Source organism: Lissotriton helveticus, chromosome 6, assembly GCF_964261635.1.
Source record: "Lissotriton helveticus chromosome 6, aLisHel1.1, whole genome shotgun sequence".
NCBI classification, from domain to species: Eukaryota; Metazoa; Chordata; class Amphibia; order Caudata; family Salamandridae; genus Lissotriton; species Lissotriton helveticus.
The window spans coordinates 1,619,860,587-1,620,136,021 of NC_136067.1; the positions used below are offsets into that span (position 1 = coordinate 1,619,860,587).

The window sequence follows — 275,435 nt, forward strand, 5'->3', positions numbered from 1 at the left end:
CACTAGTTCCGAACAGACCTCTCTCGAGTGATCTACGGTCCTGACTGGGAACCATCAGGAGTGCCGTGAGAAATACGAGAAAAAGAGGACGATCGGGCGCTGGATTCGGAAGACAAGAAACTGTCCATACGGTCCGGGTAAGGTCGTGTTACCACGACAAGTTGCGAAAATTTGCTTGATTGCTTGTTTGTTTAAAAATACTAGTATTGCTCTTTTTATTTGTTTGGAGATTCACTGTCTGCAAACGGAGAAACAACAGGCTCTCTCTCTTTGCAAGCAGTGGAGGATAGGTAGGGCAGCAACCGTGCTTATTTTTTCTCCCCCACGCAATAATTACTTGAAACTGAACTGTTGTTCGCAAAACTATTGTTTCCTGGAGATTCCCTGTCTGCAAACAGGGAAGAGACCACCCTTTTTGCAGATAGTGAAAAGGGTAGGTAACGCAGATCTTTGCGGACCTACTCATTCTCCCCATTGTTATTTATTGGTCGTTTGGTTTTTATTATCATTTTTTTGATCCATGAGGTATTCACTGCCTGCAAACAACGTCGAATAGAAATATTCTGTACGGTCTTTGCACCTAGTGATAAGATAGGCAGTGCTGACTTTTTAGTCCCTCGTTACGAGCCGTCATGTCTGTCTTCTCCCCACTGATAAATAGCCTGTTTAGCCCGGACCGCGTATTAGAGGTGGACCATATAGCTCCACTAGAAGGCACCCCTAATAAGGACATGTTCATAAACTATGGATTAGTCACCATAGCCTATAATAAATTGTGGCACAGGTATACCGAAGAGTGTCAAGACAAACAGTGGCCACTGGCAGGATCCTTTGACCTTGATAAAATAGAAACGTTAGAAATAGCCCTTCGAAATAATAAGACAACGCCAATTATGCTCGACAGTCTCGGTATGTGGCGCAGAGAGGCTACGAAACGACAGAGAAAAGACGAGGACAAACCAAGTAGAGAAATATACCGACAGGACAACCCCAGGACACCGCTACCCACAACTTATCCCCCGACACTGTGCAAAAGACGACTAGACTTAGGGCCAGACCAATGCGCTTTCTGTAGGTATGTCGGACACTGGAAAGCCCAATGCCCGACTCTACTGAGCGTGAGTAAAGGCAAAGGGCCGACAGGAACGACAGACCGGCAGTACGGGAAAAAGCGCGAGACAAAGAAGAACCCGACTTACATAGACAGACCAGACAGAACCACCACGTTTGATTATGCCCGATGGCACAGATTTCGCCAGGAAAATCTCAGCGGCATGCTCAAGTTCTCCTAGGTCGGGCAATGTCAAGACAGGAACCCAGCCTCGTTTCAAATTCACAGACGGAAAGAGATAATTATGACCAATAACTGTTTTATATTTGTCTTGGGTCTTTGTATGTCGTACTTGTACTGTCCCCCGTCTGAGTTTGTGTGTATGTAATGTACAAATCTGCGTCATCCCTCTGCACGTGTTTCCGTGTTACTCAACCTCTGTTAGCAGAAACTTAGCATAAAAGCAACCTTGAAAGAAAGAAATGGTAAAACAAAATCCGTAGACCATTAATGAACTTGAACTTTTAATTTAACACAACAAACAAGGAATAATAACGGTAAACTGTAGAAAATGAAAGTCAAACAGAACATTCGCCCCCCCCCCCATTCTGGAACCTTCCAAAGTAGGGCAGGGTTACGGCTACGCCCAACCAACGGCAACCCATATAAGGCGGGCCCGGCCGCCAACTCTTGGTCAGGAAATCTTAACGTATGGGGGAGCCGGAGGAGAGGCAGGAGCCAGCAGCCGGGCTGTTGTAGGTAGTCCCGCCACATGTCCAGAGGAGAACGAGGCACCTTTTTTCCTTTTCTCTTCCGTAACAGCCGCAGCAGCTCTGGACGGCGGGATGTCCTGCACGTACCTCCACAACAATTTGTCCAAGTTGGGCTGGGAGGGAGAGGCGACGCGGACGAGCCTCTCCCACCTCCACCGGTAGGAGGTTTCCCAGCCCCCGGCCCGACGCCGAACACCCCCAGTCAGGCGATGGTGCCCATACTTCCACAGCACCGAACACACCATGGTGGCACCCCAGTACTTGCGCAGCACCGAACGTGCAATGGTGGCCATACTCCCACAGCACCGAGCACAGGACTTGGGGAACACCGGATGTGGAGAAACCTTCATGCGGGGCGATGAAAAGGAGCGGCATGGAGTGCACCGGGAGAAGGAGACGATGCGAACCAGTCTCCCTCGCCCCCCAGGTGGGGGCATCACAGCTGCACCCCAGCCGAACGTCCCGCTTTCACAAAACAGGGACCTCTTCCTTTCACTCCGAAGGGTCTCTTCCACTCTTGCAAACTCGACGAGAGTGGCCCCGGTAGGGCCTCAAAATGGCGTCTGGGTCCGCTGGAAGACGGGCCCCGGCCACTAGAGTAACTTTGACCAGCCGTATAACTCGAACATTTGCCCCCTGGAGCACGAACCCCCATCTCCGGCAGCATCTCCGCAGCCTTGAAGATCCTACAAAGGTCTCCGACGGAACCTTCGGCCTTTGCAGGCTTCCGGTAAGGGACGGCTGCCTTGATCGCCAACGAAACAAACATGACACTGCCACTCCTTCTGTTAGCATGAATTCTAGAACTGCCGAAAAGGACTCTGGTCCAAACTGCCAGTAATGGGAAACATTTCCCCCTGATGCTGCTTCCGGACTGAGCCGGCCCCGCCCAAAATGGCGCTGGTATCAATCGGAACTTACGAACACCTCGTGGTGTTCCTTCGCACTAATATAAACTTGATGTTCTGAGATTTTATATGATCCTTTGTACACTTGGCTAGAAAAGACAAGGAGAACTCACTCGACGAACAGTATGAAAGGATCCCCGTTACAAATGTTGATTACAAATGTACAATGTATTATATTTTTATAATTGATGTAAACCTCATTTACGACGCACACGTACGGTATGCATATAGGAAATCTGATTACAACTATTGTGATTATGCTTCTAAATTATGAAAATAAATGCCCCCGAACCCCCAGCCAATTAATAGACGTTTTAGTTTCTTACAAATGAAATGAGTAAAACTTTCCGATGTTTTTTTGCTGCAAGCGACACCCCCCCCACTGTAAGCACTTTAGCCGTTACCACGACCGGCCAAATACGACCGCACCCTCATAATCCACATGCTGAAATAATTTTACAAAATAAAGTTTTTTGAAACTATGGACGGGTATTGCATGCTTTATTTTAAAAATGTGGGATCGGTGGGAAAGTTCTTTTCTGTGCACCCTACTCTGCTCTCTCTTTAAGGTTAAAAGAAGATGGTTGCCCAGCCCCGGAGGACGGATCGGATCGACAACACGACACTCCGCCTTCAAAGTACGCGACTGACCCATGAACTCTCGCGTAGAGGAAGACCTTGACTTCCAAGGATGGGTAAAACGAACGGTGTAAATGAGGGAATGTAAAAGGAGGGTGAAATGAAATAATATAAATGTTATAAAGTACCACGTTCCAAAGTATCAGGGACCCAAGAACCGAAGAACCTTAGAACGCCACAGCGTTGAAAGAGGTTTAAGGACCCCGATAGTGAGATACATCCTTTGACTAGATACCTCGCACTAGGCACCTCTGGTTTCCTTTTTACGTTTCCCCGCACACGACCTATATGGACACACTACCCCCCCTCGACTCCAGAAACCATATCCCCGGGGACCCTGCCCCAAGGAGGAAAGACGAGTAAGAGGTAAGTAAAGGACTTATGAATCCATGTATTTGAATGCGCGCGAATGCTGTCTCCCCCACCCCCCTTTTTTCCTCCCTCTGCAGGTTACATCAGAGATTACAGCCGAGGTGTGGCGAAGATCTGAAGCCTCGCCATGTCTAATACACGAAGCGGACTAGCGCCGCAAGGTGGTGTCTAAGCACGCCTGCAAACTACTCACGTATTGAACAAATCCGAAAAATTAGCACAACCTGATAAAAAGTGATCACCCTTAAACCAGACCGGACGAATGAACCCATGTCACGTATGATGCGAAACTATGAGGGAATGTGTGTATGTGTGACTGAGGCGTCGGCCCAACTGGTCGAAGGACCGAGAATGCGAGAAGTGCGACAAAATGGTACCTCCTTTCTTCTTTCCCTTTTTTCTCAAAGCACGTCCCCTCTACCCTGTCTAATGCTCAAACTGCATGATTACAAGATTCTAACGCAGACCCGTGAATGCCTTTTACTGTGTAATGCACTAAATAGCCCTTCTTGAATACACTGCCACCCTCTCTGTTGCACGTGTACTATTTAGTCTGCCGTTGCACTCTCTCTCTCTCTCTCTCTCTCTCTCTCTCTCTCTCTCTCTCTCTCTCTCTCCCTCTATTTTTGCACTCCCACTCTTCCGAGTGATTAGCCCCGAAATTGGCAGACTGCCACCCCTAGCACACCACCTAATTGGCTTCAAATACCGTCAGTATTTGCACAAAAACTTGTCTTTAATACAATCACCCTGAGGCCGCGTCGTTACCTCTCCTTTTCCGCTAGAAGTCAATGAACCAAGGTTGGGCCGTAAGGGAAAGGACAGGTAAGACGACAGAAGTTCCCTAATCTGACCCGAAAATAAGGGAACTACATGTCAACGGCTCCTATAGTATAAAACAAGGACCTCAGAATACGCGACCCTCCCCTCCCCGAATTGTCGCAATACCCAAACCGGAAAAATGATCACCCCTGTTACCCCCCTGTATCAGCCGCCCAAAAACTGGAATTATGAAACTGCCCCTCGTTTCCAGTCGTGAGAGATGGGTCGACTTATGCCCTTACCACAAGTTTCCTATGTCCCTGGTTGTTTCCCATAAAACCCCTGTCCTTTCTAATCAAGTAATCGGGCTGTAAAAGGTTACGTAGGACCCAGAATGATGTTTTACAAGGTTAACAGACTAGTCCAAGGTAAAGAAATCATCAAAATGAACCCCGTAGTAGTTGAAAAGCAGGATGCATCCATAGAAAGGAAATGTTTAGCCATGTTCGTCTCTCAGCAAAATACCTGTGTAGTAACTAATTGTAAAGGAAAGTCATAGTAAATCCAACAAACCCGTCACCGGTCATTCATATGCCAGTTGTAAACACTAACATAACGGGCATTTTTCATTCTTTGCCTGGAGCTGGGAGAGAAATAGACTTTTTGATTATCTTCATCTGCAAATTCACTAAAGACTGTCTTTTCAAACTTGTTTAAGGGTACTGCTGTTGGAGGAGAGAAGGACCGGATGTGGGAGCACGAGGCCCGACTGCAGACTAAGGAACACCTGCGACATTAGCCAAGGCGAGACCACGACTGAAAAGAGCTGCAGGACGAGGCACTGTTTTCGACAACATGAGAAGAAAGGGTCGACCTGATGCCCCTGCTCGATGTCCAGTGCCTGTCGACAAGTCCCCGCTCTCTGAATTCGGTCACACGCCCGCCTATTCGAAGTCTCTCGTTCCCCTAGTTTGTTCCTAATTTGGCCTTGCTCCATCCCCCTTTTCCTCTGACCTACCCTATGGACTGTTTTGTACGCTCTTCTTCCATTTGAACTTTCTGACAATCACCTCAAAGGACACAGGGCGAAAAGGACCTTTCCGACCAGAAACGCGAGGAAAGGGTCGTGCCCTGCAACGCAGAACTTAGAACAGAGCTGGACTTGTAGCTCCACCGCCGGTGCTCAACAGCGCCAACGAAAGGCAACAAAGAATAATGAGAACTCGTTAAACTTCGAACATTTGACATCCCCAATCGCCGTTTCTGCTAGACCTCATTTCTCTCCCAGCCGCCATTGTATTGATCATGCTCCAATCCGAACCTGATATATATGTAATAACCTGCCAGTATGAAATATGCTTGCTGCTCACGCTACAGAATCGTTTTTGTATTGCATTTCTATGACTTTCCTGCTAAAACAAATCGATCAAAGTTTATCAAATAGGCTCACCTCCTAAAAACTAGAAATGTTAAAATGTATTGTTTACAACTCTTTTCCTCTAGGGTTCCTACCGTTTCCTTTCTCATGCCCATCACAATAGAACCAAGTAGAAAATGAACCAGCAAGATGTCTTGAATATGTTAAAGGGAGGACTGTTGAAAATTAGTACGTTCTGGTGAACATTATCTGCGCCATCTTGCCTCTTCCCCTGATGCCACACTTTTGTCGTGCGCGCCCGCCATTTTTTTAGATGCCCCGATCAGAACGAACCCTTTTGCATGCCGCTGGCCCCTGACATAGCCCTTCGCCTTCACTAAGCCTGCACGCTGACCACCCCCTGCTTGCACCTGCCTTGAGTCATAAACCCCTCTTCGGCGCTGCTCTGCCCCAGGCCCCCATCCTGTTCCCAGCGCGACACCTCCCTGCTTCCCTTTCATGATCTCCGGCCCTTAGATGCAAACCCCCTTTTCCCCGTGTGCCCGTTTTGTCTTCCCCGTTCCCAGGCCGACACCCCGCTCTGCCGATACCATTCCTTGCCCCTCCCCGTACAATAGAAAGCGTCCCCCATCAAAGGATCCCCGGGTTGATCAAAGCCCCCACTCCATGAGACCCGATCAAACCCCCCACATTCCGTGAATCAGCGGAATATCCAGCTGCGTGATACTCATCACCTGTTATGACTAGGGTGGGGACTTCAACTGTAAATGTGTGTGGGAACGGGCCCCAAAGGGGGATTCCGGGAATGTCTTTCCGTATATCAAAGCTTTGTCACATGTATGTAAACTGTAATAAAAACCACAAACACTGTATATAAGGGGCCAGGCCTCAAACGTAAGTTAGAGCACCTCAGAACGATACCTTCTGTCCGTTTCGTTGTGTTCTCCTCCGGAGAGAATAAAAACCTTGTTTCCTGCCTTCCAGTCTCCAGCGCCTGCCTCTTCAATAGTTTAACTTCTTTGTGGGTTCAAGAGGCGACACCGCCGGGCAATACTTAAGGATCTTATATTCTGGTTGGTAGTGCCCCCCATTTAGTTTCTACAAGTGTTGGTAGAGGCGTGGTTTATTGGGTGACATAGGAGTCTCGTGTTGTCCTGGGACATCCTGTTTTTGAGAAACCCCACCTGAGAGTTGTGGATTAGGTTTGGGAGCTGCGCATTTAGTCTCACTGCTAGGACCTTTGCATAAATCTTGCAGTCTACGTTAATTAAGGAGATGGGTCGGTAGTTTTGCGGATGTTGTGTGTCTTTGCCCTCTTTTGGGATGACTATTGTGTTGGCTTCCACCATTGAGTCTGTAATTTTCCCTTTTTTGATACAGTGCATGAAGACCTCTTTCATTGTGGGTTTAATTAGGTGGAGGAAGTGTTTATAGAACCCTGCCATCCAGCCCTGGTGCTTTGTTGTCCTTGAGGGCTGCTACTGCTTTATCTATCTCTGCCCCGGTTAGGTCTTGCTCTAGTGAAGCTCTTTGTACCTCTGTAAGTTTAGGTAGGTTTAACTTGTCTACGGAGCCTAGCTCCCCCATCGGTTTTAAGGTTCTTGTCTTCCTAATACAGGCCCTCATAGAAGTGTTTAAAGACCCTGAGGATTTCCTTGTTTGATGTTTGAGATATCTTGTTAGTGTCTGTTATTGCTGCAATAGTGTGTTGCCTCCGTTTGCTCTTAAGGTATGAGGCAAGTGCTTTCCCTGCTCTGTACGCTGAACATAGGTTTATTGCTTTGTATCTGTTTTTCCACATACCTGGCCTTTCGCTTAATATTTTGTTGAGTTCGTATTTCTTCCTGGTTAGATCTGTGAGAGTGTTTTTGTCTGCCAGGTTGGCGCTATGGTGCATTTCCAGGTCTTTAATCTGTCCCTCGACCTCTAGTACTTTTTTATTTCTGTCTCTGTTCATTCTAGATTTGATGCCTAGTATTTTACCCCTAAATGTGGCCTTCATGGCGTCCCAAAGTGTACTTTTATCTGTCAGGTTTATCGTTGTATTCTAAGTATTCTTTTATGGCCTCCTCTATGTCGGCTACATTAGTTGGGTTTCTAAGGATGTCATTGTTGAATCTCCACCTGCGGCTTATGTGTTCGTTATGACGTCCATTAAGCGTTAGACTGATGTGGGAATGATCTGGTATTGTTCTTGGTGCAATTTCCGTATGTTCTATAAGTGTGTGTGTGTGTGTGTGTGTGTGGCTGAGACAAGGATGTAGTCGATCCTGCTGTATGAGTTATGTGGATGAGAGTAGAAGGTGTAGTCCCTAGGGTCTGGGTGTTGGAGTCTCCAGGGGCTTGGAGCACAGATTCTTAAGGGTATTCTGCCCATGAGAGCGGTGGCTGGCTCTTTGCGGGTGTCTGTCTATGGCGTGGTCTAGTACTTGATTGAGGTCTCCAGCTACAATCAGTAGGTCGTCTTGGGGGAGCATATTCAGCCTGTTCTCAGCCTCTCTCCAAAAGGCGTTGTCCTCTGTGTTAGGACCGTAAGTATTGGCATTGTGGATCATTTCCTCTCCTCGCTTGAGACTAGTTATTAGCATTCTCCCTTCCTCATCAGCGTAGCACTCATGCAATGTTAGTCTGGCTTTCTTGTTTATTAGTGTTATTACTCCTCTCTTTTTATGTACTGCTGGCGAGCAGAAGGTTTGCCCTATCCAGTTCGCCGTCAGTCGTTGTGCGTCCTCTTCTGATAGTTTAGTTTCTTGGAGCACGCACACATCAATCTTTAGTTTGGTCAGGTATTCGATTATTTTCCTTCTCTTGACAGGGTGATCGAGCCCTTTAACGTTAAGCGAGACTACTTTGAGATCTGAAAGTAGTTGAGTTTGCTTGGTTTGTGTCATACCTTACAATTGGTGTCGCCCGTTAGTGGTAGTTTCTTGTGGGCGGCAAGCCACCCTGCTCGTGGGCCTAGTTCTCCCTTCAGTGTTACCTCCTTATGGTTTTTGTTTGGTTGCGCTGGCTGGCTTAGTGACCATATGCGGCTGTCCGAGAAAAAGGAGAAGATAAGGAGAGAGAAAGTAAAAAGAAAGTATAGAAACTGTTACTGGGAAACTCTCCCTACCCCCCGGCCCCCCTCCCTCCCTTTCCCCCGCCCTCTTTCGATTGAAATACGACCATGCGTCAGCAATGATCCCCCCCCTCCTGAGGTCTTGTGGTGAGCAATATCCATAGCAAAGCGTTCGTTAGTGATGTTGGTACAACGGATCAGATTGTGGCTCTTGTGGATTTCCCTTCTCTCTCTGCGCCACAGTTCGCAATTACCCGGAGAGTCTAATCGACAGTAAAGGATATACGAGATGTTCCTTTTATATGGACGATCTTTCCGGTCGCGGGCTGGAAGAGGTAAGGTTGAGTTAGTTGAGGTAGGTCAGGCACATTAGTACTAATCCACAGGGACTAAAAATCGCATATGAACCATGTTGTTGGCTTGCTTTTATCCATATTATTAGTAATTTGATTTCACATCATCGCTTGTAAGGAACAATCACAATTGCTCAGTACAGAAGTGACGCTTCTGCTCAGAGTCATATTTTTTCACATATTTACAACAATGCACTGTGAAAACAGTGTTAAAAAAAGATGCATTTTTTAATTTGTTAACTTTTATTTTGTAATATAAAGAGTGTTCACTCCACTTAAAGTGTAATCTCTCAGTTGGATCCGCCGAAAGTAAACAGTGTTCATCAAAACACTGTTTATCTTCTGTGATTGGCGCTGCTTTTGCCAATTTGAGGCCAAAGATCGCAAAAGAAGTGCTACGGGTTGAAAGAGGCAAGTCATGGGACGCAGCTGCCACCCCTGGCAAACCCCTAAATGACGTCCATATGTGGCAGAGGAACGTCAACTGCGTGAGGTGAGAATAGATGGATACTTAGATCAGGACTTGGGGCTCTGGGAGGAGATGAACAATCAACGGGAAGATATCCCAAATGAGCATAACACATTGTTAAGTACCCAAACATCTCATCAGTGGGTGAGCAATCCGCATGAGAAGCGTGTGAGAAGTTGGAGCCGAGAGGGTGAGTGTTGAGATGGATGACGTGACTGAGTATGGATGGACTGACTAAAATGGAAAAGAATGATGTGCCTGTGTCTTTCATCCCTACTGAAAAAACTGTAATGTCAACCAAATTGATTGAACTTGTACACCAACTGATCTTATCAAAAGTGGGGCTATGATTTCTTGCATGTTGTATATCACTTTGTTAATTAACAAAATATATATATATATATATATATATATATATATATATATATATATAAAAACAAATGTATGTCTGTCTGTCTGTTTGTTCTTAATGCATTACTACACCATTCATCCGATCGCCATGAAACTTTGGGAAGTTGTTGAGTATACTCCCGCGAAGGTTTCTGGCATAAACATTTTTTAAATATCGGCCCCCCAGGGCCCTTATAATCTTTCGAATACTGAATTTTTCCATTTACAGAATACCAGGCGAAGCGACAACGTATAAGTCCGTCGATACTGTGATGAATCAAGACGAAGTTGACAATTACCCAACGGAATTCTTTAATTCACTGGATTTGCCAGGTATGCCACCGCACATTTTAACATTGAAAATTGGCGTGCCGATCATTCTTCTCCGAAACATCAATCCACCACAACTTTGCAATGGTACAAGACTTTTGGTGAAAAAGATGATGAACAATGTCATCGAAGCTACAATTTTGAATAGGAAATTCAAGGGGGAAGATGTACTGTTGCCACGTATTCCAATGATCCCAAAAGATATGCCTTTTGAATTCAAACGTTTACAGTTTCCGTTGGGACTCGCTTTTGCAATGACCATCAACAAAGCACAAGGACAATCGCTGCAAGTGTGTGGACTAGATTTGGAGAATCCGTGCTTCTCACATGGACAACTGTATATGGCCAGCTCACACATCGGAAAACCTTCCGATTTATTTGTGTACGAACCAGACGGAGAAAAAAAAAATATTGTGTATCCACAATCACTTGAATAAATTAATAGGATTAAAACGATACTTTGAAATGTTTTCCATATTAAAATGAATAAGTTTCAATAAAAATGACAATGTAAATTGAATGTTATAATGAGTTTCCTTGAATTTCCTTTCTTCTGAGATCGCAGCAACGCGCGACGGGTAAGCTAGTGATAAATAAAAGATTTTCAAAAAAACCTACTCACCGATTGCTCACTGTATGCTCACTAGTGACGGCTTCCTTCCACTTATACGGCTTAACTCAATTTAATTACTAGTGATAGTAAAAAGCAATTTGATGACTTTTGATTATGTATGTTGATTAATGCCCTACTAAATAGTGTTTTTGAACTCACATCAACGAACAAAAAGTAAAGAAATGTGTGAGTACTTTATTTTTCCTGGAACATTTTTGTTTCGTACCACTGTTCCATAAATGTATGACATGGTTACTGGAGAGGGGTTGCCAGAATATGTCCCACAGCAGGAGCAAGACAAGATTGGTCTCGGCTTTGCAACGCTCAGCTTGCATTTTTAGGTGTGCAGCAGTCTAATCTTGCAGAAAAAATAAAGTGCTTCTCCACTAGCAGATATGCAAGAAATATTTTACCCAGTTCTTATCCCATTGCTCCAATTGCACTCTTTGTTTTGTTGCCACCCAAAAAATAAAAAATAAAAATACAAACATTCAAATATCACCCAAAAATTATTTTCAGAACCAACTTTAATGGCTTAAAAAAAAGATAAAACATGTATGCTGTCTCTTTTGTATGTGACTGGGCTGCCTCTGGACTGGCCCTGTGCTCAAATGCTGCAGGCAGCATCCCTGATGTGCACAGCTTTCAGCTGGTCACAGCATACATTGTATACAACACACAAAAGAGCAGACCAGGTCTAGAGAAAAGTGTGTGGCTGTACTGACAAGGGTGCATTAAAAGGGGTGCATATATGAACACAAGATGCTGAAAACCACTGGCTGGATGAATCCCATCAGACCACCCTTATGGTGGATTTAACGTCATGTGGGATGTAACTGATCATTCCAAAACTCAACCGACCATATAGTGCCGATATGGAAGTGGATGTCAGGAAAAACAGCCGTGATATCCATCATGAAGTGGTATAAACTAAAGTGCAGTGCTTAAATGACAGTAGTGAACTAAAATTGACTACATGGGCGTTTCTAAAGTATTCAATCCGCACTCAATGTGTCAAGAGTTAAAAACCCGCCGGGTAATAAGATTACTCTATGGCGTGTGTGAAAATCGGTCGACATGTTTCAGCCAGAGGGGCTTTGCCCCGGCTTTCTTCAGGACCATAAACAAAGATGCTACTGCAGCCATGAATGAAGTGTAAAAACTACAACAGACAATGTACTGAAAAATAGGTACATATCTACCAGGAACCATCACAGTTGAGTGCCCACTGGAAGGAAAGGAGAATATCTTCTTCCCAGCGTTGTGTGGGTGAAGACCTCTGGTGATAAACCGCTCGGTTTATCACCAGAGGCACCGACGGATAGAGCGGGGCCTCATGTTTCCCGAGCTGTCGCCGGGTGAGGTGAGGTCTCTCCTTTCCTTCCAGTGGGCACTCAACTGGCTGAAACATGTCGACCGATTTTCACACACGCCATAGAGTAATCTTATTACCCGGCGGGTTTTTAACTCTTGACACATTGAGTGCGGATTGAATACTTTAGAAACGCCCATGTAGTCAATTTTAGTTCACTACTGTCATTTAAGCACTGCACTTTAGTTTATACCACTTCATGATGGATATCACGGCTGTTTTTCCTGACATCCACTTCCATATCGGCACTATATGGTCGGTTGAGTTTTGGAATGATCAGTTACATCCCACATGACGTTAAATCCACCATAAGGGTGGTCTGATGGGATTCATCCAGCCAGTGGTTTTCAGCATCTTGTGTTCATATATGCACCCCTTTTAATGCACCCTTGTCAGTACAGCCACACACTTTTCTCTAGACCTGGTCTGCTCTTTTGTGTGTTGTATATCATATTCAGGGGTATGAGCAGACAGGTCATTAAATATTCCCCTCGACCCTCCACATACCTGTATTGTTTTTTTGAATCACAGCATACATTGCCCTCTTGCCCTTGCCTGCTACCAGATCCTGCAACCAACCTTCCACAGGAGGTCAGCTTCCGAGGTACACAGCTTTTGGCTGTGCACATTGTGAGTGGGCCACATGGTTAGCTCCAGTCAGGCCCTGTACACAACCTGCTGAGGGTAGCCAACCTCCGCTGTTCTCGACCTTCGGACATCTGCAGCAGGAGTTGGCTGCAAGGCCTGGCCTCCGGCCAGACTGCAAACAACCTTCTGTGGGCAGCCAAACCCACACTGTGCATGGCCTCCGGCAAACTGCATGAGATATAGTCCCCAGGGCATAGTCTGCAGACTGGCTCTGCGCTCAACCCCTAGTTCACATGGTATTTAGCCTTTCTCCCTTATATGGCTTTGGAACCTTGCCCTACACACTGAAATGGCTGCTGCAAGAGTATTTTTTCTCTTGCATCAGCCAATCAGATTGATCAGATCCACAGTCCACTATATCAAGTCTGGAACTGCATATTTGAAAGGGATGATGGGAGAAAAGGCTCCCACATCCTTTTGAGATCTTTATTCGGCTTTAAAAAAAACAGCCATTAAAGTACAAAGAAAGTAGCAAATCTAAAACAATTAAAACTGCTATAGCATACAATTACAGTTGCAAAATTCATTCCATTTGTTGCACTTATAGCATGATACTTTTCCTCGCATTAATCGATTTCAGAATAAATAGAGCAACATTGTAGCAAATAAAAGAATCATCTAATGTCGCCAATGTTGCTACTTTGTGTGACTTAATGTTCAGTGCAACAAACAGAGGTTTGAGGTAAAAACACCTACAATTGTGATAAACTGTACAAAACAATAGAAAGTGCAATGTGCTTTGTTTACTTATATTGTCACAGGGGCAAGAAGCCACATCAGGTGGTTGGGACTTCATAGTTGGCAAGGCAACTAGATGGTGTACAATACCACATCTCATTCCTTTCAGTACGAAACTTTGCTGTACATTGGTCGCATGTGATAAATAATTATTTCCTCCCTCCTCCAAATCCAAGGATTTATACAAGGCGACCGTTGATTTATTCCGTTCGTCCATCGATCGACAATCCAGTCTATGCTGGAGAAAGGTTTCTTTAATACTTTGCTTTGTAAGAGACAATATTTTTATGGGTTCCGACCAAATAGATATATTAAGCAACCTTACGAAGGAGGAATTAATATGCAACAGCTCAATAGGCTCCCACATCCAAATGGATTCCTTTCATTTCTTGAATTTCTGACTTTACTGAGGATCCGGGGATCCCAAACATCCAAATGTACAAAAATGTTAACCCTTTAAAGACCACTTGGATTCTATAGCCCAAAAACGACTGTACATTTTCTAATAAACATATACTTTCATGCCAAGTTTGATGTAAATCTGTTCATAGGTTTGGGCTAAGGGAGCAAGAAAAATTTCCTTTGGGACCTAAAATGGGAAACTACATCTTTTTTCACGCCCTCTCCCAATGGGGCAAATAAAAAATGCCTTTTCAATGAACAAGGAGACAACTGCCAGATGTAGTCACCGTACTCTCCTCCCTTAACATTTGTAATAAATAATAACATATTACCCTCTGCATATCTGTATGTATAGTTTATACCATACTGTTTTTTGATAAGCTGTAGTTATAAACACAGAGAACAATATCATTGCATTGGTCCATAGCGCAAAACAGTGATGATCTAGGGTACGACTTGGATCCAGAAGACCAAAAAGATACAGCTCTACTTGCAATACTATGGCAAGAACATAGCATTCGCCGTTGCGGCACGGTAGTGGTAAGTGTTTGAGTCTGCATACACTACGCTCACTCGTAATAACATTTATTGGGCTGTATTATTTTTAGGCTTGACATACATTTATACTTATTCAAGCCAATGAAAATAAATGTGGCCTAACAGCATTTGGTTAGAGCAACTGTACTAATAAAAGAATATGCACACATGTATTACTACAGTGTAATGGTCGGATTCTCTGTTATTACCACCATACAGTGCAATTAGCCAGAGAACAATACTGTTTACTGCCTCACCTACTGCATGTCACTATGACCTTGTGCTGAAAAACAACTCTGATAATACTTAGGAGGCCTCTTCATTGTGAGTTTACCTCACTGCTTGAATTTAACCCTGCAAGTAAATCATGGTACCCCTCCCACTCAACAATGATAATAATACCACATTGCACCACACATCTGCATACATGCTACTTATATGTGCTCACATAAATACACATACGCACTTTGCATAACAGGTAAAACATACCTCACTTTTTTCAGTTCATCATTGTTAACTCTATCCACAGCTACAACCTTAAAGGTACATTCCAATAGGGACCAGATGTACGACCCTAAATTGTATGCGCAAACGGTTTTGCGACCCGTTTGCGCATGCAAAATGGTACAGGGCCATGTACAATTCCTAATTAATGAGCTGCAATTTTTTTTGCGATTAGTAAATTCGGCATTGCGAGTCGCTATTAGGAAGGGATGTGCCAAGGGCGTCCCTTGCAAGTCTCTACCCTATGTAAAAATGTTTTGCGACCGCACTTGCGGTCGCAAAACACTCGCAAATTACCGCCCTCTTCCAGAGGGTGGTAATGGAGTCATGAATGGGGAGGGGTCCCAAGGGGTCCCCTTCCCCTTTGTGACTGGCTCCAAAAATATTTTTTAAGGACAGGCAGTGGTCCCAGGGACCACTACCTGCCCTTAAAAAATGAAATCAAACGTTTCATTTTTTTTTTAAATACATCCCGTTTTCCTTTAAGGAAAACGGGCTGCATTTTTTTTTTCTTTAACTGCTTTATTGAAAAGCAGTCCCAGGCCTGGAGGTCTGCTGAGCCCAGCAGGCCACCTTCCGTGGAAGGGCCAGCCATTCCCAATGGGGTCACAAATTACGAGTGGCTCATTAATATTCATGAGCCTCGCATTTTGAGACCCCATTGGGAATCGCTAACAGTGTCTTTAACACTGTTGTACATTTGCTTTTGCGACTCGCAGTTTTTCGCAATTTGCGAGTTGCAAAAGCAAATGGTCGTACACCTGTCCCTAGAACTTACTTTTATAACTTAGTTCAACTGAAATAGACCTGTGTCTACAAAACCACTGGAACGTCACTCATTCTCCTCTACACTATGCGTTATCCAGTCCTTACAGGAGGACACTGAAATATCAATATTTTTTTAACCTGGAGCAGCATGCACAACAGCGGCGGCTCCTCTGCAATGGCGGAGGAGCGTCGCCCCACTGCCTGGCTCTGAGCCAGCAGGTGAAAAAAAATACGATGATCAATCATCGATTTATTTTTCATATGCGGCTCTGAGCCAGCGTGTGCAGGGAGGGGTCGGACAAAGTAGGGGGAAGGAGGAGTGTATGCTAACTAAGTTCTAAGTGCTCATGTGTGTTTGGCCGGCCATCTCAGGCCGGCCAACACACATGCACAGTTAGGTTTTTCCAGGGGTGTAGGGTGGGGGGTGCGGTGGGTGCGGGCTGCCCCGGGTGTTATCACTGAGGGGCGTGACAAAATGGCAAAAATATGTTTTTAAACAAATATTTTTGCCATTTTGTCAAACCGGGTGTGACAAGAAATTCTGCACCGGGTACCACCTGACCTTGCTACGCCACTGGGTTTCTCCAACCCAGCTGCATTGAACAGCCGTGCTGGAGAAACCCCACAGACTCACTGTCCTGAGTGGAGCGTCTTCTCAGCCCGCCCAGGCCAATCCCTGTGCTGCTCTCGTAGCATGAGAGCAGCACGGGGATTGCACAGGGAGTTTGTCCCAAAGCCTGGTGGGACAAGGAAGAGCACAGGAGGCGCGACGCGGGAGGCAGCCGGCAGCATATGGCAAGTTCTTTTTTTTTTAAATATTATTTATTTCTTAACTCGCCTGCGCTCACGTTCCCGCCTCTCGCCCACCACCCTTTGTTTGTGACAGCCACCACTGATGCACAAGGAATAACATTGAAAGCATGAACGTCTCTCGTAGGTTACATTTTTGCAGAGTTCTCTTGGACCAGCTCACTTAGTTGTAACCCCAGTTGATGGCCACTGCTCCAGTATATTGGCTTTGTGTCACTGGTTCCAGTGCCACATCACTCTTTAAAATAACATGGATTAAGCGGTGGCTAAATACCCTCCTTAAACTGCCTGGGAAATTGAACTATATCCCCAGTGCTCCTGACCCTCAAAATTAATACATTTTTCTTGGAAGAGAAGGTTTTCAGGTGGAAGTGTTATAATGTTGCAAAGAATAATTCACCAAGGAGAAATTGAAAGTAGTTAATTTCTTTTCTGTTTTGACATGCATTCAATGTAAACGAATTCAAATTTGTATTAAACCTGTGGCCTTTTATACCTTCTATAAGCACTATGGAGAGGAACGTTTAAGAACATTCCATCCACAGGGGTCCTGTCCTTACTCTGTGTAGAATCAGAATAACGTTGTCATTAAATCGTCTGACATAAATAAAAGATATGTTTGAAGGCATCGGCAAAGTGGATCATTGCCCAGGGTCCTCACCTTATATGGGCCCCAGGAAAAAGGATTTTCTCTTTAATACACTTGTGTCTATTTCTCCATCTCAACTGTTTACTTACAATTCAATAGTGTTTGGTCTCATGGGGCTTGAAATAGCAGAAAAGTGGTGTTAAAATTCAAGATTTTTCGGAACAGAGTCTCTAAGATGTGTCTTGCTCAGGGACCCATAAACCTTTAAGATGAGACATGTACATATGTTTAAAATATTATCTGCAAAAATGTCAGCCCAGTAGAGATTATCAGAGAAAATATACACATGATGGAACAACATTTTTGTAAACAATATTTAGGACACAACACACTATGTTTGATGCTATTTCTGCCTACAATATTCTAAGATTAACACCTTATCTCATATTATTTGTCTTGTCCTGTCCTTCCCATCTCCCCTTTCTCATTCAGTGCTTTTTGGTGACTTTAAGGTGACATGGTTGTGATAAATAACCAACATATCAAAAACAAATTGGGACCCAGTTCACAAAGCAATTTGAATACGTTTGGAGGTTTACACTTATATTTGGACGCGGATTTAAGAATTTCAGGAATTCTAAAAAGTTGCCAGGAGTACGTCTGGGACACTTTTTAGAATTCTTCTTTAAGCATGCGTAATTTTACTGATTATAACATCACACATGCAAAAATTGTCATGCCTGAATGCAATTGCACTTTTTAACTTTTATCATTTTTCTCTTCACAGGCAATATATATTTCCCCAAGGAGAACCCAACCTTCCCTTACAAGTCCACCAATGATGCAGGGATTCCCTTCCCACTCCAAACCTAGAAACACATTTACTCTTGTCATTGACAAACATTTGCAAGCATTTCCAAAGTAAGAATAGGCAAAGAAAACTTTGAGAATGCCCACAAATCCCTTCTTCTCCCACAACCACCGCCTCCCCACACAGAAGCAGATTTCCTGCATAAACCAAGTGTAACATTAGATATGCATGAATGGATTTAAAAGTGCAGATTCACATGAACAGGCACTCGTAAATCAAGACATCTTTATTTTGATGGGTGGGTGGGAGGGGTGTTGTGTGGATGGAGTAGGATGAATGAAACTCGTCGTTCACATCTGAGGACAGGCAAGAACAGTGTTCGACGTCAGCAGTAAAATTATCCTGACGCGTCTAGTCACGAACATAAAGTTGTCCAGTCATGCTTCCTGTTCGCGGTGTTTTCGGACGCTTGTTTGCCCGATGCTGCGTGGGGTGGGGGCGTCGACACATTGCAGCGGGGACACAGCTCACGCTGAAGGGGTGTTTCACACGTTTCAGAAAGCGAGCTGGGGGCGGGATGGGTGACTCGCCGCTGCTTCTGTTCCTGCCCACTGCGCGCCCAGAGGCCCTTCCTCCTCCTCCTGAGGCGCAGCCCGGGCTCCTCCAGCGAAACAAAACAGCAGCTGCTGGCGCTCGAGCGCTGTTTAACGAACACACGCGCGCGCGCCGCCCGGCCCGGGACTTGTTGACCAGCCCCGAGTTGTCGAATACCTCGAATAGCTGTCATATTTGCGGTTGCTGCTGCTCCAAGTCAGCGGGGCTCGGCTCTTTTTCCCTGTTGTGCTGTAAACGAAGAGACTAGTTGTTGTCACCCATGGTTGCCTCTCGGAGCTACCCGAATTGGCAAGACCCCAAGCCCCCTCTGCGCACACCCCTCCCCGCCTTAGACGCTCACGAGGCTTGAAAAGTTAGTTTGACAGCAGAACCACTACTGACAGATGCCATTGCAGGTCTGGTGCAGAGCGGGCGGGCAGCTCTGGAAACGGGCAGGTGTCGTGAAGTTCGCTGTTTATTTTGATATTTATTTCACGGTTGTGTTTATCTGCGAACCAGGCCCGGGCATTAAAACAAATAAGTCAGGCACGACAGTAGCCTATTGAGGAACTCACAAATTAGGCACTTCTAGATTTTAAAGGCACTTTACAGCTGAGTTTCTGTACTTTAACGGGACTTCTGGCTCAGGCTTCTTTGCGTAAACTGGGGGCAGTACTGGCACTTTGCAACAACGTTACTGTACTCAGAATAGGTGGCGGAATGTTACTGAGGAGCTGATGAACTTTTGGGACAGTCAGTGTGATTAATTCTTAACAGATGGGTTGGCCTCTTACAAGGACAGTCACAGTACAGCCTCCTATCTGCAAAGCTGCAGTGCCGCTTTAATGATTTTCGCAAGATAGATTTGATTGCACCTGTTCGGTACAACTTTTGATTTCGTTATCCACGCTCTGCCAATTCAAGTCCAATAATAGCAAACACTCTTGAATTACACGTTAAAGGTAGAGCTAGAGAGATCGACAGAGAGATGACGTTTCCCAGGTCCCCTTGGAAGGTGGGGGCTCTGGGCACTTTGTTCATGTCTTATAACGTCTCTGCAAAGCAGCTGACTTGCTAATGGATCAATATTGAAACTGGTCAGCAAAACTGGTGTCTTTTGTTAGTTTAGTAGTCATTTCTCAGTGGGGTTCTTACACCTTCCATGGGACACTGATGTCACTTCTCAGCAGCACCGGCACTTCCCAGCGAATCCGCAGCACTACTGGTGTGCAAAACTGATACGTCCTATTCACGCTACTGCAGCACATCACAAGAGTTTTTATGAAAGCACTTACATTCTTCTTGGCGCTGTTCGGCACAGCGGTAGTACTTTCAGTGGGCGGGACAGCGGTGGTATTTCTCAACAAATGGTGTATTTTAAACAGACCTAAGTGGCAATTCTCGACAATGTTGTAAGGGTAACACGAATGTTGCTTCCTAGCGCGGATGCTACGCACGTAATGCTCAAGTTAGCTTTTCCCTGTTGAGGAGCTATACTTTCATTGGTACAGTACATGCACCTGGCCACCTTTGGCACTTCTCGAATGAGGAGCTCTGCATACAGTAGATGTACCTGACCAACTTCGGCACTTTTCTATTGAGGAGCTATATTTCCCGTGGTACATTATATGCACCTAGTCAACTTTGGCACTTTTCTGTGCGGAGCTATACTTTCAGTGGTACAGTACGTGCGCCTGGAAAACTTCGGCACTTCTCGATTGAGGAGCTATACTTTTAGTCGTACAACACATACAGCTGGCCATCTTCAGCACTCCTCGACTGAGGAGCTATACTTCCAGTGGTACAGTACGTGCACCTGACCAACTTCGGCGCTTCTGGATTGAGGAGCTATACTACCAGTGGTATAGTACGTGCACCGGACCAACTTCGGCGCTTCTGGATTGAGGAGCTATACTACCAGTGGTATAGTACGTGCACCGGACCAACTTCGGCACTTCTGGATTGAGGAGCTATACTTCCAGTGGCACAGTACGTGCACCGGACCAACTTCGGCACTTCTGGATTGAGGAGCTATACTTCCAGTGGTACAGTACGTGCACCAGACCAACTTCGGCACTTCTGGATTGAGGAGCTATATTTCCAGTGGTATAATACGTGCACCAGACCAACTTCGGCACTTTTAGTTTGAGGAGCTATACTTTCAGTGGTACAGTACACGCACCTGATGTTCTTTAAAAAGAGCAGGACTCTCGCAAACCAGCTAAACATGATGCAGTAGCGGCACGTGCTGCAAAATAAGATCGCCAGGCACTTCTCAAACATGTACTTACCTTTAATGGGAAGTGCAGCACTGGCTCAATTCAGTAGAGTGGGTGTACAGTTCATGACAACGAAGCCACTTCTCAGTACAACGTCAGTACCTTAGGTGGGATCCTTCCAAGCACTTTAAAACAGACCTTTAACTATCCCACTTTAGGATGGTGGCGAGCACGGCTACCCCAGCGCTTGTGTTTTTCACACTTTTGAAAAAGTCCGGGCTGAGGAGAGGTGGCTGGGGCTCCGGCCGCCCGGAACAGCAGTAGCCAGCACTTCTTAACGAGGTGCCTCGGTGGCTCTAAGGGCGTTAAAGCCGCCGCTGCCACACTCTGCTGCGGCGGCGGCGGCCCTGCATTAGCATATCCGACCTCCTGGGAGAGGAGTCAAGTGATATGTGAGCCCGGGGCCGCGCGCGCCCAGGGAGCGGGGAGGTCCCTGCGGCCGCCATCTGTCAGCGGCGGCGGCTCCTTGGCGGAGGGGCCGGGGCTGCCCGTGCACCAGCCTCCGCTGGAGCTGCGGCTTGCACTGCGCGAGGGGCGGGGGCAGGGGGACAGGCCGGCAGCAGCAAGGAGCAGGAGCAGGAGGAGGCGGCGGCGGTGGCTGCGAGGGGGAGGGAGGAACAGACACTGGGAAAAAGAAACAGGGAGGGCCTTTGACGCGGGGCGCCCGCCCTCCCGCCCGGGGGCAGAGCGGAGCTGCTGCCTGGGCGTCATTCTGTTCATGGCAAGTGCGGGGCGCGCTGCTCGCCGCAGGCCGCCGCCGCCCCCCGCTCCGCCTCCTGCTGCTCTCCTCCTCCATTGTAAGATGCTGCGCGCAGCCCTGCCCAGCGGCGCCGGGGAGGCTTGAGCGGCAGCCGGCGGGCAGCGGCCCCCGAGTCCCATGGAGCTGCTGCCGCCGCCCGAGGCGTGAGGGGCCGCCCGTCCGTCAGTCCGGCCCCATGCGCTAGCGCTCAGGTGCAGGCTGCATGCGGTAAGTTCGGCTCGCCATCCCTTGATATGACAGAAACTCGCGTGGAGGGAGGGCTGGGGGGAGATGTCAACATGTTTTATGTCTGTGCGCTCCTGTGCTGCCTGACCTGTCTGTCTGCAGCAGGGATCGCGATCCGGCGAGCTGTGGAGATACACCGACCCAGGAAGATGACCCGTTATATTGCGATAACTCATTATATTGCGATAACTCAGTCGATCCAGTGGGGTTGATCGGTCGGGGTGTTGCAGGTTGGATTGGGGACTTTGGCAGAATCGCCCCAACTTGGCCCTCTTTTATGTAGAATCGCCCCCTCTGCTGCAGGACGCTATCAAAGGGGCCGAGTTAGTCCGCTTCTGGGAAACTTCAGTTTAAAGGGAAACCCTCGGGCGCCAGCGGCTGTGCCTCGCTCTATCACCATGACTTTTTTCTTTGCCGAATAGCGCGATACAGAAGGTACTGCGGTCTGCTCAGCCCGCAATAAATCAAGTGAGTAGGGAAGCCGTCACGAGTGTCCGAGGCGGTGCGGCTGCTGTGTGTTTTTTTTTAATTTTATGTAGCTGGCTGCGTGCAGCCTCCTTTCCCCCTTAGCAGGTGTGTATTGTCACTCAGGGCCATGGGGCAGCGTGCAGTGGAAGACTACCCCCCTCAGACTGCACAATGAGAGCCCCCTGCTCTGGCCACGGTGGCGCCCTGTCTGGTAGGAGGCCGTCGGAGGTAGCATCCTGTCCGTGTCCATCTCCCAGAACGGTCTCCACACTGGCCGGCTGTCTGGTGCTGAAGGCGAGGACGGGCCCGGCACCGGGGGATTCCCGCTCCTACCCAATTCTCAGGATAGTGTCTAGCCCATACTGCCCTACTCTGGAGAAAAGTGTACAGGGCTGTTCTTAGCTGAGCACGGAGGCGACAGGCATCGGCGTCAGTGTGTTAAGAAATGGAAGTTGTTTCCTGGTAGAAATTCCAGTTGACCAGTTACATTCAGTTTCTATTCGAACCAACTATGGCATAGTAAAATAACTTGTGTTTTATATACTGCTTGATGCCACTCTTCTGTCATTTCTAATCCTTGTTAATAAAAAGTGATATGGTGTAATTTAAAGGCACTACTGCATCCGCCTCGGAAGAATGGAATGCTGCGTGGGCTTTACTGAAAGTAAACCTCATCATTCGTCAGTGCATGTTTTGGGTGTGATCTTTTATATGGCTGAACCTTCTTATTTGACTAACCCAGAAATAAGTGGACCTCATCACATGCACCTATAAGACACTGTTAAACACGATAAAACGTTAATGACACCACTGGCAAGACCTGAAGCTGCAGCTGGAACTTTATTCCAGTGGTGCTTACGCTAGTGAAGATACACGTGGCTCAATCATGTTATTTGTATCAGTGTGCCAAAAAACTCTAATTCATACATTTATTAGTACAATGCAGAGGTTAAATAGTTTATTTCGACATCTGTATAGATGTACGTATATATTTATCTGTGTATGCACACACAACTGCATCCAGTCAAATACATTTGTAACCGATTCTTAGTAATTTCCACTAAATTCACCTATTTGGGACATATAGCCAATTTTTCCTAGGGACATAGAGCTCAGTTTTTAGCTGTACAAATACTTCTACAACTAAAATGTCAACTTGATACGAGTCACCACCAATAATACTGTTCCTTATAAGTGAAGTGTATCCACTGCACAGCAGGCCAACAAAACTTTTAGGCTTTAACCTATGCCACTTGGCTACCAAGATTCCACATCAGATTGAAGCGTCTTGTGTAGTGTAGGGCATGCACCCACAACATTAAAGGCTGTTGTCATTGTCGAACATAAAGTAATGGGTAATACGTGCGTTATAAATACAGTGCAAAAGGGCACGATTTGGCTTTTGTGTTACATCTATGTCCGAGATGGTTCATCAAGGTTATTAATCATTCTTGGACGTACTAATGTGAAGTTACAAGATGTACAGAACATCCCAGCTAGAGATCACCTTGCCCGTGACACAGCATAAACATTCACACTCCCAGAAAGGTATTTAGGCACTACTAAGGCCCAAATTAGGAACATTGGAGGAAAAAACTCTTGGAGAACGCGTGTATCATTGCTTTGAGTTGTCAAGGAGTGTTACATTTATTTAATAAGTGCACCATGCAGCCCTTTGCACCTGGACCTAAACTCGCGTGTGAATCTCCAAATTCACGCCAGAACATTTGCTTGCTCTAGTCTAGAGTGTCCCAAAGCTGCCTTCAAATTTTCACAAGTTAGTGCAGCAGAAGAAATAACGCAGACTCCTTATGAACGCCACCCAAGAATCAGACTGGTAGCTCTCTTTATTGTTTGACCTCTGCTAGTTATACATGCCAGAGTGTATATGAACAGAAGAGCAAGGGCTCTCCCATAAGTGGTTTGGTGGCTTTCAGGACTTGGGCAAGATATTGCCTTATTCAGGTCATTTTGCACATGGCCAAAGAAACCAGTCCAAAGAGATGCCCTGGCCTTCTCCAAATGTCCAAACTCACAAATGCTTCCTGGGGTGATTTGTGGCATGACGGAGCCACTATAATAAGTACACAAGGCTTTTAATGTGAGTAGTATTTTAAGGATAAGAGGTATACCCTTTCTTTTACTGCAAGAAGCCATATTGATGGGTTTTGCTAGAATGTATAGTGGTTTGAAAACTATTGAATAATTCTAGTCTGTACGATTTTACGAACTTGTGTGGTCCAGAAAAGGACGTGGCAAAAAACGGAATCCAAACATGTATGGAAAAGGGTCCTAGTGGGTGCTGTTTGCATGGTGTACATATATGATATATGCTGTAAGGAGTCATCAGTTTTGTCGGTGCACAACAGTATAATGAAAATAGCCTGATAAAACATTTGAAAACTGACTGCATGGCTGATTCACAAAGTAGCCCTTTTAGGAATTGCAGGTTATGCCCCAAATTTTCTTAGTTACCACTTTTTAAGCATTCACAAAAATCTTTGATCTATAGAACCAAAATCTGCTAAAACCACAGATGTGTGTTTAGGCCTTACCTAGTGAATTTTATCATTGTACAATTCAAGTTAAGATGCAATGTACATTTTTTTCCTTCACATGGAATTTTTTTTCTATATGATGCAATCCCTTCCTCCAGGCCATATCATAGAATGTGTGTTAGCTTCTTTTCACACGTAATTTGCACACTTTAACCTGCTTTATTTGTCATGGTCTATAGAAGAGCACATTGGATGTGACAAATAGCTCTGGAAAGGTTTGTGAACAGCTACAAAGGTACAATTTTGTGGGAGTTCTTTAGGTTCCCACCAGCACTTCCTAACCCTCCTTTTGGTGCTGCCATATTCCGACCCCTAACTCTAAATTTGCAATTTTGTAAAATATGTCATACTTTGTTTCCACAGTAGTAATTTCTGCAGGCAGGTCCAAATGGTATTCACAGATTCCAGATCTGCTGGCATTACTACGCTTCCCATTTGTACATATTTGATCCATCTTGAAAAGTTGGAACGCCATGAGGGTCCTATTGGAAGTAGAGCCTTTAACCTGCATTTGACAAACTAATCTCCGCTGTGCACATTCATATCAATGTTCTATCTTGTCAGCTGTAGGCTATGTTGGTAATGTGTGGCGCAGTTACACCCAACCAAGGTGGATATCCAAAGGCAAAGATCATCTTGGAGTGAACATGGAGACTGTGGAAGAGCTCGTTTTGCGGGCTAGAAATTAGTGTTTTGGGGGTATCTGCAAGGATAGAAGATTGAGTTGTGACCTAAGTGCCAGGGTTTGGGGACACTTTTCAGATTTTTTTCATAGGCTGTTGAAAACCGATTAACCCTTAGGGTTCCTTTTGGTAGCGTCTGGACTTTATAAGCATTTGTTTAAATCCGAAATTTAATTGTATCTGGGTTATGTGGATAACGTTTCATGTGGTATCACGGAAATTGTATTGATGTTTTGAAGGTACCCCCTTGCTTCCATCAGAAATCAATGTTTTTCGCATAATGTTAGGTGGGAGGTAATTTGCATACAAGGTGTGCCAGCACTGGAGGTCACATTGTACATGCCTTCTTTATAACGGATACAGAAGACCCAACATTTCAAGAAATACATGAATAGATCAGCAAGGGATACATTAATCTGTTTGTTTTTTAAATACCGAAGTCCAGTACATACCAATGGATGCATTTCATCACAGTTAATTGCTTAAAACCCTCTACCTCGCATGGTCACTTTTAACAGATAGAATTCCTGGTACGTCTGAAACAGTTGTTTCAGTACACGCTTACAGTGCTTACCAATTCTTATAAAATAACGAATACCCCAAATTGCTTGTTGATTGGTCTCTAGTAGAGGTCTGATGTATTAACTAAATTACAGGTAGCACACGTTTCATACCCGCCTAGGCACTTATAGCAGAATGGAATCAATAGTCCAAACACCATCGATCAGAAGATGACACGGGTCACAAAAGAGGGCAGAATGATGAAACCATGGGGGTTCAGGCTAGTACAGGGTATTCATTAAACATGAGCACTTAGTTTGCTGACTTGGGAGGCCTAGCCGTGCATGCCTTTGGCCTCTGTGGTAGGGAAAAGATCTAATCTCAACCTGAAACCTTCCTTCTTGAGCAGGGCTTTCTGTCAGAAATCGGACGAAAATACCTCTGTGATGGCATGAAGACACCTCTGTGAGGGTAGGAGGATGAAGATAACACTCCAAGGAGATAAAGATACCTCTCTGAGGCTGTGAGGATACCTCTCTGAGGCTGTGAGGATACCTCTCTGAGGCTGTGAGGATACCTCTCTGAGGCTGTGAGGATGAGGATAACACTCCAAGGAGATGAAGATATCTTTCTGAGGAGATGAGGACACCGCTTTTTGGGTATGGGAATGAGAATATTTTTGTGGTACCAGGATGGTTTTCTATACCGCCCTGCTAAATTTCCCCGCAAAGTTAATTAAAAAAACATGGTTGTTACCTTTGTCGAGTCTCCAACTCCCGGGGTCCATTTGATAGGTGGCTGAATGTTTGGGCACATTTTCATAATAATAGGGGGTAAGCGATCTGTCGGGTCGGTAGCCATTCATATAGTTAAGGTATCAGTCGTATATAGTTTCGGTAAGATTATGCAGTTGAGAGATGTTTCCCTCAAAGGCACGCTGTTTGCAATGCCTCTGCGGGCCGCTCCCTTCTTACGTGGTACAAAACTCATTGATGTAGATAAACAATGGTCAAGTTCTTATTTAGGTAAGTGTTCTGCGCAGAACAGGTCAGTCGAGGCACTATTTTATAGTTATCGCTGTAAAAACTGCTTGTTGTAATATTTGGGCGCTCTTGTGGCGCATACGATTTTGCATATTTTGAAAGTCTCAAGATAAAGCTTCTTCTTGACGGTCAATTTGCACTGACTGATTTTAGTTTTTAAAAATTCGCTGATTTTTATTCACATTAAAGATTTTGAGGATGAAGTCTCTTGGGCCGTTTAATTGCATGGAATGAGTCCTCCAGGCTGTTTTCTCCAGTGTGCAAAACATTTGACTTGAAACAACCCCATTCTCTATAGCTAGCTTTAAGGCTTCTTCAAAGTGTCAGATGAATTGTAAGGGTCGATATTTTAGTGAGCGAGAACTAGGATGCGTGCACTGTGTAATGATGAAGTCCAGTAGTCGACATGTATTTTAAGTATGTTTATTTAATCTTAGTTGCAGCTTATTAAGTTCATGTAGAGCAGCCCCACCAGGAGCAGCCTGCCTGCTGCTCAGCACGTACTCCAACTGTCACACTTCACCTCACAGGCAGCCAAACATTCCATGCATGTCCATCAGACCAACATTCCAAGTAGCACCTTCACACTAGCTGAGCAGCTAGGGAGAAAGTAACAGGATAATTACATAAACAAGATACTACACACTGCCATTCAGCAAATGGGACACTAAAAAGGGCTTTCTACCCCACATTTGTGTGGTGCCTTCGGTCTCTATACATGTGGATTGCTTATGGCTGTTCTTTGTGTTTTTTTTGTTTTATTTTTAAATCACACCCAGGTGAGATTTTGTATCTCAACAACAAAAGGTACCAGAAGCTCCGAGCTTCTCAGACGGGTGGTACGGATAAAATCCCAAATGATGAAGGGCGGATCCGTATGGTGACTGATGGGTACTTTCCTCATCCTGTTGAGAATTCTCTGTGTTGTATCCCTTTGGTCTGCTGGGAAAGGTTGGTTCTCTGTTTCTTTTGGGCATATTCCTTGAGACCCTCTGGTACCTTTTGTTGTTGATGTGCTTGTTGGGGATTGTACCCAGAGCTAGGTCTGTAAATTTCCCCTAGGTCCCCCCCTACCGTAGTGTTTTGTTTGAGATTTTGTATCTACCATAAAACGTAATTCTAACCGAAAGCTGCCATCTTGGACAGTTGGACTTCCAGTCTACACTGAGTCAGGTCATGCAGGAAGTCCCCAGGATTCCAAATTGATACTACAAGTCCTAACGCACATCCAGAGTGTTTTTAAGACTTCCAAATATTTTATCACAAAACGCAAAAAACTGTCTCCGTAGCATGGACTTTGGATATTGAAGAATAAATATACGGGTAGCGTTTACCTCCATTAAAGAGGGTAGGTGCTGGTACATTCATTTTTGTAAGCAAGAACTTGGTATCAAACAAATATTCCTTTATCCACACATAACACAGAAAACGCTTCTGGTTTGGTTCTTTCGTGTGTATTGCCCCAGTCTGCAAGCACTCGTGACTGTCACCAGCTTCCATGCAGCAGGAAGTGTGTCATGCTCAGAAATGTAGAGCTCCAACACTGACCCAGTGAGTTGCATGCACCTGTTTCCCAGTAGCCACTCTCATTAACTGTTTTGTGTCCATGACTCACGCTGCTATTCAGCAAGTGAGGCATGTGGATCAAACATGATACCAATACACTGACGTAAAACTAAAATAAGTGAAATGGTAAACATTGCCTAAACCATTTAAAACAAATCTACGTAATTAAAAAGCGCAAGAGTTGTTAAATGCACACCTTTAGCATCTGTGAATTTAAAGCTATAATAACATTAGTTGTGCTGCTGTATTTATGTGCCCGATTGGTGGCCAAAGGGGTTGTGCATCGCCTTGGGGTATCTGTGGTGGACCTCATGGTCACCGGTTCGAATCGTGTCAGGTTCATTCAACCTATCATCCTTCCTAGGCTCGAGTTGGGTAACTTTACACCTCTTATTATTTTATTGCCAAAAGACCTAGGAATTGGATGGAAGTGTGCTTTGCAAATACACGTTTCTGCAGCTGATATTCGCTGCATGCTTGTCACGTTACCTCGGATCGTAAGAAGCATCCTTAAGGTTTAGTCTGGTCAACAATGCTCACCCACCTCTGTCCCAGGGCCTCCTTAACTTTACACACACTGTACCTGAACACCAGTGCATTCAAAGTGCTCTCTGTGAGGTTTTTGGGTCCAAACTGACTGTCTATTTGGTCTGTCGTTCTACAAAAATAACACAATTCAACTCCACCTGGTCAGAAAGCAAAGTCCTACATTTCACATTTTACTTAATACTTCAGTGACTACAGAATCCTGAACCTATTACAATTTAAGGGTTATGGGAATCGTGTTAAGGTCTCGCTGATGTTTCCATGAGTTCTTCAGTTTCTTATTGTTCATATGAACACATTTTAGGGCGCATATGGAAACAGGTAAACCTGATGTAGAAAAGGCCTCTGACCTGGCGCTGAGTTGGTGCAGAAGCCGCATGGATGGATGGTGGCCTTATTGTCGCTTAAGGTAGCCATGGTGTGGGCATAAATGGAGCCACGAGAGAGTGATTGGGTACCTGGCTAAATTGTCAGACTTTTTGTTTTTTTGTTATTGTTGCCTTATGGTTGAGCACTCCTGTTAATGTATTACATAAACTGTCGAGTGGGTAACATTAAAAATGACGAATCCTTTTGCACCTTGCGTTTGTCGATTTGCATACACCTACAGATAATCAATTTAATAACGTTACCACAGAAATTGACCAGCTATGGTTAGGACCATAATCCATAACTCCCTACTACAGCCATGCAAACCATAACTCGAACACCAAATGCAATGCTCATTCCCTCACTCTTAATGAAACAGATGTAATTACAAACGTAATATCTTCCAGATTAGGATACATATCAAATTACCTTTTTCACTTTGACACATACGACAACGAGCATCGTAACCATATTGCTTTGAGTATGTGGTGGTGTTTAATTATATTTTGTTTTTAGGTGTTATTTATTGACAAAATATTGTGAGGTGAACCACTCTGGCTCGCCATGTTAAACAAGCATTTGTAATGCATCTGCTTTGCCTATGAAATGAATAAAGAGCTGTTTTCATTAATTATTTTTCCGGGAGAAGGAAAGCGCTCCCTGACAGATAACACTGGAGTGGAGGGGATGTGGCACAGGGGTCAGAGCTGCTGACTCAAGAACTGGGGATTCCAGTACAATTCTCGGCAGCACCGCGCAATACCCTGTGATTCTATGCAAATCACTTAATCTTGCCGGGTGATAAATTGTTGAATAAATATTTTGCAAGAGTAAATGGCAAACCTTTATGGAAATTTAGTTGGACCAAATTGGATGTTAACAGTATTTCAGTGGCAGAAAAATGTTAAGAGAAGCAGGCAAAGAACAAGCATTGGTAAATGCAGGAAAATATGCTACAGCCCATAGAAATGGAGGAAAGGTAAGTGACACGCACTAGATCCAGAGAGGAGGCCAGATGCAAGTCCCTTTTAAGTTTATATTAAAAACAATGTGTTGGAAATGGCCCTTTTTGCAGGGTTATCCCCAAACTTTTTGCTTCTTCCTCCTTTATTTTTCCTGACCCGTGGTTGTTGGCAATAGGACTCTGGGCACTTTACCACTGCTGAGCAGTGCTAAAGTGCATATGCTCTCAGTGTAAATTGTTATTGTGATTGGTTATCCACAATTGGCATATTTGTTTTACCAGGAAGTCCCTAGTAAGGTGCATTGAGTGTGCCAGGGCTGTTGATTCAAATGCTACTAGAGGGCCTGCAGCACTTGTTGTGCCACCCACAGGAGTAGCCCTAAAATGGTGTCTCAGGTCTGCCACCGCAGTGCCTGTGTGCAGTTGCTAACTGCCATGCTGACCTTACCAGTGTCCACACTGGCCAGGCCCAACCCTTCTCTTTCTGTACACATTGGACACCCCTATGGAAGGCCCTAGGTACCCCCTGGGCAGGGTGCAGTGTATGTGAAAGGTAGAGCATGTACTAGTGTGGGTGACATGCTCTGGTAGTGAATTACAGCCATTTTCATTTTTCACTATTGAAAGGCTATCTTGCCCATAGGCTGTAATGGGGGAATGCTGTGTATAATGTTTACCTGCATATCTTCCCATAGGAGCAAGATAGAAATTTAAAGTCTGGTATCCCTGAACTCAGAATTTAATAACACATCTTTTAGGAAAGATGTTTTTTAAATCCTGTGTTTGAAAGTGGCACTTTTCCAAAGTGGCTGCTTTCTTGTCTGACCTTTCGGTGTGACTTTGGCTGTTTGTGAATTGACTGTCTGGTTTGTGAGTGACAGGGCTGGGGGATTCCAGGAGACAGAATGAGTCCGCCCAGTGCTGAATAGAGAGATCTGCATCTAGATGGGAGGGAGGAGTTGCACCTGGGACCTGAATAAGACTGTGCCTGCCCCCCACAGTGCTGGCTCCACCCCCTGTGGTGCGTCTGATGTCTCTGCCTTGTGAAAGGAGAGAAGGAATCAGGTCAACAAACTGCTCCAGGGCTGTGCTTTCCCTCCACAATGCTGGCTCCACCTCCTGTGGGGCGTCTGATGTTTCTGCTCTGCACTCTGAAAGGAAAAGCCAGGAAAACAAAGTGCTCAAGGAACACCCAGAACTGGTTCAGACCGGGCTCAGAGCCCTCCTGCACAAAGGGAACACAGACTTTTTGGGGTATAAGTACAGGACCCCAGACTACAGAAAATTAGATCATCCTGGAATCAAGAAGGAACCTCTGCCAAGGAGAAAGCTGGAAGACTGTCCTGCTGTTGCTTTGCTGGGCTGACCTGCAGTTGCTTTGCTGCCCAGGAGAGGGGAAGGGCTTTGCTTTGTGCTGTGTCCCCTTGCTTGAAGGAATCTCCAAGGGCCTAAAGAAGAGCTGGCTCCCTGTTAAGAAGTCCCAGGAAAGAAAGAACCCCAGCTTCCCTGAACTCTACTGAGAGAGTTCTATCCTTCTCAGAGTGTTTGGGCCAGTTGTGGTGCCTCGGGAAGTTGTACCTGTGTTGGGAAGCTGGAAACCAAGATTTTAAGGACTTTCTGCCAGTTTTATCGCATCGCTCGCTTGCGGAGCGCATCCCCGTCAGTGCGAGGAAATTCCCGCCGCCGCGAAGGCAGAGATCGTCGCAGCGCCTGTTGCCGCTGCCAGAGTCGTCGCATCCTTCGCTTGCGGGACGCACCAGTCCGGTGTGGGAAGATTACCATCGCTGAGAGTATCGTCGCAGAGCCTGTCGTCACTGGGTGAGATCGGCGCACCGCTTGCTTGCGGACCGCATCACGTCGCTGCGAGAGTCGTCGCAGAGCCATCTCATCGAGGAGCCGTGAGAGGGTAAGATCGACGCTGAGCCACGCATCGCCGCCGCACCGGAGACCGTTGCCGCCCCGAAAATCGTCACATCGTACCTTTTGCGAGCCGCTTCCACCGAAACCTGTGCACCGGAATCCACGCAAGGTATCTTATCACTCCCCATACAGACCGGAGTCATCGCAACACGCTCGCTATGTTCCGTGGGGTTGTCGCATCGCCTCCCCAGGGTCTCAGGAGTGACGCATCGCTTGCTTTTCACCGCTACAGCTTTCACTTGGAACTTTTGTTGCATCTAAAAGTACTGTTGGCTAAAACATGACGCAGCTGTGGATTATTTTAACGCAACCTTAAGAACTCATTTGAAACTATATTCTTGAACTGTGTATGTTGGATTTTTGTCGTTTTGGTCTTGTGTAGTTTAGATTAAATACCGTTATTTTTCTAAACTGTTGTGGGGTCAGTTTGTGGTGTTTTAACAGTGTTACTGTGAGTGTTGGTACAAATACTTAGCACATTGCCTTTGATAAGCCTGACTGCTCGTGCCAAGCTACCAAGGGGGTGAGCAGGGGTTATCTAAAGAGTGTATCCTCCTTACCCTGACTAGAAGCAAGGGTCCCTATTTTGACAGTGATACTTACCTCTGCCAACTAGAGACCCCCAGTTTTAACACAATAGATTTCTTTGTGCAGGCTACACCTAAAAATGATTGTTGCTTGCTTAAACCTGACTGGCAGAAAAATACGCAAATGATGGGGGAAAGTAAAGACCTGGGAATTAAAACCATCCAGTCACATGTTCAGTAGAAAATAAATACTCTCTATTAGAATCTAAATACCATCCCAAACAGCCCCTAACCAATGATCATACATACCCCAGACCAAAGCACAAGCAGATAGTGCGACCACAATCATTGTTTTCAGAAGAGCACCTGCTGTTTGGCATCAATGGTTACATATCAAAGCTCTGGCCAATGTTCAAGTAAACACAGTGCCACGTCTGCCACACCTTGATAAAATTAAAAGAAAATGTGATGTTTCTTCCACCTTTCTGGTGGCCTGTAAGTGGTGCAGCACAATTCGGTGTTAACACAATGTACTGTTTTTCTTGTTAACTTCCCACAAAATACAATTATAGATTTTTGTTTTCCTTCTTGTGATTCTGGTTTGAAGGGATTTGCCTATTTTAATGTTGGATGTAATTTGTTTAACAATTTCGTGTCACACTATGTAATTACTTTGGATTACTACTCCAAGTAGGCCATCTGGACACTTGGAGGTCTGACTATCAATAACAAAAATATTGTGATGCAAAAATATTGATTGTAGAATACTAGGATTACCATGATTCTGCGATCATAAGTATAAATGTACATTTTTTTTAACTCCACATCTAGTACGTAACCTGAAAATATAGTCATTGTTAAGGTGTATAGTACCATTCTGACCGTCTGGACCTGCTCGTCGGAGGTCGCTCCCCCTCGCTCCCTGCCTGTCCCGAGACGCTTTGCTGCTAAAATCACCAACCCGAGCGCTTCGACGATATCGTAGCGCCTGGTATCGTTGTAACTTATTTATTTAATTTCCGCTGCTCATTGGCCCTGCATTGTGTTGTATTTATAGCGCTTTGCTTTGAACAGTGTACTAGTAATCGGCGACTGTGCCCCTGCTTTGTTTTCAGATACCCCACTGCCATTTTGTTGGTTTGTTTACCTGGTTTGTTCCCCGTGTCTCCTCCCCGCTCCCGCCTCCCAGCTGACCCTCCCACGCTCCGCCCCCCTCCACTCAAAGGTAAGCCCGTTTACGCCCGTCCGCGCCTGGACCGCGCCTAGCGCCAGACCCCCTGGCCCCCGCAAACCCCACTCTGGCCGCATCAAGTATGATGCAGCCACCCTCCTAGCCCTTAACCCCGGACGTGCTCCCCAATGCTTCGAAGCTGCCCCTGGACGTACTCATGGGCCCTTCGCATGCCACTCCTGCAAATTCACCAGCGTCAAGACCCTTACCACAACCACTAACCCCAAACACAGGTCCGACCCTAACCACCTGAAGTGCATCCTACTGAACACCCGCTCGGTCCACAGACACGCCACCGAACTCTGGGATCTACTTGACGTTTTATCACCAGGCATCGCCTTCCTCACTGAAACATGGATGAATGCATCATCAACACCCGACATCGCCATAGCCTTCCCGGACAATTACAAGATCATCCGTAAAGACCGCCCCGTCCAAACAGGAGGAGGCATCGCCATCGTCCATAAAAACACCGTCAAAATCACGACTAGCTCCGACGCTAACCTTTCCACCGCCGAACACCTCCACTTCCAGGTCCACACTGACCCCAAAACCACACTATGAGGCACCCTCATCTACAGGCCTCCAGGAACACGTAAACAATTCAGCGAGGACATCACTGACTTCATCAGTCCACATGCCCTCGCCTCCGTGAACTACATCCTACTAGGAGACCTCAACTTCCACATGGAAAAGAATAACGACAACAACACCACCACCCTACTGGATAACCTAGCCAATCTCGGACTCAAACAACTTGTGGACACCCCCACCCACATAGCCGGACATACGCTAGACCCAATCTTCACTTCCAGCAAACACATCTCCTTCGATCGCACCACAGCTCTCCATTGGACGGACCACAGTTGTGTTCACTTCAGCTACAAAACCACCTCGACCCACAACCGCCCACAACCTATTCCCCGAAGAAAATGGAACAAAATCACCACCGACCAACTCCTCACATCGCTCAACCAAAACCCACCGCCCTCTCTTCTGACCCTAACCAAGCTGCCATCAAATTCAAACAATGGATCACTCACAGCGCTGACGAATTAGCACCCTTGAAAAACCATCACACCAAACAAGACAGCAAAAAGGCCCCCTGGTTCAACGATGACCTTAAAAAATCCAAGAAACTTTGCCGTACTCTAGAGAAAACATGGAGAAAAAACCCAACCACCGACAACATGACCACCTTCAAGGCAGCCACCCGCAAACACCACCAGCTGATTCGATCCACCAAGAAATCAGCTTTCAAGAATCGACTCGACAACAATGCCCATAACAGCAAGGAACTCTTCAATATCGTCAAAGAATTCACCAACCCCACCGCAGCCTCCAACGACATCACCCCCTCCCAAGACCTCTGCGACTCGTTATCCTCCTTCTTCTACAACAAAATTGCCGACATACATAACAGCTTCGAAAACAATACCAACGAACAATCCTACCCACCCCCCTCAGAACCTATACCGCCCTCCAACAATCTCAACGCCTGGAACCCAATCACCACCGAAGACACCATCCGCCTTATGAAGTCCATCCACTCTGGCTCGCCCACCGACCCATGTCCCCACTACATCTTCAACAAAGCACACTCCATCATCGCACCCCACCTCCGTGATATTATCAACTGCTCCTTCATCTCTGCTACCTTCCCAGAAAGCTGGAAACATGCCGAAGTCAGCGCCCTCCTGAAGAAACCCACAGCAGACCCCTCCGAACTCAAAAACTACCGCCCAATATCCCTTCTCCCTTTCCCGGCAAAAGTAATCGAGAAAGCTGTCAATAGCCAACTCGCCACCTTCCTCGAAGACAACTCCCTCGATCCCTCACAGAACGGCTTTCGATCCAAACACAGCACCGAAACCGCCCTCATCGCAGCCACAGACGACATCCGAACACTACTGGACAACGGAGAAACAGTGGCCCTCATTCTACTCGACCTCTCCGCCGCCTTCGACACAGTCTGTCACAGCACCCTCATACAACGCCTCAACAATATCGGAATACAAGGAAAAGCGTTGGACTGGATCGTCTCCTTCCTCACCGGAAGAACCCAGAGAGTACGACTTCCCCCATTCAAATCAGAGGCTACCGAAGTCATTTGCGGTGTACCTCAAGGTTCATCACTCAGTCCAACCCTCTTTAACGTTAACATGAGTCCACTCGCATCCATCGCACGTCAACACAACCTTAACATCATCTCCTACGCTGACGATACCCAGCTGATCCTTTCCCTCACCAAAGACCCTAACTCTGCCAAAACCAATCTTCACGAAGGTAAGAAAGAAGTTGCCGAATGGATGAAAACCAGCCGCCTAAAACTTAACTCAGACAAAACGGAGGTGCTCATCCTAGGATCATCCCCCTCTGCCTGGGACGACTCTTGGTGGCCTTCAGCTCTGGTCACAGCACCCACACCAGGAGAAGTGCGGCTCAGTGGTTAGAGGCGGCAGACCCGGAAGCTGAGATACGACCGTGGACCAGGGTTCGATTCCCCGCCTCGGCGGGTCTCGGGCTCAAAAATTCCACGGACTCGACAATTCTCGCTCTGGTGCCTACTCAACTCATGGGGTCACACTCTGCGACTCTGGGCAATAGCTTGCTTAATCTCCACTACGGCCCCTCGTGGCGGGATGCCTGGCTTTCACCTTGTGGACACCCTGCCGGGGTTTCTCACAGGGGAATACCAGGACGGGTTCCCTAAGCAAGCGCCGGGACGCTCACGGGCAGCTGTGCGCTTTACAAATCCAGCACATTACATTACATTTACACCCACAGATCACGCACGCAACCTGGGCTTCATCCTAGACTCTTCACTCTCAATGACCAGACAAGTCAACGCCGTCTCATCCTCCTGCTTCAACGTACTTCGTATGCTCAAAAAATCTTCCATTGGATCCCCTCCGAGACAAGAAAAACTGTCACCCACGCACTAGTCACGAGTCGACTGGACTACGGAAACACCCTCTATGCCGGAATTACAGCCAAATTACTGAAAAAACTCCAACGTATCCAAAACGCATCAGCGAGACTCATTTTGGACATCCCTCGCCAAAATCACATTACCGGCCACCTGAAAGACCTCCACTGGCTCCCCGTCAACAAGAGAATAACATTCCGTCTTCTCACCCACGCACACAAGGCCCTCTACAAGCTAGGGCCCGAATGCCTTAACACTCGACTATCCTTCTACACACCCACCCGCCAATTAAGATCCTCCGATCAAGGCCTCGCCGCAATCCCGCGCATCCAAAGATCCACCATGGGAGGTAGATCCTTCTCCTACTTGGCGGCCAAGACCTGGAACTCACTCCCCACCCACCTCCGCCTTACACAGAACCACATCTCCTTCAGAAAAGAACTTAAAACCTGGTTATTCGATAAATAATGAACCCCTTCCCCAAGCGCCTTGAGACCCTCTGGGTGAGTAGTGCGCTATATAAATTCTGGAACCTGAACTATTCTTAAGTCCGCATCTAAGTACCTTGATGATACAGATATCATTAAGATCTGGAGATGTGGAATTAAGAATAGCAAAGCTCTATTTACCTTGTATACCTACTTTCAAGATATTGTTGTGTTCTGTATTCTGGATATAATAATTTTACAGTAGAATATTTAAACTTCGTATTCTGGTAGTGTGCCCTTGTGAGCCCAGCAGGCAGTAAAATGTTGTTTTCGGAGATCCACTGTGAATGCACAAGAGACAAAATGACTGCTAATGAATTTCAGAGGAGACTGTAGGGCTGCTAATAAAATCCTGTACATGGGCATGGCTGTTAGTACATATCAGTGGCCTACACAAACACACTGCGGGTGAGCTGCCCCTGGTAAAATTCTGGTCTGTGCATAGATTAGCATGGAGCCCTTTGCCCGTGAGACTCCCGGGCATCTTCCCAGCGTGCCATGCGCTAAGATGGCCCTGGCCAAGATGCATATTTGTTGGTCGCTCTGAAAACCAGAGTGAATTTTAGCATTAAACTGGTTGACAAGCCCACCTCTCCTGCATAGTGGATGTGAGCGCTTCTTTCGCTCCACACACTTGAAATCCATGCAGCACAGAGGCATCCTGGCCTGGTGCTTGTGGGAACCCTGGCTTATCGTTTCTTGCTTTTTGTTTGAATTGAGGCAACCTTGTACCCATGCTTTACCTCTGAATTGTGTTCCATGTGCTTAGTGTACTTGGCCTTAAGCACATGCGCTTCTGCGCCCCATATAGGGGTAGTAAGCCAGTGGTGGCTGCCTCTGAACGGGGGTGGTGAGGCGGGATAAAAAAAAATTAAAAACATAAACGTACCTGCTTTGCCGCCTCCACCTCTCCTCCGTCTTCTTCCCGGCTGCTGCAAGACAGTTCCGCCCCGCCCGGAGTCGCAAAGACACATAAAATGATAACTTCTTGTTATTTTAGTGGGGTGATGCTCCTCTGCCTTATAGAATACTGCAGTACAATACAGTGGTGTATCGCAAAATGATGGGGCACCCTTGCAGAATGTGATGAGGGAGCCCCGAGGTCCCGTATTGCACAGTCACTAAACAATGCCCCCTTGAAGGCTTAGGGGGCCCACTGAGCCCCCCACCGCCGCAGGGCTACAGGAGCCTGCGTTACGCCCCTCTCCTCTGTTTGGATGTTATAATGTTAGACGGATTCTGGTGTCTGAACAGCGGTGTGTGTTGAGCAGTCATTACCCTGACAGTAGGCAATCCCCTCGTCGTGGCCTTGGGGCCAGTTTTACGCCTTGGCGCAGATCTGGCCGCTCCAGCCTGTATTAGTGGCCCCCCTGGGGGCCCGGGCCTCGCGGCGTCGGTGCCAGACGAGAACCCCAGAGCGCGCATCCCAGGGCACCTCTGTGTTGTCCAGACAGGCGCCCCACGAGATTCAGGCTGGCACTTTCTATAATTAGTGGTAATAACGGAGGCCTAACACATGCTATTGTTTTAATTGACAGGTTTGACTTTAAAAAAAGAAATAAATAACATACACAGCACGCCCGGGTGCGACACTGTGTTAGAAATGTCTTTAGTAGCCGGAAGCTGCCGCGGTAGCTCAGTCGGTAACAGGTCCACAACTGCGCATTCATCCTTCATGGCGGTTGAAAGTAGGAGCATCGCGTTGGGTTGTATCACCTGTGTATTTACACAGCAAGACAACTTTTTATAGGGTACGTTTTCTAAACCCAGTCAATATTAACAACGCCGGGAGAAACAGCTACTTTAGACTTCATTAAGAACGTGTGCATACAAATCTGTTGTTAAAAGGAGTGCACACTGGATGTACGGAATGCATTCTGTTTCATGTTGGCGTGACTTTAATCGAGCACGTTTTCTTTGGTAAGGGGTGTTGCAAACAGCAGTGCTTGCACGATCGTGTAGCTTACACTCAAACGTTGTCTTGTGACGTTGAGACGGGTCTTAGGGTGTGTTTTTTTTTTTACATTATACGTATTTATTTATATAACGTTATTGCTTTGCACGTAACGTGTTGCATTCTGTACGCTTGGGAACTTGTTTGTCCAGTAGCTCATTAGGCTCGCCATAGTTTCGGCTGGAGCCCAATAATTATAATAATTAGTTTTTTTATATAGCACTTCATGCTGCAGTTCTGCTGTGCCTAAGTGCTATAAATAACCGGTGTTGCTGTTATCCAATTTACTAGCAGTTAATATGCTGACCTCCAAAGGATGGCAGGCTGAGTGAGCCTTGTCGACAACCAAAGTCCTAACCCTCCGAAAACCGCACTTGTCAGCGGCGAGCGCCCAACGGATAAGCCATCTTGTTCCAGATGTGTACTTCTGTTTGGTGCTAACATTTCCCCACTCAGTGTTAGAATCTGTTGCACGGAGTAAGATACGCTGTTTCAAGTACACAATTCTGGTCTGTTTTTTTTATGTTCATAAATGCACGCAAAACTAAACTTGGTCATCACAAAATAGCCACTCGATTACAGCACATACAACATAACTAGCCAATACCTATTCAAAGTATAATAACAGCCACTACACAAAACATCTAAAACATACGTATTTTACTTTTAAAATCTTGGGGGGGGGGGGGGAGCTTCCCTCCTTTCCTCTTGTGTGTAAGCTAATTTGAGGCGTTAAGAACTGTACCACAAAAACTCTGGTGTGTACCCCAACGTTTGCCTTGTTATTTGTTATCTGAGGTCCTAGTTCTGCTGTAAACACGGTACTCAACAGTACTCCCCCTTACAGAGATTATCAGGTCAAACTTGCTAAATTGTATCACATGGAAAATGTGTGGGTAAACTCGAACACATTATATTGTATGGTAACTGGTTGAAGCAGGTGGTTAGCCTGTATGCCAATGCATGTAGAATTCAGTGTGGTTGACTAGGGTTCTTGCTGTATTTACTAATTGTGTTCCACAAAGTTGCAGTAAAAAGTATTTACTGCATCCATTAAATAACTCATCCTGGAGTTTCAGCAATTAGGTTGTGCAGGAAATATTTCCTCCCGTTCCAACATATCTATATTTTTACTCATCCGGCTTCTGCACTGTAGCGCTACTGGGGTTTTGTCCAAAATGCCTAAGGTTTAAATGACGGTGTTTTTGATTGCTTTATTTTAGGTGTGCTTCTCATTTTCAGAGTTGTGCTTTCTTGAAAGCCTGTAAAAGGAGGAGTCTTACTTGGTTGTCACAGCTAATTGGCGAAAAAAAGAGTGTGTGCCAGAAACCTCAACCTCTTGGTTGCCAAGTCCAAAGATCACTTACTGCAGTAAAGAAAGAGGCGGAGGGCAAGGTCCATTTTAAACTGAGGCTGGCTGGCAGTGGGCACAGGGCCAGGAACAGTGTATTCTCTCGGTGTTATCAAAGATGGAATTTCCTTCTTTATGCAGCTGTGTGTACCGCTCATTTTATGGTTGCGTTCCAAAAGTTAGCATTTTGTTTTTTGTATGCAAGCATGCATAAGAATCAGAACTGCATATAACTAGCCCTAAAAGGAGCGTAGGATCCGCAGACTGAAAGAAACTCTGTTCCGTATGTAAAATTAAGGAACACGTCGGATATCTGATTCCTCTGTTTCGATATTTTTTCCAAGGGTTTCTCCAAGAAGTAGCTTTGCAACTCAGATAGGTCTATGAAGTTGTCAACATAAGATCTTTTGTAAAAGTATCCATGGTTGTGCTGAAAGTTGCTGAGTTTTTGTGTCTTTTGTTTTTCATTTATGTTCACAAGTTTTGTGGTTGGTGGGTGTTTTTCTTCGAGGGTACTTGGGTAACACTTAAGGCGCCAAAGAGCCAAGTTTGTATGGCTTTCTGAAAAGCTAGATGTTTTTCTAGTTTCCTTTTCTGGGGGGTGTCAGAGTTGCACTGCTTGATGGCGTGGGCTCAGAAAGAGGGTGTTTTTTTAATTTAATTTTTATTTTTTATGTGGCACTTTCAGCTGTGGATGCGTCAAGATCTCGGGAACCTTGCCCAACTGTTCCAACATAGGCCATACATACACCACCATACACTTCTGCAACATAGCATGCAGGTCCACTTGTTGCTCCAGGCAATTAATTAGCCTGCCACTCTGATGGCAATTGTGCAGTAAATACGCTTCTCCTACAACATTTGTTACCTGTGTGTAGGCATAAGATGCCTTTTCAGATTGGTCCCGGCCAACTTGGTGGACCCAGCACCAAAACATTAGCAAGTCTCCACTTTGGCTTTGTAGCTGCAGGATGACAACTTGGCAGGTCTTTCTCGAAAACACTCCTATTTGGAAACTCCTTAATTATAAAACCAACGAAATAAGGGACGTTTGCGTCTTTTTTTTCTTTCCTGGAAACATACTTATCGCAAATTTGTTACAAATATCTTTGCATGTATTTCTTGGGTAAGAAATGGCATTCAAAATGTGTATGAATATCTACAAACTCGAACCTTTGTGGGTCTTTCAAATAATTACATAATTTCCCCAACATCCAAAAATCCCCTAAACTCCTATTCAAGTTACAACCCCTAAATCTACAACTGTAGAAAATGGGCCTTTCTTGAAGATTGCCCCAGGCATAAGTGGAACTTGTGGATACAAAAAGTCTACAAACTCTTGATTCTGAGAAGAAACATTTTCCGTGTCCAGCCACATTGTATTTTAGCTCCCACAAGCTGAACTTGGGTGAACATATATTTTGGTGACTGATTATTCATGTCAAGAAAACAATCCAGTTTTACATATTTGCTTTGTTGTTTGCAAAGACATCCAACTTTTTTTTTCTTTTCAAAGAAAAGTTCCATAAAGTCCGATACTATTGCAGAACCACAACCATGGTTGAAAATAAAGAAAACAAGCACTGGCAAAGCCAATATGTGTCGGCTATAAATGGCTGAATAATTTTCTATACCTAAAGAGGAAACGGGGGCGAGAACAAAGAAGCACAAGTGCTCCCTTGGACTGAACAAAACAAATAATAATAATAAAAAAGTCTAATATGACCTGGAAGGAAACACTTCATCCAATATGAACATTGTGAAACTGAAATGCTCCTAGGTGGGACCAACACAAGAATAGAAAGGAAAGCCATTGAATCAAAAGCAGACAATATAGTAGACCGCAAATCCACCCAATCGCGAGCAAGGGGCTGCCACAAAGCCCACTCTAGTATTTCTTATGTATTGGAAGGAATAGACCTGCCCTACAGTAGCTAAAGCAGTATGCTTCAGAGACCTAAAAAATAAATACTAACCATACTGGCAACGTTTCCGTAAAAACAACAGATCCACAAATAATTTCAACTGAAACAATAATTGATAACTTACTAATTTTCAAATGCAATTCTTACATGGTGCTTCAAATTAATTGTAGAATGACTTTCGAGCGGATGTTGATATTGGACAAATTGTTGTCCTTAGACAACCTATCAAATGGGACACAGATTTAAGTTCAGTGGATGCAATTGCAAATGAGTCCGGGTTTCGGTAGTATGTAACGTCTAACTTTACATGAGGTTGACAAGCCTGTTGTTCATGTTATGAGAATCTATAAGGGCCAGGGGTTGGTTCCAGTGTAGAATGTGTTAAAAAGTCTTTATTATTGGTTTATCGTGGTTATTCTGTATTTTTTTGTTTTAAGACTCATTTCGGAGTAGGTTAGCCAGCTTTAATATACTTTTACGACATCTCTTCTTGGTTTTCTGCTATAGACTCATATTTCAAATGAGGAAAAAGTACAGACCTTTTCTTTTTTTTAAAATGTTTATACCGGCCATGACCTGAAGATACCAGCCATATCAGTACAATACTGGATAGGGGGCAACCCAAGCTGCACAGTGTCATTGACAAGGCAACAACTATCTGCTTCTGTCATTTTTGGGAAGAATTCCCTCGTGGGTTGCCAACCAAACACTTTTTGGGCACTTTTCTGAAAAAGTAGCTAGTATCTGCTGTTTTTTTACTCTGATGAAATGCAAGACAAACAGCAGATTAACTTAGGTTATTGCACTGCAGTGCTTCTTCAAAAGCAGCTGAGGTCCTTATGGATTCTCACACATTTAGAGCTGCATTATGTTAAACGTTTTGCAGCAATGGCAACATCCCCAGCGCAAAGAACACAGTGTCTGTGTGATGCAAAAGTCTCTCTAGCTGTTGAGTGGTGTCTTGTGTCTTTTGTACTAGAGGCATAACCATGTGCAGCTAGCCATCTTCACACACGCGACAGCTCAATAGTATATTGCATAATATGTACTTTTCATAATTGTTACACGTATTAAGCTACGAAGATTCATGGAGTGTCTCTCGCCTCAGCTTTTGCCTAATGTTTGTGCTTGTTATAATTTGTTGGTAGTATTCTATTCAATGTAAAGTCATGCTACTTTGTGTGTCTTTTGCAGGTGAAGGTTTATGTTTACTCCTTGGGTATTTGCATAGTTCCTGCCTGGTAAAACTCACTTTTGCTTGTATGTCTGAACCACAAATTCCTTAACCATGCATGCCTAAACAATGCGGTCTTAACCACGCATTCCTTTACCACGTATGCCTTTACCATGTAATTTTGTGGTAAAGGCATGAATGGTATGCGTGGCTAAGGCCACGAGCCACACTCGCCACCGCTCTAAGATAAAAACTTCCCACACTGGCCCTGAGACCTAAAACCCTCTAAACCTGACCCAGCCCTTAAAACTGCCTCGCCCTCCCCTAAGCCCTTAAAATTACCCTGACTACCCATTCCCCTCCCCCTGCCCTGAGGCCTAATACCCTAACCCCTAATTAAAAAATCTTCCCGACTCTCCCCAGCCCTAAACACTACTCCGACCCCCCCAGCCCTGAAAAGTGCCCCTGACTCCCCAGCTTTGAAAACTACCCCTGATCCCTCCAGCCTAGGAAACTACCCCTGACACACCCAACCCTGAAAACGACACCCGACACCCCTATCCCAGAAAACTAGCCCCACCCCAGCCCTAAATACTAGCCCTAAACCCCCCAGCCCAGAAAATTACCCCAACCCACACCCCATCCCAAAAAACTACCCAACCCACCCCCAGCCCAGAAAACTACCCCCGACTCACTCCAGCCCAGAAAACGACCCCCCTACGCACCCCCAGCCCCACTTACCTCTCCATGGATTTCTCCCTGCTTCTGTCCAATGCAGCTAGATCACGCACTGCCTTAACCACGCACATGCGTGGTTAAGGCAAGTGTGGTTTAGCTTGCGGAGTCTGAACACTTGTGGTTTAGACTGCAGTGTTCCGTCTGTTTCCCCTTACTTTTCCAAGAGGTTCTTTCTATGTGACACAGTGCCATTTGTCTCTGCACTTACACAGAGTTTCAGCACAAAAAAATTGCACGAGGAAAGTTTCCAACAATGCCATCCTCAGGATATTTTTTTAATTGCTATGGAGTCTGTACCGCCTTTGGGGAAGATAGTGAAGGAACCAGAGATGCTCTTTGATAACAAAAAAGAACCAACAAGAATCACACCTGTGGCGCCATCTTCTTACACACTGGCATAAGCGCCCTAGTGTTTAACCTAGTCCATCATGCTCACTATTCCCTTCCCCATTTATAAGTGACGTTTAGCGGTGAGTTACTGGACTATTCTCTAGAGGTCATAATCCTCTCCGCGGCTCATCAGTCGTTTTAGTTTCTACTGCCGTACTAGTCTTTTCCTCGCCTCTAGGGAGCATGTCCTTCGCTGCCCCGGTCCTGCCTACGAACATACCACCCTCTGGTGATCCTGCCTGACCAAAGGACCATGGCTGATGTATCACACCAACAAACCCACCTCCGCTTCAAGCAACTTGAGCCTAGCATATCTGTCCTTGGCAATTTGGGCAAACAGTTTCCAACATCCAGAGATGAAATTTGGACAACCAGTCCCAAATATCATGTGCTGACTAGAAAAACTCATTAAATCTTACGTCAGTTAGCTCTACATGCTTCCTGCCCTAGCGAAAAAACACCCCCACCATCACCCAAATGCACGAAGGATGTGCAGATATTGCAGTGAAGTCACCCACCAGCTAATGTGCATCTAGAGATGTGGTCAGCGGCTCCTCCTGCTCGCTCCCATTGTCCCAGGGCTGAAAAAGATCACGGGTTGACTACTAAATGCAAAAGTTGCTCTATTGCATATTATTTGCTATCTTACCAAAATGAATGGAACTACTTTTATTCACCTTGGAAGGGTGAACGGCTGGGGTACTGAAATCATTTTCAGTGAGGGTGTTGCCATTAATGTTGCATTACTGAAGTCATAGGGATTGTGAAAAATCCATGTGTCACAAGAAGAATGTTGTATGGGTGTAGCATATAGCCGGAGGTGCACTGTAGAGCACACTGTTGCCACTACATTAGTATAGCATGGTGTAGTAGTACATTGTCATTTAGACAGTACATTTTCCATTGATATGGACACAAAATTCTTACTGACATGCAGTTTTTGTGATTAAACTATACAATATGTGGAGCTATGCATGGTTTCAGGAAATAATTATCTGCACATCATTAAGTAAAGTGTCTTGGTTTGTTGCGATCCTATTCAAACCTTTTTTCATCACATTTTGGAATTACAAAAATGTGCTTCATCGGTGCTTTCCTAACTGCTGATATATAATTTGAAATATTTGTACCGTTAATTTACAGTATTTAAATGTGTCAGAAAAAAACGGACATCATATAGCCTTTCATCTTAACACTGCCTGTACAGCTTGCCAAATAGTTCACTTTGCAAAATCCTCTAAACTTGAGGCCAGAGAAAGAAAGGTAAACGCCAATCGCCATGTTAAAAAACATAAGCCCGGTTGGCTGTCATCTGGCATTTGACTTCATCTTTTCACAGCAAACGTGAAAAGATAAAACCTAAACGTAAAGGCGTCTTTTTTGCTCATTCGCCTTCTGAATTCCAGTGTGGTTATTTTGGGGGCGATGCAGCACCCCTACTGAAAGGTGGCGTCAGCTCCACCCGGCATGCAAGCCTCTTTTCAGCAGGCCCTCATTACAGGGTGCTTCCTTACTATACATAAACATGTTAGAGATGCATATTTGACAACATTTGTAACAAATTGGCGCTTTAGATAAAAAACGCACGGGAAAGGGACCTAAACCCCTCCAATCTCGTCTGCTTTGAATCCCTGATGTTTGCAAGCAAATCGTTGTATTTTTCTGTATGATTAATATTACCTGCTGGGATTAACTAACGTTCAACCTCTTTTTCTTCTGCCTATGATATTAATCCGCGGCATAAACCAATTGTGCCGGGCCGCGGGGGTGCCCAGACTCCACTTGTGAATGCTTCTACCTCTCCTGCAGTCAACATTGCTTCCAAATCTTCAAGCTTCCGGGGTTAACTGAAATGTGGGGCGCGCGCGTTATCAGAGGGGGCTGCCTCCAAATCGAACGCCGTGCCGTTGAAGCACGCAGACGGCGGCGTCAGGCGCGCGGAGGGAACGCCCACTTGACTGAGAGTAAACTGTGTGGATCGGTGTAAGTGTGGAGGACAGATAGAAAGCAAGCCTGCTGCATCTGGTCTGACTGGTTTTCATGGCCTGGGGCAGTTTTGTCTGGCACTGTAGCCGCAGCTCCGAGTCCTCCAGTTCTGAAGCCGCGGTGCTTACCGTCTTTCTGGACAGGCACGCTATCCTATTTTGTTTCATTTAATTGCTAGAGTGAATCGCTTGGCAGGTTGCGCATTTGTAAACATTCCTTCCCTGTGACTGGCAGGGGCATGTCTCGTTTTTCAAACTTCAGTTTTGCAGCCTCACTTAATTTTGCGCCACATAAACTTGTCTGTGTGTGTAATATCTAAGATATGCGGCATTTGCACGTCACCCCTTCTTGCAGCTGCTTATCATGTCACTCCACATGCAGAGAGATTGAGCAGAAGCACCGACGTCCCCCGCAGCCCCCCTCAAATAATTTACAATTCTTCTGAAAACTACATTAGCCGGTGACTCCACCTGCTCCAGAAACGAGGCTCCAAGTAGTGTTGACATTACAACGTTCCACCCTGCAGGAAAGCAAAAAGACCCCCACGCCCCCCTTGCCTGAAGGGCAACTACGGAGTTCTTTCAAAGGCCAGTCGTAGACCAGCCAGTGAACTCTGAAAATCTTTACAGTTTTCACTTAATTTGGTTTTAAGTAAAGTGGAATAATCCCATTCCTCTACCTATTTGCAGTAGTGTTGATATGTTGTTCTTTACATTTATAGATACAGCTATAGGGTTCATCCTTTCTTTTTAGAAGTGCATATGGAGATTGTATTGTGGAAAAGTCCAAGACAGTCCATTGCCTGTGGCAAGGGGATTTTCCACAATTCACTGTCTCTGGAGATTTCTGAAGCTCTTATTCATACCATTGCAGGCAGGACCTGGGTGCCCATATTATCGAGATGACTCTTGATGGCACCAAATATCATGGACACAATATCGACAGGTATGTGAGTATGTTTTCTATACCGAACTCCACATAAATGTACCTTGATGACATATAAGGGATAAAGTACCCCCTGCCATACATGATAAGGGTATTGCAAGTCACCAAGGAGTTCTGTAACTATATAGAGTGATGAGGCCGAAGGCAGAGTTCCTTCATAAGGTTATGGAACTCCGAGGTAACTTCCTTATCATGTACAGCAGGGGGTACTTTATCCCATATAATACATGGTCACACCATCACCTTTCCCACAAACCAATTAAAACCTTGGCGTAGAGCTCTTTCATCTAAAAGAGAAAGCATGTTTGCAGTCATGAATAAAACTAGAACCTTTAGTGCAACCTGTTAGATATTTGTTGCAAACAGATAATAGAAACAATTCAATACAAGTCAGTTAAAAAAAATAAAGCTACAATAGCTCGGATTGTGTAGAAACATGCAGAAAGTTTCTAGCTTTTCTCTATCTATGGAGTGCAAAAAATAAACATTTTCTCTCTGCTTGTCAGCTCTGGCAGCCAGCATTGTGATGTCAGATTATAGTATCTGACGTCTTTTCTTTATAATTGTTGACTGGGTGCCTCCCAAAATGCTGATTTAAAGAAATTGGAGACAGGTGAATATTACGGGACCACAGAATCACATGTGTTGTGTGTGTGTGTGTGTGTGTGTGTATATATATATTACCTACTGGCGGTCGCCAGTAGGTAGTTATAGTTAGGATTGTTTTCTATAGGAAATCCGCAACATTCTATTGGGAATAACTCGCGGTTGAGGAATCTGCCTGTAATTTTCCTTAAATTTGCCTCGCTGCGCTCCGCTCCTTCCCTGAAAGTTTGGGGGGGATTCGTCAAGCGGGGGCCGAGATAAAAGGGGGGTCCCAAAACGTGTTTTCCCCATGTTAATTTCCATAGGGCGGTTGGGCTCACTTTTAGCCCGAACGGCTGAATGGATTTCCACAAAACTTGGCAAAATTGTAGGGACTTGTAGCCCGATGTGCCTTTGCTATGTCTCAAGATATGTGCTCCAGTGGATTTTGAGTAATTTAATTTCAAAAAAATATAAATAGCTGGGCGGAGCCTAACCACACATCTGATCTGATTGGCTGTCAGCACTTCATCCAAGAAGTGTTGGCAGCCATCTTGGGACCAATATACATGATAGTACCTCATTAAAAGCATTGTAGTTAATAGAGGGTTTTAGGACTTAGGTTACATTATAAATCATTTGTTGATGGTACCATACTCATTTTAGGAATTGTGGTGTGTTCTAAGGTGATTTTACCATGTGAAAAAGCCTTCTGCTGTGATATCATGAATCATGTTTGAAAGAAAACTAATATCTCATGATTTTCCCACAGTGGTTTGGAAGGGGATCTATAAGCTAAACTGAAAGCATATTTTCTGTAAATTCACATTATCTTTCTCAGTCATGTGAGAATGAAGTCTGACATTCTCAGTAAAACATGTACATCCATCAAGGACAGAGACTGTCAGTTGATTCCTTTGTGTTCTACTGCAGCCTCCTAGAGTGTTCTAAAGAACAACTAGAGCGCTAACAGTCCTACTTATTACAAAGGTATAGCACACCTGAAGCCATCGTGATGGGAATAAAGTGGTAACTCTTAAAACATTTAATTTAAAAAGGAACAAAATGAGGGGGTATATTATGCCATAGAAAGTATTATTAGTGCTGCAGAAAGAAAAATTAGGGCACATTTTGAGTGACTTCTCAAATCCTCTTCAATTTCATTAAAACATTCTGACATGCAGTCTCCCAAGATGGCCACCAGAGACAAAAGAGCCCAAATGTAGCCCAAATATCACCCAGATGTAGCCCAAGTATAGCCCAATGACAGAATGTCCCAGAGTGTTCTAAAGAACAACTAGAGCGCTAACAGTCCTACTTATTACAAAGGTATGGCACTCCTGAAGCCATCTTGATTGGAATAAAGTGGTAACTCTTAAAACATTTAATTTAAAAAGGAACAAAATGAGGGGGTATATTTTGCCATAGAAAGTATGATTAGTGCTGCAGAAAGAAAAATTAGGGCACATTTTGAGTGACTTCTCAAATCCTCTTCAATTTCATTAAAACATTCTGACATACAGTCTCCCAAGATGGCCACCAGAGACAAAAGAGCCTAAATGTAGCCCAAATATCACCCAGATGTAGCCCAAGTATAGCCCAATGACAAAATGTCCTAGTGTTCTAAAGAACAACTAGAGCGCTAACAGTCTTACTTATGACAAAAGAATGGCACACCAGAAGCCATCTTGATTGGAATGAAGTGGTAAGTCTGAAAACATTTAATTTAAAAAGGAACAAAATGAGGGGGTTCATTTTGCCATAGAAAGTATGATTAGTGCTTCAGAAAGAAAAATTAGGGATCATTTTGAGTGACTTCTCAAATCCTCTTCTATTTCATTAATAAAATTCTGACATGCAGACTGAAACATGCACTTTGAATACCAGCAGCAGACTTCCCTGGTGAGCAGTAGCTTTACTACAGTGATCTAATGAGCAACTAGAGTGCTAACATTCGGAATTTATGGCAAATGTGTGACACATCTGAATGCCTTCTTGATGGAACCAAAGTAAACAAGCATTGAAAATGCAATAGATCTCGCCCTCGTTTAAGTTGAAGCCATTCTGTTTGTAATGAGGTGGCTTTTTAGCTTTGCTTTTATTAGTGTTTTTTAAACTTTCATGTAAATAACATGCATCTGTATGCATATATGTATATGTATGCATGCATTTATATTTGTATTTATATAGATATACAGATTATATATGTCTATATATGTGTATATATATATATATATATATACATACACATACATATATATAAATGCATATGCATATACATGCATATATATATGTGTGCGTGTAGAGAGAGGTAGAGGTGTAGAGGTAGAGAGGTAGAGGTAGAGAGGTAGCGGTAGAGAGGTAGAGACTAGTAGAGAGAGAAGTAGAGAGAGGTAAAGAGGTAGAGAGTGAGTAGTAGAGAGTAGTAGGGAGCAGTAGAGAGAGTAGCAGAGAGTGAGTAGTGGAGAGTAGTAGAGTGAATAGTAGAGTGAGTAGTAGACAGTAGTAGAGAGTAAGTAGTTGAGTGAGTAGTAGAGAGCAGTAGAGAGTGAGTAGTAGAGAGAGAATAGTAGAGTAGTAGAGAGTGAGTAGTAGAGTGAGTAGTAGAGACTAGTAGAGAGTGAGTAGTAGAGACTAGTAGAGAGTGAGTAGTAGAGAGTGAGTAGTAGAGAGTGAGTAGTAGAGAGTAGTAGAGTGAGTAGTAGAGAGTGAGTAGTAGAGAGTGAGTAGTAGAGAGTGAGTAGTAGAGAGTAGTAGATAGTGAGTAGTAGGGAGTGAGTAGTAAAGCGTGAGTAGTAGAGAGTGAGTAGTAGAGAGTAGTAGATAGTGAGTAGTAGGGAGTGAGTAGTAGAGAGCAGTAGAGAATGAGTAGTAGAGAGTGAGTATTTGAGAGTAGTGGAGTAGGAGAGAGTAGTGGAGAATATTCCAAAGTTTGGCACAGCACCACTTGCACAATAAGTCCAATCAAATCATATCACTTAGAGTCCTTATTGAAGCGCTGAATCTTGGTGTATATTCAAATGCTTTTATTTTCCTTGAGTTTATGTACCACAGCCAGCCGAAACGTTTCGTTCTGTACAACAGAACTTCTTCAGGGCGTTCTTATTTCCTTCAAGTTATGTCGGTATCCTGTTGTCATATAACTAGATATTTCTTCCAAATGTTAGACGAGACGTAAGTACATTCTTATTCAAAGTGACTAGGTATCAATTTTACCCACACAATTCGGGCAGACTTGAGTAATTTATAGCATCCTCGAAGTCAGTCTTTCAAAAATTCCAAAGTATAGGACATGATAATCCAAATCCAAATGTTTTGTCAAGAAAAGTCATTTTCAATCGTTCGGAATATCGGTGTTTGGGCAGATATGACCCAGGGACCCCCAGTATGCAAGGGGAATTAGTCCCCTCTCTGCAAACGCGCCAGTGGCCTGCGTTGCAGAGAGGTGTAAAAAGGGGCATAGCCTCATTACACCTCTGTGCAATGCAGCCCCCTGGCGATGTAATATCTGACGTCATCAGCAGTGCATTGCAGGCGCGCAAGTTATAGTGAGTCCAACTAACTATAACGTGGGAATTTCAATGGTTTTATGTCGGTAAAATTTCCAGCTAACTATAACTGGTGTCAAACCTATGGTTTTTTCAGTGAATATATATATATATATATATATACATATATATATATCTTAAGCATGCATAGATTCGGCATTAAGAATAATACATCTATACTTCCTCAGTATGCACTTGACCTTTAATATTTTGTTCCTCTATATTCTGTGCATCAGTGGTTCTTTTTTTTCAACTGTTTTTATTAAGTACAAGGCAATATGCATGACACAGGAGTATACACATATAGCAGTCATCATGTCAACATTTCTCACAATTCACATTTCCTGAATACCATCCAACCTGCAAAATATCACTGCTGCGATGTACAGTGAAAACGTTATGCCCCTGATTTGATATACATAAGAAACAAAAACATAACATACCCAACTTTCCATCCCTGCTACTGCTGTCTGAGTTAAAGGTGTAAACTGTGAGGTACCTTCACCTCCTAAGTGTAATTCTGCAAACTGCTTGCATCCTAATTCTCTGTAATTGTATCTGTACCAGATGGCCCCGTATGGTGTCCCAATCCTTCATTATCGTTTCCAGAACTGAAATATTAGTGTGCAGTGTATATCTCTATGTTTGTCAGGGAGTTATCAGGGTGGCTGGGTGGCCCCTTTGGTGATGCCTTTTGAATTGATCTAGGAGCATATCCCAGGTCTGAGAAATAAAGTATGTTTGTATGCCTGCCCTCTTCCTGTGAAGCAGTGTACTTTATATCTGACTCCAAGAGGCCACTGCCCTAGCCCATTCCGGCAGGGAAGGGACCATATGTAGTTTCCAATGAATGGTAATGGTATGTTTTGCTAAAAGTAGGGCCAACTCCAGGAATCTAAGCACTGGCCTTTCCAGTTTAGGACTAGTGAATAATCCCAGAAGCACCCCATCAGGCGAGTTGGTCATCAGGGGGGACGGTTGCAGTACCGAGCACTTGTAATATTCAAGACCAGTAAGTCTACAACAAGGGGCAGGACCTTAGCATATGGGGATAGTCTGCATCTAGAGGGAGCATCGGGAACAGCATGTATTGGATCCAGGAAAGATTTTATTTAGAGTGGATGAATTGTGGTAGTCCCTATTCAAAATATAATGTTGTATCTATTGGAATAGAGCCCCTCTGGATACTGTGAGAGTATGCTAGTATCTTGGCCCATTCAGTGTTGTGAAAGAGTCTGGCAAGGCCTGTCTCCCATCCGGTTCGTAGTGATAGGCGGGACCTGTCGGCCTGGAGCTGAAATGCTCTGTAAAGCCATTGAATCAGTTTCTCTCACATTCCTGCTGTGTGTAGTATCTGGAACACCTTTTGTGTTGAGGGTATGTGGAATCAGTTGTAAAATGATGTTTGAAGGGGTTGGAGAATACATTCATAAGTAAGGAACTTCCCGGGTAGAAGATCGTATTCCGTAACTAGTGCAGGAAAATTGATTATCTCATCATTATGGAAGTGACCACCCGTGGTAGACATTCCTACTGCATGCCAGGTTTGCTACTGGCACAGACATTTTTCGGTGGCAAGACAGGATGCCAGCGACAATCATCCCTTGGAGCGAGTGTGACTGCAGGGACATGTCCCACTACCGTGTATAAGGTAATTGGAGACACCTTGGATGCAAGGCACAAAGGATATAGGGTATAGGGACAGTAATCCCTCCCCACTTAACTCAAATTTTAAATATATATTTTTAATCATGCCAGTGGTACCCAAAATAAAGGGATTCTGGGGCAACCACTAGGTATTTCTACCACGGGTGGTCTCTTCCATAATGATGGAGAAGTGTGGCTCAATGGTTAGAGCGGCAGACCCTGATGCAGAAGTGTGGCCCGGGGCCAGGGTTAAATTCCCGCCTTGGCGGGTCTAGGGCTCAATTTCCTCGGACCTGATAATTCTCGCCTCGGTGCCTATTCTAATCATAAGTCCCACTCTGCAACTCTGGGCAATAGCTTGCTTAATCTCCACAACGGCCCCAACAACGCTAGGATGCCTGGCTTCACCTTGTGGGTGCCCAGGAGTGGGCACTTCACAGGGAAAGGCCAGGAAGGGTTCCTCAGCGGTATTCGTACAAGCGCCAAGAGGCCTCCGGGTAGTCGTGCGCTATACAAGTACCTCTACATTTACATTTTTGTGTGTTTTCCCTGTTGGATTTAGAGCTTTAGCCTAAGTGCTCCCTGGAAGATGGTTGCGCCCATCCTGGTTTATAGGGACCAGGGTGCAACCTGATGATGAAGCATGACACCAATAGGGAGTGTGATGGTCCACAATAAAAATACTCAATAACTTCATCAAAAATACAGGACTAGGCCATCATTTTAAATTTATTGATCTCTGGGTGGTAGGATACCTTTGTTAAGAGAAGGTCCCATCTGCATTGGCCCTGTGGGCAAGGACAACAGGGGAATAGCAGGTGCAAAAGGTTTTGATGTGCCAGTTACTTTATTGGTCCTGGCCAGACAATTCCTTTCCAATTGCAAGAGGTTTGTGCCCGGGGGAGGCAGACAAACCAAAGGAAATAGGAGATAATTCAAAATAGCTTCCCTTTAGTCAGCTGGTGAAAGTCCCGTTTCGTAGAGGGGATGACCAAAGGGCCAGCAGGTTTTCCACTGCAACTGTGCAGCTAAATAGTAACACTCAAAATCTGGGCGAGGCAGCCCTCCTGCATCTACCAGGAGTTTCAGTGGAGCAAGTGACACCCCACATCACCCTGACCCCCATTTTAACGTAACCAAGAAGGAGCCTAGGCGCCTAAAGAGAGAACTCTAGAGGAGATGGGGAAGGTTAGCAAAATAATAAGAAACTGGCTAACATAACCATTTTCACAAGGGCAACATGACCAATCACCGATGGGCAGTGATGACCAGAAAGTTATTTGTGCTGAGAGTGCTTGCATCGCGTCGTCCAGGTTTCCGTCGCATAGATCCTCAGGTTTAGGATTTTTCCTTGATACCCAGGTATGAAATGTAGTGGTTGCTAACTAGCCTGAGATCTAATAGGAATGTAGAGGTTATCCTGTATGATGTAATGGAAATATACACAATTTAGCCCAGTTTCCCCTGAGACCAGATATGTAGGCAAACAATGAGAAAATATGCGTGTTGTTGAATATGTCAGTGTCGCAGACATACAATAGGAGATTGTCAGCATATAGGGACACTATATGCGTGGTGCCATGTACTGGTATCCCCATGTCTCCCGAGAAGACGAAGCCGGACCACTGAAGGCTCCATGGGCATGCCAAATAAGAACTGATATTGGGCAGCCCTGTCTGGTGCCTCTACCTGCACGGTGCCAATATACACTTCCCGGTTTTCACCCAAGCTGAAGGGATAGCTCATAGAATTTGTATCCATTTCCGTCAGTACGGTCCTATCCCGAATAACCCCAGCACTTTATGCATATAGTCCTAGTGCAGGGAATCAAAGGCTTTATCCAAATCCAATGAAATGCAGTCAGCAATGGGAAAAGGAGTTGCCGAATTGTTCTTAATATGCCATAGCCTGCAAAGATTCAGATAGGTTTTTCGGCCTAGTCTTAAAGAATTTAGTCTGGTAGTAAGGGGCAGGTGAGTAGTTTAGTTTAGATGTTATAGTCTGTATTTAAAATGAAGATTTGTTGATATGACTTTAAATCTGTGGGGTAGAGATAAGTGCGGTATTAAGAGTAGAGGAGAGTGCGCCCTTAGAAAAGACTGCTCCCTATAGGATCAGTAATTGGGGTGCCAATTGGGGAGCAAACTGCGTAAGGAATTCATCCGGTAGGCCATCATAACAAAGGAACTTCCCATGAGGTAGGTCTTTTAGGATCGAGAGGATCTCTAAGGACGTAATGAGTGAGTTAAGTTACCTCCGGGCTTCTGGTGTTAGGCGTGGAAGTTGGGCTACAAAATAGTCAAACCGATCATCAGCTAGCATTGGTGGAGCAGCGTATAGGGCCCTATAGTACTTGTACCAGGCAGCATTGATAGCTGTCTGGCTATGAGCCGTGGCCCCCGAGGGGAGCGATATTGTCAGCGGGGTAGAATCAGGTAAGCGGGGGGGGCGTGGGTAGACCCAGCGTGCCAGAAAACAATAAGACTGGTCTCTCTCGTTGTGGGTTCTGACCAGATAGGCAGCTTAGTCATGGCAGCGACACATTTCGATTGTGTCAATGTATTTAGTTTGTGCCTCCTGCAACTCATCCACTCTGTGCGGAGAGAGCACAACTGCACGTTTTAACTCAGATAAGGTCAATTTAGCTTTTAGGATGTCCCACTTAAGCACCCTAAGGACACCCACCATGATTTTAATGCATAACCCCCTTGTGACAACCTTAAAAGTTTACTATTCAACGAAAGGAAAAGAGGAGGTCCCAGCTTTTTCCTGAAAAAAGCATCAATATGTTCGGATACTGCCTGATGGAACACAGAGTCATCCAGCATCGGAGCCGAGCCTCCAGGTGGGGATCACCAGTGGTTCTTAACCTGTGGTCCAGGGGACCTGTGGTGGTCTGTGGCTGCTTAGAACATTAAATAATATTAAGAGATTATTAAAGTGTATATAAAAAAGTAACATTTAAAATTGTTTCCCCCCCCCCCACAAATGTGAATGAATTTGAAACAAGAGGCTTAGAATTAAGTTGGTGTCCTCAGATTGTTTAATAGAAATGCATCACACAGAATATATGATTGGCAATGGGTGGCCCAATGTGAATTTAGAAAATCCCCTACCTTCCCCAATTAAAATTGACAATTTTTTTAATGTGTGAATTAAGGGAAATATTTCATTACTTGAGCATTTGTTTGATTGCTTGTTTCAGTATTTTTGTGTATTGTTTTGAATTTCAAATCATGGAAATTGCTTGAGCCGCGGTCCTGGCTTCCATTAAAGACTTAGTGGGGGCCCCGGATTTAAATACGTTGGGAGTCCACAGAAGTCAAAGGGTTAAGAACCACTGCTGTACACGCTATTTGTATTCCGACAATCCTAGCCTCGATAATCCATAGTACAATCGCCTGGAACTATTATAACCACCAATATATTTGTAAAATGATACTTTACTACCAGATTTCCCTGGTGGAATTTGCAATTGACCAGTGGCAACATCATTTTTCTAGGTCCAGCTGATTGCATACAGGTCTTTGGACATATTTCGGGCTGGACTGAGAACAAAAACCAGCTCTTGTAAAAACGTTTATAACCGCCCCACAGTGCTCTGTGTGGGAGGGCACAGCAGGCATCCAGTCTGGGTTTCTGCGTTTGGTATATTCTTCCGCCAAGTACACCCCCCCTCCCCCCCTCCCCCCAAAAAATAAGGATCTAAACTAACCCTGGGCAAAGCACTACGCTACGCTCGTATAGTTTGCGAAGTTTGCGCAACTTCGCACTACGCGAACTGCACGTAGCACAGTGCAAACTAGCGTAGCGTAGTGCAGCGGTCATTTTTTGCTTGCTCGCGGTCCTCAACGTCAAGTTGGCGACCGCGAGCAAGCAAAATGACATCCTTGCGAGGCTTTTTCCTTGTTCGCGATCAGCAACATCAAGTTGCCGATCGCGAGCATGGAAAATAAACAAACCTCCCGGCGAGATTCTCAACGCGGGGAGGTCAGGTTTCTCATTGTGAGTGGTCGCGCATGCTCGTGACCGCTCACGATGAGAAACTACCAGTCCGCGTTGAGAAAGCTGCAGCTTGAGTAAAAATCTACTCGAGCGGCAGAAAAGTACAGCTCGCACTGTGCAAGATGCCGTTTTCAATGATTGCACAGTGCGGACAAACATCCGGCACTGTGCAATCATTGAAAACGACAGTTCGCGTAGTGCTACGCGTAGCTTGCGAAGTGCACTTTGCGTAGCTACGCGTAGCGCTACTTCGCGAACTACGCCCACCCCTAGTCTAAACTGTGCAAATTAAATCAGTTGTTCAGAACTTGATCATGGCAGCCCCTGAAAGCGTCCCCTCTGTTTTGCAACACTACAGGGAAATGCCAAAGTGCCCCAGTAGCCATTTTGACCCTTGACGCATCGCGTTGTATTGTAAATGCTCTTGTATAGTGCCTCACACTTCATCGTAAGGTGCTAAAGCACATTATTAGGTAGGCAGTATGCTACAGTGTGGGACAGTGCTTGGCACTTATTGGGGGCCTATGTGGAAGTGTTTTGGGTGAGTGACCAGAGTATTGCCGTTATGCCTTGGTTAGCAAAGTTTTACACGGACAATGGAGAACATATTTGTTGACTATAGTTGCATCTTGCAACAGATCATTTGCTTCTGATGGCGTTTCTTTGTTATAGTTTGAAATTTTGCTATTTTAGTTTGCAGTTTTATCCAACCACTTTATTTTTATGGAGTATTTAAAATGTAATGTCAGTATAGAATACGGTGCTAGTATATCAGGGTGATAGGGGTGTCCAGCGCAGCTTCCCGTGGGGGGCGTGGGGGGCTAGGGGGGACCACTGGGGCTGGATCTCTTTGTCAGAACTAACATTATCTTAATAATTTTCATTGATATCAGCGGTATGAAAAGTACTTTGTGTAAATCCTGAAAATTCCACCTGCAGCGTCCCTTCTGGACTGATGTTGAACGCCCCTGGTATAGACCAATTGAACTGGTGAGCTGTGTGCTTTCTCCCCCCGACCATTAATATTGCTCCGTTATGCTTTAGTTTGGGTAGAACTCGGTAATTCTGAATCCTGCCACCTTCATAGTTGCTGGTGTTTTGTGATGCACTAAATATGTGAAAAGAATGGCGGTGCAGTAGTGGTTAAACGAGCTCGCGCCACTCTATTAGGACACTGTGCCTGTGCCGCGTGCTGCTTGGGGCCCAGCCCGCCTCGGTTACAGCATCCTGCATTCCTTTCCCATGCAATGCTTGCTCTAAAAATGTTCCTGCCGCACGAGGACCTTGCTCAGAGTGCGCGTGGGGATGGCCTTGTCTGGCTCGCGCCTGCAGGTGCAGGGTTGTCCAGGGTAAGGAGCCACTGCAGAAAAGTCGTGGGCGGGGCCGGACCGAAAATTATTATCCGCAAAAATATTAAAACCACCCCCACACTGCAGGAGGCCATGAGCAGAATGAACGAACGGGACTTTCAGGGTTGGGTCAACCCACCCTGCACAGAAAGCACCTCCTGGCTTCCAGCCCACCGAGAAAATACTACTGGTGGCCCTACGGTAGGGTGACCAGAATTTTAAAGCCTAAAACCGGGACATTTCCCAAGAATAGAAGAAGGACTACAATTTTACTTCCACACAGCGCACAGGACAGTGCTCCTTAGTAGAGAATTACAGAAGAGGCAGTAAGAACCTACATAAAATGCTATTTTCAAAGCCAGTAACATGCTTGTTAATTAAATTAACTTCTTATAACAGCAGCTAACTATCCCTACTTTGCAAAACTTAAAAAGATACCTCCCAGCGTTTTCAGCTGACCCTCTCTAAAATCCGGGATATTAGCTTAATTTCTTGAAATATGCCCGGACAACTCGGGAAAAATAGGGACTGTCCGGGCAAATCCGGGAAGCCTGGTCACCCTACCCTACGGCCACAACTGTTTCACCATGGCATTGTGCGGTGTTTCTGTTGGGCCGCCTGTGTATTTCACTGTGCAGCACTTGGCACATTGCAAAAAAATTAGACCATTTACTGAGCGCTGGGAACTGAGGTTTGAAATGTGGCTTTTGAGGGTGGGATGGGGGCGGGGTGGAAATATGGGGCATGTGACCTCGATAAATTGTGTTCCAGGAGTCACTATGTAGGATCCCTGCTATCTAGGAGTACATTCTATCACTTCAGAGGCAGGAGTAATGTCATTTTCCTCCCGAGCCCACCAGAAGTCGTGTTCCGGCTGCCCCGTTTTCAACCCTATCACTTGGCATACTTTACAAATGTAGCACATAAGAAATCTACGTGTAATGGTTTGGGGGAGGGGAGCTCGGTGTCTAACGTGGTGAGGTACAGGCAGGGCCACTGGAATTATGCAGCAGGAGTGCCAAATTATGCAGCAGGGTTGAGTAAATTATTCGACAAGAAAAGGCAAATTATGCAGCATAACGTGGCAATTTTTGGAATAGTATTACTTCATTATTTAATCATTTTAAACTTGATAACACTGTTTGGGCACTGGTTGCACCTTATTAATGCCAGTTTAACACTCACATGGCAATAAGCAACAGAAAGGTGACCAGTCTGTTTGCAAAGGGCCTTCCGCTCCGCAGCAACCAGTGTCACTGCCTGTTTAATAACTTTTGAACTGTTTGAGCTAGAAGCAACATTTGTTTGGGTTAAAATCTGCAAATTATGCAGCAGATGATGTATTTATGTTTAAAATGCGTCAAATCTAATTGTGTGAAAATCGTCGCAGCTGCATAGTCGCATAATTTCTGGGTACAGGCACGATTTACGATTGTGCTTAGTTTTTAGGAACCAGAACTTATTTGATAAAAACACCTGTACGAATGAGGTGACACAAGAGGGTGTGACTAGTAGTGGAAGAAATAGGCAAGTGGTAGAATCAAGACTAGGCAGTGTTGGTAACGTTTGAGCTCCTTGATTTATTTAGTAGTATATTTTTAAGTGAAGCACTGCACAATGATCTCATCAGCACACAAGTAAGAACCGTTGCCCTAAAAATGTTCTTTGTAGTGTATCTGCCCTTTGTAAAGTTTGGAACAGTGCTGCTGTTCATGACTTTGCTTTCTGTCCTCAGCCTCTGAGTAATGCAGTTCTGCTCCTGCCCCTCATGGTTCAAACCTGAGCTATTTGTGAGCTACTCTGTGGGCACTGCAACAAGCACATTAACCTAATGAGCTATCCCTCTGGAAAAGGTGCGATGGCAGGGGACTTGCTTGGCAGATTTTGAAAATATCAGGCTGACATTCACACAGGCTTATTTGAGCCAGTCCATCATGTAGAAGTGTTGGAAGCACTTCTAATGGATAATGCATCGGGTGAAAGCTGCAATTACGCTGTATTTGCGAGACTCATAGTTCTGGCTGGTGTTTCTAAGTCAGTAAAAAAGACATTGGTACAAAACTGTAGTAATATGATTGTTTCCACCCTTTTATCGCCAAAGATAGAAGGATACATTGTGCCCACATTTTACTCCCACGTTCTACACCTGAAAATGAAGTGGCCCCCTTAAACATCCACATTTTGCTATTTGGCGGAAATAAGTTAAGTATTAATGTCCTCATTTGTGACCAGTTATGTTTCCCCCAGCTTAAGCTCAATGCTTACAAATCAATTATGGGACGGAACAGAAGATAAATGTGTGTGTGTGTGTGTGTGTGTGTGTATGTATGTGTGGGTATGTGTATATATATATATATATATATATATATATATATATATATATATATATTTGTGTGTCTGCATATGTATATATGTGTGTGTGTGTGTGTGTATATATATCTCAAATGTAACCTCTTCGTGCTCAGATCGTAACACTTTTTAAATGCTAATTTCTTGAACTACTGAATAGGTTTATACCAAAACAAGTACAGGCACTTCCTTGAGTAAATTCTATTTTACATGCCAATATTGTTCAGCTCTTATGTGATGAGGAGCAAAAAATCCTACTGAAGTTAACATGGGAACGATCACTTTTTCGACAACCCAACCCCTACCCCCATCATGGTTTGCATGTGTGTTTTGTGCAAGTTAGGAATTGTGGTCCTAACCTTGACATGCGAATTTGAAGTGGTTTTCAGTTTTAATTCACAACCATAACTTTGCCTTGTTTGTGTTTTTCCAGTACTTTTCAAAACCTTTTTAAACATTTGGTAATGTTACAACCAAGGCTAACTATAACTCCACTTTTTTTGTTCATTTCATTTTTTTTATTTTTATCGTGTACCACACGTAGCAAGCCATGGACAGCCAGGACCTCCTGCACATTGCCTTAGGTTGTGTTCAGTTGGACTCGCCTATGCCCAGGTCCTGCACCCAGATCTCTGCAGGCGGTGAAACACCTGCCATACACCTAACCCGCAGCTTGTTGCCAATTCCTGCTGCACATGGATTGCACACAGCAGGTGATGGCCACAAGGTTACAGTCTTTTGCAGGAGGCCCTGCCCCGCTGTATGTGGTCTTCAGCCATCCGCATCAGAGGTTGGCAACTGTAACTGGTAGGCAGACTGCCCCTGTTTCCAACCTGATGCATGCGGCCAACAAGTGCGCATGGCCATTGTCCATGTGCAGTCGAAGTGCATGGAGATTTTTTTCCAGCATAGGATTCAATTATTTATATGATCAAAATAATATATTGATATTTATTTAATAGCAGTGGGCGATATCTTTTTGGGGTCCCTCCACAAGGCCCTCTGGTGGAGAGGCAGGGTAGGCTCACTCTTTCCCCCTTATGTCCTTTCTTTTCATTTTCCCCACCTTGGTGCATAGTGCACCATGCTGCGAAATGGTAGCCGAAACTGACATTTTTCTGTGTGACTGCCAAGCAAAGTGAACAGGACAGATTTGCGAATCTCAATCAATGCCGGGAGAAATGTTCCCTGGTTTAGTGGTGCACCTTTATTTTTATACTTGGATTAGTAAATCAGTGGTTCGGATATCTCTAAAATGCCCAAACTGTACACTTTCAAAATGCTATAATCGCAAACTACTGGTCAGATTGACACCGTTCAACTTAAGGTACTTACTTGAGTAAAGTTCTGTTTGCATGTCCAGTTTGGTGTAATCCCATGTAGCTGTTTTTTTCTGGATCAAGGAGCGAAGTGTTCCATTGAAGTTACAATGGGAAATGCCACTGGATTCCAAACACCCCTTATAATGTTAGTCCCCCAAGTGACAGATCTACATGAAACCTGCCACGAAGAACCTAAATGGATGTACTTCTTTTGAGAAAATGTTTGTGCAAATTTAGTTGAATTAAATACAGTGGTATAAAACCCATACTTCACAGGGAAACATGAAACATGGAAAATATTTCATGGTGCCCTCTGAAATATAAATGTAATCTTCATAGTGATGCCCCCCAAACCACTCTGAAGATCTTTATCTTTGTCATTGCTACTAGAATTATGTTGCTCGGAGGGCCAAATTAAGTGATGATGTAGACCACCTCCAAAAATGTATAAAGAGGTAAAAAAAAACTTGCAATTACTGTGGATGCCTAACTGTCGATGAATCCACAAGTAGATAAGGTAGCCAAATCAAGCTATCTCACAAAGAAAACATTGACACACATCTTCCCGCACCTTGCATTACCACATAAAGTTCAAGCTACAATCTATCTTGTCCTATCAAAACTGGACTACACTAATGGTCTGTATGATGGCTCAACTTTGTCTAAAGAACGCTGCTACTATACTCTTCCTACATGGAAAGTCTCAAGCTCACATCTCCCCTGCTTTGAGGGCACTACCCTGGTTACTAGTTGCAAGACGGTCCTCTTTCAAGCTGCTTTGTATCACACAGAAAGCAATACATGGCAAAAAACTGTCTTCATCAGGAAGAAAATAAAAAAATACATACAACAAAAGAACCTATGCTCAATAAGTCTCTCTGACTTTTAATTCCTACATACTAGAAAAAAGGCATAGGAGGAACATCTTTCTCTGTTCAAGCATGGAATTCAATACCCTTTTTTTTTTAATATACATCTTTTTATTACAAAATTGCTAAAAAAAAAAAGTTTTAGAAAAGTACAATGCACCAGTCTACATGGATGTAAAATCTGCTATGATACTCCTAAGTACATGGACATACCAGGGCTTATTTTGAAGTCTTTAGAATCCTTTTAAATATGCAAATATGCAGAGACATTCCACAACATCAGAATCCATACCTAACTGAAGTGGCACCTCAGCTACTACTTACATTAAAAACGGAGTTTTCCCTAAAAGAATCACACATTACCTATACACAATTCTGTACAGTTTGTATACCAGAGCCAACAATGAGCTGCACTCGAGTTCACATTCTTAGCAAAACAATGGACTTCCAGCACAAAATCTCATAGCAGGCATTCAAGTTACTCGTCATCCTCCTCTTCTTCCTCCTCATCCTCTTCTTCCTCCTCTTCGTCCTCTTCTTCGTCATCGTCGTCATCTTCTGGCTCTACCTTTTTCTTTTGTGCCACTGCTGGTCTTCCAGGTGATTTTTTCCCTACGTCGCCGCCCTTCCCTTTTGCGCGGTATGCTGCAACGTCCTTTTCATATTTCTCCTTCAGTTTCGCAGCTTTCTGTTCAAATGGGATTTTGTCTTTGGCTGTCTGTTCCGATCACTTCTCCCCCAATTTTTTTCGCCGTATCGCCAATTGACAAGCCAGGATGATCAGTCTTGATTTTGGGACGGTGTTCAGAGTAGAAGAGGAAAAATGCCGAAGGTGGTCTCTTGGGTGCATTAGGATCTTTCTTCTTCTTTCCTTTGGTCTCCCCCTTTGGTGGCACGTAGGATTTCATCTCCCGGTCTCCCTTTGCCATGTCTTCGAATTTGCCCTTTTCTTTTGCGTTCATTGTCTTCCACCGCTCGGAGCACTTCTTGGAGAACTCGGCGAAGTTCACCGACGCGTCCGGATGTTTCTTTTTGTGCTCCTCCCGGCACGTCTGCACAAAGTAGGCGTAGGAGGACATCTTGCCTCTAGGCTTGTTGGGATCTCCTTTACCCATGGCGGAAGTTAGTTAATCACCTAGAAGACAACGCTTAAGAACCCGTTCGCCTCGTCTTGCTGCAGCGAAATGGCTTAACTCAAACGGAATACCATTGAATTGGTGAATAACAAGAGGCGGTATTCCGGAATTCAATACCCTTAAACATGAGCTGGGACGCTCTCGCCTTCGCCCGGACGCTGCCCGGCGCTGAGGGGTCTTTGTTCTCCGGCTCTGGCTGCCTTCACCCCGGAACATAGCGGCCGCAGTGGACGTGGTCGGGCCGGCCGGCGGCTCGCAGTGGCTGACTTGGTTGATTACGTTCTGCCCGCTCTCCGCATCTTTAAGTAGCCGGCATACCGGCTGTGAGCGCATCATTGTTTCACCGTCCGGACCTGTCTGTGCCTTTGTTCTCTTCCTAGCTCGCTCCGTGATGGGGTGGGCGCCATCTTAAAGTCCGAGCAACTGGACCTTCTTTTCACGATCCTGGTCACAACCATTAACATGGCAGCGACAGTCGTTACGTTTACCCCTGCATTGTGCAGCGGGGTCTGCGCTCCCTTGGTGCCCCCGGCCAGGGGGTGCTCCCACGTTCACCGGCATGGTACTCAGCTATCTGACGGTACTGTGGAGGACCAGTATTGTGGGCTGCAACGGCGTTCTGGGCCAAATGTGCGGGGATCTGCCACATCCTCCCCTCCTAGGGCACCGGTGCGGATTGCAGATATTCTGGGAGCCCTGGGTCTTCTTCACTCTGCTCTCTGTGGCGACGCCTATGACCTAGGGCTCCGTCTGGATGCTGTTCTCTCTGCTGTGCCCTTGTTTGACCGAGCACCTTCACGACTGCGGAACGATGAACCATGTCCTGTGTCCGCGTTTTGTGGACGGCCCGCCCGGGAGTGCCCGGGGGTGCTGGAGGTCTGTGCTCCTGATGTTCCCGCAACACTGTTTTTGACGAAGGTGCGGCGGTCTGATGTATGCGTGTTGGTTCACGATTTGGAATCTCGCCCTCAGACGCCATGTTCGAACACTCCTTTGTGGCTTATTGTGGCTTTGCAACTGCTGCTCCTGCTCTGGCCGGGTGGACTGCTACGGGGCGATGATCACCTTTATGTCGCTGTCGCACACAGGTCGTTGGATTGGACGGACTTTGATGGAAGGCGCTGTGCTATGCTGGGGTCATATTGCTGTTTTGTCTTGTTCGGGACGGCTACTGTGCTGCTGGACTACGTCGATATTCCTGATCGCAGGGGACAGGGTTGATTCCCCCTGTCTATGACTGTGGTAGCGTATACTCCTTGGGTGGCTAGGGGTGAACGGGGCTTCGAAGTCGGACTTTGTTGCTGTACCGGGTGGCGGGGGGGGGGGGGTCGGGGATGTCTCCTTTCCCGTCAGATCTATTGTTGATTGTTACGCAGGGAGGTTGGTGGTGAGCCGGGGATAATCTATGTTTATTTTGTGTCGATGGCGGGGTCTGGAGATGGGTGGCCCGACTATTACCTGCCGGGTGCGGGTTTGTCTCTCTCCTCCTCCTCTCTTTATATCTTTATAATTCCCTTCTGTGGGGCAGTTCCGGGGCGACAGGCACACTGTTAGTGGGTTGGCCATAGTCATTACAGGAGTGCTGGGTGGTGGGTGTGGGGGGGTTTGTTTTTTTAGTTTGTTTTGTTATATGGTCACTATTGCTCTTTTCCGTCTTTGGGAGGGTTCTTTCCTCTTCGTAGGGTTGGCTGCTTCTGGGTTTCGTACCTTTTTATCTTCCTGTATTTCGAGGACTCATTGTTTTCGCTTTTGGGGGTGGGCTTCCTGGGAATGTGAGTTGAACTGTTGTTAGTATGTAACGTTGCTTAATATCCGATTTTATTGTTGCTGTTGATGTGTACATATGTTTGCTGTCTTTACGGCCTACTTTCGACTGTACATGGGGTAAGCCCCTCTTGTTGCGTCTCTTTTGTATCCCCTTTTGGTAAGGTGTGTATTTAGTCCTGTTGCAGCCCCCTCGCTTCATCTACTTTAAAACGAAAACCTCTTCTTTTGTGTTGCGCACCCCGTAGTCACTTCTGTCGGACTTCGCTATATGCTGATTGTATGTGGTTATACTGTTATCCTGCTTTCCATCCTTGCGGCCGGCCGTGATGGTTGTGGGCTTGCGCATGTATCTCCTGTTTTTGTCTCAATAAAGGTTTTCAAAAAAAAAAAAAAAAAATACCCTTAAACATGAGATCCACAAGCAACCATTTCCACTTTAGAAGATGAATCGAGTGCTGACTGTTCCAAACACAATGACTATACTCACAACTCAAGAATATACCACAATAGAATAAGAATACTCAGACATGATAAACATCTTGCAGGATGGAAAAAGATGTTGTTACACATGTACATCTCCGTGTACTTCAAACTGTGCCTCCTGATATAAGGAGATACGTTTATATATGGGGGACATCTATATATTACTCCACAAGATAAATAACCATGTCAAAATGTCTGCGTTTGTCTACATATATGTGCATATATAGAGGATTATACCTGCTGCTATATATTTATGTATATGTAAGTTAATGAAACCATAAAAAAGTACCACAAGATAAATGTGAACAGCAATCCGGGTAAATATTTCCTCTTGAGTGTATATATGGGTATTTATATAGAGGGGTTTAATCAAGCAGACATAACATTACCAAGCATCTTGTGTGCGTTTATACATACATACATACATACATACATACATACATATACATTGTTTACAGTCTGCTATAAAAATTAAAAAATATATACTTCCCATCCCCCCTCTTTCTCTCTCAAGCATTTCTCACTACTATGAACTCCCAAACATCCTTTTAAAACTTTAACCCCTCCTTTTTAGCCATGCCACCCAACTAACCAGCATAACCATCACTTACAAAAGACTTACTACTTTCCTACTCCAAACTCCACTTTTTGAAATCCATTCCTATCATTCTATCCACACTACAAACTCTACTAAACATGCATGAAATCAAGAGCACAAACCTAACACAAAAAATACACAAGAAAAACAAATTGTACTAACCTCCTAACTACTAATCTTGGGTTCCGGAGTAGAGTGCTACTCACAGAAAAAGCACTTCAATGCCTCGGTTCAAATTGTAAGCACTATATACATACTTTTACAATACAAGAGTACCTGGAGGGTTGGATTATTGTAATGACCTAAGTAGCCCATATATTGCTTTAGATATAGCAGCAAAGGGAAAATGCAACCTTCATCACAGTTATACAGTGTAACAAGAAATGCTTCTTACTTTTCCATTAAGCAGGTCAAAACCCCGTCTCCTGTCTGACCCCTGTAAGGATGCAGAACGTGGTAGAGTACCCATTGCCTACGCCACCTCGTTCTGTTCTTCTTTTTTTTGTTGTTGCAGTTTTATATAGCATGAACTCGATCCGAAGGTATTGAAGCGCTTTACATGAGCACCAGTTACATTACACAGGGACTCATTCATTTTTGGTAGGCACTGGGAAATTAAGTGGATTGCCCAGAATCACAGAATGTTGAGCCAACGCCAAGACTCAAACCTGGTTCCACAGTTCCTAAGTCGGCAGCTCTGAACATCTGAAGGCTACTTGTGAACGAAAGCAGAGTCCACATATACAGATTCCCCCTTGATACAACAACTTTACCCACCTTTCACACTAATCCATAATTGAGGCACACGCTTTGTATGGGAGGTACTGGGAGAGATGTTGTGGGCTTCTTTGTCTCCAAGAAGTGTCTCCATTTTATAGAACAACAAGATACTCTGCTGTTGCGAAAACAAAATACACCAATCCCATATTATGAAACAAATCACAAGTTTATGGTAAACATCCTCCCTTCACATTCATAAGGCCAGTCTCCATCCCTGCAAATAGTCTTCGGTCTCCCAGACACATCCACTTCTCTTGACACCATAGCTCCCCCAGCAGAATAGGTGCTAATAAGTCACTCAGTTTCTGCCTCCGCTGTAATCAGTTTAGCAAGACAGGGTAAAGTGGGAAAAGACCCTGATAGGAAGGTGTCTTTCAAGAAATCGAGCATTGCGGGGATTTAGGCTTGAATTAATAGTTGAAGCAACATTTAAGGCATTTAACTTCACTGCTTCTCGTTATGAGGAAAGAGGGGGCAAGATATAATTGCTGACATCGGCTTGGTAGGCCTTGGGACATAAAAAAGAAAAGTTGTTGAATTAAAAGACATAGTTATCCACTTCTAAAAACCTCACGTCTGAAACCGTATGACCTGAACTTAGGAACAGGAGAAGCTTAATCTTGTTGAAATTTCAGTACAATGTAGATTTTTATAGTCTAGGCAAGTAGCTTAAATCTCAGACCAGTACTCACATGCTACAGCAAGGAATATTAGGGCCCATGGTGCACCTGCATTTCAATGGAACAGGCAGCTGCCCAGGCTAAAAATGTTTTTCCCGCCAGGTCTCTATAAACCAAGGAACAATCGTCTGAAGTTGCAGATCTCTTTCGCATTAACAACGTGTTAATCTCTATAACAGCTAAGCAAATAAAGCAGTAAATAAACTACCAGTATTTGGAATGGTGTTCAGAGTATCAGTCTCCCTCAATACACATAGAATCCCAGACATACTAATCATATCTATAAATTGATTACGTAGACCAGGAATTCCTCATGATTGATGGTTCCTCTAAAAGGCTGTGGATACCCATGTTCTGAAATCCTGTAAGGTATTGATGCCGGGCAGTTCTGTTCTGCAGAATCTTGTAGTACCCCCCACCCCCGCCCCCAATCCCACCCTGCTTAGATCTAGATCACCTGGAAAAGAAGCAAGTTACTCTGGAAAGTCTACCGTTCATGAAAATGAGGGTGCTAAGTTTGACGAAAACAGGGTCTCCCACAAAGAATTCCCTACCTCTAAATTACTAAAAATGAACCTCTGATTTACTTATAATGGCAGAAACACCTACTCTGGTCTTCCTCTCCTTGACTTAATAAACCCCAGAAGCTGCTGCAGATTGTGTGACGTTCCATGATGTCCACCTGCAAGAAACCTATACGAAAATCAAACATTTCCCAGAAACACATTGCTCCTTTTATTGCAGAAACCTATCATTTCAATGAGCTAGAGCTTTGAAAAGACCAGGCAAAATGACAGAAAAAATGACTAAATCGACCATATTCATAGACAAGACATCTGACATTTGTTTCATTGTCAAGTCTTAAAAGGACATAGCGGCATACTCTGTTCTTCACCAAACCATTCCCTGAAAGAAACCTGTAAGCATCTGTAAGTAACTGATTTGTAAATAACTGATTTCTTTAGATCGGTCTCTACATCCTGTTCTGCAGTAAAACTTCCTAACTTTTCACTCTAGTATGGTATATAGTGGCAGGCAAAAAAACGAATCTTCGATTCCATAGCTCCTTGTGGAAGAACAAAAACTTCTTCCCTTGCATATGGATAAAATGGTAGCAAATGTTGAATAAGTAGGCCCCACCCCGAGATGTGGTGTATCTTGCTTCTGCTTTGACCTTTGAGGTAGCAGAGCCAGGAACCTGGCTTTACTGACACCACTAGCTACCTACAGTTCATAGACGCGGCCGTGGAGTAATGGTCTAGCTTGAAAATTTACTTCATCTAATTAATTATCTTGCTTTGTCTTGGGATGCACAACTTCTTTGAAAGTCCGAGAAATTGCACTTTCTGCAATGGTTGGTTGTAAATTTCACTTTTGTCTTTATCGAACCCCTCAAAACTATTCAATCCCATTGTCATGTACACCTACGCAGTGACAAAGTTGGCACCAAGAGATATGTATTCTTCAGGTCCTTGTTATTCATTAAGTCAGAAGGAATAGAAGAATCCCTGAGAAGATGAACCCCCTTCATCCAGCTATGCCCTAATAGAGCAAACCCTTCACATCCCTTTAAAGTTGGTGGCACGAAAGCATTTGTCCCCCGTATCAGAAAGAAGTTGCTGATCATCCCTGGAACTGGCAAAAGGACATGTATATTGCAGCACCTCTAGGACAACAACGTCTGTGTCCCTCCCTGTACACTATTTCCATATCCCATGCCGACAGCCATAGCCAGTGTAACTATCTAAAAGTGATAAAATACAACTCTATTCTTTATCATTGTTTGTTCTGGAGGGCCAAAGGATTGGGAGCTCCTTTCTCCCAGAGATAACGAAAGAGACTCAGACCAGCTGTCCCCGGGCAATAGAATTTAAACCTAGAAATTACAAATTCTGACATTGTAGTAAACTTGCTGTCTGTGAGCTCTTACTCCACCAAAAATTCCTCTTTGGATAGGGACACCAGTGCCACAGGACCTCTGAATGTTGAGAAGTGTCAAGTTGTCCAGGCTGTTCATGTCTGGAAGTAGGGAGAATTTGCCTTAGTGCTTTGTAGGCAAAAGAGAGAAACTGTAGCATACCTTGGAAGTTTCTCATTCAAAAAGCAATCCTTCATAAGACACAATCTTTATGGAAGCAACAGCTAGCAGGGCAGTGTCTTTCGTTACCTGCAAGTGGATCAGAGTGAGCAAAATAAGCTGAATAAGGGATGAGTAGCAAATATAGGACAGTGCGGTTAAAAATGTAAATGTTCTTAAATTGATTTGCAGTGATGCTCAGGTGGCGTCTCTTCCCCTTGGACATACAGTGATACAAGAAGATGTGGGACTGCTTTTCCCTCTGGCTGTTCCTTGGAAATTACTGACTGTTGATGTGGAAATTACTGACTAATGACGTGAACTTTATATCTGGGACCAGTGAGAAAATTAGGCGGTGAGCATTGAGTCCTAAAATTTAAAAGCAAATGAGTTTCCCCAGACCCACGAGTGGTGTTCCACAATTATGTTGACAATTAGATATAATTTCACTTCTATCAACACCACAATTTTGACTACAATTGTCTCGTCAAGGTAATCTGAAGTGGAGTTGAGAATAGCACATCTCTACTTCCCTAAATGTGCTTACCTTGATGGTTGGTTGGTAGTCAACATTGTGGAGTCGATATATCTGCAGGTTGGCATCCATGACCTCAATATTATGACACGCAACCTCATGTAGTCCGTCCTTTTCTTTGCCTGCAATGAATGTGTCCATATATATAGAGTGTCCTGCTCACTGGTGCTCGCCTTCAACTGGCTCCAGCCTCTACTAGGAACTTACATATTGGTGAAGATCCCCATATGCAGGATCTGTGTTAGTAAAGGCTACAGGCACCCCCCCCCCGACTACTCCTGCTCCCCTTTACCTTTTATAGCAATAGCAGAACGAGATCACTTGGTTCCTTTGTGATCCCCATCATTGGTTGGGTATGCTTATAAGGTGTTGTATCAGGATATCGAGGTGTGCATATCGTGCTACTAAAATATAGCACAAATATCCGTGATCAAAATCTCAACATGGTAACCATATATAGAGGTTAATATAGGTTTACTATACTGCATTCTACATATATGCACCTTGCATATACGTCACATGTGGTGACCGAAATGCGTCCTGACATGCAGTGAGCAGAAATAAATTTATAAGCACCAGCAGTAACTGGAGTCCATGCCAGTGTGTTTTTCATGAGCGAGGAACTGAAGGGAAATTAATTATATATGTGTGTATATGTGTATATGTATGTATATATATATATATATATATATATATATATAACAGAGAGATTATATTGTGTATATAGATCTTGAAAGTACATAGATATGGAGTTACGATTAGTAACTCTCTACTTGTCTGAATCTATTTAACTTGTCCTTACGTTGTCTGTTGCTTTTTGTCCTACAATATTTTGGCAGCACAATATTTAACATTCGATATTCTGGCCAACTACTGCTTCTCGTGTTTGCCCTCCACGTTCAGATCTGGCTGCGTCCGAGCATTCTCTTCTCCATACCAGTGAGGGATTCAGTACCCAACTATTTGCAGTGGTTTCTGAGAGTTACTCTTACTATAGCTGAGCTTTCTGTTTATGTAGCTCTGTTTTGTGATTGTCATGCAGTATTTCTGTGCACTACTGCGATCCTCCTTGTAACAGAGCATTCACTGCACATAGGCATTGTTGATTATGGGCAGGTAGAGTTTCAGTGACCTTTACCTACGTCATAACAGCACGAGTAACCTCAAACCCTGCATCACCTGTAAGACAATGGTGCGTAGTAGCGTTTGAACCTACGATCCCTGTGGCCCTGCTTCACGTGTAGGTTTTTGGTGCAGGATGTTTGAACCCTGACGCTTTTTCCCTGCCTCGCCTGCATGACTTTGGTGCAGTGAAGATTCTCCTGCAGGACCTTGGCCTGTGTCTCTGAGTGGTAATGCCTCAGCCCCTGATTCCCGTATCACCTGTAGCACGTCGGTTCAGGGTAACGATTGAATGCATGGTGCAAGTACTACCTGTAGGATGTTGGTGCGTGGCAATGTTTGAGGCCCTGATGCCTTCATCACCTTCAGGACGTTGGAGTAGGGTGAAGATGAGCCTCTGATGGCTGTTGCTTGCATTTCCTTCCGGAAGTGGGTTTGGGGTCACATTTGAGCACCTCATACTTGTATCCCTGCCTTACTGTAGAAGGTTGACGCAGGGTACGTTTGTTTGAGCCTCTGATGCCTGTATCCCTGCGGCACCTGTAAGACAGCAGTGCAGTTGAGCGTTTGAGCCCTTGATGCCTGTGCCACCCGAAAGACATTGATGCTGGGAGGTGGTTGCGCCTGTGCTGCCTGTACCACCTGTATGACATTGATGCAGGGTCACGTTTGAGCCCAGGGTGCAAATACCCCCGTTTCACCTCTATGACTTTGGTGCTGTGAAGATTCTCCTGCAGGACCTTGGCCTGTGTCTCTGAGTGGTAATGCCTCAGCCCCTGATTCCCGTATCACCTGTAGCACGTCGGTTCAGGGTAACGATTGAATGCATGGTGCAAGTACTACCTGTTGGATGTTGGTGCGTGGCAATGTTTGAGGCCCTGATGCCTTCATCACCTTCAGGACGTTGGAGTAGGGTGAAGATGAGCCTCTGATGGCTGTTGCTTGCATTTCCTTCCGGAAGTGGGTTTGGGGTCACATTTGAGCACCTCATACTTGTATCCCTGCCTTACTGTAGAAGGTTGACGCAGGGTACGTTTGTTTGAGCCTCTGATGCCTGTATCCCTGCGGCACCTGTAAGACAGCAGTGCAGTTGAGCGTTTGAGCCCTTGATGCCTGTGCCACCCGAAAGACATTGATGCTGGGAGGTGGTTGCGCCTGTGCTGCCTGTACCACCTGTATGACATTGATGCAGGGTCACGTTTGAGCCCAGGGTGCAAATACCCCCGTTTCACCTCTATGACTTTGGTGCTGTGAAGATGTGCTTCTCGGATATCTGTGCCTGCATCAGGTTGTGTCTTGTGATGCCTGTGTCTCTAATCGATAGTATCTGAGCCCCCGATTCCCATATCACCTGCTGGACGCTGGTGTGGGTAAACGAATGAATGCCTGATGTGAGCACTGCCTGTAGGATGCTGGTGTGTGGTAAGGCTTGAGGCTCTGCTGCCTGGACCACCTGCAGGACGCTGGGGCGGGGAAACAAATGAATGCCTGATGTGAGCACTGCCTGTAGGATGCTGGTGTGTGGTAACGCTTGAGGCCCTGCTGCCTGGACCACCTGCAGGACGCTGGGGCGGGGAAACAAATGAATGCCTGGTGTGAGTACCACCTGTAGGATGCTGGTGTGTGGTAAGGCTTGAGGCCCTGCTGCCTGGACCACCTTCAGGGCCTTGGTGTTGGGTACAGATGAGCCTTTCCTGTCTGTATCTTACATCTGTTACCGGAAGTGGGTGCAGGGTCGCATCTTAGGCCCTGATCCTTGCTTCTGCCTTGCCTGTAGAATGTTGACGCAGGCTAATGTTTGAGCCTTTTAAGTCCTCCGACTGCCCACCACCCCCTCCCAATGTCCAAGCCCCTGGATCACCTGTAGAACGTTGGTGAGGGTGTTGATACCTGTATATGTATTCCTTGATCGCTGTAGAAGGGTGGCGTCGACGACGGTGCAAGGTCAGAGGTCAGGCAGCTGTGCCTCAACACGTCCAGGCAGGTTAGCAGAGGGTGCCCGTCTCTTTGTAGCTCATTTCGATGACATTTCCATAATGAAGTGTTCATTAACAAATTGAAGCTCATGCGGAGCATTGAGTCAATTAAATGCGAAGATGCGGTAATCACCAGCGCGAGGGATGGCTCGCGGCCTTAACTCGCGCGATAGACTGCGTGGTTTGTGGGCACAGAGCAGAGCATCAAAGAGAGGGGCTGGATTAAGCACATTGCCTTCTCAGAATGATCTCGAGGTTGTGAGAAGCAGCCAGGCTGCAGTGTTCTTATTAAATACTCGGAAACGGATGTCAGTTCCCACGTGGCACGCGACTGGCATAATTTAATTTACTGAACATTTCCCCCGCTATCAGTCGTTAAAGCCGCATATCTACCGCTCCAGCAAGACGTGCCTTTACGTCCCCACTTCACATCAGAGGTGCACGTCCAGCATTTCCTACATATCTGCCCTTGCTCCCCTCACCTTCCCTCAAAACCTGTGCTTTAATTAAGTAGGCAGGAGGTGAGTACCTACACTCTTTTAATTTGAAAGGGAGAGTACCTGCACTTCTCAGCACTGGTGCAATAGTTTTCAGGGTAGAGTACCAGCACTTCTCAGCACTGGTGCAATAGTTTTAAGGGCAGAGTACCAACACTTCTCAGGGGCAAGCGGGTACTCTGGGGTAGTACCTGAACTTTTGTAAGTCTATTGAAAGCACTGTTTAAAATCATCCCACGATAGCGCCACAAAGCTCTACTTATGGCAGGCTGTGCACTGTGGTGGTCATTCATCATGTACTTTAAATGCCAAGATTCTTTAAACCCCTCTTTTGCCAGTTTATTAAGCACGACATAGTCCAGGCTTCCAATGCTTGTAGAGAGACAAAAATTGACCTTTAGACCATTTTGTATATATAAAAAAATGCACTTGAGAGGTAAGAATTTAGGTAGAACTGTTGCCCCAGTCAACCCTGCGTGCACCACAAACCTAATTGATGGCTTCATAAATACTCATTAACTTCCACCTTTTAGAAGTCGATACAGAGTTTTCTCTCCTGGGACTTGAAACTATGTCCCGGGATCTCGGGACTAGGTCTCAGCCCGCAGAAATGTCTCACAGGCGTATGGGATATCACACATCAAACTGTATAAGCTTCCAGGTATGACCTTATATCAATACGAATGAATTGTACTCTGACAGATCACCCACCTCATTTAAGGCTCATACGTTATACCTATATCCATATGTCCTCTAAGGTATGATCAAGTTACATCCTTACAGTTCACATCTTGTGTGCTTGAATCTATATTCCTTTATCTGGAGTCACAATTTTAAGTTGCGCAACTTCAGACAGGTGATAAGAAGAATTTTAAGAAAAGGGTTTATAACGAAAGAATTGTTCACCAAAACCACCTGAGCTTTTAGAGTGTATCACCAATTACCAATAATGCATGTAAGTGTCTCAGTATTAATGTAGCTTGAACCTAGCTAGGGAGAAACTGCACTGTACGCAAACGAGGGTGAAGGGGAGGATATACACGTTTATGGACATCAAGTAGGGAATTACAGTTTTATTTCATTTTTAGGTCAAGCTTGCCAAACTATGCAGGCGCTGTCGGTTGTGAGACAAATTGTTGCTTTCCAAGATTATATAGAGGCTGGAGCCCACCCACTGCGTGGCTTTCCTGTCACTATAAATTGCTTGCTTCTTATTTGTATCCAAGCTTGTCAGTTTTGTGTTTGTCCTTCCGATGGAACTGTGCCTCCTTGCCATCTCTTTGATTGGCTGCCATTACTGCTTCTAATGCTGGTTTATCAAGGACTACTTTTCTCCTTTGTGTTTAGCGTGCCATAAGAATGCATGGGTCTTTGAGCTGACTTCCTTGTGTAGTTCTCACCCCATGTGCTTTTCCCCAAGCCTTCAATTGGCCACTCGCTGTTGCGCTCACCTGTGTAATCCTCCCCATTGTATCCCCATTCCCTCTATGTTGCTTTCCCCACTTGTACTCTCCGATTTGCTTTCTTTCACCCGTGTTACTTCAGTGTCCCATGCTGCTTCTGGAGGACACCATCTGCTGCATTGCTTCTGCGTTCCATGTTCATTCCATCCCTGTTGCTTCTGCCCAGTGTTGCTTCTGTTCCCTCTGACTGCTTTTATAAAAACAAAAATGCTTTTGCGTCTTTTATTTTTTAGTCACCGATCCTACTTTGTATTGGCAACATAAAAAAATAAAAAAAGCCAGAGTCATTTTATAGGTCCGCTCTGGCGTACTGCTACAAAAGGACATGGGCAGCTTTTTGTTTTTTTATTTTTAAACTTTAGCGTTGTGGATGCTGTTCAGCGTGGCTAAAAACCGTTGGCGAAGCCAATGGGTACCAAGGCCCTCATTATGACGGCGGTCAGACCATTGTATCGGGATGGAGACCACCTGACATGTAGTCGGCAGCTCCACCTGCCTTATAACGATCTGACCGCCGTGAAGGCAGTTGAAAACATTACTTTTTCAATTGCGGCTTGTTCTTCGGCCCGAAATAGGGCAGCAACACAAGCCACAATTGAAAAAGGCAGGTTTTCAAACTGCATGCACACGGTGCCTGGATGTTTGGGTGGGCACCACATGTGCCCCCCAGACCCAATAGCAGAGGCCCACAGAGGACGGGGGCCCCTGCTAGGACCCCCCCCCCCCCAAAGTCCCTTTTCGTCTGCCTTAACATAACGGTTGGACCGCCATGTAAAGGCAGAGGAAAAAGAAACATCGTAATCTGTATGGCGGTGTATCCGCAGGCACCGTCCCTATTGTAGGGATTACGCTCCAACCGACGCTCCGGTGGCGGCCTTGAGCCTGTCAAAGTCTTCGGGTGGTCCCTCAGCCCGCTGTAGTCTAACTGACTGCATCGTAATGCGGCGGTCAGACCGCTATGCTGGATGTTGGTGAGCCCGCCATCGACTGCCTGTTCGTGGCAGGCCCCCCGACATAGGAATGAGGCCCTAAATGTTTGGGCCTGTTGCGTTTGCTAATGCTTGTTATGTATTTCCGTTTTAACATATTTACTATTTTAGGCACTGGGAGATACATTGATTTGCCCAGAATCACACGAGTTAGTCTAGAGCCGAAGCAGGGTTCAAAACTGCTGTATTTATTTCTTTCCTGATGATCTAAAATTGCGGCGAATTATACTTTTCAAAACTTTACTAAACTGGCCGCGGTCAGAGCGAATTAGCACATCGGACCTTTCTTTCGGGGCATATCTGTGTTCGGCCTGCTTGAAGTTTACCAGTTGTTCTCTGACTTCATGCGGCCCAGCCTCTTTATTTCGGGGCCGCTTCCGTTTGTTTGTGTCTCCGATCTACCTACGTAGCTCGTCGAAAGACGACACAAGGGCTGGCAGGTTCCACTTTCTCCTCTGAGCAGGAATCCTTGGTAATTGTGCTCGCGAGGAAACAAAACATAAAAAAATACCTCAGCATGAACCAAGCCAATCTTGTTCCAAGCAACGAAGGAAACAAATAATTCCTGGCCTGAAGTATCAAGATCAGACCAATCCCTGCACCAGCCCTTGCTAATATTTTTAGTAAAGTTGTAGTGACAGTGTCTGCCTGCGGCATGTACGTCAGGAGCTCACCCTGCCTGGCCTTAAAATTAACTATCGGTTGGAGTTTGAATGCATGTGTACTGAGCTGATTCAGTGGTGAGATACATGTGAATAAATTGTGCATGTCACCCTCGTCTGCTGAACACAGCTGTCTGTGTACCACTATAGAGTACAAGACCAGCGATTATGAATGCTACCTTTGCCTTATAGATTTGGCATAGTTTGTCATTTAAGTACACAGGGAATATTTACATCACAAGTACGTTTTCAGTACTTTGCATTGGAGGGAACTTATTTTTTTTAAAAGTTTAAAGCCCCCTATATGAACAGTCATGTGTATATGCATATGAACATGTGCACATTTATACTTAAATAGACACATTGTAAATGCTAAAATGAGTTTAAGCTTTATTTGTGTAAAATAGTTGACAAATTAAAGTTAATACATATGTTTAAATTAATTTATTAACATAATTTTAAGTTATTTAATACATAAATTAAAATGTAATGGAACATGGCAAAATTGTAAGTGTTTTATGGATTAGTGGTGGGCTTTATTTAGGCGAAATAAGGAGGTTTTAGTGTTTAGGGTAGGGGCGTAACATAAATTTGACCCCCTTCGGTGCAGGAGGAGCAACCCTTTGGTGGCCCTTCAGTACTACAGGAGAACCCCATTTAGCCAAAAATCAATGCATACCTGTGAGAGATCGGAGTCTAATAGGCCCCTCCTCACATTTTCCTTGGAGGGGGGCATCATTTTGTATTATGCTACTGGTTAAGGGAATGGTAGTAAGGAGTATTAAGGGTTCAGGATTGGGTAAATTAAAATTAGATTGGAAAATATTCAGATGAATTCCTGTTAACACCAAAAAGAAATGTCAACCAATCCCTTGTCACCAGCCAGTTGGACTACGGAAACGCACTCTATGCCGGAATCACCACCCAGCTCCTCAAGATACTCCAAATTATATAGAACTCAGCAGCCATACTCCTCTTCGACCTCCACAAATGGACCCACATCACCCCCACCTCAAGAACCTCCACTGACTCCCCGTCCAGAAGAAATGCCAGTTCAAGATGCTGACACACACCTACAAGGCCCTCCATGACCAAGGGCCAGCATACATCAACCACCCAGGGACATTTTAAGGATTTTGGGGGCCCTGGGCCAAACACATTTTTGGGGGGTGGGGTGGGGGGGTCTGTTCAGATCAGCTTTAAATTTATCATCCAATTTCACCTTTCTCATAACCTCTTTTACAAGGTTATTGACCCCAGACAGGCTAATTGGTCCAAATTCTAAATTTGTTTCCATCTAATATTCAGGGATAGTGATGTGTGTTTTCATTATTGTAATAGAGTGGCAGCTCGCCAATATTATTTCACATAATCTCTACGATCTACTGCCCATTTCGCTTATATGAGGTCCTGTTTTGATATAAAAGGAACGTTTTTTTATAGATAATGCATGGTGTTGAAAAACATAAATGCAACATTTCTCTACAAAATGTCTGGAATCGACTTCCCACATGTTACCTGTATTAAAAACAAATGAAAAGAAAATGGTATTTAAAATAATGCATGTTTTCAAATTATTAAAGGTCACCAGGGCAGGACTGTGTGGAGATCAGAGCCAGATCTTTCAGGGGGCCCCCTGAAAGGCTGGGGCTCTGGGTCAGAGCCCACTCTGCCCATGCCTTAAAACGTCTCTGCAACCACCGCCTGAACTTCCACCCAGACACATGCGCTCCACCTCCCTCGCTCACACACCCCGGATCCACCGAAGCTTTAGTGGAGGTTGTTCCTTCTCCAACCTCACTACCAAGTCCTGGAATGACCTACCCCTCCACCTGCGAACATCACCCTCTCTAACCAAATTCAGAAAGGAACTCAAGACCTGGCTTTTCGACTGAGACCTGCGAGATCCTAGCGCCTGGATACCCTCGGGTGATTTGTTGCGCTCAATAAATAAAAACTGATTTATTGATTGACCTAATCCTGGCAGCCACGCAAAATGCACATTATACAAGATTTGATGTAGCTCCTTACATCTTCCTCTTTAATATGTATGCTTGTGCTTACCTGATAAAATCTCGTTCTTCAGTGTTACCGGTCACACAACATTTGTTGCCCTGAGTGCCTCTTCACCATTAGTCATCAGTTCAAAGAAGCTGAGTCCGCAGCCATGATTCACACCTGTGACTCAGATCACACACATCTCAACCACAGGCCATTAACATCAGACCGATCATGCCGGGTTGTATGGCCCATACACAGATGAGGGAAATGCAGTTGTTTTTCCTTGTATCTCTATTCCTCATGCAGACTGCTGGTGTTAGGTCTAAATATTTCTGATCCGAATATGCCTGACTCTGTTATGAATGTTTGAAGGGAGGTGTACGCCCCTGAATGCAGGGCTGACAGAGCGGCTGTCCAGGAAGAGATGGCTCAAGCCAACGGGGCGCCGAAATCTTGGTGAAAAGTTTCATCTATTTGAGGTTAAAATCCTCTTTACATTGTAAGACAAATTTGGGTTTGAGTTGATGTAAAATGCTCCCTCTACTTATGGAGGCCTATTAGGATGGCGGATGGACCTGCGTCCGTCCGCCACCCCCGAGGTGGAGGGACCGTCCGCAGGGGCAGCGGCGGTCCCTCCATTGCAATTAGGATGTGACCGCCACCCTGGCGGTCACATCCCGTATCTTTAACCTTGCGGCGGGTGCTGCTTGAAGCAGCAACCGCCGCAAGGTTAAAAATGCATGATTTGCATTTACATGCACAACGCGGCAGGCACCGCACGATGCCTGCCGCTTTGTGCATGTAAATGCAGGGGGGTACCATAGGTACCCCCCATGTGCACCCCCACCCCCCTTCACCCTGGGGGCCCGCACGGGCCCCAAGAAGCAAAGTTCCACATGCTTTTCCACGGCGGAAAAGCCGCCGCGGAAAAGCATGTTTCACCACACATCCTAATTTGGCTGAACCAAATAGCGCTCATCATCCCGCGGATCAGCGGCAGACGGACCTACCGTCCGCCGCTGTTCCCAACGCAATCCTAATCTGACGGTGGGTGTTTTCTGTCACCGCGGCGGTGAATCCGCATCCTCCGGGTTGGCGGCTTCCACCGGCCTGGAGGATGCGGATTCACCGCCATCATAATCGACCCCTTAGTTTCTAAACCATGCAGACAGAGGGCATTCTGTTTATCAAAGTGGCAAATTCACAAGGCACTGAAGTTTTTGCGCCTTCGAAAAACATGGGATTGGTGGGGGGTGCCGAGTGGCCTTCAAGTTGCGTTGTCAAATAGGCAAGAATTCCTTGTTGTTATCACTGTGCCTAACGTGTTTTTATTTCAAAATGCAGTATGGGGTCAGGATGTATGCGTCTTACTATGGCTTTTTTATGTTTTACAAAATAGCATAGGTAGATTGCTTTTTCCTTCATTTGATCGTATGTCTTGTTGTATAAGAAAAAATGAAGTCAATGAAAAAAGTATGTACAAACCAGTGTTAAATATGGCTGGACCTTATGCACTACCGCCATGAAGTTTGTTTTTTGGTGTGCGACTTCTTTTTAATTTAACATCAATTTTGAGTAGCGCTGGTGCAGCACGGATCAAAGTCGTTCCACCATCGTTTGTATGGCGAAAGATAGCACTGCGTTTGTTCCAGCAGCTTGTTTCGTTTTCCTGCCACGGTGGGTCATTGTGAAACTCACCAACTCAGCTCTTTCCGTGGGCCGAACTGAAGAAACTCCTCGGCTCTATCGGATGCAGATGTTTCGGTCAAGGACACGTTTGCCCGGGTTGGCTCTGAAGGGGATTCGCTCCAACCCTGGACGGCTGCGTTACCATTCAATAAAAGGTATTAAAAGAACCTGCTTCAGGCCACGAAAGCTGGGTCACAACCACGAGCTTGCACCCGAGCACGTGTGAACCTTCTAATCACGAATTTTAACTTTGTGTGTGACTGAGTCTGTGATAATTGCGCTGCAAAGGAGCCCTTTCGAGTTCCACTCTCACAACTTTGCACAAGTCCGCCATTTTATTGGTGCCAGAGAAAGCTCACCTTCCATTTCTTCTCTCTCCCCATGCTCCTCTTCTTTTCATAAATTCACTCAAGGAGTACCTACTGCATTTAGCACCATATGATTCGTCTCTCCCCCCGCCCCCCCCCCTCCCCAGTCCAATGTTCCATCCAAATTTCCACTTTCCTGCAAAGTCTGTAAGGGGTTTGTTCAGACCATTCTTTTGGCACCAATCGCAAGCGCAACTCGCGAAGAAATCCTTTGTCACCCAAGGGAATTCCTTGGCAAATCACGCCTTGCAGCTTTGATCCAGATGGCGGAGAACTCCATTAAATCCATGTCACACAGCCTTCATTCTCCACAACCTCAGATTGTTAACTTTCATTCTCGAGGCTTGGATTTGTCTTTGTTTTTAGACTGAGGGAGCACCATGGGCCGGTGTTACGGAAGCTGGCCTTATAGTCTGGGTACAGTACAGTCCTTCGGTGCACTAGTGTGGCCCTTTCTCTAAAGATGGGTTTTCCTTCAAGGTCCTGGTCTGCTCCCTTTGTTCGAGTTGTGCAGCTTCATGGTGGGCGCCAAGTTCACCATGGTATTGCTGGAACCAAATGAGCAGTCCCATGGGGAGGGGAGGGGAGGTGAGGTGAAGCACATGTCCTGCAGCATGCCTGTACGATGGATGGAGGAGGCCAGGAATGGAAGAGCTCACCCTCACTCAAGCACAATGAATAAGCAACTTGTTTGTCCGTTTTGTGTGGTGCCAACCAACTAGTGCTGGACGATCAAGCTTCCCACCCCAGAAATTAGACCTGACTTTGAATTGCAGCCTTGTGTGTCTCTGACTCCATACTGCAGTCCCTTTAGAAAGGCAGATCTCTTTCATACCTTGTCTTTCAGAAAACAGACCTCTTGCAATGGACGAGCCTCGCTTGTACCCAATCCGTAAACAGTGTGAAAGGTGCTGGCCCAACCATTGGTGTCATAAATTAGTGGTGAGGCTTAAGCCCCAAAAGCACTTAAGGCCTGGCGCCTATAAGCTTCAGAAGTGGTCAGGATGTGTGTTGCCTCGAGAGGAGAACCAATACAAATCTTTTGTTTGTGCACGGTGCAGAATTTGCAGACGTTTTATGGATAGACAAAGCATCTGCATCGATCACAACAGTTGGTGTTTAACTTTATACTAGAATCTGCACACGGATAATCTTCATACCAACTCTAATGATGTTTCAGGACTTTCTAATGCAACACTTACAACTAGCACTAGAAATAACTCTGGCCCTATTGAGTAGCTGGCTACCCATACACAAAGCTCTGTAGTGCTTTGTCACGGGAAATAAGGTCTATGTCTGAAGCATTACCCACATTTTAATCTCCAATTCAGAAAGTATTCTGGTGTTTGTGGGAGCTAAGTAGGCAGTTAACGTGTGTGCTGGGTGCATAATGCATCACTTGGAAGGTGGACACAGTTGATAAACCAAGGGTGGGATACTCCACACTGGTAGTTGACATGGGTGATTATAGCATCTGAGGGAAGGCCGCAAGCAGGGGAATGATTGCAGAATAGAGTGCAGTACCATACATCACAACACTTTGTCTCTCTCTTCGTATGCAACCACAATTCTCCATACGAGTCAAGCATAGGTTTATGCGGAGTATAAAGTTTGTATCTTTCTGGAAGGTGTTGCCATCCAGTGACAGCATCATGGCACATCACTATAATATTGTGCAAAGGCTTCAAAAGGTTGTTGTGCAATATCCATACAATGTGGGTCTCTAGAGTCATGTTAGCTATGTCATTGAGCAGATACAGAACCTTGTGTTAGACTGATAAACCTGACGACCCATTGCTTAAACTTCTTGTCATTCTGTGATCCTGAAAAGTGGTGGTCCACACCATTACACCCTCCCGTCACTCCCCTGCCAACGATTCCTAGACCTTTCACTTTTATTTTCACCAGCTGCTCCACCTAATGTAAGAAACATGAACTGTGAGAAGTTGGCATGGTATATGCTGACCACTAATTAAAGTGGGCACCTTGTACCAGTCCAAACAACCCTTATTGATGATTAGGTTAAAGACTACCTTTAGTGGAAGCTATCCTAGTGGTAGCTATGGAGAGCAGCCTTCAGGCTAAGTCTCGAAGGAATGTAAAGCAGCTTGTTTTACCAGATTAGAACCTCCTGAATGACCAAATGAAATGAGAACCACACAAGGTATATATAAAATATATGTATTTATTACTAAACACTCTCTACTAACCTCTTTATGAGATTAGAGAACAAAGTACACAATATTAAATCAATAGAACAACAGTAAATAGCACAAAACACAGCGGGCTCCAGGGGAGAAAAACCATATACTAATAAATTGGTATAACCACCACGACTTGACTAGACACAGTGCCTAGAGCACATAGAATCGCTGGGACCCCTAGGAACCACCCAAGGTAGTGACACAGGGGACCCATGGAGGACGGGGGCAGTGTGTAAACACAGGCGCGAGCTCCGTACAATCCTATGGGTAAGTCGTGGTTGGAATTTTAAAGATTAGGGACACTTTGGAGAGGACTATGAGCAAACCCTTTCAAACATAGAAGGTTCTAAGGCCAGCACCCTTGAGAGTATCGAGATACCTGTGTTACCTATCCCAGAGGAGCCGGGTGCATAGATGTCGGAAACCTTAGTTGTTTTCAATGGCGTGATAGTGGAGTGGTGTGGCTCACTGGTTAGAGGCAGCAGACCCGGAAGCAGAGAACGGCCCGGGACCAGGGTTCAATTCCCGACACGGCAGGGTCGTGGACCAGGGTCAGCGGACTCGACAATTCTCGCCTCGGTGCCTACTCTAACCAGGGATCACACTCGGCAACTCTGGGCATTAAGCTTGCCTCATCTCTACAACGGCCCCCCACAGACGCCGGGATGCCTGGTTTCACCTTGGAGATACCCAGAAGGGACCATCTCACAGGGAAAGCCAGGACGGGTTCCCCAGCGGTCTCCAGCGCCGGGACGCTTACGGGCAGCTGTGCGCTTTACAAGTCCAACACATTTACATTTACATATGGAAAAGTGTTGCTGCCGGGAAGATGAAAAGTGTCCGGTGGAATCCAAGCCTGGATCCGAGGTGAGAAGAACCTGAAAGCAGAGGGGGCAGAGTCTGGGTCACTTCAGGGTATGGTAGACGAATGCCCATCGATGTCGGGTGCTTCAGGTGAGAAGAGGTGAAGCTTGACTCTGCAGCCACGCGGATCAGGAGAAGATGACCAAAGTCCGGAGGTGAGCTGTCCCACGAAGGATGTCGAGTGCTGGGGGGGGGGGGGGTCAGTGTCCGGATTGAACACCAGCTAGCCTTGGCAACTGCAATCCACGCGGGCAGAGGAAAAATGCTTTGGAGAGGGCCAGCAAGGTCCTGGGGACTCTCCAACCAATGGAGAGTCAGGGCATTTCAGGAGCAACCAGGGAAGCCCACTGAAAGTAAAAGTTACCTTCACAGGGACCCACAGGCCAACGGACCAGGGATCGCAAAGGAACCTCGATTTGAATCACTAAATACCAGCCCACAGAACACTTGTGGAGTGTAGGCTGGAAATCTTCAGTGCAATTACTGCTCGGGGTCAGGACTACAAGTAGCCCAAAGCACAGCCTCGGGGATCGGCGAAAAGCATATGCTGCTGCAAAAGTATATGGTGCACAGGGGTTCGGGTAGCACGATCCCCACAAGGGATATGGGCCTCGGAATTGTTGGGAGTGCAGATCACCCTCAGAGACCTCCCGAACCCACCTCCTGTGTTGCAGAAATCTTCTGAGTCCTCAGGAGTTCGGGAGATGCAAACCCGTCCGATGCGTTTAGGTGCCTGCCTTGCAGGGGAGTAGCTCCTTTACTCTAAAGGAGATTCCTCAGTTGTCCAGCGTCATGCAGATCGTCGAAGTACTTGGTTTCTGTAGCAGAGTTTAGTCCAGGTAAATTCTAAAGTCCTGTAGTCAGGGGTTCCTACGTTATACCCAAGGAAGGGGTGGGACAAACTCTGGAGACCCACCTATGGGAGGGTCAGGACAGGGGTGGCTACACCCATGTCCTTTGTCCAGTTTCGCGCCAGAACAATAGCAAATGGCTCCTGCAACCGGTTTGAGCTGGATTATGCACAGGGACACCAAATGTGCCCCCAGTGCAGATTTTAAAGCACTCTGAGTGCACCCACCCAGGCCCATTACACTAAAGCCTGTCTGGGAGGGGGTCACACCTCCCTGTGACAGGAAACCTATTGTCAAGCCTTCCCCTGCTCGAGCTTGGCTCAGCAGCAGGAGGGCAGACTTGTGTCTGTGGCTGGCAGAATCCATTTTGTGATGCCCAGGGTAGCCCGGTATGTCACACATGTCCCTCTAGGAGGGTGGAATCATACCTCTGGTGGGGAGGTATGATTCCAAGGTGTTTGACACCAAACACAACATATTTCTTTGCAGCCGTTTTAAAGTTAGCATTTACCGCAAGGTTATAGTGCACTTAAATATATATGGTTGGCTGCATCACAAACAACCCCGGAAAATAGGTTCTGAAGGCTGCAGAGGGGCTCTGCTCATGCATGGGCAAGCTCTCACATAAAACCCAGCACCCTGCCTTCAGGATTGATAAGGCCTGCCCCAGGGGTGACTGATAGGTTTTTATGTGCATTGATTTAGAATAGATATAGTGAACCTATATCTAAGTAAGGGATGCATGCACCACCTTACACAGGCTGCTGTAGCAGACCTGTAGTGCCATTTTGAATGGTCTCCCAGGGGTGGCATAATACATGCTGCAGCCCCTGGGAGGCCTCCGGGGTACCTATGCCATGGGTACATAGTGTACCATATATTAGAGACTAATAAGGGTACCCCAGAATCCAATCTGGAGTGTACCTAAAGTACATGCAATCAATTTAGAGGAGAAAGCAGCTAGACTGGGGTCCTGGATAGCAGGATCCCAGTAAATCTAAGTCGAAAACAGTGAAACATCAGGAAAATGTGGAGGTAACTATAACAAGCAGATCCTACTCTCCTACATGGACCAACACTTTAGCGATCTTGCTTCCATGGCTAGGAATAACTTTTTTTTGTTGTTTCAGAGCCTTGAGCCCTCAGGTTCTCCAAATAGCCTCTTTTTCACATGACCCCCAAACTTGGTTCCTACAGCTAGAACCGAAGACCTGGCCAACCAGAAGGTGCCCTTGTAACTTGAGGCTCTGCATCTTCACAGACGCCGAGTGACTTTTGTTCGGTGTGTTGAGTTCTATTCTTCTCGTTTTAATCTTTGAACCATTTAGGAATTAAGTGAACTCACCATGGATTTCAGCTAAGGCTCATCACTCTGCCAAGGCTTGTACCACAATGACGTCACAGTGAAGCACTGTTAGTTTCTCACTTTCGCTCTCCCACTATTTGAGTGACTTTGAGTGCATACTATTGAACACTGCAAACCAAGAGAGCTCTCAACTCCTAGACTGGTTGCTGATCTTTACAGACCATAGCTCCTTGAGTTATGTTCATTCTATCCGATCACGGTCCCCTATATCTTTCTTAAAAGAGAAATTTGCTGAGGTGTGGGAGGCGTCAGTATATCATGAGAAGACCAGTTAATCGTCCAATTCAAATGAGACTGCAAAACATATTCTAAAAAGCTAGGGCTTCTAAACCAACATGCCCAGAATATTGAATATCATGCCCACTGAGAGGAGCATCGAATCCATAGAAAAGTATTATCTGCTCTTGTGTGATTTCATCTCTGCCCCATCACTTTGCTCTCTATTTTGAATTTTGCTCTCTATTTTGAATCTTCTCTGTCCCCGAAACCGCCTTCACTGCCACTCTTGTACAGCTCTATCCTTGCCCTGCAGCTAAAATGTTGCCATAAATAGCTAAACATACATTGAAAACCCCTTATTTAGCAGTGCTTCCCAATCTTTTTAGAACCCTAACCCAATTTTTAGAACAAAAACCTTTTGCGGCCTAAATTTAATGGACATGAGACAGGTGATTTTTATATAATATAACATTTTTAGGTCTCGCCTAGCGATGCAGCGCATGCGATGCTCGCCTTGGCAAGACCTATTGTCGTTGGTTTTGCTAGCGAAGGGGGACAGAAGATGTGCACGCCCCCGGAAAGGCGTGCATGCACGCGCCTGGACAGGCAATGTGCAAGCTTTCATGTTCCCACTTTCATTCAATGCCGTTCCTATTTGCTGTCCCGGCCCATGCTGGGACGCGCGCTTGCGCTTTCTCACTTTCATTCCATGCTGCTCGCACGCGTGCACATCTCCTATCCCTCCCTGTCTCCTGCTCGCTGTGCCTGCGTGGACAGGAGATGTGCACTCGAAGACAGCTTGTTTAAGGCGCTAGGCGTCACTGCAGCGTGATCTCCGATGATCTGCACAGTGAAACATTCTGCTAGCGCCCCCAGTGTTTCGCAAACGTCCAATCCGCGAGTCTCTGGAGGGCAGGGCATGTCACAGAAGAAATCCAGAGTGCCCTGGTGCAAGGAGGTACAGCTCTACTCAGAGCATCTGTAATGTGCCACATTCTTCCAGACTCCGCGGGTACAGGTCTCAAAGCCCTTTCCCTGCTGGAGAGAAGTCTGTGTTGGCGGATGTCCAGCATATGACCTCTCACAGGGGATGTCTCAGTTCTCGTGTTCTTAGAAGCCCTTGGTGCAGAGAGAGAAAGCTTGGCTGTGAGACTACGGGCTAGAGCGCTGTGCAGGCCCAGAGGGCTTTTCCAGTGAAACGGTCTCGGGAATCCTTCCCTCATGCAGTGAGTGGACATTTATTTATTTATTTATTTATTTATTTTTTATTTTTATAAAGCGCATAGTCACCCGGAGGTATCCCAGCGCTGAAGAACCCTAAAACAGTAAAACTGAGGACCGAAGCTGAGTTCACGAGGGGGACATAGGAGCTAGGGAAAAAGATGTGTCTTTAGCAGTTTCCTAAAACGGAGGTATTGGGGTTCCAGACGAAGATCCCGAGGAAGGGAGTTCCAAAGACGGGCCGCATGGACCGAGAACCGTCTTCCTCCTGAACGTGCTTTCCTGAACCTTGGGACGTTGATGAGATTTTCTGCGTTGGAGCGGAGGGATCTGGTGGCTATGTAAGGGGTGATGAAATTGCGGAGAACTGGGGGGCCTTGGTTGTTCAAAGTTTTATGCACCAAACACAAGGCTTTAAATTTAATTCTCTCCCTTATAGGGAGCCAGTGCAGGAGTTTGAGGGCCGGTTTGGCCGATGATCTGGCCGGGGTGTTGGTAATGATCCGGGCAGCAGTATTCTGAATCCTTTGCAGTTTATTCAGTGTTGCTTCCGGTGCACCCAGATAAATCGCATTACTTTAGTCCAGTCTTGATATAATGAGACCCTGGACTAATAGTTTTTGCGATTTCGGAGGAAGAAGGGGCAGGACTTTCCTCAGGGATTTTAGAAGACCGAAACAGGTCCCTACGACCTTCTTTGCTTGCGGGGCGAATGAGAGTTCCGAGTCAATCCAAACACCCAGACTTTTCACCTCTGTCTTTGGGTCTGGGGGAGGACCTAGACATGTTGGCCACATGTCCAGAGGAAGTGAAGTTCCTTTTGAGCCGAGTATAAGGACCTCGGTTTTTGTCCCGTTTAATTTTAGCACTGATCTATTCATCCAGTGATGGACCTGCGTGAGGCAGTTGAGGAGATCAGCTTTCTGTTGTTTAGGGTGGGACAGAGACACCACTAATTGTGTGTCGTCAGCATAGCTGACGACACTCACTCCGAAAGGGGTGATAACCTCCTCCAATGTGGACATATAGATATTAAATAATGTGGGGCTCAGGGAGGAGCCCTGAGGCACACCACATTGGAGGGGCATTTCGGAGGAGCGGGCGTTCTTCTCCCAGATCTGATAAGATCGTTGTGTCAGGAAGGATGAGAGCCAGGATAAGGCTGTGCCTTCCAGACCAACTCTTGCCAGCCTTTCGGTGAGGAGTTGGTGGTCAACGGTATCGAACGCTGCGCTAAGGTCGAGGAGGATCACTGCCACTGATCCTCCTCCATCCAGCAGCGTTCTGGCTTCCTCTACCGCCGCCAGGAGGGCGATGTCCGTGCCCTGTCCTGGTCGGAAGCCCGTCTGGGAATTTTTCAGTTTGTTGTTAGCCTCTAGGTACTGCGAGAGTTTCTTGTTGATGAGTTTTTCCGCGATTTTACTTACTCCTGGGAGTAAGGAAATGGGCCGGTAATTCACCAGGTTTTCAGGGTCAAGAGTGGGTTTCTTCAGTAAGGCCTTTACCACCGCCTTCTTCCAGCTCAGGGGCACAACTCCCTGTTGAAGTGACGTATTAATCAGCTGAGTGAGGGAGGGGATGATAGAAGGGGCTACCTCTTTAAGGATCCGGAGAGGAGCAGGATCTCTGGGGGAGCCGCTCTTCATGGAGTTGAGCGTCGTACGTACTTCGTCTGAAGTGACCTGGCCCCATGTGGACAGGCTAGTGGAAGAAGTCGGATATGGGAGAGCGATTTCTTCCCTCGGACTCAGGGGAGGAATTGAATCCAGGATTAATCGGATTTTGTCCTGGAAAAAGTTAGCCAATTGTTGGCATTTCTCCTGGTCGGCTTTAGGGTCGGAAGGGAGTCCCCGTCCTTGTTCTGGTGGTTTTGAGAGTTCTTTGAGGATAGCAAATGCTTCCTTCCCGGAGCCACCCGCTCTCTCTATTCTCTCCTGAAAAAACACGCTTTTGGTTTTCCGGATGGCGGTTTTGTAATTGAGAAGAGAGATGGAGTAGATATTTTTATTTGCTCCTGTTTTATCACGTCTCCATGAGCGTTCAGTTTTTTTACATTCTTGCCGTAGGGCTTTAAGCTCTGGAGTATACCATGGAGCAGGGGATATCTTTTTTAGCTGTTTAAAAGTAGTGATTTTTGGAAGCAAAGCGTCGAGAGACGACGTAATCCAGTCGCTGAATTGTTTATCGGCCGCATTCGGGTCCGAAGAAAGCTCGGGAGTGGAATCTATAAGAGAACGGGCCCAAATATCAGATGACAATTTGTGCCATTGGCGGTCGGTGACCTGGGTTTTAGGAGTTAAGTGATTAGATATGGGAGTTTCCCAGAAGAACGGAACCAGGAAATGGTCAGTCCATGGAAGGGTCACCGGAGAGTTAGTGGTCATCGTTGGAATATTGGTAAAGATGGGATCCAATAGATGGCCCTTCTCGTGGGTGGGCTCGTTGTTCACCAGACATACCTCTAGAGCTGTAAGGTCATGTCTGATGTCCGCGGCGACACGATCCGTTGGGTCAAGGAAGTGGAAATTGAGATCACCTAATATCAGGAAGTTGGAGGTGGAGGAGGCTAGTTGGGAAATGGTTTCAACTATGGAGTTGGAGAAATTGCCTGGGGCCCCAGGGGGACATGCCCAGAAGTATAACTCTAGACTGGTGCTCCTGGTGTTGGGGACAAAGCTGAGCTCCGAAGTGGGAGGACTGAGCTCAGCCTGGAAGTGCCTATTTGAGCTCTGTAGCTAACCGCACTTTGCATGCTGGGATTTCAGCTCGTACTTTGAACCGGAAAGGGTAAACTACATGTCCCATAATCAGGACCACTAGAATTATGCGATTGTGAGGCCACTGCATTTTTTGCGTAATTTTGGATTTGCAGCATTTGCCAGATAATCCATCATCTGATACATAATATGTAGATTCTAACACACAAAAAATTGTTTTTAGCTCAAACGGCTCAAAGATTACTAAATCACAGCAATATATGTTGCTATGTAGTGGAAGGCCCTTGGCAAAGGTGCCTTGTCACCTTTCTGTTGCTTTTTACAATATTTGGGTGTTTAATTGGTATTAATGAGGTGCAACCTATGCATAGACCGTGTTAGCAAGTGTAACGAGCATTTGCAATGCAATAGTTCTCGCATTTATGTGAGTTTGAGCTATTGACATTGCAAATAACAATGCCTTTTATTTTTGTTTTCATTTTAAAAACATTAAAAAAAGGCATTGTAATTTTCAATGCCAATAGCTTAAACTTGCGTCACTGCGAGACCTATTGCATTGCAAATACTTATTTTTTTAGAAACTGAAGCATCCCGTGGTAGCACACTTTCATTTACAGACTGCACATTTTCAATTGAAATAGCCACTAAATTTGCACAGATGCACAGTTTTATTGATAAAAATATATTGCACACAAATAATAATGTTTGAAAAGCTGGTTTCAGTGAATATTTATCATTTGTGCATTACCAAGTAAAGTGTCTTGATTTGTTTTGCTCCTAATAAAATCTTTGTTTCCATCACACTTCAGAATTACAAAAAAAGGGCTTCAATTTTTCCATACCTGACCACTAAATGTGTACAGTTCATTTATAGGTTTTACATGTTGTTGTGTGTTATAAACAAAACTTGCAGCCTTTCCCTTTCCCGCTTCCTGTACCCAATATTGTAGCACACTTCACTTTCTCTGACTGTAAGGTAAGAGAAGTTTGCAAACACCAATCCCCATGTTAAAAAACATAAGCAGGAATTTGTCAGAATAGCCTGACATTTGGCCTTTGACTTAGAAGCCCAGCAAATGTTACAAGATAAATAGTTGAAAGGCATCTTTATTTCTTACTCGGACTTACTAAAATTGACTCACGTCCAACCTACTGTTTGCGAGAACTGCTGTAAAACCTTTGTTCATTGTTGCCCTCGGTTTAAGACACAGTGTTGAGACTATTGCAATGTCAGAAGTATTGGTATGTTCACATCTTCATCATTCCTACAAAGACTAATTCTGGGCAGAGCTTACTACTTTTTAACAATAAATCTTCCAAGAAAAAGTATCCATTTTCAGACAAAAAACCTTTAAAGACATGCTCTCAAACGTATTGGACCAGATGATGGAATCGGGAACCAATGACCAAACCGTCTCACCACTGAGTTTGGGAGATGACCCCACCACCCTCCCCCAAAAACTAGCTTCTGAAAATGAGTGTGTCCCTTCTTTCATGCTGCATATAAGCTGTACCTCTAAATTAATTTTATTGTCTTCTCTTTGTTTGCATAACACACACCCCATGAGCGGGCAGACATGCGCCTCCTGCTGCTGGTTTGTGGTACTGACTCTGGCCAATCGCATTTGAAGGGTGGTCGCGAGGTACTCTTCTCTTCCTTGATTTTTCTCCGCCTACCACCATATGTTCTCCTCAGTCCTCCTCAAACGCTGAATCGGGCATCCTTTTGAGGGCTGCGCCAGGCAGTATATTTTTATTAAACCGGGGGCACCTTGAGAGGCAGGGCTGTTGGTGCTTTTATAGAGTCCGCAGTCAGTGGCAGGAAGACCCCTGATCAGCCCTCTAGAAGCTGCCAAACCATGTCATCCTGGCAAGACCTTCGACTAAGGGACTGATCCTCTTGTTCATCAATAAAAAAGAAGAGATGGTAGGTCGTTTCTATGAGTTTCTTGGTCAGGAGAGCATCGGGGTGTGTGGCCTGTGGCCTAGGTACGAGAGGTAACTTAAGTTCATCTTGAAACATCGCGATTACGGGGTTTTCAATTTTTTTTAATATATATATACATTTTGCTGCGGTTAAGAGGCATTTGATTGAAAAAGTGCAGAGTCGGGAGACTTTGTGAAATAAAATAATTATTGTAGCACACTGACGAGTAGGTGAAAAATTTTATTTGCAATGATAATTATTCATGCATAAATGCCAGAACTTAAGTCTGTTACAGCTTTGGGGAAGGTTAATGAGGTTCTACATAAGCCTCACCTCATTTTGTAATGTGAAGTTATTTATGTAGACCATTTACGCCTTGGGCTCCGACGCATTAAGCGCCCAGAAGTATTGAGCCTTTATTCCCAAACCGCATCCCATTTTGGATGCAGGTGAGTGTGCATCTCACCTGACCTGTACACCTAAAAAGATCACTTGTCCAGGTTCCTTGATGCTGAGGAAGACTGGCATTGTTTTCTGGGCAAATCTGTTTAGTTTGTATCCCCTAAGCTTGCCCTGTTCACACCAGCAGAATTGTTACATGACCGTCAAAAGAGTTTTTTTAACCAAATGTTAGATGAGAAGTAGTGGCTTTTGAACATCTCCACGAGATATAACAAACTCCATTTGAAAGTGCTGCTTACACCTGTTTTTAATTAAATGTATATTTATTTTTTCCCAAAAGGCGAAACTGTTTCTGTTCTAGAAAACATTTTAATACAAAAATCCACAGTGGCTTGAAGGGTTGAAATAATACTATATTATATATTACTATCAGGAAAAACAGAAGCAAAAAGAGCTTCTGTTTAGGAAAAGTTAAATCTGCCTTGTAAAATGCCACCTTCTGTGTTTATCAACTGTACTGCCTACCACTGTCCGCGCTCCAGTCGTTTGCTAACTTTTTTGTAATCTGCATGAGTGCGTAACCTACACATTGGTAGGATACAACCCACCTATGAAATTCACACTTGGGCGCATGAACTTCGCATCCGTTTTCTTCTGGGTATCCAGATTATTTTACTCATGCAAGATCTATTTTTTTCGCTAAAATTGTTTGTTAGATTTGTATTACTTTGCTGGTTCTTAAATTGCGCATCTGTTGTGGGTGTGAGCACTCTTTGAAGCAAATTCTCCTTTTGTGAATAGGTAACGCTCTCAGTGGAGCCCTATCACTATCCCTATCATGCGCGGGTGTTTTTTTCAGAATGAAGGCCTATTCCAAGGCGCTCATTTTGATTCTTGAGCAGTATTGGACGGTAAAGGTGCACTTGGTAGATCCCAATACAGCCTGTGGTGACATTTACTGAATGCACCACTACAGCATCCCAGGGTTGTATAGGGCTATCACGCAGTGTCGAAAGGGCTGGTCCGACAGGTCAGGGTGTGGGCCCTTTTTGGCTGCTTGTGGGGGCCTATTTTATGCTCTACTGGGCCGAATTGTACTGTTGATTTCCCGGATTTTAAAACAAACCTAGCCTGCAGAAAGCTCAAATTCATGCACTCTTCCATAACTTGTCACACACTGATTCAGCATTTTTTTCAAGTTCAAGACTGCACTGATTTGCAAATGTGGGCCACATTTTTCTTTACAATTCACTAATGGGGGCCGCTTTTAATTTGGTGCCCCGGTTTATCTTCTGTCCCAGTCCGACAATGCAGTGTCCTTGTAAATTTCTTATCTCCGAAGGAGTACAACTCGGTAATACCATGTCATGTCTCAGAATGTGCGCTGGTGGTTAGGCCTGGGTGAAATTTCGTTTACGTCACGTTTTCGCTTAGTTTCCGGTATTTTTGCAACATGCGTATTAAGGGACGTGCTGTGACGTGACGCTTAATTGCGCTTGCATTGGTACAAAAAGCATATCGCTGGAGCACGGTAACAACACAAATAATCTAACGCGATTGCCTATTTACCTCACATGCGATTTAGTATGTGTTTTTGCCCAAAATGAGAAACTCAACCTTGCATCTACATTTCGTGCTAAAAAAAACATACTGCTCCTCTTTCCAGAGTTAGCGCCTCTGATGTGCCTCCATTTACTACAACCCTGGCTTTTGGCCTGTTGTATAGTGCCATAACCATGCCCCTGTATGTGGTGCCCAGGTCAAATTTCTCCATACAGAGATCGAGGAATGGCCAGGAGACTCTGTTGAACGCCTTCTCCGCGTCCAGTGCTACTGTACTGTATTGAAAATCTTCTAAATAAAAAACTTTTGAAATAAAAAAAGTGCAATAAAAAAAGGGACTGTAAAAAAACATGCTGCATTGGCTAAATTGCATAATTTAGTGTCATTTTTTTTGGGGGGGTGGGGGTGTAATTTCGTATAATTTACCTAAAGTAAACTCAGCGAATTCCTCACAGGTCCTGTTATTTCCCCACACTAATTGCTGGATAACTTAACCGCTGGAAACTGTTCAGGGATGCATGCCCCGCGTGCACTTACTTATAACACCCCTCTTTTACACAAGAATCGGGCGCGGGGGAGTTCACGCTCGAATCAGAATTTGCAAGAATATCGGAATGACTGCCGAAATATACGAGCTGTGGTTGTTTTCGATCAGCTTCTAATCTAGACATTTATAAGTGCAATAACATGTACGCTTCCTTGAAAAGATATCCAGTTTTCAGTTTTTAACGTCTTTATTTCGATTTTTCATCATAAAAGACACATATATACAAAAAATTTACATAGTCTACAATAGATACAGCATAGTCATAACAATATAAATATCTAAATACATACAATAACCAAATTAGAAAACAAATGAGGTTAAGATCTCAATTAAACATACATATAAAGACGTCAAGGGAAATGGTAAAATCATTAGAGCATATATAAAAGTAGCAGATCATCAATACTATTAAATTCATAGACCAATGAAACAGTCAGGGAACATGATATACAGGTTGTTTAGATCGTGAATTATGAACTAATTGACTTAGACCTTATCAACCAAGCCCACCCGAGGAATTTCGCCAATCCTATAGTTAGCCATTCAGAAGTGTTCGTTTTCAAGGTGTACAATGCTTCACTACTCACTCGGGTGTTTAGTCTAGTACATACAGGTTTCAGCCACTTTTTACGAGGTTGGTGATAGGCAGTACAGACAAATAAAAAATGGCCTAGTGTTTCTTCACAAACGGCACAACAGGGACAGAAGCTCGACTCCGGCCCCTGCCAGCCGCTAGTAAAGGCCCTCAGGGGCAATGTGCCCACACGGAACTGATGATATAGTTTCCTATCCAATGTTTTAAGGATTACATCCCAATATGCTTCTTTGTTTGGAATTACTTTGTGGAGCAAAAACTGGCCTGTCAAGTTTGCTTTCTCAGAAAGTAAAACATGTTCCGTTTTTACCATGGACCAGAAAAAAACTTTAAATTCATCCTTAGTAGGAAAGGTTTGGGAGCCCGGCTCTGACCATAGCAAAGGAAGGCCCATTTCAATTAAGGTGTTCTTGACTTGCTTTAGCCACGGTATATTGCCTGCCCCTTGTTGCAGTCTCACATCTTGAAGCTCACGGGCAAACATGGCCAGTTCCGGGGTGGACCATATGCGTCTCCATAGAGCCACCATCCTGTACTGGGCCTGATGTTTAATGGTATGCATGCCCATGTCCATCAGAAGTGGAAGGACTGGTGTTGATGGGGGGAGACTAACTAAATTACGAAGAAATTTATTCTGTATCCTTTCCAGGACAGCCAAGTCCACACAACCCCAAATGTCTGCCCCATACAATATCGCTGAGCTAATTTTAGCACTGTAGATTTTGAGCGCGGGCAGTACTCTTTTAGTCAGGGAGCGCCGCTGCTCTTTTACTAGGCAGCCAGTCAAGCGGGCAAATTTCAGACAGAGTGCCTCTACTTGCTCTTTCCATTTTAACCTGTAATCCAAGGTAACACCAAGATAAGTCATTACATCAACCTGTTCCAGTCTGGACCCATTCATTATAACATTGCCCCTCAATGGCTTTTTCTTGGTCAAGACCATAAACTTGGTTTTATTAATATTAATCTCAAGATCATTCATATTGCAAAAATCCATAAATTTGTTTATTGCAACCTGCAAACCCTTCTGCGTTTTGGCCAATATGAGGGTATCGTCTGCAAAAATTAAAAGGGGGAATTTTGTCCCACCCAGTGAAGGAGCATCAGTGGGGGTATCTGAAAGGAACTTAACCACCTGATTAATAAAAAGCACAAATAGGGTGGGGGCCAGGACACAACCCTGCCTCACACCACGGGTCACGGGGAAGGGTTCGGTAACCTGGCCCTGACGACCCCATCTGACTCTTGCGAAATTACCCTCGTGCATCCTAATGGTAAGATCTAAAAGTGCAGGAGGAACCCCCATCCTTCTCAGTGCAGCCCACATCTTCCCTCTAGGGACCAGATCAAAGGCTGATTTGAGGTCCACAAATGCAGCGAAGATCTTCCCATCTCTCAGTAGCACAGTTTTCCAATAGATCATGACAAGTCTTAAAATCTGATCAACTGTGCTAATGTGTGCCCTAAACCCAGCCTGCATTGGGGACAGGATATCTACTTCTATCATCCACAAATGAATCTTCCCCAACAACATTCTGGCTATTACTTTTTGAAGGGCATCGATGAGGCTGATGGGGCGGTAATTTCCCGCATCAGATCTATCCCCTTTTTTATGCACTGGCAAAATCTCAGCCCCTTTCCAGGAGTTAGGGATCCTAGTGCCCCTGGCTATAGCATTTGCTAAGTTTAATATATACGGGACCCAGTGTTTTTGGTCATATTTGAAGAGGTCTGCGGGGATACAATCTATGCCGGGGGCTTTGCCATTCTGCACCTGTTTAAGAGCAGAAATTGCTTCGGTTTCGGTAAAAACAACGTGATCAAATGAGGACAATTCAGGCTGCACACTGGCATCTTCCCTAATGGTAGTGAGGGAGATCCGTTCCGTGTGGCTGAACTGCACCTCATAATGTTTGACCCATTGCTCTGCTGGAACGTAGTTTACCGGGCTATGTAATTCCCCAGATTCTCCCCATTTCACAACCTCCCAAAATCTTTGTTGGTTGGATGAGGTACTTGCCTGGTATAAATCCAACCAACGCTGGTCGTCCCATTTAGTTTTTGCCTCTTTTAATGCCTTCTTGTAATTCACCCTCGCTATCCTTATGTCCACACATGATTTAGATTTAATGGCACTTAGCAGAGAGCTGTGGGCAATACTACAGGTCTTGTCGTACCATTTCAGCCTAGGATGTGCTTGGGCTTTGTTGCTTCCTCCCTTAACAGGTTTGATAAAAAAAGACTTAATTTTATTAAAAAGAGTCTCATGTATAGTTCCAATTTGGTCGAGTGGAGTACCAACCTCAAGTATGGGAACCATCTGCTTTGTGGCCGCTAAGACCTCCATGGCAATCCTGCTAATAATAGCAGTGTTGTCTTGAAGCCCAGCCCATTTTACTCTTCTGCAGTCATTTGTAAGGCCAGCATCTGCAGTTTCAATGTTTGTAGCAGGGTTCATACAGAGACCCCCAGATACTAATAATGAAATCACCAGGGGATTATGGTCACTCTCAGTTCTACTGACTACTTCCATATCCACCAACATTTTCCAAAACTCTATCTTAAGTAAAAAGTAATCAATACGACTTGAGTTTATGGAGTTATCAAATGTAACTTTTCCCATCGGGTCTGATTTAGTCCTACCATTTACTGCGCGTAAGTCCCATTCAAGACAAAAACCTAACCATTGCATAACTGCCTCCGTGACTTTTTTGATAGGGGCAACAGACAAAGGGGGAATATTCCAAATCTGATCAATTTCCCCATATCCCCCACTGTCAAGGTTGGGAAATGGTTCGAAGCAACAGTTGAAATCGCCTGCCACCATGACACAGCTATCCCTGCTAATGTTATTCAATAGAAAGTCGAGTTCAGCTACCACTCCCGCAGTCTTCCCACCCGGTATCCCTCTAGCATAAATGTTAAACAGAAAAAGGACCTGATTATTGTTGTCTGTTAATTTCAGTGCTAGAATATCATTACCCAAGGTAGGGAGTTCAGTGATGGTAATGGCTAAGGATTGTCTGATCCAAATGACTAAACCCCCTGACGGGCGGCCCTTCGGTCCTTTGCTGGCTGGTTTATAGTAATTAAGAAAGCCAACCCGATAGATAGCTTCTGTTGACCAACTTTCCTGCAGGATAATTACATCATGTAGATCCACAAAAGAACCCCAAGCGGCCTCTGACATTTTCCCTTTCAATCCCGCTATATTCCAAGACAAGACTGCAAGGGTGTATGTTGATTTCTCTGCCATATTGGCAGATGGGTTAACAGTGGCCTTAATGTTTTTCTGTCTGGGATTACCTGACAAGAATGTTTCCCTTTTTTCCACCCTCTTAGGGTTTGTACCAGATATGGAGACAGTTTCTACCCCTGAAACATACACATTTTTTGGAGAGCAAGTTAGTACAGTGCTAATACTCCCAGTATTCAGGTGTTCTACATCAAGTCAATCCACTCCTTCTAGACCGGTGAGGGGGGCAAACCGGTTCGCAAGGTGAGGATAGAGCATTGGATAGAGCGGGGTATCGAAATGAAATCTCCCTCTGGGCCTGTCCCTTCTTGAGTGTTGGAAAGGAGTGTGGGATCTATTAGCATGTAAAGCTGGATAAAAGTAATGCAATAGTAAGGTTTGTACGTCCCCAACTCTACCAAATCTTGGTTCTCTGCCGATGTATTCGGCAACCCAGGGCTCTCTGAAACTAACCACCACACAATCCCCCTCAAGATCTTTCTTACCATAACCTATCCAGTCCACCCTCCTAACGTTAAGTATTTCAGGATTTAAATTGGGTGGGAGTGGCCGGTTTTTATTAAGCCAAAATGTGACCTTATTATAAAGATCCTTGTGTGTTTCCCTCTTGCCGTGTACAAGTGGAGCCACGCCAGTTAAGACGATTGTGTAGGGCACTGACTCCGGTGGAAGGTTCACACACTGTTTCTTGGGGATGGGTTTGGCAATGGGCTGATGAGTGGTGTTTTGGCCCCTGAATGGTGTTGGATTATTCTGTACCTGCTGGTTTTTGGTGGGCTTAGGCCTTGCAGGATTCTCTGTAGGGGCAATTTTTATTTGAGCGGGTCCTGTTTTTGGCGGGGCCTTTGATTTAGAAGCTCCTACTTGTGTGTTGTTACCCCCTACTTTATTATTTGTCACAATCAAGGACTTCGGATTGGACGGGACAGGAGGGGACAAACCAGCTTTTGCTAGGCTGGAAAGAATTCTATCAGAAGTCGCTATACTATCCTTCACCAACAGATCTAAGGTGTCCATTTTTGTGTTTAACAACCTTGTCCTTTCAAAAAGAGGTAAAAGAAGAGATTTAAGTAGCAACTCAATTTTAGCCAAGAATATTTCTTCTGTGATGCTAATCATTGTCATAGTCTCACCCCCCCCTTGTTGAGTAGAAGTGTTAGTGTTAGGTGGCTGTGGGGGCGAAGCTGAAACATTTACCACCCCCTCTGTTTGTTCCACCGAATCTGGTGAGGCAACCCTCTTACGTTTCCCAGGATTCTGGGTCGGTGTCTGCTCTGATAGAGAGGGAAAGTCCATTAAATCATTACTAATGTTAAGTTTTGGTGAGTCTGAGAGACCAGAATTATCCCCGGACTGATCTAAACAAATAGTCCCACTATCGGGTAGATTCTCATGTGCAGTATTAAAAGCATTTTCCTGGTTGGTGTTCGTAATCTCCCCGATGTGAATCTCAGGAACAGGTGCCAACATTACATCTACATTGATATCCGTATTCAACGTAGAGAGTAGGACAGGAGAGACAGCCTCACTTATTTTACCAAGTGAGGAGCGCTTGCCAGTTATGATATCAAACGATAGGCGTTTTTCAACTAAGGCGATCTCCTTCTCTAATATAGCAGTTGAGCGTTTAAAAAATTGATCAATTGTACCAGTAAAGGTACCATTAGAGGTGGAGACCTGAACCTGCCTCTCCTTGCCAGATCTTAGGGTCATTTTTATTAATCTTTTTTGAAGTATAGCAAGCAAAAATATGACCAACCTAAATAGGTGGCAGAGCTACTCAAGACACAAAGTTAATCTGACCAGCTAAGGGGACTTTAACAACACTGCTTACACAAGATATAACCATATAAAAATAACCAAGGTGCAATTAAGAATATTTAAAAGGTCAGGAAGGAAAATATTAGTAATGGGGCCCAGCCCGGCCTCCTCCGGCCCCGGACGGCCACAGACGGTCCCGCCCTTGTCCCGGGCTTCTCCCGGCGCCCTCCCGCGCCGCGGGAGTGTTAGTTCCTATATATAGGTGTCCAAATAGCTTATCAAGAGTGAGGGCGGGGCCGGCAGGGAGAGCAGCCCAGCTGGAGAAGGGCTCGCGGGGACTCCTGGTCCTCGGAGTCCGCCGCTGTGCTCGCAGCCCTGCCGGTTGCTGGAAAGTAAGCCCCTTCACAAGAGCAGAGAGAAGAAGAAAACGGCTGCTACCGCGATGCGGGACCCGCGCAGCGGGTCCGGCGAGGGGTGGCGGCGTGCAGCAGAGCACTGGATTCCTAGGTTCCTCCCTCGGGTGTGGTGTCCGTCGGCAACGATATCCTATCTTCAGACCGTTCGTGTAAATGTGTTTAATTGACCGTGTTTAGAATGCTTTTAAGTTATAATAAAGTGTTTTTTGAGTCCGACCTGGAACATTTCCGGATTGGCCCGCAAGAGCGTGCTTTTAACTCGCTAAAAGGCTGGGTCCGCCGGACTGCTGCAGCAACCCGATACTTCAGGGCTGCGACAGCAACGAGGGCGCTGCCAAAAACATATCTACACACTGGTATATATTTTTTTAAGACCGTGTTTATGAGCGTCCTGTACTGTGAAGGGAAAAACAACTTACCTTTTGGGACGAGATAGTGCAAATATTGGTCGAAAACAAGTGTCGCAGCCAAGAAGTTATTAAAAGAATTGGGGTGGGAAAAAAAAGTCTGCATGGGAGGATTATTTTTTGCTGCGAGATTCATGTCTCAGTCCGACCTATTCAGCTTCTTGTTCGTGGAGAAAGGAAAAAAAAAGCAGACGGGCGAACAAAGGGTGTCCAAATGTTCCAGCCCGCTCCGTTCTGCCGCGGGGGCTGAGGTGGCGGGGTTAGGCCTCGCCATCTGCCGCTGTGCGTACAGCTCCACTTTTTACCCCCCCCCCCCCCCCCCTTGTAGTAAAGACGCTTTGCAGCCCGTGGTGTGCATTTTGGCCGTGCATTGAAAAGTTGTTTCTGTTGTTGGTACCAGCGGGCTGCACAGCTCTGGAGAAGAGGTCAAAGGTCGTGCAGATAAACGCGCGTGGCAGTGGTACATATTTACAAAATGTTAATTCTTTGAAGCGTTGTAGGGCGCTCCTGCTCGTTTCCTTCCGTGTGACATTAGCGTGGCTTATTAGCGTGGCTTGACCACTGCCCACCTTCAACCAGCTTTAATTCAAGGCTTGCCACTGGAAGGGGGTTGGTGGTGTGCCCACTGGTGAGGCGAAAATAGCGGCACCTGCTATATTTTGGTGAGGTGCCCTAAAGGATTTGGCTAGGCTGACCCCTTAGCTATACCAAGGCCTGGGGCAGGCCTCCTTTGTGATGGGGGACTTCAAAGGGGCTGCACCGCACACACACCAAGTCTTTTTTTTTTTTTTTTTTTGCTGCCTCCAATCAGAAAACCCCACGTACACAGATACTGTTGTTGCAACAAGGCGCATTGTTGCCATGTGTGTAGGTACGTTTGTGCATGGTGGCTGGCACTTCGGTCGGCCTTCGCCTTTCTTGTTCCTTTCTCCCCCAGTGATGCCTGCCTCTGCACCTGCTCTGGTTGCAGGGTCAGTCAGTAGGCCTCCCGCCTTAGGGATGCCAGAGGCGCGGGAAGGGTGGAGTGCGGCGAGCCCACACCTCAGCATGTGGAAAGGGACAGGCTTCCGGAGGGAGGCTGGCCACAGCAGCTGACGGAGGCGGCCTTTCTCCTCAGGGCCCATCTGGCATGTCTGGAGTCTGGCTAGCTGCTTGCCACTGCTGCCCTGCTCCCAGGCGCGCCAACAATAGGTGTGGGTTAAATACAAATGATGCTACTGTTCTGTTGGATGGAGCGGAAAGAAAGAGATCAGCTGCAGACTGGCGGATAATTCTGTGGGGATGAACTATGTGTTTTGGGAAAGGCTTTGTTTTGGGCTGCACAGGTTATTTATTATGTGACCAGCAATTGGTGCAAAAAAAACTGCTGTTTTTTCCAGTGCACAAGTATGCTGCTGCTTCTGCTAGAAATCTAGTGTTCGTTCAGCCCTACACATCAATTCCAAGACCTTATTATAAGCAGTGTGCAATTCTAAATGGTAAGGTCCAAATTAGACATCTTGTACATTCTCGCTCCATTTTTTCATGTGGTTTCTGTGCCTTCATTAATGTCTCAGCTCGGCCTTTTCTGCTCCCCTGGAAATGGGTTGCTTGGTTCCATCTTGCTTGTCTGTGATCATGTGATCAGTTTGATGGCAAGTTATGTTGCTGACCATGTAACTGTACATCAGTGTAACCACGCATGAACCTCCATTCAACAATCTTGTTTACCGATCGTGTTAAGACAGGGAGTTAATTTTAGAAGAAATGGTGCAAGGCTGTGTATCCATGACTTTTCTGGTGGAATTTTCCTGGGGATATGCTTGATTGGATAATGCATCCTGTCGGGTGGGGGAGGAGGAACATTCCACTATTAGTATTACTGCTGGAGGCAGAGATATAAAACCCCCTTGATTCAGGCTCTGCTACCACCTTGGCAGCATTATGGTACGACCTGCATCAAAACAGGAGCTGTCTGAGTTTACATTGGCCTCCTTAAGCTCACTCTTAGCAAGAGAGAGGGGCTCCTAAAACCGACAGAGGTGGAGCACCAAGTAGAAAAAAGTCAAAAGAAATGTCCTCTTTGGCGAAAAATGGAACACCCCAACCATGCACACTTCACCTGATCATACTGCATCAACAGAGCATAAATGCTTTTTAATTTTTAAATAACATTTTGTGCTATTAAGATTTGTGTTTGTAACATTTATGCTCTGATGATGCAATATGATTATGTGAAGTGTCCATGATTGGTGTGTTCCATTTTTCGCAAAGAGGACATTTCTTTTGACTTTGTGTCTACTTAAGCTCACAACAAGAAATATGAACCCACATTTGTGTATTCCAGTATCTTTCATGATCTGAACCCACTCCCTGTTTTTCTCCAGGTGGGACCCAAGCTTTCAACACTTCAGGTATTTCCATCCCCAGCTGGATGCTCCTGTAAATAATTGAAACCCATTTGCAATTGATGTTGATCCGATTAAGATCACTCCATTATTTAAAAAGAACCTGTTTATCCATCTGGTTAATGGGCCCATCGTATGGATGCCCATTGTGGATGAAAAACTAGAAGTACTCTTTTTCAGAAAGGTTTGGATACTAAGGACATTGTGTATGAAAAACAACGGGTTTGGGCCACATCGTAGCCTGGAGACTGCCATGATTCAAGCTTGGGATTATGTACCTGGTGAGTGGGGCAGGCGGCAGGACATCCTAGTCTGTCACTGCTCTGTATGTAGTCTTTGATACCGTCGATCTTGACCCCTTTTGGTGAAGCGCCATTAACAGAAACAATTGTAAGAAGAGTCTTGAATTGGTTTAGATTATTCCTGAATGATGGAAAACTATGGGAAAACTCTGCTTGTGTCATTCCAAAACACGGAATGTTAACTTTGGTTTCATCTCTGCCCCACCACCCTTTTTACCATCTATTTGACTCCATTTATCCATCCGAGGAGTCGTGGCCTTCACAGTGATACCTGTTATACCTTTCTTAGCTGCTAACCTGGAGTATTTCTTGAAGTCCACCACTCGCCTTTCACAAATTCAGTCTTAAACAGATGTAAGACGAGTGATCTTCATCCTGGATATCTGGTGATCATGATCCTGGAGGTCAGTTGTACTTACAAACTTACCAACTATAGTCACTGACTTTTTGTGGCCCGTTGCGACCCACTGTGATTGGCTGCTGAGACAGGCATGGTGGCCTTCAAGGAATGGAAGATCGCCATTCTTGTGTTTGCTTGCCATCAAAAGCAGCCCGTATTCCTTAAAGGAACAGGCACGGCTTAAAATAAAAAGGTTTCTTGTTTTTGTAGACATTGGTAGGGAGAAAGAACTGGTTCATGGGACCATTGGCTGCTCCCCTCTACCTGACATTCTCCATTTCCTCATGGGCTGAGCATTTTCTGCAGTCCCTATGGTGCCTGAGGTGGGTGAGGCCGTGCTGTGCCTCGGCCCTGCATGTATAATGTAAACAACAAGGACCCCCTGTTCAGAATAAATGATTCCTAAGGCAGGGAAATACACTGTGTGCATATCATGGCATAATCTTAGGAAGAACAAGGGGAAGGTCAATACATAAAGGAACCACAAAATCAATAGATTATAAAAAACTCTGTTTCATTTAATAAGTATTCATATTAAAACCAAACATCATAAACACTAATATAACATAAAATTAAACAAAAACTAAAAAGAGGAAATTATACAATTTCAATACAATATAGTCACATAGTATTATGAAGTATAGTATTATACTATGTGACTATATTGTATTGAAATTGTATAATTTCCTCTTTTTAGTTTTTGTTTAATTTTATGTTATATTAGTGTTTATGATGTTTGGTTTTAATATGAATACTTATTAAATGAAACAGAGTTTTTTATAATCTATTGATTTTGTGACACCTCGGCCCTGCATGTCCTTCCCCGGTTTCCTTGGGTACATAGCATCACCAGGTACAACCACTCCAGAGTTTTTAGACCCAGAAATCTTCTGGTCCAGAAATATTGGACCACTCAGTAACCCAGAGTGGCATCGCCCCCTCTCCTGAGGATATTGCTCCGGACAACTCTTAAAGGGCCAGACTGTTCTGCACAATTTGTGAAGAAGACGGACATGCAACTGTCTGAGGCTGCTGAAGCCTGGCATCAGTTGCACCGTCTTCCTCTTTATTTAGCCGCATACTGCACTTTGTCACCTTTGTTTCGTCCAGTCCCACATTGAAATGTCTGCATTGACCAGTAATACCGCACTACGTTAAAGAGAGCAGCACCTAGGTGCAGTTATCTTTGAAAGGTGCAGTATAAGTGCATCTGTCAGTCACTCAGAGGTACTCTTCATTACTTAAACAAGCACTTCATTCTTCAGCCCAGTTCTGCAAGAGAAAGAACCTTGCATCATAGGAATCAGTAGCCCATATAATGTTATCAATAGAAAAAGTGAAAAAATTGCATTTATGTAGGTGTCATATGCCTTGCATTAAAAGAAAGCTTTTGGAGTTTTTTTATTTGTTTTTTTTTCTCGGTTTTTACAATTTTACAAGTTGTTTATTTGCAGTATACATCTGTTTAGGTGTATACGTACAATACAGAGCAGGTATTTTTTAGTGCGTTCATATCCTTGTTCTTCGCAGTAATACATATGTTAAGTTTGTAGACTTATATAGCGCGGCGTATCATCAGTGAGGGTATCCAGGCGTTGTCCATGGGCACCGGGAGATTCAGTGATTTTTCCCAGAATCACAGGATGTTGTGCTGAGACTCGAACCTGGATCCCAAGCTCCCGAGTTGTCATCCTGGCCGCTGCGCCACACCCTCTCATATATGTGGTGTACATTTTAAACTCAATCAGCTTACTTTATAGAACCTAAATTGCAGGTGAGGATATCGTTATCTGGGTAAGCGGTAGAGGGTATTTAATAAAGCGGTCATAAATTGTCTATTAAAGGGATGTGTACTCATTCTACATGATAACATCCTGGAACATGGAGAGGGTGAATATTATTGTTCACAGTTGTCCAGTTATGGTGCAGTCCCTGTATGCTACTGATGACGAGTTATTTGCTGAAAGTCAAGGCAGCTTGTTATCCTTATTTTCATTCAAGAGCTTTTGAAGGAGGTCGGCCCATTAGCTAGCTCTGGGTTGCTCTCGCTACCCTCTCGTCTCTTCTCTGTGTAATGTGGGACTTTCTGCCTTAGCTCAAAGTTTAATTCCTTAATGCCATTTGGCAAGGATGGTTTTTTTTTGTCCCTTCCAAGCCATTGTCATTGACCTTCTTGCTAATAGTAATGCTATGTTTAGGAAATTTGACTCGGCTTTTCGCCCTTTTGGGCGACGGAAAAGTCCCAATATACTTCCCTCTACGCTGTACAGAGCTGTGTGTTGGTATATGTGTAACGCCCTTCCATATCTTATATCTTCAGGCATGCCCGCATCACGTGGAAGAACGCAACTTGTGTAAATCTCCATCTAGAGCATTCAGAGGGCGCCCCTGAGTATATTTTAGTGATCTTTCTTGGACTTAAATAGGCCCTTGCAAGGAAATTGCAGTAGATGTATTGCGGAACGCATTGTAGGGGTAGACAAGGAGTCAATTACTTTTGTTATCTTTGAACTCTGTCCCTAAATCGTCTCTTATTTCTCCCACAGGTTGACGAACGTTTTGACACTTGTAAAAAAAGAAATTAAAAGTTGTGGCTTTTCAGTGAAATGATTTCATTTCACACACTACCTGCAGGGTGGTAAGTCAGGCGCGGTGCGTCCATTGGGGCGTAGGGGCGTAGCCCCACTAAGCCCCATGGACCCACCGCGTCGTCACGAAAATACAACAAATACTGAAATAATCTTGCTCGCTACCTGCCGCCCGGGAATCCGGGAGACACCCGACTTTTCCGTGCGGGGGGCGGATGGGCCTGCTGCATCTGCGCAAGTTGATTTATGGGCAGAATCATGTTCGCGCATGCGCAGATTGATTCCCTGTGCATTTCCCCTTAGAGAGAGGACCTGGGGGCGGGCCGCAGCCCCCGGGGTTAACCAGGGGGACTGGGCGAGGAGTCATGGTGCCCCCCCAGCCAATCCTGACGGTTAGTGCGGCCGACTTTGGTGCTGGGAAACCAGGTTCGAGCCTCTTATTGTAAATAATCGTGAAATGGGAGGAGAATGTATAGATTTGTGTCAGAAGAATTGGCACATATTTAAACTCGAAGTCTTATTGTTTCCTCGTGAAAAGTAGCATTCAATGGGATTAAAAATGTGGTCGGCAGTGAACTGCTTCAGAGAGCAGACGCTTCAGAGAGCAAAGCAAGAAAAGAAGTTCAGGTGGAAATCAGACGTATGAATTGAGGCCGGTTATCACTGTCACGCTGTAGTCGGAAGGATGTTTACACTCTTGTCAAAGCCATTTTATTCATTCACCTTGTTACTCTTATTGGACTTTATAAGCAGGAGTCTGCCCGATTTACCAAGACAAATAGGGCTCAGTTTGAGCAAAGATTTACACTTCAATAAATCACGGAACTTAAAATAAAACAGAAAAAGAATGTGGGTTTCTGAGGAAATAGTAGCATTTACGTCACCCATCTGTATGCGTGTAACTACACGCATACAGATGGGTGGATGCATGAATGAATGATGGATACAGGATGGATGGATGAATGGATGGGTGAATGGATGCAGGAAAGGATGCAGGAAAGAATGCAGGATGGATGGGTGGATGGATGGATGATGGATGCAGGATGGGTGGATGGGTGGATGCATGAATGAATGGTGGATGATGGATGGGTGGATGCATGAATGAATGATGGATGCAGGATGGATGGATGGATGAATGGATGGGTGAATGGATGCAGGAAAGGATGCAGGATGGATGGATGGGTGGATGGATGGATGATGGATGCAGGATGGGTGGATGCATGAATGAATGGTGGATGATGGATGGGTGGATGGATGGGTGGATGCATGAATGAATGATGGATGCAGGATGGATGGATGGATGGGTGAATGGATGAATGGATGCAGGATGGATGATGGGTGGATGGATGGGTGGATGAATGAATGATGGATGCAGGGTGGATGCAGGGTGGATGGATGGGTGGATGCATGAATGAATGATGGATGCAGGATGAATGGATGGATGAATGGATGCAGGAATGGATGCAGGATGGATGGTGGATGGGTAGATGCATGAATGAATGATGGATGCAGGATGGATGGGTGGATGGATGCATGAATAAATGATGGATGCAAGATGGATGGATGAATAGATGGGTGAATGGATGCAGGAATGGATGCAGGATGGATGGATGGATGGGTGGATGCATGAATGAATGATGGATGCAGGATGGATGGATGGATGGGTGGATGCATGAATGAATGAATGATGTATGGATGCAGGATGGGTGGGTGGATGGGTGGATGCATGAATGATGTATGGATGGATGCAAGGTGGTTCGGGCTCGCTCGCTGCGGTGCAATATGCAAATTAGTTTACGCCCCACCACTTTCAAATGTCACCAGCCGCCCCTGCAAAAGAATATGATTTGTTCTTGTGTAACACTGCTTTACTACGCCTGTAGTAAGTTGCAGTCACCCAAGTGGTGGAAGCCACCCAGATCTCAGCAGTTGGCCCTTTGTACCCCGAGTGATCCAGTGTCATTGTGTGCCTCTCACAAGGCAACTATTTTTACGTTTCTAAATCAGCATGTCACTGCACAGATGCAACGCTTTGTTGTTAGTGACTGTCAGTGAGCAGAACATTAGGAGAGCATTGAAGGGCTGTGTGTGATGATTGCATAGAAAGTCAATTTCACATTGGATAACTCCTTGCTTTTTTGCCACTCCCAAGATGAGAGGAAGTGCTGCTGGGGAACCTCAGATGTCCTGCATTGGGTTAGAGAGAAAGGGGAATTATGGAGGGAGAGGAGTGTGGTACTCATGTACGCTAAAGTCAGCCGTGGCCGCTACAGGTTAGAGCGGTGGGGCGGTAGGGCCAGGTGAGGGGGGGATTACGAGAGATGACCACGAGGGAAAATTAATTATTTATTTAATTTTCCCTCGTGGTCGTCTCTCGAAATCCCCATCTCACCTGGCCCTACCGCCCCACCGCTCTTACCTGCCGCGGCTGGCTAAAGGGGAGACGCCTGGGAGCACAGACATCGGTAAAGTTGCCCTTGTCTTGAATCTTGGGTGCAGTGCGGCATCAACAGCGGTGTGTTGCCTGTTGAGTGGTGCAAAACAAACACTGGTGCAGGGAAAGTGGACGCTTTGCAAGTGACCCACATAATTTAAGGAGGTACTGATGAACAAAAATAATGAACCAGGAAGGGAATCCAGTGTGCGAAGGACACGGGCAAGGTCGGTAAAATTGTGCAATGACCTACAAATGTAAACTGTGTGGTATAAACATGTAGGGTCATTGTTTCATACATTAGACACCTGGAGCTATTTAATAGAGAGTCCAACTTGTCTACTGTATTTGAATCCCAGAATGAAGCTTGAGCTTTACCTAGGTCTCCTGAAGAATACCAGGTTAAAGAGAAGTGGATCAAACCTTACACCACGCAGAGGTCTTAAAAACATACACTGCCCCAGCTTTAGTAGATTGTTTGTATTTAATTATAGAGGTATTTTATACATGCTAAATAAATCTGGCACATAAAGTTGTCACCTTCTTAAGTAAATGTTTTACATTTGCAGTCTTTGAATAGGGGTTAAAACGTTGACATACAGATCAGGTATTCCGTACTAGTACATCACATATCCATGCTAAAAAATAAGGCTATATGTGTTAATATATATGCTAAGTCTTTATGGATGCTGAATTAGGTGTTTACTTCTATATGTATTGGGAATGTTAAACGTTTGGATTGTGTTTAATGTAATTATATGGCACATATTTATGTATGTAATGGTGTATGTTGTTAAACTGTCTTGTGTTTTTGCACATTTGTGTATGTAGTGTTGTGCAAGATATATGACTGTTAATATATCAATCACATTTTGAGTGTATAATATCAGTATTATTATTTCTTGTTTGTATGGTATTCAGTGTTGACTGTATACCATTGATTAGTATTCGTAGTGGTAAGGACAAACAAAAAGTTCTAAAGCAATTCTACCTTTCTCTACAGAACCAACCATTAGCATATACTGTTCACGTTCTCCATGTTCTGTGAGATACTGGGCTACCCCATTAATCTTTAACAGTTCTAGATACTAGCCCCTTCCGGAGCCCCTCTGCAGCTTGTCCACCATGGCCAGACAGTTGATCCTGCCGCTGGGTTCCAATGCCAGGAACAAGCAGGGAGCATTTTGCCTGTTCTCGCAGGAAGCTTTCAGTAAAGGCTCTGGTCAGAGGCGAGGAGACCTTCAGACGGAAGGTTATATATATATTTTTTATTTTTATTTATAAAGTTTTATATAGCGCAAACTTGATCCCGAGGGATATCAGAGCGCTTTACATTTTAAGGGAAAGGAAGGTAACAGTTCAGTACATGAGTCAAATGGGTATATAAAACAAACAATGAATCAAATAGGGCTCACATAACAAGGCCGGTTACACATCCTGGGGTCAGCAGAGAATGGGCTAGTAACTGATACATAGCGACATAGGAGGGGAGCAAATGAGTCAACAAGAGAGGAAGAAGAGAAAAGACTAAACATTTTTTTTAAAATAACATACAAGATTAACATCCAACTCTGGAGTATGTCCAATGCATTAGAGCACACAATCGCACCTCTTATTAAGGAAAGAACTTATTCATGTGGAATCTTTTTGCTTCCAATTTGAAAGCAACCTTGGAGGAGATTCTACGAATTTCAGGTGGGAGAGAGTTCCAGGTTTTCGGTGCAGAGGCGGAGACAGCTCGGTGGCATGTTCTCTTTTTGCGAAAGATCTGAGGTTTCAGGAGGAGAGAGTTAGCACTCCTAGACGGTCTACCCCACTGTATAGTTCTAGTTTTTGCGCTAGATAGTTGGGGGTTTTGAAGTGGAGGGCTTTGTGAGATACGCAGGCAATCTTTAGCTGAATTCTTGCTTCATAGGGCAGCCAGTTTAGAGATTTTAAGACTGGGGAGATGTGTGGATTTCGCTTGGTGCCCGTAACCAATCTGGCCGCCGCGTTCAATGATGCCCTTAGTGGGGCCAAGGTATATTTGGGGAGGCCACAGAACGTAGCACTGCCATAGTCGAGCCTCGGCAAAACAGGCACTTGAACCACTTGCTTGAAGTCAGCTTGTGGTAGGAAAGGTTTGATTACTGAGTATCCTCAGAAGGTGGTTAGCACCCTTGCACACATTGATGATATTAATCTTCATGTTCAAGTGCTTGTACAGGGTGATTCTTAGATATTCATGTTAATGATATTCAGGATATCCTCATTAGTACTTTAACTACATTTAATATTTGGAAGAATTTACGTAGTTGTTACAATGAAATTATGGCCTTGATTAAACCTTCCTGGAACTATATTAGACACCACATATCTGTTTTAGGTAACATTAGCTAAAGTAAGTATTGCATTTTCTGTTAGAAGCAGATGGGGATATCACTATTTTCTTGAGAAATAATACCCTTTGTAGGAGATATGCAGGGTGGGGTTTATCCTACTAAATAACACTATCAAAGGGCGCAGCGTAGATACCAGAGTAGATAAGTGTAGGGTATCAGTGTTATTGTTGCCCAGTGTTTCAAGATGAAGGTATCAGACACGTCCAAGGAGAATCTCATGTTTCCACTAAGGTGGGAAATGAAGGGATACATTTCACAGTTTTAATATGGATGCACCCCACCAATTTGCTGGGAATATATAGCCCCTCGGAAGAGGATTTTTGCAGCAGTATATTTTTCGAATGAAAGGAATTTACTCACAAATACCTAAAGATAGCTTAGAACAGAGCACTTACCGCTGGCAGCTTCAGTAGTGATTCTCAGTTATATGCACTCTGTTGTATGCACCCCATGTAGGACACTTGTGAATGTGTTGAGAGATGATGAATGATGCTGTTAGACTGCAGTTTGATAAATATGAAAGGGAAATGGCTGTACTAATCACTAACAATAGGATTCTAGAATTAGGGACTTGAGAGGTTTGGAAATAAGCCTTCCCCATAAAGTTGTATGAAAAAAAAAAGGATGGTGGAAACATGCTGGCCCCATAAAGTGATTACCTAAGCTTATGAACTTGTGGTTCCCTTAGAGCCTGTTGTGCCGAACACCAGAACTACATCATCATTTATACCAGTAGAGGCAGAGTATTTTTCTCTCCTCAGTGGGTTTTAGCATTAAAGTCCATCCACAGAGTGAGAGCCTCTTTGACATCACGCTAAATTATATCCAGTACACTTCCTTAACTGTGAGTCCCAATGTCAATGCGCAGGCACTAAAGAGATTTGAACCACCTATGCCCGGAAGGTGGTAGCATTGTCTTGCAGAAAGATGATGGCCTCCTTGTGACATTTTCATCCCTTGAAGCCTGTGAAAAAGACACTGTAGCTCTGCTGAACCGCCTCCAGGATAGAGGACACAAAACTTCATTGTCAAAATACCAGTGCTGCCAAAAGAAGGTGACTTACCTAGGTTATGAGATATTCCAAGGTACATGCCGCCTGACAGAATAAAATTGATTCATGGCATTCAGCTCCTGTCCACCAAGAAAGGAATTATCTCCTTACTGGGGATAATGGACTACTGCCACCAGTGGGTACCTGAATGCAGATACCATGACTAATGAACTTGCAAAATGTTTCAAGAAATTGAAAGAGGCTTTGTGTACTGCTCCAGTATGAGGACTGCCTGACTACAAACTGCCTTTCCATCGGCTTCGGAGCAAAATTACATTGCAAATGATGTGGTGTTGCCAATGGGGTGCTGACACAGCTGGAAAAGAAAGGCCTGTGGGATACTACTATTTGACTTTGCCTTCAGCAGTAATTGGGGGTCGGCAGCTGTGATGGTGGAGAGGACGGCTATTTTAGAATGGGTGTACCAAAGGTTATATTAGGGTGTGAGCAGGTGTATCAGATTATCACGGGATGTTGTCATCAGTGATGTCATTTGAGATGTCATCAGTGATGTTACTGACCATGTCATGAGTGATGTAATATGTGACGTCATCAGCAGTGAATTGCGGGGGCGCGAGGTATAGTTAGCTGAACAAACTATAATGGCCGAATTTCACTGGTTTTGTATGACTGAAATGTCCAACTAACTATAACGTGCCTGAAACCTGTGTTTTTTTAAAATTAATTTCTAAGGTTTTTTAAATGCTAATTTCTAACTATAATGTCCCTGAAACCTATGTTTTTTCAGTGAGTTTGAAAGGTTTTTTAAATGCTAATTTCTAACTATAACGTCCCTGAAACCTGAGGTTTTTTTCAGTGAATTAAAAGGTTTTTTAAATGCTACTTTCTAACTATTTATTTATTTATTCATAAATGCCTACAGAGGTGGGACATGTGCGAAAGAGCAATAAAGGCGCAGAAAGAAGCAAGAGAATGCAGAAAGAGGCAACAGAAGCCCAGAAAGACGAAGAAAGGTGCAGAAAAAAGCAAGAGATGTGCTCAAAGAACCAATATGAGCCTGGCAGAGCCAGAGAAGTCCGCAGCAGCAGCTTGTCCATTCAACCTCCATACTGTCCGCCCAGGTCGAGGAGTGCAAGTGAGGCTTCCCAGCACCCAACTAACCTCAAAGGGACATGATTCCAGCCCGGGGTGCAGCATGACTACAGCCCCTGGTGTCCTCTCCCTGCCTCAGAATCTTGGTTTTACTTCCAAATAAACTTCTCTGTTCACAAACCTCATGTAGGCGGAGGGAGAGGGTGGGCCCCGCAACTAATTAATCAAGCATTAAAATTCAATAACTCTCACAATGGGAAGGCGTATTGGCTTTGCCAGTGCTTAAGTAAAAAGAGCTGGCTGTTATAGCGCTTTTTTCCTGGCAGAAGGGAATGGCAGAAGGGGCAAGCAATAAATGATGTGGAGGAGTATGTGGCAAGCCACAACAGGAAGAATGAGAGAGGGCCAGATAAGCAACAGCGACAGGATGGGGGAGGGAGGCAAGCAATGATGACAGGGAAGGAGGGGAGTGAAGCAACGACAATGGAAGGGGGGCAAACAACTGCGGTGGTGGGCAGATACAAGCAACTATGGTTGAGCGACAATGATCAGGAAGCAATGACTATGAAGGAAACAACAACAAAAAAAAGTACTTGAATCTGAGGCGACCAGCGGAAGGACACTAATAAAGCAATTAATCAGTACTTGGTCCCTGCTCCATAAAAGGGACAAACACATCAAGAAGAAAGTGAAACCGGCACGTACTGACCAATGACGAGCAAGGAAATGTGTGATAGTGAAGGCAACCAATGGTAAGTAATTAGCAGGCTCTAAGCCCTTTTTAGGTTTTTGTTTAAACATTTCACAAGCAATAGTGACTGCACTATCTCGGGGAAGACCTAAAAAGGCAGCAGAGCGTTGTACAGGGCCAAAGGCCAGAATAGATGTCAACAAGTGGTTTGAGAAGTAGCTGGTTTGTGTTTTTAAAGAGGTGCATCTTCAACTAATTCCTGAATTAGAACAGGGTTAGGGATGCACTCATGAATACAGGGCTAGTACCCCAGTTCATGAGTGCATAGATGGAAAAGGCCTGTGGCATTGTTTTTTTCCTCTCTTTTTTCCACTTCTTTATCATTAGTGTGATGGTGTGCTCAGAACCATTAGAGATGGTGAGCTTGTCAGCCAGATAGATGGGTGTGCAGATCGTGAAGCTTTTTAAGTGATGCAACTGGTTTTGAAGGTGCTCTCAGCAACAGAAGTCCGTGATTTGATCCTATTTTTCTGGTTCCTGGATGAGATATCCTGTGTTGTGTAGGGTGCCTTTTAAGTGGGGCTAGTGTGGAGCCTGGAATCCCATGGAGCAGCACACTCCACCCATGTCGATGTGAGGGCACCAGGGCTTGAACAGCAATGCTAAAGTCCCGTTTTGGGTGGACCTTTTTCACTTTCTTCAATAGCGAGAGCTGATAGGACGCCATCTTTATTTTATTGGCAGTGTGCTCCTTGTGGGTGAGGCGGATGAATCCAAGTGACTTGCGTTTAGGTGAAAGTTAAGGTTTGAAGTTATCAAAATTCATATAGTTGAGCTAAGTTTGTACTAGTCCCTACTTGTTCTAAGCAAATAACAGGAATTCTGTCTTAGGAGGGTTGAGCTTCAGGTAAGTACTGGACATGCAGGTCTACATGAGGTGCTGGCAGTATTTGAGATGCTGGTTGTCTGAAGTGGATGAGTCTTTCAAGTAAAGTTGTGTTAGGTTTGCATTGTGGTGAATTTTGATGCCATTATCACAGGGCTCCTTGTAGAGATTGAAAATGATAGGGGGTGGAAGGGAAGCCTGGGAATTCTGCAGGTGATGGGGATCTCTGAGACCTGGGGATGCCAATGTGAATGAACTGGTGTCCGTTGGACAGGAAGGAGCGGAACCACTGAAGGTCATTGTCCGTGAATCCCATTAGAGACGTCGGATGTGGGTGAGGGTGGAATGGTTGACTGTGTTGAGGGCAGGTGTGAAGTCCGGCAGCATCATAATTTATTTGTGTGGTTTATTTACTGCAGGCCAGTGGTAATTTATGTACAAAATATATAGTCAATGTCCAAGCATGATTAACGGCATTTTAAAATGCAATGCTGCTGAAATTGGTTTATAGTCACCACTGTCTTCCTAGTGTATGCGAAATCCATTCTTATTTCTGTTAGTTTGGCTGTGGTTGTGTTACAGCTCTGGTGGTTACCATAACCGGAGAATTTCAGAGATTTTTAGTATTCACAATTTAGTTTAACTGTATATTTGTTTTTGTCCAAACATTTCAGCGGGTTAATTATGATAAACGTTCTTGTCTCCCTTCAGTGACTTTGGGGTGTTGTTTTTTTTTTTAGTCACCCCCCCCCCCCCCCCACATTTTATTTATTTTTATTTCAACTAGGGTGTTGTGGTGTGAGATTGGCAGGAATTCTGGAATTGACCATGTTGTTGTATCCTTGCCTGTGGCGTAACAGGCGTGCCTCGTCACGGACATGTGACTCCCCAGAATAAATAGGGGTCACGCATGGACGTACGCCAGTGTGCGACGACGTGGTGATCCATTAGCATTAATGCCCGTGTGCGAGTAATTATTTCTAGGCCCTTAGTACTCCCCCAGTGCCCCCCACTTCCTATATCTTCGGTGGTCATACCGACACTGAGGACACAACAGCTGGCGACGAGGGTGGTCGTGCCCTCGCTGTGTGTCCCCGGTCCTGCTTCCTGCTGCGGGGCGGCCGCGAGTGCTGTCATCGGCTCGCGGCGCTCGTGCCCGGCGTGCTCCACACTGTGCCGCCGGCTCCGTGTGGAGGAGCAAGTGCGGCCGGAGCTGCGATAAATCGGCAGCGTGTGTGCGGGCATCTGGAGGCGCGGCTGCATCGGCAGCGCGCAAACGGTGAGGCGCATCGGCCCTCTTTGCATCGGCCTCGCTCTGGCCATCATCCTGCCCCCAGCCTCGTGGTGTGGCACCCGGGAGGCGCGTGGGGCTTGTCTCGGCCAGGTGGGAGGCGCGTGAGGCCTTGTTGGTGGTCTTGCACACGTGCAGCTGCAAGAACCACTTCATCTCTCCCTAAGTTTGGCCCCCACCTCTCCTTGACGATGTGAGAGAGACTGGCAGACACACGGGGAGGCTAACCCCCGAAGTAGGCCCGTCAGGCCCAACAACTTTCCAAGGGAAAACGGAAGGAGGCACAACACAGGAGGCAGCACGTGCCCTACGTGTGCAAGGGCCCACATTAGCCCAAAAGGAGAGTTACCCACCACAACCACCACATAAGGGGAACCCTGTGCCATCAAGCATTGGCTACGCCAACTGCACACGGACCCAGTCAAGAGAGGTCCGGTGTCATGTTCTGAAGCCACTTCTGCAGGGACACGGAGGAGGGACTGCAGTGTAGTCACCACACCACCCGTTCCGCGTCCTGATGAATAACATTGCCCAATACCCCCAATTGAGCCGTTCTTGATGGAGGGCTCACCCTCGTCACTCGCACCCAAATGGAAGGATTGGGTGGATCGCCTAGTAATATTTTTTGAAGCCACAAAGGTGCATAAGGATCAGAAGAGGGCCATGGTTCTCCACCTGGGAGGCAAGGATGTTCACAACATAGCCAAAACCCTAGTGGAAGTCACCCCGAAGAACCACCACACGCTAATAAACGCTCTGAACGCCCATTTTGAGCCCATGGCTAACCAGGACTACGAGAGGTTTATATTCCGGCAGGCAAGACAGTTACCTGAGGAGTCATTAGACCCGTATCACGCCCGCCTCAAAAACCTCGCGTCCACGTGTGGATTCGCTGACACCACGGAGGAGATCCGTGGCCAGATCATCCAAGGGTGTGCATCTGCCAAGTTGAGGGAACGAATCCTCGAAGACTCCGGCAAGTTGTTAGCGGACATACTGACCCTAGGACGCACAGTGGAGCTGTCGAAGGCTCGAGCCGCTCATATGGAGGCCGCTCTCCAGGCACCGGTGAAAGCGGAACCGCTCAATAAAGTCACCGTAAAGTCTCCGTCGAAGTGGACCAAGAAGGGAACGGGAGCAGCCACGTCGGGACAACCTAAGTCATGCGGATACTGTGGAGGAGCGCCACATCCGCCGGCGGAGTGCCCTGCAAAAGGAAAACGGTGTTCGGGGTGCGGACGTTTCAACCACTTCAAAAAAGTATGTCGATCAAAACGATACCACAAGTCCAGACAGGTGGTGAACGCCGTGCCAGAAGGGGACCCCAGCCAAAGTGACATGGACGATGACGAGGAGGAAGAGCGGACAGTGCACAAGGTGCACATGATTGGCACCGCCAGTCGAAAGGCCCGACGCTTACCTCAGTGTGGAATCAGGATTGGCGCCCATGACGTCTTGGCAGTGGTAGACACTGGTGCGACCATCAACATCATGGCGTCCGCCCTACACCAAACTCTAGATCCACCGCCAGTGCTGATCCCGTCGGCCATCACCGTATTTGCTTATGGGCAAGACACCCCTCTAGAGATCCGAGGAAAATTACGAACTTCAATCTCACATGGAGACCGGTCCATCACCACCAATGTGTTGGTGTCAGAAGATGGTCAAGGTATGTTGCTAGGATGCCGGGCGGCTGAAGCCCTAGGAGTAGTGACTTTCGCTTTTGGCGTCCATCAAGAGTCCATTCAGCAACTACTGACGGAATTCTCAGAAGTCTTCCAAGGGATCGGTAAATTCAAAGGAAAAGAGGTGCATCTGCACATTGATCACACGGTCCAGCCAGTTGCCCTGCGGCATCGCCGAATAGCGTTTCACCTGCGCCGGCTGGTTGAAGAGGAGCTTAAGAAGCTCGAGACTGCGGGGATAATAGAAAAAGTGACCGGTCCCACCCCCTGGGTTTCGCCATCGTGGTCACTCGGAAACCTAAGCAGCCGGGAGCAGTGAGAATCTGCGTGGATATGCGGCTCCCCAATGCCGCCATCAAGCGGGAACGCCACATAACCCCTACAATCGATGACCTGATAGGTGAGATGGCAGGAGCAAGCTGGTTCTCCAAGTTGGACTTACGATCAGGCTACCACCAGCTGGTGCTAGACGAAGCTTCACGCAATATTATCACCTTCTCAACACACCTGGGACTCCGATGGTATACCTGCCTAAGCTTCGGAATATCTAGTGCGGCGGAAGTGTTTCAAAACGTGATACAGGAGCTCATCGCGGACATCCCGGGGGTGATCAATGTCAGTGATGACATCATGATACACGCAAGGACAATCCCGGAGCATAACAGCCGTTTGACCCAGGTACTACGAAGACTGAGGGATGCGGGACTCACCCTGCGTAGGGAAAAGTGTGAATTCTTAAAGCGAAAATTACAGTTCTTTGGATATACTTTTTCGATTGAGGGAGTGAACCCTGATCCAGAGAAAGTGAAGGATATCAAAGAAGCTGCGCCCCCCACCACCGTCACGTAAGTCCGAAGTTTTCTCGGAATGGTGAATTATTGTGGAAGGTTTATTCGTGACCTAGCCAATTTGACTCTGCCACTGAGGGAACTCGCCAAAGATGCCACTCCATGGAAATGGGGCCCGGAACAAGCAAAAGCATTTCGAGAGATCAAAGAAGCCCTCTCAGAAGCCACTACCCTTGCCTTCTTTGATCCGAGGAAACTGACGCCCGTGGATGCGGGTCCCATGGGACTAGGGGCGGTGCTGATGCAGCGGCAGCGTGCGGAAGAAGATTGGACTCCAGTGGCGTTCGCCAGCTGGTCCCTCACGGAAACGGAGCAGAGATACTCCCAGATTGAGAAAGAGGCAATAGTGATACACTGGGGGTGCCGTCACTTCCACCTGTACGTTTATGGGAAACCATTTGTAGTTGCAACTGACCACAAGCCGTTGGTTGCTCTATTCTCAGAAACATCCACAAAGCCTCCGCCGCGAATTGAGAAGTGGATGCTACAGCTCCAGAACTATAATTGCAAAGTAGAATACCAACCCGGGTCCAAAAACCCCGCGGACTACTTGTCGTGACATCCTCGAGCAGCTACCCGGGAAGAAATGGAAGATGCGGCTGACACCGAGGAGTATGTAAGATGTGTCACGGCTCGGTCATGCCCTCTACCGATATCCATGGAGAGCCTCGCAGAAGCCACCAAGAGGGATGACTGCTTGCAGAGGGCGATAGCAGCAGTGCGAAGCGGAAACTGGCACAAGGCCAAGGAGGAACAGAGGATCCTGACCCCGGATGCGCGGCGCATCATGGACAGCCTTTACCATGTGCGAGAAGAGTTAAACGAAGACAACACTGGGTGTCTGCTGAGAGGACACCGGCTGGCGATACACTCATCCTTAATCGCCCACGTGGTTCAACTGGCTCATGTCGGCCATCAAGGCAGGGTCAAAACCAAATCCCGCCTCCGAACCAAGGTGTGGTTCCCACTGATGGACGACTTAGTTGAGACCACTGTTAGATCCTGTGCGGCATGTCAAGTAGCTCGAGACGCGCCGCAACCAGCCCCAATCCTGGTGGAACCCCGGCCGAAGTCTCCCTGGGAGTGTGTCAGCCTCGATTTTGGCAGCCTTCCCGATGGTCTCCATACCCTGGTAGCCATTGACGACCACTCCAAGTGTCCGGAAGTGGAGATCATATCCACCCCCAGTGCCACGGAGGTAATCCCTAAATTAGAGAAGATCATGGCGGCGCATGGGCTGATGAAGGAGCTAAAGACGGACAATGGTCCTCCTTTTCAAGGCCAAGAGCTAGCCGACTATATCCGTGCATTGGGTATCCAGCATCGCCGAATCCCCCCAAGATGGCCACAAGCGAATGGCGAAGTAGAAAGATTTATGCGAACACTTAAGGTGATCAGAATTGCTCATGACAAGGGGAAGTCCTTTGAACTGGCTATTTTCAAATTTTTAAGAAGTTACCGCCAAACGCCCCACACCACAACCGGTGTTGCTCCAGGACATCTCCTCCATGGGTCGTGTGGTCACAGACTCCATACCTCACCATCCGCGTTGGCAGCCTGAGTCGCCTAATGACTGTCAAGTGGAGGCCAGACGCCGAAAAACCCACGCCCAAGTCAGTCAACGGAGAAGGGCCAAAGCACCCCAGATCACCAGAGGCGATGTGGTGCTATTAAAAAATCGCATCACCAGTGGAAAATTTTGATTGCCGTATGAACGAGACCCCTGGACAGTGGTCAATGTCAAGGGAACAAGAGTCATCGCTACCCGAGGGAAAGAAATTGTGACTCGCAATGTATCCCGATCTAATGGACATATCCAGTCCTACGGAGAGTCCAGAGACCCCTGACGGAGCGTCCAGTCAACGCGACGGAGCAGAAGGCGGAAGTCTGGACATCAATGGCAGTGGTCCCGAGAATGCGACTGGTGAGGTGCCGTCCAATGCCGGTGTCGGTGAGACCCAGAGCAGAGGTATATCCCAACATCAGCTGCGGCGGAATCCAGTGCCATCCAGTCGCCTGAGAGACTATTTCACGTAAGACTGTTCAATTATGCTTGGGTGTTTTGACGCCAGTTGCACCAAGTGATAGACCATGTAGTGCATCTGAAGAGACTTTTTCTTCCTCAGTGAAATTTTTGGTTTTTATGTTTGTTGAAGAGGAATGTTGTATCCTTGCCTGTGGCGTAACAGGCGTGCCTCGTCACAGACACGTGACTCCCCCGAATAAATAGGGGTCACGCACGGACGTACGCCAGTGTGCGACGACGTGGTGATCCATTAGCATTAATGCCCATGTGCGAATAATTATTTCTAGGCACTTAGTACTCCCCCAGTGCCCCCCACTTCCTATATCTTCGGTGGTCATACCGACATCGAGGACACAACACATGTTGAATTCAAGAATCTAAGTCCGATTTCTAGATATTGTCTTGGCGACAAGTATGATTAGTAGTGTGTGCCCTCACCATCGCCTCCCAACTCCTATCCTCCCACGTGGGGCTGAGGTGTTCTCGCCATACATACAGCCCTATCAACTAACAGTGTTTTATTACTTTTCAGATATTGATTGGAGCGTCGACTGCCCGGGTTTTCAAAGCTGCTAAGGGGCACTGCTCCAAAGCCCATTTCCCATTTCTGTATTGTGTGATATATTGTGTAGTCGGTGCTTTGTGATTTGTATTGTATGCAGTAGGGCCTTGTCATGCAACTAAAGTAGACAACTGTAGCCAGTCCCTAAAAAGACCGTACCCAAGAACAAGTCCTACCTAAATGCCAAGTATGGAGTAAATGTGTTAATTTCCTGTATTGAAGGGCATATGGAGTAAAAATGTAGAGTTTTAGAGCCAGCCTGTGCCCCACCTCAAGAACTGCACAAAATGTGGCAGGAAAAAAAAGCACAAGTGGACAGAAGTGAACTTTGGAAAATGTTGTGGACGTTCGACTAACATCTCAAGAGCTATTATGCACACATACAAAAATGCTTTTCGTATGCAAGCTCCGAAGGTTAACACACTCTTTCTCGCCAAGAGCGTTTATATATAAAATTGATTCATGGGGGCGTTTGGCTTTTTTTCTTGCTGAAAGGAAATTAAGGCCACTCTTGACAAATGTCATATACTGACAGCGCTCGGTTCTGTTTCTCATTTAACTTGCTCCTCTCAGCCTTTTGCGAGACTTGGAAGCCTACGCGTTTTTTTCTTAAGCTCATCCTATGTTTTGTCGAATTAATGGTGGTTAGTTGCTTTAGCCTGCCGCAGGTTTCTTTGCTGCCTTGTTGACGTTGTTCGACGTCGGCGGCCTGCGTGTTTTGCGGGAGCCGTGATGTCATCATGGCAGTGGTGTGGGTGGCGGTGCACGCGCAGCGCGCAGTCGAAAGCCCAGCCTCTGCCTGACGTTAATAAACAGCAAGAGCTTGCCGTGTGCCCTGTGGGCCTCAAATAGTTCAGTATGCAACAAGGGAGTGCAGGCCCGGCACGAGGATGGAAACAGTAGTATCGGGTTACAGTTTGAAAATATCGCTGGAACACGTTGGCCGCTGCCACCCTGTTAACTGGCTGCGTAATTACGCTGCTTATTTGTGAGAGACGATTTTTGTCTGACTTGCCCAATTAACGTGGGTGTCGCTGCAGGGACCTGGGCACTTGTGTGCTCAGCGTTTGACCTGGGTTAAAACTTCCTGCGACTAATGCCTGTTTTCAATCGCGTAAGTACATGTATTTTTAACTTCTCTCTTAAACATGCTTCCAAGAATGTTGTCGACCTGTTTGGATGTCTGTACCTTGTGCACAAGGGCTTCTGGACACCAAAATGTCAGGGTAAAAGGAAGTGACATCAACCTTTGACCTCTATCAACCTTACTGGGGTGGGTACCAACCTTAGTGCCTCACAGCATACCTCTTATTTGCTGTCCAAGGGCTAGAATAAGCTAAGCGGGGAAAATCCAGAAAGTAAACAAGGATCTTAGAACGGGGCGCAAAAAAACACCTGAGGAAATCGTACCATTGCACTGTATAATATAGGTTTTACCGTAAATGAGTTGTTTTTCCATGCGGTTGGGATTAATGTCTATTATGACTGGTTCCAACGCACATCTTTATTCGCAGTCTCCTCCTACTCGTATTTGGAAATTGCACATGCAAATAAACATGGGTAACGAAATGTGTGTGGTTCCAGATTTGAGGCACAATTTTAAATCTGAGGTAGAAATAGTAGAGTTGTCTTTTTCGCCCCCCTCCCACCACCATATCTTTATGCAGGCCTTTAAATAAAAAAAACACCTTATCACGTTTCAGTGACGCAGTAGTTGGCAAAAACCCAAAAAAATCATTTGAAAGGTAAACATAAATCTGAATTTTTCAAGACAATATTAATTTCAAAGGTATATTTAAATTATCTAAACGGTCTCAAAGTTATTACTAAACTGAAGAAATACTGGCATGTTTAAAAAAAATATGGTGTACTTTCCAAAAATCTTAATCCAGCATTATCCCCGGGACATTCTATATTCTGGAAACATAAACAAGGGTCCACAATAATTCTCTGAGAAAGGTGCAACCTTTGTTCGAGAGTTGTAGCAAGGCCAGTGGTCGGAGTACCAAATGACCAACTGAGAAGGCAGGTAGCAGTTGATGAATGGCATCTATGGAATAGTGACTGTTTTTCGAGATTCTAGAATGGACGTGTAAGTAGAACTGGTGCAAATTCAGAACCTACATGTTCAACAAGGAACATGCGCATTACTGGCTGGTAAAGCCCACTGGCAGCATAGCAACCCTTTTACTACAGGACCAACTCTTCTTTATTTTTCCTAACCTGGAATCGCTGTCCTCCCCCCCCCCCTCCTCCCAACCCACCGCTCCCCCCCCCAACTCTCCTTGGAAAAAGAAAGCAAGGAAACTTCCTGGAGTGTGTTCCGACTTTTTAGCTGGCTTCACTGAACGTCAGCCTGCAGAGGCTGTAAATCCCGGCCTCCTGAAGCGATCCTCCAAGGCCATCATTCAGCCCATAGAGAACCTTTATGTGCCCAGGCTAAGAATCTTCAACCGAGGGTACATAAAAAAAAATGCCAGTACACCATGTTCTTTCAAATGTAAGACATAAAAGAGGTTCATGGAACTGAAAGCACCAGAAAGAACGTTTTCAAGGCTGAAAAGACGCTCAATTTTTACCACTCTAAATTGTAAATTAATTTCTTTCAGAAAGTGACTGACCGGTAAGTTGGAAGTCCCCATTTATCTAGAAAATGTAAACGGACTGTGCAGGTATATCCTCTCCTCCCTCCACGCCTGATTGATTGTAATTGAGTGAAGCATTAAATCATTGGGTGAAAGGGGGCGCAGCGTAGACCAATGAGACTTTAGTGTGTGCGAAAAAGTCTACTTTATTGAAACGGGTGCGCATCACAAAGAATTTCCTAGGCGTGCCACCATACAAGACCAAAACCTCACTATACAATTTTGTCACCTACTAATCCTACCTCCACTCCTTAGGTCACACCCCCCACATAACGTACCCAGCAAGGATCTACATCATGACCTTCTGCACTCCTGCGATTGTACCACGTTTAACTGCCCCTCCCGTTTAAAAGTGACTCTATTAACGTCTACTAAATTTAACTTCCTATTGTGTAATCTCGATCAGGATTTGGTAGCCATGGTTGTCCTTCTTGACTTGTCACCGGCTTTCGATACAGTCTCCCACTCCATTCTCTAGGACAGATTATGGGACATGGGTATCCAAGGCCCAGGCTCGGCCTGGCTCAAGTCCTACCTGGAGGCCCGGTCACAAAGGGTCTTTCTCGTCCCCTTTACATCTTCAGCCAAACAACTTGATTGCGGGGTTCCTCAGGGCTCTGCCCTATTCTGCTTTTTAATATCTATTTGGCCCCTTTGGCTAATCTAGTGGAGGCATGGAGCATTAGGGTCATCTCTTATGCACACTATACATAGTTGATGCTCTCATTCCAGGAAAAGGAGGTGGGTGCATTGACTGCCTTCAAGGGATGTCTGATTGTTGTTGGCAAATGGATGAATGTGAGCTGCCTCAAACTGAACTCCTACAAAACAGAGATACTCTTTTTTGGTACTGACAGTCACCCAGATGCCTACAGCTGGTGGCCTTCTGAGCTAAGCTCCCCTCCCACTCGTGCATCAGTGGTAAGAAATCTTGGAGTCAAATTTGACTCCAGCCTGTCCTTTGAACCGCCGGTTAGAGCTGTGTCTGCAGGTTGTTTCCTCACTCTGAAATTGGTCAAGAAGATGACCCTGTTGATCACTGAGGAAAGCTGTAAATCAGTCATTCACGCTCTGATAACAACTAAACTGGATTACGTGAATAGCCTATGCTTAGGTGTACCATCCTATCTGCTTCACCGCTTGCATATTATTCAGAATGCTGCAGCACGGCTGATTCACAAGGGGTGCCTCCTTGCGAAGTCTTCATTGGCTGCCTCTTGTTAGTTGCATCAAATGTAAAACTCCAACATTCGCCTACAGAGCTTGTGAGTAAGTATGGGTGAAATTTGCGAATTCGCGGTACGTGAATTTGCACGAAAGCGAATTCGCAGTCAGCGAAATCCGCGAATTTCTTTTTTTGCGTGTTCGCAGGGCTTTTTGCGTGTTCGCGAGGCTTTTTGCGTGTTCGCAGGGCTTTTTACGTGTTCGCAGGGCTTTTTACGTGTTCGCGGGATTTTTTCAGCGCGGCTACCGCGAGGTTACCCATGCGGTCGTACATGGGCTAGTTGTATGCTCGCGTTGTGCAATTGCGTGTATGAGTCCGTTTTTGCATGCTCGCGGACAAAAAGTCTCACGACCAAGCAAAAAAATCCGCAAGCTTGCGAATTGCACATTTTTTGACAAATCCGCGCGATTCGCGGAACGCGAATTTGTCAAAAATTCACAAATTCCGCGAGCGGAACGGATTTTACGCCCATGCTTACTTGTGAGCAAAAAGGCCCCTACTAGCTAAGAAAAAGAACGCATCCCTACCATCAGGAGAGAGAACTTCACTCCAATAGACAAAAACTTCTACAAGAAGAGTTGGCGGTTCTTTTTCTTTTTATCTGCCAAACTCTGGAACTCTTTGCCTTCAACCCCCTGCTTCATGCCCTCCCAATCACTCTTGCGTAGACTTCTGAAAACCTATCTATTTGATATTTAGGTACCTACATTGGTTCTAGATTCAATCTCCTAGTTATACCTTAAAGCCAATAGTGCCGGGACGCCTCTTCGAATGCAGCCATTCACTTTGCAAATCCATATTTTAATGTATTGTAACCTTTAACTTCATGCCTCATTCCTGTGAGGGCTTGATCACACCCTCCCTTTCAGTCTGGTTCGCCTATGGCAACTACAATAACCTTAGCTAAAGCCCTGCAGCCCTGCAAACATGTGGGCCAACTACAATCAGGAACAAAGGCACTAGCTTGACTTTTTCTGCCCCCCCTGCAGCTTGACCAGCTCACCCCTGTAAAATCAAAGTCCTGGCCAAAAACCCCTTCACTTCCAAGAAATACAATTACATCCCATATCAGGAAAGATGTACCCCGTCTCCTAAAACATAACAAAAAAAACTTCACTATGTCACAACTAAGATCAGAATGTTCTGCTCAACATAGTCCTTTGTTCCTACAAGAATGCCACATTTCCCTGTTCATTTTCCTCCTTGCCTATTACTGCCGACTTGCTTGCACCTCTCCAATTCTCCTGGGAATTAACTCAGTCTATGCCACAAAACACCCTGACCACTCTGCTTTTATCTCCCTCAGGACCTTCTTCATAGCTCGAAGCAATACCAGACCTTTCGCCACAACCATATCATTTTCGCTCAAATATATTAACAAAATGCCAGGACAGTCCTTTGCAACTACTTATTCAAAGTAGGCAGAAGCTCTCTCCACTGCATACCCCCTTTACCATGCAGAGCCACAGAAAGAGCATTTAAATAAAACCCCAGGTTACACCCCCCCAAGAACTCGTCCCAGCTTCCCTGTCCGCCCATTTCACGAACGAATGCCCGACGATCCAAACTGCCAAGCCGGGCCCAAAACCAAACCTAAAAAATAAAAACAGCAGTAAAGGAAGAGTGGGTGCCGTAATCTGTGGCCACTTATCCCAGCCTAGCAAAGGCTTTCCTCAGAATTGTCAACAGCTGGAATGCAGTCACCGGATCACAGTGGACATGCCTGAAAACTTCCCCTGTGAGTGCCACTCGTCACCCACGCAGTTTCTTACCTCATGCTACTGGGTAAAAACCTCTAATGGATGCTCTGGCAGGAGGACTGTCGTTTCCATCTACCTCTGGCCCATTTTCGAACTGCGCAGGTGGATTCATACCCCCCTCGTTCGCTATAATGTCATGTTTTTAATGTGTCTTGGTGTGAGTTAGGTAGAGTAAATGAAGTATGTTAGATCATAGTATGGATGAGATATTTTAGTAAATGTGAAGTTTTGGATGTCCTGTCATGAATTTATCTTTATGTGAAATACTCTCAAGTATATTTTTCTGAAAACTGATTTTGTAAATTTATACTATTGTGATATGAACTACGACCTTGTACTTTTGCTTTGTAAAATATAAAAACTAAAGGTAATATAAACAAAAGTAGCTTCTTTAACAATAAATGAATGTTGAGAGAGTCTGATTCATAAATCTACATTATTGAATTAAATGAGTTCTACCTATATGAAACGTGTGGAGTAGGCAAAATCAGTACTGTCTTCTCCCAATCATTTTTTCAGAGGCCCTCTTTTGTTTAGGAGATTGTCCACACCTTGCACATGTTTTGCTGTAAACAAAATATGCTGTGAGCACAAAAACCCGCAGTAACTTTAGCACCTGCCTGTCCTGTGCCGACTGTCTGACTTGCACTACAGCCATATTGCCAATGCAAAACAGAACCGTCCTGTGCAACACCAAATCGCTCCACAGTGAATGCTACCATCAAAGAAAACAACTCGAGGACGGCAATGCTGCGTCCCCCGTGCTTCCGACTTTCAAGCCATTCCTCCATGCACCACCGTCCCTACCTGTACAATCCAAACCCTATTCCCCCTGCCGCATCTAAAAAGATCTGGATTTCCCTCTCAGAGTATCCATGGAGTTGCCATTGAATGGATCCAAAAAGAAGCGCCACATTTGCAAATCCTCACTCACACCTGCTGACGGGCGCACATGATGGTGTGGCAAAGATAGCCCAGAGAAAAGCAAGTCTCCTGCAGAAGGTCCTACCCGCTTGTACCACCATACATGCAAAATGTAGATGACCCAAAAGTAGCTGCACTTCCCTGACCATGACTTTAGCCTTTGCAAGCATTGTGTCCAACAACACCTGCATCAGCAATTTTTTCCCCAGTGACAAATGAGCCTCCATGACCTCAGGGTCCAGCTCAATTCCCAAGAATGAAGGTGTTTTCTGTGGTCACACTGTTTTCTCAGGTGCCAATGGAACCTCAATGTCTTCTATGAGCTCATGAAAACCTACCAGCAAACACTGGCAGTCCACAGAGCCAGAGTTCGTGACAAAGAATATATCCTCCAAATAGTGGGTAACTCACACAAGCCCAGTGCACCACTTCAATAAATAACCATTGCAGAAAGGAGCTAAACCGCTCAAAGTGCATGAGATAGAACATCCCATTGGAAGGGCTTGGTCCATATACCATTGCCCCAAAATGGAATACCCAGTAACTGAAAATCCTCTGAGTGTGTCGGTAGCAAGCAGAAAGCCAATTTTACATCACATTTTGCCATTTGTGTGCCTGCTCCTCCAGTGCAATAGAAGCGTCCACTGATGAATAGGACACTGAAGCCAACTCCTCATTAATAAAGTCATTCACTGATTGCCCTTATGGCCAAGACAAATGCTGGATCAACTAGAACTGACCATGTTCCTTCTTGTGAACCACGCCTATGGGGGACACAATCAGATTCTCCATAAGCCATTCGTCAAAATGATCAGCCATCCTACCCTCCCACACCTCTTTCTGCAATATTTCCTGCTTAATCTGTGGGTGTTCCCTGACTGATTTCAGATTGTCTGCACACCGCCGCACTCTAGGACCCTGAAACCCCAAATGGAATCCCTGAATAAACACTTCCTGCAGTATTGCTACGTCCTCCCAATTCAACCAGCATACAAGTAATTGTCTGATGTGGCGTGGGTCACTCCTGATCTCCCCGGGGTCGGCTGCCATTGGCTGGTGGGTCACACTGCGTGTCCCTGCTGTTGGCCCCGGCAGTACTGTAACGGTGCATGAGTCCGTGTTCTTCCCCAGCACTTGGAACACTTGTGCCTAAACTTGCAGTATTCTCTCATGCACAACCCTTTATTGCAGCACCAACAGCCTCCTAGTGTTCTGCCTTGGATTTTAGATGTGACGCTCACCTCACCCTGGGGTTGGGGCGGGGGGGGGGGGGTGAATAAAAGGGCCATTAGATTATTGGTAAACCGCTGGCTGTAAAAATTGTCTTCCCAAATTTCACCAGACCCATCTTATGCTGCCATAGGCAGAATCCATTTCCCCCATTTTGTTTCCAGATGAAGGCTACACGAGCAGCAAGTTAATCGTCGTACTGTGCCCACGCAATGCCCCAAACGAAATTTGCGCTGTACATATGAAGTCCATTAACTTGAACAGCCACACTCCACTCAGTGTATTTCTCACAGTATACGCTGGCGTAAATTAGAAAGGCAGCTGTCTAGTTTTCTGTGGTTATTGGCACCCATGGACGTTTCATCAATTCCTTTTCCTCCTACTTGGATCCCTCCTTGGCCCTCAATTCTCTGTCTAACAACTTAGATATTTCCACATACTCCCCCTTCCAAATTTCTTCTTCAGTGAACAACATAAGATGTGCCTCCAATGGTTTGGTCACCCCAATTTAGGGGAGTTTCTTTATTTTTAACTCTTTGCTTTCCTTGATATCTGTCCGGTCTGCCTTTACTTTATCCCAATCTTTGTCTTAGTCATCAGTACTCTTGGCCTTGACCTGCTCACCCGACTGTTCCGCTGCTGCCTTCCCTGTGGATGTCCCACCACCCGCAAAATCATCCTCTTTATTTTTTGCTGCAGCCACCTATGTGTCATGTGGCCCACCCCAGTGTCCTTCACGTGATTACCATTCTGCAACTTTGCTTTGTCCTGCACCCTTCCCCATTGACACCATTACTGGGGCCGCCCTTACGGCTGTCACTCTTACCTGGCCTTAAGGTTGGTGCACGCTCCAAAGCCTGCAGCCTTGCCAATGAATGCTTCCTTTATGCCAACCGGGTGTCAGTGGATCTTGCCGGTGCCTCTTTCATGTCCTGAAAAATACTACTGAAACACTAATAAAAGTAACCCCCACCAGGCCGGGTTGCCCCTGGCTTTGCTGCCACCACCTCTGTGTTCCATGGCACTCTACACATCACTGTTCTCAATCTTGCCCTCCTCGAGGCTGTCCTCATCATAAACCAATTCCATGAACTCTGTCAATTTATCTTCTTCCACACTGCATTTTATACCAGTCACCCCATGTGGCATCTTGCACCTCACCGTGGGGACACCATCTACCTTACCCTGAGGGGCCATACCAAGCCCACCCTGGAACTCTGGTGATACAGGCCGTTGCCACCCATATGGATTTAACCCAGATCTGTGACTGGGGGTGAGTGTCGATCATCTCTTTGTGCTTGCATTGTTCACCCTAAGTTGGCAGGGTATACCAGATGTGGGTCGCTTGCTCACTTTGCCACTGGATTCAAGCTAGTCTAGCTGCTGAGGGGTGTTACCCCAAACACGGTCCCAGGATGCTGTTCAGGGAAGACCTCGCTGGACTGTTCCCATGAGGCACAAGGTCAAGACTGAGTTGCAGAGGAGCCAAGCTCGCGTCCGAGATGGCCGCGCTTTAGCTCGGCTCCGTCTACTTTCCTGTTCGAAACATAAATCCTGCTTTTATCCTGCCCCGGGAAGACAATTTCTGCTACGCTGTGGCTCTACGGCGATTTATAGACACTTACCGTCTGTTCCGGTTGTTTCTGGGTGCCGTGGTTCCGGAACTGTGTCTTCGCTCGCTTCGGGGCCTCCGGAGCGGACAGGCCTGAGTCTCCTCGGCGGCGCCCGGACGGGGCGCTACGCTGTGGCCGGCCCTTGATGGCGCAGTGGGCTCGGCCGGCGAGGCGGTTGTGCAGAGAGGCCGGTCGCGGCTTTCTGGCCTGATCAGGCGGTCCCGCGGCCTGGGGTGGAGGCGCTGCCTTCTGTTGACGGGGCTGACCGTAAATGTGGCTTGTCCCCCCCCTTTGTTCTCCGGTCCGGCCATTTTGAGTGCCTCCGCCCGGACACGGAGAACGGGGCCGGTGGCAATTGGGGGCCGGCGATCCGCCTTCTTCTGGTGGCCCCCCTTCCTGCTCTGGACGTGCCTCTGCTGGTGGTTACCTGAATTCCGTTTGCCTGGCTGCGGCCCGGTTGGGGGTCGAGGATTGCTACGACCCCGCCGGGCTTCCAAGATGGCGGCCGACCCTGTATATTTCAGCCGGGCCGAGATGGGCGGCGGTGGTCCACGTTGTGGCACAGAAGCCGGATACTGTAAAGGTGTTCCTACACTTGTCGACATCCTCGCCGCCCTGCGCTCCTGGGGTACTCCTGTGGCCGCACCCGCTGTTAACCTGGAGGAGGTTCGTTTCGCTGGGCCGCTTGAGCCCCCCCCTGGAGTGTGCGGCTACGTCGCTGCTGGGTGCGGCTGGAACTATCCTGGAAATTATGGACCCGGTGGCTGCCGTCTCTGCGGATCTGCGGAGTTCCGCTGCCCTCCATCGTGATGTGTCCTCTCCTGTGCTGTGGGTCGGTGGGCCGGGTCCTGTCCGGGCCGGTCTTGGTGGTTCTTCCTGTTCTTCATCTCCTCGAATGGCCGAACGTAGATCCTGTGCTGGCTCCGCTGGGTCGGCTTTCCTCAGATCATCTTCGGAACTGTGCCTGAATTGTGTACAATGGTTTCTGACTGTCCCAGTTCATCCGAGTTATGCACGAAACATCTTATGCGGATTGAAGTTTGAACTCCCTGTTCTCTGCCTCCTGTTCCTCGTGGTCTGGTTCTTCGTGAGGCGGACTGCTACAGGTTTGGAAAAACAAGGACAGGGATGAGACGATCTTGCCTTTGTGGACTGTTGTTTTGTAATGGTTGGATGATCGGTTAGTACAGTATGACCATGTCGGATTTTTGTCGTTTTCCTGGACTGTATCCTTGGACTCTTTTGTCTTCCCATGGACTCTGATGTTTCGGACGGGAGGGTGGGAGCCTATGATTCTGTTTTATGGCCCTCTCCCGTGTTCTTTCCTCCCTTCTTCCTTCTTTTCCCCTTTTTAGGTCGCGCCTGCGAATGCAGGGGCGAAAGCCCCTGCTGTCGCAAAGCGATCTATTGCAATCATTTCAGTAATTTTCCCCGTCAAGGACTAGGCAGAGACAACAGACTGTCACGAGCACGCAGCCAGCCGGAATCGGATCAGGTCACGCGCTCCGATCCCGGCCGGCTGTTCACAACACATGCACACGCAGGCACAGGCAGGCACACACGCAGGCACACGCAGGCACACACGCAGGCACACACGCAGGCACAGGCAGGCACACACGCAGGCACACTCAGGCACACACGCAGGCACACACGCAGGCACAGGCAGGCAAACACGCAGGCACACACACAGACAGACGCACGCACCCCCCCCCCCAAACTCACCGGGCTCTTTTAGCGTGTTCCGTGTCTCTGTCGTCAGCCAGGGGGTCAGTCTCGAACCTCAATCTCCCTCCGCAGCGCTGGTCTTCACCCGGGCCCCCTCCCGGGACCCGGGACTTCAGATGCCGCACTCTTCTTTGGTGCCGGGGCTTGGAGCGCGCATGCGCGGGCAGCTCCCGCCCTCTCGCGCTCAGCCCGGGCGGCTTTCGGATTGTGGCTTTTCTGACAATTTGATCCCCATGGAACACCAATGACTATTTTCAAACGTTGACCCAAGGCAGTGTTCTAGGCTGGCATTCCATTTGACCTTCTTCTAGACAATGAGGTAAACGCAAGTACGTGGATTTATCAGTTTCCACCAATTATTGAATTCTATTATTGTTGAAGGCAATTAGGTGATTTAAATTACACACCCGGTGCATTTCGGAGAGGATGCCTTCTTCAGTAGGCAATGGTTAAATTGATAAATGCATAAATTAAACATGCTCAAAGAAAAATCCGAAGTTTGAATGCAAGACTTGAGATCGGCAGGGAGCCGGGAACCTCGAACACTGTGATCAAAGTTTGAAATATATCGCTGTGCACTGGGAATCATGCAGGATAGTGCACGAAAGCGGTTTGACGCCCCCTGGCTGTTGCGCCATTTCTAGCAGCAGGCACGTGAAGTGACAAGTCAGGCTGTCTGTGACTTAATGTGGGCACGCTCGATGTTTGTAAATCAGTGCTTTAATTGGGCCGGTACGGAGTACTGGAACTTTTTTATTTTGTGAGGGAGAAACCGGTACTTCAAGAGAAATGTAATACTTTTAATTGGAGAGCACCGGCACCTCTCGGAAACAAGCAGGCACTCTGGTACAGAATACATGCACTTCTATTTTTCTATTTCAAGCACTGTTTGTAATTGAGGGGCCTCTTGACAGGCAAGGGTTGTCTGCGAGTGGGCATTTCTGGTAGTTCGGTGGACTCCTGAACCCATCGGAGGCGTCTCTGTTTAACCATGTAATAAAAGGTTTAAATCATTGGGGGGCTCGGCCAGTCATTCATCCTTCAAGGATCGATGCAAAGTGCACCATTGACAAGGTACTGATAAACACCAGATAACGGCACCAACAATCTCTTTCGTGGTGAATGCGTGCTTCACAAATTGAGTGCTCGATTATGCTGTGTGTGCGGGTCCACTCAGCCGCTCATCCTTCTGAGGTCGATAAAATGAGTACCACTGGAATGGGTAACAATACATATCTGTTATTCGGCACCAAGATGCCTCTTTGGGGGGGAATGAGCGCTTTACAATGCATGTTATGTTTTAGGTAATGGCTGAAGATGTACAGTTGGAAAAACACCTCTTTTGATGCCAAACATGCGGCGCACGGGCGCAGCCGGGCCCTTTCCTTGAAGGGAAGCCAATGCAAACGGGAGCAGCACGGTCAGCTCTCCTCGTGCTCTAACCTTCGCTAATAAGGGGGCTACGCCCTCCGAGCGGGGGGGGGGGGGCATCGTGGCCGAGGGTCCTATGGGTCAGCACGGAGTGTGCTGATCTCACCTGTGCCAGAGGACAAGAGCAGAGTAGGTCAGGTCTCTGCTGAGGAACAGAGTGTCTGAGACAAGGTTCTGGCCCTCCCACTGCCGGGGGTTTCTAGGAACGGACTGTGAGATCAGCAGGTGTTCTCAACATGACGCCCTACCGCACAGGCTTGGCCACCCAAGCCTCTGGATGGAGGAAGGGGGCCTCGCTTCTCGAGGGATGTTGGTTATTTCAAGGTGCCGGACCCGGATCACAAAGGTTCTGTGGAATTCACTAATCTTTGCTAATTCGCAATACATTTTCTTGAGCTGTGTGCCTAAATTGGTTTTAAATGCTGATGGAAATGTATATGTTTCACAGAAACAAAAAGCCACACCGCAAGTCCGCAACAAGGAATTTGCACATTCCTAGGAAAACCAACATAATTTTTTTTATTTGTTTCTTTCTCTGGACACACTTTTTCCACCCATTGAAAAAGTTCACTTTTGCAATAGTAGGGACAGTATTACCTTTTCCCCCTTGTGAAGGACAAACTAAACAAGCATTGAAAATGCAATAGCTCTCACCTTTAATTAAGTTAAACCCATTTGCTTTGCGAACGGTATTGTATAGCACAGCAAATGGCTTTAACTTAATAAAAGGCGAGACCTATTGCATTTTTAATGCTTGTTTTGTCTTTATGTTCTATCTTGCTTTAGCTCTTCTATATTTCGGGTTCTGATTAGGGCGACAGGCACACTGCTGGGGGGTAGGCCATAGCCTTCTGCAGGGGTGCAGGGTGGGCTTGCGGGGTGGGAGGGGGGGTCTGTCATTTCTTTGGGGTTTTCTCCCCTCATTTTTCTCACTTTTTTGGTTCTATGGCTCTTGTGTGTCCTCTTTTTCGGGACGCGGTCTCAGCATGTGTCCCCCTGGGTGGATTATTTTGATGCACTAGCCGTTTGGTCTTACTGTGACTTTGGCTCACCACGTAATTTTGATCCGGTCACTCCTGGTTCTGTATACCGATTTGTGGTTTCCGGCCTCGTTTGCCGTGGGGCGCGTGCTTGAGGTGGCGTTCTTCCTTTCGCCTTTTGTCCCCTTTTTCCTCTTTTTCTTTTTTTCCCTTCCTCCCCCCTCTCGTGGGGGGGTTTTTCCCTTATTCCCTGGGTTGTGTGACGGAGGGCTTTATTTGATAAGCTTTTTTCGACTCTGTTTGATATGATACGTTCTTGTTGTGGTGGGTGGGCGCTGAACGGCGGTTGCCACTGTTTTTCTGGCGAGACTTTTATTCTGCCTTTACCGATATGTGTTTGTCATTATTGAGTTATCCTGTATCTTTTACCGCGGCTTGTTCGCGGCCCACCACGGCCCTCCGAGACTTCCTACCTGTTGTTATCCTGTCATACCCGTTTCTATATTAGAAAATCAACCTTCTCGTATCCTGTCCCTGCTGGTTGCTATATGGCTTTTAGCCCTTCTTTCCTGTATGATTTGTTGTGTTATTCTGTATGTGTTTCTGTATTGTTGATTATGTTCCTTATTTGTGGTGGCCGGCCCGCTGGGTTGTAGGCCCGTATTTGTGAGCCTTCTCTGTACAATAAAGGTTTAAAAAAAAAAAAGACTGAGTTGCATATCGCTGAGTCTGAACTGAAGTGACGAAGTGAGCTAAAGAACGGTGATGGATTCAACCCAGATCTGTGACTGGGGTGAGTGTCTGAAATGTTTCAGCGCTCCGTCCAGCATCTCTTTGTATTTGCTTTGTTCACCCATAGGTTCGCCCACTCGAAGTTCTGCACATGTCCACCATTTGCCCTGACTAGGCCTCACCGGACCTTTTTTTTTAGTTTTATATAGCGCAAACTTGACCCGAAGGTATCTGGTATCAAAGCACTTTACATGAACACCAATTTGGTTACAGATGGACACATTCATTTTTGTTAGACAGGGGGAGATTAAGTGATTTGCCCAGAATCGCAGGATATTGAGCGTCCATGCCGAGACTCAAACCCGGTTTCCCAGCTTCGAGGTCGACCGCTCCAGCCATAACACTACATCCTTATCACCTTTCTCTGTGTGTCAGTTAAGAATATGACTCTTTTTCCCGCTGCCCGTCACCCCGCATGTTGTTACAAAGCGGTTGTTACAATGACCGCATTGTTACAATGCATACCATTACCCCGCAAGTTGTAAGAACGACTTGCGGAGGGGGGGTGCTGAATGTTGCAATAGTATAATATACTATTCCAACTCCAGTCTGTGCGGACAGTAGGGAAGGTATTGGATATTAAATTCAACACCTTCTCCCCCCTCCACAAGTTGTCGTTACATGCGGACAGTAGGGAAGGTGTTTTAACAACCACGTTGTATGTTTATGTTTATGTTTATGTTTGCAGATTTCTAGAGCGCATGGCTGCCTGTGAGCGTCCCAGCGCTCAACATGTTGCATGTATAACATGTGGGGTCACAGTTTGGTGGTCAGGGTAGTTTACCGTCAGTTAAGGCTGGCTCCCACGACGCCGCCGTCCGTCCTGCGCCATGCTTTCTATTCATCTCTGGGTAGATGAGCCTCACCGTGCTTTCTCGAGTCCGTTGCTTATCGTGGACCATAAACCTGTAAAAAAGAGGATTGGTCCAGTGTGCAGAACCCTGGAACCCCTACAACATGAACCTTACCACTGAAATTATTATCACCAGGGCACCGGGATGCAAATCTCTCTCATCCCTGGAAACCCCCCGTGTGCTCTATTTTCTGCACAACCTCTCCCCCCAAGAGTTCACCCGTTGGGGCCTGCTCCTAAGCGTCTTGCCTTCTTCGTGACCCTCATCCGTGCTCCAACATGCCAGCCACTCATGCCGATGCTGGACCCCTCTTCACCGCAATAGAAATAGCTTAAGGCAATGGAGTCTCTTGCCCAGCGTAATTCCCCCCTTCCTCCTGATGGTCCTGCCCTCTCCAGGGTAACCCTTCTGGCGCCTTCGCCTTTATGCCTTGTGGAACCCTCTCTCACTAGTCCCACCTTCCCAGCAATACCCGAAGTCGGTGCCCAGCCCCGCCGGCCCCTCTGACTGGATCTGCAGCCAGCCCCATGCCGTCCGATATCGACGAGCCTGCCAAACCAGCTCTTTGGCCTAACCCCTCGCCCCCCTGAAGGATGTTTTCGTCAGAATTCCCAACCTCAGTGCCTACCTGGCCCCCACCTATCAGGCCTCCAAAATCCGCCTGGGTGCGTATAAGCTGCCCCACCCTCTATTGCTGACCCTGCTGTTTCAGGCCTACCTCAAGGAGTGATGCTAGGCCCTCCCTCTCCTTGCCGCGTCTTCCAACGTGTCGATCAGGGCCCTGTTTTCCACCTGTCCCCCAGTGCCTTGAAGACCTCCCCATATCACGGGCCCCCAAGGGGAAGTCACCAACTTTTCCATTCCTTTAATTCCCATGCTGCTCATGCCCCGTGGCCCCTCCCCAGCCTCGCCCGACCGCTCCAACTTAGGGGCTGCTACAGGCAATAGCGAGCCACCCTGAATTTCTACCTGGATCTTGGAACTGTCATTACGGCGCCTTAACGGATGTAGCCCAATGGTGTGTAGTTATCTAGACTGCACCGTATTCCTCCAATGCTTCAGGGACAGACCTCTCTCCAGTCGGCTGCCCTGGAAGCCCCCATTTACCAGCAAGAGGGCGACCCAAAAAATTGCAAAAGAATACTTTTCAATAATTAGTGTTTCTAAGGTCCTGATGAATTTATGTAGATTCTCAGCTCACCGATTTGGTATTTACAGTTTTGTCGCAGTGACTTTAACCTGGTATGGCCTGCTTTTAACACTCAATCATTCTTGAAGAAGGTCAGGAAGATGCTGCGAAAATTTAAAGACATTGGGAATGTAAATTCTATTGGCATGCAAAGGATTTATTTTGTAGGTTGCAATGCCGGATTTATATCTTCTGTTCGTCGTTCCTGATGATTGACAAATTGCCTATTTCTGATGTGACATGCCATATCTACTTCCATTGGCTCTATGTCCAATTCACATCCGAAGAATTTAGGCAGCTGCAAATCGAGTTGTGAAGTAAAGCTATTGAATCCCATTGGACCCCAAATAGATGATTTTGAAATGGTAAATTTTTTCCAGTCCATAAAATTTCCCCAATCCAATAGATTTAGAACGCCTGAAAGAAATGTTTCTCAAATGGAGAACTGAGATTCAAAAATGTAGACGTCTCTTTGTAGGTCCTGGAATCTGGTCCCTCCTGCTGATCTATCCTGGCGCCAATGTATTGATCATCTTTAGAAGATCGTGATAGTTCATGCAGTACTCAGTCAATATTTTCTATGTGAGGGAAGATCCAGTGTCTCAAAATAGTTGGAAGTGAGCGAGATCTCCAAAAAGAGAATGTTTGCTAGTTTAGCATGTGCCAGACTCTTCAACGGCTTCCTTTTGCACCCAAAAAAGTTTTCAGACTTGCATGCATTATAACTTGCATTTTTTATTTAATAGGGTGTTTTGTTATAGTGCTTTATTGCAGTTTTGGCTTTTTGTAGCACTTTAAATATCAGTGATACTGTATGGGTTGGTTTTGAAACTTTGAAAGGCTGAATCAAACTTAGCTGGATTTGAACCTGTGATCTGAATGGTCGCACATTCTTCACAGTGTGTCCTTAACTCACAGAACAATCTTGCAGTTTAAAGCATATGGTACAAGGCGAAGCGCAGGGATGCTGGCTCTGGCCCAGGACTTTAACACCAGGTACTAATGCCATTATTCAGTGATAATTAAGGCAGCATTATAAATGGGCTCTAAGGGCCAGATGTAGCTCGCCAATTACCGGTCAGTAACGGCCGATTTCGGCCGTTACCGACCGGTATTTGGGAATTGACATGTAGGGGGCATTTATTTACAGAATCGGTATATTTACCGATTCGGTAAATTTACAGAATCGGTAAAATACCGAATCGGTAAATTTACCGATTCTGTAAATCAATATGTTGGTGGCACTGTAATCAGTGCCATAGGCCCTTACCGAATCGTTATTTCCCATGGAATACTATTCCATGGTAAATAACGAATTCCAGTGTACATGCACATCTGTGCATGTACACCTGTGCCATGTGGCACGGCATGTATGTGTGTCACATGGCACACAAGCCCGAAACAGGGGTGCAACAGGGTGTCAAAGTGACACCCTGTCCCCCTTGTAAAATCGGTAATTTTACCGATTCGGTAATTACCGAATCGGTATTTGCTATTGAATCCTATGGGCTTCAAGGCCCATAGGAATCAATGGCAAATACCGATTCGGTAATTACCGAATCGGTAATTACCGAATCTTACAGATTCGGTATTTTTACCGAATTATTTACCTACATAGCAATTACCGAATTGTAAATACCGAATCGGTAAAATTCGGTATTTACCATTCGGTAAATTGCTATTACCTACATCTGGGCCTAAATTCTTATAGGGCCGGGAAAGGGAGATATCAGATCATTCCAAATTACACGTCCATTCTAGCTTTGCAAGATCAGGTCTTTCTCCAAGAAACACTGATTGCTGAGAGCATGGGAAGTCTCCAAGGAAATACCTGACAAAAAGTAGGATTAACCAGGGGAATCCCGTTCAGAATTCCAGATTTCATTGGTAATTTCTCATTTCTAAGTGGCCCAATCCTCTCTTGACTTGAGAGCATGGCATTGACTCCCCCTTGAGACGAGAATCAAATTAAAGTTGGCATCTAAGGTCCTTCACGTAGATCAGTGAAACTAGAGCTGTCCTCCCTCATTCCTTCTCTTCGTGGTCCTTTTATATTAAGCTCTCTGCCGGAAGAATGGAGATGCATCAAAGACTGTCCCGGAAAAAACCGAAAAACTCACGTGTTTGTATATTATTTCTACTAGTAACACTACTCTTTAATTTCCCCCAATTGCCCCCATTCCCTGTAGCCGTCCTTCCATATCACTTGCTTCCTCATTCACCCTCCGAAATGTCATCCTTTCTTTTCAACCCTTGCTCATCCTGTCCACTTTAAAGATCTTCCTCCTCTTCTTTGTCCCTTAATCGACCCCTTGTGACCTACTGGTCAACCCACCTTCATCCCTCATCACGTCTCCATCTGTCCTGCCCCCTTTCCATTCCTGTTTTTGTCACCAATCAGCTGTCAGCAGCTCAGGTGTCTTCCATACTTATTAGTTTTTGTTTAAGGTCTCTAGCTGTTTCAGGGTTCCTCTAAAGCGCACTAACTCCAATTTGGTAGAGCTGTGCTTTATAAATGTGTAAAATAATTAAATGGATGGTTGACGAAAAGCCTATTCTCTGTACAGTGTTCATGACTAATGTCTTGACTGCGCCAGACCTAAGCGATACCAAAGGGGATGATGGACGGAGCGTTTGGGGTGGTGGAGTTGACTGGCCTCCAGTTGACTGGGGGCGAGTGTTTGATTTGCTCAAGCGCTCCGTCCATCATCCCCTTTGGTAGCGCCAGACCTAAAGCACTTCTTTTGGATGAAAGCGGACTCTTGCTTCGTCCCCCTCTTTTATGCTATAAGAAGGTGTTACCTCCACTGCCTTTGAGGTGCGTTTCCGAGTAACACAATACAGGCGAGGTTGAGTTCCTCTGTGCATTTTAAAAAGTATATATTTGGGAAAATAGTCACTTTCAGTTTCGACCCATGAGTTGGAATGGGCAGGTTAAAGGTTGTATCTTCACCTGTTCTCCTAGTTTTAAAACGGTCTTTGAGGGAGATTATTTTCCTTGAAAATCGTCTGAGATGGGGAGGGGGCGGGATAGACCCTTTTCCCTGTTATGTAAGATGACACATTTCAAGGTCCAGGTATTCATGAAAATTGCAAACGAGAAGAAATCGTATCGTACCTAAACACCAAAACAAGTGGAATAGTTTAGTGAAGGACTCCGTCAGGTCGAGGTGAATACAGTGGACGTATTACAAATGATTTAAACTAATATATTTCAAAAATTGGTCATGGTTTTATTTGGGGGCGGGGGAATTTGCAGTCAGAATGTAAAGTTGTTTTTTGTGTGTAAATTTTGTTTTTACATATTTGTATTCACAGGCCTTCTGAGCTCACACATCTGTACTTCAAAGAACATCTGGCAAGATGTAGGCAGCACATCCTTCACCTGCCGTCTCCTGCGCTTCCTTCACCCGATTCGGCTTGGTGCCCAAAAAGGCCAAGGAGCAGACTGGCCTCAAAATAAAGTAAGTGGAGGTCAAACGACTTTTAAGCATTTGTTTCCTTCCATAATGAATGCAAGAGGACTTAAGATATGTTGAGTAACTTAATGGTGACAAAATATGCATGCATTAATTGACTAAGTAAGCCTGGCCTTTTTATAATGAAAAGCTGTCGTGTTCTGAGCATAAAGATGTCTACTATGAATGGTTGTGGGACTATTGTAGTGATTGATGTAGGAGGGAGGCACAGTTCTGGAGAGTTTTAGTGAGGTTCTGTAGAGTGCAAGAGTGGTGGTGTGGAATGGTACTGTGGTGCATGGGTGTGTGATAGTTGAATGTTGGGAGTCGTGTGGTAAGGTGATGGGAATTGGCAGTGTTGCTGGAGAGGAGTGTCCGCCCCCCTGGGGGAGGGGTTATAGGAGGGATACCAGCAGTAGTTTGGTGGTATTTTGTTGTGAAAGGACAGCAGTGTTGGAGGATGGCAGTGTGGTTTGTTATGCTATGTTACTAGTTCTTATAGAGCACGACTGTTGCCCTGTGGTGTATTCTTGTGCTAATCGATTTTGAATCATGATCTACCACTGGCATACTACATAAACAAGCTAGTTTTTAGAGCGTTCCTAAATGGAAAATACCAAGAGTTGGATTTCAAGAGAGGTGTCCAGGATATTTGGCAGTCAGATAAGTAAAAACTCTGCTCTGATATAACCTAAAACGGAGACAGTTAAGGTTATGTTCTAATGCAGAATGAAGAGGCTAAATCGGATGATATTCATGAATTTTGTCCTGCAGATTAATAGTTGCCTTTTTTTACACACCACTTGGTGTATCAAACATAATGCCTAAAATCTGATTCTTTTATCCACTGGGAGCCAATGAAGTGCCCGTTTGTACGTGGCGATATGGGACTGTGTTTTCAGATTGAATATAACACAAGCTGCTAATTTCTGGATCAGTTGGAGATTCTTGATCTCTGTTTAGGAAACCCCCAAGGAAAGACTATTAAAATAGTTGATGCTGGATAGAGTTAGTTCTTGAGCTGCAAGCGTCAGGCCCTGAAGCGGAGGATGAGAAACATTTTCTTCAGCATTTTTAGATGGAAAAAGCAGTTAGATAGTATGTTATTAATTTGCTGATGAAATGCAGCCTGTCATCTAATTAAACCCCTAAATGTGTAGCCACAGATTTAGGGGTAAGAATGGGACCAACATCTGAAAACAACCAAGTGTCCAACCAAATCTATTTGTCCTTCCTTAAAACCAGTACCTCTGTCTTACTGGTGAGGAGTTTCAGCAAGTTCTTCACCATTCAGTTCACTGGCTGTGCTAAACTTTCAATGACATACAGGCCTGGTTCTGTTCTCTGTCAAGCCACATGAAAAGCTGGGTATCATCAACTTACATCATCAGTTGATACCCAATGGAATTTACATATTTCAACAACAAAATGTATGCATATATTAAAAAGAGTCTGGCTCAATAATGAGCCCTGAGACACTTACAACATAATAGGGAAACTTTCTGACATCAAGGAGGCAAATTTTACTCTCTGGTAATGATCACTGAGATGAGCCCACCACTGTAAGGCAAGGTGGCCCTGCATACCAATCTCACTCATTCCAGCTAAACAGATTGTGGGGGAGATGGTGTTGAAGATGGCGGATTAGTGTCAGTGTAACCAGCCATGAAGAAGCATCATTGACTCCAGGCAGCAGTGAACATCATTGGTTCACCATGAAGCAACAAGTGGTCAAAGTTGCCTCTACTTGTTTTGTCATCCTAAAGTGGCTCAGGAAGATCATATGGATGCTCACTCAATCAACACAAAAAACCGTAATCCAAGCCCTAATAAAATCCAGACTAGATTACGGTAACGCCCTATACCTGGGCGCTAGCAGGGAAGTTATGCGTAAACTTTAGGTCGTACAAAACGCTGCGGCTAGGCTACTCTGCAAACTGCCAAATAAATCTTCCACCTCAGCCTCCCTTTGAAATCTCCACTGGCTCCGAGTCGAAAATCGCACTAAATTCAAAGCCCTATGTTACATGCACAGAATCAACTCCGGCACTGCTCCCTTATACCTCAAAACCCTGGTACACCAATATTGCCCTCCCAGTCTCCTCCGCTCTTCCAATCAGCATAAGTTTCAAGTACGTAGGATAAAGCGAGCCAGAATGGGCGGACGCTCCTTCTCATATCTGGCTCCATCCCTCTGGAATTCTCTCCCCCTCCACCTTCACACGGAACCCAACTACCTTAAATTCCGTAATGATTTAAAAACCTGGCTGTTTAATCAATAGTCTTTTATGTCCCAGATCCTGTTTTTTTTCCCTTCACTCTTTATGTCCCTAGCACCGGGAAACCTTCGGGTAGCTGCGCGCTCTACAAATATAATAATAATAATATTAATAATAATTGGTGCTAAGCATCAATGGCACTCAATAACACCAGCATAAATGGCACTAATGGCCCCATGCAGTAATGAACATCTGTGGCGCAAAGCTGTAACGATGCTCATTAGTGGCCCCACAGTGTTTGTATCCAGGAGCTTGATAACCTTGGCTGGTTAGCTTTTTGGGAAAAAAGTACTTGGCACCAGGCCCCTACACACCGACTGGTCCATAAGTAATGACAAAACAGGCAGACTTGTGGGGGTGGGGTCCTTTAAAGGGGGAGCACACACTCAGATAATGGGAGACGATAATTGGTGGAGTGACAATGATTTGGATTCCAATTTGGGTTAAATCGTTGAGCTGACCGAAAACAGTGAAGAGTAAATTAAAGTTAGGGTTTGAAGGGGTGTATGATCCTTACTATTGACACATTCCTGTTCAAGGAGGTTGTATCGATGGGCTTTTTGCCTTGAAGAATGGGAGACCACTGACTTGTTCAATTCATGTAGTTATTTAGTAGATCAAGGAAAGTACCATGAGATATCGTAATTTATTATATTTTTAAGGTTTTTAGATTTTTATGTATTTGATCCACGTCTAGATGTTCTCATTTCTGTTGCATTTTTCCCCTGTTGTTTTTAATATTTTTCAAGGCATATGTTGTTGAAATGATACCAGTGGTTACGTCATGTAAGCTATGTTCTATTAGGGGATGTCTTCAGTTAATTCATGTAAGGAGCCTCATCCGTCACATATTTACTGCGATCTGTTGTAGTCCCTGGTCACTAGTGATACTCTATACGTCAAAAATCTTTCTATGTCCATCAGTTGCACACTTTTTTTTGCTTGTTATAACCAATGTTTACGAATTTTCGTAATTTTGTGCGACTCCCTCATAAGTGTTTTGTCTCAGAACACCGTTCAATAATTCAACATGGATGAGGGCAGAGGTACTACCCCCGATTTTGAGGTGTGCACACTTTTCCTCGGACCAGCAACGGTCCTGTTCTTTAAATCCTCATTATTCAGTGAAATAATCCATGAATGCTTTTTCCTTTATAGCATCTTTATATGCAATGTTTTTAATGATAGTTTCTCATTAAACTCGTTTTTCCAAATATTAGCAGATTTCATTTTTTTAAACACATTTCACATCAACCCAATGCATTTCGGGTACAGATGGACCCTTCGTCGGGGGTCTCTATGGAAAGAGCAAAAGACAAATTTGAGCCCAAAGCTATGTTCACAATTATACATAAACCAATTTCACTGCGAAGTAAACCAATACAGAAGGTCACATGGAACAAACGTAATTACCCATCCATAATTCAAAAAGTATAACTCCATGTCTCGTACATTATCTGCATATTGTATCAATGGCACTCAAGGGTTACACTCCCTGCTTTACTAAAAAATCCTATCTACATAATTGCTCTAAAGCAAATAACGATGCAATTATACATTTCACGGTTGTTTTCAAATCGGAACGACCAACGTTCCGTGCCAGTTACTTACGGAAATGCTATCTTTCAAACCGCCTCTTCTTTCCTCCAATGACTGCCTGGTTAGGATCACGTACATGATTCTGTCTTTATATCTATTCTTATTGGCTGGCTTCCCGGTCACATGATTACCACAGTTTCAAAATATCGGCATTTACATGTCTTATGAATCAGCTAATATACTCATAAGTTTCGTGTCAGTTACTTCCAGAAGTGCGCCGTTGCATACCACAGCTAAAAAACCCGCACATGATTCTATCATTATTTACCTTGCTCATTGGCTAGTAACGCGGTCACATGACCGCCAAAGTTGAAAGTATTACGTGTAAGAATTTGACATTTACATGACTAGTAAGCCAGCAAAAAATATATAATACATTCAGCCTCTTTCATAAGAACCAGTGTATGTAAACGTATGGTGACGAATACCTCAAGTCACGGTCGTAATATGTCGGCCATATTGAAATGGAATATAACCACAATACTCAATGCATACTATTATGATCAGTGACTTGTGAGTTTATACGTGTCAGACATATTGAAATGGAGTGTGCCCAAGATAATCAATCTTTATGTCCAAATTTGAGAGCGATTATATATTGGACAACCCAGATTGGAAAATAGGACTGTTGGTCTATAAACGCTACATAGACGACATTTTTATTATGTGGAGAGGCAAGAAAGAAGAAAGAAGAACTGGAAGTAAACATCGAGAGATTGAATGTGATACATGAAAGAATCAAGTTTACACATGAGATTGAGCAGCATCAATTATCTTTTTTGGATGTAAAAGTGTCCATAAAACATGGTCAAATATGCACGAACGTGCATATAAAAGAAACGGACCGCAACAGCGGATTACATTATTCAAGCTTTCATCATCAAGCTTTGAAGCGGCATCTACCAATATCTCAATTTATCCGCTACAAAAGGATCACATCGGATGCCATGGATGCTTCTGACATTATCGACAGACAGATCAAAAAATATGAAAAAAGAGGATATCCAAACAAACTATTACAAGAGTCAAAAACCAAAGTCATGGCCATGACAAGAGAGTCTCTACTTACAAAAAAAGATAAAACTGACCAAAAACTCACAGTGTGTGTTCTTAAACACTCCATGCAGTCATCACAAATCACCAACATCATGAGGAAACATTGGGCTATCATCACTCAAGAACCTGATCTCCAACCTTTGTTTGCAGAACGGATAACATTTGCCTACAACAGATCAAAGAATCTAAAAGAATTGTTGAAGCGAAAAGAAAAGAATTCAAATAAGACAATCTATAAAGGAATGCGCAAATGTGAGAACTGCACACACTGCAATAATGTAATAATAGGATCGTCCTTCACACATCCCAGAACTGGAAAAATAATTCCACTAAAACATTCAAGCACGTGCGATACCAAAGGAGTGATTTATGGTATTAAATGTCCTTGTGGTAAATTATACGTTGGGCAAACAGAACGTAAGATTAAGGTAAGAATCACAGAACATAAGAGCAATATTCGGCAAAAGAATTTGAAATCTACAGTGGCAGCACACTGGGCAGAAACAGGACATAATATTTCCCAGTTACGCTTTACCATACTAGAAGTGGTTGAAGCACGCCCAGACTTGGACACACACAAAATGAGACTCAGATCAGAATATTTTTGGATAAAAAAGATGGGGAGTCTTCAGCCAGATGGGCTTAATGACAGACTGGAACTAGCATGTTTTTTTATAAATCATGAGAAAGACATTTGATTTGTCCTGTTATAGCCTCGGTGAACAGTGTCAACCCGGGGCTATTTTGAAATTATAGCATAACTCACTAGTCACTGATCATGATAGTACGCATTGAGTATCGTGGGCACACTCCATTTCAATATGTCTGACACGTATAAACTCACAAGTCACTGATCATAATAGTATGCATTGAGTATTGTGGTTATATTCCATTTCAATATGGCCGACATATTACGACCGTGACTTGAGGTATTCGTCACCATACGTTTACATACACTGGTTCTTATGAAAGAGGCTGAATGTATTATATATTTTTTGCTGGCTTACTAGTCATGTAAATGTCAAATTCTTACACGTAATACTTTCAACTTTGGCGGTCATGTGACCGCGTTACTAGCCAATGAGCAAGGTAAATAATGATAGAATCATGTGCGGGGTTTTTTAGCTGTGGTATGCAACGGCGCACTTCTGGAAGTAACTGACACGAAACTTATGAGTATATTAGCTGATTCATAAGACATGTAAATGCCGATATTTTGAAACTGTGGTAATCATGTGACCGGGAAGCCAGCCAATAAGAATAGATATAAAGACAGAATCATGTACGTGATCCTAACCAGGCAGTCATTGGAGGAAAGAAGAGGCGGTTTGAAAGATAGCATTTCCGTAAGTAACTGGCACGGAACGTTGGTCGTTCCGATTTGAAAACAACCGTGAAATGTATAATTGCATCGTTATTTGCTTTAGAGCAATTATGTAGATAGGATTTTTTAGTAAAGCAGGGAGTGTAACCCTTGAGTGCCATTGATACAATATGCAGATAATGTACGAGACATGGAGTTATACTTTTTGAATTATGGATGGGTAATTACGTTTGTTCCATGTGACCTTCTGTATTGGTTTACTTCGCAGTGAAATTGGTTTATGTATAATTGTGAACATAGCTTTGGGCTCAAATTTGTCTTTTGCTCTTTCCATAGAGACCCCCGACAAAGGGTCCATCTGTACCCGAAATGCATTGGGTTGATGTGAAATGTGTTTAAAAAAATGAAATCTGCTAATATTTGGACAAACGAGTTTAATGAGAAACTATCATTAAAAACATTGCATATAAAGATGATATAAAGGAAAAAGCATTCATGGATTATTTCACTGAATAATGATGATTTAAAGAACAGGACCGTTGCTGGTCCGAGGAAAAGTGTGCACACCTCAAAATCGGGGGTAGTACCTCTGCCCTCATCCATGTTGAACTCTATACGTCAAGCCATATTGGAGTTCCAATACAGCTTGATGGATATCACTAGGGCCTTGAAAGAGCTACAGGCTTGCAAGCCAAAAAAAAGGGTGAAACACGTGTTGTCTGGTGTGTTTGAATACAAGTTATTCTAAGTTGGAAGAATCACTTCTGGAACCAACAAACAAACTACTTCGATATAACCAAATGGATTCTTTTGATCAATTACGATCTCTCATGGTACTTGAATTGATCTACTAAATAAATTAAAGTTAGGTTACGTTTTTTGGTATTCATGTATTTGACTGAAATTGTTCCATACAAATATTAAAAACAACAGGGAAAAGATACAACAGCGATGGAAGGGCCATAAATCCCTTGTAGCCATAGCAGCAGTCTGTGCCAACAAAGTAATCAATCCTTGTGTAGCCTGTGGTGCTGATAAAACTTTCGACGCCCCGCCCTACTTCGGGGTCAACAAAGCAGTTGGAGCTGACCAAACGTATGGCATCGACGCAGCAAACCCAGTCGGAACCAAGCCATAAGCCGACTCTGAAGAAACCATCGGAGTAGAGCCATACATTGACTCCAAAGAAACCATCGGCATCAACGGCATCGACATCTCACACTCTAGTAGAGCACAGGAAAAAAACACTGATAAGGGCAAGATGCCCAAGAAAAGTAAAACCATCCACTACGGATTCGAACTAATGACTAAAAAACATTTACTGGAACAGGAATATTTGCCCGAGATGGTCTCCAAATGGAAAAGGCTAGACCTTGAACTGCCACAGCCTCTTCCAAAGAAGAAGAGTATGGAGCGTAAGGCCGCTAGCCTTATGCCACTTAACATTACACCACCTCCACAACCTTTATCTACATCATCCGCACATTCAGATGATGCAGACAGGTCATTATTCCCATGACACAGAGTCACCGGGAGTCCCTGCACAAAGCCCAGACCCTTTGGATGCATAGGATGTAGTGCTGCCAGTAGCAGCTAAAGCATCACCGCCCAACGATACTTCCTCCTATCATAGTGTCATTCAGCGTGCTTCATGCTACGGAGGAAGAAACCAACTTCTTAGTCAAGACACTCTCCAAGACAGAGCGCTCCGTTCATTACTTACCAAATTCGAAAGGGTCATTTGGGTTAGCTTAAATGTGAAATTTTGCTTTTTAATTTTTTTTTCTTTGCAGGGAAATACTTTTCCATGTGAAAACTTCACTTTTGTCACTTTCTCTTGTAAACAATGGTGTTCCAAACCCCATATTCAGCACCACTTACACCCGAGTTGTCGTGGCATGCGTTTAGAAAGGCAAGGCAGTCTAGGAAAGACAAAGTAAAAGTAAGATATAGCAACGTCGGTACAAGTTTGTTCTAACCTTTTTCATTTCCGACTACTGTGACAGTCTGCCAGGAACTCCAGCTCGCGTACCACCGAAGGGCCTGGTACCAAGATGCTTCAGGACATCCCCCAGATTCAACTTGCCATACTAGGTAGATTCCAAGTTTTAACATCTGAAAAGGGAGAATAACAGGCAAAGAGGGATTACCACACGTCTTTCTGTATGTTTACCCTAAATTCCACCCTGTTTTCTGGCCATATTTCAAGCTGCTTTTTGCAGATGAATATGTCCCCATAAATACCAGACACTTGGAATCCTGTTTGCGCAGGAGTTCTCAGCCAGAACAGGATTACCAGGCAAATATAAATCGGCTCTTATAAGTAACCTCTTCGTCAAGCAAGAGCTTGTTTTCTGCGGCTAGAAGTGAATATGGAGTAGAGGGCGGTGGGTGCTGGTGATAAGAGAGTAAAACTCCACAGGGCCTAACTTTGTGACTCGAAATGTGGATTTTTTGTCCATAGCTGCTGCGCTTCCGCATGCAACACAGTGTTTTTCCCAGCTTCCTTATTAATAATACCCACCTCCCTGTACACCAACAATATTCACTGCTAGGTGCACAAAACTTACCCTTGCTTGATGCTGTCTTCTTCAGGAGGAACCACTTTTTTCCTTCTTTATATCAATTAAAGTTCTATCAGGTATGTTTGTGCGCCTTTTTTTAACCTACAACAAACCTAAACAGTTAGGCGTTTGTTGGTTTTTCCCACAATTCTTTTAAAACCGTACGTCACCTTGAAGCCACTTGAGAATCCTAACTTGAATAGTCTATCCGGTATTCTTTAGACTTGCTAAATACAAGCATGAAAGACTAGAGGTCCGAAACAGGTAAAAAAAAATGATTTACTTCTCCCGCTAAATGTAGTTTTTTGTTCCCCCCCCCCCAGTATTCCCAGTAGAATGCCTGGTAAGCTGCACGAGGTGCATACTTCCTGGTGTACTGCTGGGTAAGTCATGTAAATCACGCCTCTCACAGGCTCCTGTTCCACCCTGTGGTAAAGTCTACATACCGCAGATTTAGGTACGGGAAATAGAGACCTGGACAAATGCCCATTTGTTAGATCTCGCCTAACGACGCATCGCATGCGCTGCTCGCCTTGGCGAGATCTATTGTTGTGGGTTTAGCTTCCAAAGGGGGACAGGAGATGTGTACAAGCCCGGACAGCCGATGTGCACATGTACCATGCGCCCAGACAGGAGAAGTGCACCACGCACTGCTCACTCTGGTAGGCAGGTACAAGGCTGTGCAGACACACTCCCCGCTGAGGCCAGACCCATTGCCCGCCCCAGCAGAAGGAAGCCCAGCGCGCCCCTGCGCTCGCACATGGCCCTGCATTCGCGGATCGCTGAGCTGAGGCTGTTTTCTTCATTAACACCAATGCATCACCTGATACACGCCTCCATTAATCTCCAATCCGCTTAAAAAAATATATCTAGCATTACACCCCGCGGACAGAGAACTGCACTGTTTGTTTCCCCATGACGCCGCCACCAATTGTGGATCAAAAGAAAAAAATATATGTTTCCAATTTTACACCACCTCAACGTATTCAACGGTATTCATTCTTTGTAAGGAACAACAATGATATCCACATTTACGACACTCATGCCTGTGTCTCACTAACTAACATTTTGAAAATGCACACATGTTGAAGAGTTGGTTTTCTTTTATACCCCTTCCTGGGAGGGCGTTGCATGTGTTTCTGTAAAGAGCATAGTTTCATTGCAGGTGTGGAATGAATGTCTCCTCCATACAGGTAATTAACAGTAAGAACAGGCTTATAGATGTTCAATTTGCCACACCTTGTAGGGGGTTGGTTGCTGCTTTCCACTCAGATGATATTCCAATGCCACATCACCTGTTCACGTCCCACTGCAGCCAAGCATTTGCAATGCAATAGGTCTTGCATTTAGTCGAGTTTAAGCTACTGGCATTGTAAATGACAATGCCTTTGATTTAAAAAAAAAAAAAACTAAACATAAGTAAAAGGCGTTGTCATTTACAATGCCAGTAGCCTAAACTCGCATAAATGAGACCCATTGCATTGCAAATGCTTGTTTTTTCGTTTTTCTGGGGGAAACCTTTTTCCCCGTGGAGAAAGCTCTGTCATTGGATCCCCCCTTCAAAATCTAGAGGTGATTTGTCTCTTTTCCCATCCTGGAGTGGAAGTTAATCCAGCCCTTGCTTGGAATACATTTCCAGTCATTTCTCGAATGAGAAGGTTCACATTGGAGTTCATGAACACCGTCAAACATGCATATTTGTGAACGTTCACAAACATACACGGCAAACCGCGCTTTAGCTCACTTCCCACACCTCAATGGGATTTATTACCATGTTTTTCTCTGCATTCTTGGCTGATAAATCCACAGTAGTAAATCTGTTTACGCCTGCCCGGAATTCTTTTGTGAATTTCTGGGAGGTGTAAATCGAGGTAGTTTGATCATAAACATGCGTTTATGGCGAAAAATAAAATACCACTGTGAACCATGCCAGTTGTTATCAGTAGTTTTAGAAACATAGCTGGTTGGTTTCTCTTGATTGCTCAAAAAGTTTTCTAATGTCTGGACGCTCTATTTCAGCTATACCTATTAATTTACTCTATTGCTAAAAAAAAATGTGTGTGCTTTACCGTTGTCCTGTGACTATGGTGCACTCTGCTGGCACGTTAAACATTAAATGGAAACATGCCTTGGCTCTGAACCTCCTAAGACTTATTGAAAAAAAGTATCATCCCTGAACCTTTAACGTCTTAATGACTTTGTTTTGCCCAGCACATCACATATTTAATTCTCCGGTGTTTGCCCTCGTATACTGTAAGCATACTTTTCATGTTAAGAACACTTGCAATCCCATCTTTGATCTTTTGCTAAGTTGTAACTCCGACGTGACTTGCAACATCCTTTCACTGTATGGTAAAGAGGGTAATTTATTCCTTATAATTAGGGCTCCCGGTTTTATGGTATTTTTTTTTTAACATTTCCGTCTGTATTCATCCATATTTATTTTTTGGCCATCTTATTTGTATTTATCCATATTTATTTTGCTTCCTAAGAATAAACAGTCTTAAAATGGTAAATATCCACATTTATTTAACTGTTAAACATGCACTCGTACTTCGATGCCTGTCGAGTTTTAGCAAATTAAGCAGACAAATATAACAAAACACTACACCCACATGTATATATTGCATTATATACAAATATATGTTAACTAATGCCCGTATTTAAGGAAATCTCATCCTGTTTTTTAACTCAACATGCTTTTTATCTGCTCCGCTGTTGGCCTGGTATTCATGAAGGACAGCATGGAAAGTCCCTCACAAGGAGCACTATTTTCTGTATTTATCCGCTTTTAAATATAAATATAGGCAGAAAACATATTGTTTTCTGTCTGTATTTATCTGTAAAAATCAGTAAAAACGGAAAACTGGGAGCCTTACTTATAATACATGGTCCATCTTTATCCTTCCCACAAACCGTTTAAATCCTGAGTGTCTTGCTGTATCATTTTCATTGCAGACATGAAGAGTAAAAGCAGATTAAGCACACCAAAAAGCAGTTAGTAGTTTTTGGAAAAAGATATGAAGATCAGTTTCATGCAAGTCAGATTAAAAAACTACTGGGGCTCAAATTATGTTTAAACAGATAATATATTTCATGTAAGGAGGTAAAGCGTGGACAAAAGCGAATATGTTGCCATAAACATGTCCTTTCTGTTGATCATCTTTTATTTACAAAAACACAGACCAGAAGACAGAGAAGTTAGTTCCTGTGTTCCTTGTTTAAAATGCAGCTGTAATTCGTCCATATGGAAAGCAGTTTAGAACTTGTCTACAATTTCATCATCCTTGTAAAACAAAAAAAAACTGTCATTTGGCTTCTATACTGCAGTTGGAATGTACATAACTGAAGGAGTTTCATAGCACCTATCTGAGCTCTGAAAGTGGGAGGGGGGGATGTTTATTCCAATAGAGACAATGATAATCCGGTTTTATACTAGGATTTAAGATTTACTTAAGTAGATTTTAGTACATTTAAGCTCCACCATATCTGCCAACACTTTCTCATTTTTTTATTTTTCTCAGTGTGCAAGGAAGTAAATAATGTTTTCTGTGTGTTGAAAGGTATATGTAGTTTCAGTATCTTCAGCGGGTTTTATCTCTGGTGTTGAGTGTTGCTCTGTCAGCTTGACCTTCACACCTAAAATAAGCTACTTTGTCCTCTTGTTTTGAGTGTAGAATTCTGCGTTTTGTTGTGGGAGGGACACAGAAGTGTTTTATTTTATCACTCTGTGCAGTGTTCGGTTTTGGTGAAGCTGCACAGTGTGTCGGACCTTGCCAGGGCTCTTACGGCCGCACTGACGCTCCCCTTTCTGTTCAACCTTTGGACTCTGATGACTAAAGTTTTTCAACCTGTGAATTCTTGAGATTACTACTAAAACCTTAAGGAAACAAAAAAGCACTGCGTTGGTTTTGAGGGTGCGGTTGGTAACCTAGACAAATTAGTTTGTAGTTCAGGTTATTGCGATTTCACCTCTAGCCACAAGTTAAAAAACGTTTCTTCTAAAATATTGTATTGCATTTGAACAGAAAAGCTGCGCAGCACAGCAGTAAATATTATTTTGCGCAGGTTTCCTTACTAAAATCATATGTTCTGTGGTCCGTAAAGGAGGGCAGGTCTCCAGCTGAGAGCAGGTTAATCAGAAAATAATACTCTGGGCATATAACTAAGATTCATATACTTTGTGTACACCAATTCTGTACTACAACTTAACCAGGGTTGTATTTTGAAGTGAAACACCCCACCTGTGAGTCATCAGTTGTATGGTGGTAGACCATACCAACAATAAGTAAGTTCCACCATCTGTGATACGTCTGGACTAACGAGGAGGCGGGTCATAACACGTTTCAGTATAAGTTGGAAATTACTCAACATGTCGACATCTGAAATGTTACTCCTGGGGTACAATCAACCAGACCCCGTCATGCATTTCATGCTCCTCGGTTGATAAGCGGCTGGACCCAACAATGTAGTGGTAATATTTGTGGGTTTACTGCATCTGACCACATATATGCTACTGTTGCCTTTTGCCACAAGATAAATGCGCCTCCTCGAATCCTGAAGGGTTGTGATAATTGGCTTTGAATGAACAATTTGAGATAAGTAGTTGTGTGGAGACCGTATGGAAAAGTGTCTTGCCAAACAGCACCAGCTCAGGGGGCCAGGGACAGACTCCTTCCAGTTTAGAGTTTAGAGCTACCACGGCTCTTTGTTTAGCCACTCATATTTAGGGAATCCACGTCGCCTCAAGTTCGCGTTTCCACCTCAGTTTTTTTCCTCTGCCCTTCTTTTACCATGCCATAGAGGGCATGGCCTCTGCGTCAGTGTAGTGTTGGTGTTCACAGCAGGCATGTAAGTTGATGACGTCCTTGCCTGGACATTGCCTTACCATTAAGGAGCATCAACCATGTTTCAATTGAGAGAACAAACTTAGCTGAAAGAAAGAAATCTATATTGTGGCACACTGACTAGAATAAGGCTGCGCGTCAACCAAGAGTTTAAGGTTCATTATCTTGTACCAGCTTGAAGTTATCTAACAAGAATATTATATACGTGTTGTCATCCTGGTTGCAACAAAACAAGATGCTTGTGGAAGTGCCTCCTTATCACGTTCCTGCTCTTAATCTCTATACAGCAGGGTACACATAACTGTCCACGATTACATCCTTTTCATAATGCGATGTTGCGTTTTAGTCTAATTTATAATCTATCATGGTTAATTGTATGTAATATTATAGCTTTAACAATCAATGTAGTATCTGTTTCTACTTAATTGCAATCTGGTGAGATATTTGAACAGCACTAAAGGCACTAAGAGTTTTCGCAAATATACTCATGGTGTGGAACAACATCTCATTTTTTAGCTCTGACATTGAATTTAGAGGTGTGGGCAGTTTGGTTAAGCCGCGGTGGCATCAGCTAGAGGCATACATCATACACGGATAAGCAGGTATAGCTGTTCTTCTTGTGGGTGTTGAGAATGAATGTACCCTTTCCTAGTCCAACACCAACCAAAATAAAGTTGGCATGCTGCCGCTTTAGGTGGCCGGTATCTTGCTCCTGATTTTGCTGCTTTCTGCAGTGGCTGACTTGTCGACCCGTCCTGCCCTGTCATTTTCAATATGACCATGTTTTTTCAGCATGGGACCAGTTGCTTCGTCTGTCACATAGTTGTATGACTCAATTCACTTTTAATGTTTTTAGCCTTGGGCCATCCGACCACCATCCCCACACACCTGGAGATGATTGAGGGAGATATTGCAGCTGTCATTCACCTGTTTCTTGCATAGGAGACAACCTCATACCCCACTCCACTGACAGTGCAGGCCTTCCCTGCAATGCTCTTTGGTTCCACAGCCCCACAATCGTGAACATGTATTAAATAATACAGAAATAGAGGACCATTCACTTTAGTAAGAATGTACAGAGTCTAAGAAGGAAGTAAATAGGTGTTGAACTGCGTTAGTGAAGACCCTAAGCTCTGTGGCCTTCCCATCACTGTGGCAGTAGCCCACCCTCACCAAAGAGCACCCTGGTTGAAACTAGATTTTTGGTCTGTGATATTCTAATTGTTGCGCAATAAGGATGCCCTGTAGCCAACTTCTTTTGTAACTATATGGGAGGAGGGTACCCATCACTAGCCACATTCTCCTCTGTGTTGACCACTTACATCGCCTCAGGGTTCCAGATAATCTCTTCTGAGCAAATTAAACATCACTAATCTAGTCTTCCTCAATTCTCCTTTCCGCTACCAGCACACCCTCCCTCACAGCTCCCACGTCTGCCTCCAGACTCCCTTCTCAACTAGTGTGAACATGAAATTAGCCTACATTGCTTGAATAACAGCAATGCGCCTTACCGCTGGTACCAAACATGTAGTCCACTTGTGCTAACACAAAATACTTTCCTCCGTGTTGCAACAAAATACATTTTCTGCTACAGCGGCTGGAAACTTTGTCCCAGTGAATGGCATATTCTTTAAAACGATGAGGCAAAAATGGTCACATTGTGTTGCACATTTGTTATTCCTTGTCAGTTATGAAGTTTCTCTTGTAGAATAGTGGCAAAATGGCCATTTTGCTTGGAGCAAGGAAGAGTATGTATTCTCACACCTAGGGTGCAAACTAGTGTGTCCCCAAGGCCAAGAAAGTTCCAAAGTATATCTATGTTTTCGGGAAGGGGGAGGGGTCTTGTTAAACCATTGGGCGTGTGCATGATTGAATGCATATCCAGCCTGACCCTCCCCACCACCCCCCCATTTTCGCTGTTGATTTGTACTTTGAATTTTTATATCCTGTGAGTGTTCTGTTTCCTTTTCTCCAACTAAAAAGATTTCTATTTAGTGAAATATGTTAAGCAGTTGGGGTTTAGGAGCCGGCATAAAAACAGATGGACCTCTGTTCAAGGTGTTGTAGGTACCTGTTGCTTCTTACCCCTCTTGCCACCCTTTAATTATTAGGACAGCCTTTTTCAGATTCAGGGCTTCTAATTGTAGAGCTTATTTCTATAGAGCACCAAATTGCCTCTTGTAGAAACTTGAGGCCAGTATCACAGCACTGACTGACTGAGTCATCCTGGCTGATTTACCTGTATCGGGCAAGACAGAGTAGAAAACACAATGCTCTCCTTGAGAGAGTAAACGGCTGCTTTATTAGGACATGTCTGAGGCCGAAACAATACAATATATATACACCTCATTGCATAATTGCCCCACTAATACGGAGTACATAACCTAACCCTATGCCATAGGGCACTAACGACAGACGTTCGCAACCACGGGCGGACGAAGTCTGTGGAACCCTCGCCACAACAAACGTTCTATTATATGGCCCTATCAGCGGGTACTATCAAAGCAGTGTCATGCCTGTACAGAGCGCTGTGCGCAGACGAACTACGACCACTGGAGAAACTTCGTCTCCAGTGGGAGGGAGAATTGGGTATACCCATACCGGCCAAAGAATGGGATAACAATATGGCTGGGACACCGAAAGTATCCAGAAACGCACACTTCAAATTGATTAAACTGTTATGTCATGCATAGGGCATACCTGACCCCCAAAAGCATAAGTAGATATTTTCAGGTGGCGGATGCGGCCTGCCAAAGGTGTGACACGCCCCAGGCCCACACACTGCATAAATTCTAGGATTGTCCCCAATTGCAGGAATTCTGGACACAAGTAAGGTCTTCAGTTAGGGAGGTCATAGTTAAAGAACTAACATGCACTCTGGCCCGCTGCCTACTGGGCTGGTATCCCCACTCGACTAAAACTAAGGTCACCAGCAGATTTCAAGATCTTGCATACATTCTGGCTAAACGGGAGATAACCAAGAACTGGAAGGCGAGAGGAGGCTCTGGGATAACAACCTGGCGTAAGGAACTCCTGAAGTGGGCGGGGTATGAAGGCCGAGTACTGATGCAGGAAGCCAAAAGAGGGCTAAGGTACATAGAGATAGCTAGAGCCTGGGAGACCCTGGTACGTGACCTAGAATACCCAGAACCAGAGTCCCCAGACGACGAGGGAGAAGCCGGATAAAAACTAATGCTCCTGACATAAACACGTCAAAAACAACAAATTGCATGTGCATAATTGACAACCGTCACGAGACTGCCGAACGTCATACTTAACTGACATCAACCCACCCTGCACGCACAACTAGGGAACTAATACTACACTTGCCCCAGGACGATGCGGGAGACTTACTAACAGGGTGACGTGAGGGAAGGGGGGGATGGATTTAGTTATTTTTGTCAATATATTGTTGCTTGAACATACCAGTCGATTATCTTTGTGGTAAAGGAAAAGAATATGAGTAAACAAACGTTAAATTAAACAAATTGCCTTGTGATTATGTACTAAGATGATGCAGAAGAGATAATAAAATGTGTTTACAAAAACAAAATAACCTAACCCTATGCCATCTTTAATCTACATATTATTAGGTTGCCTTTGAAGCTTGGAGGCCTTTTTTGTGATGTGACACATGGTCTAAAGGATGGCAGGTCAGATTGTAATTATGCACAGTATTTTTTTATATTTATCAACTGGTACCCACTGCATTGGTTTTTAGAGCTGAGGACTACTTTGCCTGGCCTAATTACAAAGAGGGTGTTTTGCACAATCCATTGGTGGCACAAAGAGAGAATCTTCCAATTCTAACTCCAATCTATTTCTACACCTAAAACGGAAGGGGCAAATTTGACAAATCAAGAGGCAGATTATAATTGTAAACCGTACCTACCCCCAATGCGACCGTCTCTTTAACGTCAAAATGAGCTACTTTTAACAAAAGGGGTTTTTGAAACATTGGCAGACAAGCTACATTGTTCACTTAATGCATTTCAGAATGATTCCACACCAACCAATGTGTCTGGTAGGGATTGGGGCTGGTGGTAATAGAAACATAGTTGCCTGTATTTACAGTCCTACATTTGAGTTTAATGATAAAATATATCAAGATCAAATTGAAAATGAACATGTGAAAACTTTAACTACATAGCCTATTTCAACTGGAATATTTGTAGTTTTACTTGCTTCACACGTTATTTGCTCGTTCACTTTTTGAGGTGCCTGAACAGAAGAGTAAAAGCTTAGAAATAGTTTTTAAAAAAATCTGTACATACTGCTTCATCCGGCTCTTCTGTCCTTTCTAAGCACAGGAAGTAGCAGGTGTCCGTGACAATCTAATGGTATCAATCTCGGAAGAGCAGAGGTCGGGAGTACCCTTGCTTGTGTCAAACGTGTGGCTTGCAGATCACTAGAGTGAGTTTCACTGATTCATCATGAACTTGTTTTGAGCCCATAACTAAAACCAGGGCTTTCAGTGGAGGGTTTCCAAGCGTGCTGCTGACTGGTCTTCGTTCGATGGCTTCTGTTTTTTGTTTGTTGCTTAAACCCATAGCATTGTACTGCAGCATCACACACTTTATAGCACGGTACCTGGCCATAAAAGTCCACCATCTTCAGAGCTTGCAGTTCTTTTTGTCCTGTGCCTCTTGCTGTTTTTATTTCTTTGAGTAACTCAGCATTTAGTTCACCAGAGCATCAGAAATTGAGCGGAAGGTATGCCTTAGGAGACTATGACAATAGGACTGTGGAGAATAGCTTGCCACAATATGGTGTTTCTATAGCGCTAGCCAGCCAAAACACAGCGGAGCGCTGTACGTGGTCAAAGATGAGCATAACGTCAATGAATAAGGAGCTGTAGCTGGGTTGAGTACGGTTCATGCATTGGGATGTAGTAGATAGGATAAGATAAAACTTTTATTATTTCTAGTTATTTAAACCCATATCAATCAGAGAAAATATAGCAGAAATCTTTGTTAAATGAAAAGGCGTACGTCATCAAAACGCGATACATAGTGCAGTTAGCAGTCCATTACAACTGTTCCCATCAATATACAATCATGATGTATTACATTTCTACCAAAGAATCAAATGGAGCGTTCAGATTAAAACAGTCAACAGAGAGAGCAATAAAAATGAAATTAAAGTTAGGTTAAAAGGATTTTAAAAATTTATAGAGAAGAAAATTAAGCACAACTTCTAGACTCCATCGGTGCCGAAAACTCCTGTGTGTGTGTACAATTATGCCAAGGAGTCTATCAACAATGGTCAGGTTACAACCTTTAACGGTGCGAGCTTATAGACTATCTGAATGACTAATAGGGCTTGGTAAATGTAAGCGTGCGTTGAAAAAGGGCCGGTTAGGCAAGGGACCGTGGTGCCATTAATGCCAGTGCGCCTAAGATGACATTTCGGACTAGAGTGCTTTGTGCAGTGCCGAGGGGTCTGTTGAGTCCACTCTACTCTCATCCTAGATCGAAAGCTCAGTTTCTCCACTGATCCTAGCCAGAGTGTCCTGGTAGGATTAGGGACTGGGAAGTACAGTGCCTGATGCAGCATTCAGATAGCCTCAGGCTTAAATGGTAGTTTTAGAGCTATGATCCGGTGACCTCTTTCGATATGCCCCTTTAGCTGTCTATAGACCTCCACTGCCCCTTTGATCCCTAGCCAGGGTGTCAAGGTAAGTCTACGCGTTGGTTAGTAAAGTGCATGGTGCAAAGTGCAATGACCTCAGGCTTAGGCAGCTGATCTGGGGGTAGGGTCTGATGACAGTGTTCAAATAGCCCCATTCACTGTCTGCGGTGCTCCTCTTCCCCACTGATCGTAGCCAGAATGGCATGGTAGGGCTGCAGGCTGGTAAGTAAAGTGCATCGTGCAAGGTGCAAAAGCTTCAGGCACTGGTAGCTGTTCTAGGGCTGGAGACTCTTGGCAGCTTTCAAGCTGCGCCATTGGCTATCTGCAAGGACCGAATTCAGCTGCTTTAGGACCGCCCTAAGATATTTCACGCATCTAACTGATTGCTGTGCATCGGCTCCAGTCATGCAAGCATGGATGGTCTGGTTACATTGGTTTATGCTGAGACGATGGAAAATAGGCATTAACCAGAAGCACCGTAGGCTTTTCGGACAGGGGCAAATACAAATAATATGCATCAAATATTCCTGTTTAAAATTACACAATCAGCAATTATGTTTAGAACAGTCTTTTAGGTCCCCCAAATGTATATGCTTTTAACAGTATTAGTCCACATCTGAGGCTTATTAGTTATTTTTTAAAGACCAATTTCCTGTGGCTGGCGAGATATGAGGCTTGCACCAGGTTTTGGTAAAGAGGCATGCAGAAGTCCGCCTGTGCCTTTCGTGCAAGGTCTTGCCTGTCGTCCTCTCCTGATGTTCTATTTACACATTTAGCTAAAACTTTAGAAATTGTCTTTGGTGGCAGATTTTTGTCCATGATGCCCTGCGCATTCAAAGATTCTATTATGCTCTGGAGTTGGGCAAATGGAACAATCGCTTGTAGCAACGGGTTTGAGCTTTGTCCAGCCATACTACAAGACTGTCTTTAAATATCAATGAGCCGTAGGTCAATGTTGGCATAAACTTGGCTTCGGCAACTTTACAGACGCCTGTAAGATCTGGGCCTCTCATCTTGCCACCAATTTCTTGAAGCTCATTATCATGGACAAGGCGCTATCTTTAAGATTTATAAAGCTGTCTTGCTGATGAACCATGCTGGTCAAAATGAATGCCCAAGTACTTGAGGGTTGGTACTAGTCCCAACTGTACGCCAACCATGACAAATTTCAATTTGTTGGCTCGTGATGCATTTAGTTCCACATACCATGACGTTAGTTTTGGAGTGATTAACTAAAAATGTGTTTTCCTTGCAGTATCGGGCTAGTGCATCCAAGGATAATTAAAGCCCCACTGCTGTATGATCAAATAATAGCGTATCAGCGGTGTATTGAAGGCAATAAACATAGGAGCCCACAAATTTAGGGGTAAATGCACAAGCTGCTGCTAGTGCATCATTTATATCAGCCAATAAAGATTAACTAGAAGCGGGGCTAAGAGGATCATACATACGATCTGGTCCAACACTGGTGTAAAATGAGTTTTACACTAGTGTCGGTCTAGATCTTATGTGTGGGGACCCTGTTTGTCGATGTTTTCATTCTCACCCAGGTTTTGGTGTGAAGACTGCTAGTGGCTCTCAGTACATTTTCTGGTATACGCCAGCTATGCGCTTTCTGCCATAGTCTCGCTCTGTCAACTTTGTCGATTGCAGTGATAAATTGATAGATGCTATGTACAGAAGGGGGCAACTTTGAAGGAAGCGGCCTCTATGAAGGAAGAAAGGGTGATCAAGTTGCCTTCAGTTCCATGGCCTCGCCTGAAGCCAGATTATGTGATGGGAATTAAGGCCTTGTTGTCCATCCATTCTTCTAATTTGTTGTTCAGAATGTTTGCAAAGCATTTTCTATCACTGTCAAGTAGGGCTATAAACCTAAAATGCTGGTAAATGGCTCAGACCTTTTTTGTGGATTGGAGTTAGTATGGAGACTCTCCAACTGTGTGGTACATCACTCGACTTGATGGAATGCTTAAAGAGAAGAATTAGTAGGGAGGCCCATTCCTGAATTGCAGATTTAAATATTTGGGTGGGAAGGCCATTGGGCCATGGGGGTGATATTTAAACCCTCGGAAGAGTGTTGCGGTCCGCCTGGAGAATTGTTACCATTACGCAGCGATTTTTCCTCTCTTGACTCTATTTAGTGGCTTGTTTCCCTGTAATACGTTGGAAAATATGGCTTAAGTCTTTTGATCTACTTTTGTCTGATATTTTTGTCTTTTATTGAGCTTTCTTAGATGTCTCCTGTTCTTCTTCGACAGCATATTTGCGAATGGATTACCGTTGTTTGAGCTTAAACATTCTTTGGCTGAGAAATTTGCTACTCCCTCTATAGCTGGGGGTGCCGAGATTTGGAGGTTTGCAGGAGACAGTCTTCTTGTGCCTTATCGGATGAAGGCTCAGTACTTGGTGGGGTGTAGGCTCAATACTTGGGTGAGGCGCTCCCATGCTGTTAATGTCCGCTGTTTACGGAGTACGTCTTTGCCTGAGGTTGAGCTTGCTTGCTTGCATTGCACTTGTTTACTAGCTCCAACATCCTCCCTTATAGCGTCACAATTTTGTCTAGAGGTAGAGAGCAGTAATCTGGTGAATGATTTGTCTGCCAGTTGCTGAGCTCGCCTAATGAGAGTTTAAATTCCCTAGTCGATTGACGATGGCTTGGACGCAGTTTGCCAGTGATTGTAGAATTATTATTTGGTTATCCAATTTATCTGTGTGCATGATGGCAGCCTCACCCATGGTTGTCAGTGTATTATCAATGGCAGGCTTCCAGGTCAGTGTGTTGACCCCTGGGACTTCATCCACCTTCAAAGAGTTGCTTCTCTGAAGGCCTTGGCCGGACTGATCTGGATAACCTTTCTTATCTATTGGACTGTTTCCAGAAGACATTGTGGCCTTGAAGGCTAGGAGACTGATGACTTGATGCCCGCCAGTGAATGCTTGGTCATAGGCACCCTCAGTTGCATCAGTCAGATGTTGATTCGCGCGTGGGGAGACGGCGGTCCGACTGTTCCTTTATATTGAAAATCTTATCATACTCGATATAGTGTTCTTTCAGCTTGGCGAGATGATGTCTTGTAGTCACTGGGACTGGAAGTGTAAATGACACGGGGTTTTGGGGCTTGGGGAAGCACTACGGTGGTCGCACAAGCGGAGCAGAGAATGTCTGTATCCCCCTTGGTCACAGGGATCAACGGTCACCCTCCTGTAGTTGAAGTTGGCAATTTCCGCTAGCAATGTCGAGGATTTTATAATTTTGGCTGGCATACAGCATGATAGAGGGTGCAAAATGTTCAGTGAAACTAGGCTTTTGCGGGGTGTCCTTTGTGTCAAATAATCCCAAAAAGGGTCTAAAGCACCCTGGGTCTGCAGATCGACTCTTTCATGCTTTGTAGTATTACCTTATTCCTACGGGAGATGATGCTTGACCCTCCATGATCGGATTAAGTTCTATGATAGAGGATTTAAAAAAAGTTGACCCACTGCCCAGATCGTGCGAAGGAAGTTCCCCCCGCTTTTTTTTATGCCCAAGATTGCTTTGACCCCAGCTACTCTTTATACTCTGGTTGCGCGACCTTTCAAGAGGGAGGAGCTTCTTGTGCGCATTTCAGTTGCTGAAGTGATTATTCATAAGCTCATAGAGGATTAGAGAAGGCACGCAGAGGATATCTGATGTCTAGTAACTTTCCAGGGTGACTAACGAGTATCTTCATTACACCCGTTATAATTTGTGGGTTGTTGTGACTTAATATTTTGCTGCACTAAACCAACCAGCCCAGATTGGTGCTTATTGGGCACCCTGAGTGAAGAATAATTCTACCAAGCGCCAGCTCTCACCCCGTGAGAAGTGCTTGCCGCAAGATGCCGGGGGGCACAAGCACGCTGGTTTGCATGTTGGAGTGCTTCAGTTATGCGCTGGTTTTGGTTTAATTTGAGATGCAGCTTCCAGACCTTGAATCCAGCAAACAGGGAACGCGATGCACCAAAGGTCATGGCTGGCTGATTAGAGCAGAAAAGAGACATAGCTGACAGTGACTTTACTCATGATACAGACTAACGGTGGAAGAGGAAGTGTGCTGCAACAACAAGCAGGTGCTGGTGCGGGGGGAGCTCACCGGGACACAAGCCACACCCAGCCAAGATGGCCTCCTTTCGCGTGCACGGGGGCTCAACCAACAACCACTCACCAGCCTTGCATCCTGGCTTGGTTCGAGCTCTCCTCCCCTGCAACAGGCCGTGTAAAGAGCAGGGGAAGTGCGCCGGGGCTACTGGGTTGCCAAATGTGCTGTGCAGTATCCAGTTGTATGAGCCTCTGGTACACCCAGTGGCGGCTGGTGTCAGGGTAGAGAGGTGAGGCGTGGGGAAGGGGGGGGAGATGACGGACAATGGAGGACGACAAAAATAAATAAATACAAATAAGAATGTACTTGCCGCATCGCCGCTCTTCCGATTTTCAGGCTCCACTACAGGCAGCACAGACTCCACTGCAGCCAATCCTAACACTGCTCTTGTGTCATGAGAGATGCGTCAGGATTGGCCTGAGCGCCCTCGGTTTGCGCTCCCAGGGAGACTGGGAGCCTGTGCCTGCTGTTTCCAACCCGGCAATGGAGTTCTGTTTGGAGATGGCTCTAGTGCTCATGACGGTTTGGCCGGTCTGAGACGGCCGGACAAGCCATAATGCGCACTGATAACAGTGCCCACCACTCCAACTGTGACTCACACCCGCCCCCTAGCAATGGCACCGTACCAAAGCCTTGACTCGGAGAGCAAAAATGAAATGATAAACATGTTTTATTATTTTTATTATTGACCTTTTTTGAGGCTACCGACAGGGGGAGGGGGAGCGATGACCGACAGGGGGTAGTGGTGGTGGTGGTGGTGGGGGGGGGGGCATACTTCTCCGCCATAGCGAAAGAACCGTTGCTGGGTCCACCGGTCCACCTCCTCTGGAGAACGCCAAGTCCCGCCTCACCAAGCTGCAGCGCGGACGGTGTAAGCACGGCAATGACGCCGACGGGGCGAGCATGGGTGAAGGAAGAAGGGCTGAACACAGCCGCTCTACTCCGCTCAATGACCACAGTGCACCAGCAGATCCCAGCCCGCCCTTTGGCGTCAATGTGGCGTGGCGTCTGACAACTGCACCAGAGAGCGCAGCTACCAGTGAGAGGAGAAACTGCCCCCTTGTTATGTAGTGTTCTTTAAAGAAGTGTGTCTTCAGTTCTTTCCTAAATTGCAGCAGTGGTTCTGAAGGGTATGAGGATGTTTTTCCAGGCCCTGGGGGAATAGATAAAGTCCTGTCATCTTCTTTACTCTTCTTGGATTCCGGTTGTGCCAGTCAACTGCCTCTCTCCACACTGACCAACTAATGTAACTTATGTGCCTAAGGCAGTTTAAGATCCATGAAGATTTGAACTTTTATTTTCGAGAACAAAATTACCCACCCAGGAGTTTACTCTGCAGTGAGCTGTTTCTCACTTACCTCGACCTAGCCCAGGTTTGTGAGAAAAGTCCCCTTGAACAGTCACATTCTCGGCCAGAATCGAATCTCTTACCAGTAGAAAAGGCTCCCTCTGAAGATTCTCTAGTGCCTAAACTCCCCGGAGCCCTCTAGTGCTCACATCATTGTGTTAACTGGCGCTCTTTTGACTGCTGGCAGCCGCCGTGAGGTTTCATGGGCATGAGAGTACGTCCATGTTCTCGGCTGTTGGGATACATTTCTATTCCATTTTCCCAGTTTGTCTTTTTTCGGTTTCCACTTTAATAAAAGAACCGAACTCTTCCGTGCCCCTGTGTCTTTCGCTCTTTCTTCTGCTTGGTGAAGCTTTCTTTCACGCTCATTTGGCATAAAAGGAATGACGTGTCCTGTGCTGTCGAGGTTCTTCCTGGAATCCTGCTTCAGAGAAGTACATTGTACAGGCCGTTTCTTTGCAGCTGCTCTCTCGCGGCTTTGATGGAATATTGCCCAGATAAGCTACCTTCGAGCAACATGATGGATATTTCTATACCCATAGAGGGAAGCTCTGTTAATCTTGTGATTTACAGTAGAGTTAACTGGTAGCGGGAGTCAGGTGAATTTAGCATTTATTTTTTGCACACATTAAAGTTGCACATTGCACGATACCTTCTAAAGGCTGCAAGATTATCATCAAGAAATTAGAGTTCATATTAAATTTGTGATTTCTTTCTGTTGTTTGGGTAGTCTACAAACATCTGACATTTTTATAAGGCGCTAGTCTGCTGTAGGTTTTTTAGGTAAGGAGACTGCATCCATCCAGTATGTTTCATTCATAAGAAATACTGGCACTGCTATCCAGCATAGTTTGTTGTTGCAGCGCAGTGGTAGGCAATTTGCTAAATTTGACTGGTCACCTTTCTGTTGCTTATTGTTGCGTTGAGAGTCAAACTGATACTCATGAAACCTTTGGCCAGATCGTTCTAACATGTAAAGATGACAAAATAATGAGGTAATACCGTCACAAAATGTGCTGCATTGCGCCACATATTTTGCCTTTTCTTGCTGCATAATTTAGTCAATCCTGCTTTATAATTTGATCATTCACTGCTCCATAATTCCAGGGGTCTCGCCTAAGACAGTTGGGGAATAGAGCAACCTGGAGACACAAAAACAGGGGCCAAAGACAACTGTCTGCAGCACCAGATCTGAGGCACACTGCACACAGTGGCAGCCACACAAGCTGTGGAATGTAGTGCAGCATATAGCACACTAAAAATGAGTGCCGCATTTCACAGATCACTGGGACCATACCCGTGTGGTGGCTGGAATGCTAACATTCAGCAGCTCTAGGCAGATTCATGTCCCTCATATCCATAAGACAAGAAATCTGGTCTGAGAGGAAACCATGACAAGATTGCGAAAATAGTGGGGGGGTGTTTTCAACACTTCCCCTCTAGGAGGCGGAGTGAAACAGGCAAAAATAAAAAAGAGACCGAATGGGCTTAAGGGCGTCATTGGTGAATACCATGTGAGAAAAAAATACCCTGTAAGTTGGAAGGGGCAGAGCCTATATAAACCAGGCCTCAGAAGGAGGTCACGTGTTTTATCTGTCTTTGTAAGTAACAGAACATAGCCAGAGGGAAGGAGACTGACAACCGAATATACTCCAAAAAGACTATATCAAGTAAAGACCCACTGAAAAAACTCTGGTTGCAGATAAAAAAATGCGTGGGAAATGAGGACACATTGCTGTCCCTGGAAAAAAAAGCACCTTCACCTAATATTTGTAAATGATAAACCATTCTCTTTTTTGTACAACATTTTTCAGTACAGAAAGGGTAGACCCTATTATTGTTTGCAAATAGACTGTAACGTCTACGTTGGAAGAGAGAAAAATACACTTACAAATTCAATTTGTTTCCTCAACCTTCAAAATACAATGTTGTCTCCTTGAAGTGACTTGTAATACTGTTTTTCTATAAAGTGTTTGTTTTGCTCTCATAGACAAAATGTGTACTAGGTAAGAGACTTTGAGAAAACAGCCTTTGAGGTATGAAAATGATGTAACCTTGAATTTTTTTTTTCTTTTCTATGTTTTATTATTTTAGTTTCATGGAAAATCGTGCCCTTGAAGAAGTTACTTTTGAGCATGCAAAGTCATTTTGGATTTGAGAACCAAACAAAAGCTTAAAAACACTTATTTCCAATACCACTTTTCTGTGTAAAGTATGGCTGGCCAAAAAATGTGACCTTAGTTGGCGATGGGCTTGTTTTAGTGCCTCAATAATTTTTTCTAATAAATTATTTAACCAGGTGGCAGATATCTGAAATACTCACCATAATTTCAAGACTTCTAAATTCCTTGAAAAAGGGCTTAAAAGCAAATGTTTACATGTCTGCCATGCAGAGCGCGGCTGCATGGTTGAACCTACAGCGGTGTTGATGGCACTCAGACTACCCTAAAGCTCGGATTAATCAGAAACCCTGGGCTAATGCCTAAAAAAGGGACCATTATTTGCCAGACAACCATCTCAACCTTAACTCATCCAAAATCAATACACTCAAAGGAATATTGGACTATGTACCACTCCAACACCTTCTCGTCTAACGAACCTAGGCCCCTACTGACCATTTCGATAGAGGTGAGGAGCCACGGAGTGATCATGTACTCCATCCTCACCCTAATACTGCAGGTGAATACATTCTCACAATAACAAACCTGTGCCACATTTTCCCACATTTGAGTTTCCCACACAGTGCAGGCTGTCATCACTGTGAAGAACCATTTTACATCTCAAAATTAGACTAAATCATCACACATTACACTTTTTGTTTTGCTGTTTCACTGCAGCGGGCTCTTTTTTAAATTTTTCATTAAGAGTCGCATTTTTATGTCGGGTGTTAGCCAAGACCTTTTGATTTTTTTCTACACGGTATTATAACATACATACTTACAGAGGGTTTCAGACAGCCCTCTTCATCCATTGCTCTGTTACTGTATCACTCACATTTTTCTTGCCCTCACTATAGCATACAACATGGTGCAGTGGATCAGCACACCTCTTCAGCCATTTGTTAACTTAACAGTTAGTGATGGTATTCAGCCCTTCCATAAGGAGCACATTCATATCAAAGTAGTTCTTGCCAGAGACCAATATAACAATGTGTGCTTTTTAAGACCAAAATGTTTGCTTTTAGCCAAATTTTTTATTTATTTTTTTAGATTGACGAGGGACCGGTAGCTACCCCAGCAATAAAGCTTAGCAAAAACCATGAAAAAAGCAAAACAAACATCAAGAAACCCAGAAGTCTGGCAGCCAGCACAGACCTGTTAGCATTGTCAGTTCATGTTCACACTGGAGTTCTCCACCTGCATTGATGCACAAGCTTTGGCAAAACCAATAGATTTGGTTTTATTATAACAATATCGACACGCACAAAAACTGTTTTCATAAGTTCCCACAACAAGGCCAGACTTATTGACTTTTCCAATGCTTGTTTGTTAAAGCTTGTGGTTTTGAGAGCTTTTTCAAAGGGAGATCAGCAGTGACACTGCAGCCCAAAAAACCTTTAGAAGTCTGAGAATTTCAGCCTTCTGAAAAGCACAGAGGCAAAATCTTTCCATGTCTAGTGTTGTTCCTCAAGTATTGTATGATGATTTTTGAACATCCTGATCTTGCACCTCTATATGTTCTTTTTACCAGTAGATGGGAAGTATAGGGTTAGTGGTGACTAAGGATTCATAAAACCCGTCATATAATCTGCCATCACATGCTTTATTTCGATGTTTTCAGCAAGAAAAGTTAGCAGATTACTAAAACGCTGCACATGGAGGGCAATATGATGACGCTTTGTAAATGTAAACTGGTCACTTTTCGCCCTTCGATTGTTGTATCCGACCTATAAAAAAAGCAGAAATGTACTCGTATGGGTTGAGTATCTGCATTTGATTGACTGGATGGAACAGCCCTGTTTACAACCGGAAAAAAGCCTACACTGTTGGTTAGAAAAAACGATTGCTTCTTTGACATGAAAACTTTTATGTCTCTTCTTGGAAGACATTCTGTGATGCCTGGCAGGTCCCTATCTACACTATAGGCGTGGTGGGAACCAGGTGGAAATTCTTTGGTTCTGGAAGGATAGCATTCCAGTCATCTGCCATAGCTTCTTGTTTCTGCAAGTGGTTAAGGTGGCTAATTAGTTGTGGAATCGTATCTTTACCTGCAGGTACAAAGTTTGGCAGGTGGTATCGCTTTGGAAAGGCTATGGGGGAGAAGCAAGAGGACCACTGAGCAGTACAGGAAGTGGCTAGGGGCCAGATGTAGAGTTCGACAGACAGCATCATTTGTCACAAATATGACAGATAATCCTGTCCACCTTATTAAAAGTGTGTTATATCCAGTGGCACTTGTAACAAGGTGGATGGGATAGCCATCACGTTTGTGGCGGAGTAACCTGTTTGCCAAACTCTAAATCTGGCCCTTGGTCTCTTGATGTTCCATCTTTCAGACCACCCCTTTCTCTTGGTGGCCTGTGCATCCAGATAATCCATGTGACAAATCATATTGAATACCTCCCTCCTTCAGTGAAGTGTATGTTTTTTGAATAGCGAGATTTTAGGGTTGAATCCCTCTGTGTGGGTGCATTGATGCTTGCGTTCATATCTGGTTGCAAAAGACCCTTTGCAGCTGTGCAATGCAGGTAAAGTGTTCTAATAATATGTGTATCGCTAGCCAAGATTAGCTGGATGGGTACATGGACGTCGCTATGCAAGACCGTATGGGGGTAGCTGGCATGTCCTAGCAGTATGGATTCTTGTTTACTTGCGTTTGTGCTAGCTTAGCGCAATGAAAGTACTGCATTTTTTTAAAAAAATGATTCCTTTAAAAGGGACCACTTTTTTTCTTTCTTTTCAGTGGTGCATATTTATAAAAATTCTATCCCGCCCTGTAACAGTCCGTAACCACTGGTGACTGTGGCGGCCCACACCTAGCCATCACTTTGTGGCCTACCATCCGGGATTTGTAAGTGACTGGCTGGTTTCCTGTTTGGAATTATACGGTCCTTGGAATGGTGCTGTCTCTATCAGCAAGTGTTGCCCATAAGCCCCAAGTGGGTGCCCTAATTTTATTTGGGATTCAGTATCACCAACAAAAATGGCAAACCCACTCATGCCATTGGAGAAGCCAAGTTTAACAATTAATTGATAGGTTGTGCTTTTCCTCCATTCTCGGATGTCTTTGTACCTGAAATGACACACCAGACCCAGTGTTGCAAAGTCTATAATTGGCAGTGCAGCAAATCCAGTACAGTAATGTACCAGTGCTACTGCATTGGTGCCCAGAAGACTGGGGACCCTTGTAACTTTCCCTGTAACAATAGCTCAAGCCATGATAGTTATCCTCGGTGGATCCAAGAGACCCAACAAATCTCTGCCTGGCTGGTAAACACAATTCTGGGTGAAATCTCAAGAAGCTGTGGGATTGAACCTCTGGCATGATAACCATGCTGGGTTGGATATGCACAAGCTTTGTTTTGGTGTTTACCTTGCGCAGAATTAGCACTTTGATCCTGAGGATCATTAAAGCACACAGTGTAAATCCATGCACAGTCTCAACCACAGGAGGGCTTTTCTCTGCTTGTTCCACAATATATTAACTTTTCAACATTCATCAAAATAATACATACATTGGGTCATAATGACGTATAAAGGCTACATTACCACTTGTATGTGCACTTTGGACCTTAAGATTTGGAGATCTGCTCCTCTTTCAAGGTCCCTCCTCCACATTTTTTAATCATAGGTCCAAGCAGCCCTTGTGTAGAAAACCAAGGTTCTGCATGGCTCCTGACCTTGCAGTCGGTCATTGCACTCAACCTCTTTTGAAGCTTTCATCATTAAATCTCTACCTTCTCTGTGGTCCACTCAAGCAATCATCTAACCAGACAACATGGTTTCTAACAGTTCAGTTGCAAATATTTATGGAGCACCTAGCTGTATTTACTGTACCACCAAGATGTACATGAGTCATGTTCAGTCTTTAGTTTCCTTCAGCTGTTGCAAAAAGACCCCTGAATCTCAACAGTTGAAAGGATGTGTTATCAATTTGGTTTGGTTAGAATCTGAGAAACTTCCTGGATCGGGCCACTTTGTCTTCCCCCTCTGACGACTTCAGAAGCCCGTGTTATCATTGTATAACTCTCCCAAGACCAGATGGATATTATTTAAACGGTTTACCAACTACTCATGCTCCTCCTATTCCACCTCTTTCAGTATTTCACCATTTTCCATGACATCCATATGATACTCATTCACAGAGGTGGACCATATAAACACATTTTTCATGTCACATTTAGCTAAAATGCTTTTTACAAACTGAAACTACTCAGACACTGTAAATTATTAATTGCAAAAGAGGACCTCAAAATTGCATTCCAAGCTGTAGTGCTGTTGCATATTGATTAAGATGTAAGGGATAAAGTGCCCCCCTGCCGTACATTATAAGGATATTGCAAGTCACGAGGAGTTCCATAACCATATAGAGGAACAAGAACCAAGACCGAGTTCCTTTAAAAGGTTATGGAATTCCAAGGTGACTTGCAGTATCCTTATGTATGCCAAGGGACAATTTATCTCATATAATACACAGTCACACCATCACTCAGACACCACTTAAAACCTTAGGGCATACCTTTAATAAGAACGTGTGAGCATATTTGCAAACACTAAAAATAAAACATTTAGTGCACAATTAATTACATCAAAAACATGTTGAATATTTGTTGCAAAGAGATATTAGAAACAATTCAATAAAAGTTGTTAAAAAAAATGCTCTGGTAGCTCGGAATGTGTAGAAATATGCAGAAAGATTCTAGCTTTCTCTATCTAAGGAGTGCAAAAAATAAACCTATTCTCTCGGCTTGGCATTGTAAGCTATTAAAATATAGCAGAAGAAAGAAAAGCAACATTACGCATTTGTTGCTTTAAACAGCTGTTCCAGTTGTGCTCTTTTACCTGATCTGCCTTTCACCTTGGCTCTGGCAGCAGGCATTTTGACGTCAGAACTTGACTGTAATAACTTATAATAGTCGAGTTCTGATGTATTGGCTTTATAATCTGCAACTTGGTGCAGCATGGAACGTCCATTATAAAGCATTTAGTGACTGCTGTTTATACAGGGATTGTTGATTCCCATGTATTTTAATGGGATTATAAAGGTTCTCAAAAAGAAAAGTCTGGCATCCCCACTAAAAGTGGTACAGAATGCAGCAGGAAGCTGAATGACAAACGAGCAGCAACTCTGTTGCATGGTGCCACAACTAACCTCTGGGAAGCACAATGATCCTTTAAAACAGCCTGCCTGCCATATATGGCTGTACATTTCCACTTCCCCGAGTACCTAGTCCACAAATCCAATACCTTTGGTGGTTCTCAAAGCTTAGATGCAAAGACAACTTCAAACCAGAATCGGGCCCTATCCATCTGAAGGGACCTCATCTACCCAGCCATTGGCCATCCTGAAAATCTGAGATAGATGCGGATCTCCTTGACCTACTTTGCAATGGTGTTCATGTATGTAGCCAACTTCTCACTTTGAAAATGAAGCAACATTTCCCGAATGCACCAGTAAAGCCAAGTCACATCAATAAGCACTCTGTTCCACACCACAAGCAGCGGTAACTGGGCAAACCGTCTCAATCACTTAGTAAGAAACTATGGAACGAACATTCTCTTTCTTGACCAATGCTTCAGTGCATTTGTGCACCTTCACTCACTGAGGCACTGGAAGGGCTGAAAAGAACCAGGGGACAAGATCTGCAGCTAAACTTAGCAGTGAGGCCTAATCAGGGCAGGACTGGGAACCAAAATCAAGCTAGCTAACACGTTCAAACCAGCCAATGTCTTGTATGATTGAGCGTGGTGGACAAGCCTGTCTCTGTGGAGGGGTGGGTACGTGTGTATGTGTAGCGGGGAGGAGGGTGGTTCAAAAGTTCTCCCCCCCCAAAAAAACATCTTTTGAAAAAGTGGGTCCAAATTGTTAAAAATGTAAGTACAGTTTTTCAAATATATTAGCGAAGTACGTTCATGACTGGATCATGGCAGAATCCCGCCCTGGAAGCAGCTCTCTACCTTGCAACCCACCAGGGCAATGCCAGAGTGCCCAAATGGACAGTCTTTCCTGGTATTGTGCTCTCGGAGAGGATTCTATAGAAACTAACAGAATAATTCAAACCAATTGATTAATGCAAAAGTGCGTGCCCTCGCTCTCGCATTGCTTTTCCCGAGTGCACCACTCTGGTTACTCAGGCACAACACCACATGCCCTGCTGCACTGTAACGTCTTCCAACCCAGCTCTGCTCCATTTTGTAGTGTCATACATGTCTTCCACTTGTGCTCTATTAGAGGTGTGAAACTCTACAAATGCACCTGGAGTACAGTACAATAATAGCAACCTTATAAAAGTGAATAGCAGTGCTGTGAAGAAGAAAAAGACCCCACCAGACTCTCTGCATTTACTCCTTAAAAGAACCACAGCAACTTATGCACAGATATTTTTTCTGGGTTGTATCTTAACTTAAAACTGTTTTAGGGGCTTAGAATAACTTGGTGTCTAAATGCACCTGCTGTAAAGTCACATACTCTAATTCCGAGCAGGCTGTCTCGTTTTTTTGCCGTTATGAGTTTCATAAAATATAATGTTGATTAACGGTAACAGTAGCTGATTTGGTTAATGTACTTGATTTAGGAATCTGTAAGTAATTAATGCTTTACTGAGCACGGGGCCTCTCGTACAAAGTATTTTAAGGGTTACAATTCTGCTGATGATTCGGTCAGTTGATGGGCTTGCGACCACTGAAACAATGTTTCCAATATACTAAACCCAATTAACAATTCATAAAAGGTTTTCAGAACAGTTATATGGATTTAAGAAACAGTGAGGAATCTGAATCTGAATTTGGAAGGGGCCTGTGTAGCATGTATCTTCCAAATGCTGATTCCTTATGGATTAATGTTTTGCCACAGAAATCTGGTGGCAAAACAATATTTTACCACCAACTCAAAGGAGGTGGTAACTCATTTGCAAACAGGAAGGAGTCACCAGTGGACCTCTTCCTCTTTTGTGAGTATTGACAAAAAATATTTTTTACGAGTTGGCTGTGATAGAAGTTGGCTATGTTACTTGGAATCACAGCCTACTCCTAAAAAAGGTTTGTGTGGTTTTTCTTTTTTAACAGGAAAATAGGCTGCACTTTTTTTATTAAAAGATTGCTTTACTTAAAAGCAATCACAAATCTGGTGGTCTGTTGAACCCAACTGGCCAACATCCCTCTGATTGTGATCAATCGTAGTGGGTCGCAATTTGGGACTAACCTTATGAATATTTCCCGGGTCCATGTGTGATGCACTGTTCCAGTCCAGGTTTAGTGTTTGAATTCTGGGACTTGTAGACCTGTTTTTACAACAAAATAAACACAAATGCAATTCCCAAAATTCTAAGAAAAAACCTGGACTGGAGCAGCACGTGAGCCATGAACCTGGGAGACTTGGCAGGGTTGAGGTAGTTAGAATGGCGACCCACTATGATTCTGTATTTTGTGAACCGACCTATTAGTACATAGGTCAGGACGCAAAATCAAAAATAATTCAGTTAAAGTTGATGCTCGATTTGCGACCACTTTTACCAAATAGATTCTTTGTATGTGATACTCTAATCTCATGTAGGGCCAACAGTCTTTCGGGCTTCTCAGTTTTATAATATGAGTACCATTAAGTTGGGTGGTTGCAATATCTGTTATTACAACAGATACACCTGTGGCAGTAGATCATATAAAAATGTGTTTGTATTAAATTAATATGCTGACAAAATTGAATACCTTAACCAGCCTGCAATATAAAAAAAACTGTTTTAAAGTGCTGTTGGTTCCTCAGGAAATGCAATTAAGCTCTGGTCTAATGATGCAGGAGTCGCGAGAAACGTTTTCTCCTCGCCACAGAGGCGTTCTTATATTTTCACACCGTTTTGTCAAAATATAACACGTGAAATGACTTAACATGCAGCAATCTCTGTTGCGCTTCTTGCTGATCAGATTTCAGTGAGGATCTGCAAAACGTCATGGCCTCTGTACTGCTGATGCTCAGTCTGAATAAAATAGCAACAAATAATAAACATGAAAGATCTCCTTCACAAACGTTTCTGAGGTTGTAAACTCTACTTCTGCAAAAATGTGGATTTTGCATCTAATTCACAAACCATATTCACCCATTCAGGATGTGTCCTAACATAAATCCTACATTCTCACACAGAAAACCCACTAATGATTTGTATTTTCAGATGCTCTAAGTAAACATTTTTTGAGGTGGTGCCAATTGTGGTTAGGTGCACACCCACAATGTAGTAGCTTTGCGACTGTTCACATACCTACGCTGTGGGATTTAACACCTGTTCTGCACACTTGAGTGGCAGAACATGCTGTAAAAAGGGAACAAAAGTTGTGAAAGTTTAACATACAGTCCCATTAAAATCAACGTTTTGTGTAGATTTCTGGGCCCACTTCAGTGCTTCATTCGAGCCGGTGGTCTCCAGTGTTCAGCACCGGCCCTTAATTATCGGTGACAGCATTTATAATAGTCTGCCACATGGTGGAACTGTTTGTTAAATTTAGTGTTGAGCACAACGACAGCTGCTCCTTAATTCATCTGATAATCAAAATTACTAATACCTGCCTCCCATGCGATTCTTAAAGCTTTGGTGACCTGTAATAGTCTGAATTGTCATGCTTGTAGGAGTGTGATGGTTAGTGGTTGTGTTGGTACTGTCATTGGCAGCTCTGACAAGGGCAATGGGTGATGCAGGCTGCATGGCCGCGTAAGGAGGGTCCTGGCATTTATTTGTTTCCAAATTGAGCACTGGCCCACTTGTGAGTCTCTTCGTGAATCCAAAGAGATGCTGAAATCATGCAGATCCTAGATGTAAATATCCACTGTGTGCGTTAACAAAGAACGCAACTAGGCCTCCTCCAAACACTTTCACAAGAATCTCGTACAAAATTACTGCGATTCCTTATCTAGTGCACTTGCGACTTGTAAATTAGGCTCCCAATTATACGACTTGGATTTTTGTCCTGATTTGTGTTTGATTACATTTTCCCTGTGGTTTATAGGTGTTAATATAGCCTGTGAATGTGTGAGACAACAATTTTCCTTGTCCTTACTGCTTGGCTTTTGAGACAGCTGTCTGGGTGCAAGCTCTGCATTTTGATGTTGTAATGATATTTTGTCCGCTATGTTGTAGTCCGCAGCTCTGTTTTAATTCTAAAAGTCCCTATTCCACTATCCTCTCCCTGAACATTTTTCCTGAAAACCTGAGAAATTTGTTTTAAAAAACTTTAAAAAAAGAAAGAATATACATCTTTATGCACCGACGTAACTTATTGTTTTGAAGCTGGGCCTTCCATTGTGATGCTGACTGTGCTCTCTAGGCCGGGGTACCCTCACCCAGCTGGCATTCTATATCGTGTGAGGGCAAAACCGAAGTTTAATTCACAGCATGGCACCCATTAACCAAAAACTGTGATTGCTGCCTGCCGTCAAGTGCATTCGATATCAAAATGCCGGACTGATTCATATCTCAGGTGGCATGGTGATAATATATATGGAGCAGTGCTGTAAGTAGATTAAAGGTGGGGGGAGGGGGGCGAGTTCTCTAAAAAGGGCGTGGCCAACGATCATCCAGGAACCCTCGAGGTGACCCTTTCACAGTTTGAAATATACACGACGAGTCTTATTTTGCATGGAAAACGAAATTACAGAATCGCATCGGAAAAATGCAAATACTCTTAGGAAATGCAAAATGAAATAAAGCGTGAGATGTTATGGGGGGGTTGCATCAATGACTTGAAATACCGTGAGGGTTTGTACAGTAATTGTTGATAAAGTTAAGAACGAGAACGTGAAATAGGACCAGTGTAGACCCGTTTCCAAGTCCGATTGTAATTACTGCTTGCCCTGAGCACTGGTAGGACACGCTCCATTTAAAGCCCTGTCACGGACGTATGTTCAAGCTTCCCGGCATGGCAGCCTTCCAAACCAGGCCCAGGAACATTTCACTTCCTTCTGGAACCCCATCATTTAAAAAGAAAAGTGTGTTCCTAGGATACAATCCTCAAGGTTCTGAGGTCTGTATGTGTGTTGCTCATTCCTTTTCCAGGATGTTGCTTTCATTCGTGGATATGTAGAAATTATTTTATAAGGTACTCGACAGGATTACAAATCCCTCGCTGCAAAGGAAAAACCTGGACTGGATGAACTAATCCACGCCTGGAACTACGAAACCTGAGCGCTCTTGAATAGGGACTTGTTTTTTTAATTTCATGAGTAAGCTGGAGTGTCATTTTTCACTAGTTATTTTGTTGCTGCAGAGATTGTAAATTACAGAGCTCGTTATCATAGTTTGACGTGTGTAGGTAGGTCCTTGTATTTTTCCCCGACCACCACTTTTATTTAACGCCTTGCCCTTTGAAACTATACAGAGAATTCCGCAAACACATAAACCTGCCTCTTTCACATTCAATGTTTGTTGACACCATAAATCAAATTCGATTGTTTAATAAAATATTAGCTGGTGCTTCTCTTTTTTCATTTAAAAGAAAGTTTTACTACTGAAATGAAAAAGGGAATACGGATTGCAAACGTCTTCAAGCAGCCGAAGAAGCACAGGAAAGCATCAAACTTCGACTGCATCCTAATGCAATCAGGTACATTGCACCAGGGGGCCTAGCCAGTGCTTAATTTGTAAAAATTCAAAAAGAACAATTGATGGAGCGAATGCATATCAATGTCATACAATCACCCCTATGCAGAAATCTGGGCATAAATCCATTGTTTTTTTACTCCCCATGCCATTCCAGTTTGAGCCCCGCCATATGTATCAGTCTTGACCCTGATCCCTAGGGTAACAGTCCAGCCTGAACTACCAGGCAAGGTCCTCCCTGGACTGGAAACAAGCATCCTAAGAGCAGGTTCGGTCCCAGGATGCCTGTTTCAAGTCCAGGGAAGACCTAGCTTGGCAGTTCGGGCTGGACTATTCCCATAAGGAACTGGGTCAATCAATCAATCAATCAATCAGGTCATTTGTAGAGCGCACTACTCACCCGTAGGGTCTCAAGGCGCTGGGAGGGGGGGGGGGTGCCGCTACTGCTCGAACAGCCAGGTCTTGAGCTTCTTCCTGAAGGAGAGGTGGTCTTGGGTCAGGCGCAGATTGGTCGGAAGTGAGTTCCAGGTCTTGGCGGCCAGGTAGGAGAAGGATCTTCCTCCTGTTGTCGCTCTTCGGATGCGGGGGACGGCGGCGAGGGCGTGGTTGGTTGATCTGAGGAGGCGCTTGGGAGTGTAGAAGTTGATCCGGTTGTTGAGGTAGCTTGGGCCATGGTCGTGTAGGGCTTTGTGCGCGTGGGTGAGGAGCCGGAAGGTGATTCTCTTGTTGACCGGGAGCCAGTGCAGATCTCTCAGGTGTCCGGAGATGTGGCTGCGTCGGGGGATGTCGAGGATGAGTCTCGCCGAGGCGTTCTGGATCCGCTGGAGTCTCTTCTGGAGTTTGGCAGTGGTTCCGGCGTAGAGGGCGTTGCCGTAGTCCAGTCGGCTGGTGACGAGGGCTTGGGTCACCGTCTTCCTCGTCTCGGTGGGGATCCACCGGAAGATCTTACGTAGCATGCGCAGGATGTTGAAGCATGACGAGGAGACGGCGTTGACTTGTCTGGTCATGGAGAGGGAGGAGTCCAGGATGAAGCCCAGGTTGCGTGCGTGGTCCGTCGGTTTGGGTGCGGTGCCCAGGGCGGGGGGCCACCAGGAGTCGTCCCAGGCGGAGGGCGTGGAGCCCAGGATGAGGACCTCCGTCTTGTCTGAGTTCAGTTTCAGGCGGCTGGTCGTCATCCATTCGGCTACGTCTCTCATCCCTTGACCCTTCGTCGGGTCAAGACTGATTTGCATATAGCTGGGTCTGAACTGGGGTGGCAAAGTGAGCTAAAGAACAACGAGGGCTTAAACCCAGATCTGTGACTGGGGTGAGTTTTTGAAAAGTTTCAGCGCTCCGTCCATCATCTTCTCATGTTTTATTTGTAACGAAACATAAGTGCCAGGGACCTTGTCACTAGGCCACTGCCCTTTGCACCACCCAGTGCTCCTGCCAGCACGGCCAATGGAGGTACCAGCACAACTACTAGCCATCACACTCCAAGTGTGACAATTCATAGTATTCCAGACCCCCAAAGCTATAAGAATGGTTCAGTAGGTATTAGTCATTTCTAATCTATATTGAATTAAGCAACTGTTGATCTGCTCATCTCTAAATTGGACAAACCGCCACCATGTGGCAGACTGTCATAAGTGCGAGTGTTGACAATTAAGTGCCGGTGCCAAGCACCGGGAACCACCGGCTCAAATGAAACACTAGGCCTAGCTACTAATAGTGAAGCAGGGTCAGTGGCTCACGGTTCCAGGGCCTGGAGACCCTTGCTACATTTTGCTACCCCACCAGATTTAGGTGTCTCATTTTCCTTGAATGCATATGAGTCATGTGACATCATTGCTATCCTCTGTGATGACCTGTAAACATATTCGCACCAACTGATACATTCATAAATTGGCATTTGGGCCAGTTATATTGAGTGCAAAAGTTTGTTCGAACTGGTGCAGCATTGGTGCCCGCCGCTGGGAGACCTGGTCCCGAGTCGACGCAATCCGCTTTCGTTCAGTGGCTGATGAATCCTTTTATAAAATAAAGTGGGCGGGAAACATGAAGCTTCCCAGGTCTGTATTTACAAACTAACTAAAGAGGGAGTCTCAGACTTAAAAATGTTGCAGTGCTGCTCGATTCTGCTCTGAACAGAGGCCCTGCTCACACGTGTCTATCTGTATTTAGAGAAAGGAAAACTTAAGCTGGGAGCCAGCTTTGGTACGTTTAGCTTTTGCAGATCTTTTTTTCTCTTCTAGATCTTTTTGGGGAGAGGGGTGTTAATGGTTTGACCTAATTAGGTCAATTAGTTGGCACTAGTCCTTTCAAACTAAGAGTGCCCATATGATCTTATCTGTAACATGCTATAATCGTGAATGTGTAAATCTTCTGCACAGTTTAAAGATTAATGTAAATTGATCGCTCCCGCCTCTAGGCGCTGCAGTAGACATTGAAATGGGCATGGGGAAGCTGGTGTATTATGCTCTCTACTAACATTTGTGGTAGATGCGATCTAGTGGACACTGGAGATTAACTTTGCTAGGCCTCGAGCAGCGCTGTGTGAAAATCCGGAGAGCTGTTTTTCACCAACAGTGAAGCAAAATGCACAGCGCGATAATTATTAATTGTTGTAGCCAGTGTGTCGTGGGCCCTGTACAAGGAAGGAATGGAGCCCGGTTTGCTGTTTGAATTGTAAAATACAACAGTAACAGGGTTCAGTACCCACCCATCCCCCCCACCCCCATCCGGGCGCCGGTGTCACTGCACCTGCTGTAATGATGGAAGATGCACACCAGCTGCCGGAACTCGCACTGAAACAGCCCTTTTCGCGGGGCGATTGGCGCTGTGCTACAGAGTAAAGGCGACACAGCGCGGCCTTCCACGCGATCTACACTATAGGCAGAGCTTTACATGGGATGAAAAAACTGGGGGGACTCTCTAAGGGACGTGGCCAATGTAATTAAGGGCGTGGCTTAAAAACACCTAAGCTAAAAATCTGTGCTTAGCGTAGTGTGCCGCCCGACTTGTATTTTGCTGCTTCTGTCATTGCATCCAGATATATGATACAGCAAGTATCATACCTACAACAAGTCAGGACTGTTGGCTTTGTCAATGGTTGTTAGTTGCTTTTAGATGAATAAGCAGCAACTATGGCTAGTATACAATATTGAAAAAGCTTCAACTTAAAGCCTTGGTGACACCACAACAATGTTGCTTCTCCTGAGTTTCAAAAAGAGAAGAGAATTCCTGAGAGAAAAGGACTCTTTAAGGGATTTCCCTTCCCCTACAACAGTGGTTCCCAAACTTTTGACTCCTGCGGACCCCCATTGAGTCACCACTGGAAGCCGGGGACCCCCAAGCAATTTGTAGGATTTAAAATTCAAACATTAAAACAGTAATTTGAAAAAAATATCACATGTGTGCACACAAAACAAATACTCGAATTAGTAAGTATTTTAGGGGCATATTTACAAGCCCCTAACACCATGAGTACGTCACTTTTTGTGACGTTCCCGTGGCGATAGGGACTTCCCTTTATTTACAAGGCAACGTTAAGCCTCTTAACATGGCTTAATGCTGGCTTGTAAATAACACCCCCTTTCACCCAATGCTTAGCGTGAAAGGGGTGGGCAGTGTGTGTTGCGGTGGGCGTTCCACCTCAACACCCATTGATTTTGTCATTGCCCCCTATTAACAAGGGTGGCGTAAATGGGAGGCAGCACCAAAATTAAGACCAGGGAAAACCTGGTCTTAACTTGGCGAAACAAGTAGAAATGCTTTAATTCTCCTTGTTTTTACAAAATGCCTTTGATTGTTTATGTTCAGGAAGGTGACCCGCCCTGCACATAAACAATCTTAAAAAAAAATCTTGTACCTTCCATGTGTGCTGCATTTAAGCAGCACATATAGAAGTGACAAAACGGCATTTCAAAATTGTTTAAGTGCAAGAAGGGGGACCTTACTGTACATAAACAATATTCCCCTGCACGCAGACACCCTTGCACTATAATGCAAAGTTAAGTTTAGCGTGAGCGCAGGGTAAACACAGGGCTGCATCATATTCTTGTAAATATAGGTGCAGCACTGCGTTTCTGTAGTGGTGGATAGTGTCGTTAAGCCAAGGAGGCTAATGACACTCTCTGCCACTTCTGTTGTATTTTAGATTGAAAGAATTTGGAAAAAATGAAGAAAATTGATGGGACGTTGGTGCTGCATCTCCGTGACTAACTTTTAAATGTTGGTTTTATTTCGCAGTACGAGGCTCCTGCTCCTGCCAGGGCCAGACTGGAAATCCAAAGCAGCCCAGGCAAAAGATTTCAGACCAGTCCCCATACGGTGCACACCAAGTGCAGTGAGTGAGCCTGACCACTACTAAGGGAGCTTTGGGATGCCCCCCCAAAACATTTAGGAAACAATGGTGCAGTCTACAACACAGTTATCATTACATATTGAAATGTATTAGCTTTTAAAGAATACTAAGTTAAGTCCTCACTATGCACCAGAATACGACAATCTTTTTTGGGGTTCTTCAATGATTCCCCCACTATCACACTCCAACAGTACCTCTCATCTCTCCACAGCCCCTCTGTCACATGTATTACATTTTTTATAGCATCTCTCACACCATTGTATGAGAGAGCACTTTACATCACACACATATAGAGACAGTGAATCATACATATAAATCAGTGTATAAAAAATGTCACATAATGCAAAGGGGACTACAAGGTGTAGAATTCACGTCATTCATACTGGTAGGCATTTTTAAATAGTGCTTGATCTGGAAAAGCACAAACTAAGGATTCAGAACATAACACAGTGGTTAGCATTGACTTTAACAATAAAAATGTATTTCCACCCAAATAAACCTTTTTAGCAGTATAAGGATAATGAAAGACTGGGAAAAACATGTCACTAACTTGTACCTTGCAGTTTGCAAGCAGCTCTTTGATGACCGTTTATAGGTCACTGTGCTAGATTAGGATTGTCACTTATGAACTGCACAGTACCAAAATAATCTGTTTTTTAAAATGCATTATACATGTTCTTTGCAGTAGGCATATTAACCCTATGTGCTACATAAGATAATTGAAAGCTGCCACTGGACAAAGCTCTCATCTCTCTCCAGCAGGTACATTAATCACTGGTGTTATCTTGACACGTTTATTGTTGTTTGAAAACTGCTAATTACACAAGATACTTTCAAGTGCTTTTTAAAACTACTGCCTGCGGACCCCCTGGGAATGTGTCATGGACCCCTGGGGGTCCACAGACCACAGTTTGGGAAACACTGCCCTACAACGCTCACCTGGCATGATGTCATGCCGTAACTTCTCAAGAAGTGAGCAGCGCACATCAATGTGCCTGCTGTCATTGCAGATCGGAAAAAAACAGACCGCCTGTGCCAGGGCACAACACAGAGCCCGATAAAGACCCGTTTCGAGGCCTCCTATACAAAACTGCCGGTGCTCAGCACTGGTGAGACCCGGCCCACTTAAAGTCCTGACTAGAGGCACTCTTCCAAGGAAGAATTTCAAGACACCAGACCGTCTGAGATTAAGCTGCATACATGTGAAATTTTGCGGGAACGCTTGCACATCTTGCACGTATCAGTACTATGAAATTCTGTTTTGTGCAGGGGTCTTCAAAATTAAAAAATGTGTAATTCTTTAACACGTCGGAGCGTTTCACCTTGGCCCATCAGATTACATTGAGAGGCATTTATTAAAAGTGATAGTTTTTAAACATCTACAGAAGCTTTCTTGCGCCCCCGCCCGTTAGTGAACTAAAAGGCAAATCCTTTGTCATGTGCACCCTATGTGTGGTTTGGATTCTTAGTGTAGATGGAGTAACAGTATAGTTTACTAAATCAAATTGAAAAAGGTTTTCTTTACATCTCACTTCCTAAATACATGCATCTGAAGGTGCTCTCTTATGTGATAATGATAAACGGAGGATTGGCAAACTAAAATATTCACCTTGGCTCACACAATTAGGTCAAGCAGGGAAGCCAGGATTGATCCCAGGCTCTCTAGCTTGACATTATGCTTTTTCAGCCACAATATGGGTAACACTCTCTCTCCATTTTATGATCAAAGGCATATGCTGTTTGTTCTTATCCTTGGTGTATGCTGTTACAGCAAGGGTGGCAGGTAGAAGGCACTTGATAGTTTGGCTTGTTTTGGGCTTGAGGGTCAAAGAGGACCTCGAGCTGAGCCAGAGCATCTTGCTCGAGCGATCCTTTACCCTGCAGTCGGGGTTATTTGGACAAAATATCAAGGTATGTAGATGTGGAGTTAAGAATAGTAAATTTATACTTACCTATTTGCACTTATCTTCTCGATATTTTGGTGCTCGATATTTTTGACACAATATTGTGTCCACACGATATTTGTGTCATCGATTCTCTATCAGACATCTGCAATGGGGATGCAGAATAAATGTAGAAAATCCATTCTGCCACATTCCCAATCCCCTGGATCTGTAACAGTGCATCTTTACACTGACCTCTGTAGAGTGCATTCCCATGACCCAGCAGAGTAGTAATCAAGGTCTTAAAAGCAGTCATGTAAACTTACTGAGTCAGGGAAGGAAGATTCTTTCTTAACAGCAGCAGCTGGTAAAATCAGAAGGAGGCGAGTGCTGGGATTATTATGTATTTATTTTAGGTTTTCTTATATAGCACACTGTTACTTATAACTGTGAGCCCTACATTGAGGGACCAGTGGAAAATACCTCATGGAAAAACAGCTAAGTTTGAAGGAGTTAACTACATTTAAGGAAGTTAGGTTTTACTGTAATTTTTTTAAGGAAACCCAAGATGGATGTAATTGCCAAAGTCGAGCGTAGATAAAATGTACGCTTTAACTACAATTTTATAGGAAAGGGTAAGAATGGAAATGATCTTTCAAAAATTTTAAGATGGTAAACACAATATGGTTACTGAGATAATTTGAGGCTCAGTGATCAGCGGTAAATCTAGAATTATGCCTAGATTACGTACCCAGGCAGTGGATTCTGGGCAGCTCCCCATTGATTTTAGCCGTACGAAGTTGTTACATTTGGACACTTTGTGGATGACTAGGGAATTTCAGATTTTGAAAGGTTGAACTAAAAAAAAAGAAAGAAAAGTTATCATTTTTTGAGTTGTTTCTAGGACAAGTTGGGGGGTAGAGACCGAATCCTTAGGACCAGCAGACAGCCCCTAAATATAAGTTTAGTCCCATCTGCATAATATGTTTTAACTTTAAAGTTTTGTAACAGATGGGCCATAGTGCCAAGATAAAAGTTTGAATAGCAGTTGGATATTATTGAACCTCGTGAGACTCCCCAAAATAGGTTTAGAGACAAAATACCCAGTTGGACAGATTGAAATCTACCTGGCAAGGAGGATATACATTTCCACCCGTTTCTAGGCATTAAAGCAGTATGGCATCATAATTTGTATCCAAAATCGAAGGCAAAGGAGGGAAGCAAAAGTATTAAGACTCTCTCTCCAACTTCATCTACCATCATTTGAAGGTCGCTATGACAGATTTCGAGACACATCCTGTTCTCCTTCCACGTGTGAAGGCTGCTTACATAGGGTGCATGAGGCTATTTGTTTCCATTAAACATTATACCTGAAAATTGACCATCTTTTCTAAAAACTTTGACCAGTAAGGCAGCAAAGATTAGGTCTATAATTGGAGAATTCAGTAGGATCCAGTGATGATTTATTTTAGCCACAGGTACACAGTAGTACATTTAGACTTACCCAGCACCTGTTCCCTAGACAAGGAATACTTTACAATTTCACGGATGGATGGGTCTCTTGTTCTTTGATTATCTTCCTGAAGAAACCCTTGATTGGGTGAATTGGAGAGCCAGAGGTCAGATATTTTCAAACAAATATGCATTTTTGGTAGTTAATATTTTAAATTCAAGGAACTGCAAATATGTGCAAGCCATTTGAGGTGGTATTTCCAGGAGACTAAAGGTGATTACTATTTAAGTTCCTTTTATTTTCTTGTATTTTATTATAAACAGTTAAATATGTTGCGAACAAGGTCTTGAGATGGAGTTGAATCTCTAGGCACGAGTGAAAGATGGGAATCAAATAATCAAATTTGATACATAGTTAGTATACATAGCGAACAAATCACCATACATCTCCAGAACCCGGTGTCATCACCTGATGGTCTCTGAGGAGGAGGTTTGTCAGCAGAGCAGGTGAATACTCTGGCAAGGGCGAAGGAAAGCTCTGTTGATGGCAAATGAGCTATAACTCTGCTGCCTGACCTGAACAATGAACACATCAAATGAGCATGGGCTGGTTTTACTAGCTGTGGTAAGTGAATATTTGACCCATTTCTCCCACCATGGATGGGTGTCTGTTTATTTCATTACCTGGTGATGGTTTGTTCTTAGAACTCTGCATAGGAGTACTGTATAGAGAGGTCGGCCTTGCTGCTCCCTTTCACTAATCAATACATTTACCTGCAAGCACAAGCAGGCTATTTTGCACCCTTTCATTATATTCATCTTTAGAAAAAAGAGTTGGAGAGATTGATAATAGGGAGAACCAGGGGAGTTGCTAATTTCCCTAAAGGCTGTGGGCTTCTGTGAGTATACAGATATCTGGTTTTGAGATGTAGTCCATTGTCGGGGTTGTTAAGGGACTGGCCCGAATAGTCTTTGAGCCCAGTCAGCAGGGCCAAGTTACACTACAAGCCCCAAGGAACACAGCCAACAAAACTTTAGCCGCACACACACCACACTACATGAAAAGTGTTCACAGGAAATGATTTACCAACAACTGAGGCATCATTATGGTGTGACCGTCCAACTCGCTGGTAAGTGTGTGTGGCAAGCCCTTAAAAGCTAATCAAAACTGAATATTTTCCCTTGATGAAAGGTTATTTCCAAAAAAGTGTTGATCTATCAACTAAATGTTTGCTACATAAAATAGAAGCGGAAACCTACTTAAAATAAAGTGTGATATGAAATAGGTAATATCAAAATAAAGTTGATATCCCAATATTGAATGAATGTGCCCAGCAGCCAAGAAAACGCTCTTGGACCACCTCCAGTTGCTTTTCTTTACCTAAGAGATATCTGGCAAAGACAGTAGGAAGCACCTCAGGAATATATTGATTACAAACCAGGAGGGCGGATTACATATTGAGATATATATATATATCTATATGTGTGTGTATGTACGTGTGTGTGTATGTGTATATATATATATATATATATATATATGTATATATATGTGTATGTATGTGTTTTGGTATTTGTATATTGTGTGTATATTATATATGTGTATATGTATGTATAAATATAATATGCATGCCCACATACCTTACGTCATGCATGCCCAGGCTTCTCCACAGTGTTCAGTGTTCTCTGAGCACAGAGTCTGTAGTGATGCATCCTCATCTGTGGAGCACCCAGAGAGGTGAGCGCAGCACCTAAGCAGAGGCCTTGTAGCACCTGGAAAGACCACTATTGCCATTAACTCCACAGGGTGTTCATTTGCCAAAGACCGATAACTTATTTGGATCTCCTTCTGTCGGAGGCTCACCCTAGAAACAAAAAAACCTTTCTACACTATAGAGTTCTTCAGCCAGTGTGGCAAAGTTAACTGCCAAATAGTAGGGTTGCTTGTTCACAAACAATTAAAAAAAACTTCCCCTTGCATTCTATTAGCCTTTGGGAGAGGAGTTGGCCTAACGGCTAGGGCGGTCGACCTCGAATCTGGGGAACTGGGTTTGAGTCTCGGCAATGACGCTGAACATCCTTTGATTCTGGGCAAATCACTTAATCTCCCCTTGCCTACCAAAAATGAATGTGTCCTCATGTAATGCAATTGGTGCTATGTAAATTGCTCTGATACCCGATTCGGGTCAAGTTCGCGCTATTTAAAACCCTGTTTAAAAAAAACGGTTTACCTTCCTTGGCACCCGGGTCTGTTTTGCGAGCTTAGATCTGTAGGCATTGCATGAGAACAACTCATAATGTCCCATCAAGTGTGCTCGGCATTGCTCAAGAGTTTTCCTTGCCCCAGGCCTGTTTAACAGAGCCGGCTTTTTCTCAGATAGAGCCCTGGGCAGCCAGAAATTTGGCACACTTGCTGCTGCTAGTGAATAAAATGAGGCAGCTGGGAGCCCAGGTTCTGTTCACACGTCAGACCCTGGCTGATGAAAGCAGAACAGTGACAGGCCTCTGAACACAAAACACTACTCCGAGCCTTGCATGGCTTACCTGAATCACCCACCTACATGACCCATCTACTAACTCGCTTGAGCTGATGCCAAATTGTTGGTGCTGGTGGAAAGCGGCGGAATGGAGGAGGGAGGGGAGAAAAGGGGGTTAATTAAGGGGTTATTAAAAACAGTGCCTGTGGCTTGTAAAAAAAAAAGAAAAATTACAATAATTTCAACCTGACCCACTGGAACCAAATGAAAGGGATCCTGCTGTTTATCGTATTGCAGACAGCTCAGTGCGCAGGCTGAAGGTTGGCACCCTGGGCTTGGGCTTAGTGAACCTTATGTTTTTTTTCTTGACAAAAGATTTTGAAGTGCTGAGGTCGCCCTCTTCACAACTTACAGAAACAGGCAGAGTTGTAAAATAAATAAATAATACAATTTAAAAATGTAAAAAAAAAAATAAAAAAAAATTGCCACAGACGACCCTGCTGCCTACGGTGTAAGAACTGGGGCGAGGAGATATTAATTTTTATGGTGGTGAGGTTGATTTCTTTGATAGATGGAATAACACAGATGTGATATTGTGCTTCAAAAAGCTGCTAGCCTGCCTCTTCAGCGCAGTTATTTCGCCCTGTAGTGGGAGATTGACACCTGCTGCCGTGTTTGCGGAGATCTTCCGAATAAAGTCTACGACTTGGGGCCACAGCAGGCCAGTTGGAGGGAAGAACCTGTACAAGTCCGCTGAAACCCAAGACACAATGCCGAAAAGTGTTTAAGTGTTTCAGAAATATTTGGATGATGAGCAATAGATACATTGCCCCCTTAGTCTAGACGGCCTGTCGTGTACACAGGAAATTCTAAATCATTTTACACATCACGCGCACGCTTTGAAATGTTGTGGGAAAATCACAGTAAGTTGTCGTTCGCTTCTGTCGATAGTTGTTTCGACGACTTTTCCATATTGCAACTGGTTTGTAATGAGCAAGTAGAAATTCGACCTTTAACTTGTAGAACCAGTGCTTTTTAGGTCGAAGCGTACCAGACAGCACAGGCATCTTGAGAACATACAGAAAGCTTCCCTGGGAAGGCACTCCACCCATTGCTTACCATTGGTTTTGTGGTTTGTAACTCACATTTTCTGCTTTTCTATTTGCTGGCTTTATTTGTTTTAGGCTTTTCAGGGTGAGTTTGTGCCTCCCAAAGAGCAGTCTTTTCACACCAACTCCCCTTGTTTTCTTTCACAAGTTTGCTCATTTCTGTAAACGTTCCTGAAAATCTTGTTCTCATCTTGTCATATTTGCTGGGCAAAGACAGAGGTCAAATGTCAGACTCTGTCTTTAGAGGGAGCTTAGTGTTTACTTTTCTTTCTCCAACTTCAGAGTGAGAGGATTTATATTGCAATCTTGCTGGATACCTGGGGTAGGAAAATATTTTTTTGTAGTATACAACAACATTTAAATGAACTGCAAGTATTTCAGAATATATCCGAATTAGGACAGCACAAGTGAGGCACGTTTTTTGTTAATACGTACCAAAGTGTACTGGAAACATATACTTTAATATGATCAAAACAAACCAATACACTTTGTGATGCTACGTGATACCATTTCCACACATTGTTTGTGCGCTGAATAGTTTTATTAGTAAAACTGTATGTCTGTGTTAACGTAATGGTCAATTCAATTGAAAATGTGTTGTCTGTAATGGCAGTGTGCTACTACACCATGCATATTCCACTGTATGCTACTCCAGTCTACTCTTCACCACTCCACGCCACTTCACTCTACTATACTCCACTTTACATCACTCTATTCCACCCTGCACCACTCCACTCTACCCCACTGCACTCCTCTCTACTTTGCATCAATTTACTTTATGCAAATGTACTCTATGCCACTCTACACCCTACACCACCCTAGTCTAGGCCACTCCACGCTGCACTACTCCGCTTTACACCACTCCACTCTACGCCACTGAACTCTATGCTAAAACATTACACCAATACACTCTAATCTGCATTACTCCACTCAACACACCTGCACTTTAGGACAATACACTATACACTACTCTAATCTACTCTGCACTCTATGCCACTACACTATACACCACTTTACTCTACGCCTTTACACTCTATGCCACTGCACACTACCCTGCATCACTTAACTTTATTCTGAAACAATCTACTGAATGGCCTTGCACTCTAATCCACTCCAAGCAATACCACTAAACTCTAAGCCACTCTACTATGCACTACTGCACCATACGCCAATGCACTTTATGTCACTGCGCTCTGTATCACTCTACGCCACTCCACTCTGCACCACCTCAAGCCACTGCACTGCCACTCTACCCCACTGCATTCTACACAACTGTATTCTGCACACCACACTCTGCCAGTCTACTCTACACAACTCTGCACCACTGCATTTTAATCTACACCGCTGCATTGTGCGCTGCTGCACTCTGCCACTACCTTTTGCAGTACTTTATTACCAATGCACTCTGCGCCAGTCCATTCTACTTTACGCCACTGCACTCTACTTTGGACTACTGTACTCATCCTCTGCACACTGTCACTCTACTCAACGCCACGCCAATGCACTCTGTCACTCAACACCACTGCACTCTACGAAGCTCTACTCTGCAATACTGCACTTTAAGTAACTCTACATTGCACTACTGCATTCTATGCCACTGCACTCTACATCGCTATACTCTGCAGCACTCTACGCCAATGCACTGTACACCAATCAACTCTATGCCACTCCACTATATGCCACTCTATGGTACCCCAAAGCACGCTATGCCACTCCACTCCACTATATTCAATGTCACTTCCACTCTACGACACTCCACACCAGTAACTTAACCATGCTGGACAGCAGCCACGCTGGTTTACAACATGGCTAAAACAGATTGGCAAAACCAATAGCTCTTCATAGGGGAGTCCCACTGCCTTTGCCAATGCTTGTATTATTATTTTTACCAGCTTTTGCGTCAAGGGCGATCGCTTATGAGACCCGAGTAGACTGTAGGTGTTTGAAGAACAGCATCGAAGTTGTCAGTCCCAGTTGTTTGTTTGGATGTTAATTAGATAATATTGTTTTAGTAGAAACACTAACGTCAACACAAGTGAAGATGTGCACTTAACAGCGTACAGCAACCAAGCTTATAATTGCCGACACTTTTCAGAGACCGTACCTATGAACGTAAATCCACAAATTGCACATTCCTCGAGGCTGGCAGAAGTGTTATTTTCTGCTTTTATGAAGCAAATCATTCAGAATCCCTTTTATGCCTACCCCAAGGAGAGTCACGAATGCTTCTTACAATTTAGTCTTTGCCAAAACAACATTGATGTAATATTATTCACAGATAATATATAGGCCGCATTTGCATCCTTTTCACTACGTGTTGGGGATTTTTTTTTTTTTTTTTTTTATTTCAAGAAGATTTTATTGAGATAGATAATGATCCAAATAGTAAAAATCAAGTACAATAGAGGTGATACAATCTGACAAAAGCAAAAAAGATAAGCTTATACATTACTCAAGAAGTAAGTAGAATAGATGTAAATAAAATTGAAAAAGACAATCAATGCGAAGTTGAGAATATGAACCAATATAGGCTGTCAGTAATCAAAAGCAAAACGTATCACTCTCTAAATTGAGGATGGGAACAAGGGAGGAAGTAGAAGAAAAGAAAGAAAAAAGGAAAGAAGAGAGAAAAACACAGCAAAAAGAAAGAACGGGACAAGAAGACAGGAAAGGTGGAAGAAGAGAAAAAAGAAGGAATCCCACATGAGCGACCCAATGTAACGCAAAGAACAAACAACAATTAGACAGACGAGTCAACAGGGAATTGAGGTATGAGCCCTTTCGAGGAGAGTTCCATATAATCATCTAGGGCTCTCCAAACTCCTATAGAGATGGAAGGCGACAGGTGAGCTAGATCTACTGAGGTGTGGGCACTGCGTAAGAAGGATACCCACGCCCACCACGTATGATAAGAGACAGACGAAAAGGATTTCCATTCCATAAGAATGGTTTTAACCGCTATAGTTAAGAGAAGATCTAACAATTGTAGGTCTAACGGGTCTAAAGGAAGAGGAGTAGGAGCAGCCAAGGGGCCTAGTAAAACGAAAGGAAAGCTGGAGTTCAATATTAAAAATAAGGGATAAATGTTGCTGGATAAGGTCCCAGAAAGGTTTTAGTAAGGAGCAATGATAAAACATATGTGGAAAATCCCCAGCCACCAAGCCGCAACTCCAGCAGAGGTCGTCATCTTTAAGATGGAGCGAATGAAGACGCGCAGGCGTCCAATGGAGGAGATTGATCGAGAAAAATTTAGATTGCATTAGGGAAGGAGCTATTTTATTACGAAGGGCCAATTTACCAATGGATTGCCAAGCTTCGGATGAAATATGATCTGTGATGTTATGATCAAAATGGCGCGACCATTTTTGTTGTGCCACCGTCTGATCAGGAAGCGAAGTGGAAGATAAAAACTTATAAATTTTGGAAGCAACATGACCAGCTTTGAGCCAAATGTGGAAAAGCGAGATGGTGGAGGAGGAGGAGTGAAGACGAGTTTTAGAAACAGCAACCTTGATTTTAAGAAAGGTATAGAAATCAAAATTCGTTAAGGAGTGTACATGTGCCAAGGTAGAGAAAGGTAATGGATCTCCAGAATCACTATATAAGTGTTGGACAAGAGAGATTCCCTTAGCAGCCCAGTAAGACATGAGGGCGGGAGAAATATCAATCTTGATTTTGGAGTTCCTCCAGATAGACCACCTAGTGTTATGCAAAGGAGTTGCCATTTTCCTATCTAATTTCTTAATCGCAGTAATTGTATCAATAATGATAGAGCGGGAAAACAGAATATGCAAAGTGGATGTAGTACAAAAAGAGGCAAGTGGTAAAGGTGATGCCAATGCTTGTTCTATGAGAATCCAAGAGGGGGTATGACAAGTTGGAGGAGAGAACCAAAAAGCACCTTGAGATGCCAAGAAAGCAGTTTGGTATTTCTCCCAGTCCGGAAAGTTACAACCACCCATATCACAAGGTCGACGTAAATATTTATATGCTAATCGAGCTCGTTTACCATTCCATAAAAACTTAGAAGTGAGAGCATCAATTTCTCGAAAGAAGGAGGCAGACAGTTTAAGCGGTAACATGGATGAGACGAAATTAATAATCGGCGTGATCATCATTTTAAGGGTTTGTAAACGACCCCACCATGAAATATGTTTTGGAGACCATGTATCCAGAAGACAACGTACTTTGGCAATAGTCTGAGATTCATTATATGTAACGGTGTCATGCAGAGTAGAACAGAAATAAATACCCAGATATTTGAGATGCGTAGATTGCCATTTAAAACCAGCCGAGCCCATATGCGCAGGAAAGCAATAGGCATTTAGAGGGAACAACTCCGTCTTATCTTTATTTAAAGTATACCCCGATACCGTTGAAAACAAGGAGATGGTGTCCGAAATAGCAGGGATGGCCAAGGCGATATCATCTGAAAAAATAAGAACATCGTCAGCGTATGCGGCAGTTTTAAGACAGTGAGAACCAAAAGAAAACCCTTTAATATTAGGATGTAGATCAATCAGCCGAAGAAGAGGATCAATAGACAATAAGAATAAGAGTGGGGATAGGGGACAGCCCTGTCTTGTGCCCTGGCAAAGATTAAAAAATGAAGACGTAGCACCATTGACTCTAATGTTAGCTTTGGGTTGGGAATATAAAGACATGACCATATTAATGAAAGAATCTCCAAGGTTATGTGCACATAGGACAGCTCGAAGGAATGGCCACGAGACCTTATCGAAGGCCTTTTCTGCATCAAGGGCCAAGGCAGCGGCCGGAAGCTGGGACCGTTTGGCAGCACCGATAATATGACAGAAGGTGCGGATATTGTCCCTCGCCAGACGACCCTTAACAAAACCAGTTTGGGAGGGATGTACAAGGTGGGGAATAAAGGATTCTAAACGCTTAGCCAGGATTTTAGCAAAAATCTTTGCTTCCATGTTTAGAAGCGAAATAGGCCGAAAGTTTTTAGGATCTGAGTGGTCCTTCCCGTCTTTCGTGATCACAACTATGGTGGCTTCAGCAGCCGTACCAGAAACAGAGCCTTCCTGAACAAAAGAATTAAAGACAGATTGTAACCTAGGGACTAGCAACGGAAGAAAGGTTTTATAGAATAATATTGGATACCCATCCGGGCCAGGGGCTTTCCCAGACCGGGTGGCCTTGATCGCAGCGATAATTTCCTCTGGAGAAATAGGTTCGTTCAGAATGGAGCGATCTTCCTCAGAGACTGACTGAATCGGAATCGATTTTAAAAAATCTTGACACTTATCAAAAGAGGATTGGTTAGATGGGGTATATAGTTTGTTATAAAAATCACGAAAAACTTCAAGAATCTCCTCCGTCTGAAACTTTTTAGAGCCATTGTGGTCTGTAATGGAAGAAATTTGCGAGGACTTAAAAGAGAAATCTTGAAATTTTAGGGTAGCAGCCAAAAGTTTCCCAGCCCGGTTCTTTAAAAGTAACTTCTTGGACTTTTGTGCTTGGACACCAATATGAGCCCTTTTAGTAACAATTGTATTATATTTGTATTTTAGGAGCTTAATTTGCTGTAGACTAATCGGATCTTTGGTGTGTCGAAAGGAAGCTTCTAGAGTTTTGATTTTAGATGATAAGTCAGTAAGCTCTTTTTTAATAGCCGAATTACATTTGGACATACATTTAATGACTTGACCCCTAAAAGTACATTTAAAAGAATCCCAAAGAGTTATTGGGGAAGAAACAGAGTCTTCGTTCTCACGGAAAAAAGTATCTATATCCGTAGAAAATTCCGCAACTTGAGAGGAGTCATGTAACACTTCAGTATTTAAACGCCATGAACGACTACGTGGTTTAGGAGTAAAGGAAGATAGCGTAAAAGTGACCGCGGCATGATCAGAGATGACAATGGGGTGTATAAGCGGAGAAGAAGAAGAGGAGACAAGAGAAGAATGAACTAGGAGATAATCAATACGAGAAAAGGAGGAATGCGGCGAGGAAAAGAAAGAGAAATCACTACCAGTGGGATTGTGAAGACGCCAGATATCGTGAAGATGGGAAATGGAACACATGTTAAGCATATGTTTGTGTGCTTTAGGAGGACGAAATTGGAATGCAGAATTCCTGTCTAAAAGAGGGTCCATTGGTAAATTAAAATCGCCACCAACAATGAGATTTCCAGCATGTGGGGTATCTTGCAAAATTTTAGTAATGGACTTCCAAAACGCTGGATCATCAACATTCGGAGCGTAAATATTCATAACATATAAGTCATGCTGTCCATCCGACAGTTTAGATAAGAGCCAACGACCGTCAGAATCATGCTCAGAAGAGAGAATTGATAGACCAGAATTCCTTGAGATTAACGTAACAACTCCATTCCGTTTGCCAGAGGCATCAGAACATGAAACATCCGACACCCATTCTTTCTTTAAAAACAGCGCTTCTCTGCTAGTGATCTTGGATTCTTGAAAAAGAACTAAATCTGTAGAGAGGGACTTACAGTAATCCAAGATTTTAGACCTTTTGACCGGGTGATCCAGACCCTTAACATTAAGGGATAACCCATTTAAACCTGGCATTCAAAAATGGAGGGATCAAAAGAAGACACCACTGATAACAGAGAAAGAACGACTGTGAAAAAAAATAAGGGACCAACTTTGAATCAAAAGAAAATCTGTGGGAGCATCCATGTGGGAGAACCATGAGAAGAAAAAGAAAAGAAGAGAGGAAAATAGAATAGAAAGGAGAGAGAGAAGAGGCAGGAGGGGAGGTCTAAAAAAGACCCATAACATGCAAGGGAGAACGTGGAAGAGGCGAGTAAGGGACCCGTATTAGGAGCAACAGTGGGTAAAAAAAAGAGATTAGCCCAATATTAAAATACAACGAGTGATAAAGGAAAAGCAAGAAGCAAATAACACCGGAAAACATTATTATAATGCAATTCCTAAACTTGATAAAGAAGAGAGTACATCAATGCAGGATGGATTAACAATATCTATTGAGAATAATATCTATACTAAGCAACAATAGTACCAAAACTAATAACAGTGTAAGTATGTGCGAAAAAACTAATCAGCATATAGCATTAAAAGAATACAATACCTATTGTAAAAGGTTGCAACAAAGTTAAAGAATAACGTATATCAACAATTGATTAGACTATGAAGTTAACTAACAGAAGTAATAAAAAGAGGAGCGTGAGAGAATAGAAAAAGAAAATTGTAGATAAAACAGAGGGATAGAGAAGAAGGAAGAGAACGAGTATAGTAAATAGGAGAGCAAATAAAGAAGAGAATTGAACAGCACCTATAATATAAGAACATCCGAACAGGAAATATATGTGAGTACAAAATGCTAGTGAAATAAGTAAGAATACGTTATTTAAATACGAAAAATCTTAAACAGTCGATAAATGTAAGGCAGGTAAATTACATATTTAAAACCATAACATCATAAGTGAAAAGAAAATATGACAATATGGAGAAGAACATGAAGCTAAATCCAGAAATAAGAAAACAGAGAGGTAAGAGACCTTGGACAAAAAAAACGAAAAAGACACTGAATAAAAGAGGAATGACAATGTTGAAGAAATAATCAGGAGGAATTGAAAAGAAGACGACAGAAAGGAAGTAAGAAGAGAAACAGTGGAAGGATAAGAAAAAGTGTTGATGTAGGATAAACATCATAAACATATAGATAGATTGAATATAAGGAAGAATGAGAAAAACGATATTAACATGGACGAAGGAAGGGCAACGTTAGGACGAACAATGGTAACAGGAAAGACCGAGAAGTAAATTAGCTGTAACAAGAGAGGAGGCAGCTAGCCATAAAAAGATCATGCAGAGAAAAAGAAGAAAACAGTTCAAGTTCCTGAGGCCCCAGGAGGCTGCGAAGTTGCTCTTTGGATTTCCATCTCAATCTCCAACTGGTTATCCAGGAATGTCGCCAAATCCGCCGGTTCATCGAAGATTCTAGAACGGCCTTTGTGTGTAATGCGAAATTTGGAAGGACCAGAAAACGAAAAAGGAATGCCCATTTCCGTGAGGCGTTTTCGAAGGTTCAGGAATCCCTTCCTTCTTATGACTGTGTCTCTGGCAAAGTCCTGTGAAATAGAGATGCGATGACCATCCCAACTGACTTGCTTAACTTTCCTCATATGAGAGAGAATCAGTTCAGTGTGCTGATGTCGCAAAGGCTTAAAAATGATTGCTCTTGGCTGGGTTGCTGCCTTAGGTCGAAACGTTGGAACACGGTGTGCTCGTTCTATCTCAAAATCTCTATGGAATGATATTTGGAGAGTATCCGGAATCCAATGAGATAAAAAGTCTATCATAGAGGAAGATGATTTCTCTGAATCTTCCGGTAGACCAAAAATACGCAGATTAGATCTACGGTTACGGTCCTCCTGCTCAGTGAGGTCTCTGCGCAATGCCGCCATTGAGCGTTCCAAGTGGTTGAGGGATCTGGATTGCTTGTGCATGCCATCCTCAGCAGAACTAATTCGTGATTCTGTCTCTGATACACGAAGAGAAAGAGCCTTAAAGTCATTCCTGATAGCAGACACTTCCACTTGTAACAAGTCTGTGTTAGTTTTCGTTGACTGCGCAATATCATGTACTTCATTAAGGCGTGATAATATTGCGTCCAATGTGGAAGCAGTGTCTGGCTGAGGCGACTCGGGCGTCGGAGAGACCGACTTAAGCCTTTTCAACGACGTTGCAACATCCTTAGAGTCTTTGTTGGTCGAAGACCGATTCATATTGGCAGTGGTGATGTAGTAATCTGTAAGAATACCACTTGAGGAAGAGAAAAACCACAAAAGTTGCGCAGAGTAACCCACAAATATTAAAAATAGAAAAGCAAGCTCAAAGTGCGCTATGATATTCTAGCGGTGAAAGAATGAGCAGAGCAGGGGGGCACCGTAATGAGTTCGTAACCAAAAATGTCAACACTTCTATGAAAAACGGACTGAGAGAAAAATAGCGTGAAAACAGCTGAAACCCAACCAAGCAGCAAGAAAGTAACATAAAGAAGGCAAAATGTTACCAGTAGTGGGCGTTGTGGACGAAATGCATCAGGCAGACAAGCAACACAGCGAAATTGTATCCGCGGCGGCTCCTTTGAAGTAAAATGACAGGAACGTCATGAGCGGGAAAATGGCTGCCGCTCGTGAGGAATGCGAGCGCCTGTGAGGCGAGAGGCAGAAATCATTCAGCCGGAGGTCAAAGCAGCAGGAAAAGAGTGTCATGCCGATCCCCACATGGTCCGCTGATGAGGGTTGCTTTTTCCGTCAAGAAGGGCAGTGATAGACGGAGAAAAACGCTCGACGGGACCAACTCACCCCGGAGCTCAAGCGCAACACGCCATACTGAAGCGGCGCGCAAGCCACACCCCCTACGTGTTGGGGATTTTAAAGGAATAAGGGGACTTTCGCCCCTCGCAAGTCCACAATAGGAGCCGCCTTTATCAACCAGGCACTATAATTGTTTTCAACTCTTGAGTGCCCTTTTTGAGGATCTGACTCTCTACATTAACCAGCCAGTATGTATTCCTTTACTTTCCCATTATTTAGCTCATGCTAATTTCACCAGCCTCCTAACCACTTTTGTTCATTCCTTTCTCAGACCCCAGGTCATTTCAGTCCTGATTAGACCCTTGTATTCTTTTAAGGGTCGAAACACCGCCGAGACACGTAAATTAATGGTTAATTTCCTGTGTCCTTGATTGTACTGAATATAAACAGCTGTCTTTAGATATAAAGCAACCAATATACCATTGGCGTTCACCTTCTCCCTCTCAGTTCTTCTTAGTTTCGGTTTTGGTTTTTCCTTGCACCTGGGGTCTATTCATTATTTCCTTCTTAATCTAAAATCTCTAATTGTCTTTTTTTGTTTTTAAAAGAATTTTTGAAAATACGTTAATGTTTTTCAAATTAAACTCAGTTTGACTGAACGACAGTCATTTATAATTTTTGGCTGTGCTTCAATAATTTCTACTATCCTTTGGTAAATATAATTGCCGATTGAACTAAGAATGTTGATATAAAGATTGATTCTACACAGAAAGGTCTGTGCAACTATAACTTGTTTTCAGAAATGAGTTCCACGTAAGGATAGATGCAGCAGAGCTTGTGCATACTCCTGGTATTTGTGTAGTAAGTTTTGAATGAAGATGTTGATAGTATTTATTTATTCTACAGGTTGAACTATTACTTGGGCTTCATCTGATCGTGAGAAATAGGTGGTAACTTTATCCACTGAGTTCGGTCTAGTCAGTTGTGCTGGGTATTGCCTCAACTCTTCTAAAAATAACACTTCTATATTATTAGTTTTAAAAACAAATATTTTAAAAAGCAACACTTCCTAAAGTGTATGTTCTCAAAATATAATGAAAGAAGGACAGTGTGCAGTGGGTTAAAGGCTAAGAATATAAGATATAGGAGTTATTAATAATGGGTATAGGGTTAAGGGTTTGAGATGTAATATTTACAAGCTATGAGGTTAAAGTTAGGAGTTTAGGGTAGGGGTATAGATTTAAGGATATCGGGTTTAAGGGTATGGGCTTATTCATGTAAGCTTAGAGATTTGGTGTGTAAAGATTTGCTGCACAAATATTTTCTGGATTCGCATGCTGTGCATTACTCTACCATCTAGTAGTGGGGTGCACAGTTATCTCTTTGAAGACCATCTGGTGTCTTGTCCTTCCCCCATGATGTCACACATTTGACCCATGGAAGCCCCCTGTGTGTGGTTGCTATCTTCAGATTTATTTTTTCTCTCTTTGGGTCCGGAAGCAAGCTGAAGAGCGCCAGCGGGAGCGAAAAGATCTACTGACAAAATTTTGAACAAAACTGAGAATTTGTGAATAAACCAGCAAACCAACGAAGGACGTCAAGAACTTTGGATAAGATCAAGTAAAACCCAATCCATCAACAGAATTACTACCAGAGGAGCTCGACCATGCGGTCAGAGATTATGCACATAGGGACCCGGTATCATCAAGAGAGTTGGTGAATACTCCCTTTGTATTTTTCCCAAAGTGCCATAACAAGTTTGCACAGAAGGACTCGCACTAGGTCTGTAACCTCTGCGTCCAAAAAGATCATAGCGCTGGAGTCTGAGAAGCGAGCACCGAATTCCAGCCAAAAACCCTAAGAGGCATAAAAAGACCAAGGTAAGCACACTGGTCAATGATACAGCTGCAGAAGCAAACTTCAGGATGATAGCCATAAACCCAGTTGAGACCTGAGTAAGATAGTATGTAGCATACAACAATGTCTCAACAGGTATTATTTAGTTGACAATTAGAACAAGCATTTGCAATGCAATAGGTCTCACATTTGCCAAATTTTAAGCTACTGCCATTGTAAATGGTAATGTCTTTTATTTATCTGTTTTCAAAACCAACACATAGATGAAAGGTTTGTTATTTACAATGCCAGTAGCTCAATACCATTGCAGGAGAGAGACACGTAGCGCTCCGCCAGTGCGCCTCGACCATACCCTATTATTTTTGTACTGGAACGAGCACTTGATTCCACTGTTGCAACACTCCTACAATTCCAGTAATGAAACAAGAATACCATACTATCCTAGTGCTTAAGACCCACTGCGTGCTCTGCCAGTGCCCCATAATCATGAGCCTTGCTATTGTACTTGTGAGGCTAATTTACAGCTCTGCCAGTGTGACTGAATCCTGATCTGCGCCATTCCTGCCGTGCCACAAAGACCCACACACAGCTCTCCCAGTGCATCTCAATCCTGGACTGCAGCCCCCCATTTGATTCCAGCTCTGACACCACACACTGTTCTTCTAATGCACCTCCTTCCATAACGTACACCCCTGCCGTTCCATTATATACAGCTCCCCAAGTGAACCTGCAGCTGTGAACCCATACGCTGCTCTTCCAATGCACCTCACTCCTAACTTACACCACGCCCTCCATTCCACCTAGATGAAATACAATTCGCCCAGTCTACCTGAAGCTCCTAGACAACACGCTGCTTCTCCAATGCACCTCCTTCCTAACTTACACCAGCCCTGCCATTCCATCACATACAGCTTACCCAATCTACGTGCAAATTGGCCCCCACACAGCTGCTCCTCCAATGCACCTTCTTCCAAACTTACCCCACCCCGCCATCCAATCAGATAGAGCTCCCCCAGTGTACCTGCAGCTCTGAGACAACGCGCTGCTCTTGAGGCACCTCCTTCCTAACTTCACCAACCCTGCCATTCCACCACATACAGCTCCCCTAGTGCACCTGCAGCTGTGAGACAACAGGCTGCTTTTCCAATGCACCTCCTTCCAAACTTACCCCACCCCGCCATTCCATTATATACAGCGCCCAGTGTACCTGTAGCACCCCTATTCTATTCCAGCTCTGAGACCACATGCTGATAGTATACCGAGATCAGTTACAGAAAGTAAGTAGATATGATCCGGATGTTAATTACTTTATCAGTGCGTTTATATAGCGCCACAAAGCATAACCTCGCTGTACGGTACATAGCTGCCTTCCTGTTTAAAGTGTTGTAGTTTAAGAAACAGTAAAGTAACCATTTTTAGGACTTAAAATAAGCACAAATCCTTACACAGGCGAGCCTTACCTGTTCTTCCTGGCAACGGCGTACCTGTCTGTATGTTACAGGGACTTCTTGCAGAGGTGTAACTTTCGGGGTACAGGGGCTCCTTGGTGCCCAGATTGTTGTTGGAAGGACTCGAAGACACCAGCTAGATTGTGATGAAGGATTTATTACAAGAATAGTAACAAAGATGCGCAGGTCTATTTCTCGGGGTGCAGGGGCTCCTTGGCAGTTAGTGCTCACAGCTACGGAGCCTAACAGAAGTAGAGGCGCTGTAGCCTGCAGAGAAGCCCGGCCCAGCCCCTGGTTCCTGCTTCTGCCGAAGGAAGAGATGAGGTGGGAGGAGAAACCAGCCGGAGGTAGTGAGTACCTACATCTGTGTGTTGCGAGAACCCACATTGATGAGCCTCGTCATAGAGCGCCTCTGTGCTTCACCCAAGGGTGGCGGTACAAAAGGGGGTGGTGACAGACGGAGCATCTGAACCAATCAAACACTCGCACCCAGTCAAAAGATCTGGGTTTGATCCATCACCTTTCTTTAGCCCACTCTGCCACCCCAGTTCAGACATGGCTATATGCAAATCAGTCTGACCCTGTGCCTCATGGGAACAGTCAAGATTTTTAGACCCATCCCAAGCCTAAAGCTGCTCAAATATAAGCCCAAAACAAGCCCAATCAGACCAGTTCCAGCCCAAAAACCAGCCCAAATTAGCAAGTCTCAAATTATGCACAAATTGTCATCAGAAACAATTTTAAGGACACATATACATTCTATATCACCAACAGGTTTATCTTGGCAGTCACTGCTGGGACTAATCAGTATGTGAGAAGGAAATGAGCGAGTAAAACTTGCACAATTAGCATTCTCACAAACTATTCCCTATTAATCACACCACTGTAAATATGCACTATCCACAACACAGTTATATGTATGCTATTATTAGAGAAATGTAAATAACCATTAGGGACTTATTTCAAGTTGTCTAGTAATAACCGAAGCAAAAACATTACAGAATAAGTACTATTCACACAAGATACTTGGGCATTTTTTAAACTAGACAAAAAGTCTGCTGTATATATCGGGGAATAACATGTGACCAACTTTTTGGGGAGCGATTCTTCACACTTTTGCCCCCATAATTTCCTCTAGGTAGGAGAAAAGTACACGAGCATAATCGGAAATGAGCAGTTTAAGGGCTCATACTGTAATAAGTGAAAAGTGGAAAACCAGGCACAAAAACATTTGCAATGGACATTTCTCAACCATTTGCAGTGGATATTTCCCGTCTTACACCAGGTTAATGGGACAATATAGTGTTCTTCTTAGAAGAATTGCACTATCTCTCATGCATGCATCAGCCCTTGCCCAAAGGTTAAAACCATAACAAATCTCATTGTTGTGGAATTCATTATTTTAGTTTCCCCAGAGTAGATCCTGGACACTGACATGACCCTTCAAAGTGCTTTGTAAACTGATAAAAGCTTGAAGTGGTTTATGTTTTTAAATAACATGAAGCATTTACAATGCAAGTGGGCCAGTTTTCTCTTGTGTACCATACGCTCTTTACCCCTCCACAGTTGTCTTAAACCTACATACAATCACTATTAGGTTTTACATTATCACTAAATACAATTGCATCAATTCTTGTTTACCATTTTCCAGGGAGGCTGGCCTACAGTGCATCTAGCAGTGCCAGAAGGGACTGGTCTGAAAAATCAGTATGCAGACGTGTTTTCTGTTTTGAGGGCCCGTTTTATGGTCTGGTGGGCCAACTTTTGCTATGGATTTCCCTGATATTACCACAAACACTCCCTACAGCAAGCACAAATACCAACATAGCGTGAATGGAGATGGATAGGACACCAGACAGGCCAAATCAGCAACGTCTACAGGCCAGGCTGGCAGGTGGCAGGTGGCAGCTGGGTGGGAGAAGTCTGTGGGCAGTTTTAAGTTAATACCGCCCGGGGCTGTCTGTAACCCAGACCCACTTACCTGAGGTCGAGGAGAGGTACCGCCGGAGTCCGGACTCAGTCAGTCAGCTGAGCTCACTCACTGTAGTGCGGCTGCGGCGTTGTGACTCTCACTCATGTCACGTGCCGCCGTCGGGCTGTGCAGTGGGGCTGGGCCTGGGCTTCCAAAGGTATAGCTGGGGCTTCTAAGGTCTACCATGGGAATGTACTCCCTCAGGAGAGTGGTCTGGTGGACTGTTCATGAAGGCTGAACCTGGTTCCCCACAACCAAATTTGGCAGCTCTGGCGTAGTGCCACATCCCCCAATGAACACCATACTATCCCACTGAGACACTCCCACTGAGACACCCACACTGCCTTCAGCTACAACCCAGTTGTGCCCTGCTACATATACCTGGATGCGGCTCAATTCAAATTATGCACAAGAGTGATATGCTGCCTGGAAAAAAAAGTACCTTCCTGGAAAAAGCAAACCCTCATATGGATGCAAGATTAAGTAAAGCATGTGACATGTAAGTAGAACAACATGGCTACCTTAACACTTTTATACTCATTATTCAGAAATCAAGAGTGTTTTTTACTGAAACTTTAAGCACCACTACAGATCCCTGGAGGGACCAGTATCACGGTCCATTGCTTATATCCTATGAACCGTGAGCAGTATGGTTTAAAAAGACTACATTACTCAACACAGAGCCGTGGTACGCATTTTATAAACTAAAATAAGGAAAAAAGCGGATAAGGATCACATTAATCGGTTTCCACGCCACCCATCAACAAGGTATTGCAGTACCTCCAGGAATGGTGCACTTCATCACCCAGGGAAAACAATGCTGTTCAAAGAAAGAGGAGAAAACAAAAAGCAGTGCTTCGCTGGCGAACTCTGTAAAGTGGCACTACTGTGTTTGGGTGTTAATAAAACTAATCGGGCCACTTTGTGAATGCTCTGTAATGCTTTAGTTATTTATTTTTCGTATTTTGAACCCTGAGAGTGCAAATAAGATGATCAGAAGGACAGAGTTCGAAACATATGGGTACAGATGGGTGGATCTCAGGCAGTGGAATACATTTATAGACTTTTTTCCTAGCTACTTCATCTGTTCCACATAAGCTAGTAAGAGGTTTGAGGTAGAAGAGCTTACTCAGTTTAGTATGCATAGTCCGGGATTACAATTAAGGTGTTCTGATGTTTATTTCTACCAGCCGATGAGACTCGTTTTGAATCTCCTCCACAGGCACCTGGCACCAGTTTTTTTCTAGACACTTTAATGGATATCCAAAGTGCTCTGCCCGGAACTTTCAAAAAGTATATTTTGCAGCATTTTTGAAAAGATGTCTCCCCACAAACATTTCAGGATTTAAGCCTCACTGATCCTGTCTCAAGCAGATGTTCATTTTTGTCTGCCTGTGGTGCAAACTTGTGCTAGAAATGTGGCCTTAATCAAAGTAAGGTCATCAAGGAGCAAGAGGCCCGAGGCTGCACTTTGGAAAATGTCAGAAACACTTCCAACAAAAGTTTTTCTTTCTTTTTTGGATCCATTTCACAAGGGAACGAAGCACCGTTTCAGCGAGTGAGACAGAAAGAGACGGCGCAGCTGACAGCGGCAGATGAGGAAAAGTGGACATTTCAAAACTGAATTAATCCTACCTTAATACACTGGCACCTAAAGAACCTCTGCAACAGAAGCAGGCTGCACGATCGGGCACCGACCAGTCCTTGGCTTGCCGCTCCTGAGACGCTACACGAATGACGGCCCTGGGGGACCCCCACATTGGCAGGCCACAATCAGTGATGGATGCCAGTGCCAGACGGAGACGGTACAGACCTGGCTGCCTTCTGCTCTAGGGGTGGGCGGGGTCATCATGTGCCTGCGGCCATCAATCATCGGACCTCCAGGCTCCAGTTCGCTGTCGGCTCTGCAAAACAGGCGGTACCCGGAAGTGAGACAGCGAGCCCAGGCTGCGGGTGGAGCAGAGATGAGTCACTGGGTGGGCGGGACACCCCAGCAGCTTTCACAGCAGTGCCCGGACCTGGATGAGAGCTCATATAGTTACAGCATGGTCTACCAGCAGCAGTATCGACCCCAGCCCGCAGACGCTGACCAGAGGTTCCTGTGGAACGTCTTCCAGAGGTAAGGGGCGTGTCCGGGCCAGTGGAGATCACCGCCCCTGGGGAGGGGCAGTGGCTGGGGGGACACGCACTAGCTAAGCCTGCACTTGTACGGTGCCTGCAAGTGACAGTCTAATGCTTCTGTCTTTCTGTTTATAAAGTTATAGAGACTGCTTACCTAATAAGTACTCTAGCCGCGCGTTTACCTACCTCCTGAGATGGAATAGAATGTAATATCTAAATAAATGTCATTTGTGCCACGTACTCTTTCTCGAGTTATAAATCTTCAGTTGCCGCCATGTTCCCTAAAATAATGAGTGTGTGTGTGTGCGCGCGTGTGTGTGCGTGCGCGCAGGGGAGCTGGCTGTGTGTGTGCGTGCCGTTACTGGTATATAAGTGCGTCTGTGCAAGGACGTCTGCGAAGCGCGTCCACACACCCAAATCGGCGCGTGCCCCAGTCTGTCTCCCTTGAGAGGCATCTCCACAACTATAGGTCTCGAGAGCGAGACCTAAAAAGAAATAAGCACAAAACATGTTGCAGGGACAGGGTAAGATAGAGAGGGGAAGAAAACTAATAGATACAAGGAAGAAATAAATGCATATTTTTTTTCCTTCATATAATTGATTGAAGGAACAAAACAAAAGCACTATGTTACAAAAAATATCATGTAACATGTACAAAACTTTGCACAAGTGCTTGGAGGAAGGTGAACGGCGTAAGTGACAAGTTAAAGGATATGAACAGCAGGAAACTGCGCAAAGAACCTGTACTACATACAATGAAGTCTTATTGGTACATGTACATTAATACATTACTGGATAGAAAACAGTTTTTTGGGGGACCGTAAGAGTGGCACATTGAGTTGCGCTGCAAAGTCGACAGCGTTTTGGCCTATACAAAGTCAGGCCATCATCAGGACCATGTTACAATATTTGCACAAGTGCTTGCTTGTAGTTGTAGGTACGCACAACAAGCTGGGTGTGGCACCGCAATGAGGCTGTGGTTGAATTATGTCCTCAAGGAATGCCCGCTACGTCACATTCAGGAAGGAAATACGTATCCGGTAACAAATTGCTGTTGTCGTAGCGGTGTACTTACCAGGAGTCTATCACCTACATCAGTCAAGCCAGCCCCTGGACTCATGTAGGCGCAGCCGTGATTCTTTCCTGGCTCCGGATTCAATCCACATTCCCGTAAGCCCTCCGCTAAGATAGACTCCTCGTAAGCACACTGAAAAGTGTAGCGCTCAAGGAAGATCTCTGAGAGCCCTGACATGGAAGCTGATGAAATCCAGATTTAATTGGAGAAACAGCCTGTACCCAACAGGATGTAAAGGAGGATTAGCAGCCCAGGGGAAGACCTCCTACCACAATGTCTGTGCACCTAGGCAATAGAATGGGGGGCAGACCACATCAAACACTGACCAAAGGTCATGAAGAATTAGAGCTGCCTGACCCCTGTCATCCAGAGTCTTTGCATATAGTCAAAAAAAGCTGTAACCACGGATTTAGTTCTATTAGATGGACAGCAGCCAGCCTCGGTGGATCTAGTAAAGCATGGATTATCAGGTAAGACAATTGCTGAGTGCAGCTTGGCGGAAAACGGTAGTCCATTCAGGGTATTCTGGGGTTTGTAATAGGGGCTTATAATCTGGTATTCGATGCATTGGTAAGATCGTTTTCAATTCTCCGGAAAGTGCTTCTCACTTCCTTTCTTGCCGTGTCTTACTTGTCTGGTGTTAATTTGTTTTCTGTACTGTTTGGCTTCATCGTGAAAATGCAATAACAATGTTTGGAAGAAAAAAAAGAAAATTTGTCAAAATAGAAGGATCAGTACCAGTTTCTTTGACTTAAGAGGGAAACCTACAGCCTATTTCCAACAGGATGAGACCAGATCAGAAAGAAGTCTTTGTTTATAAACTTCCATAAGTGTAGGAACCATGGAAGTAATGGCGAGATGAGCTGCTTTCATGGGCAGAGGATCAAGAAGGAATCCATACATAATAGAAGCTAGCAAAGTGCAGGTAGACTCAAGGGTGGGAGGTTTAAAATGGGCTAAAAGCTAGAAAAGAAAAAGCCCCCGCCACATTGGAGGAACCCCAGTGCCATTAGGGACAGAAGGAAGGAGTATATATCATATGTGTCCTGTGTTAGAGAAGAAAGCGCTTGTACTCCCTCTTGATTTCAGAGGCTGGTATACAACGTTTGTAAAAGCTGAAGATGTACGCTTTTTAACAGTTCATAAAATATTGGAACATTCGGGGAGTTGATGATTGTGTAACCCTGTTAGAATGAAAAAAAGCTGTACGAAGAACATTTGCTTATAGAAACAAATAAAAAAACTAGAAATACTTTTTCTTCTTAGCTGCTAAGCTGTTATTTTGGTTGAGCGGCTGTGTTCCTCTGCTCCTCAGCCTGCATAACGTCACTCCGCAGTACATCATTTGCCTTATGTCTTTACTGATCTTGCATAACTATTTTGGCTGAATTTCTGCCTGACCAACTGCTTAACCAAACGCCTAGGTGAAGGATCTAAAGCTGGTGCCCTAATTTATGGTAGTGGGGTAAGGGTAGCTCCATACAGCGATTTTCGTTTCTTTTTTAACGCCTTATTATCAAGTTTGTATTTTTTGCAAATATAAATTGAGGCAAATCCATTTTTGTGTTTTTTCCCCTCGTTTACATTGAATTGTCGTTTGGGTAAAGCATAACATTTGGGTCCATAATTTTTGTCTTTTAAAATTTCAAGATATTCGCTTCGGAGGAATCCTTTTCTCTTGAAAATGCATTTGCATGGTATAAACTGTGATGTATAGTTTTTAGGCGGTAACATTTTGGACCGGAATTTATTACCAGAGGAGGCCTGTCAGACAAGTGTGGGTGTGTTCTGTTCCAGAGAACAGAGTTTTGAATACTACATATTCTACCTTTTGTATGACTGCACTGCATTATCAGAATTGAACTATATTCACGCTTTGGTCTTGACAATTCCATCACAGACCAGAGTCTGATTTGGGGTTGTTTGAGTTTGGTAAATCAGTAGTTTGGGTGTGTGAATGATGCTGCTTTAAAGTTTGTGTTTGCTAGTGTGTATGTTACTTTGGTTAATAGTGTTTTGTGTCTCTAGGTGGAGATCTTTACCAATTCGGCTTCAGTGCATTCCATCTGGGAAAATTTGTGCATGCCCGGCCTGTAGTATGTGTCTGAGATTATGATGTTTTGTTAGTTCCCACGCTGCCCCTTTAACAATGCTTACTGTAGGGTTTTTGTTTAGTGTGTTATGCAGTTGGTTTCATGCATTATTTGTTGATGTTAAGTGGTAATATTGTTACTACAGAGTGAGCTGGCTGTTCCGAGTTCCTTGTGTGTGTGTTTGTCCCTGTTTTATATTTTCCACTATTAAAACATGATCTCTTCAGATTGATATTGTACCCCTGTTGATATAATTAGGATATCTTTAATTTGATGCTGTTAAAGGTAACTTATATTTAAATCCATCTTCTCTTAACACACACACAGACCCCTCCCCACCCCTGTGTAAGCCCTCAGTTTTGTGATGTGTAAATATTAGTTCTTCAAAAATAATTGTGTTCTACATACAAATGAATTTTTTTTTTCTATTTTTCAGATTTATGTTGGGTAAAGGAGGAAAGCGGAAGTTTGATGAGCATGAAGATGGGCTGGAAGGCAAAGTGGTGTCTTCAGTTGACGGTCCTTCTAAGGTGTCCTACACTCTACAGCGCCAGACTATCTTCAACATTTCCCTTATGAAACTTTACAACCACAGGCCATTAACAGAACCACGCCTACAAAAAACTGTTTTAATTAACAACATGTTAAGACGAATTCAAGAGGAATTGAAACAGGAAGGCAGCTTGAGGCCTGTATTCATCGCCACTTCGCAGCCTGCTGATTCTCTTGGTGACAGCTATCAAGAGGCACAGCCTGCTTTCAGCCATCTTGCTTGCCACCCCGTTCATCCAATTGACTTAACAAACACTACGCCACTAGAATCCTGCCTCACCCCAGCCTCTTTGCTTGAGGATGACACTTTTTGCACTTCTCAGGCTTCCGAAAGCGATAGCCCAACTAAACTACCACAGCCGCCAATTCAACCTTTAAAAGACAGTTTCTCTTCCGCCCTGGACGAAATTGAAGAGCTTTGTCCAACAACACCTACCTCTACTGAGGCAGCCGCAGTTTCTAAAGGTAACTCCAACGAGCCTAGTATTCAAAAGATTGAGGGACTCCACGAAGGCAAAGCAAGTGAATCAAAACTAATGGACTCATTGCCTGGAAATTTTGAGATATCTGCTTCCACTGGCTTTCTTACAGACTTGACCTTGGATGATATTTTGTTTGCTGACATTGACACATCTATGTATGATTTTGACCCTTGCTCATCTGCCTCTGGGCCAGTCTCAAAAATATCTCCTGTCTCTGCAGATGATCTTCTTAAGACTTTAGCCCCGTACACGAGTCAACCAGTCACCCCGAGCCAGCCTTTCAAAATGGACCTAACAGAACTAGATCATATAATGGAGGTGCTTGTTGGGTCTTAGCAGCGTGACTTTTTATGCACCTTGATAGACATTTTGTAGTATTTTTACAATCCTCCCTGTCCCCTTTCAAAAAATTCACAGCGCTGTGCATGCATCTTTGTTTGTCATTAAAAAAAACAACATGAACCCAACATTTTTTCCGGGAGAGTTGGAGTGCCTTCATCCCTGTATGACCACTGTCGAGGCATTTTGAGTGGTTCTTTGAGATCTAGTACCCCAGTATAGGAAAGATTATGTATTGTAAACCAAGTAACTATGTTATAATGACATAAATTAATTGTAAATGCCAAGCACAAGGATTATGTTTGAGAAAGCAGTTTATTGCATGTCTTCTTCTTTTTTGTAAAAGGTTTTTTTGGTAAAAGTAACTTGTTTTATCATAGAGCTAGCCCTCCCCCTTTTTAAAATAATTTTGGTATTGCAGCATAAGTTGATATAGCAATTTGGTCTTTTTGGAGGCAATAGCTGTGCCTCTACTCAAAGTATTGCCTCTACGTGGCTGTATAGAGATTGCCGCCCAAATGCATTTGATATTTTTGTACAGATTCTGCAGTTTATGCAATTGTGTTTTTTTCTAAAAACAAATTCTGTTTGTACTCTCAAAGGAGCTATTTTGATGGTGTGTTCTCAATGAATTCCTGCTTACTCCAATCCTACAAGAAATGCTGTACTTTTATATAAAGTTGTAAAGTTTTCTATGCATATAGTGCATTGGAAGATATTGGATAAAACCGCTTTACCATCGCATTTCCTGGAACACAAAGTGCTTTAAGCAAGGGCTCAGAAGACAGTACATGCATTTACAAGTGGTTTTAGTCCTTGATGCCAACTCCTTTGTCTGAACTGTTTTCCTGGGCTCACTGCTACTTACAAGCAAGCCTGTAAAGATGTCAGCAGGAAATAGCTGCAAAACATAGCATTAGGTCGTAAAGTCTCCTATGGATTTTCTAGTTTCTCCATTTGTGATGTCATTACGGTGTTCCACTATCTGAAATCCCAACACTATTACATAAAAAAACATCCAAATTGCATTCAAAGCCATTAATATTGCATTAGCCACAGTTGGCAAACCCGTATAGCAGTGTCCACTCCTACTATAATAATCATATCTCAAAATCAATGTCTGAGATTTTCATTAGATGGCCAGTTTCAAATATTAGTATTATCTCGTATTCCCCTCTGCTCGTCTCAGTAATTCAGTTACCAAATGTGACCACTGGCTAGTGGTGAAATGTATCCTTTGCAAGGAGCTGTTACTGGTCACCTTTCTCTTGCTTGGAAGTACAAGGGAATTGTGGGTAAAGGGACTTATCAAAAATCCTTGATGGATCATCTACAAAAGTATTTGATACAGTTGGGGAAAGTGTGAAGTTAGGAGGATTGTAGTGACTGTGGGAAGTTGGCCATTGTCCCGTGAAGGGGCATTTTGTCTTGCCCGTGCTGGAGGTCCTCAGGGTAACTTCATCGTTAGAGAATTCAACACTTTACAGCTGGGCCCAGTTATTCCCCAAACCTCTTACCCAAGCCCTCTATCTGCAATGGCATTTAAACAGCAGACAATGAAAAAGAATATCTGAGGCTTTTGATATGGCAGCCAGTAAGTCACTCCCCACATCGCTTGATTGACACCTCACCCCCTCATAATGTTCACTTTACGTTTTCAATACTTTTGGTGTTTTGTCATTTGGGCATCTTTGAGTTAAAGAGAAACTCCAGCCATTTAAATTGGTTGGAGAAGCCCTGATACCTGGTGCCTTAACTTTTTTGCACACAAGATCTAAGTTATATAAACCTCTTGCTGTGCATCAACTTCACACTAAGGTTAGGAAGGCATGACATCCTCCGATGACCTATGAGTGTGGGAGAGTTCGAAATAAACTCGTCCCAGTCCTCAACCAGCTCACTCAAAATGTAGACTTACTAGATTCCTAAATGCTTACTGTGCAACAAAAGTTTTTACATCAGTGTTTTTGCCATGGTATTTTACAGGGCTTGTTTTCTTGTTCAGTAGGACGCCCACCCAGAATTGGAGTTGCGTCCGCTAGCAGTTCATAGAACATTATTTGTGTTATAAAGTCATGATGTTCACATAAGGTACATGTGAATAACTAAGGCAATTGTCCAGTGTTTCGCCAGACGGAAAAAAAATCCTCTTTTCTTAATAATAAATTCTGTCAGTTTGTTAAACTTTTCAAATCGTCTACTGTCGAAAAACAGGCAGAAATTTACATTCTGTAAGACAGCCGAGCCAACTTAGTCTGCCAGTTTCTCTACCTCCTGTACTACGAAGATGATTGGTATGCCAACTACATTATTACTTAAGTACGAATTAAGATGGCTTCCTTACATGTTATTGCCACTTGAATTCTGCCACTCACCCTTCTGTATGTTCAACATTGTCCCAAGTGGATTGTATTGACAGCGGATTTATAGCGAGACAATGCAGATGACTGTCGCCACATTTCATATATTTAAACACAAAATGCTAAAGTCCGATGCAAAAAAACTCTTTATTCCAAAGAATGTCAGTTTGCTCCTTTAAGAAAGCATTTCATTTCACTGATTAAAAAAGGTGCTAAAAGTGGGCACCAAAAGTATTACACCCCTGACAAATTTGCTTCTTGTCTGTTTAGATTCGTTTTATTATTACTTGTGTTTCTTTCTCTCCTGCAAATGGAGCTATTTCATTTTGCAATTCGGCCACGCTTATGATTTTTTTAATCCACAGTTCCTGTTTATATTCTCCATTCGTTTTGAAAATTGCTGTAATGAATCTGCGGACAGCTTTCTATGCATGTCTTTCTCCATCGCATCTGCAAAGTTATCCATTGCTGTGCACATAGGTTTTTATTTTCAAAGGGGTATATGTTTAATTTAAAAATATTTGCAATGTATTATGCCTGTTGCTGGAGCTGCGCTGTCATTTTAGCTTTTTAATGGTACTTTTGCTGTTAAGTGCAACTATACAGTTGGAATGCATATTGCTTCTTTAGGAATAACTTTTATAATAATTTATTTAAGACATTTTAAATTATATTGCACGACATTTGGCAATATTGAGTGAATTCTGCTCGCTTCTTGCCATGGATAAAATTGGGTCTATCTGTGTTGAAGAAGACATTGTTCCAGGAAGGCACTTTACGTATACGGTCTGCTAGTTTCTTTTTCTAAACCTGTGTGGTCCTGTGTGTGTCTTTCAGCATGTGTATGTACATACAGAGCAATACACGTATAGACAAGATATGTAGAACAGAAGAGTCACTAATTGGTTGGATTGAGAGAGACATGTTTGGATCAGGAGTAAATATATATATATATATATACACACACACACACACACATATATATATATATATACGTGTGTGTGTGTATATATATATATGTATATATATAAAATATTTATGCCGTGCTGGTAAAAATAAATGTGGTCCAACATGTTATTTAGAAATACAGATTCAGATAGTTATTACTAAAGTACAAAGGTGATAGATACTACCACAGTAGAGGGGAACTGACTTGAGAAAACACTGCTTAATGACGCGAATATTTAATTTTAGAATCACTTCACAGAAGAAAACTGAAGCAATACTTGCAAGGCTTAGTTACTCAGATTTTATCACACTGAATGGATTTAAAATCTTTGATCTGGTTCTAGATAAATACTTTTGTTTATAACTACTGCACATGAAAAATCCAGCATGGCATAAGCCAAACAAGCATATATAAATATACTGTATATATTGTGTGTGCGGCTGTTAGTACATAAACAGTGGTTTCAAAACTTGTAACTTATGGCAGTAATTCATGCCCATGACTTATATCCTGACTCAGTGGAATTACTTAAATCATGGATTTGTTGCAGATTGCACCCAGAGGAAAGTTTAAAACTTTTTTCTACTCTATTAAAAATACCTAATGGATAATGTGTCTCGTTGTCCAGTAGTATCTCGGACTCTGAGTACTCCGTCGCTTTCTAAGTCCTCACATTCTCTCTCTCTCACACACACACTCACCTCCTCTGCTTTTGAAGGTTATACAAATGCTCCTTTGCAGGTGAGTTTATGTGCCGTGTACACTGAACATAAACAACAAGGTAACTGCTCTTAAAAACAACTTTATAGTACAAACTGAAGTTAAACTTCTCTGCTACCATTTTTGTGGCACTTTTCTTTTGAAACCACTGTTTATATTTGTTTCTCCTTTGCTAATGAATGGGAGAATGCCATAGATTTCCGTCACCTAATACATGATTGTTGGAGGCAGGATGACATATGCACATGCTGGGGTATGGTGTATTTGTTTTAAAATCATATGTGGGGCTAGGTTGTGTGTGTTTATATGCCTCTTCACACCCACAAACACCTATATTTCTAAAAACACACCCGTCTGGCAAATGTCTCATGAAGTAAACTATTGCTTACACAACATAATTAACACATATTCAAAGTTTCCTGTCCTCAATTATAGCTAAATTATTTTAATAAGAAGTTTTCAAGGTGTAATCCTTTTAAAACAAGTTGATATAGGCAAACGCACAGTTTTTTGGCATTGATCTAAATACTGAAGACATTGTGTGTTTTACAATATAGATTGGAATCAGCGGGACCACTATTCTGTAATTTGTAGAACTGCTTCATCTTGAAATGCTGAGTTGCTGTTTATTCCTAAGAATATGGTTCTAGACCACACTATAGGACAATACTTGCTTTGAACGTTTCAAATTTAGAGCACTATTCGGCCCTTAATGTTGCAGAATTAAAACTGCCACAATAGTGAAACACTAATTTGTGACAAACAATGTACTGGTGTTGGGAATCCATCACTGTTCAGAATAAAGCCCCCAATTGATGTTCGTTTAGTCCTTCAGCATTTGAGAAGTACCATTGACACAAACTTACATGTTATCATCATTGGTAAGAAATAGATGGGACTGTACGGGATAACCTATTTTGCTTAACCAAAAAGGCATATTTCAATTTTTTACCGAATAAACTGCTTGAACTAAATGCTCTGATTCTGTAGTACCCAAATATATTCTTTATAGTTAAAAATAAATGTAATTTAGGAGCAGTCAGCATGTTATTGAAAGGGGGAAGCAGCCTACCCTGATTTTGTACTGTATCAAATATAATTTTGATACCTTTTATTAATCTTCTCTTTCTTAGAAAGAGAAGAGTAATTTGGGGTTATAAAATCACAGAAGGCCATGGTTCGCTCAAAGGTACACCATGTTTTTCAATTATATTCCTGTGTTATCCCCTGGAGTGTAGGACAGCAAGAAATTAAATAAAAACCTTAGAACAAACCATGCATACTGATGTGGCTGTACATGGCTAAACATTGATGTGCAATGAAGTGACAAGAAAAGAGCAGAATAGAGGCGCTTTGGATTTGAAGTGATTTTTATTTTCCTAAGTTATTTATTCCTTTTCCCTTTTTTGTAAATATATTTATTTTTGTGCCGCTAACATCTGGATTGTAATGTGTATAGAATGTATGATAGGAATGCAGTGCTTTGTAGGAATACAAGTCTGAATGGAAGATGGGGAGAGGAGGCTACTTTACAAAAAGAAACACAACAAAATTGCCTCCTTTCTCTTAGTGAGATGGGCAATGTGCCGAATTTCTCCCTTTGTCATGGGAGTCTGTTGGTTTGAAATAAGTACTAGGTGTTTAACTGTTAAATGTTTACCATCTACAGATGTATTATGGAGCCTACTGCAGTTTGTTTGAGGTTACAGTTTAATTTACATTATTGTGTGAAGGACTCATGGTCTAAACAAATGCCAATTTGTACATGTAACAAAATGCAAGAAATACATTGGAAAGTACAACCCAAATTAAATGACATGTAGGAGCAGCATCCCTTTGGCTATGTGTAAGCAAGAGCCGGTACCAGGGTGAAGTATAAAAGATCAATGTATTAATTGGACTTTGACAATCCCATTTGTTTTTCAGTCCATGCAGGACTTTCTCACAAAAGCAAGATCATTTGCAAATTGCTGTCCTGTGAGTAAATGCTCCTTGTTTCCATCTTCGTGGTGGCTTTCTTTTCTTAATTGGTTTTCCACTAATTTGTAATTGTGAATGGCCTTCAATTACATTTTGCAAGCCTAAGAGCCCACCTTATCATTTTCAAATAAAACAAAAAATATGGCTAGTTTCTTCGAATCATACCTGTTGATCATCTCATAAAAGTTCATTTTTTTTACAACACATTGTTTGCAATATTCTATGCAAACATTATTTACTAAAATGTTTCTGATCGTAATACATACTGGAACCTCAAACACTGTTCTGCTACATTTTTATTGTGAAAAAGTACATGTAACGGCAAAGATTCCTAGAAAAGAGCAGCGTATGCTAACTGTTCAATGCACGACTGTTAAGTGTTAGTTGATGTCAAAAAGGAAGGATGCATTTTCCCCCACAGACCTTAGAGCTGTGCCTTTTCTATGCAATATTGCAGACAACTGAAACGTGAAATCTGTATTCACGTGTAGGTATGGACTGTAATCAAAATAATTGGACAAATGTACATGAAAAATGACCTGTCTTTTGTAGTTTTATATTATACAATAAAATAAAAATATAAACTGGTCTTTATGCGTTTGTCGATTACTTCCTAGGCCAGCTAACATGTCAACTTTGCTAACTTATTTGTACCAGTATGCCTGACAAATGTTCCCAGTATATAGTTTTAATGGACCAATATTTATTATCTACTGGAAAAGTAAATTGCACTTTTTATGTTACCTGTGAATGAAAATGGTGCTGTTCTAAAATGTTAGATGTGTGTGCTTAACATCTACAATCCCACACACATCACAGCCATGGTGCAATTTCAGGGCTTTTCCAGGACCCTAGAGAAAGAAAGTGCACTCCTAAACATGTACAAGTAGTGCAAAGTTTAACCTTTCACAGCAGCTGTCATGTTCAGAACTGTTACATGTATAGTACAGGTACAATATGGCATGCCATGGAAACCAAATGTATTTCAAAGCTTGAAGAAGTTGGTGAGCACTGGAATAAAAGTAACCAAGTTATTAGTGTTGACTAAAGTAGGGATTTGTACTTTAGAGTGATTGTGCTAATATATCAAAACATTCAAATCCTTAGCATCTATATAGATAAAGCCCTAATAAAAAAGTTGCTTACTTTGCCACACTACTTTTTAGAAACTGATATCTTAGCCACGCTTATCTGGGCAAGCCATTGACAAAGTGAGAAAATTCAGAAGTCGATTTGCCTGTTATTTAAAAAGTTTGAAATCTACTCATCATAAACCACCTGCTATGATTTGAATACGATTTAGGCATTTTTGGGGACTCACAAAGTATGCCCAAGAGTATCCCTAGGAATATAGCATATTTTGAGGAGTACTGTTCCCTCATTGTTACCTTTAAATTGTCTGAAATCTTGACTGCCTTACAGAAATCCCTTCACCTGTATACCCAAAGAAGTAGGATGGTGTTAGGAAGAACTTTTCCACCCCTTTAACACACTATGACTCCGATCGTCACTGTATTAAGTAATAGTGAAGGTTATAAATTCCCACAAAGTTAAGTCTTTCGGAGCACTGATTGCCTTACCAATGATCACACTACTACCTTCACTTGGAAACAAACATGTTCTCTCCCCTCCATAAAATGTAATACAAAAAATACAAGGTGATGTTAAATGGTATTGAGTTACACCTACAGGTATAACTGGCTATGGATCTTGGATCCTTACAGGAGGAAATCTAAAAGTGTATTTGGTATGGGAAACGAACTATGAATTCGCAGTATCAACAAACATGCAGGTTTATGGCGATTTGTCACCTTTAATAGTTGGACAGATGATGGAGAGCCCACAAACCATACTTGTAAGCAGATTTGTTACATAAATCAGTGTGGGAAAATTCTATATACCCTTCCCCACAGGAGCTGGTGCAACTTTTGAGGATCTCATTCTTATTTGCGTCTAATAATAGCAAGTCGTAATTTGCGGCCTACCTCTTTAATATACATCACGTCAAACAATTACGACCCTCTACGATTCTGATTTTTAAAAAAAACGACCTATTAGTAAATAGGCCAAAACTGTTCCTAGATTTCCTTCCAAGAAATGCCATATTTTGGGGGAAATTCCACTATGTACTGACAATGTTTCTCATCATTCTATCCCCTGCCAGCATTACGCTATCAAGTTTGTAATTCTTTCAAATAGAGTATAGCACCGTTGATAGAAGATTTTGAGATCTTGTTTTGTGTTGCACACACGTGTTTTTTGATGTAAGGATGTTATTATGATTGTTTTTCCTGTCGGTCTCCTCAATTCCTGTACCTAGGGTAACCTTCAACTTTGGCATGGTATGTAAAGCAGCTACAATAATTTGTTTATTGCCTAGCACTTATTACTGCAGTTGTGACATTTCTAAGTGCTATAACTTACTTGTATTTCTAATAGCCAACTTACTAGTACTCCGTTTACGGCTCTCAGAAGGACAGAACGTTGAGCCAGTCTCGCCAGGATTCAAATTCAGCACCTGCAGATAGCATATGTCAGCAGTACGCATAGTTTACTGAGCAAAGGTATTGACTCTGTGGTATGTGTAAGAAGCATTTACACTTATTTTGGTTCTGAACCACCTGTGTAAAGTTAGGGAAGAGTAACCCGTAGTTGTCATAAGGCGTGGGGCCCTTTTGCCTCCCGCTGGAAGGCATCGTGGTCATGGTAGTTCTGAAAATGATCAATAATTGCTCGCAGAGGGGTTAGACAAAAATGACATTTTTCTCTTATTTTAAGCAAGGGCATGCTCCAAAACATTTAAAAAGAAAAAGAAAGAACATTTACAAATAACTGGCGAATTCTTCGTTCAGCTTTACCTATGAAAGCTCCGTTTTGTTTCACTTACATATGTGAAAGGTATTTATGTAGCTGCACAATTATTAAAAATAGTGTTTTAAATTTTAAACTTAGTGTGCATGGGGAAAATAATATATGCTGGTGCTGAAGTCGGTTGTGGCTGCACTAAAACAGCAACACAGGCCAATATTACTTCAATTGTCTTATCTCTAAATCCCAAATTAAGCACTAATGTGCCTCGAGATGATCTTTATTTCGGCAAGATTTGTTTAATCCTTTTTACTTTTCAGCTATTCGGCAAGGAGAAAAGAAGCTCGTGCTCAACTGGTCCAGGAACTTTTAATTTTTCTTTTATATATTTTTAGTAGCGGGTGTAGCAATTAAAACAATGAATCCTTGTTGATTTTTTCAGTAATCAGATGACACCATGAGTTCTTCACAAATATATTTAATGAATACATAGGAAGTAAGTACAGCTCAGCCACCCATCTCTCCTTGTCCCAGGATCTGTTCGCTCCCTGCTCCCATTCCTAGAACCTCCATGTATTCCAGAAACAAGATGAGGTAATGCACATTACAGCACATCTCTCACTAATAAAGAAACAAAACCGAAAACTAAAACCTTGAAACAAGCATAAATGAAACATGGCGAAGGAAAGGCATATAAACAGCCTATATACAATCTAAAGACCTGTCATAAAATTGGTATAGGCTAAATTTGAATATAAAGAGGACTAAATAACATAGTCATGCAAATGCAAGGGAGCATGGGTTTTCCTACTCTATTTCCTCAGGGTATCACCATTATTTACCTTAGAGATTTTATCATTATCAACACACTCATCTTCACCTTTATTATTAGATTGACTTAACGCATCTTCCAACATCCTTCCCCTGCACACAACCACGCTACCAAGATTCCAAATTCTATGATCGGCAGTTATTCGCATTATTAAAAAGTTTGATCACTTTCAAAGGTTTAGAAAATTTAGAATCAGTTATGTTCCATCCAGGTTTTTTAATCATCACAAACTCACCCACAGCAACTTTTGTGACTTTGACAGGATGTCTCACATCGTAATGTATTTTGCTATTCTTGCACTTTTCATCCTCCTGTTTTTCCAACTCCCACTGTCAGTATTGAGTCGCCTACCAGCAAGAAATGTATTAACCCAAGGAGGTTCCAAAAATGTATCCGGTTGTCTTCCATGAAAAAGAAAAAATGGGGCTTTCCAGTAGTTGTGTGTGGTGAGAATCTATACGTGGCAACTCTTTTAGAAACCTAGTCTTTCCAATTAAAACAGTTATTCTTTGGCAATGAGATGGTTTCTTTCAGGACTCTGTTGAACCTTTCTACAGTCCCATTGGACTCAGGATGATAAAGAGCACATTTTTATGTGATATCCCACACTAATGTACAAAGTCTTCCATCTCTTTTGAGACTAACTGCACCCCATTATCTGTTAATGGGTTTTTTGGTAAACCTTCCTTAGCAAACAGCTTTTTCAAAACATGTATCACAGTTCTCGTGTCCAGACCCTTACAGAAGTTTATATCAGGCTACCCAGACAATAAATCCATCACCACAATGACATAGTTATCTTGACCATCTCCATGTATAGGACCCAGAATGTCTAAGGCAATATCTATCCACAGTCCACTTGTACGTGTTCTGATAATCATGGGTTGAGTTTCTCATGTTCCTACTCTTCTCACTTAAAGCACAATGTACACATTCTCTCACCAAACACTCCAATTGGAGATCCATGCCAGGCCACCAATAAGTTGTGCGCAACCTCACCTTGGTTTTTGAAATACCTAGATAACATCTGTGCGTTTGATCCAGCAAAGCAGTTTAAAAGGAGGAATCAACCTATTTCCTCTCCATAACATACCATCACTTGTATCTAATTGGTCCAAAGGTCGTTACAGTGTAACCTTCCTTTTTACTTATGACCCCATCCAACACATATGAGATTCATGACATCTTGAAGTACCTCATTCTCCTTCAGTGTCTCACCACTGTTTTTCTGAAATGATTTCATAATCAACTTCACACACAAAGTACTTGGATTTATCAGATGAAACATCACTCTCTTGCTCCACATTTACTTAAGGGATCAACCTTGATAAAGTGTCTGCTATGACGTTTTCAGAACCAGAAATATACGTCACACTAAAACTGCGACTCACGACCTCTTTAGATATTCTAGGCGAAATTAAATTAATTCCTTTGTTAGTAAAGACTCCCCACAATGGTATGTGATCTGTTTTGATCATGAATGTGGTGCAAAACAATTTATTTAAAACATTTCTTAACATCCCAATTAACTGCAAGAGCCTCTCTCTCAATGACTGAGGATCTACATTCTGCTCCTTTGAGAATTTTTGAGATAAACATAAATGTACTGTCAGGACCAGAGCCTCCTTGATGCAAGACAGCACCCAGAACCTTGGCTTGTGTCAGTGGCAATTACAGAAGGTTCATTGGGGTCAAAGTTCCTAAGTTTGGGAGCTTGAGAGAATTTAGGTTTAATACCACAGAACTTTTTCACAATCTTCACTCCATGCAAACTTTTCTCCCTTCTTTAACAAGTTTCTCATGTTGAAACTGACACTTGTAAACATTTTAATAACCTTATTATAATATTCAGCCATCCCTAAAAAACGCATAAGTTCTTCCTTAGAAGTTGGGGAAACCATGTTTTTTTTATAGTGTCTACGAGTTCTGCTTTAGGAGTCACACCATCAGCAGTAATGATATGACCCAAATTATCAATTTCACTGAGACCAAATTTGCACTTCTCTAACTTAATGCTGAGATTATGTGCATTAAGCCTGTCTAGGACTTGTCTAACCCTTCTATCATGTTCACACTCATCACATCCATATACAAGTACATCGTCCTAATATACACAGACACCTGCTACATTTTGCAAAACCTTGTCCATGGCACATTGAAAGACAGATGCTGCCGAAACTAAACCAAAAGATAACCTGACCTATCTAGAAGTACTAAAAGTGTGACAAAGGCAATGAGCTCCTGTGATGATTCAGCCAACAAAATATGATGGTATGCAGAAGTTAAATCGAATGGTTCTAAAAACTTTAGCCTTGCCCACCAACATCAACAAATCAGAAATGTTAGGATGGTGATATTTGTCAACCAAGACACATTTGTTAAGCTGCCTAAGGTCCACACATAGTCTCAGCGAACCATCCGTTTCCTTGCAACCACGACTGGAGCCAACCATGACGTACCTTCAACTTCCTCAATAATTCCTTGAAACTTGAGTTTCTCAAATTCACAACGCATTTCTTCTTTCACAGCAAACGGGACACTGTACACTTTGCTAGAAACAGGAACTGAACCTGGAATGAGTTTATTCTTATGACAATATCCCTTCAAACATCCAAGTTTCCCACTGAAAACCTGGAGATAGTCTTCTTCAAATTTATCTCGTAGCGTGGTATCATGACTTCCTAGGTTAACAGGTTTAGTATCTTCAAGAATGATGGGAGGATTGTTGTTCGGATCCAAAATCTCTGCCAATAACTCAAAATAATGTCTCCTTTTTTAGACACATATTTTCCCTGAGGTGAAACGCCCTTCATATTCCATCAAACCAACGCAGTTCTATGGGATCACCTCCATAGGCAGAGGGTCTATGTCAGGCTAGAGCAATACAACTTTTCTTTTCCACTTATTTTCTTTAAAAAAGTTTTTAGCTCTGGAGTCAAATAATACTTTAGTTCTCTCCCCCTCTACGAAATCTAAAGGACCCTTGCCTCCGACCTGAAGAACTATTTGCCCACGTTCAAAATCATGAGCACCTTCACTTTAGTTAGTTTGTATTTAGTTAACCCTATGTTTGATCCCTTACATCCTACAATCTTCAGTAAAATGTCCCTTCTTGCAATACATGTACATAGATTTGAGTGCAGGACAAGTATTATCATTTGCAAAATGTCCTACTTTATCACATGGAAAACTCCTCCTCTCATTCCTAACCAGAACCTTAGTATTACCCTTATCTCTGTGTGTACCCTTCGCCTCCCCAATCTTAGGAGAAGATTTATTTTTTGTATCAGAGCCAAGATAGCATATTTCCTTGTTCAACTCCTTCTTGATCACCTGGACACGTTCCAGAGAGTGCTCAGTTCACAGAACTTCATCCATGGTGGGTGAATCTTTAAGCCACAATTCTCCACACACCTCCTCACTCCTGCAGCCCAACATAAACTGATCTTTTATCCTATCATCCATTAAGGAACCACATTTGCAAGAAGATGCTAAGGGCCATATGCATGAACATATTTTCCCATAGACCCAAAATAGGCAAAACCCTTTGATGCATCTGGCCCTAAATGTCTAAGATCTGTGACATAGTTCTCTGTTGACTCTCCTTTTTATAGCCATGTGCCACAATGGTAACTTGGGCAAATAGTGTAAGTCGAATGTATGTATACATATTTCATATTCAGTTAAGTCTACAGCAACGCTGTCAGGTACATCCGGGAGGTGATCAAAAACATTTTGCCCTTCAGACCCAAGACAATGTAGTCTGAGAGGTGCCAGATTCAAGTTCATACTGTTCAAACACTTTTTTCCATTTAGCCCACTTTATAGGTGGGTCACCAGGAGAAGAGAGAAAAAAATGGCAGTGCTGTTACATTTTGCATTATTGGATTCTGACAAAATTCCTAAAGTAATACCTTAAATTAATGTGAAATTTGGGAGTGCAACTAATCCTACAATAAACATTAAGAAGAAACAAAAAACCCTAGTTGATTCTAGTTCAACAGAGGCACACTGTATTTTCTTTCACAACAATTTGCTGGAAATGTAAGCGTGGCAAAACAACAAAATGAGATTCTTATGCGACACGCTGTGAGAGACATGTGACATAATCACTTCTTGCCATGCAGTAATCATCGGCACAGTAAAAGAAGATAAGTAAAACTGACGTGCATACAACAAACCTCATTGCTGCACTCAGAGTGAACGTTTGTACTCCTGCTGTGAGTGTCAGCAATAAGAGACAACAATATTCAGACACCCTAGTGAAGATTCCTTTAGCTCCTACTGTGAGTGTCAGCGAAAAGAAACGTGACAAACTGCAGAGTTACAGCTAAAAATCTTGTGGGGTCCTGTTATGCGTGTCAACGAGTGGAAACACAATGATATCCAGAGAAAAGTAGTGAAACACCTTGCTGTCCTGCTGTGCGGTCAGCGATAAGAAGAACGGTGATGTCTTTATGACGTCAGCCTTATCGGAAGCTGTGCTTGAGACGCAGATTCCTGGAACTGTGCGTGTCAGTGACGTTGCCGTTAGCACCGTAACAGTGGACACGTGATGAGAGACTTCTGAAGATTCCACTACCCGGACCAAGGCTCGTGCCAGAAAACGACAGTTAAGAGGTCGAGCGTTTAACAGCCCTGAAAATGCAGGTACATTTTGAAAGTACGGAAAAATTTAATTGTCAACCAACTGTACCGCAAAATCACTGCTGCTCCAACCCGGAGTCTGCTCTGTGATACAGTTTCCAAACGTTTAAAGCTACCTAGTCTGCTTCCTCCAGGTTCTGTTAGGCTGAACTTCTTGTTGCGCACATCGTGTCATTTTGATCATTCACAAAGTTTGAGGATGTGGCCACAGTAGCAGAAATATTTGTAGTACAAAACCTTCCTCCAGGTTACATTTCACCTGTGGTTATGTTGAACACCGTGTTGCACACATCCCGTTAGTGTGATCATTAACAAAGTCCAAAGATATGTCCACAGTTCAAAGTAGTAAATAAATAAACAAAGGTGGATTTGAGCTGTCTTTCGTCGCCAGTGTTAAATTCTTCAATAAGCAGATGATGCCATGAATTCTTGACAAATATATTTAATGAGTACGTAGGACGTAAGTACAGCTCCGCCCCATCTCTCCTTGTCCCAGGATCTGTTCACTCCCATTCCTAGAACCTCCCTGTATTCCAGAATCAAGATAAGGTAACGCACATTACAACACTCCTTCAATATTCAGTGACCACAGATCTGCAGAATTGTTAATCACCCTTTCCAAAACGAAAGCAACATTCTTTCTAATGGCTGACAGGAGAAAACTCACTTAAAGTTTAAATGAATTGCAGAAGAGTGACAAATGCACACCTTGTGTGCTCTGTTAAAGCAACTTCAAACACGGTTTCGTTTTTGCTTCAATAGAACAAATACAATCAGTTATTAATGTATAAATGGAACCAGAAGACATTTGTATCTTAATAAACCTTTCAAACAAGGATAGACAAAAATGGGTATGTTTAAATTCAAGCTTGACACATAGAAAAAAATCTGTTGCAGTCAGATCTACAGAGGGCAATGACCACTATTCTAGTCTTTGCGGACACTACGCAGGTGATGGTGAATGATATAATCCCCCAGTGTTGGACGGATCATGCACTTGTCTCCTTCTCGATCTACCTACCGGCGGATCCTTTGAGTGATGCAGGGTCGAGGCCTACCAAAGTGGGTAGATCATGGTCCAGACTCTCAAAAAACCCGGCTCTGCCAACTCTACTTCTTGGCGGGTATGTGTTGGGGGGTAATGCTGAAGTAAGCTATACCAGTTTGTGTCAGCAAATCTCGAACTCTCTGGACAAGGTGGCTCCATTCTGCAGGTCAAGGGACAGACAGAAACGAGCTAAGCCCTGGTACTCTTATGATCTTCTGCAGCTGAAGCAGCGATGCAAGCGGGCAGAAAGGGCTTGGAGGAAGCATTATTTAGACCCGGCGAAAGCCATCTTCAAGCATGCACTGATGGAATATAAAGCACAGATTAAGTGTGCAAAGGCTATTTATCTCGAGGAAACGCTGAATCAGGCGACAAATAAGTCGCAGACTCTGTTCAAGATTGTTAGCGACCTCTCTCGACCAGCATGCGCCATGAATAACATCCCAGCCTCTCAGGCTCTATGTGACTCTTTGGCAGCTGCATTTGAAGACAAAATCGCTACTATCTTGAGTGGACTTTCTATGCCGGACTCTCAACCTTTGGTCGTCAGCCCAATATTATTCAATCTGTACCTCCGTCCTCTGATCCAATTGATAAGTTCTTTTGGTATCTCGGTATTTAATTACGCCGACGACACTCAATTAGTCTTCTCTTTGGAAGGTAAAGAGGCCGTTTCTTTAGAGACCTTTCACCGCTGTATGACAGCAACAGCGGACTGGCTGTGCTCTAATTCACTCCAGTTTAATGGGTCTAAAACGGAGGTGTTGTACTGTTCTAACGATCGTGTTCCGCGCCCCCTGCCAGAGGGCTTCTGGCCCACCTCCTTCTCGGGGGCAGTGACGGCTGCGGAGTCTGCTCGCAACTTGGGGGTCATGTTTGGCCCCAATTTACAACTGGACGCCTTTGCCAATAAGACCGTAGCCACATGCATGATGCTGCTCCGTATGCTACGCAAAGTCCTTCCTATGCTCCCAGCACAGGCTAGACCCGAGGTGGTGCGGGGGGATTATTTTAAGCAGATTGGATTACTGCAATGCACTGCTTCTGGGAGCGCCAAAAACTCTGGTTGGTAAGTTGCAACGCATACAAAATATGGCAGCCAAGCTGGCACTCGCTCGTCCGCGCACTGCCTCTTCTACTTCAGCGCTGCTTGATTTTCATTGGCTGCCTGTACAGCAACGGATTCTTTTTAAAGCATCGTGTCTGGTTTTTAAAGTCATGCATGGACAGGGACCTGCCCTGCTGCAGAACCTTTTCTCTTGGTATTCTAACTCTCGAACCCTGCGTTCTTCCTCTGCATGCCTGGCAACGGTTCCCAGGTTTCAGAGGTTAAGGATGGGAGGTCGCTCCTTCAGTTTCTCCGCTGCTAAGCTTTGGAATTCTCTCCCGCTACCACTGAGGAGCCAGGGCGAATTTCCATCTTTTAACAGGAGTCTGAAGACCTATTTATTTCCAAGAGTAGTGTGATCCCTGTGAGTGTGTATCAGCTATGTTTAGTCAAAGCGCCAGGATACCCTTTGGGTGACAGTGTTGCGCTATACAAGTATGCAATATATACATACATACATACTATTATTACCAAGCCACTCGCATTGGCTTCTGTACAGTACATGCACAAAGACAACAGATAAATGTATGGGCAGAAAATGCTCATACAGCCACACACTTGAAGACCTACTTTTAACGAAGTCCAACATAGGGAGCATCCATGCAAGTAGACCAACCAACATAAGATATGACAGAACACAGTTCAAAGAACATATATTACCTTGGGCAGCGATATGTACAGTGATGTGCCACAGGGCAGAACTGGTTGTTCCATCTTCTGGAACACGCTCTCGATAGAATGACTGCTGGCTGACAGAATGACATCCACCACTTGTGCTGGCAAATGGAATGTGGCTACATTACCCCGATCAATCTCCAGGCATGAAGGTGGAGGCTCTGGAGGTTGGGATGGAGATCCTGCACCTTGATTGATAAACGAGCTATAGAGAGGAATACTAGAATCGGGTGCACAGGAGAGATGCAGAAGATGTGCGTACCACACTCTTCTCGAATAATCCGGGTCGATAGAGAGGACTTGGGCCCAGTGTTAATGTTTTTTTCCTCAAGACTTGAGAAATAAAGGTTTTGGAGGAGTTGCTTGCTGAAGAGGAAAACACCATGCTGGTGAGCCCAAACCATAGTAGCAGGGCTTCCCAAGACAGAAGGTGCAACTCCACTCACCCTGCGTGTTGATGTACCAAATCTTGACATACTGTCTGTCAAGAAACAGACCGACTGTGAATGTATGGTAGGAATCACTTGAGTGCTAAGCTAACCGTCCTCTGCTCCAGCAGATTGATGTGCAAAATTCGCACCTCTTGAGACTAGAGGTTTCTAGTCTCCAGTTATTTATTTGGATGAGCACCCTGCCCAAGAGTGGCGGTATCCGTCACTGCTTTTGCCACAACTAGTGGGTCTGAACAGACCTCCTTGATGCTAAATATTCATCCACATCCCACCAGGTTAGATCCAGTGTAATGTTCTGAGATATTATGATAATATTTGACAAGTCTCCCACATGCTGGAACCACTGCTGACGGAGGCATCGCTGGAGAGCCCTCATGTGCCAGCATGCATGACCAGAAAGAAACACGAAACCAGCAGATCTATTTTTATTTTATTTATTTTTATTCACAGAGTTTTATATAGCGCTGGCTAGACTCTAAGGTACCAGAGCACTTTACATGAGTATTAGGTAGATACAAAATGACATCAGTTACAGAAGCCTAGTTTCACATAGGAATAAAAAAACAGTGTTACACAGTAACAAGAGTTACTATAGCATAGAATACCATATACACTTCATATGGGGAATAGAAGGTAGAGGGGGAAAAGTAAAAAGGGGTGAGAAGAAGATCAGGCCAGGCAGATCCTGTAAAGGGGAAAGTACTTCAGGGGAGCTAAAAGTCAATGTGAAAGTCAAAACAGCTGGCTAGGAGATCAGCAAACATAACATCCAGTATTGCGGTGACTAAGCAAGATGTGAGGGGTGTATGAGACCCAAGGGGGCGTCAACTCAGGATAAAGGTCAGTCAAGCGACATAGGGCATAGTCCAGCAGCATGTTGAATCAGATTGAAGCCGCCAGGATGGAGGGCCTGGGTAACGGGCACCGATGGCATTAACACAAAATGGCAGGACATGCAAAAATCCAAACCACAAGGGAGCTGGCTCCACAGAGTAGGGCGGGGGGGGGGCAGCCACCGGAACAAGAAGGGCAGGAGGTTGCCACTCAAACTCAGGTCATTTACAAGACCAACAGGACTGGAATTTAGCGAATTCCTTAACCTTAAACAACATTTAAAGTTTGGATGTCTCTAATCCTTCGAGGAGACAGGGAGGCTCGTAGAGATGTAGTACCCAGTTGAAGTAAATGAGATCCAGCCACATGGGAGAGTTGATCCAAAGAAGGTGTAATTAAATATGCATAAGATAGTAGAAACGTCCCAACCGCCAAAAAAAGCAAGAGGTCAACTGAAACCCTTACATTCCAGCCTCACCCAAATTTCTACATTCTGTGTTTACCCACACCATTGTACTCACTAAGCCTTAGCACATAATATACTACATATAACAATGAGTTACTACACACCTTCCCATTAGAATTTGTTTAAATAAAGCATTATATCCAAACTACAAGAACTCTACCCATTAAACCATGAAATACAAAGTCAAAATAACTATTGCATACCAAACAAGATTTCCTTTGTCTTATTTCCCTATATGTTTAAACATAATCCCTCATGAATTTGGGAGGGACTCTATTTCGTCCACTACGTTATGGCTTCCCGTCTTTACTATTATCATTGGAACTACAATTTTTTTTTCAGATTGGTACATATCGCCACAATTCTACTTAAATTCCAAATGCAGTTCTCGTTTAGTTTAACCAAATTAGGAAATACATCCACAACCCGGAAAGGTGAGGAGAATTTTGAGGTCTCACTTTTCTGTGGAAGCCTCACCTTTACCACATCTCCAACACACACGACAGTGGAACACACCACTTTGTGCTCATCAAACCTTTGTTTACTCTTCCACACTTTCACATGTTGATATCTCTGCCAATCACTATTCTTGCACACACTTTCTTTATCATCCCTTATCCATGAACACCATGGTGTTGGGTCTTCTACCTTGAAACAACTCAAAGGGCACTCTACCAGTAAGTTGTGTGGTGTAAGGCGATAAAACCTCAACTCTCATCATCACATCTTTTTTTCCATCTGTATTATGTACCTTGCATACCAGGATGGACTCTTAACACTCTCTACCATTCCATTAGCCTTGGGATTATAGAGTGAACATTTTTTATGCTTTATTCCCCTCAAGACTATAACCTCTTCCATGTCTCTATACACTGTTGTGCCCTATAAGAGACCCACCTCCACCACAGGATTACTCTTTTCCCGTACTGGCAGGACGAGGAGTAGGTCATCGTGCAGAAAAGCACAGCGAACTTTAAGTATTATATCTCTCTCCTTCTCTGTCCCCCCAGCCCGATGGGTTCCGTCCCCCGCCTGTGAGCTGTGACCTAGCTCCCCGCATACTTCCATTCCTTCTGCCTCCGAGGCTCTGTGACCCCCCACGGCGGCCCGTGGTCCCCCTAACCATTATGCATAACCTTAACCTGGATTATGCCCCACTGCGCCATGCTGAGGCACCTCCTTTACCCAAGTGCAATTGCTTCTTACCGGTGCCATCTGTTATCAATGCATGCCGGTCATTCCGGCAATCCCATCTGGGGCTTTAATGGCACAGCACTCAATTGTCTGCGACCCCTACACTCTCCAAAACCTAATGTAATATAAGAAAACTACTTTGCCCAAACCCATAAATGAGGTGGAAAATCTCACCTTTATCTGGGATACTCATTCCCCATATTTGACCCAGCTAATCACATGAGCACACTATATCAAACTAGGTCTAAATATATTTAATAAAAATAATATGATTCAAATTGCTTATACATACAGTATTAATCACGTAATAAGTAGATTATGATATATATTTCACTCTGTATTCAACACAACAATGAATGGCCAGAAACAAAACCAACTCTGAATCTCGCATCCCCATCAAACAAACACACCTCATCCACATAAATCCACAGTCACTCAACTCCTACACATAGCTCTATCATCCAACACACCGAAATACATACAAAAAGATTACATACACAGGAACAGAAGATAACACCCGAGTTTTAAACATACAATAGTGCAATTTAAAAAATATGTATGTTCTGTGATTCAAGAAACAATTTCTTTAAATACATAAACAACTAAGGGCCAGATTTACAATAAGTGGCGCATCCCTGCATATCAGCAGGGATGCGCCACTTATTGTGCGCCATGCCTCCGCCACCATTGATGCGCCGCATTTACAATGCGGCGCACCAATAGGCAAAAACGGCACAGATGCGTGACGCATCTGTGCCGTAAAAGCGGCACGTTGCTGGAGTTGCGTCGCAAGCGCGATGCAGCTCCAGCAAGGCTCTGGGGGGCCCTATCTTGTTAATGCTGCATCAATCCTTACGCCTGCTTCAAGCAGGCGCAGGGTTTTGATGCAGATGGGCCCCAAAGTGACTGAGTGAAATCTTGTAGATTTCACTCAGCCACTTTTAGGAGGCGTTCCTGTGCCGGAACACACCCCCCCACCTGCACAGGAATGCCTCCTTTTGGCGCAGGGCTTTACAACTGGCGCATCTCCCAGATGCGTCACGTTGTAAGTACCCCGCACCATGGCGCTTCTTTTGCGCCGCCGCTGCGTCACAAAAGTTACGCAACAGCGGCGTAAAAGGGGCGCAAGAGGGCTTGTAAATCTGCCCCTAAGTACTACATCACGTTCAATTCGATAGGAAATGCAAAGATAGTAGATAGCTGTCAGCATATCCTGCTTTTTCAACATAGTATATCCTAGAATAGTTATATCCATCTAGGCATAATATCCTAAAGTTCCTGCTGTAGCCAGCACCGACGTGTGTTTAGGTGACCATCACAATATTGGTAACACCTTCTTCAGGGCGCTAAGATTGGATATTCTCAACTTCAAAAGGGGAGAAAATCAACAGCACACTTGTGTTTCTGTCTATAAGGCTTCTAAATCCAAATACCTGCCCTGTCGTAGGATAGATAAGTGTCTATTCCAAAAGGCGCAAAATGAATCGAGGCCCTTTGCTCCAGCAAGTGAGTCAGCATTCTGAACCCGGCTTAGGCAGGAACGCAGAGCAGACTCTCCCAAGCCTAAGCGGCAGTGCCCACCACCAATTACCAAGGGCCCATGTCATCAACACTTCTCGGCCCCCCTCTATCCCCAAACCCTGCCTTCCCTGCGTGGCTCAAACACAGGACCATGCTCTGTACTGATACAGTTGATCATGGTATTTTGCCTAACACGTTCACCAATACGTCAGTAAGGGTTTGTCTTAGACTTTTCAACTGGTGCCAGTAGACCTCACTTTTAGGTAAGTTGCTATCATGGGTTACCAGGCCGGTTTCCAGACCCCGTTTTGGCGCTTTACTGGTTGGCATGCACGTAAATGCTGTAAGACTTCTTGTGTCAATAGTCTTTTTTTATCCAACACTACATCCACGATCCAAATCAACTTGCATGGGTGTATTATTGGCTCGTATTGTGGCTTTTACTATATATTGTGGCTGTTGGCCAGCTCCTGCACACACTGATTGATAAATTATTGCACCAGCCAGCCTCTGCATACCCTGGTTGACAACTAAATGTGCTAGTAACTTTGTGTTGCTTATTTTCTGTTGCTTCTCTTTCCCTCTAGGTTTCCACAGAAGGTATTTTATATTATAAATTTACATTGTTTTAGAGTATGGTATTTCACAACGCGCACAAATCTACCATCCCTACATGAGTAGATAAGGATCTCCCAGTCCTGATGAAATGCTGTGATCCTATGGACAAAAATAGGCATGAAACATGTTGACCTTTTCACACACACTAACTAGGGCCTTAAGGGCTCATTATACCCTGTTCTCACCTTGACTTTGTTTTTTAATCATAACATCGGAACCCACAAAATAAAGAATGTTTGGGGAATCCTCTAGTTATTTTTATAGACACACCCTCCCTCCACTTCTACTCAGACACCATTTATCACACGTCCCACCACTCTACTCAACTCACAACGGCAAAAAGAAAAGACCTCTGGCAAAGAGCCTCCCACAGGGCCCGTTGGGCATTGCAGCGCCGGTCTAACGAAAAGCTGTCCGATGATGAAGCATGATACGCTCTGGGGTGTGTGAGGGCCCCTTGCTCCCCTTCTGCAGCAACCTAGAGCCTTTTCTTTCCAACCCCCACTATAGGAACTGCATACTTCTTGTTTGATACATCCTACTTAGGGGCACGTATGCAGGACTTGTCTTAAGCCCAGTCCCTCCAGTGTTCTTGTCTTCACTGTTGTCCATCAACATATCTGGAAAACCCTCACTGCTGAAAATATCCTTCAGAAAAGCAACCACTCAACTAGTTTCCACACTTTGCATAATGCAAATCTCTGGCCACAGCAAGAACATGTCCATTAGTACCAACACATAAAAGGGACCAGTTTTGCTTGTAACTGGTCACAGAATATCAAGATCTACTTCCTGCCATGCTCTCACAGGAGCATCCCTCACCACCATGGGCTGCACTTTAATCTTGCAACTCTTGTCACTACAGCAACACTCCAAACATTTTCTGCCACACCTCTCAACTTGTGTGACCATATCGGGCCACAGAAGTGCAGTCTGAGTCTCTCCTTGGTTTCTAAAATCCCCAAATGGCCATGGCGACTTAACTGTAATCCCCAAATGGCCATGGCGACTTAACTGTATGAGTTTCCTTCGGACTTGACCTGGACGTACTAGCTTAGTACCTCTCCAAAGTAAATCATTATTCTCTGATAACTCATCCTCCACCATCGAAAATGTCAAACCCTCTTCTCTCAAAACGTTTGAGGTCCAAACTTTCCTGGCCAACTTTTTTTTTCTTCTTCAAGGCTAGATCCCCATTCAAGCAACATCTCCACTCACCTTCACTGACCACACAATCAGTGACTTCGCAAGCTGTGTATCATTAAGGATCCGAATTCATCAGCTACATCAAGTTCATGTTCTTTTAATTTTGGACTCAACCGTGACAGATATTCTGCAAGCCTGTTCTCCACTCCAGGGATATACACTGCCATGAAGTTGAAATCCTATAGATCCACCATCCATTTACAAATGCTACCAGAAACCGCATCTAGATTTTTCTTATGAAATATCTCTTTGAGAGGTTTATGATCAATCATCCTCAATTCAAACTCAATTACCCAGAGAAATTTCTTACGTTTTTTTTTGGCCCAGTAAATACAAAGAGCCTCATGCTCGATTATAGAATATTTGTTCTCTTGCCTTCCCAAACTTCTTGAAATAAACATGATGGTTCTTCCCACGCCTTTCCTAGATTGTGTCAGTACGGCTCCCACCCCCATCGGTAATCAGCTGGCATCATGGATATCAAAACTTTGAAAAGACAAGGCTTTACTAAGTGCAGACTGAACATCCCAAAACTCTTGTTCACAACACCCTTTTTTAATAGCACTATTAGCACATTATGCATGCGGATGGCAATAGAAGGCACACATTTATTGTAATAGTCTGCCATGCCTAAAAAGGTTAACAGCTCCTCCTTATCCTCAGGAACATGAAGGTCATCCATGGTCTCAACCAATTGTTCGTTAGGTCTCACTCTCTCTCGGGTCAATCTGTGCCCAGAGTAGTTGATTTTCAACCTAAACCTTTCTAAGACCAATCTTAGTGTAAGATCATGCTCGTTTGGAGCCATAAATCAGAATATCATCCAGATAGATCTTCACCCCAGGAACCCCATCTAACACATCCTCTATTGTTCTCTGAAAAACTGCTGCTATGGAATGGAGCCCAAATGTTAATCTCGTAAATTTGAAGAGTCCAAAAGGTGTGATAAATGTGGTCAGATCCTTAGCATCACCATCCAACTTAAATTGGTGGTATGCCGCCTTGAGGGCTAAAGTTGAGAAATGCTAGCTGCGTAAAAATTTCTGATATATTAGGGAGGTGGTACTCATCAAGCACTACATCTCCATTAAGAGCCCTCAGATCGGCATACTAGTGTATATCACGCAAGGCCTTGCGTGCTATAACTACTGGCGTAACCATCATGTGGCCTCAGTCTTAACAACTATGTCTTCATCCTCTAATTTTTTTTGAGTTCTTAATTCATACTCTGTTTCAAAGCTAAAGGCATGCTATGTGCTTTACATGCCACATGGGAAACACCATTCTTCACAATGATCTTATGCTCCTAATTAGTCAAACATCCCAACCTTTCATCAAAAACCTCTTTGAATTATGTCCTAGTTCCGATGGTACCCCAGTCTCATTACTTTTCAATCCATCCATTACATCCGGCAGTTGTTTCTGAATTATACTTGGTTCACTATTAGAATCTAACATAACACTTAAATCTCTCTGATGAAACTAACTGATAATGCTGTCTCCCCTACATGAAACATATATCTTCCAAGCAGTGAGACGCCCTTTGTATCCCAGTTTGCCATTGAATTAACCTAGAAACTTAATAGGTTGTCCACCATAAGCTAAAGTATGTATATCGGATTTGTAGAGTTTGACTTTCCCAGAGAGTTTGTGCGTATAAATGTCTTTAGGTATTAGAGAAATCTTAGCACCAGAATCAAAGAGCATATCCACACATTCCCCGTGAACATTTACTTTGTCAACAGGACCGCTTGTGCCCTGTTGTCCAACTCAAAGAATGACCTCCCCACAATGTAATCATCATAATCAACCTCATCATCATTTTCATCATAAACAATCACTTCTTTCACTTTCTTTGTCTTAGCCTTACTCTGAGACCTGCAACTTTGGCAAATTTTCTAACCAGGGCACATAGATGACACTTGGTATACAGTGCGGGCTATTCTTATTATTGGCCAAAAGATAGGATGCACTGCACCTCCCACTAAAAGGTTTCTTAGAGATGGTACAACAGCAGGCAGCTCCTGCCATTAGCCAAATGGCCGAAAGCACCATCAATTTCACCCAGCAAATTTCTTTGAAGAAATGGATTTATCATCCCTAGCCGCAAATTTGTGGAATACATGATTTTTTTCAATTGGAGCTTTCTAATAACATCAACACAAGCTAGTGAATGTTCGATTTTTTCGGGGATCATAAGTACTTCATCAAGCTTGGAATAGTCTTTCTGTCACACCTCATCCCTCACTTTCTCAATATTACAACTAAGCATGAACTGGTCATGGATATGCTCTTCTAACTTTTCCTCAAACTTACAAGTGGCCGCTAACCTCCTCAAACTTCTCACGTACCTTTTCAGAGACGTCTGAGATTTTTGTATTCGCTTCCCAAAATGGTATCTTTCAAGAATTGTACACAGTTTTAGGAGGTAATGTTTATCAAGCTTCTTAATACAAATATGCAATTCACTTAGCTCTTTTGCCTCGCTAGCTTCAATATCCAGGAGATATTCAGATACTTACTTGCTTGTTATACTTACATTGTTTTGGTCTGCTAGGCCTAAAAAATGTAAGTCGAAAAAAGTATTTTCTCATTATATTTGTGTGTGTGGTGCTTTAAGTACTGAAAGAAAAGCTTCTTTACTGTTACATTGTGTAGGCCCAGAAGGCCAAGAAGTATTGTAACATCTCCTGGAGATTCTTTTTTTGCCATGCCAAAGGGAAGGAGGTGTGTAGTAACTTAATGTTATATGTAGTATGTTATATGCCAAGGCTTAGTGAGTAGAATGGTGTGGGGAAACAGAGAATGTAGAACTTTGGGTGAAGCTCGAATGTAAGGTTTCAGTTAACCTCCTGTGTTTGAGGTGACTGGAACGTTTCTCCTATCTTATGCATATTTGTTTTCCACTTTAACCACCTAAGAGGTGGCTCTCCTGGGGATAAGAAAACCTGAGGGGGTGTAATATTTTTCATCTCTAAAATGTAGAAAAAATGAATAAAGCTTATGAATAAAATATATTTAGTTATATATGTAGTTCCTACATATACATTTCCTTTACAGTGACCCCCCCAAGATCACAATAAAAAGTACAGTGTAGCTAGTTATTTCCACTTTACTATGCGCTCATCAGTGTGATGTCAACTTCACATCATGATGACAAAGTGTGCCCATCACTGAGCAGGGAGGCGGTGCTACACACAGCATCAGTATGACAAAAGGTAAGCAAAGCTAACCACTAATTCAAGTGTGGGCCTATCACCGTGAACATGTGATGGATGACAGAATGGCTATGATGATTTCCAGATATGAAAAATGTGTGCCTGTCACAGAGTTAAGCGAAGATAAGGACTACCACAAGTGTGTGCCTATCACCGTGAAAAACAAAGATGGATGACAGGCAGACTCGTACTGAAGATTACAAGTATGAGAAAGGTGTGCCTGTCACCGAGCTGGTCTCTGTATTCAAGGTATACCCATAAAACAATTGATGAATGAAAGTAAAGTCCCACGTTATAATTGAACATTACAAATATGGGAAGTTGCTACTCTCCTTACAAAAGATGTGCCAGTCACTGAGCTGCCCTTATTATTAGTATTTATCAATACCTTGACGGATATTGTACAACGGTAATCAGCACAGGATATATCTCAAGTAACATTGAGATCAATGGATCACTTCCCAACCGCCTAAAGTGACTGCTGGATGTCACTCTGCATCTGTTTCAGTAGGAATTAGGCCTTTATCCTTCTGTGATCTGTTTTTTTTTTATATTTTAAGACCTTTATTGATCAACAGGAGTATCACACAGCGTTTCGCTTACAACCGATCTGGGCCAGCCGCATGCACATTGAGTTGTTCCGTAAGTGTTTAGTGAACACAGCCTCAAGGCCGACAACCCTGAGGTTCGGCGGCGTAAGCGGTCGATTCGAACATTATATAATTATACATTCAGTTGGTGATGTGAAGAGGTCGGTCTGTAGAGTTTTTTCACTTTTTCGTGCGTAGTATGTGTGAACCCGTGGGTATAGGGCTATGCTAGCACTCATCGGTGTCTGCAAGTGAATTGAGGCCGGTTCGATACGCGTGTGGTATGAGGAGGAGTATCAGAGGAGCACGCCTCCCAAGGGGACGTGGGGTAGTATCAGTGAGGGATGAGGCCAGTCAGCAACCTAAGTGTGTCGGCGAGCAAACATCTATACAGTTTATCCACTCTGTTGAGGGTGGTTGGTGCTTGTACTTGTAATCAGAAAGGGTCATTTCAGCCATGGCTGTCACTCTCGAAGGCCCCATGGTGTTGCATGTATAATATCCAGCTTGGAAAGGTCTGGTCCAAAGGGGAACGGGACCAGTGTATCAATAAACTGTAGAACAGTAACATGAAAAATATATACTAGAGGGGAAGGGAATGGAGGTAAAGAGTGCCATGGGTGTAAGAAGGGAAGTGCGGCGACAATGCGGCGGTAGTGGTCCAGCGGGCGAGTAGGCAAGAGATTATGGCGGGTGGCTCGCCTGCATGCCAAGTGTTTAAGGGGGGGTCACCGTCTTGGGGGTGTGGTGGGTATGGTAAGACAGTATTTGTTGTGTGGCAACCGGTGGCAGAACCCCCAGTGAAGGTCGGACGTGTGGGGGCGTGGACGCGGGAGGGGCAACATACTCGCCAGTGCGGGTCAGGCAGGTTCGCAGCGTGTGGCGATCAAGGCATGGTGGACAAGTGAGCAGGGAGCAGTGCGGTATATGTGAAGATGCAATTGCACGCTGGCGGTGGGGAGGAGGAGAAGGAAGATCATATGAGTGGTGGGTCCCGTTTGGTGTGGTAGCGTCTCATGGTGTCCATTGTGAGGAAGGGGGGGCAGTATGCGTCTCCTTACATCCTTCTGTTATCTGTTATGTGATTTGCGAGGCAGAAACAAAGTGGACAGACCAAGAAGCAAAGGGTGGTCGCGTGCAATGATTGTGTGCTGGGTAAGTTTGAAGTTATTATGGAGGCAAGCACAATGTGTCTCAAAGCAAACAGGTACTGCGTGCAATAACAGTGGACTTTTAAAATATGTAGGTCAACCGGTGCCAGTCGTGTGTCAAGAGCAACCAGTATCACCAGGCAGCTCTTATAGTAAAAAAACACTGTACCTTGTTAGTAAACCTTTACGTTTCCTCTATTATGAAGATACTCTCTGTTGACTTATCTCGCCCCACATAACTAAGGGGCATATCAGCAAGGGCTGGCGATAATTATCGCTCAGCGCTCTTAGCGTGAGGATAATTATTGCCGTCCAACTCTGAATTTTATCGCGGAGATAGCGTGCTATCAGCAACGCTGATCTCCAAAGCGATAAAATTCAGAGCGCAAGCTGCCAACTGTGCCATTATCGCTGGAAATCCAGCGATAATCGCACAACTTTTGGCCATAACTTGCTGTTAGGGCTACACATACTTAGCCATGATATCCACCTTCCATAGGATATCATGGCTAAGTCAGTTTCAAAGCAGGCGCAAGGAAAGTAGCGATAACAGAGGTTATTGCTACTTTTCTTGTCGCTATGCTTCTTTGTGCGAGGCTTGATAATAGGAGAAATGTCGCTTAGCGACTATTCTCACGTTATTCTGGGAGGAATGCCCACTTTGCATCTCATTAGAGATGGAAAGCTGGGCGATAAGGGAAAGAGCGAAGAAGCATGGATTCTCACAATAGTGCATCCTTGCTAATAGAGCGTTAAAATTATCGCCGCTTTTCGTCCGAAAACGGACACTAAAGTGGCAATAATTGTAACTCCGGCCCTTGCTGATATGCCCCTAAATAAGGCGTAGCAGGCCGTTTCTCTGGATCAGTACCAGACATTGTCACACGCGGAAGCTGTTGAGAAGTCTGAAGGTGCCTCAGGGTTCAAATCATTGCCAAATGAAGTAAATGAGATCCAGCCACATCGAACAGTTAATCCAAAGAAGGGTTATTTATTTATTTATTTTTAAGTTTCAAAAACCTTTATTGAGTCTTGAAAGCACGGTACATCAATGCAACAAAGTCATGTAGGTATACATAGTATAGTTGAGTGAAATAGTGGCATCTTCCCGTGCAAAGCAGCGTTGAGCAATAATCAGTTACATGAAAGAGTGTTCAATAAATGTCCCCCAACTCCCTCCCCCCGAACACATAATCATAAAACAGTGGTCAAGTGTCCGAAGTAACAAGATAAAAGCATAGGCAAGTCCTTTAGCCTCAACTTGGAGGGAAAGGCCCCCACGACCCAAATAGAGCAATTCCGCATTACACTCTAGTAGGCACAACATTCAAATAATGACATAGGTAGCGGTTCACCAGTGGGCCTTGATCATGTAGTCAGGCGTTCCAAGGACCATACAAATATACTGTAACTAGACAATGAGCAGTTGTGAAGTACATGCAGAGGAAAGTATTACATAATCGGTGATTGTGGTACGTTTTCAGTGGATATATCCGCCCCCGCCCGTTCATCCTCCTCTTCTGCCCGCTGCTTAAGGAGATACGCCGTGAAAGGTGCCCATATGTCTTTAGGCTGTGACCTCGGGGGCTGGAGTTATGCGTAATCATGTAAACTCTCCTGCCAAGTGGACAGAGAACGAATCCAGCACTTAAACTTTGGGGCTCGGCCTCTGCCCCAGCGGCAGGCAATTAAGCGCTTGGCCAGTAAGAGACTGAGGGCCAGGAATCTTTTGTGGATAGTGACAACGGACTGTGTCAAACCCAACAACGCCTGGAGTGGGCATGGGGTCAGTTCTACGCCAAGCATGCTTGCAAGACCAGCGAAAACTTGTTCCCAAAATCTGGCAATCTGGGGACAGGACCACGCTAGGTGTATAAAATTTGCACCAGCCGCGCCACAACGGAGGCAGCAATCGGATTTGCGCAAATTAAGCCTTTTCAGTCTGGCAGGTGTATGGTATATCCGATGAAGGAATTTATAATGTAGTAGCCGCAGTCTATTATTGCCAGTAATCACACGTGTTTGAGTGCAACTTCTTTCCCATTGTTCGTCTGTCAGTGGCACATCGAGGTCCCCATCCCACTCCGCCCTGGCCCTAATGGAAGTGACACTAGGTGTGGTCTGTGCATGTTTGTAAAGCATGGATACTACGTGCCGTGGGGTTTCTGGTTGTACTATGGCGTGAAGTGGAGCAAACGTGTCTGGCTCAGTGGGAAATGACGGGGTAAGGGCTCGGACATTTTGCCTCAGTCTAGTAAATAGAAAGGTATCCATGACAGACAGGGACACCCCCCCGAAAAACTGCTCCGCTGTTCGGAAAGTACCCTGCACGTATAGGTCCCCCCAGCAGAAATTTCCCAGTGTCCAAAGCAGTTTATGACATATTACTTCGCAGGTGACTTGTATTCACGGATCATTTATCAAGGGTAGGTTGGGTGAATAGACAGCTCGCACCAGTCGATTCCAGGCCTGCACCGTACAAACTACCATGGAGGGATCCCGGCTTCTTTGGCTCACCGAGGTGTGAATGTAGCCAGTTGGGACTATGGGAGCCATATAACCATCTTCCACAGCCAAGTGCGCCATGTATGGTGGTCGATGAAACCAGTATACGGCAAAGTGCGCTTGGGCACAATCATAATATCTTTCAAAGTTGGGTACTTCAAACCCACCTAGGTGAAAAGGAAGCATAAGGGTGTCGAGACTAAGGTGTGCTTTTTCCCACCCCAAATCAATCGCGTGATCTGGGATTTGAGGTAGCGACAAAAAAAACTGCCGGGATTATACGGGATGTTTACAAAAAGGTATAATAATTTTGGCAGTACAGTCATCTTAATTAATGCAATGCGGCTCGCCGTGGAAAGAGGGAGGTGCAGCCACTTAGTAACATTGTCCGTGATTTTATCCAGTGTAGTGCCATAGTTGGCTCGCATCAATGCCTCCTTATCCCTGTGAATATGGATGCCCAAGTATTTCACGCCATCCTGCTCCCACACTAGTGGGTAGTCAAGTTGGAACGGGTGTGTATTATCTGTAAGCAGGAAAATTGCAGATTTGGCCCAGTTAATTTGCACTCCGGCAATACCTCCAAATTTTGTAATTTCGCGTAGGACCGGATTTAAATTATCACATGGTTTTTCTATATAGAGCGTCATATCGTCCGCGTAAAGCGAGACAAGGAGTGGCCGGGTACGATAAATGAGGGAGCGATGGTTATGTTTTTGTCGAAGTGTTGCAGCTAAGGGCTCGATTGCAATAGCAAAGAGGATGGGGATAAAGGGCAGCCTTGGCGGGTGCCTCTTTGAACGTTAAACGGGGTAGACCTAGAACCACTGAGCAACACAGTACCTGTGGGCTGGTGATATAGCAGCTTCACCCAGTCTAGGAAGCTGAAGGGCATCCCCATATATTGTAATGTGCCAAGCAGGTAGTGCCATTCTAGTGAATCAAAGGCCTTGGTGGCGTCTAGGAACACTGCCACGGCGTCGCATTTAGGGTTGAGGTCCTGAAGCACGGCATGGAGGGTGCGAAGGTTATGGGAGGTAGCACGGTTGGGCACAAACCCGGCCTGGTCCGGCAGCACCAAACGCTCCATGAGGAGGTTGAGTCGTGTAGCCAACACCTTGGCAAGGATCTTGGTGTCGCAGTTTAAAAGGGATAACGGACGATAGGAGCCACATTGTGAAGGGGGCTTACCAGGCTTGAGCAGGGAGGTGATGAGAGCCTCACGCATAGTACGGGGCAGACTGCCTTCCTCCAGTGCGGTATAGTGCACCTGTTTCAGAATGGGGGCCAAAATGGGGGCGAAGAGTTTCTAAAAATCAATAGGAAGGCCATCCGAGCCTAGAGCCTTGCCCGATCGCATGCCCATGATGGCCTCGTTAATTTCATCTAATTCTATTCCTGCGTGGAGAAACTTCTGCTGAGCATCCCCCAACCATGCTAGTGCAACATCCTCAAAGTATGTGGGGAGGTCGAGAGGCTCTGTTCTGTGCGAGGAGTATAGCGCCTGATAGTGGTCCCGGAATATGCGAACCAGGTCAGGGAGGTTCCTATGGATATTGCCAGCCTCATCATGTATTTCAGTAACGTAATTAGCAAATCTAGGGGGCTTAACCGCATTCGCTAATGCTTTCCCGGGTCTGTCACCCTCCCCGTATACACGGGCCATGTGTGGACGTCCAAGGAATTTGCTCTCTTTGTCAGCTACCTGTGTGTACTCAGAAAGTTTATCACGCATACATACATGAGTCTCGAGGTCAGCAGGGCAACGATCAATGGAGTGCTCCAAGTCTCTCAGTTCGGTTTCTAAATTATGCAGATCGGTGCGTAAGGATTTTAAAATACCGCCTCCTTTGTCAATACACCAGCCCCTAACGGTTACCTTAAAGGCTTCCCAAACGGTAACAATGCTATCTACAGATGAAATGTTGCGTTCAAAAAATTCTCGAATATCTTGTTCCAATTCGGCCCTGAAGACCGCGTCTCGGAGATGTGCCGGGTTGAGACGCCAGGACAGGTATGGGGAACTATCTAGGGGAATCTGTAATTCCAAGAGGACTGGTGAGTGATCCGAGAACGTGCGGGCCAGGTGGGCTGCGTGTCGTAGCCAGGGAGCCACTCCCCCGAGACGAAGACATAGTCCAAACGCGCCCAGGTGGAGTGTAAGGTAGAATAGTGTGTGCCATTCCGTAGTACAGGATGTACGTATCGCCAAGCATCTGTCAAAGTGATTACCCTCAATTATGTCGCAGAGCGTGCGTTGTGTGTTAGTGTAGTGTGAAGGGAGTGGTCGAGATCTATCAAAGGTGGGTCGCAGTGTTTGGATCTTACTCCATAATGTAAGCAATGTGGAAGGATTATCTACATTGGGGCCATACAAATTAGCAAATAGAACATCATGTGTGTATAAGCGCCCCCAAACCAGACAAAATCTGCCCTCTCTATCATTGTCAAACCCTGTGGGTGTAAAGGCCACCCCTCTTTTTATCAGAATTGTAACGCCTCTAGCATAATTAGAATAGGGCGAGAAAGTGCGGCTTGTGGCCCATCTGGCAGCGAATTGCGTAGAGTGCCCAGGAGCAAGGTGCGTCTCCTGTAAGAGAGCTACATTTATCCCGTGCCTATCTAAATATCCCCAAATCTGTCTACGCTTTCTGGGGTCATTGAGGCCTCTAACATTCCAGGAAGTTAATCTGATAATCTGACTTGCCTTAGGACTGTTCATAGAGAACATAGGTGTATGCGGCATAAAGCGGTGCACAGGCATATGTCGGAGATTCGTTTAAGGAAAGCGTTGAGGAAATAGCTTCACCTATTAGGTACAATGCAAATATCAACAACACTTCGGAGTGAACATTACAATTAACCCCCCCTCCCCCCTCACCCACGCTGGCTGCCCCAACTTGCCAGGAAAGGATTGCCCTCCCCCCCCAAACAGTTCACTGAGTCGTTGCACCCAGACTAAAAAGTCCCAAACTCTAACAGTCATTGAATAACAATGGGTAATGCCCTCCATTGGGGCCACTAGGGGCTCATGCCCGTACCACTCCACCTCCTTATTTCACCCATCTACAACCACCTGGGTCACAGGGGTCGAACTGACGGGACGGAGGTGAGCAGCCAGGAGTCAGTAAATGCCTTCAAGTCAATAGGAGTGTTATACATCACCAATCAGCTGATCTTCAACGTGTCGCCAGTGAGACCACCAGCTCTCGGTTGATGCTATGCAGAGACTATGCCTCAGGAAGGCTCTGACAGGGGAGAGTGGGAGCGCGAGCGGCGCCGTGCAGCTGCCTCACGTGAGGACGATCTCCTGTCTCGCTTCAAATATTCCTCAGCCTGCTGGGGTGTCTGGAAAATGTGCTGTCGGCCCCGATGGTGAATCCGCAGTCTCGCAGGGTAGAGCATCGCATACTGGATACTGCGGGATTGAAGTTGCTTCTTCACCGATAGGAACTTTCGCCGAGCCTCCTGTACCGCCTGGGTGAAATCAGGATAAAAGGACAAGATAATGTTTTCGAACTTCACTTCCCCCTTCTCCCTCGCCAGTCGCAGTAATGTGTCCCGGTCGCGATAATTGAGGAATTTCGTGATGATCGGACGAGGCGTCGCTCCCGGAGGGGGCCTGGGTGCCAGGGAGCGGTGTGCCCGTTCGATGACCAATTGTGCCGAAAAAGAGTCACGTCCGAAAAGATCACTCAGCAAACGTTCCATGTAATCTTCCAGTCGGCCCGTGTTGGTTGTTTCCGCCAGTCCAAGCATGCAGACATTGTTCCTACGGGAGCGAGCCTCCAACTCCTCATTTTTGTCTGCTATTACTTTTAATAGTTTGTCCATATGTGCCACTTGCTGCCGATTAGAGGTAGCTCCATCCTCCAGATCGGACACTCTTTGTTCAGCTTCCTTAAGGCGTTCTTCGTGCCCATGTAGTTTGGCCACTACATTGTCCAGCCTATGGTTCATGGAGTCAATGTTGGAGTCTATAGAGGTGAGGCTTTGTTGCATGGTTACTAGCAGGGCCTTCCAGCCTTCATCTCGCGTTTTCGGCAGGTCATCCTCACCTTGGGTCTTAGAGTTTGCGCCCGATGCCTTGCGCCCGTCAAATAACAATTTCGACTGTCGTGGTTCCGTTTTGCCCATCGTGGCGGGCCGTGTGTATTTGACTGTGGCGAGGTAGATGAGCAGGAGGCCCCTGCGCGACCCACTAGCTGTTTTTGCAGGTCCAGTTTAGGAAAGTACTAGGAAGGTGTTCCTCCAAGCCAATTTACCTGGGCATACGCGGCCCCACTACTTCCCAGCTTCTGTGAGGGGGGGAGTGGAAACGTGTTTTACAAGCTAGACCGCTTGCACCCAATCGGCGGGGCATCCCAAGCGCCGTCAGCAGCCCACCAGTCACCCCAGCCTCAAAAAGCCTCAATGTCCATGCAGGTCTACGCTCTATATGGAGGGGATGAGGGTTCGTTGTCGAGCAACGCGCAGCCAGCCCAGAATGTGTGTCGCGATAAGGATCAATGTTAGCTGTTTTCACCACGTGGAGCCAACTCCTTCCAGGGGACCAGGGGCCTCCACCCGGGCCAGGAACTCAAAAAGACACAGGTATGGCTGTGTGACGGGTTATGGGGGCTAAGATGCAATGGTAGCGGCGCAGTTCTTTGTAAATTGGCGGCTAATAATGGTATAGGCCACGGCAGTTCACCTTTCTCCCGGTCCACCTAATTGTTCCGCCGTCACCAGGCGATTTCCACTCCGACGTTTGGGCTAGGATATAGGGGCCAAGGCGGTCTAAAGCAGGCGCCGTACAAAATGACCCGGGGATCCGGGCGAGCTGGAGTTGACAAAATGGCGGTCTCACCAGCCTTCGCCGCAGCGTCTCTCGCTATCGCCCACAGTAGGTTCCTCTTTGCACCCCGGTCCCCAGCGATGTCATCCGGCCTCACTAGCCCCCAGCCGTGTCCAGGAGTTCTTCAGGAACTCGTCTCGGTCCTCAAATCGCCTCTGCTACGTCCGGAGAGGACAACGGCTATCGGCGGGGGGTGGGGGGGAGGCGGGGGGGCAGTCGTGTCTCACCTCCGGGCGCGCACTGCAGCAGAACTTGATGGGGTCCACGCCCCGGCAAAGAGATGGCGAGTTCTCAGCTGTTTGTTATGGTTAGGGCCGAGCCCGCAACGTGCGGCGATCAGCCGGCCTGCACCACCCCGGTCTTGCGTAAGTCACCAGGCCGTCCAGGGGACCAGCTCACGCACCAGCTTCGTACCGCGGCAACTTTTTCTGCCGATATCGGGCTCGCTGGGACAGCTACTAAGCCGAGAGTTACACCGAGTGAGCAGCGTGATCTGTTATTTACTTCGGTGGCGTTTTTGGTCTTCTACTAAAAGGCAGGATGAGGATTATGGCAATATTTACTCCCGGCTGGGCGAGAGCTCTACGCTTGAGCGGCCATCAAGGTCTAGCGCCACCTAGCGCCCCTGATCCAAAGAAAGTTTCATTAAACATGCATAGGATAGGAGAAACGCCCTAGCCATCTCAAACGCAGGAGGTCAACTGCAATCTTTATATTCCAGCCTCACCCAAAGCTCTACATCCTATGTTTCCCCACACCATTCTACTCACTAAGCCTTGGCACATAACATACTACTTATAGCATTGAGTTACTACACCAGTACTGTCCCTGTAAAAAATAATGAATACTACATTCCTAAAACAAGAGGGACTGAGAGGTCTCCAGGTAATATTTGGGCATATTGACCGAAAAATCCAGGATGAACAGTGTTGATGCCATCTTCTGCAAATACCACAGCATCATCTCTGGGGACTTGACATTCAGGAGTTCGTTATCCAAGAATGGCAATTTTGGAATTCCTGATCATCTGAGATGTGCCAATGCTACTTCCATCACCTTGGTAAAGACTAGGGGGTGCCAATGTCAGTCCAAATGGGAGGACTGCAATATAGTGGGTGGATCCTAATCCAAACCGCATGTACTTCTCCCGCTCTTGCTTTCAGAGTTTTGTATATTCTTTAATTTTCTTTATTGATTTTAATAACACAATACGTTTACTTGACACATTCTCAAACAATGTATGTAAGGCAAATAGATGTCGATATAGGCCTTGCAGACTTGCATAAAAGCACTTTAAGGGGTAGAAGACAAGACACTGTAATGCACACATCATTGGTAAGCTCCACCCTGCGCATCAGGGTAACAATCCTGTTCATCCGGGGCCAAGTAGTGGTTATTAGCCATTCGTGTTCACATTATGACATTGGTGTTCATCACTATCTACCACACCCTCAGGTTCGCAAGTTTCTTTACCAATCAGATACTGTTGGAATACCCCCCAGTAAGTCAGTGGCCTATATTGCAGCGGAAGAAGTTCACCAAATGAATCCGACTGTGTTTTGCAATAAATCATGTCTTTTGTCCATTCCCCAGTTGTGGCGACCGGGCCCCTGCCCCACCTCATTGCAACACGTCTGTTGGCCAGCAGCAGAGCCATTGCCACCAGCCGCCTAGAATCTTTATCTATAGCTTTGGTATAACCCAGAAGGGCTAAATACGGGTCCGGGACCAGTGCAAGGCCAGTAATATCATTTATCTTCTGAAATATTTCCCTCAATACTCTAACATGTTAGGGCAATTCCAGGCTAGGTGTATAAAATCAGCCTCAGGCTCCCTGCAGCAGGAGCTTTCGGCAGTCTGTTGCAATCCATACATATGCAAACGCACTGGAGTGTAGTATGTTCTGTTAATGAATTTGAAGTGTATGAGGCAGTGCCTGCCATTCATTGATACCTTTTTCGTCATTTCACAGCAATACTGCCATTCTTTGTCCCCAATAGCCCAACCCAGGTATCTTTGCCAGTCTTGCCTAGATTTTGAAAATAGCAGTGACCTATTTGCTTGCGTAGTGTTATAAATTCATTGAGAAAGAAATTCAAGATGCTGAAGTCTAGGATAGGAAAAAGACTGCTGTCCTTCTTGTGACGTACTGAGAATAGTACCCCTGCCTGATCTCTTGATTCTGTACCAATTCTACTCCCTTTATCAGCAGGGTAGCCACCTCCTGCTTGAGGTTTTGGATATGGTCTTCAGTCTTATAAAAATAGAGAGGGAAATGAGGGAGGACCTGTGGAAGATTAGGGTATATAATCTTTCCACATCCTGAAGGACCCACTGAACCAAAGTAATAGTCTTCCAGGCCTGAAGAAAGGCCACTTGGTGTAGTGTAGTTCCTATAGTCTCAATAGGCTCTGTGCATTGGAATAATATATCCTATAGATTTGACGTAGGACTTAGGTCAATAGGTCTCTATAGAATATACTAAACTTAATTGTGAGTGCCAGCTAGCTCAGAGGTCACTAGAAACTTTCTCGAAGTGGGGCGGAGCTTGCCGGCGCCGATGGTGGACGCTTGAGAGCGGAGCTCCGCGCCATCACCCAATATATCCTGCAATTATCCTGGTTTGACGAAGTCAAAGACGTCTTGCTGACCGGGCCTAACTCCCGGAGACCACCGGCGTCATCATTAGTGGTCGCGGTGGAGCCCGGCCCGCCTGAGACGGAGCGGCGGCCAGCCCCACATGCCGGCAACCTAGGCCGCAAAGCCTCGGACTGGATTAGCTAGCTGCCCGGCGTGCGTCACCCGACGTGTGGCCGGAGCCGCGGCACTTGAACCGGAGGCAAAGGATCGACGCGAACGCCCAGTGCACCAGAGACAAAAGTGGCAAAGCACTACCCTGGGAGGCTCACTGCACCAGCGGAAGAGATTGCAGTGAGTCCCGGGCTGCCTGGGAGGGAGTTGAGCGCTGGAGGCCATACCGGCAATCTAGGCCGTGGAGTCACGTGCCTTCCCTGCGCGCAGATCGGAGTTTGCTGCCCGGTGCATGGCTGGCGCTGAGATACCTACAGTGGAGGCGCGATATACTGACCACAGTGCCGTGAGAGCACCAGAGTTCTGGGGGTGGGCCACGCTCCCAGACAACGGCGAGGAGATCCGGGGGCTGCGCGGCCTCTGCCCGACGACCGGGCTTGGCTGGAGGTGGCCCGATAATTGCGACCTGCGGAGGGCCACAGCGATCGACAGGACACACATGCCCACGGTGGGCGATCCCAGCGCCTAGTACGACGCAGAGGGGGCTTGGCGAGGCCTGACTACGCGGGTCATCCACCCCCCTCGCTCCCCCCCCCTGGCGCCACAGCTGGGAAGCGGATTGCTCACGACTGCATTTGAGACGAGCCGGAGGTGAGCGCTGGGGAGGCCTAGGCCTGGGATCGAGATGTGCGCCCCCTGATACGCGCTGTGAGGGCACCTAGTGGAAGGGGGGGGGCTGCCGTCCCTGGTCATCTGCAGTGGCCCCCTGACTAAACCAGAAGCAATTTCAGACCACTTAGGGGAGATCACAGCTGGCTCGACCACCTGCATCGCGCCCATAGTAGGTGAGAGTCACCCCGTTATAGAGAAGAAGGGGAGATACTGCTTGTACCGGTGGAGTAAGCAAGCGGGGGGCTAGCGGCGGAGAATATGCCCTGGGCCTAGCTCCAGGAGACTACCGGAGGGAAACTGAGGCCTGATTGCTGTTCTGGGCACCATGGGCAAAGGAGACAAGACACAAACTAAACTCCCTTTTGAACAGCGCCGAGCAAAGGCCCCGGAGACTCGAGAGCCTGAGCATACGCAGCAGGACAGGGGTCCGGAGAGCTCGTTCTACTCAGACATTAAGGAACTGCTGGTCACCATGGAGAAGGGCCTGCAGGACAGTATGGCGTTGATAGGTACGAAGATTGATGCCCTCACTTATCGTATGGACCAGATGTCAGAAAGAGTGGATAAGCATGCTGAGAGATTGGACATGTCGGAGAGATGCCTGACCGAAGTGGAGGAGGCGCAAATGGAATTGGATAAAGATCGTAAACAGCTTGGCAAGCTCCTCCAGGTAATACAAGATAAGTCAGAGGATTTGGAAGCCCGCTCTAGGCGCTCTAATATACGAATCACAGGCGTCTCGGAGACGACGCACACTGGAAAGATGGAGTTGTTTGTAGAGAAGCTGCTGACCACGATACTGGGAGATGATGTTTTCTCGCCCATGTTCATCTTCGAGAGGGCGCATCGCACGCTGGGCCCACGCACGGGAGCTCCCCCGAGACCAATCATCGCAAAACTTCTAAACTATAGAGACAGGGACACTGCGTTGCGGTTGGCTAGAGAGAAGGGTCAGCTGCAATTCGAGGGGGCAGCCATCTCCCTATACCCGGACTTCACGGCAAAGGTGCAGGAGGATCCTCGACATTTTGCCCCATATAAACAGCAACTCCGCGACTTAGGGATAGATTATGCTATGCTGTATCCGGCGAAGCTTCGTATCAACCGCCAGGGGCATTCTCACTTCTTCACTGATCCAAAAGTCCTACAAAAGGCTCTGAAAACGTGGACAAAGGAGCAAAGGAGCAGCCCCAGAAGCCAGGCTGGAGAGCAGGAAATCGTCAGCGGCTTGGATGAGCAGGAATAGGAACACTGCAACATCGCTGTGACCTTGCCATTTGAAGTGCTGAGGCAGGACCTGAGCTTTGCTGAAGGGCAGGGCTTTGAATAGCTGAGCTCTCTGCACGCTCGGTGAAAGGGAGAGGAACAGACTCAGGGAGCAAGCGAGAGCTGAGAAGTCCCCGAGGCCTGGTGAGGTCTTTCCAAGCTAACTTCTCCTTTATGCATGCAAGTGACTGTACTTAATAGACACTGAGAAGGCTCCAGTTTCCCTGTTATACGAAGCTGGAGCGAGCTGAGCCTGGACGCGGGCTGAGGGGGGGTCTAATCCACTGTTTTGGGGGGCTGCTAAATGTTGCGTAGTGGCTCACTAACTTTGGCTCACGTTAGATGACACTAATGTGGTGATGGCGCTAGGAGCGTTACTGAGACATACTTTAGCATGCAATTGCTACCTGTCCTTTTTCTGACGACCTCTGCCCTAGCGCTGTACGCACCAACGGGTCCCGCGAGGGACTACTTGGGTTATTTGGGAAGGTTCGGGGGGGAAAGTTTATTTATGCTAGGCCGTGTTGGGGTTGGTCTGCTGTGGGAGGGGGGGGAGAATTCATGGGAAATGGAAAGCTATATTGGTTCTGGATGTCTGCACTTTGTCCCTTGCTTCAATGGTCACGAATAGCTCACTATAGAATGGCCCGCGCCCGCGACGCACTCTGCTCCATGGGTTGTCGCACCGCTCTGATTCCCTTCTGTAATCCTGGCTCCCCTCACGCTATACACACCATATCATCATGACTACTGCATCGAGAGTACTGGAACATGCACAGTCAGTTACTGTTTGCGCCCTTACATGGAATGTTAGGGGGTTGAATGATTTCAGGAAGCTTAGGAAAGTATTGGGTTACCTTAAAAGACATAATATAGACATAGCGCTGCTGCAGGAAACCCACTTGAAACTATCAAGTAGGATGCTACACAGCAGAGGCCTGGAGGGGAACATAGCTGCAGCTGGGTTCACCACACACGCTTGTGGGGTTATCACATGGGTCAATCCGAGTTCGAAAATTCAGATACAGACGCTCAGTGCTGACACAGAGGGCAGATACGTTATAGCGGCCTGTAGGGGACTGGGGCTGGACTTGCTAGTTGTCAATGCCTACGGTCCCAATTATGACTCCCCTGAATTCTACGACACACTAGCTGCTAAGATTGACACATACGGCAAGCCCCACATAATATGGGGGGGGGGGATTTTAACTTGACACTCAACCCAGACATCAACAGGTCTACAGGACCACCTCGCAAGCTGTCGGCGCGGGACAGATGCTGGTAGCTAAACTTCTTGTGTTGGACATGGATGATGTGTGGAGAAGCAGAAATGTGGGGCCAGGTGGATACACACATTACTTGGCTTACCACGATGTGCACACTAGAATTGATTATTGGTTTGCCACCTCGGGGATTAACCGCAGTATTAAACACTGTAAAGTACTACCGCGCACGATGTCAGACCATTCCCCCATACTACTGGTTATGGAGGCCCCTGTCAGGAAAATTCCCCCTTTTACATGGCGCTTTCTACCTTACTCGCTCCTAGACCCAGTTTTTCGCGGAGAACTGGCAGAGTCGATTGAAGTATTATTTTAAAAGAATGTTGGTTCAGTGGAGGACTTTCAGACTGTGTGGGAGGCGTTTAAAGTATACATACGAGGCATTGCGATATCTAAACACTCCAGTGTCCTGAAGGCGATAAGACGAAGGTTAGCAGAGCTATAAAATCAGCTGCAAGCCCTTGAAGAACAGCAGCGGAATCGACCAGACGTGGTCACGGAGGAGGGAATCAAACGCCTCCTATTGGAGTTCCACGACGAAGCAGACATGGAGGTTAAACATTTGGGCAAATATGCCACAGCCCGCACATACGGAGAGGGGGAAAGGCCTGGCGCAGTACTGGCTAACATCCTGAGGAAAAGTAAATTTTGTCATGTTCTGTGTCCCTACGTGTCATCCATCATATGTTATGTGTGCATGACCAATATGCATATGCATTCCCCATGTCCGATTAATGACGCAATTACAGTTGTGTCCACCTCTAGTATGCCAGTTTCCAGTCCTCGTGAATACTACGAATATCAGGCCTATGTAAAGTAATGTTGCCACGTTTCTCAGTGTGCACGTTATTCCATTATAAAGTCCTCGTTTCTAGGCCTCAAAAGGGCCTGGACATCAGATTCAGCTCCTGTCTCCTGAAGCCTCGCTGAGGAGCGATACAGCCCCCACCTGTATCCTCGACCTTTCACTTACTTCCTGCCTCGCAGTGCCCGGTGCAGCTTGGCTCTGCCTCTGAGTCTGCCAAAAGTATGTTATAGTTCCAGTTATCAGTTCAGTCCTCCTTCTCTGCATTCCTAAGCTACTGAACTGCATCAATAGTTTCCGTCATTGTCTAGCCTTCTCGTCTCCACGTTAGAGAAATACTGTATTTAATGGTCATTTAATATTCTTCATCACGCACTACATGTAGAATAATGCGTGGTCCAGTCTTAGAGTCAGTTAGCTTTTCCCCTCATGACTTCTAGTTTATATCAACATGTTCCCTAAACATCAGATACTAGATAGGGTTCAGGTACATGTCGCTCCGACCCTCCAGACTTTAGTCTCTGCTCCTAGCACAGAGTTCATAGCCCTCAGCTTCTCCTCGTAACACGTCACTGCCAGTTTGCGCGCACCACCAGGTTAGAGGTCCCGGCTCCTTAGGTAGCCCCCTCCTATGTTTCCGCCCATTCATGACATATTCTGTTACGTCTGCACCACATGTCTATGTATACGCCCAGTTACACCTACTTTTACTGTTATCTTTCGCGACTGCTACGCGTCACGCCTTCTGTTCCACCCACTGCTACGCCTACTGCAATGTAATGCTATGTGTTCGCGCTATGTATATATGCTCGTGTATTGTTATCAAAAGTGAGCGCGCTCATCCCAGACCCAGCCCCAGCAGCTGCTGGGCCCTGCCATCCTATTCCCGTGCAGGTTGTCCTGTTCCTGTGTTTATGCTGTATTAAAACCTGCAAAACTCCTACTACCTCGAATCTTGACTCTTATTTATTGAGCTATCTGTTATGATATATGTCTAGTCAAAAATAGGGTATTATTTATTTATTTACCACATAATGGCGCCCGAATAGGGACTTGCCCTTTCCCCACGCGTCGGTGAAGCCACGCCGACCCCCTGACCCTCTGCAGCCGTGACGGAACCATACCGGCCACGTGCAGATATTTCTGCTTCAAGTATCCCTCAGGCCCACGGAGGAGACGGAGGAGGCGGTCCAGCATCCAAACGAGACGGTGGAGGAACGCGGCGAGTCCCGACCAGAGCCCAAGCCAAGAGTCCAAGGTCCGAGGTATCCGGAGGCCCACCCGTAACCGAAGTCCGAAGTTCGTCATCCGTCGTCGTAGCAGTCCAGTCCAGTCCGAAGCTTTCCGTTCTTGCTGCCCGGTGAGTACCATTGCTGGGGTAGTATCTAGACAGGGTCAATCTAAATTGACTCTGGTCCGTGGGTTGGTGGTACCCAGGCCCACTAACGAAGTGTTCACCTAGGTGGATACGGGTCTTGATGCGTCCCTTTATGGGACCGGTATGTTCCGTACTGTTTCAGCAGTGCATCCAGTAACTCTAGTCTGTTCCGTTCTCGAGAAATTCTTGTGTTTCTGTTCTCAGTATTCCAGGTAATATTTCTGTCCGAACTGTAATGTTATGATGTTGTTCCATGTATTTCCAATGTCGTGGTATGCCTGAATTGTTTTCCCAATTGTTATTGTTCCTCGTCTATTGTATTGTGTTCCGATTCAAGTTTACAATGTCTCTCTTTTCGAGATTACGTCAGTTAAAAACTAGAAAGGGTTTGTTAGAAGAAGCAGTTCCTGTTCCGCCTAGGGACAGTCCAGGTCACTTTATGTATCAGAAACATGGCATAAGTGCCATATTGTATCTAGATTTATGGGTAGATTATACCAAACAGTTAGAAGAAAAGTATAGATGGCCCGTATCGGGTACATGGGATGCCGAATGCATCATGCGAGTAGAAGAAGCATTATGGAAAAAGAAAGCCAGACAGTCACAGAAAGATGCAATCGAGTTATGGCGCAAAGAAGCTCATAAAAGAACCGAAAAAGAAATCAGAAAGTCAGAACTAAGTAGAGAATCCCAAGAACGAGCCCAAGAAAGAGAATTAATCGAGATAGGTGAACGAGTTAGAACTGAGCAATCAGACAGACAGAGGCATGCCCTTAATAAGGGTATGTATCCTCTTCTTGCTGAGGGCTTGCCAAGAGCGACCCCAGAGGCATCCAGTAATTTCCCGCCACCATTAGTTCCGACCAAGCTACGTCACAAACCGACCGCAGCTGATATTTTTATTTCGTCCTATCTGGACGACACAGTCCCCGAATATGCAAATCCTGTTCACGCTCCGCCAGTCCCTGTAAATCAGGTAATTCCTGCTCCTCCAGACACCGGGGTGCCCTTAACAGCCCCCCCGGGTCAGCCCGCCATACAAGTCCAGCCCACGTTACAATTACCGACCCTGCCAGGACGAAAAGCATCAGTTGATGATTCTAGTTTAGGGGCCGCAGGGGGAGGTCTTCCTCAAACCCCGCCGCCATACAAGCGTTTATCAGCACTCGAATTACATGCTCAAGCATCACAGCGTACTCCTAAAAGTAATAAGTCTGTTGCAGAAATCAGGCAAACCCTTGGCGAATGTGTCTATGACCCAGTTCCAGGCGAATTTAATATGGTTTTATATTCAGTACGCGTAAGGAGGGTGACCGAGTATCTAGTCACCCTGCCGAATATGAAAGAAGATCTAGACAGAATATATCGTTTCATCCGTACAGGGGATGATCCAGAAAGTATTAGTAATGCCATGTCTCAAAGGAAAGCCGAGATTCAGCGCATGATATTAAAGTTCTTAATTAACTGTCTAATAAGAGAACAAGATTACCCGTCTAAAGATCCAGAAGAAATGAAAACTCTGACAAAGTGGAGTGATAATATAGCCGAAGGAAAGCACAATACCATTAGTGCCATGGAAAGTATGTACAAGAAAATCCGTAGAGAGATAATAAAGATACACGAACAGCGTAAAGCAGCACAAGTAAGCGAGAAAGAAAGTACCTCCGATCCTGAAGAGGAAGACGATGAGAATACTGCCAGAATAGCGTATGTAGGAAAACCTAGATTTCCAGATCGCCATTTACGTCTAGAACCCAAGTCTACTTTCCATCATTCAGCACCAGAACAAGGTTCCCTAGAACAAGTATTTCAAGCTACCGATCACATTCTGAAATCACGAATCGGTTATAGTGAGTTAAGTACTATGCATGAACAGGAATTAGTGCGATCAGCAGTCCGATGGATTACTGATTCTACCACTTTTCCAGACGAAATAGTGGCACAAATGTTTCTGAAATTGCCCCCAGCCGAGCAGCGACTGGTGGGTATGTATATGATTCAGTACCTCATTACTCTGTATGAGGGTCAGCACTCTGATCCAGGTCCGTTACATGATATCCTGAACGAGTTACTCCAGTATAAATGGAGAGGTCTAGGTACTGATTTAATTAGTGTCATTCTAGAACAGCGTCACAAATATAGAACATTCTTGAACCCGCATTTTGTTCATGTCTCACCCCCAGAAAGTAAATCATTCTACATAGACAGACAGAATCCGTTACGAGAAGTCCACCCAGTCAGAGGAACGGGTGGCGAAATGCAACGAGTGTTTGTATACACTCCAATCACAAAGATGGAACTCCTTGAAATGAAGAAATTAATTCCCTGTCATGACAAAGATCCAGCAGGGTTCCATAGAGAATTAAAAGACATGCTCCGTATGGGAGAATACACTTACCCAGATATCATTAAAATGTTAAAGGTTCTGCTACCCGCAGGGGTGTATGAAAAGCTAAAGGAAAAAGAATGGGAGGTGGGAGAGAAAAAGATAGATTGGGCAGTTCTAGAAGCAGAAGATAAGATACGAGTACCAGGTACTGGTCTAGGAGAGAAATGTAAAGAATTACCAGAATTATTAATTCAAGTTTTACCCAGATTATTAACAACGAGAAAAGAAGACTGGGATGCAATCTCAGCCTGTAAACAGAAACAAGATGAAGATATTAGTGATTTTTATTCTAGATTTGAAAAATGTTTCAGTATCAACAGTGGTCTCAAGACAAGTAGTGAGTCATACCCTCACCTTTTTGTTACTAAATTAGTCGAGAATTCAAGTCCACCAATTAAAAACCGAGTTCTGAAAGTCGAAAGCACCTGGCAAGCAAATACTCCGTCCCAGATGCTCCAGATGCTCCAGTACCACCAGAATAGAATCAGGGAAGAGCAAGAACACGAGAGAAAACGTATGAAAGACACGAAAATGAAAGTGTTAGTTGCACAATCTGTTCCTCAAGACAGTCAGAAGAGGGGTCCGAACCAAGCCAGTCATCCTGCAGCACCCGTTAAAGGGAACTGCAATTATTGTAAACAACCAGGTCATTTTATAAATGAGTGTACGGTTCTGAAACATAACATAGCTACTGGTAAGACTAAAGAAAGACCACGTCCGCCTAGACAAGAACAAGTTTCACAGATTCCTCAGCCACAGAATGCACCACAGACAGTTACAGCACCGCAGCCTATCGCTGCAACACAGCACGTTACATCGCAGATGTACCAGTATGCACAGTCTGAGTATCCAGAGTACCAGCCATATTCATGAAACAGCCTAGAGAGGGAGGTAGGCTTGCCTCTCATCGAGATACCTGTAGATCAAGAAGGTCCCTATGTTCACAGTCAAGTATTAGGGAAAGACAGAAAGTTTTTGATTGATACAGGGGCAAGTAGGACCACAATTAGTCATGCCGAAGTTCCAGGGGCTCCGCTCTCAGGCTCAAGAAATGTTTCCCTTGGATTTTCAGGAAAGCCTATCGTTAATGAGATTTCAAAGCCAGTTACTCTAGAAGTAGGTCCATTGTCCCGCACTACTGATCTGTTACTTACTAAGTCATGTCCAGAAAATCTATTAGGCATTAAAACACTGAAAGAATTAGGTGCAGTTATATGCTGTTCCCCAGAGGGAATACGTCTGTTCCTACGTGACTTTAAGGGTCACTATGTATTACGCGATTTTGATTCCAGACTGTCTAATGTTCCACAGCATTTATGGGCGCAAGGTCCAACTGATGTAGGTTACATGCAAATCACACCCTATCGTGTGACTCTCAAACCAGGTGTAGTGTTACCACGAATCAGACAGTACAGATTGCCACCCGAGGCTGTAGCAGCCTTATCCAAAATTATAGACGAGCTCATCGCTCAAGGAGTAGTTGTAGAAACTGACTCCAATGTATGTAACTCTCCGATCATTCCAGTCATGAAACGTACTGATCCAAATGCACCCCCAGTATATCGATTAGTGATTGACCTACGAGAACTTAACAAATGTATTATTCCTCAGTACCCAGTTGTCCCAGATATCTCTTCCCTGTTAACTGCTATTGATTCCGAAGCTACATTCTTCACTGTCATAGACCTCAAGAACGCATTTTTTAGTGTTCCCATTCATCCAGACAGCCAGTTTCTTTTCGGATTTTGTTTAAATGGAAGGAGCTATATGTTCACGCGCGCTCCTCAAGGTTTCACAGAAAGCCCTAGTATTTACAGTCAAGCACTTAAGAGACAACTAGACAACATTCACATGCCAACTGACACTGCCCTGCTCCAGTATGTCGATGATCTACTGATCACAGCCCGTTCTGAACGTGACTGCGAGCGAGCGTCACTCACGGTTCTGTATTTCCTAGCCGAGATGGGGCACAAGGTGTCACCTTCGAAGCTTCAATTCTGTGTCCAGCAAGTGGTATACTTAGGACACTTACTGTCCAAGAGGGGTAGGCAGTTGACACCAGACCGTATCCAGTTAATAGCGAGTCTTCCCCAGCCCAGAACCCAGAAGGAGGTACGTGCCTTTATCGGCCTTACTTCTTATTGCAGACAATGGATTCCCCAGTATGCATTTCTAGCCAAGCCACTGATACAGTTAACGACACAGGAGGCAGCCGTATCGACTGTTCTCCCTTGGACATCTGAACATACACTTAGTTTCAACGAGTTAAAGAAAGCCCTATGCCAAGCTCCAGTTCTAGCTACACCGAACTACAGTAAGCCTTTTACACTTTTTGTCACTGAACGCGAAGGTACAGCATTATCTGTTCTCACACAAGATCAAGCAGGACAATACAAGCCCTGTGCTTATTTTTCTAGCACATTAGATCCAGTCGCCCAGGCATTGCCTGCGTGCCTCAAGTCAGTTGCAGCCACAGCACTAGCTATCAGACAAAGTGATTCCATAGTTTTAGGACATACTTTGACAGTACAAGTCCCACACTCCGTGGAAGTTCTTTTAAACCGAACACAAACTCAGCACTTGACAATTGCACGTTTAACAGGTTATGAATTGACACTGTTCCAGCCACACATAGTAATCAGACGCTGCAACGTCCTGAATCCTGCTACATTGTTACCATCAGTTAGTTAAAATTCTGCCACACACGACTGTGTGGAAGTAGTTAACATTACGACAAAGCCAAGACAAGACCTGACAGACATTCCGTTACCAGACTCCGACCTGACACTTTATGTGGATGGTTCATGTATGAGAACTAGTACAGGAGAATTAGTCGCCGCGTATGCAGTGACTACTGACACTGAAGTTATTAAGACACACCGCATTGACACTCTGTCCGCTCAAGCAGCAGAGCTAGTTGCTCTGACACAAGCCTGCATACACGCCAAGAACCTGAAAGTTAATGTTTACACAGATTCACGTTACGCATTTGGAGTTGTACACGACTTCGGAGTGCTCTGGCAGGAGAGAGGTTTCATGACTTCTCATGGAACCAAGATTCAGCATGGTCTCCTTATTCAAGCTCTGTTAGATGCCATACATTTACCGACATCCATTGCTATCATGAAATGCAAAGCACATACGAAAGTCACTGACATTATTTCTCAAGGTAATGATCTAGCAGATCGCACAGCCAAGCTTACAGCACAGACTCTAGACATTCCAGTTAACCTGACACACACTCCAGATCCGACTACATGTATGACAGTTAAGGACCCTACTGAAGATGTCATAGATATCCAGTTACATGCTACTCCTGAAGAAATCAAGAAATGGTCCGAACAAGGAGGGGTCCAGACAGATCAAGGATGGTTAACGAAGGGTAGAGCCACATGGTTTCTCCCCGACTCTATGGTTCAAGTCATCATTAATACCGCACATAGTCCAGCACATTTAGGAGAAAAAGCTATGTTAGACAGTATCCAGAACATTTGGTTCAACAAGCATTTACGAGCTGCAGCCAAGCAGAAAGTCCGTACCTGTATGATATGTTGTCAGTTTAATCCAGGTAAAAGTGTCCCGGTGGAACAAGGTGGTTTCCAGCCTCCTGACCACCCTTTTGAAGTCCTCCAGATGGATTATATTCAGATGGAGCGATGTCGAGGTTTCAAGTATGTCCTTGTAGTTGTATGCGCTTTGTCCAGATGGACAGAAGCATATCCAGTCCCAGATTACACAGCCGCGACCACTGCCAAGCAGTTGGTTCGTGAGTTCTTCCCTCGATATGGACTCCCTAGAGTCGTATATTCTGATAACGGTCAGCCATTCTCATCTGAGTTGATGAAGCACGTTTCCCTGTTGTTAGGGTACCAGTGGAAGTTCCATTGTGTACGCCATCCCGAAGCAGCCGGTCTAGTCGAGAGACATAATCAGACTCTGAAAATTCGAATTGCAAAAATATGTAAAGATAAGGGTGTGGACTGGCTAGTAGCTCTGCCAGTCGCTTTGTTTTATATGCGCATGGTCGCACATTCCAGATCAGGTCTGTCCCCGTATGAGGTCGTATTCGGCCGCCCCCCTAACATGTGGGGTACTCCTAGACCCCGAAGTATTACTGATGTTTCATGTAATATGCTGACAGATTACCTAGCTTCCTTGATGTCTGCCCTCAACTCATGTCGTTCACAGGTTGCTGCCGCATTTCCAGACAATACCGAGGTGGCACCGCATGAAATCGTTCCAGGTTCCATGGTGATGGTCCGGAACTTTGACAGATCAAGTCCGCTGGAGCCACGTTGGAAGGAGCCCCGTCAGGTCCTCCTCACCACCCGTACAGCCGTGAAATTGGAAGGACGCCGCGGCTGGGTGCATCTTTCGCACGTCAAGAAATTCTACGGATTAAAACCGGTCTCTAAAAACATTTTCCAGGATATCAAGACTTGTCAAAACATTGTTCCTAAGGACTGTCCCGCAAAAGACATTGATACAACCCCTCCCTTGTTAGAGAAAACTCCGCAGCAGGAGTATAAGCAAAAACTCCGGTCTAGTAAAATAAATCAGTCAGTTTGATTGTATAAGTCCTCCCCTAGGTGAAACGGTTAGACTGTTTCTGACATGTATAAAATAGACCCCCATAGTGAGAGAGTTAGTAAAAACTCAATTCAATGTATCGTTTTTCTAAGTTTCATATTATTCATCAGCATTATGATTTCCTGCACCAGTTATGCCTTTTTCCTATACTTCCCAGTTCTTCATGTAAATAAGTCTGCTAATGCTACAGTAGAGCACACGTTTAGTGATCTGCCTCCTCACGAATATTCCTACCGCCTCGCTATGCGTAATAACTCATTTATCCGCATGTTACATTACTCACACCAGACCAGCAATGCCACTAATTGTTGGGTGTGTGGTCGACTCCCCCCTTTCCAGACGTCGAAGGGAGTTCTGCCACTTTTTCCTTATCCATTCTCACATAATGGTTCGTGTGGAGCATGGTCCACGTTAACGTCATCCTTAACAGATATGTCTTTTCTTAACAGCACATGTTTCCCAGACAAGCAAGGTCTCCCCCACAGAACAGGTTTAGATCTAGAAAATGAAGTGTATAATTTAGGTAACTATTCGTCGAATTTTATGGTCCTGAATGTTCAGTCTGATACTACTCCAGACTCACCTGCTATTTCAGTACTACCAGTCAAAGGCGAATTATGTGTCCGTAATTATGGTTCTGTACATGTAGGACATAGTGATTGTACTACTATTGTCAAGTATAGTGACAGTGGGAAATCTATTTTTAAAGCTTCACGTCATTCTTATTTTGTTTGTGGTCAGACCGCATATGTTCGTCTGCCCCTCGATTGGGAGGGAACCTGTTACATTGCCTTCCTACTGCCACCAGTTTTCCTAGCCCCACCTGACTACCATAGGAATTCCTTCCTAGTACATACTAGACACAAGAGAAACCTCCCGATTGTCGATTATACTGAAACTGCTGCAGAACAATTCATTGATATTGATAAAGGTGTGTTCCCTTATTTAGGTACAGTTGTAAACAGTAAGCTAATCCGTAGGTTAACAAGAACCCTTGAAGCAGTAGTAGACGAGACTGCCTCCGCTCTAGGTAACTTAACCGAAGAGCAATCCTTTATGAGAATTGTTGTGCTCCAGAATCGTCTCGTCCTTGACGTCATACTGGCCGATAGGGGCGGGGCCTGTAGACTCATCGGATCCAGTTGTTGCATTTTCATTCCAAATAACGCGCCGTCTGTTTATTCAGCTATAACCAGACTTCATAAAATTGCCCATCTGTTACACCAAGATCCAGGCACCTGGACATGGTCCGGTTGGTTCTGGAATATAATTTCCGCCTGGGGATGGAAAGTCCTGTCCTTTCTAGGTATCGCAGTAGCGATCATATTTAGCTGCTGCCTCTGTATACAATGTGGCCCTGCGATTTGCGGCATTTGTGCTACCTCTTGTATTCCTAGTCCCAAGCCTCGTTCTAAAACCCGTTCCAGGATAATTCGAGACGAGCAAATGATACTATATGAAATGATAGATGGTATCATGAATATTGATATTTCCTGATGGAAACGTAGTGACAAGGAGGGAATGTGGAAAAGTAAATTTTGTCATGTTCTGTGTCCCTACGTGTCATCCATCATATGTTATGTGTGCATGACCAATATGCATATGCATTCCCCATGTCCGATTAATGACGCAATTACAGTTGTGTCCACCTCTAGTATGCCAGTTTCCAGTCCTCGTGAATACTACGAATATCAGGCCTATGTAAAGTAATGTTGCCACGTTTCTCAGTGTGCACGTTATTCCATTATAAAGTCCTCGTTTCTAGGCCTCAAAAGGGCCTGGACATCAGATTCAGCTCCTGTCTCCTGAAGCCTCGCTGAGGAGCGATACAGCCCCCACCTGTATCCTCGACCTTTCACTTACTTCCTGCCTCGCAGTGCCCGGTGCAGCTTGGCTCTGCCTCTGAGTCTGCCAAAAGTATGTTATAGTTCCAGTTATCAGTTCAGTCCTCCTTCTCTGCATTCCTAAGCTACTGAACTGCATCAATAGTTTCCGTCATTGTCTAGCCTTCTCGTCTCCACGTTAGAGAAATACTGTATTTAATGGTCATTTAATATTCTTCATCACGCACTACATGTAGAATAATGCGTGGTCCAGTCTTAGAGTCAGTTAGCTTTTCCCCTCATGACTTCTAGTTTATATCAACATGTTCCCTAAACATCAGATACTAGATAGGGTTCAGGTACATGTCGCTCCGACCCTCCAGACTTTAGTCTCTGCTCCTAGCACAGAGTTCATAGCCCTCAGCTTCTCCTCGTAACACGTCACTGCCAGTTTGCGCGCACCACCAGGTTAGAGGTCCCGGCTCCTTAGGTAGCCCCCTCCTATGTTTCCGCCCATTCATGACATATTCTGTTACGTCTGCACCACATGTCTATGTATACGCCCAGTTACACCTACTTTTACTGTTATCTTTCGCGACTGCTACGCGTCACGCCTTCTGTTCCACCCACTGCTACGCCTACTGCAATGTAATGCTATGTGTTCGCGCTATGTATATATGCTCGTGTATTGTTATCAAAAGTGAGCGCGCTCATCCCAGACCCAGCCCCAGCAGCTGCTGGGCCCTGCCATCCTATTCCCGTGCAGGTTGTCCTGTTCCTGTCCTTATGCTGTATTAAAACCTGCAAAACTCCTACTACCTCGAATCTTGACTCTTATTTATTGAGCTATCTGTTATGATATATGTCTAGTCAAAAATAGGGTATTATTTATTTATTTACCACAAAGGCAGAAAAGAAAAAAAAAGAAACTTTCTCGAAATCACAAGAAGGGATTCGTTTCTGACAACCACATAAACATGACAACTTTGTTTCCCCAAGAATAAGAACATATCTCTCAGAGTTGTGGAAACAATAGATAAGTATTTCACTAAGTCAATCATGTAGGCTTCGTTTCTACACAGTTTGCAGAGAAATAGTGAGACGGCGTTTTCAATAAAAGAGTTTATTGAACAGTCTTCTGTCTCATGCAAGAGAGGTGAACTGCTACAATCGTTAGACAGAATGCAAAGTATAATGCTTACAGCGAGAATAGTATTATAATATAATACTGTAATATCATTGTGTGGTTTCTAAGCCATATAAAAATACATACATAAATAACACAGGCTAAAATACCCAACTGGTGCATCTAAAATACGCCTACCCCAATGTACCTAATAGTACGAGGGAGGAAGTAAGTATGGTCTTTAGCATAGGTTTAGTTTTGCCAAGAATCTACCAAAGGTTTCTCTAGGTTCTAATCAGCTCCATATCTTAGAATGAAGGAGGTCTGGTATCCCTGTCTCGGGACTCAATTTCCCAACACCCCGCAAGGGGAGTCAGAAACACTGGAGCTGGATTTCTCAGCAGAGGAGGGCAGCTTCCTGATCAGTGCGTCAGCTGGAGAGTCGGCTTCCTTCGGTACTTGCTGTAGCGAGGTACATCGGGCAAGTAGGTTGTCGAACTGCTCCGAACCACCGTGCTTTGCCATAGCAAGTGAAGGTATATTTATACCTTGAAGGTGTTTAGGAATGCCATGTTTGACGTAAAGTCGGGCATATGAACGTCATGAATGAACCCCTGGGGAATAGTTGTTCATTGTAAAACTAACTGAGTTCTTGGAGAAATCAATATTCAAACAAGGGGAAGTCCCTAACGGCTTAAGCTGGTTTTCCAAGAAATCGTTGTGATGTTTGGTGAACGGATGGCAGTGGCCATGCTTGTATTTGGGTTGCATGGGCTATGCCTAAATAAGGGCTTGATTTATATGCCTATATAAGGGCAACGTGAAAAGTACCTATATAAGGGCATGAATGGGGAAAATCCGGAATCTAAAACGCCATACAACACCCACTCCACTTTCTTATGTACGACATTACTAAGTTCTAAATACATTAAATATATCTAAATATGATGTGTTAAAAAACCCTCCCAAAACCCATAAAACTGCATTGGCATTGGTTGTACACGAAAAAGGATTTGTGCTTTACACATTAAAAGCAACGTTTCATTCCAAGCATAAAGGTGACATTGTTTTTTTAAATGCTATCTGAATGAATCGTAAAAATACATTTATGAAATGGCTCGTTAATACAGAATAAAAAGGTGCCAAAACCATTTCATGACAGATTATATAAAACTGTTTGTGTATGTGGACAAGGTCAAACATTGTCTCTGGAAGTTTTCAAAGAATTCTATTTCTCTATGAATAGTTCTACTTTAAACAGATTACTTTGTGCCAAAAACAAAAAATTAAAATTTGGAAAAATAATAATCATAGGAAAAAGTGTTCCAAAGTTAGGACTTTGTTTTGAAAAAATGAAGGTCGAATTCAGAGTCTCTTAGAACACTGTGTGCCTAATCAAAAGTCAGTGTGATTGTTTGGAGAAAACATAAAATCTTCCAAGTCTGTAAAAAAAATGTGTCTACCATTGCAGGTGATAGTTGGATTACCTCGTTATGAAGATCAACCGCACATAGATGTGAAGCATCGCCGTCAGCATTGGTTGCATTAGCAATGTTCGAATTGGAGGGTGCCTGTGTGCCTGGTGTTTCTCGTGCCTCAGCAGTAGCATTTTGCGTCTGTGAGATCTCAATGAATGCCGTCATCAGAATTGGTAGCCGCTGGGGACAACACAGTGCATGGGCCGTTACTAGTTCAAGCAAAGTATCAACATCCATTGGCATGACTGATGGGAGCGTCAGACAGGTGTCTAGCACGCATTCTTCTCCGCATAGCAGGCATCGTAGAACAGGTAAGATGCAATCTTGCCAAATTGGTCTGAATGATAGAAACCATGTGGTATTCAATTCTCTTAGACCAGGTAGTCCCAAAATTTGGACGATGCGCTCACGACGCTTCTTCGCCAGTAGAGTGGTCTCCACGGTGAACTGGGTGTCGCTTGTGGATTGACTTGCCATATCGCAGCAGTAGGAGCAAAAATAGTATTCCTGCAGCGAGTCCCAAAATGAGAGGCAATCCGCCAAACACAGAGTGCAATAAGTTTGGAAATATTTCTAGGACTGCTTCAAAGGGTGCTAACAGTCCTGAAAAAACTGTCTTAAATACATGTACAATACCACTCGTATCAGACATGTTTAAGATACGACTTAACATTTCCGAGAAATATGTAGGGCAATTTGTAGTTAAGAGGGCATGTATCGCTGCAGAAGTCCTTGCGACTTGCAGATCAAATGTTTCTTTGTAAGAGGTCAGTGGCACAGTTTTTTGCAAAAGAATGGCTTTCATGTTGCTTAAAGTACCAATTCGTATAGAAGAGATGTTCAGTGAAGGCCATAACGGCGACTACCGGTCTGTCTTAGTTTTTGGAAACAATACTTGCTTACAGCAAGTGACCCTGGCTAACACAGTTACTAGATAGGGTAAACCTGGCAACATACCACAGCAGCTGTGATCGTTCAACGTGAGGTAACTTACATTCGAAAGTTGTCCGAAAATTGGATCAATCACCGCAGCTGGTGAACCTTGCAGGTGGCAGGATAAGTTGTTAGAGGAACCATCACAGGCCACATGTAAATTAATACCCTGACACAGAAGAGAACCACTTAGTGCGTTTGCACAGTTTTTACCACTAAGAAACACTTCTCTTCCCCCACTCCAACATATGTGTGTGTATGGTAATTCCCAGGATGTCTTGATGTATTTTTTACCCAACCTTTCATATGTGTCTGTTGGTATATGTTTAGGCAATACTGAAAATGGAAAACTGTAAAAGGCAGAGTTATTGTTCCGTGCATAATCCATTCTGTGGCTGTTTTTTCAGCGACTGTAAATGGCAATCTTTCCAGTTTTTCAATGCTCATCACCGTATAGTCTGCTCCCCTCTGTGCAAGTTTGATATGTTTGTCAGTGAGATTAAATTCTGAAAACAGTGACGTAGTATTGATTAAACGCCAAGGCACATAGCCTGAAGTAGGTTTTGCAATGTACAGCCTAATAGCATGATTGTTCCGTGTATAATCCATTCTGTGGCTGTTTTTTTCAGCGACTGTAAATGGCAATCTTTCCAGTTTTTCAATGCTCAGCACCGTATAGTCTGCTCCCCTCTGTGCAAGTTTGATCTGCTTGTCAGTGAGATTAAATTCAGAAAACAGTGACGTAGTATTGATTAAACGCCAAGTCACATAGCCTGAATGAAGGTTTTGCAACGTCCAGCCTAATAGCATGATTGAACGTTATTGCGACTGACCATGTTGCAACATGACCAAGTCCTGTTCCATTATGTTTATGGCAGAGGATACTATGCTGTCCAAAGAATATCTCCTGGACGACAGAGTTGTTAACCCATTGTCAGCTACAGAGAGGGTTTTCTCTAAATTAATCCGATCAATTTCTCGTATTCTTTCTGCAGTCTCTGCTTGCGAAATCTTCCATGCTTCATTATAGGCAGCATAGGTACGAGCATATATAAAATGTTTATGATGCACTTTTCCTGGTCCTAGCAAGAATTCCATAAGATCAGCGCCATCTTTAAGTAAAGATAAGTGTTGGTTAACATTCTTTAGTGTAGATCTATGTAGCCATTCAAGGCACAGTTTCCCTACACTGTATGTTGTTACTATTCCTGGATGCTGTCTCTGAACATATCTTGGACCTGGCCTAGTGAATGTGAACACCGTGTTTTATTCAGGAATCTATCTTGACAGTTGTTTGTGTCTGTGAGCAAGATTTACAATTGTTTCCAATCTGGATCTGTTCTGTTGTGATGCAAAATAGTATGTACGTCGACCTCCCCCTCTGAAGTGTTATCACTAACAGGTATAGATGTAGGTATGGACGGATTGTTTAGGTCTTTTAATTTGGGTAATCCAAGACAAGATGCCTGTTGGACAGTGTCATTCAAAAACATAATTTGCTCTGGGATGATGCAGGCTCTAAATAAAGCTTCTATCCCCTGCACTTGCCAATCTTTTGTGCCCCAGACAGTTTTTGTCTCAATGTTGTCTTTCCAAAAGTCGAAACCTAGTGAAGACAGCTGAGCATAAAAGGCTGCAGAATAAATTTGCTTTGTATTTGTCAACATACTTATCATTCCTGTCTTATTAACATTTTTTAAAGTAATACGTTTCTGGATTGGAAGTATTGAAACCTGAAAATTATGGACATTTTCCCAAAAATGTTTTTGAGCTACCCTTTGGTGGCGTGGGACAATGTTTCCATTGGTTATACATCAATACATTTCTAGGGTTTGCAGTTTTGTGCAAGAAATGATGACCATAGTGATTATAACAATACATTTGTTCATAATCTGATGAACCTTCTAAATATTCATGATTTGTAAAAACAGCAGACATTTCTAAGTCTGACATCATATTATTAACAGTCTCGAAGTCCCAATCATCAGAAAAGATACTAGATGAAACAAAGTCAATCAAGGAAATCTTGAACTGGTGTAGAATCTTCAACAGCTCCGCAGGGCCAAAAGTGTCATAATCAGTTCTGCCCCAAGCTATACCCCCTGGTATAGGAACGGCTGGTATGTTCACTGATGACAAGTATCTTTGTTCACAATAGGATGATTTGTGTGGCTTCAGTAGTAAATTGATGTTCTTACTTGCTGTGTCCTTTTTAACATATCTTCCATTTATCAGCATTCCCAAAGTTATTACCAGAGTCAACCAAAGTAGAAGAAAAAGCACACCCAACACAATCCAAAGTTCAATCCAAGGTGAAACCAGATAAGTCTTTTCCAAGTGATGAAAAAGTTCTGTTGCTTGTTCTTTCAAAGTTCTTTTTACTGGCGTCGTTTCAGGTTCGCTGGGATCCTTGGAAAACGTATCAAAGTTTATGAAATAGCCAGAGGCAGTTCTGTCAATTGTTGGGATTGCATCAGGATTCGGGGAAATCGCTGGAACCACTTGATCACGTGTTACATTTGTGTAGTCGGATGCTACTCCATTGTAGACAGGTGTTTCTTGACGAACTGTTATTTGGGTTTCAAGAAGTACAAGTTCCATAGCTTTGTTGCTTAGTCCTTCATTTCGCACTGCAGATTCCTCAAAGGTGATGAGTCTCTCAGTTTGAATCTCTTGGATAGTTCCCAGATTCGGGCGTCTGCTACATTGGCGGAGTCCACTTGGCCTACTGCTTATGATCGGCCACATGATGTGATTTGACCAGGTCGATGGACACAAACCTGTTCTCCTTTTTACCAGCAAGGGGCGGCAGTAATACTGTTCTTGATCCGTGGATTGCTAGGACCGGTACTGGTTGTCTGTAAGAAGGCCCAAATTTCTTCTTGTCCGCGATCTTCTCTCTGACTAGATCCCCAATCTTAGGAATCCAGACAGGCCTTGCTGGGACGGTCGGTTTCACTTCAGTGGTTGTTGGCTTCAGGAACACGTTACTTTGTTTTGTTCTTATTTCATTTAAGTCCTGTAAAACAGCCAAACGGTCTTTGATATCAAAGGGTTTTTGGTCTACCACTGAAGTCTGACAATCGAGGTCCGATACTATCATTCTGGTCCCAAAAAGGACTTCATAGATACCCCAAGAGAACTTCTTGGCAGATTGTTAAGGCTACGTTGGACACTTATTAGATGTTTGACCCACTCGTCACCCGAACCCTAGCTGGTACAGATTGCTTTATGTCCCGGTCTTTCTCTCCACTACCGAATTTCCCTCAGGATGGAATGGACTAGAGTACCGCAATGCAACGCCCAATTTGGCCATGGCCTTCTTGTAATCTCGAGAGCTAAACGCAGAACCCTGGTCAGAATGTAGCGTGACGACTGCGTATGTGCCGATAAAGACTCGCAATTCTTTTATAAGAGTTTGAGCGTCAGCCGAGCGTTGAGGCCACATCCAAATGAACCTTGAACATGAATCCACTGCGACCATGATATATTTATAGTTACCATCCCTCTGTAAGGGACCGCAGTGGTTCAGGTAAACGCAAGCTAATGGTTTATCTGAAATTACCAGGGGCGTCTGCGCAGGACGTTTCACTGTAGAGACTTTCATCTTTTGGCAGATTTCACATTCCAAAACATAGTTTCTGGTCTGTTTCCTCATGCGCGGCCACCAGTATCTCTGTATTAATAATGACACTGTGGCGGAAACACCTGCACGTGCAGAGGCAAACGCTTCTTGTGCTGCTAAAATTAGTCCTAATCTATGTTCCATGTTTGGAATTACCCTATCCCCCACTCCAGGGATTCGAGCAAACGGAACATTATTCGCATCAGTTATGTATGAGTATTTGAGAGGAAAGCCTTTTGGTAATGTTTTACCACTGTCTTTGCTTGTGGCATTGACAGCTAGCATTATTTCGCTATCTATTTTCGTTTTTGAACGAGTGATTGCAGCTACGGAAGCCGTTTACACAGCTGCCTTTGCGGCTTCATCAGCCAATGAATTACCTGCAACGTGAATGCCATCACGTTGATGACTCAGTGTATGTATCACGTGAGTGTTTTGTAGTCCTTGTCGTAACTGAACTACTTGTTCCCAAAGCAATTTATGCTTGATTGTGTCACCTTTTGCATCTTTGTAACCGTTTTGAATGCAGTTATGCAAGTATTCATTGTAAGATTGAACACAATAATTCCAGGACAATGCGGATTCACCTACAATAATACGAATCGCACACTGAGTGTGGGGAATTCGCGATCTGCATTTTCAAGTGCCATCTTGAATGCTTGTAGTTCAGCTCGCTGAGCTGTATAATCTCCTAGAGATTGAGTTTTAGTGACCGTTGGTCTGAATTTGCCATCGCGCCAGCGACCTTTAACGATCGCGCACGCTGCACTAAAGGCTTGTTTACCCCCCCGTAGAGGCTTGAGCTGATCCGTCAAGTATAAATTATACATTCATACTGCTCTAGAGGCAGAATTTCAATAGGCAGAGGACATTCTTGTTCGTATTGTATAAATACTTGTGTTAAGGATCAAAAACGTATTCAACGTCTGTTGCAGCAAGAGAATTAACCCATTGTATCCACCTTGGATGTAAAGCTCTAGCATTTGGAATGCTCGCTTTTGTCACTGCCTCTAAGGCAAGTACAGGTGTAACGACCATAACTCGTGCGAGGGCTCTTTCTTTTGCTACTGCAGTTTGAACCGCTGTCAGAATTGTTCTGCTTTAGTGAATTTCATTTCTGATTGTGTGTACGAGTGTGATTTGTAAGCTATTGGTACTTTTTCACTTTCGTTAAAAGTTAAGTACGTGAATCCGCATTGTCCTGGAATTATCCGGATCACTAAATTGCGTAAGTTTATGCGTGTTTGCAAATGTTTTGTTGCTAACATGTCTGTTTGGAGTGAACGCAAAATTTCAGTTTGTTTTTGTGTCCAATTAACTGTTTTGAAAGCAGGTTTAAAAAAACAAACATATTTTATTGTCAGTTTGCACATATATTGCAGGGCTCTGTACCCCAGATACAACTGCAGTATCACTTTACAAAAACAGGAAAGCAATCAACTTTTCAACATTGCTATTAAGGTACATATCCAAGGATAACATCCGGAGGCACGAACCCCTACCCCCCCCACTACCCCCCTTCCTCACCCCCCCCCCACCGAGTCACACATTGTCCACCTGGTTCAGCCCACGCTTCTTACATATAAAACAAAGAGATATAAGCATAAACCCACACCCCCCCGACCCCTCCCCGCATTGCACCAAAACAAAACCTTGGGAGGCTGTAATTGTTCCACTGGAAGATCTGCCAAGACAACGGGGGGGCTCCAGCCACAATCCCCTATAGTCCGCCCATCGTTTCCATATTGTGTAATGTTTATGTGGACAACCCCTGACAACAAAAATTGGCTGTTCCAACCCTATACAGAAGTCCAGTCCAATCTTCCACGATGCCACCGAAATGGCCCGTGGGTCCTTCCACGCCCTGGCTATGTCTCGTTTCGCCAGTGTAAGACCCAATTGCATAAGATGTCTTTTGTAAACATTGCCCCCAATGCCCTCTATTACGTGCAGCAAGGCCAACTGTGGCGTGCGCGGAAGTTCACACCCCAAAACCTCA

At 44.5% G+C, this 275,435-nt stretch overlaps 1 protein-coding gene and 1 pseudogene across 4 annotated transcripts; one reads left to right on the top strand and one right to left on the bottom strand.

Annotated features, from left to right (window-relative positions):
* Positions 1 to 21,857: 21,857 nt before the first annotated feature.
* SERTAD2 (SERTA domain containing 2) lies at positions 21,858 to 220,196 on the top strand. 3 transcript variants are annotated; one of them, XM_078649417.1, is made up of 3 exons: positions 21,858 to 22,115; positions 143,475 to 143,620; positions 212,662 to 220,196. In XM_078649417.1, the coding sequence occupies exon 3, from the start codon at positions 212,666 to 212,668 to the stop codon at positions 213,593 to 213,595; it is 930 nt and encodes a 309-aa protein (XP_078505543.1). In that variant the 5' UTR covers positions 21,858 to 22,115; positions 143,475 to 143,620; positions 212,662 to 212,665; the 3' UTR covers positions 213,596 to 220,196. The 3 variants fall into 3 exon arrangements, with proteins under 3 accessions (XP_078505543.1, XP_078505545.1, XP_078505544.1); XM_078649419.1 differs by lacking the exons at positions 21,858 to 22,115; positions 143,475 to 143,620 and adding an exon at positions 160,878 to 160,936; XM_078649418.1 differs by lacking the exons at positions 21,858 to 22,115; positions 143,475 to 143,620 and adding an exon at positions 181,009 to 181,123.
* On the bottom strand, positions 64,152 to 65,265 carry LOC144763641 (high mobility group protein B2 pseudogene; annotated as a pseudogene). Its single transcript, XR_013596249.1, has one exon. The product of XR_013596249.1 is annotated as a high mobility group protein B2 pseudogene (transcript).
* Positions 220,197 to 275,435: the final 55,239 nt, after the last annotated feature.

Coding starts and splice junctions, on each gene's coding strand:
- SERTAD2 (XM_078649417.1), top strand. CDS start 212,666: ATGTTGGGTAAAGGAGGAAAGCGGAAGTTTGATGAGCATGAAGATGGG.